Source organism: Impatiens glandulifera, chromosome 4, assembly GCF_907164915.1.
Source record: "Impatiens glandulifera chromosome 4, dImpGla2.1, whole genome shotgun sequence".
In the NCBI taxonomy this organism is placed as follows: domain Eukaryota; kingdom Viridiplantae; phylum Streptophyta; class Magnoliopsida; order Ericales; family Balsaminaceae; genus Impatiens; species Impatiens glandulifera.
Window position 1 is genome coordinate 1,524,238 of NC_061865.1, and position 274,255 is coordinate 1,798,492.

General features: G+C 28.4%; 30 protein-coding genes, 2 long non-coding RNA genes and 3 pseudogenes across 39 annotated transcripts; 17 read left to right on the forward strand and 18 right to left on the reverse strand.

The window, feature by feature from the left end:
* The first annotated feature begins 7,126 nt into the window (after positions 1–7,126).
* Positions 7,127–7,827, forward strand: LOC124936425. The gene is made up of 3 exons (XR_007099125.1): positions 7,127–7,143; positions 7,244–7,338; positions 7,620–7,827. It is a non-coding gene; the product is annotated as an uncharacterized LOC124936425 (long non-coding RNA).
* Positions 7,828–21,183: 13,356 nt separating this feature from the next.
* On the forward strand, positions 21,184–29,068 carry LOC124933760 (annotated as a pseudogene).
* Positions 29,069–40,033: 10,965 nt separating this feature from the next.
* LOC124936998 (5-methyltetrahydropteroyltriglutamate--homocysteine methyltransferase) lies at positions 40,034–43,610 on the forward strand. The gene is made up of 10 exons (XM_047477524.1): positions 40,034–40,411; positions 40,497–40,584; positions 40,716–40,843; positions 40,936–41,491; positions 41,577–41,657; positions 41,748–41,914; positions 42,211–42,316; positions 42,413–42,663; positions 42,747–42,948; positions 43,033–43,610. Exons 1-10 carry the CDS (start codon positions 40,062–40,064, stop codon positions 43,399–43,401), a joined length of 2,298 nt encoding a protein of 765 aa, XP_047333480.1. The 5' UTR covers positions 40,034–40,061; the 3' UTR covers positions 43,402–43,610.
* Positions 43,611–48,070: 4,460 nt separating this feature from the next.
* LOC124937047 (5-methyltetrahydropteroyltriglutamate--homocysteine methyltransferase 1-like) lies at positions 48,071–53,240 on the forward strand. Its single transcript, XM_047477560.1, has 12 exons — positions 48,071–48,231; positions 49,340–49,694; positions 49,792–49,879; positions 49,985–50,112; positions 50,203–50,591; positions 50,678–50,841; positions 50,928–51,008; positions 51,092–51,258; positions 51,348–51,453; positions 52,033–52,283; positions 52,356–52,557; positions 52,638–53,240. Exons 1-12 carry the CDS (start codon positions 48,111–48,113, stop codon positions 53,004–53,006), a joined length of 2,421 nt encoding a protein of 806 aa, XP_047333516.1. The 5' UTR covers positions 48,071–48,110; the 3' UTR covers positions 53,007–53,240.
* A 5,868-nt stretch (positions 53,241–59,108) lies between these two features.
* LOC124933995 (binding partner of ACD11 1) lies at positions 59,109–61,882 on the forward strand. Of its 2 annotated transcripts, none has more exons than XM_047474450.1 (8): positions 59,109–59,264; positions 59,349–59,452; positions 59,538–59,613; positions 60,162–60,227; positions 60,306–60,368; positions 60,454–60,794; positions 60,860–60,983; positions 61,549–61,882. In XM_047474450.1, the coding sequence occupies exons 1-8, from the start codon at positions 59,259–59,261 to the stop codon at positions 61,570–61,572; spliced, it is 804 nt and encodes a 267-aa protein (XP_047330406.1). In that variant the 5' UTR covers positions 59,109–59,258; the 3' UTR covers positions 61,573–61,882. The 2 variants fall into 2 exon arrangements, with proteins under 2 accessions (XP_047330406.1, XP_047330407.1); XM_047474451.1 differs by having other exon boundaries at positions 59,110–59,264; positions 61,552–61,882.
* A 1,552-nt stretch (positions 61,883–63,434) lies between these two features.
* On the forward strand, positions 63,435–66,388 carry LOC124933448 (calcium-dependent protein kinase 20-like). Its single transcript, XM_047473849.1, has 8 exons — positions 63,435–63,588; positions 63,804–64,915; positions 65,007–65,150; positions 65,223–65,375; positions 65,449–65,564; positions 65,643–65,810; positions 65,871–66,095; positions 66,164–66,388. The coding sequence occupies exons 2-8, from the start codon at positions 64,057–64,059 to the stop codon at positions 66,236–66,238; spliced, it is 1,740 nt and encodes a 579-aa protein (XP_047329805.1). The 5' UTR covers positions 63,435–63,588; positions 63,804–64,056; the 3' UTR covers positions 66,239–66,388.
* A 332-nt stretch (positions 66,389–66,720) lies between these two features.
* On the reverse strand, positions 66,721–74,548 carry LOC124933449 (biotin carboxylase 1, chloroplastic). Its single transcript, XM_047473850.1, has 17 exons — positions 74,395–74,548; positions 74,251–74,316; positions 73,260–73,588; positions 72,919–73,060; positions 72,098–72,196; positions 71,958–72,014; positions 71,195–71,266; positions 70,607–70,696; positions 69,821–69,880; positions 68,966–69,151; positions 68,794–68,886; positions 68,589–68,670; positions 67,773–67,879; positions 67,469–67,544; positions 67,272–67,318; positions 67,115–67,177; positions 66,721–67,022 (listed from the first exon to the last, which is right to left on the reverse strand). The coding sequence occupies exons 2-17, from the start codon at positions 74,311–74,313 to the stop codon at positions 66,966–66,968; spliced, it is 1,623 nt and encodes a 540-aa protein (XP_047329806.1). The 5' UTR covers positions 74,314–74,316; positions 74,395–74,548; the 3' UTR covers positions 66,721–66,965.
* A 2,359-nt stretch (positions 74,549–76,907) lies between these two features.
* On the forward strand, positions 76,908–79,916 carry LOC124934216 (50S ribosomal protein L22, chloroplastic-like). 2 transcript variants are annotated; one of them, XM_047474714.1, is made up of 6 exons: positions 76,908–77,075; positions 77,257–77,342; positions 78,266–78,427; positions 78,543–78,653; positions 79,222–79,288; positions 79,391–79,916. In XM_047474714.1, the coding sequence occupies exons 1-6, from the start codon at positions 76,955–76,957 to the stop codon at positions 79,660–79,662; spliced, it is 819 nt and encodes a 272-aa protein (XP_047330670.1). In that variant the 5' UTR covers positions 76,908–76,954; the 3' UTR covers positions 79,663–79,916. The 2 variants fall into 2 exon arrangements, with proteins under 2 accessions (XP_047330670.1, XP_047330671.1); XM_047474715.1 differs by having other exon boundaries at positions 77,260–77,342.
* A 591-nt stretch (positions 79,917–80,507) lies between these two features.
* LOC124933761 (uncharacterized protein At5g39865-like) lies at positions 80,508–81,224 on the reverse strand. The gene has a single exon (XM_047474203.1). It carries the CDS (start codon positions 81,222–81,224, stop codon positions 80,508–80,510), a length of 717 nt encoding a protein of 238 aa, XP_047330159.1.
* A 3,945-nt stretch (positions 81,225–85,169) lies between these two features.
* Positions 85,170–87,999, forward strand: LOC124936848. Its single transcript, XM_047477370.1, has 3 exons — positions 85,170–85,544; positions 87,336–87,443; positions 87,545–87,999. Exons 1-3 carry the CDS (start codon positions 85,233–85,235, stop codon positions 87,857–87,859), a joined length of 735 nt encoding a protein of 244 aa, XP_047333326.1. The 5' UTR covers positions 85,170–85,232; the 3' UTR covers positions 87,860–87,999.
* Positions 88,000–93,352: 5,353 nt separating this feature from the next.
* Positions 93,353–99,075, forward strand: LOC124936182 (nuclear transcription factor Y subunit A-10-like). 3 transcript variants are annotated; one of them, XM_047476653.1, is made up of 6 exons: positions 93,353–93,529; positions 94,294–94,587; positions 94,800–94,921; positions 95,023–95,094; positions 97,638–97,772; positions 98,220–99,075. In XM_047476653.1, exons 2-6 carry the CDS (start codon positions 94,359–94,361, stop codon positions 98,601–98,603), a joined length of 942 nt encoding a protein of 313 aa, XP_047332609.1. In that variant the 5' UTR covers positions 93,353–93,529; positions 94,294–94,358; the 3' UTR covers positions 98,604–99,075. The 3 variants fall into 3 exon arrangements, with proteins under 3 accessions (XP_047332609.1, XP_047332610.1, XP_047332611.1); XM_047476654.1 differs by having other exon boundaries at positions 94,300–94,587; XM_047476655.1 differs by having other exon boundaries at positions 94,307–94,587.
* Positions 99,076–100,553: 1,478 nt separating this feature from the next.
* LOC124936658 (ubiquitin carboxyl-terminal hydrolase MINDY-3-like) lies at positions 100,554–105,728 on the forward strand. Its single transcript, XM_047477175.1, has 8 exons — positions 100,554–100,989; positions 102,661–103,423; positions 103,522–103,600; positions 103,701–103,816; positions 103,963–104,083; positions 104,175–104,360; positions 104,672–104,743; positions 104,827–105,728. Exons 2-8 carry the CDS (start codon positions 102,990–102,992, stop codon positions 105,601–105,603), a joined length of 1,785 nt encoding a protein of 594 aa, XP_047333131.1. The 5' UTR covers positions 100,554–100,989; positions 102,661–102,989; the 3' UTR covers positions 105,604–105,728.
* Positions 105,729–114,110: 8,382 nt separating this feature from the next.
* On the forward strand, positions 114,111–115,313 carry LOC124936310. The gene is made up of 5 exons (XR_007099102.1): positions 114,111–114,187; positions 114,286–114,375; positions 114,554–114,672; positions 114,765–114,932; positions 115,241–115,313. It is a non-coding gene; the product is annotated as an uncharacterized LOC124936310 (long non-coding RNA).
* An 8,356-nt stretch (positions 115,314–123,669) lies between these two features.
* On the forward strand, positions 123,670–131,678 carry LOC124933764 (annotated as a pseudogene).
* Positions 131,679–137,545: 5,867 nt separating this feature from the next.
* On the forward strand, positions 137,546–141,307 carry LOC124934319 (E3 ubiquitin-protein ligase PRT1-like). The gene is made up of 7 exons (XM_047474832.1): positions 137,546–137,715; positions 139,234–139,262; positions 139,345–139,524; positions 139,825–140,136; positions 140,233–140,433; positions 140,576–140,697; positions 140,785–141,307. The coding sequence occupies exons 1-7, from the start codon at positions 137,642–137,644 to the stop codon at positions 141,136–141,138; spliced, it is 1,272 nt and encodes a 423-aa protein (XP_047330788.1). The 5' UTR covers positions 137,546–137,641; the 3' UTR covers positions 141,139–141,307.
* A 998-nt stretch (positions 141,308–142,305) lies between these two features.
* LOC124937024 (26S proteasome non-ATPase regulatory subunit 1 homolog A-like) lies at positions 142,306–148,964 on the forward strand. Its single transcript, XM_047477539.1, has 13 exons — positions 142,306–142,621; positions 142,857–142,920; positions 143,270–143,375; positions 143,799–143,910; positions 143,976–144,144; positions 144,724–145,154; positions 145,236–145,371; positions 145,463–145,717; positions 145,808–146,028; positions 146,443–146,701; positions 146,854–147,086; positions 147,493–148,000; positions 148,448–148,964. Exons 1-13 carry the CDS (start codon positions 142,476–142,478, stop codon positions 148,781–148,783), a joined length of 2,976 nt encoding a protein of 991 aa, XP_047333495.1. The 5' UTR covers positions 142,306–142,475; the 3' UTR covers positions 148,784–148,964.
* Positions 148,965–149,753: 789 nt separating this feature from the next.
* LOC124937026 (small EDRK-rich factor 2) lies at positions 149,754–150,566 on the reverse strand. The gene is made up of 3 exons (XM_047477541.1): positions 150,398–150,566; positions 150,181–150,283; positions 149,754–150,102 (listed from the first exon to the last, which is right to left on the reverse strand). Exons 1-3 carry the CDS (start codon positions 150,402–150,404, stop codon positions 150,009–150,011), a joined length of 204 nt encoding a protein of 67 aa, XP_047333497.1. The 5' UTR covers positions 150,405–150,566; the 3' UTR covers positions 149,754–150,008.
* A 1,652-nt stretch (positions 150,567–152,218) lies between these two features.
* LOC124937025 (elongation factor 1-alpha) lies at positions 152,219–154,688 on the reverse strand. Its single transcript, XM_047477540.1, has 3 exons — positions 154,551–154,688; positions 153,401–153,869; positions 152,219–153,320 (listed from the first exon to the last, which is right to left on the reverse strand). Exons 2-3 carry the CDS (start codon positions 153,860–153,862, stop codon positions 152,433–152,435), a joined length of 1,350 nt encoding a protein of 449 aa, XP_047333496.1. The 5' UTR covers positions 153,863–153,869; positions 154,551–154,688; the 3' UTR covers positions 152,219–152,432.
* A 3,101-nt stretch (positions 154,689–157,789) lies between these two features.
* LOC124936625 (TNF receptor-associated factor homolog 1a-like) lies at positions 157,790–164,940 on the reverse strand. Its single transcript, XM_047477139.1, has 13 exons — positions 164,804–164,940; positions 164,287–164,435; positions 163,035–163,146; positions 162,616–162,704; positions 162,450–162,518; positions 162,233–162,362; positions 161,697–161,855; positions 161,036–161,384; positions 160,700–160,812; positions 159,784–159,934; positions 159,114–159,550; positions 158,951–159,050; positions 157,790–158,871 (listed from the first exon to the last, which is right to left on the reverse strand). The coding sequence occupies exons 2-13, from the start codon at positions 164,402–164,404 to the stop codon at positions 157,978–157,980; spliced, it is 2,721 nt and encodes a 906-aa protein (XP_047333095.1). The 5' UTR covers positions 164,405–164,435; positions 164,804–164,940; the 3' UTR covers positions 157,790–157,977.
* Positions 164,941–169,296: 4,356 nt separating this feature from the next.
* On the reverse strand, positions 169,297–170,326 carry LOC124936617 (RING-H2 finger protein ATL16-like). Its single transcript, XM_047477131.1, has one exon. The coding sequence runs from the start codon at positions 170,257–170,259 to the stop codon at positions 169,351–169,353; it is 909 nt and encodes a 302-aa protein (XP_047333087.1). The 5' UTR covers positions 170,260–170,326; the 3' UTR covers positions 169,297–169,350.
* A 14,393-nt stretch (positions 170,327–184,719) lies between these two features.
* LOC124933514 (ethylene-response factor C3-like) lies at positions 184,720–185,594 on the forward strand. The gene has a single exon (XM_047473929.1). The coding sequence runs from the start codon at positions 184,754–184,756 to the stop codon at positions 185,387–185,389; it is 636 nt and encodes a 211-aa protein (XP_047329885.1). The 5' UTR covers positions 184,720–184,753; the 3' UTR covers positions 185,390–185,594.
* Positions 185,595–190,078: 4,484 nt separating this feature from the next.
* On the reverse strand, positions 190,079–190,787 carry LOC124933515 (50S ribosomal protein L28, chloroplastic). The gene is made up of 2 exons (XM_047473930.1): positions 190,519–190,787; positions 190,079–190,436 (listed from the first exon to the last, which is right to left on the reverse strand). Exons 1-2 carry the CDS (start codon positions 190,703–190,705, stop codon positions 190,204–190,206), a joined length of 420 nt encoding a protein of 139 aa, XP_047329886.1. The 5' UTR covers positions 190,706–190,787; the 3' UTR covers positions 190,079–190,203.
* A 1,047-nt stretch (positions 190,788–191,834) lies between these two features.
* LOC124933513 (heterogeneous nuclear ribonucleoprotein 1-like) lies at positions 191,835–194,334 on the reverse strand. 2 transcript variants are annotated; one of them, XR_007098988.1, is made up of 3 exons: positions 194,003–194,334; positions 192,573–193,740; positions 191,835–192,160 (listed from the first exon to the last, which is right to left on the reverse strand). XR_007098988.1 is itself a non-coding variant. In XM_047473928.1 (2 exons), exons 1-2 carry the CDS (start codon positions 194,222–194,224, stop codon positions 192,670–192,672), a joined length of 1,293 nt encoding a protein of 430 aa, XP_047329884.1. In that variant the 5' UTR covers positions 194,225–194,334; the 3' UTR covers positions 192,333–192,669. The 2 variants fall into 2 exon arrangements, 1 of the variants encoding a protein (XP_047329884.1); XM_047473928.1 differs by lacking the exon at positions 191,835–192,160 and having other exon boundaries at positions 192,333–193,740.
* A 1,191-nt stretch (positions 194,335–195,525) lies between these two features.
* On the reverse strand, positions 195,526–197,845 carry LOC124933766 (zinc finger protein CONSTANS-LIKE 5-like). Its single transcript, XM_047474206.1, has 3 exons — positions 197,381–197,845; positions 197,186–197,314; positions 195,526–195,636 (listed from the first exon to the last, which is right to left on the reverse strand). The coding sequence occupies exons 1-3, from the start codon at positions 197,843–197,845 to the stop codon at positions 195,526–195,528; spliced, it is 705 nt and encodes a 234-aa protein (XP_047330162.1).
* Positions 197,846–201,588: 3,743 nt separating this feature from the next.
* LOC124936695 (mitochondrial import receptor subunit TOM9-2-like) lies at positions 201,589–202,103 on the reverse strand. The gene has a single exon (XM_047477213.1). The coding sequence runs from the start codon at positions 202,035–202,037 to the stop codon at positions 201,753–201,755; it is 285 nt and encodes a 94-aa protein (XP_047333169.1). The 5' UTR covers positions 202,038–202,103; the 3' UTR covers positions 201,589–201,752.
* Positions 202,104–203,613: 1,510 nt separating this feature from the next.
* On the reverse strand, positions 203,614–204,317 carry LOC124933767 (glycine, alanine and asparagine-rich protein-like). The gene has a single exon (XM_047474208.1). The coding sequence runs from the start codon at positions 204,315–204,317 to the stop codon at positions 203,679–203,681; it is 639 nt and encodes a 212-aa protein (XP_047330164.1). The 3' UTR covers positions 203,614–203,678.
* Positions 204,318–209,863: 5,546 nt separating this feature from the next.
* On the reverse strand, positions 209,864–213,124 carry LOC124933768 (annotated as a pseudogene).
* A 3,244-nt stretch (positions 213,125–216,368) lies between these two features.
* Positions 216,369–217,844, forward strand: LOC124933769 (ammonium transporter 1 member 1-like). Its single transcript, XM_047474209.1, has one exon. It carries the CDS (start codon positions 216,369–216,371, stop codon positions 217,842–217,844), a length of 1,476 nt encoding a protein of 491 aa, XP_047330165.1.
* Positions 217,845–217,878: 34 nt separating this feature from the next.
* Positions 217,879–218,684, reverse strand: LOC124936286. The gene is made up of 2 exons (XM_047476773.1): positions 218,332–218,684; positions 217,879–218,255 (listed from the first exon to the last, which is right to left on the reverse strand). Exons 1-2 carry the CDS (start codon positions 218,644–218,646, stop codon positions 217,965–217,967), a joined length of 606 nt encoding a protein of 201 aa, XP_047332729.1. The 5' UTR covers positions 218,647–218,684; the 3' UTR covers positions 217,879–217,964.
* Positions 218,685–219,644: 960 nt separating this feature from the next.
* On the reverse strand, positions 219,645–220,148 carry LOC124936935 (cysteine proteinase inhibitor A-like). Its single transcript, XM_047477466.1, has 2 exons — positions 219,992–220,148; positions 219,645–219,902 (listed from the first exon to the last, which is right to left on the reverse strand). The coding sequence occupies exons 1-2, from the start codon at positions 220,097–220,099 to the stop codon at positions 219,675–219,677; spliced, it is 336 nt and encodes a 111-aa protein (XP_047333422.1). The 5' UTR covers positions 220,100–220,148; the 3' UTR covers positions 219,645–219,674.
* Positions 220,149–223,639: 3,491 nt separating this feature from the next.
* Positions 223,640–224,331, reverse strand: LOC124937033 (cysteine proteinase inhibitor A-like). Its single transcript, XM_047477546.1, has 2 exons — positions 224,190–224,331; positions 223,640–224,098 (listed from the first exon to the last, which is right to left on the reverse strand). Exons 1-2 carry the CDS (start codon positions 224,298–224,300, stop codon positions 223,874–223,876), a joined length of 336 nt encoding a protein of 111 aa, XP_047333502.1. The 5' UTR covers positions 224,301–224,331; the 3' UTR covers positions 223,640–223,873.
* Positions 224,332–235,810: 11,479 nt separating this feature from the next.
* Positions 235,811–236,326, reverse strand: LOC124936981 (cysteine proteinase inhibitor A-like). The gene is made up of 2 exons (XM_047477506.1): positions 236,173–236,326; positions 235,811–236,081 (listed from the first exon to the last, which is right to left on the reverse strand). The coding sequence occupies exons 1-2, from the start codon at positions 236,281–236,283 to the stop codon at positions 235,857–235,859; spliced, it is 336 nt and encodes a 111-aa protein (XP_047333462.1). The 5' UTR covers positions 236,284–236,326; the 3' UTR covers positions 235,811–235,856.
* Positions 236,327–248,692: 12,366 nt separating this feature from the next.
* On the reverse strand, positions 248,693–250,070 carry LOC124936850 (golgin subfamily A member 6-like protein 4). 2 transcript variants are annotated; one of them, XM_047477374.1, is made up of 2 exons: positions 249,656–250,070; positions 248,693–248,984 (listed from the first exon to the last, which is right to left on the reverse strand). In XM_047477374.1, the coding sequence occupies exons 1-2, from the start codon at positions 250,035–250,037 to the stop codon at positions 248,743–248,745; spliced, it is 624 nt and encodes a 207-aa protein (XP_047333330.1). In that variant the 5' UTR covers positions 250,038–250,070; the 3' UTR covers positions 248,693–248,742. The 2 variants fall into 2 exon arrangements, with proteins under 2 accessions (XP_047333330.1, XP_047333329.1); XM_047477373.1 differs by having other exon boundaries at positions 248,693–248,987.
* Positions 250,071–253,443: 3,373 nt separating this feature from the next.
* LOC124935750 (protein BLISTER-like) lies at positions 253,444–258,249 on the reverse strand. Of its 2 annotated transcripts, none has more exons than XM_047476172.1 (13): positions 257,830–258,249; positions 256,935–257,586; positions 256,295–256,740; positions 256,071–256,190; positions 255,914–255,979; positions 255,380–255,490; positions 255,146–255,222; positions 254,968–255,035; positions 254,572–254,685; positions 254,267–254,427; positions 254,129–254,197; positions 253,889–254,047; positions 253,444–253,761 (listed from the first exon to the last, which is right to left on the reverse strand). In XM_047476172.1, the coding sequence occupies exons 1-13, from the start codon at positions 257,881–257,883 to the stop codon at positions 253,693–253,695; spliced, it is 2,166 nt and encodes a 721-aa protein (XP_047332128.1). In that variant the 5' UTR covers positions 257,884–258,249; the 3' UTR covers positions 253,444–253,692. The 2 variants fall into 2 exon arrangements, with proteins under 2 accessions (XP_047332128.1, XP_047332127.1); XM_047476171.1 differs by having other exon boundaries at positions 256,295–256,806.
* Positions 258,250–267,478: 9,229 nt separating this feature from the next.
* Positions 267,479–268,844, forward strand: LOC124936278 (dof zinc finger protein DOF2.1). The gene is made up of 2 exons (XM_047476761.1): positions 267,479–267,669; positions 267,756–268,844. The coding sequence occupies exons 1-2, from the start codon at positions 267,640–267,642 to the stop codon at positions 268,590–268,592; spliced, it is 867 nt and encodes a 288-aa protein (XP_047332717.1). The 5' UTR covers positions 267,479–267,639; the 3' UTR covers positions 268,593–268,844.
* The last annotated feature ends 5,411 nt before the right edge of the window (positions 268,845–274,255 follow it).

The following is a 274,255-nucleotide window of genomic DNA, read 5'->3' on the forward strand; positions in this document are numbered from 1 at the left end:
CGCCTTCTTCTGAAAAATCTTTTGTATAGGCTTTCTCTTCACTTCCTTCTTCACTTCTTCTTTCTTCTCCCCTTCTTCTTTCATTGGTTCAAACTTCTGCACTTCTTCCATTTCCTTCTCAATAGGATCAATAGGATCTTCAACAAGGTTCTCAATAGGATCTTCAACAAGGTTGTCAATCGGATCCTCAACAACGTTCTCATTCTCATTCACTACCTCTTGAAGAATGTTCTCTATCGGTGGATCCTTAACAACGTTCTCATTATCATTCACTGCCTCTTGAAGAATGTTCTCTATCGGCGGATCATTCTCATTCTCAATTTTCTTCTGCTCCAATTCAACACTATCCTGCAAAATGACTCCATTATTAACCTTCTCATTCTCCTTTTGCTCCTCTTCTTCATCGAGAATGTCATTCAGACCAATGTCATTCTCCTTTTCCTCCTCTTCTTCATCACGAATGTCATTCAGATCAATGTCATTCTCCTTTTCCCCTTCTTCGTCACGAATGTCATTTAGACCAATGTCATTCTCCTTTTCCTCCTGCTACAAAATTGAAAAGAATTTAGATTCAGGATGCGTCACGCAGTTGCGCCACGCAAGATGCGTCAAGCAACAACCAAACAGATCCAAACAACAAACAAGATTCGTCAAGAAAGATGCGTCAGACATAAAGTAGTAAAAAACAGATAGCTCAAAGGTTGGCGAATTACCTGGTTGGTGACATGGTTGGCGAACTGGTTGCTTAGACAGAGAATCATCTTTTCTAACAGAATAAAGTAGTTTTGTTGATTCAATTTGATGTCTCTTATGTCTCTCTTCATCTCTTCGACATCTTTCTTTATCTCTTCGACATCCTTCTTTATCACTTCGGCATCCTTTATCTGAACAGGAGATGCCGGTGCCGGTGCAGGTGCCGATGATGATGAAGGTGTTGAAGTTGCGGATGGGGGACTCATGTGACGTAGGCTACGACGCTTGGTGGCTGCTTTGTTGGGGGGGGGAATATATCATCATATTCAACCTTCTTCTTCCTCTTGGAAGGTTGGACAGTAGTAGGTTCTTCATCAACATCTTCATCAACACCTTCATCTTTATCTTCATCAGCCTTTCTCTTTCTCCCCCCATCAGTAACTCCCTCAAACAAATCATCGAATGAATTGTCAATTTGTTCAAAATCCTCCCCACTGTACAAACTCGTCTCCATGGAGGACTCTTCCATCTTAGAAAAAACAGAGCTATTAAAGACAGATTGTACCTCCTGAAATGTGTTCTTCCTTTTGGATTGATACAATAGTATCCTTGGGCGAAAAGGCCATCAACATTCTTCCTTGTGGCGAATTTAGGGACAAAGTTTTGAATAACCTCATAGCTCTACACTTGTAGTGCTAGTACAAACCCATAAACGTTATAAGCAAAAGAATTAGTAACTCCACTCTCTTTCCTAGACATATATACGGACCTGTGGTGTTTCATGTCCTGGTCAAGACCCCTCATGGTGAATCTAAAGAACAACTTTCCCCATGGAAATCGGAGGAAATCTTCAACATTTTCAACCATATGGATGGTTTTGAGATTTAAAATCCATTTTGGTTCATATGAGAAGAGGTATTAGTTAATCAAGCAGATCAGCCCGATCTTCCATGCGTCTTCCTTATCGGTGCATTTCATAAAAATAGATTCCAACTCCTGCATTCGAATTGTCATATTCCTTTTGAAATATTTTATCAGCAAGGGTGGACAACCTCGGCATTCATCTTTGTATATAGGCAATCTGTCGAAGTTGAGGCCTGTAATCAATGCGTACTCTTTCATACCAAAAGTATATTCCTCCCCATTCAAGTTGAAAATCATCCTATTCAAATTGGCCTTAACCTTCCGAAGCAGCAACTGATGTAAAATTGTCCCTGAGAACAACAAGTCTGGGACTCCTTTCAATAAATACTGAAATTGAGAATTTAGAGCTCTCTCCATAAGATCCAGCGCTTCAAACCTATCAGATACTTTTTTCAGGGCTATGACAGATTTCAATGAAATCCTACCAAGAAAATCATAAACCGTGAAGTCTGCCATCTACAAAAGGGAAAACAAAAACAACAATGTTTGTGAAAACCTTTCACAACAAATACAAACAAACGAGAAGAAAAGCAACCATCAAAATAGCTAGAAACAACCGTCACTTGCGTGACGCAGCCTGCTTGACGCAACTGCGTGACGAAACTGAGTGACGCAACCGCAAGACGCAACCCAACCCATAAACCATGCATGAACCATTTGCAAGCAAGAAGCAACCTACCTTAAACCCTAACATAAACCATGCATGAACCATTTGAAAGCAAGAAGCAACCCTAAACCCTAACATAAAACATGCACGGACCATTTGCAAGCATGAAGCAACCATAAACCCTAACATAAACCATGAATGAACCATTTGCAAACAAGAAGCAACAAACCCTAAAACCTAACATGAGCATGAACCATTTGCAAGCAAGACGCAACCCTAAACCATAACATAAACCAACATAACTAAAACTAACCTAATGAAGTCAATGAATGAACGAGAAGACGAAGACGGGCAGGAAGAGACGTCGAGACAGGTGCGTCGTCGAGGCTGGTGGTGCGAGAGAGAGAGCATGAATAGTGGTCAAGGCTTATTTGGGTTTTATATAAAATAAATAAATGTGAGCATCGTATCCTACTTGACGCATCCGACTTGACGCATCGACTTGACGCATCCAACTTGACGCATCCTCCGTGACGCATCCGACTTGACGCATCCATCTTGACGCATCCATCTTGACGAATCCGACTTGACGCATCCTCCGTGACACATTCGACTGACGCATCCTACGTGACGCATCCTACCAAACAATCAACCTGTATTCAACGAATCAGGGCGAATCAATGGGGAATATTCTGTAAAGGAAATCAACACAAACTGTATATGAAATCAATACAAACAATCACGAAATAACACAAAATATAAACGAATATAGTGGAATGGTCGAATGAAATGTCAATTTGTTCAAAATCCTCCGTGCTGTGCAAACTCGTCTTCGTTGGAAGTTCTTTCGCAGCTATAGGCATTGAATATGGTGGATATGGTCGACGGTGCCTCTTCGATGTTCTTCGACGATGAAAAAGAAGAGAAAGTCTTCTCCGCCACCATAGGGTTCACGGCGGAGAAGACAGAGAAGACATGGATGAGAGAGAAAATGAATCGAAAATGAAAAAAAAAAATTATGACTTTCTAGGGTTAGTGCGTCACGCAACTGGGAGGATGCGTGACGCAAAGGGTATAATGGTCATTAAAAAAAATGGGGTTACCAGCGCTATTAAAATTCGTAGCCCTTACCATCCGCTGTTAGGCCTCTCTTTTGGGTTATTTCTTCAAATTTCCCAAACTGATATATTATAATCTAGTCTGGAATAGATTTTGTATAAAAAATTAGCCCGGGTAGGGTAGATATTAGATCGGGCTACGCCCATGCTTGGCAGATATCTTAGGACATTTGCATCCAATGCTGTACCCTTACCAGTTATACAATCAACTGAATATTCTTCACGCTCTTCTTCTCCGTTGCCTACTTCCTAGTTTATCCACACCAACGACCGATGGAGATGGAGAGAGAAAACAGGAATTTCATGTCTCTTAACGTTGTTGTTACTCTCTCTCTCTAAGCTTGTTGCTGTACTCTCTCCTCATTGCCTCCTTCATTTATCTATTAGGATTTTTCGGGATCGATTTCCTACCTTCCTTGTCCACCGGACTATCTCTCCAAGACGATGTATCATGTATGGGATTGGAGGAACAAAAGATCTTCAACGAGGACAGACGTTGTGGACCCTGTTCCGCTGCTGCTATTAAAATTCAATTGCTATGTTGGTGATAAATCATAGAATTGCAATTCCAAAGTAATACGGATGAAATTAAAACTTAAGAAATCTTATACAGTCTCGTCCACATAGAAAATTAGATGTTTTCATCTCAAATCAAACTAGCACAAGTAGTGTATATGGAACCAAACGTTGAGAATTAAGCATAAGTTGTTTGATCTACTCCTCTTGGAAAACATACTTCCTTCAATATCCCAATTAGTGATGAAAATTTTCTTAGGCATAAAATCAATAGAAAATCAATATAACATCACTTAGGAGTGAAGATTTTGAAGGGGAAGAAGCGGGTTTATTAAATGATAAACTTTTTTTTTTTTTTTTATATTATTCGTATTATTATTATTATATATTACTACTTAACGTTTATTCCTGATTAGGATCTTCTTCAATCCTTCTCTCTCTTCTTACCCTTGCCATAGCGGATTCAACCCCCGCTGATCCCCAGCTTTACCGATCAGAATCCGTAGCTCCGGTCATCGGAAAAAAAGAAGCAACTCAGAACCAGAATCCTTGGACGACATCCATCGAACATTGCATTGTCGAACTCTGATGGACCCAATTCTTTCAATCCATCCTCGTCGCTCTTGCTTTACCGATTCTTTCAATAATCCCAGTGATTCTCACATAGAACATGATGTCCTTCAGGCTGCTATTGTTGCTCTCACTGCTTTTTTTCAGGTCTGATTCAACCGTATCTATAGTATATCTTGTTTTACTGTATATTTATTATTTGTTCGTCATTTCTTTTGCAGAGGTGGAGGAAAAGATGGGGAAAAAAACAGTTGAACAAAGTTATTCTACTGTCCTTGCTGCACTTATACTCCAATGGGAAGTTGCACTGTCTAGCTAGTTGTGGTCAACAGGAACCTTTACGGTAACCTGAATTCGTATTTTTTACAATTGATAATATTTGCTACATGATATGGTAATTCCATTTCTTTTGACATTTGCCTCTTTTCTTGGTGTATGTAGCGCTCTTTTAGTCGCTTTTTCAGGCTTTTATTTACTGTGTTGGTGATCTTGGAAATGGGAAAGGTAGAATATATGAGTCCAGCTACTTATCTTCCTAGAAGTTATTATTTTGAAACAGGCGAAGGTAATATGAATCTGAGAAATGTTAATGCAGATTTTGGCGAGAGATGGACAACATAATGACAATGAAAATGGATCAGTCTTATTGGAGATTTGGCCAGCAGTATTTCTATTAAAGACAAAAGAGGTAGTATGTCTACCTTTTCTTGGTTGCTTATGAAATCACGATTGATGAGGAGTTTATAGGTGTTATTGAGTAATTGATATGAGATTAAGGCTTGATAATTAATAAAAATCCAATTATGATATTTTTTGCTTAACAAAGTGCTACCTTTAACCAAATGACATCCATATTTTATATTGCTTAAGATGAGTTCCGTCTGAACTTGTTATTAAGAAAACATATGCACTTACAAACTTTAAAAACAAGGGGTTGCCTTTTTGGGAAATTAAAATAGAAGAAGGTAGTTGTCTGGCTACTTGGTGCACGTGCATAAATTGTCATCGGGATATGTCTTTAACATGGGTTTTCTCTTCAGGTTCCAATCCATATGTGTATTTTTAAGTAAGTCCTAGATTGTCCCCACAGATTTCAGAGGGAAGCTGCTGCTGCAGCAGTCTCAGAATTTGTCCATTACAGGTATTCTTTAGTTGATAGTTTTCAAGGTTCCTTCCCATAGAATGAATTGTTTCTTGTGCTGTTGTGTATTTAAAATATAGCTTATTTCATTATTTTCAATATCTTGTCTGGTGAATATTTGATAATGTTTTTTCCATGTGAGCTTAAAAAGGCAATTGTCATATCTCAGCTTATCGGCTGATTAATAATTCAGATGTTTGTCTCTCCCTTTTTCACTGCTAAGCTAGACTATCTCTCTTTTTGTCGATATTGCACGTGATGACTTTGGTTCCTTATTGGAAGAGATGGTTGAAACCTTATGCCGACATGTATCTGATGATTCTCCTACAGTTAGTCGTCTTTGTTTAAGGGGACTTGTTCAGGTTTTTCAGTTTGCCCAGGTCTATTTGTATTACTATTCCGATGACTTTGAAAGAAAATTGTGGCCCTTTTTATGAGTTTTTCATGTTGAACTTGGCTGATTAATAGTTGTGTGAAAAAAAAATAAAGCTTCTAATGATGTTCTGTTACTAATAAATATAATTCTTGCTTTTCAGATTACCCATCCGTGCATATTTTGCGTTACACTGCTGAAGTTCTTGGTGTATACTAGCTCTACTTGATGATTCTGATGAATCCAGTTCAACTAACTTCTGTATCATGCTTGTTGACAGTTAGTTCAAAGAACCTCTTTCATTTTATGATAAAAAGGGACCAAAGAGCTTGTCTTCTCTCATCAATAATGACCTTTCTGTTTCTGTATAAACTAATTGAATTTCTCATTCCCATTAGATAGGTTGTCGAGTTCTCACCCTTAATGATGCTGTTGAAACCTATACTAATCAATCTCTCTGTCCGGCTTCGCAACCTTCAAGTAGGATTTATCGTTCTGTACTCTTGCCTTCTTATTATTCCGTCTTTCGGTAGTGATTGATGGGTTCAAGCACCAAACTAATTGACCTGTTGCAATTGTTATTAAATAAATAAAAAATGTTCTGCCTTAAAATGAATCCCCTATTATATGCCATCTTGAATGTGTGTTGATGGTCTATATATTGCTTCTTCTATTGTCAGTATGCAATTGCCCATACATAACAGAAAAAATGTACTGTATCATATGAAAGCAGAGTGTGTGAATGCAAAAATACGAGCCAAGCATTTGCAGCCTTCTGGAGCTCTTAGCAATTATGCAGTTGGAACACAACGCGAGGCATATCTTGAGCAGGTTTTTTCATTACTTTCACCTTCCATTCTTTGAGGCGTCTCAGTTTGTGTATTTGTAGGAATCTAGCACTCCATCTTTTCCTTTCAATTATAAAAAGCTGACCTTTCTTTAAAATAAATCAATTCCATAGTTATTCCACGCTTGCTTTGCATCTTCATGAAGACGATCTAACTGTTCGACAGGCTTGCCGAGTATAAAAATACAACAATCTTGATTTTATTTTATTTTTTCAGAATAATTTACAGTTGGAATCTCTGTTAATTTAGTATATGCTAATTTGATGTAGAATACCCTTAAAGCATTGCACCCATAATGGAGTTGGAGGATTGGTTGCAATCACCAATTCACATCGTTTTAATTCGGATTACAGGTGCCTGCTAAATGCTCCTTAAACATCAGTAATTTTTCTCATAGTAATTAATCATTTTTTAGTACAACTGAAATCCAACAAACATCCATTTTGATGATAGGAGTGACTATGAAGATTTTGTTCAGAGACCTTGCAAGGCAAACAGTTCAACATTTTGCTTCTAGAGTCGACACTTATATGTCATCGATCGTACAGGTCCATATCTGATTGAAAATCCTATATATATTTACTCCCTCCTAATAGGCAGACATAAACGTGGTGTTCTCCCCAAGCAGGATAGCTTAAGTGGAAAGAGTTACCTAAAGAACAAATGTCTCAGGTTTGATTCCCACTAAGGATAAAGAAAGAAAAAAGTGTAAAGAGTCTTGAATTTTGGAGACTAAGATCTCATGTTCTATTCTCACTTAAAACGTATCGATGAAAAGGATAAACACGTTCTAAATAATGTGGTTTTCTACCACCACGAAAAAATGCAGGCATATGATGCTCATTGGCCGGTTATTCAAGCAAACGCGATACACTTGTCCAGCTGCATCCTTACTTTCTCGGATGATCACGTATTTTCAATTATTTACTATGCTCAGTTATTGAGTCTTTTTTTAAAAGTGTTTTTTTTTGTCACAATGAAATGAATTGATAGTTGTATGCATTTGATATGAGATTGAATTAGATAAAACTTTTAGGTGAAAAGAATGACATATTGTTTGCAACAGAATGACCCACCTTTTTTTTCCAAATGAGTTTCCAAAAAGCCTCTCGTGTAGAAATGGATGAAAATGTAGCATCTTGGAAATTTCTCTTTATCTGACAGGTTTCGGTTGTCGGTGGGAAAAAATGAGTGTTTCAACAGACCCGGTAGTTAGAGCAACGTGTCGTGGCTTTTGGGTACCTTACTTAAACGTCTTCCCCAATCATGGAGAACTATTCCAATTGACAGAGGAGTTAGATTTTAACAAGGAAGAACAATGATTCAGGGAAGGATCAATGGATTAATATTCTATTACAGACTTATTATTTGTTTCCTCTGGCTTTTGAAGTAAACCGTCCCTCTGCCTTTTATAATTCCTTATTTTATTATTATTATTCTAGTGTCGTTAGATCATGTACTGTGTGCATGGTGTGTTGTTGGGGAAATTGATGAAATGGCCCTACTAAAGGGTCTAAATACATAAATGGATCCACTCCATTTTGTTTTGCAAAAAGGCCTATTTTGTCCTCCGTAATGCCCCTCACGTGCCTGTTTTATCGCTCAATTACGGGAAATGTCATTACGCGTTTTCATCTAAAACGCTGTGAGTTATATACGCGTTTTAGATGAAAACGCTGTGAGTGACATTTCCCGTAAATGGAAAGTCGAGAAATGTCACTCATGCGTTTCATCTAAAACGCGTATATGAACTCACGCGTTTTAGATGAAAATGCACTGTGAGTGACATTTCTCGTCTTTCATCGTATATATACTTTTTTTTTTGCCCCTAATTAAAAACAACCCCATTCACGAATATCGATCGACTCTCACTTTCCACTCTGACTTCCAACTTCGTCTCTCGATTTTCCATTCAAACCCTGTTCAATATAATCGATCAACCTTGTTTAACCTAGTTCAATCTCGTTTCAACATCATCGTTCGTCGTCCGTCTCTTCGATCATATATTTAGGTGAGTTTAGGGTTTATGTTTAATCTGTAATGTTCTCTTCGATCAAATATTCTGCCGTTTATATTAATGGATATTGATGTATCCTTAGCTTTTAGGGTTCGTTTATGTGTGTATATGATGTTGTTGTTTATTCAGTGTTCTTCACTCACAAGTATTATATTAGTGTTCTTATTCTGCATGCATGTATTTCTCGTTTATTCTTTCACGAGCATTGTACTTTGACGGACGATTTGCTAATGAGATTTGCAAATGAAATCATGAATGTGACAAAGATTATAACAAATGCCTGATAAAAGTGAAACAACGAATGCAAACATATAGAATTTTCGTGTATTCTTGATTTAGCTATTTGAGTTGTTATGTTCTAGTTTAGGTAATTATAATTTTCTGGATTTGCTTACTCCAATGTGTGTCTTGTTTTTAGATGGAGTCCATCATAATTCCTGAGTTTGCTGGGAGGGTTTCATGGAAACCAATATCTCAAACATTGCCACCAAGTTTGCTTCAATGAATCTAATGAAAAGGGTAGAGCAAACCTAATTCCGATTTTTATTTAAAAGATTCACGTTACTGCGTTCTCAGGAACGATAATACACCAAATTCTCCTTAGGAAGAGCATCTCAAATTCTATAGAGATGAAGTTTCTCGTGAATGGAGAAGAGCTGTGCTCAGGAGAAGGAGTTTGCATTGGTCACACGTCTCAATTTTGGGAGATTCCCTGCGGTGGAACCATTCAATGAAGTTGAAGAATGTCCACATTTGGTTGTTTAATATTTTAAAAGTAATCTACTTGTTAGAACAAACTGACCTTTATTCAAATTCGTGTCCTTCTCTAATAAGGAAAATGCATGAAATTGGAGCTGGTATACCTGGTTTGCCAATATCTCTTCGCCCTCGACTCAAAGAGGATAATAAATATCAAACTCCTCAGCATGGTCGATGACATCGACACTTTCCTTAAATTTCTATGGGGAAAGTTGTCCTTTAGAGCAACCATAAAGGGTTTGACAAGGACCTTACTCGCTACAGATTGCTATATCTGGATAAAAGAAAGCCAACTGGGAAGAAGAACAAAACAAGAATGTCGATATTTCTTATACCGTATATGGGTTCGCACTAGTCTTACAAGTGTGGACCTATGAGGTTATCCAAACGTTTGTCCCCAAATTTGCAAGTAATATAATGCTTCAAGCGCAAGAGCCTATCTGCCCAAGGATAATACAATACAAATCCAGCAGGAAGAGCACTACCTCTGATCTTCACACTGCCCTGCAAGTCAAGATTGTCAAGAAGATGAATTGTCTGAAGACGAGAAGATCTTATATGCTGGGGAGGACTTTGAAGATATGGGAGATAATGTTTATAATGTCTTTTTTGAACTTGATTGCAGAAAGAGGAAATTTTGAGATATTGAAGATGTAGTTCCTCTTAAACTTGACATGAGGAAGAAAAAAACAAATTACTCATGCCCAAAGCCAAACCTTCCACGAGTAGAAGAATCCGTAACCCTACCCCAGCACCAACAACTCTTATTCTATCGAGAGCGGCCACGAGTAGAAAAGATGATGAATCCTCTCACATGACTCCAACATCAACAACTCCCCAAGATAGATGTAGATTGAATGAACTTACGAAGGAGCTAAATTAACTAAAAACTGAAATAAATCTAATAAAAGAGATGTTAAACCAACTACAACAACAGTTTGGCATATTATCATCCACACTAGGGGAGGAATAGAGAAAAAGAATATTTAATGAGGAATATATAGATGTAGATGTGCTTGTGGAGAAAAAGAAGGTGAATGTCTAGGTAGACAATGATGAGGAAGATTTGGAGGTGAATCAGGAAGACAAGGTTGAGGAAGATTTGGAGGAAAATGAGGAAGCTTTGGAGGTGAACGAGGAAGACATGGGTAAAGAAGATTTGGAGAAGGTGAATGTGTTGATTGAGGAATTGGTGAAAGATGATAATGTTGAGGTTCTTGTGGAGGATACGAAGATTGAGGATATTGAAGAGACTAAGATTGAGGATGTGTTGGATGATGATTTGCTTGTGGAGAAAGACAATGATGGGATTGTGGAGAAAGAAAAACATGGGATTGTGGAGAAGAAGATTGAGGATATTGAGGTATGTATGGTGTATTTCTCGTATATGGTCTAACTCAATCATTTTATTTTTTTTGTAGGATGAGCTAGTGGAGGAGAAGAACAATGATGAGCTTGTGTTGGAAGTTGGTATGCTTGATGAGAAATCCAATGATGGGATTGTGGATGAGAAAATTGAGGATATTGAGGTATGTGTGGTGTATTTCGAGCATATGGTATATTTCTCGCAATTGGTGTATTTCTCGCAAATAGTGTATTTCGAGCATATGGTTTATTTATTGCTGTAGAATTATCCCGGAAGAAAATAATTCCAATAATGGAATGTTGAGAAAGTCAGTCAATCAATTAGACTAATTGATTTGTAAATCAATCAATTAGACTAATTGATTTGCTAATTAGCCGTTGATTATCATTTACATGATTTTACTATTTAATTATTTCTTTTTCTGCAAATGTAATCTTACTATTTAAGCACTAGACAGTCTTATGTAAGACAACAACAAAACAACAAGCAATGAAATATTCTCTCTTTTCTTTATTTTTCTACATGGTATCAGAGCAGGTTTTTCCTTCTTGAAGGAACCTGTTCACAATTTTCCGCTGTCTCCTCCAATGGTGGAAATAGTCATTGGAGGAGAACTCAAATGATTCTATAATCTCATATTTCTCTAAAATTATTATCACAAATCTCAGTGCATTTTTTCCATAGTTCAGTCGAATCTGTATCGAGCATCGTCTTCGTGTCTCGACAGATTTATTTTTTCTCCTTTTTTGGCAAACGTCGTCTTTATTTCTCGACAGATTTCTTTCAACATTTTATCTGTACAAAACTTATCATTTTTCACTTCAAGAGCTGAGCCAAGAGCCAAGAGCCAAGAGCCAAAAGCCAAGAGCCAAGAGCCAGGAGCCAAAAGCCAAGAGCCAGGAGCCAAGTGCCAAGAGCCACTCCTCTAACTAAGTGAATCATGATTTTTGAATCAGTCAAATTGAAAGAATGTCATCAACAATTCATCGGCAACAACCTCTTCAATCTTTGCCAAGGCTCTATTACACCTCTCTACGTTACATCCCACAACCAGGTGGTTGACATACTCACCAAGGCGATTCAAGGAAGTATTCGGCAAGTTGGGCAGTCTCAAAATCTACTACCCAACTTGAGGGGGAGTGTAGAATTATCCCGGAAGAAAATAATTCCAATAATGGAATGTTGAGAAAGTCAGCCAATCAATTAGACTAATTGATTTGTAAATCAATCAATTAGACTAATTGATTTGCTAATTAGCCGTTGATTATCATTTACATGATTTTACTATTTAATTATTTCTTTTTCTGCAAATGTAATTTTACTATTTAAGCACTAGACGTCTTGTGTAAGAAACACAACAACAAAAACACAAGCATTAAAATATTCTCTCTTTTCTTTATTTTTCTACAATTGCATATGGTCTAATTCAATCATTTTTTTGTAGGATATGCTAGTGGAGGAGAATGTGGTAGATATTGAGGTATGTATGGTGTATTTCGAGCATATGGTATATTTCTCGCAAATGATGTGATTCAACCATTTTGTTTTGTAGGATGTGTGCTAGTGGAGGAGAAGAACAATGATGGAATTATGGAGGAAGCTGATGTGCTTGATGAGAAATTCAATGATGGGATTGTGGAGGAGAAGATTGAGGATATTGAGGTATGTATAGTCTATTTCTCGCATATGGTATATTTCTCGCATATGGTCTAATTCAATCATTTTGTTTTTGTAGCATGTGCTAGTGGAGGAGAAGAACAATGATGGGATTGTGGAGGAGAAGGTGAAGGATATTGAGGTATGTATGGTGTATTTCGAGCATATGGTCTATTTCTCGCAAATGGTCTAATTCAATTATTCTGTTTTTGTAGAATGTGATAGTGGAAGAGAAGAACAATGATGAGATTATGGAGGAAGTTGATGTGCTTGATGAGAAATCAAATGATAGGATTTTGGAGGAGAAGATTGAGGATATTGAGGTATGTATGGTATATTTCTCACATATGGTCTATTTCTCGCGTATGGTCTATTTCTCGCATATGGTATATTTCTCGCATGTGGTCTAATTCAATCATTTGTTTTTGTAGGATGTGTTAGTGGAGGAGAAGAACAATGATGGGATTGTGGAGGAAGCTGATGTGATTGATGAGAAATTTAATGATGGGATTGTGGAGGAGAAGATTAAGGATATTGAGGTATGTATGATATATTTCTCGAATATGATCTAATTCAATCATTTTGTTTTTGTAGGATCTGTGCTAGTGGAGGAGAAGAACAATGATGGGATTGTGGAGGAGGAGGTGGAGGAGAAGGTGGAGAATATTGAGGTATGTATGTTGTATATCTCGCATATGGTCTATTTCTCGCAAATGGTCTATTTCTCACAAATGGTCTAATTCAATCATTTTGTTTTTTTAGGATGTTCTAGTGGAGGAGAAGGTGGAGGATATTGAGGTATTATGGTGTATTTCGAGCATATAGTGTATTTCTCGCAAATGGTGTAATTCAATCATTTTTTGTAGGATGTGCTAGTGGAGGAGAAGAAGAATGATGGGATTGTGGAGGAGAAGGTGGAGGATATTGAGGTATGTATAGTGTATTTCGAGCATATGGTCTATTTCTCGCATATGGTCTAATTTAATCATTTTGTTTTTTTTTTTTTGTATGATGTGTTAGTGTAGGAGAAGAACAATGATGGGATTGTGGAGGATATTGTGAAGAGGATGTGGAGGATGTGGTCAATGATAAAAATGATGTGAATGAGAATGTGCAAAATAAGAAGGTGGTACAAAAGCAGGTGGACGATGATGTGTTTGTGGATGAGAAGGTGGACAAAGTGCAGAATAAAAATGTGGTGCAGAATAAGAAGGTAGTGCAGAAGAAGAAGATGGTGCAGAAGAAGGTGGACGATGATTTGTTTATGGAGAAGAAGGAAGACAAAGTGCAGAAGAAGGACAAGCAGAAGGTGGAGGAGGAGGATGGGGTGGAATTGGACGATGCATCCCACGTCCAATTTAAGAGAAAAAGGTTGAGGCCGAAAGCTCTACTTAATCCCTACACCGTCCCTCATCCAAAAAAGAAGATGGTTAAATAAGATGTTGAAGATCCAATCATTGTCGATCCTATGGCGAAGTTTAATCCGAAACTGAAGACAAAGTTGATGAAAGAGTTGGCGAAAAGAGCTAAATGTAAAAAGTTGGAGCTTTGTATTGGCAGTGTAGGCTTTACATTCTTCAATACAGTTTTGAGGACACATAGGTGACTAACTGATGTGGAGATCAATGCCGGATGTGCTCTGCTAAGAAAAATAGCATTCACCTACCCTAAGACGTACGCGAAGGATTTCATCATCGCAGATTGTCATTTCGCCAATGGCCATGCTCATCCGTCTGGATGTCTGTTATGGTACCCGGATTAATCATCTCCAACATGTAGAGGTATGATGACAATTTACCATTGGAGTCCTCTACAGTTTCACGCACCGCCATTAGGGCATGTTCCATAGACCTCCAATCCTTACTATAATTCATCTTTATTCCATAAGTTGTCTGCATGACTTCCGTTATTTTCTTAGGCATGTGGTCATGGTGATGGTCCATGTACTTGCTCTTCATTCATTCCCCAATAACTCATGATGATGCTTTCCTTTTATTCTCTCGTCTTGTCACAATTGAACATGTATGATCTTTACAAATTTCTGAATCTCAAACATTTTCGAAGATTTTCCTTTCACAGCATGTAATCTCCACTTGCAATTCTGATCCAAACATTTCACCACCCAAATATCTTTTTTGACTTCGCCACTTTGAATTCAAAATGATTAGCCGTCGCATATTTATGTAACATCAGTTGAAGTTCTTTTTTATTCGCAAACAACGAACTGTCTTCAATTTCTAAAGTTAATGCCTCAGGTATCGAATTTTCAATGTTAGGTATGTTTCTAGGAACCCAAGCACTGCTCGAATTGGTACTAGCAACCCAAGAATCACTACTAGGTTGGGTAATAGGAACCCAATCATCATCCCCCTCATTCAGACGCAAACATGGTTCATCTTCAATGTCATTTTCAGTTTCAAAGTCAACCTCATTCTGGAATACCTCAGGATCATCAATTTCTGGAACCACTACACTTTCTTGAGTTGGGTTTGTTGGATTTATAAGTAGTGACTTATCTACTAAGGATACACACAATGGAGTGCGGCTGTAGACTGGAACTGCTTCATGTAAAAAGAACTCCACATCCACATCTTTTTTATATCAGTTATATAAGAAAATTTGACATTAATATCAGGAGCATTATACTTGCTTGAAGCAATAAATCATATCTAGATTTGTCAACATCAGTAGCAGAATATATTAGATCAACTAATTAGGCATAAGTAGAATTTTGGGGAACAATAACATCATCCGTAGTTTTCCACTCTCCATCAAAGTAAAGAAGTACTTGAGCTGCAATTGAAAACAGTTTAACAACATTACAAGGATTACTTCGGTTGTTGCTTTTTAAAGATGGCGTGAACCATAACCGAGGAGAGGAGGTTGCTGATAGAGTTTCAGGAAATCCAATGCAACAACTTTTCTAGATGTTTATTTTAATGGATCTAATGGGATAGGAGCCCCTATCCAATAGGTCCATTGAAACAAACTTGTGGACAATTCTTGGCACATTGTATTTCTATGAAATATACCAGCAAACTCCTCCTCAGTGAGTATTTCGCGTGAGTGAGCATAATACGTTTGAGTGAGCATAATACGCGTGAGTGAGCAAATATAGTATTGATTCACATTCATTCAGGAGTTATCAAATACAACCTAGCTATACTATAATATAACCAACATATTGTTCATATAACCAACATATTGTTCATAATCACTAAAGAACATAAAATAAACATACCCATTTTGAGAACGAAGAGTAGTGGGTCATGGCTTCAAACGGAGAGGTCGTGGTCGTAGTCGTCGTCGTCAGCTGCTGCTTGTGGTCGTGGTCGTGATCTTTAGGGGAGTAGGGTTTGAGAGTAAAGTCGGAGTGGAAAGGGGGGAAAGTGAGAGAGTCGATCGATATTCGTGAATTGTTTTTTTTAAGTTAGGGCAAAAAAAAGTATATATACGATGAAAAACGAGCAATGTCACTCACGCGTTTTCATCTAAAACGCGTGAGTTCATATACGCGTTTTAGATAAAATGCGTGAGTGACATTTCTCGATTTTCCATTTACGGGAAATGCCACTCACGTGTTTTTATCTAAAACGCGTATATGAACTCACGTGTTTTGGTTGAAACCTAATCAAAATCCTCAATGGATTACCAACTCTGTTTCTGACATATTTTCCTCTCTTTAAACCCCTAAACCTTACATCTTTTGTTCTTTGTGAACTGAAGAAAGCTAGGGATATTCAGCAACTTATTCTCTCATGGATTTACTTTGTCAATTTCTTTTGCTTAGGTATGTTTGATACAATCTGATTCTGATATAGTGAACAGAGAATAGAGAATCCTAGAAATTTAGGAGGGAGGAGATATATAGAGGATATTATTTCTTGTTATTCCGATACATTCATGAGAAAAGAACAGAATAATATTGAATAGCAGATTTCTAAGACAATGTCGGGTATGGAGGTTCTTACACTTGGAAACAATGTCGACCGTAAGTACCTCCCCAAAACAATGTTTACAATGTGCAAACAACTTTTAACCTTTAACAAATATGACAAGAAAATTACAATTGACCTTCTAAGACAGGTTTGAACTCTCATCCTATTTCATTCATTCATTTTTTATATTTTAAAAGGTACTGCTGTCATTTATCAATGCATTGTGATTTTAGTTGGAAGGATGGGATCGATTTGAGTTGTAATCTTTGTTGATTGACAAGGGAACTGTCGAGACATCTTTCATAAAGGTATTTTTCTATATTTTTTTATGTCTTTTTTGTTTTGATTATTGCAATATTCTTTATTGATAGTATATTGTTAGAACTCTAAGTAAAATTGTTCTCCTCTGTAATGAAGTTAATTAATCCTTGAAGAATAATTAATCCTTTTAAGAAGCATTACATCATATCATGTAATGGTATTCCACTCGACGACATTGGCTAAAAGCCTATATAATGAATAGCTGCAGTTCTCTTTATTTAAAAATTAATTATTACGAAAGCCTTCGTATGAAGCATTTTAATGTTTAAACAACAGGGTGGCTAGGTCAAAATTCGCGTCAATCTTTCTTATTCCCAGCTGCAACAAGTGTTCAAGCATGTGGTAATATGTTCATTACTTGAGAGTTGTCTTTAGTTATTTCTCCTGTGGATTGTTATCCCCTTTGCCTTTCTTGGAGATAACATGTATATTTAAAATATCTCACTGTAATCTTTATTTCTGAGTTTACCTAACAACATTTAGGATTGCTATGTTACAAATATGTACTATTGGCTAAACACAATCACGTATAGCCTTGATCCTTACAGGGGCTTTGGGTTGTTGGCGCCATATCCCGCATCAGGATCGTCAAGGAAGCTACTTGTCAATTTATGACCCGTCTGCCCTACCATTTCAGGTTTTATTTATTTATTTTAAGTTTAAAATAACTTAATTCGAAAACTATCTACGTTTCAAATATTTGTACTTGTCATTTCCATTTTGATTGTCTAGTTTTAAGTTTTATAGTCTTTACACTACTCTAGATTTGCTTATTATTTACTGACATTAGTGGTCATCCACAAGACCCTATTGTTGAATCAATGATCATGAAAATAAACCAAATAATGAATAATGATGATAATTGATTCTAATATATATATATATATATATATTGGTTAATGATGGATATTTCCACACCATGATTTGATTCTATGAATACATGTGTACTTACAAGCTCAATTACATTCTTTCTCCATGCCAATTTGCATACCTATTATCAATTATTCACTTCAGATTGAATTGGACTAGGATTTGGATGTTTAATCATAATAAGATAGGTATTTTACTTGACTTCCTATGTTTTCATCATATCATTCTTATTTTTGGAGGTATTCTTGGAAGGTCTATCTGAAAAAGGTAGCCTTACAATACGATTAGTTTTCAATGTTTTCTCTTCAATTATTTATTTTTAGCTTATGATATTAGTTTTTTATTAATTTCTTTATAATTTAAAAGTTTGATAAAAATATATTATATAAGAACACAATTCAAAGCCCTTTTCAATTCACAACAAAATCAATGAAATTTTAATTTATTTTTCCAAATACTAAATGCACTCACAGGCAACATCCTTCAAAAATGCGTATTCAATTCACCATCGAGCTTCTTCAATAATAGGTGTAGCTTTGTTCTTCATAACGCTGTGACATCTATTGTTGCTACGGATGACAATGGAGAAATATTCTCCTAGATAAAATCTTGGTACTCGTTAGTGACTCCACTAATCTGGTTGCTCAGATGCTTATTTCTTTGGAAGCAAAAACTATTTTGGAGTCTTTTCATTCTTTGATATCTCCTCTTCATCTTTTTCTTTAGGAAGTTTGTTTATCCTGTCCATCATTTATGTAAATGGGTTTAAACATACATTTAGATGAACAATATGTTCAAAAGAGTAAATTAAAGTGATAATTAGCTTTATTTATTTATTTGAGAGTGGATACCGACCCATGATTGATTTTTCAACTTTTTTTTACTCAACTAAGTAACTCCAACTAGTAATTTTAGTTCAAGAAATTTCCCTGTTATACTCAAAAAAAGGTATACAAATGAGAAAATATATTAGCTACAGTTTGAAGAGAAAATAAATAGACAGCACCCATAGATATGGCTCAGAAGACTTTGAATCTGAATTGGACTCCAAGAATACCTCCAAAAATACTGTTGACTTGATTTCCATTTTAAGTATTAAAAACTGAATTGATCAATCACAACATTCAGATGTAAGCTCTACGTTCTATTATTAATTTAGTTTCTGGTTTGCAGGTAGAGCAAACAATGATGCACTTGAAAATGGAATAATTGTCGAGTTCAGAAGACAACAAAGATGATAATCTCGTCTATCATTAGAATAGTTGGCGTATATATATTACTTAATTGTTTTGTCTTTTAAGTATACAAAATTTTCTTTTAGTCTAATTGTTTTTTTAAACCATTAGAATATGATTATAAACTTGTAATATATATGATTTTATAAGATAATATTATTTAGTTATTTAATTTAAAAATAAAGAAAAAAATAAAAATTCAGGTCAAAATTGTCAAAAGAAACTAAAAATAAATTTAAAAATAAAATAGACTTTTGGCAACGCTTAAATGAATGTTACCGACGCTTAAATAAGCGTTGCTAAAACTTATGCCCACCCTGTTTTTGACGACATAAGATTAAGGGTCGGTGATCTTTTTGGCGACGCTTTTAAGGGTTGGCAGAAGTCTTTTTAAGCGTCGCCGAAATTCCTTTTTGTTGTAGTGCTAGTGGACACGGTTTCAGGTTTCAGCTGTAACCATTCTTTCGGATTTCGACTACATCTAATCATGATTTTATTTATTCGAAAATAAATCAAAATAATTATTTTAATTTTATAAATTGAGTGGGTAGACTGTAACCATCCTTTCAGATTTCGGCTAAATCGGATCATAATTTTATTTATTCAAAAATAAATTAAAATATTATTTTAATTTTATAAATTGTATGGGTAGATTTTTATTGCTTACCAAATCTAATATATAATTATATTAAATTAAAAATAAGAGCTAAAATAATGGTATATATAATAAATATGGAAAGTTATGTTTGTATATATATTTAATTATTGTTAATAAATAATAGAAAAAAATATATAATGAATAAAAGAAAATTAATTAATTGTATGAATAATAAATATGAAGATACGATATAAAAATAACTTTTTAATAAATGTTTTGGAAATTTGAACTAAAACTAAATTAATTTTTATTTTTAAATATAATATATAATTATATTAAATGAAAAAAAAAAATTAAAATAATGGAATAATAGATAAAAAAAATATAAAGAATATAAGAAATTAATTAATTATATAAGGTATACAATTATTTTTTTAATAAATTATTTAAAAATTTTAATTAAAGACTAATATGGTTAAAATCTAATATATACTTATATTAAATTTAAAAAAATTAAATAATATTGTATATAATAAATGTAGAGAGAAAATAAAAAATATATATTTTAACCGAAATAAAAAATTAATAACTATATGAAGATTTTGTGATTGTGTTCATCTCTTTCAATTGAGTTTATGATTCTCCAGTCTCAACATTGCTCTACCTTCTCAATTCTTGTTCTTGAGGTCCTAACTAATTAGATAATCTAAATTAAAAAACAACCCTAAATCACTATTTTTTGATATGTTTATATTTTATAGTAAAAATATAAAAAAATTATGAAAACATAGATTTATACTCTACTAGAATGAAAACATATAATTATAAAAAAATTATAGCCTTAAATTAATATAAGGATTCAACTTCTTAAACTAGTAGCTTAATCTCTGAACTTTTTGTGAAATGTAAAATTTGTCTCTTGTTGACCAACCTAACAAACATACAAATAAGAAATTATATTTGATCATTTTATACGCATTAACTAATAATGTACTAACTTACATGTTTATGATTAAAATATGTTAAAGTGAAGATTGCATCTGTATAATTAAATTCAAGTTTATCATCATTAATGGCAGAAACCAATAATGAACTCATTCCTTGTAAATATATTTCAGATATGAGCTTACAAATTAATCAAGAAAGTAGAATTGAAACAATTAAAAAAATACATCAAGAGTAGATAAGTTTGTATTTGCATTCATCTTTTTTAATTGAGTTGTTTCTTGTTCTTAAGATCCTAACAAATTAGACATGTGATTCAAAATTTAATTAAAACTAACAACAATTTAAAGAGAATAGTAAGGATATTGTAAAGACAACTACTAGTAAAAAAGGTAGCTAGCAAACTTAGCCATAGGTGTTTAGAACAATCGCTACTACGGTTCTTAACGGCGATTAGAATGAATCGCGGTTTCTCTTTAACAGCGATTGATGTGTTGCCAATTGCAAATATTAAGGCATATCGGCGATACCAATCGCGGCTTCCCATTAAAACCCTTTCTCCGCTTTTCTTTCTTCTTCCTCTCCATTTGCGGAAGATGGGGAAGATGTTTGTTCAATTACGTACCACTCAAATGGGGAAGATGATCAAGAAATACTCGCTTCGGCGATCTGCTTAAGCCGTTCTTCCTCTCCATTTCCTCCCCGCCGTCCCGTCTTCACGCCGTTTATTTCCTTGCCTGAATAGAAGATGAAATCAACAAATTCGGAAGATTGAACAATCGATTATCAGTTTTCCGCCGCCGGCATCGTTTAAAGAACAAGAAGGTCTGTCGTCGCTTATCTTCCTACTTTTACATTCTAATCTTCGTTTTTTGGAACAAACGAAGAACACAAGAGGATATTACCATTTGATTACTATCTGTAGAAACCACATCATGGATCTGTGTGAGTGTGATTGTCTTGTTTATTAACTTTACTGTGTTGTTATGAAATAACGTAGCATGCTCATTACTTTTACATCGTTCTGATCTACCGAGTAATAGGCATCAAATGCCAAGCTAATCAAGCCAGCGCCACCAGTGAAGAATGCACCGTTGCTTGGGGGTACGTACTAATTCTCATTTCAATATTTCTCTAAATTTTGATAATATCCATGATTATCTTGAATATGTTTTCACAAATTTATAGGATCTCTTTTTAGTTCATAAAGTGTGAACACAAATAACATAGATAGCTAGGTGTTTGACAGATTGACGAATTAACTACTTGTTTTCCATATGTATGTTGGATGCCTGTAGTAAGTATCCTTTTTTCTTCTTATTGTGTACCCGATTAGATTTAGGGGAGGACTAATCTCAACTATATAAAATTAGAATTCTTGCTAGTGGGGCCTTTTCTATTCTTCTTTGTCCATATGTTTCAAATTTCATAGCACTAGTGCGAACATAAGGTTAGATAGAATTTATGTTAGGTCGATTATTTTGGAGATTGTTTCCGTGAAGATCAAGCTACAAATTGTTTTAGACATGCATAAACTGATCTCACCTAGCTGTTTATCTACTTTATTCTTTGCTGATTCCAATTAAAAGACCTTAAATTCCATGGATGTTGAGTTTGACCAGAATTTCTTCTTGTACTTCAGATTATTATGGTGTCGTCTTGAATTTGGTTATGCCTTTCATTGTAATAGATTGAAGTGTAGTTATAGAGATACTGTTGAATTTTTAGGTGTTCTTAACTACGTATTGTGATGGTATATGATAGTTTGCTCTTTTGTTTTCCTTTTTTTTGGAAATCCTATGATGTTCCATTATGATTTAAAGACCATGATGTCTGACCGACCAATTTATGTATGATAATAGAAAATTGTTGTGTTCTTGTCTTCCTGATTTCATAATCCGAACATCAACACTTGAGGATCTGAACATATATGACTCTTGAGGATATGGATGTATATAATTTAATAGTATATCCTATTGAATAACTAGTCTAGCCCAAATAAGTATAATTTAATAGTGATTTCCCATTTGATTCAACAAGAAGAAACAAATAAGTATACACTAAACTAACATATCTTTCTTCTTGAATCTCCTTCCAAACTACTTCCTCGTTTCTAGGTTTGAAACTGAAATCTCTTGCATTTTTCTCATTCCAGATTTCATTTTTATTATGTTACCATATAGAGTCACTAAATACCTGCGGCCCACACCAGGTTCTGAGATGAGAACGGGAGGGACAATAAGGAGGGTAAGCTCGAAATTTGTGTACTACCTGCAAGAAAACTGGAGAAGGATATGGGTTCTGGGATTGTGGATCCTTATAATGGCTGGATTATTCACGTGGGAAGTTCATGCCGTATAAGCAAAAGAGTGCATTCAAGGTCATGCATTACTGCCTTCTCACGGCTAAGGGTGCTGCAGAGACTCTTAAGTTCAATATGGCCCTTATCTTATTGCATGTATGCAGGAATTCTATTACATGGCTGAGGTCCACTAGGCTGGCTTATTTCATTCCTTTGGATGATAACATCAACTTTCACAAGGTAGTCTACTACTATTTAATTCTATGGTTAAACTTAATTTCATAATTATCACTAAGCTCTCTCTTTTCAGGTAATTGCAGCAACCATAGTAGTTGGTATCATACTTCATGCTGGAAACCACCTAGCTTGCGACTTTCCCAAGCTGATTCATGATTCATTCGTCCCAGAATGACAACAATAAATATTTATCCAATGATTTTGGTGTTGAAAAACCCTCTTATATAGATCTGGTTAGAGGTGTTGAGGGTGTAACCGGAGTTTTGATGGTAATATGTGTTGTAATTGCATTCACTCTGGCAACAAGGTGGTTCAGAAGGAGCCTTATTAAGCTACCTAAACCTTTTGATAGATTCACCGGCTTTAATGCCTTCTGGTACTCTCACCACCTTTTCTCCATTGTCTACATCCTCCTCATCGTTCATGGTTTGGATCTATATCTAGTCCATAAATGGTACCTCAAGACGGTAATCCTTCTATTCTCTTTTTTGTTTTGGAATACATTTCAGATTCTGTTTTAGTCTAACCTGGAATACATAATATATATATACTTGTGGAGGCAGACTTGGATGTATCTAGCTGTTCCTGTTTTGCTCTATGCTATGCAGGGGAAAGATCCCTGAGATTCTTTAGATCTGGATTTTCATCTCTGAAGGTTACTAGTATATCGATCTCCCTCTAATCCAATGCACTTTAATTAGGTAGGTGACTTTGATGACCATAATAACTAATCATTGCATTTCAGGTTGCCATATATCCTGGTAATGTTTTGACACTGCAAATCTCTAAACCTCCAAAATTTGATACAAAATTCTGAAGTCACAAGGATAAAAAATAATATTTAGCCGAACTAAATTAATATATATAAGATGAAATAGCTACCTACATATATGCTAAATTAATTAAAACATCCTAAATTATTATGAAATAAAAAGTCAAAACAATTAATACCTATAAAAATATATAAAAAAGGGAATCGTTTTTTATTTATAGAAATTTAAAATGATTGTATTGACCTTGCATAATTAATTATTTAGTTATATGAGATTTTTTAGTCACACTTATTTTTTTTTGTAATATAAAATTTCACATCAAATTAATTTGTTAAAGGTATATGAAATTTAAATGAAAAAATCTCAAAATATTTAAAATATATATAAAAAATTTCTAGAAATTTAAAATTATGTATTGGCCGATAATTAATTATTTAGCTTATTACTTATATGAGGTATTTTAATTTTAGTCACACTTTTATTTTTATTTTATTTTTGTAATATAAAATTTCACATCAAATTAATTTGTTAAAGATATATATATATATATATTAGATTTAAATGAAAAAAAAAATATCACAATATTTACAAAATAAAAATAAAATCTCATTTATATGGTTAGGTTTTATATATATATATATATATATATATATATATATATATATATATATATATATTTATATTTACTATTTCTTCTATTTTATAACCTTTATATTTTTTAATTTTTTATATACTTCATTTTAATTAAGATTAATTTATAATATTTTATTTTTAAATATAAAAAAATTTCACTCAACATTATTTAAATTGAAATAAATTTTATTTTATTCTATATTTTAATAAATAAATTATTTACCAATTATATATTATTTTTATAAATTTAAATTTGGAATCAAATAAATTATATAATAATAAATATTTTTTAAAATTATATAATTTTACATATATTAATATAATATTTTTTTATTAAATAATAAATATCAATTAATAAATATATTTTAAATTATATAAATTATATATATTATGATTACAAACAAAGCAAAATGATAAGCAAAATGATGTATACAAGAAAATATAGAGAATGGTGAATTTAAGTTATAAAATAAATTAATTCTAAATAACTAAGATAAAATAATTTACTAAATTTATATTTTTACAGATTTATAAAAGATTATTATTGTTTATAGAATTAGAAAAAAAAAACATTAAATGATTATCTTTAAAAATTATTTATATAACTCACTATTATACTAAAAAAATATTTTAAAAATTAATTAATAAAATAAATTTAAATTTAATACTTAATATAATTATTGTTTTTATTTTATTTGAATTGTGTTAAATAAAACAAATAAGTTTTAATAATTTATAAAAATATTGTATAATACAAATAAAATAATATTTAAAATTTAAATTATTTAAATTTAAATAATTTGTAGATTATAAATATTTTAATTAAAATATAATATTTTCTTAATAATAAAAATAATTTTGAATATATATTTATAATAAATTTATTTATTTATTTAATATATATATATTTAATAAAATAATAATTATAAAAAATTGGATTTTTTAAGTAATTAATATAAAATATTATTTAATAATTAAATATATATATATATATATATATTTAGAGGAGTGATAGAGTGAGGAAATTTAGTGAGGGAATTACGTGGCAGTTGAAAAATGTAAATTGAGAGGAAAGAGAGAAATTATTTGATTTTTTTATCGAATAAAATTATGCCACGTCATTCCCTCCCCAAATTCCCTCACCTAATCATTTCTCATATATTTATATATATAACTTAATTATTTTATAAAAAAATATTTATTATTTTTTTTTAAAATAAAATTATTATAATAAATAAAAATAAAATTTTAACCAAATAATATATATATATATATCATAAATTAAATATAAAAAAGGTAAGTTTTTATAATTATTGTTTTTATTTTATTTGAATTGTGTTAAATAAAAAGGTAAGTTTTAATAATTTATAAAAAAATTATATAATAAAAATAAAATAATATTTAAAATTTAAATTGATTTAAATTAAATATAATTTAATATTAAAATATTATTTTTAATAAAATAATAGTAATATATGTTATTAAAAAATTAATTTTATATAAAGATAAAATAATTTATAATTTAACTTTACAAATTATTATTATAATGATATATATTTACTATTTGAAATAATAAAATAATAATTTACAAATTAATTACATTTTTAAAAATTATAATATCAGATATTATATTATTGAGTTAAAATGTTTATAATATTTTTATTTAAAATTTTAAACATATTATAATAATTAGGGTTTTACAAAATCAATAAATATATATATATATAAAGAAAAAAAATGTAAAAACACTCTTTTTTAACTTTTATTTTTATTGGAGGGAAGAAAAATTAAAGGTAAGAATTATATACTAGTTTTACAAAGAGTTTTTTTTGAAATTTAGGAAAGAAATTAAGAAGATAAATAGATTAAAATATAAAAAAAGATTTTTCCCTCAATATTATTTTAAATGTTATTTTAATTTATATTTTAAAAAATAAATTTGTTAAAACTTATATTATTTTTAGAAATTTAAATTTGAAATCAAATAAATTATATAATAATAAATATATTATATAATTTTAAATTATTTATATACATTTGTAATAAAAATATTTTTAAAATTAATTAATAAAATAAATTTAAATTTAATAATTAATATAATAATTTTTTTTATTATTTGAATTCTGTTAAATAAAATATAAGTTTTAATAATTTATTAAAATATTGTATAATAAGATATAAAATAATATTTAAAATTTAAATTAATTTAAATTTAAATAATTTGTAAATATATTATTATAAATATATTAATTAAAATATAAGATTTTGTTAATAATAAAAATATTTTTGAATATAAATATTTATAATAAATTTATTTATTTATTTATTTATATATAGATATATTTAATAAAATAATTAATATAAAAAATGCATTTTTTAAATAATTGATATAAAATATTATTTTATAATTATATATATATATATATGTTTTAAATGATTTATATAAAAATAAATTATTTATTATTTATTTTAAAAAATAAAATTTAAAAACATTTATTATAATAAAGAAAAATAAAAATTTAACCAAATATTATATATATATATATATATATCAATAATAAATTAAATATTATTTAATATTAAAATATAATTTATAATAAATGTTATTAAAAATCTAATTTTATATAAAAATAAAATAATTTATATTTTTAAAACTATTTAATAAAATAAATTTAAAATTAATAATTAATGTAATAATTGTTTTTATTTTATTTGAATTGTGTTAAATAAAAAAAATAAGTTTTAATAATTTATTAAAATATTGTTTAATACGAAATAAAATAATATTTAAAATTTAAATTGATTTAAATTTAAATAATTTGTAAATATATGATTATAAATATTTTAATTAAAATATAATATTTTGTTATTAATAAAAATATTTTTTTATTATAAATATTTATAATAAATTTATTTATTTAATATATAGATATATTTAATAAAATAATTATTATAAAAAATTGAAATTTTTAAATAATTGATATAAAATATTATTTTATATATATATATATATATCTTTTAAATGATTTTTTAAAAAATAAATTATTTATTTAATAAAATAAATTTAAAATATTTATTATAATAAAGAAAATAAAATTTTAACCAAATAATATATTTATATATATATATATATCAATCATAAATTAAATATAATTTAATATTAAAAATGTTTTTAATAAAATAATAGTAATATGTGTTATTAAAAAACTAATTTTATACAAAAATAAAATAATTTATAATTTAACTTTACAAATTATTATTATTATAACATTTTTAATGACATATAAATTTATTATTTAAAATAATAAAATAATAATTTACAAATTAATTACATTTTATAAAATTATAATATCAGATATTATATTATTGAGTTAAAATGTTTATAATATTGTTATCTAAATTTTTAATTATATTCAAATAGTTAGACATTTAAATAATTGTTGACAAGTGACAAATATATTATAAATGATTGATTGTTCATTATTAATATTAAATATATTATATTTATACCATCATTAATATTTATTTTCTAATAGTTAATAAAATAATAGTAATATATGTTATTAAAAAACAAATTTTATACTCCCTTTTTTCTTTTTCTTTGTCTTAATAAAAAAATTATTTTATTTTTTAATCATATAAAAATATATTATTATAATTATTAATATTTAAAAATAATAATATTATTAATTTTATTATATTTTTGATATGAATATATATATTTATATAATTAATTTAGGGGTATATAATTTAGGGTTAAGATATAAAATTTAAAGCTAATAGTTTAGTATTTAGGTATGTTTAGGTTTATACTAGTATATATTTATATAATTAGTTTTAGGATTCAATATAGATTTAATTATAAATATTTGTAAATAATAGTATTATTAATTTTTATATTTTTTTATATGAATATATATTTATATAATTAGTTTAGGATTTAGGGTATAAGACTAAGTTTTTTTATAAGAATATATATATTTATATAATTAATTTAGAGTTTAGGATATATGATTTGGGATTTAAGATTTAGGGTATAAGACTTATCCAGATAAGTTTTATTTATTTATAATTATTTTTTTACATGTTTATTATGAGATTTTGTTATATTATATTTTATTATTAAAGAAAAATGTTTGAGTAAATTTTATTATTGTATCAAAAAATAATTATTCAAAAATTTCATTCTAAATTGTTATGATAATTTATTTGTAATTTTGAGTTATTTTTATTTATTTTCATATATATGAAGAATAAAATGAAGATAAAAAAATATTGATAAGATTTAGTGTTTATGAAAAATATAATATATTAATAAATTTTAAGGTTTAGTCCTAATAAAAAAATACTATTAATACATAATATATATATATACTTGTGGAGGCAGACTTGGTTACTGTTTTGCTCTATGCAGGGGAAAGATCCCTGAGATTCTTTAGATCTGGATTTTCATCTGTTCAAATTCTGAAGGTTACTAGTATATCGATCTCCCTCTAATCCAATGCACTTTAATTAGGTGACTTTGATGACCATCATAACTAATCATTGCATTTCAGGTTGACATATATCCTGGTAATGTTTTGACACTGCAAATCTCTAAACCTCCAAAATTTGATACAAAATTTTGAAGTCACAAGGATAAAAAATAATATTTAGCCGAACTAAATTAATATATATAAGATGAAATAGCTACCTACATATATGCTAAATTAATTAAAACATCCTAAATTATTATGAAATAAAAAGTCAAAACAATTAATACCTATAAAAATATATAAAAAAGGGAATCGTTTTTTATTTATAGAAATTTAAAATGATTGTATTGAACTTGCATAATTAATTATTTAGTTATATGAGATTTTTTAGTCACACTTATTTTTTTGTAATATAAAATTTCACATCAAATTAATTTGTTAAAGGTATATGAAATTTAAATGAAAAAATCTCAAAATATTTAAAATATATATATAAAATTTCTAGAAATTTAAAATTATGTATTGGCGGATAATTAATTATTTAGCTTATTACTTATATGAGGTATTTTAATTTTAGTCACACTTTTATTTTTATTTTTGTAATATAAATTTCACATCAATTAATTTGTTAAAGATATATATATATATTAGATTTAAATGAAAAAAAAAATCACAATATTTATAAAATAAAAATAAAATCTATAGGTTAGGTTTTATATATATATATATATTTATTTATATTTACTATTTCTTCTATTTTATAACCTTTATATTTTTTAATTTTTTATATACTTCATTTTAATTAAGATTAATTTATAATATTTTATTTTTAAATATAAAAAAATTTCACTCAACATTATTTAAATTGAAATAAATTTTATTTTATTCTATATTTTAAAAAATAAATTATTTACAAGTTATATTATTTTTATAAATTTAAATTTGGAATCAAATAAATTATATAATAATAAATATTTTTTAAAATTATATAATTTTACATATATTAATATAATATTGTTTTTATTAAATAATAAATATCAATTAATAAATATATTTTAAATTATATAAATTATATATATTATGATTATGCAAGAAAATATAGAGGAGGGTGAATTTAAGTTATAAAATAAATTAATTCTAAATAACTAAGATAAAATAATCTACAAAATTTATATTTTTACAGATTTATAAAAGATTATTATTGTTTATAGAATTAAAAAAAAACATTAAATAATTATCTTTAAAAATTATTTATATAACTCACTATTATACTAAAAAATATTTTAAAAATTAATTAATAAAATAAATTTAAATTTAATACTTAATATAATTATTGTTTTTATTTTATTTGAATTGTGTTAAATAAAACAAATAAGTTTTAATAATTTATAAAAATATTGTATAATACAAATAAAATAATATTTAAAATTTAAATTGATTTAAATTTAAATAATTTGTAGATTATAAATATTTTAATTAAAATATAATATTTTCTTAATAATAAAAATGATTTTGAATATATATATTTATAATAAATTTATTAATTTATTTATTTAATATATAGATATATTTAATAAAATAATAATTATAAAAAATTGGATTTTTTAAGTAATTAATATAAAATATTATTTAATAATTAAATATATATATATATGACTTAATTATTTTATAAAAAAATATTTATTATTTTTTTTTAAAATAAAATTATTATAATAAATAAAAATAAAATTTTAACAGAATAATATATATATATATCATAAATTAAATATAATTAAATATTTTTTAATAAAATAATAGTAATATATGTTATTAAAAAACTAATTTTATATAAAAATAAAATAAAATAATTTATATTTTTAAAATTAATTAATATAATAAATTTAAATTTAATACTTTTTTATTATTTGAATTGTGTTAAATAAAAAAAATAAGTTTTAATAATTTATTAAAATATTGTATAATACGAAATAAAATAAAATTTAAATTTATTTATATTTAAATAATTTGTAAATATATGATATAAATATTTTAATTAAAATATAATATTTTGTTAATAATAAAAATATTTTTGAATATAAATATTTATAATAAATTTATTTATTTATTTAATATATAGATATATTTAATAAAATAATTATTATAAAAAATGAATTTTTTAAATAATTGATATAAAATATTATTTTATAATTATATATATATATATATATATATATGTGTTTAAATGATTTTTATAAAAATAAATTATTTATTATTTATTTAAAAAAATATATTTAAAAATTTTTATTATAATAAATAAAATTAAATTTTAACCAAATAATATATATATCAATTATAAATTAAATATAATTTAATATTCAAATATTATTTCTAATAAAATAATAGTAATATATGTTTTTAAAAAACTAATTTTATATAAAAATAAAATAATTTATCATTTAACTTTACAAATTATTATTATAACATTTTTATTTTTAGTGATATATATTTACTATTTGAAATAATAAAATAATTTTAAATGACTTTTTACAAATTCAAAATATATATATATATATATATATATATATATATATGAAAATTAATGGTAAGAAATATACTAATTTCATTTCAGATAAATTGTTGCTTTTACGATGAAGATTCCGAGATCTTCAGATGGAATGGATATTCTTATAAAAACAAAATAAAATGGAATACTCATATTAAAATATAAAAAAGATTTTTTACTCAATATATTTAAATGGAAATAATTTTAAAGACTTTGCGAGGTGGTTTGATACTTTTTTTAGCATTATAATATTTCTTTTGAAAAAAAAAGTGGGCTTTTATAGTCAAGGTCAGCAAAAAAACAAACAACACAACATTTTATAGTCAAGGTCAGGAAAAAACAAACAACACAACATTTTATAGTCAAGGTCACGAAAAAAATGGAAAAACAGTTTTTGGCGGGGGAATAATTAAAGGGTATGTATTAGTTTTATAGATTTTTTTTTTTAAATCGGAGAAAGAGAAAGAGAAAGAGAGAAAGAAGATCCGAGTATGGATGAGAATGCTGCTGCTATACGGTGTCTTTAGACGAGGATATATATAACTGACTACTATACTAAGAAAATATTTTAAAAATTAATTAATAAAATAAATTTAAATTTAATACTTGATATAATTATTGTTTTTATTTTATTTGAATTGTGTTAAATAAAAAGGTAAGTTTTAATAATTTATAAAAAAAATTATATAATAAAAATAAAATAATATTTAAAATTTAAATTGATTTAAATTAAATATAATTTAATATTAAAATATTATTTTTAATAAAATAATAGTAATATATGTTATTAAAAAATTAATTTTATATAAAGATAAAATAATTTATAATTTAACTTTACAAATTATTATTATAACATTTTTAGTGATATATATTTACTATTTGAAATAATAAAATAATAATTTACAAATTAATTACATTTTTAAAAATTATAATATCAGATATTATATTATTGAGTTAAAATGTTTATAATATTTTTATTTAAAATTTTAAACATATTATAATAATTAGGGTTTTACAAAATCAATAAATATATATATATATAAAGAAAAAAAAAAAGAAAAAAAATGTAAAAACACTCTTTTTTAACTTTTATTTTTATTGGAGGGAAGAAAAATTAAAGGTAAGAATTATATACTAGTTTTACAAAGAGTTTTTTTTGAAATTTAGGAAAGAAATTAAGAAGATAAATAGATTAAAATATAAAAAAAGATTTTTCCCTCAATATTATTTTAAATGTTATTTTAATTTATATTTAAAAAAATAAATTTGTTAAAACTTATATTATTTTTAGAAATTTAAATTTGAAATCAAATAAATTATATAATAATAAATATATTATATAATTTTAAATTATTTATATACATTTGTAATAAAAATATTTTTAAAATTAATTAATAAAATAAATTTAAATTTAATAATTAATATAATAATTTTTTTTATTATTTGAATTCTGTTAAATAAAATATAAGTTTTAATAATTTATTAAAATATTGTATAATAAGATATAAAATAATATTTAAAATTTAAATTAATTTAAATTTAAATAATTTGTAAATATATTATTATAAATATATTAATTAAAATATAATATTTTGTTAATAATAAAAATATTTTTGAATATAAATATTTATAATAATTTATTTATTTATTTATTTATATATAGATATATTTAATAAAATAATTAATATAAAAAATGCATTTTTTAAATAATTGATATAAAATATTATTTTATAATTATATATATATATATGTTTTAAATGATTTATATAAAAATAAATTATTTATTATTTATTTTAAAAAATAAAATTTAAAAACATTTATTATAATAAAGAAAAATAAAAATTTAACCAAATATTATATATATATATATATATATATATATATATATCAATAATAAATTAAATATTATTTAATATTAAAATATAATTTATAATAAATGTTATTAAAAATCTAATTTTATATAAAAATAAAATAATTTATATTTTTAAAACTATTTAATAAAATAAATTTAAAATTAATAATTAATGTAATAATTGTTTTTATTTTATTTGAATTGTGTTAAATAGAAAAAAATAAGTTTTAATAATTTATTAAAATATTGTTTAATACGAAATAAAATAATATTTAAAATTTAAATTGATTTAAATTTAAATAATTTGTAAATATGATTATAAATATTTTAATTAAAATATAATATTTTGTTATTAATAAAAATATTTTTTTATTATAAATATTTATAATAAATTTATTTATTTAATATATAGATATATTTAATAAAATAATTATTATAAAAAATTGAAATTTTTAAATAATTGATATAAAATATTATTTTATATATATATATATATATCTTTTAAATGATTTTTTAAAAAATAAATTATTTATTTAATAAAATAAATTTAAAATATTTATTATAATAAAGAAAATAAAATTTTAACCAAATAATATATTTATATATATATATATCAATCATAAATTAAATATAATTTAATATTAAAAATGTTTTTAATAAAATAATAGTAATATGTGTTATTAAAAAACTAATTTTATACAAAAATAAAATAATTTATAATTTAACTTTACAAATTATTATTATAACATTTTTAATGACATATAAATTTATTATTTAAAATAATAAAATAATAATTTACAAATTAATTACATTTTATAAAATTATAATATCAGATATTATATTATTGAGTTAAAATGTTTATAATATTGTTATCTAAATTTTTAATTATATTCAAATAGTTAGACATTTAAATAATTGTTGACAAGTGACAAATATATTATAAATGATTGATTGTTCATTATTAATATTAAATATATTATATTTATACCATCATTAATATTTATTTTCTAATAGTTTATAAAATAATATATATATTATATTATTAAAAATTACATTCACAATAAATAATTCATATTATATCAATTAATTAATATTTTTTTAAAAGAAACAATTAAAAAATATTATAGAAAAAAATATATTTAAATACAAAGTCTATTTATCATTTTTAAGCAATGTTAAAATCAAACTAATTAGATTTACAAGATGTAAATTATATTTTTGAATATTGAATCAAAATTATTTAAAAGTTATTTTTAATATTGAATCAAAGTTATTTTAAAGATTTAAAAATTATTTTTTCTTTAAATAAATTAACAAACTAATTAACTTCAATTACTCATATACTTTGCTTTTATTGAGGAAACAATTTTCATATACTTTGCTTTATATATTTGAAATAGCTTTGTTAAGTTAGTTTTTATATCAAAGTTTTTTATGCATAACTATTATTATTAATTAATGTTTGTGCTGTAAATTAATTCTTTTTATAAAACTCCATAGAATTATCTCTAATTTAATTCATCTAATCAATCTAACATTCTCAAATCTCACAAATAGTTTATAGTCTTATCTCACTTTCATTAATAGATTTTTTTTTTAAAAAAATCCACTAATTATTTTATTTGATAAGTCTAACAAATAATATTGTATCTAAAATTATAATAACAAATTTCCCTAGAGAGTGGAGTTGTCTTCAATTTTGTTGGCTGTAGCAAAATATTTTTCTAATCAAATATTTTGTAATTTAATTTAAAAAATAAAATTATGAAAAAAATAACACTCAAACCACTACTTTCATATATAGTTGTAAGTATAAATAGATTATATGTAAAATTTAAAATGATTAATGTTATTAGAATTTAAAATATTCTGTATACATAAGTAACACTCAAACAGTTATAAGTAGATAAGTAAAAATAATATTTGGTTTATTAATAAATCAATTAAATAATTATAAATGTAGGCGTTAAGTATTATTTTTTTTAAATAATTATAAATGTAGGCGTTAAGTATTATTTTTTTTAAAGAAAACAGGCGGGTCCCACTTTCACCTACTCTATAACCTACCCATTATCAACCACTCAATATTTTGTTTATATCAATTAAATTTAACATTAAAGTTTAAATTATTTACATCTTTCAAGGATCAAATTTTTGTATAAGATAAGAATTTAATTTTCACTTTAAATATATCATGTGATTCAATTATTAATTTTTAAAGTTATTATTATTGAAACACTATTGACTACTATAAATATGTTTTATTATTAAAATAATAATTTTTCAAATTTTAACTAATTTTAATTTTTACTTTTTTATATTAAATTTTCAATATATTTTATATCTAACTTTTTTAAATTAAAAGATAATTATGATTTTTGTTTACCTCCTATAAAATAATTTTAACTTTAAATACATTATATTATATGTATTATTACAGATGACATTCACAATAAACAATTCAATATTTTTTTAAAATTAATTATATACATAATATTGAACGTATAATCACAATTATATCAAAAAATATTATTAAGTGAAGAGATTTTAAACAATAAAAGTTGAAATTATTCTAACTAGACTTGTAAATTGTCAATATCATTTACAAAACTATCTCCACAAAATTAATGAAACTATATATTTTTTAATATTGAATCCAAAATAAATACTCTTATTACTATAATTTTCATAATCTTCATTTTTTATATTAGATGTAAGAAAACTAAAAAATAAATAAAAATAAGTTTACTTTCCATTAGAACATGTTAAAAATAAGAATTAATGTCAAATGTATTTTTATACTAACAAGGGAGTTTTATTACTCTAGAGCATGTTAACAAATTTAAAAAATAAAGGGTATTTTTAAATTCCCCGGACAAGTTCAGGGGTAAGTATGATATTAATCCTTAAAAACAAAAAATCAAATAAATATATATATATATATATATATATATATATTAATAATATAAAATAATCAAAAACTTTAAACAAAATTGGTAAATTTTATGAAGTTAATTAAAACTATGAAAATTTTCGTGCGATGCACACGAATAAGAATAAAAACAAAATAAATTATAATAATATGTATTCAATGTTTAAAATTTTTAAAAAATCACCAATAATATATTAAATAAAAAATAGAATACTCTCATTCCATATTTTATTAACTTCGGTAAAACAACTTATTTCTCACATATTTTTTTCGAATGAATCTTTCATCTGGTGACTTTACACTTTTAATTTGTCAATTAAATATTTGATTCATATTTTTTAATAATTAGCATTGTTACCTCACACTTTTGTCAATCAAATATTTGACTCATACTTATTTAACCACTTTCAAATGATACCGGTCGATTATCTCTTGGCAAACCACGTCTCAATCACACTTGTTTAAATGTTGTACTTGTTTTCTTAGGTTGCAAGTTCGAAACATACAAATAACATTTTTAATTTTTTTTTAACCATTTTAAGTTTATGGGCGGGTCAACCCACAATCCAACTCAAATATTCATTTACTCTCACATATATATTCAAATTAACCACAATTATCGACCCAACAATCCGAACACTTTAAAAATTAAGAATCATTATATATATATATATATTAGTTAGTTAAAATTTTGAATTTTTATTGTTAAAATATTTCACGTTCATTAAATTTGGTGTTGAAACTTAAATATAAAGTGTTGTTAGCTTAGTTGGTTAAAGAATTGTACTTGTTTTTGTTAGGTTGCAAGTTCGAAACATTCAAATAGTATTTTTAATTTTATTTTTAACCGTTTTAAATTTATAGACGGGTCAACCCACAATCCGACTCAACTATAAATTTGCTCTCACATATATCCAAATTAACCGCAACTTTCATACGGCAATCCGAACAATTTAAAAATTAAGCATCATTATATATTATATATATATATATTTAATCATATTTATTTATTATTTCCTCATGTGCACTTTAGCTAAGCCCAATCAGTTCACATGTAAAATACGTAGGCATGCGGGGCCCACCCATTTCCCACCAACTCCAGCCACCCATAAATAATCCCAACAACTAGACCATGATTTTGATTAAATATTATAAATCAAAATCTTAAATAATTCTAATTATTTAATAGATTGCAACAATAATTTTAAATAATATATATAATACTGCCAATAAATAAAATTAAATATAACTTAGAATTTAAAAAATAATTGAATAATTTAAAATAAATAAAAATATAGATTATAAGAATTAAACCTATCAAATACATCAAACATATTCGAATAAACTAACTATCTGAAAAATAAAATCGTTTTAATTTTAAAATGATTCGATACTTTGTTATATTTTTATTTTTTTTAATTTAACTAAATAAAATTTTTTTAATTTTTTTGAATCAAGATAGATTATTGTAATTTTATAAAATTTATATAATATTACAAGTATATCAAAAGAAAATTTATATGTATATTTTTAAAATCGAGATTTTGATCTAATACATTGAAATGCATTTTTCATTTATAAATTTATTTTAAATAATGTTTTCATATATGTAAAAAATATTAAAAAAAACAAATTTTATAATGTTTATTTAAAAATAATTAAAATTAAAGCGGAATGTTTTTTTAGTTGGATAGAGATTGTTTTCTAAATTTATAATTCACATTGTGTACTTCATTTTGGATTTAAATTTTTTAATATTGGGTTTTGATCATCTTTCATGGTACAATAATCTTCGAACACACTTAATCAATTAACTGAACGGATTCGAACTCAAAACTTTTTAAAGACAAATACAAATGCATATTTAAAAATAATCAAAGTTAAAGTTCGAAAGTTTATGTTGGTTGTATAGAGATTGGTTTCTAAAATTATAATTCACATGATTTATTTCATTTTGTTTTGTTTTTTTAACGTTGGGTAGAGTTAAAAATAATCAAAGTTAAAATTCGAAAGTTTATGGTGGTTGTATAGAGATTGGTTTCTAAAATTATAATTCACATGATTTATTTCATTTTGTTTTTTTAACGTTGGGTAGAACCGGCCCCGAGGTTTGGGCTGCCCCAGCCCTGGTAGAAAATTTTTTTAAGCAAAATTCGAACCCATAACCATATAGAAATTCTAATTTTTTATTTTAAACCACCCAGCCACAACCATTTATATTTAAAATTACAATAAATTTAATAAAATAGTTTGATATTGTTAACAAATGAGCTGCCCTAGCCCGAGGGCTTGCCGGGCTTATCCCAGGGCCGGCCCTACTTCTAGAGTACGACTAATCCCAACGAGTTAAACACAACTCGTAAACACACTTAATCAATTAATTATGTGAACAAAATTTTACCTCATAATTGAGAAAAATGCATTTTAAAATGACCATTTAAATATAATCACAATTAAAATTAATTTTTCTTAGTTGTATAGAGATTATTTTATAAATTTATAATTCACATAGTTTACTTCATTTTGGATTTTCTTTTTTTAACATTGGTTTCGTTTCTCTTTATAGTTAATCCCCACAAGTTAAGTATATATAACTCGTAAACACACTTAATCAATCAACTAGGTGATCATAATTTGTCTCGAACTCACTACCTTAGAACACAAATACAAATGAATTGTATAGAGATTGTTTTTAAATTTAAAGTTCACATGATTTACTTCATTTTATTTTTTTTTCTTTTTACGAACTAAAACTCAGAATCTTAAAAAGTAAGAATTTCAAAATATTTGATTTTAAAACTTAGAGACTGACCCAATTTAGAAACAACTAAATGAATTTGGACAAAATAAAATTTTAATTTAAAAAAATAATGTTTTAAAATATATTTAATAATATTTTTTTCATTAATGTATATAAAATAAATTCGAAAAATAAATAAATCATGTTATGTTAAATCATATGTTATGAAGACATGTGATATTAATTTGTTTTTTCTTGTATGAACAAAGAAAGAAGCTAACCTGATCTAACAACAGTAACATCACACGCAAAACTAATAGCGTGTATCTCACACACTTACATTAACAAGTTGTAAAAAAAAAAAAATCGTGCAGATCACACTAGTAGCCACCCACTCCCCAGCCCGATCTATAAATAACAAAGAGGGCTCCCTTCAAATCTCGCTTCGTTCTTCAGTCTGCCATTATCATCGTTTCTCTAACCTAGAACCAGTCACTCTCTCTCTATCCTTCTTCTCCTCCTCAAGGTACGCCCCTTCTCTCACTACTCCGCATTCTCCTCTTCCCTATTCCTTTGCTTTATTACTCTTCACATTCCTCAATTATCTATCTATCTATACATGATTTCTCAGATCCATTACGTTATTTATTTATCGTATGTTAACGATCATCTTGCGAGGTTGCTTTTTCAATTCTGTTTTCTGATGATAAATGTGCTTGATCTGATGTTTCCGTGCTTGAACTTTTCAGATCGAAGATGTTTTTTTAATATATATTGTAGATCTAGCACTATATGTCGTTGGAAGTTGTGATTTGATATTTTATTATTGTTCTTTAATGAGATCTAGTATAAAGTACACTAAGAAAGTCAGTAATAGTATCGTTTTTCATTTTTTTAATCATTTGCTTGATGTACTTGTCATTTAGCGAACTAGATCTGTATTTCTTCCCATAGATCTAGTACGATTACTACAGATCTTTGTACCTGTACTTTACTAATGAATCAATTCATCAAGTTGATAGATCTTGAATAGATTTAGGTTTCATCTTATTGATAAAGTGGTATTGGTGACAGGAAAATATGGCATCTCACATTGTTGGATATCCTCGTATGGGCCCCAAGAGGGAGCTGAAGTTTGCCTTGGAATCCTTCTGGGATGGAAAGAGCAGTGCTGATGACTTGAAGAAAGTAGCTACTGATTTGAGATCGAGCATTTGGAAACAGATGTCTGATGCTGGTATCAAGTACATTCCCAGCAACACTTTCTCTTATTATGACCAGGTTCTTGATACCACGGCAATGCTCGGTGCTGTTCCTCCAAGATACAACTGGACTGGCGGCGAGATTGAGTTTGATGTGTTTTTCTCCATGGCTAGGGGAAATTCCTCTGTTCCAGCTATGGAGATGACCAAGTGGTTTGACACCAACTAGTAAGTGATGATAAAACGCCCTTTGCATTTGTTTATAATCTTATCTATGATGACCTTTTTTGACGGTTATGTTGTGTTTCTGCAGCCACTTCATTGTCCCTGAGTTGGGTCCTGATGTCAAGTTCTCGTATGCTTCACACAAGGCAGTTAACGAGTACAAGGAAGCAAAGGCGGTATGTTATTCTATTTGTTTGATTGATCAATGTAGGGATGACATATCTTTTGGTTCTCAACTTGTTTTAACTAGTTATAGTGAAATAATAGTAACCAGATGACATATATTTTGGTTTTTTTTGTCATGCAGCTCGGAATTGACACTGTCCCTGTCCTTGTTGGCCCTGTCTCTTACTTGTTGCTATCAAAACCTGCAAAGGGTGTTGAGAAATCATTTTCTCTTCTCTCCCTTTTGAACAGTATTCTTCCAGTTTACAAGTGAGGAAGTTAACATAAATCTATCATAGAAATTCATTCAATGTTCTATTCTATTCAACTGTTTTTGCTAATGAGAGCACATCTCTTCACAGGGAGGTTATTGAAGAGCTAAAAGCAGCTGGTGCATCATGGATTCAGTTCGACGAACCCATCTTGGTTAAGGATCTTGACTCTCACAGTTTGGAAGCATTTACTGCTGCATACTCTGAACTGGAGTCAACTCTCTCAGGCCTTGATGTCCTTGTGGAGACATACTTTGCAGATGTTCCTGCTGAGGCATTCAAAATCCTAACCAGCTTAAAGGGTGTGACTGGCTTTGGTTTTGATCTTGTTCGTGGACACCAGACTCTTGATTTGATCAAGAAGGATTTCCCCAAGGGAAAATATCTCTTTGCTGGTGTTGTTGATGGAAGAAACATCTGGGCCAACGATCTTGCTGCATCTATCAGCGCCTTGGAGTCTCTTGAGGGTGTTGTAGGAAAAGATAAACTTGTGGTCTCCACTTCCTGCTCACTTCTCCACACTGCTGTGGATCTAGTCAATGAAACTAAGCTTGATGATGAAATAAAATCATGGATGGCATTTGCTGCTCAAAAGATTGTGGAAGTTAATGCTTTGGCTAAGGCAATAGCTGGCCAGAAAGATGAGGTATATTTATCTTGTCAATTGTTAATTTCTTGTATACTATTTTGCTGAATTTGTTGGGTTAATTTTCTTAATTTAATTTTTTCAGAAATTTTTGTCTGCCAATGCTGAAGCTCTAGCTTCCAGGAAGGCCTCCCCAAGAGTTAACAATGAGGCAGTTCAAAAAGCTGTAAGTTTCCATCTCCCTTTTTTGTTTTATGTAGTGTAAAACTTTTCTAAATTCGAAATCTTAAATTGCTATACTGCTTTTTATTCTCAGGCTGCTGATCTGAAGGGTTCTGAGCACAGGCGTGCAACCAATGTGAGTTCCAGATTGGATGCTCAGCAAAAGAAGCTTAATCTACCAGTCCTCCCAACTACAACCATTGGATCATTTCCCCAAACCGTGGAACTCAGAAGAGTCCGCAGAGAATACAAGGCAAACAAGTGAGTTTTCTTTAGGCAATGTTGGTTGATAACACGGTTATCACTACAGTCTACATCTAAATAATTAAGTACTTTTTTGAAGTAAGTTCATTTGATAATATCATCTAAAGCTAAAAATTCTAGCTTAATTAGGCAATCTATGAATATCTTAACTCGGGGTAATATAGTAAGATCATACAAAAATAGTCACTTAAAGTTAGGCATTCGACATTCAAAATGCACCAAGTTAGTATGATAATTTCATTTTGTTAGGAATCATCCTTAATGACAGACAAATCATGTTGTTTATTCTTCAGGATCTCTGAGGAAGAATATGTTAAATCTATCAAGGAGGAAATCAGCAAGGTGGTCAAGCTTCAAGAGGAGCTTGATATTGATGTCTTGGTTCACGGAGAGCCCGAGGTGGGTGGTTTTGACTTTTGATAAACATATATAAAAGGGTTAGAAAATGAATTTTGAATCAATTATTAAACACGGAGACCATTTCCTTTTTTGCAGAGGAATGACATGGTTGAGTACTTTGGAGAACAGCTTTCTGGTTTTGCATTCACAGTCAATGGATGGGTGCAATCATATGGATCGCGATGTGTTAAGCCGCCAGTTATCTATGGTGATGTCAGTCGCCCAAAGCCAATGACGGTTTTCTGGTCCACAGCTGCTCAGAGCATGACTTCTCGCCCCATGAAGGGAATGCTTACTGGTCCCGTGACTATCCTCAACTGGTCCTTTGTCCGTAATGATCAGCCCAGGTATTAAGCCAAACCAAACCTTTAACCAATCTTAAAATCCCGGTATGTTTGCACTTTCCTTACATTATGTTCCTGTTTTGTAGATTTGAAACTTGCTACCAGATTGCTTTGGCCATCAAGGAGGAAGTTGAGGATCTCGAGAAGGCTGGCATTACTGTCATCCAAATCGACGAAGCTGCTCTTAGAGAAGGTTTGCCTCTTAGGAAGTCCGAGGAAGCTTTCTACTTGGACTGGGCTGTCCACTCTTTCAGGATCACCAATGTCGGCGTCCAAGACACCACCCAGGTCAGTCCCACGGATTTTTAACCTTACACTTCTGCATCATCCAAAAAGATTTGGTTTTCTAAATGTTGTTATATGGCCATGCAGATTCACACCCACATGTGCTATTCTAACTTCAACGACATCATCCACTCCATCATCGACATGGATGCTGATGTCATCACCATCGAGAACTCGCGATCAGACGAGAAGCTTCTGTCTGTTTTCCGAGAGGGAGTGAAATACGGTGCTGGAATTGGTCCAGGAGTTTACGACATTCACTCTCCTAGGATTCCTTCTTCAGACGAGATTGCGGACAGGATCAACAAGATGCTTCAGGTGCTCGAAACCAACATCTTGTGGGTGAACCCCGACTGCGGGCTCAAGACCCGTAAGTATCCCGAGGTCAAACCCGCCCTGGAAAACATGGTTGCGGCTGCAAAGGCTATTCGTACCCAGCTTTCCAGCGCTAAATGAGTGTTGATTTTGCATGCTATTCTTTTTATTTTAAAATAAGAGTGTGATTTGGTTTCGTTTTAGTTTTGTAGACATTTCCATGTTTGCCCTTTTGGGGGCACTTTTTTTACAATTAATTCTGGTATTTTTATTATATTTTGAGTTTCTTCATTATATGTATTTTCTTGGAGCTGACATGTTTCGGAAAGAGCATTAAGATGGTAGTGTGTGTACACGTGGATCGAGTCTTAAGAATTATTCAAATGAAATGTTTGTTGAAAAAAATTTGTTACATTCTTATTAGTAAAAATTGAATATGTTATATTTAGTCTTTTTGGGTATACAAATTTATGGATTTATTTGTATGCATATGGAAAATACCATGAAGATAGTTTCTAGATCTAGAGTTATTGTAGTCATATTTTTTCAAAATAGTCAATGTCACAATTATTGTGTTGTTGACTAGACATGGATGTTCATACCCTAACCCTTTTATATAGTATAGATCTAGAGCTTATACATATTTATTAGGGTGGATATGGGGTTAAAATAGTTTCAATCCAATCTAAAAAATGTTAAAATAGAATTGCAACATTAACCTTTAATTTTTTTTTAATTATTTTTAATTTAATTTATTATTTATTTCTCTAATTCTTAAAACAATTAACAAACTCAAGTTTATTCACTATGGCCTTGTTATCTACAAGTTTTTATTTTAATCTTTACCAAATCAATTTTTCAATCAATTATTTCTCACAAATCACATCACTCATTTCATTAACCAAAATGCTAAAATACCTTCTAATTTAAATTATTATTTTATATTTCATTTATATATATTAATACTCTCTAAGTTTTTTTATCAAAATTAATCATTAACTCCTCAAAATCGTCACCCATCATCCATTTTTTTTTCTCTCTTGGTTTTAAAAAAAACCATAACCGAACAAGGCATATATTTTATCCATATATTTCTCTTTATTTTTTAGTTTTTATCATTTACATTATGTTCTTTTTTTATGGTTTATAGAGCTAGTGAAATAACTTTGATGTTTTTTTTAGTCTTTCTGAATACAATTTGAGCTTGATCTTTATAGAACAACATGATTTGAATGAACTTTTTTTTGTTGAAAAGGAAAAGAAGACTAGACATGTTCATACTCCCTAGGGCTAGATTCATTGTAATGAAATGTATTTTAGTTGGGTAAATAACACATGTAAAGTTGACTAATATTGAAAATAAGTCATTCTTACAAACTCTGAAAATAAACACAAAAGAAAAAAATTAAAATTGACCATAACTTTAAATTACAATTATTATTATTACTATTATTTATTTTATGAACAAACTTATTCTTGTAAAGACCTATATTGAATATTCCAATGTCAATCAATTTGTACTTGTTATCTGTAAGTTGGTACTCAAAGTTTATTTTTCAATGAAAGTTATATTTATAAACTGAAATTAAATTATTTTTTCTTTGAAAAACAGTTTAGAAAATTAGTACATATCTACTAATATAATAAATTTCTTAAGTTTGATTTTCAATAAAAATATCCTAAAATTAAGTGGGATGTTTAAGTGTTGGGCTAGTTAACTAACTCAAATAAAAAAAAATATCTTAGTTGAAATAAAATTAAAACTAAAAAAGATTTGAGATTATAATATATATAAATAAATAAAATATTGATATGATGTTTAAAAAAAAATAAAAAAAAAATACAAAAGTTGGTTTGGTCGTGGGTAAGCCGTGCTTATCAGTAACTTGCACAATCTTTATAATTTAGAAAATTAAATATATTTTTCCACAAATAAAAATAATAATTTTATTTCAACCACTAAGGTATATTGTGAAATAAGAGTGGGTCCCATTTCACCAATCCCACCACCAACACCGCATCTGGTGTGCTGGCCAACCTACTACCATTTTATGTAAATAACTAATATAAGATTATACTTTATAAAATACTCACAAATAATCTTTAAATTTTATTTATTTTACTTAAACTCTCCCAAAATAAATTGCTTATGATGAACTTGAAAAGTTAAAGAAGAAAAATTATGTAAATATTTTATTGATAATAAATTTAATTGAATAAAATAAAAATAATTTTTTTTTCCAGCCCACTTCTGACATATTGTAAATCAGTCGATAAATGTAATAATAAATTGATTTAAATTATTTAAACAATTATATAATAAATTGTTAGCTCAAATATATACCAGTCTTACTTACCATATAATTTAAATTCAATTTCATTCAAAACATTTTAATTTAGATGTGATCATTGTTAACTGTGTAAGTTATGACATGAAAAATAAATTTAATCATAAATTCAAGAATTAGAGTTAAGGTAAGTTTGAAAAAAAAAATTGAGATAAATTTAAGAAAATAAAAGAAAAATTATTGATAAAACAATTGAATAAACATATGTTTTGCTATTTTTTTTTTTAAATTAGAGAATCATAATGAATTAAATTAAAATAAATAAAAAATTAAGGAGTAATTTTTTTTATGTGTTTAGCCCATCCTAAAAATAGATACCACTAAATAAACTTTAATAAAAAAAAATATTAAAAAACTAGTCAAAGTTATGCCTACCAACTCATTGACAAGTTTATTGGTGAGATCATGGAATCTTTTATTTTATTCTCCCACCTTTGTTCATAGAGATTGTATAATATAATTAATTAATGTTAATACTTTTCAAAAACATGTGTATCCAAACAAGAATGTATGCCCCAATTCCATCTCTCACCAACCATAAAAACTCAATTTTCAAAGACTATGAATGTTTACCTTTTTTTTTTGTATTTCTTTAGTTTAACATAATCTAAGTTGAGAATTTGAGTGTTTTATAATATTAGTAATTTGGAAGCAAAATAAAACATAATATACAAAATGGATATAAATTTAAAGTGGGATAAGAAGATTCATACTAAATAAGATGTTAATAACCATCTTTTATGTATGTCAGTTTGATCTATGATTAATTAATCATTATGATTTGTTAGTCAATATAATATACCTAAGTAATTAAACTATTTAATGATTTGTTAGTCAATATAATGTAACTAAGTAATTAAATTATTTATTTCTTAAATAGTGTTTGGTGGAACTACCTGATTAAGTGGAGGTGAAAAAAATAATGCATTTACTTGTTGGGTTTCACCATTTACAAAATTAGTAACAATAAAATTAAAGCAGCACAAATTGTTAATTCGGAGTTGGATCTGAGTTAGGTAAAATAAAAATATTTTATTTTTTTAAAAATATTAATTTATATGAAATAATATTTTGAAATATATTCTAATTGGGTAGATATTATTGAATTTATTTATTTTTGTTCATTACTTTATTTTCTTCTAAATAAAAATAAGAGTTTACTTCTAAATATTTAAGTTTAACTTTTATAAACACAATATACACTGATATTAATATATTAAACAGTAGTTTCAAGAGACTTGAAAAAAAAATCAAATATATACATTTTTCATATAATTAAACCACAACTAAATAAATATGACAACCCTTTCTATCAAAACAATTTTATATAACATTTCATTAAATTGTTTAATTTATGAATAAAAATACAAAAATATTATTTTATTTTTTATAAATTTATTTTTAATACTTCTCAAATAACAAACAATATATTTAAAAAAGAAATCTACAAAACATAAGAACAAACTAGTTAAATTGTTAAAAAAAATATATTAGATATTCGATTTCTAATAATAGCGCTCTGATTTAAAAATAAAAATAAAAATTAATGTTAACAACCTAAAAATACACCCAAATGAAAAATATAAAAGTAAAAGATCAAACCGCCTTTAAATATACATTGATGTGAAAATGTTATAATAGTATTTCTTATAGGGAATTATTAATGAAAAAAATCAAAATAAAAACTTGAAGAAGCTGAATCATCAGAGAAAGAAAGATTAACGTAGGATCTATATAAATGAGTTAAATTTGTATAGGAAGATCTAAACTCAAAATGTATTATTATACATTCTCAATCTCAACATTCTTATTTTTTACTTAAAAAAAAATAAATTATACAAAATGTTGAAAGGTCAATCTTTCTTAACCTTTTTCGATGATTTTTTTTAGTACGGAAGAATATTTTGTTTTTTTGTTCATCACTCATATTTGAGTTTATTGTGATTTGTATGAATTTCTCACTATTTCGGGCATATATATATATAAATGATTCATTTTCATTTGAGAGAACTTTTTTCAGTGTTTTTTATCAATTATCGATTAATAATAATTTTAAATGTCACTCATAATATTTGGTATAAATTTTTCGAATACCGTTTCATTAGTTCGTTTGGTTTTCTCTACTTCAACTTTTATCGAAAAAATTCTAAATAAATTTGTTGAATATTTTCTTTTCAAAATTTTATTTTTATAAATTTATATAAAATTTGATATCTAAATAATTCATTGTATTGATTTTGTAGATGTTATATTGAATTATTTACTAATTAATTTTTAATTAGTAACTTTTATTTGAATTTATTAAGATTTTTCTTTTTAAATGATAAAATTAAATAAATATAAAAATGTAATTTACAAATTTGAGTAATTAAAAGTATTAAACCTCATTCTGAAATATGAATTCATTCGTTCATTCATTCATTTTCCACCGACTTTTACCAACAACTCTCTTTCTTGCAGACATTTTCTCTTCACTCCTCTTCCGCCTCCTCACTACTATAAATGAACGCAGCACCATTCTGTGTTCCTCGCGTCGGCCCCTTTCTCTCTCTATCTCTGCCAAGATCCCGATCTCGGACCTATCTCCGTCCCCGTTTCTTCGCCTCTATCTCTCAATCTCTAGGTATACTGTCTCTCCATTACTCTCATGAATTTGCACTTTGATTCTGTTCCGTGTCGGATTTTCACTTTGATTTCATTCGATTCATCTTGTTTTAGCTGATGAACTGATTGAACGAACCTATTTTCTTTTCATGTCAGTATAGACTTAGTATGTGATGCATGTTTTCTATGTATCTCCCGTCACTTTTTACTCGTACTCACTTTCAGATCTTACTATGACGGTTACTCTCATGAATTCGCACTTTGATTCTGTTCCTAGTCAGATTTTCACTTTGATTTGATTTGTTTTGATTTGATTCATCCTGTTTTAGCTGATGAAATGATTGAACGAACTTATTTTCTTTTCATGTCAGTATAGACTTAGTATGTGATGCGTGTTTTTTTTATGTATTCTGTCATTGTTGTCACTTTTTACTCGATCTCACTTCAGATCTTATTATGACGGTTACTCTCATGAATTTGCACTTTGATTCTGTTCCTAATCGGATTTTCACTTTGATTTCATTCGATTCATCCTGTTTTAGCTGATGCAGTGATTGTTAGTATGTGATGCATGTTTTTTATGTATCTCCTTTTCTAGACCGCATTTCTGCTATTGTTGTCACTTTTTACTCGATCTCACTTCAGATCTTCATATTATGACGGTTATTCTCATGAATTTGCACTTTGATTCTGTGTCTAGCCTGATTTTAACTTTGATTTGATTCATCATGTTTTAGCTGATGAAGTGATTGAACAAACCTATTTTCTTTTCATGTCAATATAGATTTAGTATGTGATGCATGTTTTTTATGAATCTTCTTTTTCTCGACTGCATTTCTGTTATTGTTGTCACATTTTACTCGATCTCACTTCAGATCTTCATATTATGACGGTTATTCTCATGAATTTGCACTTTGATTCTGTGTCTAGCCTGATTTTCACTCTGATTTGATTCATCCTGTTTTAGCTGATGAAGTGATTGAACAAACCTATTTTCTTTTCATGTCAATATAGACTTAGTATGTGATTCATGTTTGTATGCTCTGGATCTAGCTTTACGTTTATAGATCTGAAAGTAATTAAGTGAGATCAAGCCTGTTAATAATAATAATTGTATTTGTAAGCAGAACAAATGGCTTCTCACATTGTTGGATACCCTCGTATGGGTCCCAAGAGGGAGTTGAAGTTTGCCTTGGAGTCTTTCTGGGATGGTAAGAGCAGTGCCGATGACTTGAAGAAAGTGGCTGCGGATTTGAGGACATCCATCTGGAAGCAGATGGCTGATGCCGGTATCCAATTCATTCCCAGCAACACCTTCTCATTCTATGATCAGGTGCTTGACTCCACTGCCATGCTTGGTGCTGTTCCACCGAGATACGGTTGGACTGGTGGTGAGATTGGACATGATGTTTACTTCTCGATGGCTAGAGGTAATGCATCTGTTCCTGCTATGGAGATGACCAAGTGGTTTGACACCAACTAGTAAGTGTTTGAGACAAAAAAAAAAACAGTGTTTTCACGAATTACTTTCTTTTATGGATTAATTCTGACTAGTTAATGCTACTATATAATATTGCAGCCACTATATTGTTCCTGAATTGGGTCCTGAAGTCAAGTTCTCTTATGCTTCCCATAAGGCTGTTGATGAATATAAGGAAGCAAAGGCGGTATGTTTTCTTTTAAAAAATGAAGAAAATCTAGTTGATTCTATGATATTCTCATTCCTTTATTCGATTTATTATTGAACAAATTGTATTATTTTCTATGTGCAGCTTGGAATTGAAACTGTCCCAGTGCTTGTTGGTCCAGTGTCTTACCTGTTGCTCTCAAAGCCTGCAAAGGATGTTGAGAGATCATTTTCCCTTCTATCTCTCCTTGACAAGATTATCCCAATTTACAAGTCAGTAACTTAAAACACTTGTTTTCTTTGTCTTAACATTCAAATTTACAAATCAGATTTGCTGATGCTAAATATGTATCTTCATTGCAGGGAAGTTGTATCCGAGCTAAAAGCAGCCGGTGCTTCATGGATTCAGTTTGATGAGCCCATCCTTGTTAAAGATCTTGATTCACACAAGTTGGAAGCTTTCACCTCAGCATACTCTGAGCTTGAGTCTTCCCTGTCTGGTTTGAATGTCCTTGTTGAGACATACTTTGCTGATGTTCCTGCTGAGGCATTCAAAACCTTAACCAGCTTAAAGGGTGTGACTGCTTTTGGTTTTGATCTGGTTCGTGGAACCCAGACTCTTGATTTGATCAAGGAATTCCCACAGGGTAAATATCTCTTTGCCGGTGTGGTTGATGGAAGAAACATTTGGGCCAATGACCTTTCTGCATCTCTCAATTTGTTGGAGTCTCTCGAGGGCATTGTCGGGAAAGGTAATGTTCTTCGCCTTTTATAAATTTACTTCAGCATTGTTTGGCATGTGAACAATTGACTCAAGACATGTTTATATGTTTTGCAGATAAGCTTGTGGTTTCCACATCCTGTTCACTTCTCCACACAGCTGTGGATTTGGTAAACGAGACTAAGCTGGATCAGGAACTGAAATCTTGGCTTGCATTTGCTGCCCAGAAGATCGTCGAAGTGAATGCTTTGGCAAAGGCATTTTCTGGCCAGAAAGATGAGGTACTTTTAATTTCTAATAATTTATTTGGTTGGTCGGAGAAAAAATTTCATTTATAAATCATTTCTCCTTTTTATTATCCTCTCAGACATTCTTCTCAGCAAATGCTGCAGCCTTAGCATCGAGAAAGGCCTCCCCTAGAGTTAATAATGAAGCCGTTCAGAAAGCTGTATGTAGTTTTACTCCATTTTTACTGATAGCCCATATTTTCCCACAGAAACTCGGTTAAGAAAAAGTTTTTGGTTTTCTCAGGCTGCTGCTTTGAAGGGTTCTGAACATCGTCGTGGAACCAATGTTAGTGCGAGATTGGATGCTCAGCAGAAGAAGCTTAATCTTCCTGTCCTGCCAACAACAACCATCGGATCATTCCCTCAGACTGTGGAACTCAGAAGAGTGCGAAGAGAATACAAGGCTAACAAGTGAGATTAGTTTTGATCATCATGAATGTATTCTTCAATTCATGTTTTTTAGGTGTTTATATATCTTTTCTTGTTTTGCTCTGTTGAAGGATTTCCGAGGAAGAATACGTTAGTGCTATCAAGGAGGAGATCAACAAGGTCGTCAAACTCCAAGAAGAGCTTGATATCGATGTCTTGGTTCATGGAGAGCCAGAGGTACATTTTAGTAGTCCAAAATAATAGTTCAAGGCATATTTGGAAACTTGTATTTGATCACATCACAATCCATTTGGAAATTCGCCACCAAACTTAAAATTTAAAGTCGTTTAGTATAAGATTTTTGCTAGAAATCAATCCAAATTACACTCTAATTTGTTTAGAGAATTTATTTTCTGATCATAATCACTGGAACTTGATTGATCCTGGGTTATTTGGATTATTTACATATAATCCTTTTATCTAGTCACTTATCCTTTTAATAATTAATACCCTCACTTTATTCTTTTATCATTTTTTCTTAAATTTTAAATACAAGAGGATATTATAGTAATTTAACCTAAATAATCCAGTTTTTCATCAAATTCATGATCCATATTTTTTTCAAATAACCCAAGATCAATAAGCTCTGATTATTTTCTACATCATTGTCGGTTTTGGCAAACATAAATATTTTTTTCTAGATCATGAAAAACTGGTATACCAATACAAAAGATAATATGTGTGAATTCCATTTCATTTTCAAAATCCAGCTTAGACTTTTCTGCCATTATTGATTGGAGTTTATTTGATCTGCAGAGGAATGACATGGTTGAGTACTTCGGAGAGCAGCTGTCTGGTTTTGCATTCACAGTAAACGGATGGGTGCAATCCTACGGTTCTCGTTGCGTTAAGCCACCAGTCATCTATGGTGATGTTAGCCGCCCAAAGCCTATGACTGTCTTCTGGTCATCCCTAGCACAAAGCATGACTTCTCGCCCCATGAAGGGAATGCTTACTGGTCCCGTCACCATCCTTAACTGGTCCTTTGTCCGTAACGATCAGCCCAGGTATGTATATATATATTCTTTATAATTTGTTTGTTATTAGTGTCTAAAAATTCAATTTACTCCTGTTTGTAGATTCGAAACCTGCTACCAGATCGCCTTGGCCATCAAGGATGAAGTAGAAGATCTCGAGAAGGCTGGCATTACTGTTATCCAAATTGACGAAGCTGCTCTTAGGGAAGGTTTGCCTCTTAGGAAATCCGAAGAAGCTTTCTACTTGGATTGGGCCGTCCACTCTTTCAGAATCACCAATGTCGGCGTAGAAGACACCACTCAGGTAGGTTAAGACCCGTTTTGTTCTTTGTTTCTCATGTTAATTGATCTCTGTTTCTAAACAAATAATAATAATGTGTGCAGATTCACACTCACATGTGCTATTCCAACTTCAACGACATCATCCACTCGATCATCGACATGGATGCTGACGTCATCACAATCGAGAACTCTCGTTCTGACGAGAAGCTTCTGTCTGTTTTCCGCGAGGGAGTGAAGTACGGAGCTGGAATCGGTCCAGGAGTTTACGACATTCACTCTCCTAGGATTCCTTCTGCTGAGGAAATTGCTGACAGGATTAACAAAATGCTTCAGGTTCTCGAAACAAACATCTTGTGGGTGAATCCCGATTGTGGGCTGAAGACTCGTAAGTATCCAGAGGTCAAGCCGGCTCTTGAGAACATGGTTTCGGCTGCCAAACTGATCCGAACTCAGCTTTCCAGCGCCAAATGATCCATCAGATGAAATCGTTTTCTAAAGATTCTTATTGTTGTAGACTAGTGCCTATATCATTTATGTTGTATCCTCACTTTGCTCTTTATCTTATTGCTTTTGGTTAATTTCTTTTTCTTTGGATGCACCATAGAGAGGTGCCTTTATATGTTCTTAAAATGTATTTGTGAAACAAGCTTTTAAAAGCTTTGGCGCTGTTTGGTATACTACAAGAAAATAATATGTTTTGAAGAATTATTGAGCTATAATATTATTACTACTATCGAAAAGTAATTTAGTTTCATCATCTAGGAAACATAAACCAAATAAATCAATATATATTCTATTATTAGATTAGCTAGCTGGTATATGCAAGAATATGGCATCTAAGTAGGTTCGGTGAGTACTATGCAACTTTAAATTTTTAAACATATTTTTATAAAAATAAAAAATATTTTAATGCTTATATAAAATTTTGACGAAAATTGTGCTCAAATCCTTAAATAGAGATTACCTAGTCTAAGCATGAACTCTACCACTGTAAAAACTGAAATATGATTTTCAAACTTATGAAAAAATTTTAATTTAGGATTTTATTTTTTCTCTCGTATCTCCTCGAGAATGATGAGTTTTAGAGTGAAATGGAAAGATGAATTTTAGAATGAAATGGAGAAAGTTATCAAAACTTGTGTTAGTGAATTAGTGTCTGAGTTTTTCAAAAACTCAAGAGGACTTAGATAAGGGAATCATTTATCACCCCTCATTTCCACGGTGATCAAAAAAGGATTTATCAAAATTGTTTGAGAGAGTCATCAATGCAAATATTTTCACGGGGTTAATAAGAGAACAATGAGAATACCAATCTACATATTTCACTTACTTTTTTGTCGATGACATCCTTTGTCTTACTAAGTGTACAAAGGAAAACTTTCATTGTCTCAAAAAAAAATCTTATTATTTTTTAGGCGTGCTCATGATTGAAGATTAGTAAAGAAAAAGTCTAAGCTTTTTTCAGTAGTGATGTTCCTAACACTCGGTCATTAAACGACATCTTAGGGTTTAAAATCAGTTCACTCCAACGAAGTATTTTGGCTTCCCTCTCGTGCCAAATTCAATTACAAAGTGATTTGAAATTATATTATCAAGAATAGTGGGGACTAAACTAACTCTTTGAAAAAACAAACTTCTCTCTAAATACGACATGTTAATACTCTTTTACCACAATTCCAACATTCATTATGTCCCTCTTTCTTATTCATATCTCGGTGACCAACAGAATTGACACAATCAATAGAAATTTTCTTTAGGGCAACACTAACTCTTTTAGAATCACTCATATGGTGAAATGGGACACTTCAAACTTCGTTGACATTGGGCTCGAAATCAAAGACTTTTCTCTTTTTAACATTTCGCTCTTTTGTAAATGCCAATGGTGGTGGAGTTTCTCAACGGCAATGCAAGCCTCTGAAAGAAATCAATCATTGTCAAATACAGACTTCGATACAACAAATATATGCTTCTCTTTGGGAGAAATTTAGGGGTAGAAGTCTCTAGGATCGTATCACTAAAACATTGGAGAATCTTCGTCCATACTAATTTTCACGGTAAGAAAATCAATTTCTAGAATTATTCGTGGCACCCTAGGAGAAAGTTATTAGACTCTTTTCGAAACCTTTTGAAGATCTCTAGTAAGAAAGAGGTTAAAGTGATAGACTATTTGGAGAATCACTTTAAATATACAACTCTTCATCGAAAAGGAAAATAGACGGATTGATCTCGTAGATGTTTATATCCATGTTTTGATTCACTTGGAGACCGTCAACAAATTTTCTCTAATCGACTCTCCTGATTTCAAAACTAGTATGCGTCTCTCTCAAAGACTCCATTCCGATTTCCTTGAAAAGAGGTCTGAAAAACAATAATTCAATAAAAAAATCTCGTTTTATGTGCGATATTTGTTTGAAGAGTGAAAAATTAATTAATGACAATCTTCACTTTGACCTTAGGAAGAGCATGTTGATTCTTATGCAAAACTTTCTTCATTTTCAATAAGATACACCAACAAATGTCACTGACTTTTGGGTCAAATATATTAACTCGAGTTCTAACAACAATATTGCAGACGACTATAAACAAAGAAATATAAGAGTATTTGAAGAGAAAAGTTATATGTACGATCGTATTAAAATATTCAGAAATATAAGAGTATTTGAAGAGAAAAGTTATATGTACGATCGTATTAAAATATTCACGTTACACGCGTTCGTTTCAGTCCGAAAAAAGACATGTAAGGGATGATAATTTTTCGATTTTGTTGACATTTAAAATTTTACGTTGTTTTTTTGTAACGCTTGAACGTATCTTTCCCTCTTATTATTACACCTTCTTTATTGCAATATAATTTTTTTTACCTTTCTAGTTATTTTTTAATAAAAGAACTAAAGAAAACATATAGTCATTCTTTTTGAATAATTATAATAGTAAAATTATAAATTTTAAGTTTTTAAATTTGTATATTGTTTTTTAGTAGAAACCTATAGCTTCTTCTTAATAATCAAAATATTGGAAAATAGTCAAACAACAAAACAATATGGTCCATTTTCAAAATATACAATTAAAAAATTATTGTAAATTATCTTGCCAAATTGATTGATGGTGGGTTCCTTTTGAATCACAACTTGTCACAAATGTAAATTATTTTTTGGTATAACGACAAAAGACCAAGAACCAAGGAGTCAACAACAAAATAGTTTTTCACGTTTTATTTCCAACTAATTAATTTATTATTTAAAAAATAAAAATTAATTTGTAAAGATGGTAATTCATTGTTACTGCATGCTTTATGCTTGCCCTAAATTAATCCTTTCTTTACATAAATAATTAATGGAAGCCACAATGTTTTCGAAGTGAATGGACCAATTGCGCACCAAACCGCTGAACTCGGGTCAAGATCGATGTCATAACCCTTGCTAGCTAGCTGCCACGGTAAGATATGGTATACATCGAGGAAGCACAACATAGTATAGTTAAAACTTTTCATTATTGACTCAGCCCAAAGATCACGACTTTGTGGTAAATATTTGTAACCATACTCAAAATATAATAAAGATCACACTTTATTATAATACAAATCAAACAAGAAGACCACTCATAAAGTCGATATCTAAGAGATCAAAATATAGAAGTTCAATTCTCATTTGAAACTTTTTAATTGAACTATAAGCTGTTGTACTAAGACCTAAGTTAAAAGCTTCCATCTCGACAAATAATTGATAATAGATTATTATAAGTCTGATAAAATTAGTATGGTGAAATTGGTAGATATGATGCTCTTAAGAAGCCATGTTAGAGTATCTAGAGTGTCTCAGTTTGAATCATCTCGGTTTAAATCAAGTATTGTTTTTATTTGAATTATAGGAATGGAAGTCTGAAATCTAACATCTCTCAAAATTATTCGTTAGGTGAAATGTTTACCAATTTCTTATGCTAACTTCATAAATAAATAAAGGCGTGAATCCTCTATATCGAGAAAAAGCCAAAAACCAATAGATAGAGAGTTATTCATATATTTTTTAGATAAATAATGTACCAGAATAATGGTTTAACAATTGGACAATTAATAATAAGTATGAAATGGACTATTGCTTAACATGATCTATCTACTTATTTTCTTTAGTGTTTGCTGACCACTCCTTTGTATCTTTAAAAAATTATAAATAATTATTATAATTTGGATTTTATACCATATACATTTATTTGACCCTTAAATAAATTAAAAATTTGTGATGAGTTATTTTCAATTCCAATAACAAAAAAAGACGTAATAACCAGATGTACAAATATTATATTCAAAGCAACAAGCATGATTCATCATAAATAGAATAATAATAATAATTATTATTTATTTAACAGGCTGAAAAAGTATAAGACGTAACTTCAGGTCAAAATAAGTCTATGTTTAGTTTGATTTAAGCTTACACATAGGGCTGATTCTGATTTGTTTTTTTAACATATTAAAATACCTTCTAAATTAAATTATTATTTTATATTTTATTTATATATATTAATACATTTTAAGTCTTTTTATCAAAAATAATCATTACTTTCTCAAAATCATCAACCATCAATCAATTTTTCTCTCTCTTAGTTTTTTAAAAAACTCATAACCGAACAAGACCTTATAAATAATTTGATTAATAATTATTAATGATTATTTTGAATATTTTTGTTTAAAAATTTAAATATATTAATATATAGTGATAAAATAAAATTAATAATTTAAAATAAGAATATCTTATTGGAACAATTTGAAATAGTTAGATCCGAACTGGATCTGGTTTGGAAAAAAAATTAAATTATTATTTTTAAATATTTTATTGAAAATTTAATAATATAGATTTCACCCAAGAAAAGATTGATTTATTTAATAATTATACCTAACCACTCCTTTGTATTAGTAAAGTTTAATATATATGGAGAGAGATTAAAAAATTTAAATTTAAAAGAAAATACAAATTAATTAACCCTTAATGAACAACAAATGGATAACGGTCAATTAAAATGTTAAAGATGTTTTTAAGAATCAAATAAAATAATAATTTTTCAAATAACCCACTATTTATAATATTTTTTTATGAGAATAAAATAAATGTATATTGACATGCGTAATTAAAGTGGGCCTGGCCTGGTTGAGTACTTGTCGGTCAGGTCTCACTCAGGAATCTTTTACCTTCTTTTTTACAAAATATTATTTTTTTATTAACTAAAGATATATAATCCCTTTTATTTTTTTTGTTAAAACAAAATAATTATTTGAAATTAAAATATCAAATAATCCATTAACTAACAATTAACAAGAACCCTTAATGAAATCTACTATATGGTTCTCTCCATATTCAATGGAATCTAAATTATGAAAAATCATTTATCACTATAATTTATTAGATTTTACTTTGTTCTAAAAATGTTTTAAGTCTTATTTACTCTATATTCCTGGTTTTTGAAAATTTTAATTAAAAACTATAATCAAACAATAAACAACCATAACGGCATTGTTTGATTTGGTTTATTTGTAAACAAAATATTTCAAGCTTGTTTTATTGGGTTATTTGTAATCATGAATTCAAAGATTAATATTGAATGTGAGATTATTTTATTTAAATTTTATAATAATAATATTCAGGATTGGTTAATATTATGAGCGACAATTTAGATCAGATTTGGGTCGGATTAAGTAATATTAACTCGAACTTAATTTGTTTAGTAATTTGGGTAAATATTTTTAACATAAACTTGATATATATTTTTTTAATTGACTCGACTTTGACTCGACTCAACTCGAATCAAACCCGATTTATTCCAATGTTATTAAAATCACATCTCTATTTTAGATTAAAATAAAATTAATTAACATAAAAATAATGAAGCTAAATCACAAATCTTTTTTACATAAAATAAAAAAAAAGTAAGTGAGTGAGTAGAAAAGGACAAACACACAACCTTAAAAAATATATTAAACGGGTTATCGGATTTACTCTAGGTCATTTCAAGGCGACCCGATTTTGACGTGTTTACTAATCATATTAAACGGGTCGACGATCTGAACCAAAATTACATTACACTAATCAAATTTTTTTGTGTTTGATTTTGATCGTATTTTATTTTTTTTCATGGGATATATATAAGAATGATGTGAAAATAATCTAAATAACTCAAAATTAAACAAGCTCGTTTAATAATATATCTTCTTTTTCCAAACCACAAATCAAAAATAACCCTAAATCAACCTTAAATAAATTTAAAAGAGTATTAATTAAATATATATATATATAACAACATACTTTAATTCCAATACTCTCTCATTCAAACATTTTAAATTTTGAAGAGTAATGATTAAAATAGTAAATATTAATATTGTTATTACTAATTGCATAACAAAATATAGAATAGAAATGAGTGTGATTGCTGTCAATGCAAATAATTAGAAAAAATTAAATAATTATTATTACTATGAAAAGCATTATGGTATTATGGTAATAAAATTAAAAATTGTTATTATCGAAGTTTGACAGATTACATTCTTTCATACTCCCGCTGTATTTTTCACAGCTCCCAATCTAAGCTGTCTCTCTCTCCTCCCTTTTAAAAGTCTTTCTTCTCCATTTTAGAGAGAGAAACCGCAAGATTCTGGTACACACACATATTGTTATCTCTCTTTCTAGATACGAGCAAAGGAAGAAGAAACGAGCAAGAGTTGTTTTCGATTCTCTTGAAATGCAGGTTAGTTTTTATCAATTACTTGATTCTTCACACTTATGTCTGCCAGATCTATGAACTTTCTTCAATCGTTTCATCTATTTACAGACAAGAACAGTTCAAGTAATCAATGTATCGGATCTGGCTACTGAAAGAGAGATTCATGAGTTTTTCTCATTTTCTGGAGATATAGAGCATGTTGAGATTTGGCGGTGCGTAATTGAACGATCTTGAACCTTTTTTTGTTTATATTAACGGCTGTTGTTTACTAATTTATGTTGTAATTGTTTGATACAGGGATTTAAGTCAGTCGAAGACTGCTTTTGTTACGTTTCGAGATCCAAAAGCTCTTGAAATTGCTTTGTTGTTATCGGTATTTGTTTCTTTAACTTTTGTTGTTTTTTTTGGTGTATGTTGATTTCTTATTTGTTGACCTTTTGATTAAACTCTTGTTTATCATCCTACTGGTTTTGATTTTATGTAAATCTGAAAAGTTTGATTCTCCATTGGAGTTGTTTAGGATTTCATTTCGTTTTGGATTTCATCATTTTGTTAAATTTGAAGTGAATCTAATGATTGCCATTATTTATTCATGTTATAGATTTCTCTTCTTTCCAATTCTTTCAGTATTTGTGTTAGGATATTGAATCAGTTAGGGTTCATCTGTCCTTTCTTCTATGGAAGTGATATGCAATTCTTGTTCTTCCATAGGGTTAATGATCTTGTTTATGCAGATATCTGTATGTAGTATTACTGTTTTCTAATTTCCGCAATGAATGCTTCAATAATTTTATAGTTGATTCATTGTAAGGAATTTTATTTGGTTCATATAGGAGCATGCCTTTTATGATGTTATAGTTAGATTGTAACTCCATATGAAGAAAGATCAAATCATAAACTTTTTTCGGTTTGAATTCGCAGGGTGCAACTATTGTAGACAAAATTGTTACAATTATTGCAGTAGAAAATCATGTACCAATGACACAGGTATGCAATATTGTATTCTTAATCACTTCACTATGAAATTACATTAAGTTAAATTATTCCAACATGATTCTCATACAGACGGTAGAAACAGTAATTGATGTTACAGAAGCAACATCTGGTAATAGTTCACCAATGGCTGAGGTATATTAGTTGTTTCCAGTTTTAAAGTCGGGTTATTTGGGATTAATTTGAAATAAACTAATGATTTGTTGTTTTCTATTGGCAGGAGAAGAGTGGTTCACCGAAAACAGGAAGAGTATATGTATCGAAAGCTCAAGATGTTGTATCGAACATAATGGCGAAAGGTTCAGCAATTGGACAAGATGCGATGAATAAGGCGAGAGCGTTTGATGAAAAGCACAAACTAAGAGCTAATGCATCTGCTAAAGTGATATCTTTTGATAAGAAAGTTGGGCTTACAGAAAAGCTAACGGTTGGCATAGCAGTAGTTAATGAGAAGGTGAAATCTGTAGATCAGAAGCTTCAAGTATCAGATAAGACAATGGCAGCAATAATGGCTGCAGAGAGAAAGATAAATAATACTGGATCAGCAGTGAAATCAAGCAGGTAGATTTTGTTATTTGATTTCTTCAATCTTTAGAGAATCAGTAAATTTATGTAGAATTTGTTAGATATGTTACTGCAGGAACATCTTGGTTAAATGGTGCTTTCAGTAGAGTGGCTAAGGCTGGTCAAGTTGCTGGTGTAAAGACACGAGAAAAGTGGAATTTGGCTGTTTCAAATGTGACAGCAAAGGTAACTTTCTTTCTATTTCACAAAAGTGAAATGACATGAATAATAAAATGGGGACAAGTTTGGAAAATGACGACTGCATCACATTAGACAGTAGTATGGACTATTTTAGGAAAGGACAAAATTTACTATTTCATCCAACAACTTTCCTTAATTTATAAATGGGGTCTTATTTACCCACTGGAGTGGCCCGAGTGAAAATAATTGGTTGAAGAGACCAAAAAAAGTCACGGGTCGGGTTAGATTCCCACCGGAAATACTTTAAATGAAAGTGGAGGGTCATGACTGAGAGTATTATGTTAGTTCTTTAATTTAAAAAAAATAAAAAATGGGGATCGCTTAATTAAAAAAAAATAAAAAATGGGGGTCGCCCGGGGGAAAGAATCAACCATAATACCACGGATTTGATTCTCACTTAAAGCACTATGAAGGAAAACGGAGGGTCATAGTTGGAGTGTCATACTAGTTCATTCTTATTTAAAAAAAAAAAATTGGGTTTTATTTGAAATGGGTTATTTTGTTATTTAAATTGAGGGATTATTAAGTTATTATTTTGTGTGATGAAAAGCAGGATCCACCAATTGCTGTGTAGACAGAGTTTCAAGAAAAGCAATATTATTAGTAAGGTGTTCAGTTTCTTCTTATTATTATCTTTGTGTAAACATTAGCTATATAATGGTAATGGGTGTGTATTCATTTCAAAGAATTTCAGACTCAAGTTGTTGTGATTTGCATGCATTTGGGTGTAGGTATATTTTTTGTTCTACAAATTAAGACCTCTCTTGTGTAGTAGTAGTGTAATTTTTCGATTCGTTAGTTCGTTTGTAATAGTCAAATTTCTATTTTTTTGAACACACAAGAGTGTTGTAATGATTTCTTATTCAAGCCATTTGTCTCGTCTACTCGGATTGTTTAACGATTCTAGAATGTGGGTGATTTGTTTTGACTTTAAGAAGTTATTTTTGAAAAAAATATTTAGGTGACATTGACGTTTTCATGGCACCATAACAGTTAATGGTCTGATTCTTCATTCTAATGTTAAATTAATTTGGTCATTCTAAATAATATTTCAGTTAATATTTTTTCATGTTTTATTTCCTTCTTGCCGCAATGAAAATGAAAATTTTACTGTGAGGGAATCTCTAACTTTTCCTTCTGACGGTTAATTTTTTTTATATTATATAAATAGTTTAATGTATAATATATTTATATTATAATTTTATATTTAATTTAAAAAGTTAACATAATATACATAAATTTCTACCTTAATTTAAAAGGTTCAAAAGTAAGAATTGAATTGATATTTAATAATCATGTCACTTAAACTCCCCTTAAATTAATATAATAATAAATATTTTTTTTAAATGTTAATTTTTTATTTAAAAGAAAACGCGTTTAAACTTTACAGAATTATATATGTAAAGGAAAAAATAAACATAATGAGAAGAAGAAGGCTAAATACCAATAAGATAAAAAATAAAAATAAAAATTAACTCGTGCAAAATTCATTTTTCCAAAAAATATCAATTCCATATAACATTAAACTTTTGATTCTTAATCTCCAAAATGTATTAAGAAAAAAAATACTCATAGAATTATTTAAAAATGTTGATTGGTTATAATTTTTTGATAAAATTATTTAAAATATATTATATATAATGATAAAATATATTTTGATTAATTGATAATAAAAAAAAATAATAAGTTAATTATAATTTAATTTAAAAAAAACATTAATAAAAGACATGAATTAGTTATAAAAAAAATATATAATTATTTTATAACTAATTATTGTTGTGGGTCCCAATATACAGTACATAATAACAGAAATAACCACCTTACGTAGCTTAATATCCAAGTTATATATATATATATATATATATATATATATATATATATATATATATATATATATATATATATATATATATATATATATATATATATATATCTTCGTTGATTCCTCAACCAATGAATCATGGCTTCTTCGTTGAGTCGACTCGCTTACTCGGCCATAATCATTCTCTCTTCTCTTTCTCTACTCTTCTCTCTCATTCTTCAACAACTTTTCTCTCTCCTTGATCTCCTTTCTTCCCGCGATTTTTCCTGAGGCCGTGTTCTTCTTCTTCTTCCGTCTGCATTTGCTTCAGGATTACCTCAGATTCATCATATTCGCGCCTTCACGAAGCTAGGATTTGTCTTACGGAGTTAATAATCCGCAATTCTCTGCATGTCTGAAGTTATGAACTAAGATCCGATTCAAACGAAGGAGTCGAGCTTTTATCTTTGAATTCTGGACAATGCGGGAGCATATCAAGGTACGTTTGAGAATGAGAACCACATGATGTGTGTTATTACGAATCACTTGATTTAAGTTTTACATTAATCTCGATTATAGTTCATGGAATCAATATATGTTGTTTATTCCTTTTCATTTGGTTCAGGATTACCTTAGATTCATTATATTTACGTGAAGTTTGTCTAACGGCGAACAAAGGAGTTTATAATCTTCAATTCTCTACATGTCTGAAGTTATGAACTAAGATCCGATTCAAATGAACTTTTCTCTTTGGATTCTGGAGTCTGGACAATGCGGGAGCATATGAAGGTACGTTTGAGAATGAGAACAACATGATGTGTGTGATTTCGATTATAGTTCATGGATTCCATATATGTTGTTTCGGATATCATTATATGAAGGTACGTTTGAGAAGCACATGATTGATGTGTGTGATCTCGAATCACTTGATTTAAGTTTTACTTCATCTTGATTATAGTTCATGGAATCAATATATCTTGTTTATTCTTCTTCATTTGGTTTAGGATTACCTCAGATTCATGATATTTACGTCTTCACGAAGCTAGGGGAGTTAATAATCCGCATTTCTCTACATGTCAGAGGTTATGAACTAAGATCCGATTCAAAGGAAGGAGTTGAGCTTTTCTTTTCGGATTCTGAACAATTCGGGAGCATATGAAGGTACGTCTGAGAATGAGAACCAGATGATGTATCACTTGATTTAAGCTTTAGATTATAGTTCATGGAATCGATATATGTTGTTTCGGATATCATTATATGATGGGGAACACTTGCGCACAGCCCCGCAATTTGGGGAAGAACGGTTTCTTAGAATCAGTATCAGCTGCAATCTGGAAAACTCAGCCGCAGGATAACAAACTTCCTTCTCCAAATGATGATAGCAAATCAATTAATATTCCAGAGGATGCTGGTGGTGGTGGTATTCGTAGTCTACCACCTGAACCTATTAAAATCAACGGAGATCTTCCACCAAAAGGTGTCGATACTATGAAATCAATCAAGCGTGAGACAACTATGGCAAAAGAGGAGGTAGTCAAGAACACGGATGTAGGAAAAAAGAGTGGTAAGACTCACATGAAGCGATTATCAAGCATGGGACTACAAGTTGAATCTGTTCTCCAAAGGAAAACAGAGAATATGAAGGAATTTTTTACTTTAGGTAAGAAACTAGGTCAAGGACAGTTCGGCACAACTTTTCTCTGCGTGGAGAAGGCAACCGGTAAGGATTTTGCTTGCAAAACGATAGCTAAAAGGAAGTTAACGACAGAGGAGGATGTTGAAGATGTTAGAAGGGAGATACAGATAATGCATCATTTGGCAGGGCATTCCAATATTATATCGATAATAGGTGCTTATGAAGATGGGGTTGCAGTAAATTTGGTTATGGAGTTATGTGCAGGAGGAGAACTTTTCGATAGGATTATACAAAGGGGACATTATACAGAGAGGAAAGCGTCTCAGCTGGCGAGGGTCATTGTTAGTGTTGTTGAAACATGTCATTCGTTAGGCGTTATGCATAGGGATTTAAAACCAGAGAATTTTCTATTTGTTAATCAAGAAGAAGAGTCTCAGCTTAAAGCCATTGATTTTGGTCTCTCAATGTTTTTTAGACCAGGTATATATTGTTACTTAATTCTTCACTTTTTAAGGAAGGATTTCGATTTTGTTTTGACATTCTTTTGTTTATGATGATAATAATAATACAGGTGAAACATTCACTGATGTGGTTGGAAGTCCTTACTATGTAGCTCCTGAAGTTCTTCGCAAACACTACGGCCAGGAATGTGATGTTTGGAGTGCTGGTGTTATCGTGTATATTTTGTTAAGCGGAGTTCCCCCATTTTGGGATGGTAAGTATTAATAATTCAGATTCTTCGTTTTTACTTTATTCATTTGGTGAATTTGAGCATTCTTGAACACAGAATCGGAGCAAGGAATATTTGAGCAGGTTCTAAAAGGTGAACTTGACTTCATATCAGAGCCATGGCCTAGTATATCTGATGGTGCAAAAGATTTAGTAAGAAAAATGCTTATTAGAGACCCCAAAAAACGGTTGACTGCCCACGAAGTTCTTTGTGAGTATTCATATTTCTCTCGATTCCTACTATTTGAATAAACATGGATAAATTGGTTTTTGTTTGTTTGCAGGCCACCCTTGGATTCAGGTTGATGGATTAGCTCCTGATAAACCACTAGATTCTGCTGTATTATCTCGGTTGAAGCAATTCTCTGCCATGAACAAACTGAAGAAGATAGCCATCAGAGTATGAATGAACATCTGTTTTATGTCGATATTTATACACAAATTAAAAGAAATCAAATTGATTTAATTCTGTTTGCAGGTTATTGCCGAGAGTTTGTCTGAGGAGGAAATAGCGGGATTAAGACAAATGTTTAAAATGATAGATACAGATAACAGTGGACAAATCACTCTTGAAGAACTGAAAAAAGGTTTAGAAAGAGTTGGTGCTAAAATGAAGGATTCAGAAATCCACAGTCTAATGGAAGCGGTATAATTTAATGATTAACATTGATTTAAGAAACATTTTTTGAGTAGAATGAAATTGCAGGCAGATGTTGATAACAGTGGAACTATTGACTACGGAGAATTCATAGCAGCAATGATCCATTTGAACAAGATCGAGAAGGAAGATCATATGTTTGCAGCGTTCTCGTACTTTGACAAAGATGGGAGTGGTTACATCACACAAGACGAGCTTCAACAGGCCTGCGATCAGTTTGGTCTCAAAGATATTCATATTGAAGATATCATTCGCGAAGTTGATCAAGATAATGTATATACATAAATAAACTAACACTATTTGCTTGAAAAATTACATAAATTTTCATGTTTTCTTTTCAGGATGGTCGGATTGATTATAACGAATTTGTGGCCATGATGCAAGACTCCAATTTTGGCATTAAGGATGGTTCATAGCAAAATGGGAGCATGGGCTTGATTTAGGTTACAACCGCTAAAATTTCAAACTCTGTTTTGTTCGCATGAGTTTCAGGTAAGGCTTATTTTTTAAGTTTGCATTATTAATATGTAATGCTGGTTAGTTTCAGTTATGAGCATTAGTATTAGTATTAGTGTTGTCAGTTCTTTGTATTAATATTATAGAACTTTAAATGCAAAATTTTAACACTTTTTTACTAGCATATTTATGATGAAAACTATAAAACATTTCATTTATACATCCTAAAAAATTATTATTATTTTTATTCATACGTTTTAAAAACGCAAAAATTTTCTGAAAATTTTTTTAAAATATAAATTGTCCATTCCCCGCACTCATTGCCATCCTCACAATTTCATGAAAATAACACTCAAACTTAATCTTGAATTTAAACCAAAAGAGATAATTAGATTAAAATTCAATAAGCAAAAAAAAACATAATATTTATTTAAACACTATTATAAAAATATTTAATTTAATCCCATCTTCAAAATGTAACTATTCCATTGTATTATTAGTTGGAAAATGATACTAAATAAATAAGACTTATACAGAGTCTCAAACAAACAAACATACACAAACCTCAAGGGTTAGCCAAAGATAAAGAAAGGAGTTCTTAATTTTCTCTCGAAAACCGACTTGAATAAATAAAAACCGGATCCCACCAAAACCATAATCTCGAAACCAACCTAAATTGTTCGACGTCTAAGCAGCATTATTCAGCTGTTTCGCAGGAGCTGATACAGGTACCAAATCCTGTGGCTGAAGAAAGCACAAATGAATTAGAAATTGACAAAGAAAATAAATTAAAAAAATGTATATGCCAAAGATAATATAGTTTCTCAATTACTTACTGCAGCTAATTCTGCTTCATGCTTGGGAATAAAAGCAGTATCAACCTTTCCATTTTTGAAATCCTGTCAAATAAGAACATGTAAAAACGATCAAAATAACAACTATTACATAAACTGTATATCTTTATGAACATGCTAAATTTATAGTTTTTTTTACCTCTACTTCAAGAATGAGTTTGTGGTAGTCAATTGTGGTTGGAACCCCTGTAGAGAGAAATGATAGTGTCATTATTTTAAATTTTATAAAGAATAAAAATAAAGGTATTTTAATTGATGATTTGAATCAAACAACCCCGAGGAGAGATTAGGCAGTAAACACCAATTCAAGAACGAATTAAGTACTGTATTAATTACCTGTGATTATGGTGTCATTAAGAGCTCTCTTCATTCGTTCGATTGCCCTCTCTCTAGTTGGAGCCCACACAATAAGCTAAAGAACATATGAACAAATATTAGACATTCATAACTGGAAAGAAAAAAAAGAAAAAAAAAAGGACAGTAACAACTCCATTTTTCAAACAATACTATCAAGTTATTTTCCTAATGATAATGAAAAATAACTAGAGAAAAGGGAACCTAACTACCTAAGGCAGTCAAGGAAATTCAAAATTTGTAAATCACTGGAAAAAGCGAAGAAAGAAATGAAGGTTTTGCGAACCTTTCCGAGTAGGGAATCATAGCTGGGAGGAACAACATAATTTGAGTATACATGGCTATCCATTCTAACAAATGGGCCTCCAGCTGGTAAGTATGTTGTAATTCTCCCTGTTTTGCCAAAGGAATTCAGAAATTGTACTTTAACATTTGTAAACATAAAAGACAAAAATACTACACTAAACACATCTATGCGTGGCCTTTAAACCTTTCATGCTCTTAATCTGACATTTTTACATTTTTCTTTCTTTTTTTTGTTAATGGGGTTTATTCTCGGGGGCGGCTAGCACAATGCCCCACTACCCTGAGACTTTTGGTCTATTAGGTAAGACTCTTTGTCACTTGAGTTATCCTGGTGAGTTTACTAGACATTTTATATACCCATAAAGGATATCTGTCAAATGTATCCCTTTCTTTTACTTTATCTCGTCATTTGTGACAACTTTAGTGATACAAACTTTAAGATTTCAAAATTTATTAATATATTTTCCAAAGAGAAAAAACTTTTCGAGATAGGAATCAGTATGTGAGCCCATATGCCAACATTCATATAATAATCTATTGTTATTCTAGAGAGCTTGTTTTTAAGTTTTTTTTAAACAAACTGATCTTTTGGAGAAAAATAAATCTTGATTGATGAAAATAAGTGGACTATTAGGGTTAAATGACTAAAATATTCTTTGTATTTAATATTTAAAATGTTTTCAAAAATAAAGTAAGGATATTTTTAAGTATTTTGGTTGATGATTTGATTAATGATGTGATAATGGATTTCTTCATTAATAGCCCAACTAAATGCAAAAAAAAATAAAAGAAATACCTGGCCCAGGTCTGAAGTTCTTGAAAGCATCTTCAGCATTGATACGGCATTCAATTGAATGTCCACGGAGAACAATATCTTCCTGCTCACCAAGATAAATTCTTTAATTTATTTTGTCCACAAAAGACCAATTTCCCCCCCAAAAATCTAATAATCAAGTCAGTAAATGTTCAATGAGTAGTATATCTTAGTATTCTATTTTTACCTGCTTGTAGCGAAGTTTTTCACCCCTAGCTACACGGATTTGTTCTTCAATCAAGTCAACAGATGAAATCATCTCTGTCACAGGATGTTCAACCTAAAATTCCAATAACAAAATGAAAACCCAAATGGATGTCTTCCCAAACTCATCTTTTTAATTAATGAATGACATTTACCTGGATCCTAGTATTCATTTCCATGAAGTAAAATGAGCCTCTCTCATCAAGAAGGAACTCAATTGTACCAACACCTACATAACCAATGGATGCTGCAGCTGCAACAGCTGCATCCCCCATTGCTTTTCGTAATTCTGGGGTCAGAGCAGGTGAAGGTGCTTCTTCAAGCAATTTTTGATTCCTTCTCTGTTCAAACAAGTAATTGGAAAACTTGAGATGGATATAAACCATTGGGATAGAACAGTAGTTGCAAAGACAATGGACAGAAACAAAAGTGGTTTAGAAATTTAAGGCTCCATAATGGACTAGTCAAAAGCTCAGGCCTTGTTTGATCTGGGTTATTTAAATAACCATGTGGCTGTTTTTAAATAACTCCTTTTGATGTAGGATATGAAAATAAGGTTATTTGGGGTTAAAAACATTAGGGGTGTAAATAAAATAATGAATAAATATATTTTTTTTAAATAGAGGGTATTTTGGGGTCATAATTTGAATGATGTGATTAATGAGTAGATTGTTGACTGGGATGGTGGGTTATTTAAAAAAAATCAAATAACCCACATCAAAGAAGCTCTCAATTTTTAATAAAGATTTCCTTTTCTCAGGGAAAAAGCTCTCAACTTTCATCCAGTACCCATGTTTCTCTTCCAGACAGGGAAAAAGGGCAATGGAGTAATGTTGGCCATCCAGAAATATTGATTTGCAAAGGATTTATGCAAACAAATGATAGATGACAACCCAACATTCCACAAGTTGAGGGATAATAAAGAATGAGAAGAACTGGAAAATTATTTTACTTGCTATATTGACTAAACATTGACTTGATTGACCTCTTGTGAAGTCATAGTCATGTACCTGAATACTGCAATCTCGTTCTCCAAAGTGAACAACGTTGCCAAACTTATCGGCAAGAACCTATAGAAAGAAAAAATGAGTCAATAACGTCCAAAGGATCTACAGTAGACTTACTGGGCATCCAAACACAATTGATAATCATTCAAACATAAAACTACTGCATATTGTCGTGATTTGGGTTAAATGAATAACTTCAGGAGAATATATGCTCTGGCTTCCAATTATAAGGATATTAGGAAGCATGTTTGTGTTACAGTGCCATCCCTCATTGTGTAAAAAAAAAAATCAATGGTACACCATGACCCAAATTGTTAACATTCTACTTCTTGGTTTTCTCTTGGTGCTAAATAAAAAACATGAGTGCTTAAAAGACCATTTTATCCATAAATATTTGTCCAGTCTCTTGAATCATTTCCAGTTATAATATGATTATATGTACAATAAGGCATATAATCAGGAAGAGACAAATCATGTTTGACAATCTAACTCGCTTCTTGTTTAGTGCATATAAATCTAGTATACTGTTTACAAAGTCCATGTTAATCATAGAAATAAAAAAATAACAAATAGCCCCAGAGCTATCTCTTATTCTTTATGCTTCACATTTAACAAACAAGCCCTGCATACTTGAGTAGGGTCGCAAATGATCAGAAGAAAAAGTTCAAAAGCATAACCTTGCACAAAGAGTTTATTCCTTATGATTTGCCATTTTTTGGGAAATTATATAAGTGGACCAGCAGGAACACCAAATAAACTAGTACAAATATACAAGATTCTCCTTGTTACCTGGAATTCAATGTGCCTTGGATTTTGGACATACTTTTCCAGATAACAGCCATCATTTCCAAAAGCAGCAGCCGCTTCACTCTTAGCTTGCTGTCATAAAATATACTTGAGCTTACACGTGATGAATTCCAAATAGTTACTTTCAGAAAAATATTGCATGCCTTAACTGGTTTTTGACTTATAATTTTAATAAACCTCTTACACGCATCAGCAATGTAAGTTGCAAAAAATGAAATCATATTAATGATGAAAAAGTAAAATAGAGACCACCAGAGGGATCTTTCTCTTGTACCTAAACTGTGTGCTCCTTACATAACGAGATTCATAAAATGATAAACTTCTAAAACAAGAAAGAATGGAATAAACAAGAAAATCATAATAACTGATACAAACAGATGCAGCTGATGTGATTATTAGTCTACTAGAGCTAAATGACAGATTTTGTACAGCTAAAGTGTAAAATTTTGATTATCGTTCCAAATGTTTGCCGCAGAAGGACATGGATAATAAAATGATACTAAACTAGTCTTCGACAGTTTCCAAGATATGCAAAGGCCAATAACTCAAATGCAACTTAGAGGAAAATACCTGCAACAACTTCACAAATTCCTCAGGTTCTTTAGCAAGACGCATACCACGTCCTCCGCCACCTGCTGTTGCCTACATTATACTAAGCTCAGTCCACAGAAACAGGAAGAGAGAATACAACTAATTATAACTGTATTCACTGTTCAACAATTTGCTTGTGTATCTTGATATGCTAAAAAATTATAACAGTTAGAACGATTTAGAGGAATATTCTAACAATTTTCTTAATATCATTTTTCCGGGTAAATTTAGGAATTCAAATATACTTTTATGAATGATTTGATATAATTACTGATTTATTTCTAAGCCATAGTCATATTGAGTTTATCTTCCAATATATTTATTCTCATCTTTCACACCAATGGATGATAGTTGTAATACACTTCTAACCAGTATATACACTAGTAACATGATCAAACTGAAGTAGGAAAAAATGGGGATATTCCAATACCCAAGCCACCAGTTAATGTTTATGGAAAACAAATCATTCTTATTTCCTCATAATTGGCCAACTACCGTTGAGAGGACTAATAATCAAATGTAAAGCTATATACTCAACATTACATCAAAAGAATTGGGTACACATTTGGAATCTTTAATCTCCCATTCCCGGATATATTAGACAATCTCTAGAAGTAAGGAGTAAAGTATATATAGAGAAGCGTCTAATTACATAACTAATATCTATAGTACAATAGCTTGCAGGTTGAGTTAGACAATTTTTAAGCATCCAATGAACTCACAGTGAGAGAATATAAGTTACCTTAATCATTACAGGATAGCCAATCTCGTCTGCAACTCTGATTGCTTCTTCAGTGCTCTATATAATAATTAAATTTCAACAATGAGGAAAAATTATCAACAACTTGACAATATATTATAATAAAGTGATGACACCTATACCTGTAATAATCCATCACTCCCTGGCACAGTGGGAACTCCAGCATTCTTCATTGTGTCCCTGGCAGTTGATTTGTCACCCATGACACGTATGCTATCAGGCTGCAAAATTAGATGAAAATTAACAAATTGAAATAACAATGCCATCAAACTATGAAAAGTATTGGCATTCAGTACTTCAAATAATCATTACACTCCAGTTCCAAGAACATAATCATGAGCATTACTTGGATATAAGGTCCACGTCAAAGTTAGGCCACAAGTTGGCAATAGAATGCCAGAATATTTGTTACGTAATGGGGGGTGGTTAGAACTATATCAATAGTGGAGATTAGAAGGCAACAAAGACTGGGATTTAATCAATTTGGGCTGGCCTGATCTAAATAGTTAGTTTGTTAGATCAATGGTATAAAATTATAAATAGATGTAGCAGTTAGATTCTCATAATGAGAATATTGATTTGTTAAACAGTTTCTTTCTCACATATACAATGAAATTCTTCCATTCTCTCTCATCTGTGTTTTACAACACTTAAAGTTTGCTTCAATACCCCTCAAAAAAATAGTGAAAGGCAATTAAAATTTTGCACAATACATTAGGTGCATTTACTGGAGATCAAACTGGAAAGAAAACATTTTTTTAAAGAGGGTCATCGTTGTATTAAAAATATTTAAAGAGAGTCATGAACGCGGGGTGCGGTCATTTTACAGGAAAGGAATAATTAAACGAAAGAACAATAACAAGATAATTAAACTGAAAAGAAAACATTATAACTTAAATATTCAATAATAAACAAAAATTAAATTAGTTTCTGAAGTACTTACATTTGGTCCAATAAAGTTGATTCCATGCTCGCGGCACATCTCAACAAAAACTGCATTTTCAGAAAGGAAACCATATCCAGGATGCAGCATTGTACATCCCCGACTAACAGCAGCAGAGAGGACATTTGGGATCAACAGGTACCTGTATGATTACAATAGAATGACAGATTTAGCCATACTAGATAAACAAGGTTTAATGGGTTAGAGTTGATCTCATACCAAATTTTCCTATTACACTAACACCAAGGAAGATATCAACCATGATAAGAATGGATACCAAATACAGGAACTATAGGGAGTAAAAATAATAAGTAAGCAAAAGATTGGAAGTGAAAACTTACGACTGACTACTCTGTGCTTCACCAATGCAAACTGATTCATCAGCCAGTTTCACATGAAGTGCATCCTTGTCAATGGTTGAGTAAACCGCAACACAAGGAATCCCCATCTCATGGGCAGTTCGAATAACACGAACAGCAATTTCTCCCCTGTTGGCCACCAGAATTTTATCATCCTTGCATGTAGCAGCTAAAGCTCCTCCACGTTTACCAGTCTTACTTCGCCTAACTTGAGTAACCTGACTTCTCTGCCGTGGGAAGTTCACCCTACTTCCCCCAACCAAACTACATTGGGAACTCTTGATTCCCCTAGCACTCCCCGGAAGTAAGCTCTTCAATTACAAAAACAAGTCGATAAACAGTTTTTTTTCAGCTGAAAGTAACATAAATTAAGAATCTAAAGCTGAAAATGAAAATGAAATGAGATTTCGCTGGATCTTAATAGAATGAATATTGTAAAACGATCTCCTTATAAATCGATAAATAAGCCTGTTAAAGAAACAGTCCGCATAAAAGCAACATGATATACAACTACAGGCGGACATAAATTACGAATCTAAAGCTGAAAATGAAATGAAGTTTCTCTGGATCTTAATAAAAGTGAAATTTGAAAACGGTCTCCTTATAAATCGATAAATTAGCCAGTTACAAGAAACAGTCCGCATAAAAGCAACATGATATACAACTGAAAATGAAATGAGATTTCGCTGGATCTTAATAGAACGGAAATTGTAAAACGATCTCCTTATAAATCGATAAATTAGCATGTTAAAGAAACAGTCCGCATAAAAGCAACATGTTATACAATTACAGGCGGACATAATAAGAATCTAAAGCTGAAAATGAAATGAAGTTTCGCTGGATCTTAACAGAAGTAAAATTGGAAAACGATCTGCTTATAAATCGATAAATTAGCTTGATAATGAAACAGTCCCGCATAAAAGCAACATGATATACAATTACAAGCTCGCAGAAAGAAGAGGCGACAACTTACAGGCGGTGAATGAACGGATTTGTAAAATGTCAAGGCCATTTCCATTCCCGAGCTCAATGTCATTGCCTGAAAGAATGAGAAGTTAGTAAGAAATCGTAAGAAGCAAATGAGATCATAATATTACTTAAGCTGGATCGTGATTACCTTTCTGAAGTGCAGATAAGTGTAGCTGCAGATATGGAAGAGAAGTTTTGATGGAGAGAGAGAGAGAGTAGTTGAAGAAGAAACTAAGTAAGAAGGGAGAAGGCAGCGATGTAAACGAGGGAGCTTGAAGATTGAATGCTCCGCCCAAAGGGTTAGAAGAATTTAGAAACTGCGAACTGTAAACTCTGTCTTAAACCTGTCATTTTCTTTTACATCCCTCGATTTTTTTTATTCTTCTTTTACCCCCACAACTCTCAATTTATCTAAATTCACCCCATATATATTATTAATTTCTTTTGCTTTATATTATTTATTCACTTTGTAAAATGATTGTACAAAAAAAATGGCTCATCATTTATTTATAAACATGGAATAGTAGTAATGGGTCTTTGAAATTTAAAATTTAAAGAGAAGAAAATGTTTATTTAATCTAATAACACGTGTAATTATTTTAATTTTATAATCTTTTATTCTAATTTACAAAATAAAGTTAATTTATATTATTTTACAATGTTCTATATTGTCAATATTTTGGGTGAATTCCAGTTCAACTAGTGGAAGAATTATAATTTTGAAACTCATTAATTAACCAAATCATGATCATTTATTCACAAATCAGCCCAACTCACAAACTCACAAATCAGTCTCAACAATCTCACAAATTATATTGTTGTCTGGAAATTGTCGTTGTTTGGAGATATAGTCGTAGGCCGTGTTGAAGCTGCGTGGGAGCCCCTTCGAACTTGGGTATGGCGACATTTGTGTGTTACATCAAGAGAACGTCGGAAGAAAGTCAAAGACCGGTGGAACTATCGTTGTCAATTTCACACGCGGAACTGTCAATTGGGTTGTCAATTTCGCATGTACCAAGCATTATCGTCTGAAGGTGGGGAAATTAAAATTTAAGTCTGAATCGGAAGAGAAAAAGAAAAAAAATATGTAGTGGGCTAATCTTTTGAACCCAAATTTTACGATCAAATCTCTAATATAATTATATATATAAATATTTATTATGCTGTTCAATAGGAGTCAAATTTTACTTTTCATAAAATGTTGAGTGAATGGGAAAGTAGTTTAAACATTTTGATCATTATATTTGAAGCTACAATTTCTACGGCTTAGGAGAAATTATTCCTATATTCAATTATTTTTTATTCATTTATTCTTTATTTGGATTTCATTTTTCAAAATAATTTATACAACTAATTATGATAACCAAATAAAAAATAATGTTTAAGAGATCAAATGAACTAACAACATTATTTTATTATTTTAATGATTTTATTTTAAGAAAATTTATGATCAGCTGTAACAAATAATTGGTAATTACAATTTTTATATATAAAGTTTGAGTTGTGAGAGATTAAAATATCAATTTAAATATTAATAAAAAAAATATTTATTAATATATAAAAAATCTTATATGCTAAATTTATTTATTATTATATGCATTAGGATGAGTTTATGATTAGGGATTAATCGATTTTTGGTTAAGTCCGATTTTTTTTTTATATAAATCGGTTAATCGACCAGAATTGGTATCTGATTTATCGATTTCGGTTGGTAATTTAATTTAATCGAGAACCGATAATTTAATTTTAAAATATTTTCATATTTTTATTATATAATTGTAATTTCTTTAAATTATAATTTATAATCCACCTTATTGTAATATTATAAAAATAATTTTATATTTATTAATGAAACTATTCAAATTGTTTTATAATTTTTATTTTATTATATATATATAAACATTTTAAAAATAATTATATATAAATTATAATTTTAAAATAACTAATATAGAAAATAAAATTAACCGAAAATCAAATCATTAACCGATAAAAAACCGATTAACTGAAAATGAACAGCTAAAACTGATCAAATAAAATCAATACTTCATTTTTTTTCAGTCCTATGTTTAATTGAAAAAAAAGGGTTATCACTTTCCTTTTTTTGGTTGCCATCTAGATTTATTTTGAGTCATATTTTACAACCTGTTATTTGTTATTTTATTCTTAATTATATAATAATATATTTTAATATTAATGAATGGCACAAAATGGGCCGTCCACAATTCTAAACGGGTCATTAGAAAGGCCCATAAATGAACCTAAAGGAAGAAAAGACTGTGATAGTAAACCCTCACACAGTCGCACTTCCCTCTCAGCTGATGTCGCCGGAGAAGGTTTCTCGGTCGCCGTTGTAGAATTCAGGTCACTAGGCTTTTCTCTTTAACGAACGATCGAACATCATCTCGTCGGAAGTTCACCGGTAGCCTTTCTTCCTCCATTTGTTCCTTTTCTATCGTCTTTTCTTATTCTAGATGCTTACTTCTAGCTGCATATCAATATAAATGAAATTTTACATCTTCAAGGCTGAACTAGTATTGTGCATATGCTACACACTAGAGCCTTATATGAATTAAGATTTGATTTCAGGCACTTTATGATTCCATTTCCATGAATGAGTTCGTTCAATAATTAGTGCCAAATTTAACAGATTCACTTTAAATTCTGCAGACCATATTCAGTATCTAGTCTGAAAAATCCGAAGTTTCAACATGGTGGGCTGGCACAAACATTTACAGTCAGTAATCCGTAATGTTGGGAGAAGATGGGAGAACAGTTATCAAACCTCTATAAGGTCTTATAGTCACTATGCCGGGACATCTGTTATGCCTGGTAATTTTGTTTCTGTATTGCATATCCAATCTTTGCAAAACTTCTATGGCCTCGGTTGAACCATAGTTTTTTTAATCATTCATATGATGAGAATTAATTGAACAATGTTATTTTCTTGCATCTTTAAATTGAAGTCATATACTTGCAACCAGTTTTTAATTGTTCTTACAATGTCTTTTAGCAGGAAAGCTGGCTTATGCAGAGACCCTACGGAATCCAATTCCTTTAACCTTCCAAAGACCTCTATACAATTATATACAGCAGTTGGTAATGTTATTAAATACAAGCAATTGACTAGAACATGCTTACTTGAGTCTATCAAATCTTTCAGAAAAATTTGGATATTTATAGTATCGATTTTAGAGTATAAACTTTAAACTTTCTTCATAAATTGATTACAGCTACTTCTGATCATGCATTACATTAAGACAAGGAAAAACCCTCTTCTAAGCTTTTACACCAAGCCTGATTTAGTTGCAAATTTTTATTTTTTTCATACTATGAGGGTTGATTTACCTGTCAATTTTGTTTCCCTTCCTCTTGTTGCCGCCAAAACCAAACTTTTCCCTTCCCTGCTTTGGCTTCTCACATCTCCAACATCCACCTAATTTACTTCCGATGAACAACTTCATAATTACTCTTACATTGGCTTGTTAGAGATTCAATCATCTGATCGGCATCCAGATGCATTAGTTTGTATGCTTATAAAAGGAATGAGTTGCCTGCCTGGCTCTAGTAGTGGGTGTGGGACTCCTGTCAGAAGACTCTGTTTATAAGAATTGTTTCATGCCAAGCTGAATATTGTTGAATTTTGATTGTAATATGCAGGAGTCCTTAAAACCTTTTTTTGGACGAAAGCAAAGAAATGTTCCTGAAGATCTAAATTATGAAAAATTGACTCTGTTAATAAATTCAAGCTACTTCATGTAGTCTAAATAGAAAGTTTCATTCTATCACTAATTGTTTATAAACAATTAGTGAGTTCAACTCAACCTACCAAAACAAAAATGTTTGTGAGAATTAAATTATTCTCTTACTTTGTAAACATTTATATTATGGTGACATATTTCTTGATTGAACTTTCTGTTTATAGTAGCATGCTGCATATTCACAATGTCTTGTTACTACTCCCTGTCATGGCATTGCTATTCTTCTTTTTCCTAATTGTTTTGGCTACTATTTTGATTCAGGGAATTTCTAGTTCCAGAAAGTTACTCGCAGATGCATCTGATGCAACACCAATTTCTTCTCCACTGACGCCTCTCTTAACATCAGGCAGTGGAAAAGATGAAGAGAAAAAAGTGGTTGAAAAACGCGAAAAAGTTGAAGCAATTTTAAAGAAAATTAAAATGGTAATTGATGCTGCTTTCTTTGCCATCCTTCCTTTTTGGTGATGTATTGCTATGTCTGAGTCTGTTGATTTCTTACACTCACTTTGATTATATCTTATCATGTTGAATTTGCCAGAGTCCTAAGAAGCTGAACTTAGTTGCAGCATTAATTCGTGGAATGCGTGTAGAAGATGCATTACTACAGTTGCAAGTAACTGTAAAACGCGCTTCAAATACTGTCTACCAGGTATTTATCTTTCTTACTAATCATGTGCATCATTTTTTTTACATCCTCCATTATTAAAAAGATACAATAAGAAACAAAAATCAGTTTTGTAGAGAGTAATATACATAATCATTATCAAAATTTCTTTCACATTTTTTCCCAAATTTACCCTTTTCTATTTTATTATTTTTTCCCTGACCAAGAAAAGGAAAAGGGCAATACTGGAATAGAAATATGTATAATTTTTATTTTTGAAGCATGCCTATACATTACTGTCATTGTTTTGATGTTGACTCTATTGGAAACTTATATTTTGTCACAATCTTTATCACATTTTTTCTGGATCATACTCCATATTATAGTGTATTTGTGTTGCTTCATTTGGTATAGATACGATCAAATTAATTTTTCTTTATCATGACTCAGATTATTTTCTACATAACAAATGTAGATATTTCCGAAACATGTATCAACATGAAAAAAGTTACAAAGAAAGTTCCCATCTGAATCCTCTTTAAAAATACAATGCAGTGGTAATCTGGAGAATGGGATTTTGGAACTCTTACAAATGCAAATATTTGTTGTGCAGGTTCTACACTCAGCGAGAGCAAATGCAACACATAATCATGGATTAGATCCAGATCGTCTCCTTGTTGGTAATAACATATAATCAATCCCCTATAAATTAAAATATTCCCCTATAACTGATTCAATCCTGATTACATCTTCATAACAATTATTTTGGGGGATTTTGGCAGCCGAGGCTTTCGTTGGGAAGGGCCTTAACATAAAGCGATACTCATACCATGCTAAAGGAAAATGTGGGGTAAGACTGGTTCAAAAATGTAGATTGACAGTTGTAGTCAGGGAAATGACAGCTGAAGAGGAGACCAAACTAGCCAGGCTGAAAGTGATGAATTTCAAGAACCTTAGCAGGAGTGAAAGACGACTTTATCCTCATAAACTGATTGAAACTACACCAATTTGGAACCGAAGAGGCACACGCCCATCTGGTGACACGCGTGAATGAGCAAATAAATTTGTTTCCGAGGGTAACTAACTTAAGGTTTTCCACCAATTGTTATTTCCTGCAAATAGACAAGGCTGTAGAACAATATGCAAGGTCAAAACTAGAATAAAGGTTGGTTTTGCCTGTGGAAAACTGTTTGTTTAATCAAGGATCAGGTGTTTTTGGGTTCGGTTGAAACTAAATTGCTGTTATCTAATATTTACGATGATGATCGAATTTGGAATTCATTCTTGACACTGCAATTTGGTGTTTTAATTTTAATTTTTTGGATATATAAATTAGAAGCTTACTATATTGTTTTATCTATAATGGGAATGACATTATCCTACTTGGATATAAGTAACACATTTTTAACAGAAATATTTAATTATAACTGCTGTAAACACACAAAATATGGAATTAGAATGACAAATGAGAATTTTTGCAATTATAAAGATATAAATTTTGGAAACGTATCAAATATGATAGATTGATTATATGAATAAATAATATGAAAATTAGACTCCTAATTATAATTATCATCCTTATCTTGTTTTTGTTTAATAAATAAATAGTATTATCTATCATAAATATCTTATAATTATTAGTTTGATTATTAATAAATAGTAATCTAGAAGAAGGTCAAGTGATTGCTTATAAATAAAGTTAATAACATCATATCAATTGATCATTATGTCAAATTGTCAATGCATAAAGACAAAAACAGACTAAAATATCAAGTTTTATTTGATTCCTTAACCAAAGTAATATTAATGCATGCCTTAATTAGTAATTAAGAACAACAAAAACAACCAGGTCAAAGTAAATTAAGTAATTTTGATACAAATAAAACCTTAAAAAATTCATCAACAACAAATAGAACATCTCAAAAGCCCATTTTCATTACAATCTGGGCATCTAACAAACACATCATCATCATCATGAACAACCTTTCTACTACCATTACATCTCAAGCAAATCAAGAACCCTACTCCTCCACATCCATTACACACCTTGTTTGATTGTTTCAATGGCAACCCTTCAAGAACCTTCCAAAGTCTCCCTTGCTCATGTAATCCAACCACTTCATCCGCCCCTCCAATGTCCTTTCCTCTTACAAACAATCTCGGGGGAACCATTCTTTGTCCCCCCGAGATATTCCAAAGCTCCTCTCGGAGTTTCATATCCATTGAAACGTCCCTTTCTTGGTATGTAACCTTGAAACTCTCGAGAAGGAATCTTATTATTCCACAGTCCTCGAATGTCTTCCTTATTCCTCTCAGGCTTGTGGTATAGAGAATTGCTCCCTCGGAACTCCCCGGAGGCAATGTAATAGTTGAGGAATTGGGCTTGAAGGCGAAATTATTAGGTTTGGAGTCGAGTTCGAGATTCTCTTTGCATGATCCCTTGGCTTGATCTTCATCTTTGACATGATGAGGATGATGATCATGATGATTCAATGATGCTTGTTTTGGAGGATTATTGGTTTCAACATGATCTTGTTTCTTTTGAGGAGTGTTTACTTGAGAGATCATTCCATGCTTGTGGAAGGAAGTTATTGATGGAATGGACTTCACTTTCATTTCCTCCTTCTTTCTTCTTCTTTTAACAAAAGAGTTGTCTTTTTTTTTTTTTTTGCAGAAGCTTGCATGTGATGGTTAGATAATGGAAAAGTTTAGTTATAATGGTGGATATCGATCATTGTGAGCCCGACAATTTCGAAACACTGTTTTTAATGAGAACTTGTAGGAGCTAGTTTGATTTTAAAGGGGGTTTTAGGTTTATTTTGGATTTTATACAAGAAAACCTTGTTTGATAAAAAAAGGTTATTTGAGATTTGTATAAGATAAATTATTAAAATTATTACTATTATTATTATTTAAATTTAATAAAAGTAAAATAAAGATATTTTAATATTTTTATTGATAAATTAAGTTATTTGATAATGGATAGTGATTTGATTGAAAAAAAATAAAAATAACCCAATTAACTCAAGTTCAAACTAGGTCTAGATGCGGGTGATTAATTTCTAATTTAGAAATAGTCTATTACAAATTTAAATCAATTTGGTTTATTAATACTGAAATGTATTTTGAGTTGATTGTTTCATTTTTTAAGTTTTATGAGTTATTTTTAATCAATAAAAATAGGTTATATATTATGATTAATTATTAAAATGTTATTTTATGTTTAAGATTAAAATCTAATAAAAGAAAAAATATATATTTTAATTGATAAATTTAATAATTAGAATCATAATAATATTATAAAAAAAATTAACTAAGAAACAAGATTCTATGTATCAAACAAGCTCAGTTAGTAAGTTAATATAATCTCAAACTAACCCTAAAAACCCATATATATATATATATATATATATATATATATGCTCATATTAATAAAAATAAATATTCAATAATACATGATTGGGACTAATCAAATTTTATTTTAATTTTTCATTTCTTTTTGAACTAAAAGTGAAATTAAACTGAAAAGCTATAATTTTGTTTTTTTTCTTTTCAGAACTTTTTGAATTATTGATTGAAATTGTGGATAGATGATCCCATGCTTAAAGTCTCTTCCTCCTCTCTCTTTTTTGTACCCACCCTATAATTATTTTTTTAATTTATATATATATATATATATAATTGGGTTTTATTTAGTTTGATAAACAAACATTTAGTATTTTGGATGTGTATATAATTCACTTGATTCAGTGATTTAATTGAGTTAAGTCAATTGACCTAATTATCATTATTTTATGGTATATCAAAGACCTTATTTGATCTTGAAATGAATGTTTTTAAGTAAAAGAACAATTATGAGAATATGGTTGAGCATGTACCTAACATAGCTGTGGGAGACAAAGGTGGAACAATTGCCATCATACAATTATAAAAAGGCAAAAATCACTTTTCCTAATTTTTCTCTTTCTCTTGAAACTAGTTTCATACACATTGTCATTTTAAATAGGCTGTAATTATGTAATAAATTGATAAAATTGTTTTATTAAAAAAATTACTGTGAATAAATAAAATTAAATGTATTTGATTATTTAAATGAATAATTTGAAAAAATTAAAAAAATAAAACAATTAAAAGTATAAATATATTCAACATTACTCATTTGAATAAGTATTTAATCAAACTCTTCCTTCATATATATCTTTCTCTATGTGTCTTCTAGTGACAAAGCTAGTTGTTGTACCATCCTTTTCTAACAAACATATAGGGTTGATTGAAATCTAACTTAATCTTGTAAGATGGGATGAATTGTTTTTTTAAAACTAGGTTATAATTTGGGATGAATTCTAATTTTGATCCATAAGTTTACATATCACCTTGTGATTTTAATGAGAAGTGTTTATTTTTTCTCTCATTAAGTTTTTCTTATTTTATCTTTGTTTATTTATGAGTAATAATTATACATGCTAGGAACTTTTATAGGGAATAATGTGTCATTAATCTATAAGAACATTATAAAAAATTAATTTTTTTTCTATTAAATTTTTAGTTCACTTATGGAACGACAAATCTTTTCGTATAAAAAAAAATCTTACAAAAACATTTTGAACTCTTTATTTATATTCTCTAACTCTTTTATTTATTTTAACCATTTTGATTATAATCTTGATTTATTTGGAAGAAAAAATTATAAAGATGAGTTGTTTATATTTATATATGTACGGTGTTAAACATGATTTTCAAAGTGGTGAAATATTTTTTTTAATAATCACTTTATTAATCCTTCACTTTTTTTTTTTTTTTTTTTTTTTTTTTTTTTATCTACGTATACATATTCAGTATGCAATAATTATATTTATTATTCACTATAAATTTGTCAAAATAAATTATCAACTATTTTTCAAGATTGGCTATTTTATTCATTTTTATGTGTTTAATTTGGCAACCATATGAATAAAATTATTGGATTAGGCCCAAATCTTTGCATGTGATTGGGTTGACTAAATTACTACATTATAGTGTTCAACACTCTTAGAAAATGATTTATCCTTGGACAAGATCAATATAAATTTCTATATGTAATTGATTCTTTTTATTCTCAAACTTGATGATTATGATTTGTGAAGGTTTATTATTCCTCGTTAGAAGAAATAAAGTCTATCATAATCTCGTGTTGTTTGGACTTTTAAAATATTTTATTTAATTATTTATTTTGTTAGATTATAGCGTCGACTCCAATCCGATAAGTTTTCATCGGAGCATTTGTCATTAGGGTGGCTAAAAAATTCGATCTGAAAGACTCGATCCGTTGATCCGGTCAATCCGATCCAAAAAAATCCGTATCCGATGGATCGGATTGGGATATCGATCCGATCCGATATTTTTACCAAATTTCCGAATCGGATACGAATCGGGCAAAAAAAAAAATCGGATACCCGAAACCGATCCGGTAATTTTTAAAATTTATTAAATAAATAAACTCAAACAAAAATATTATTAAATAAATACAAACACAACCAAAAATCTCTCTCTTCCAATCTTTTCATTCTCTTTCTCTTTACAAATTCAAATAAAAATATTATTAACAATTAAAAACTAAATAAAAATATATCTCTTCCTTTCTTTTCATTCTTGTTTATCCAAATAAAAATACAAAATCTCTCTCTTCCTTCTATTTACTCATTTTTCTTTACAAACCCAAACAAAAATATATATCTTCCAATTGTTTTTCTTCTCGTTTCCGTTAGATTTGTTTGTAAATATTTTCTCAAATCGTCATTATTCATAACTGAGATCCTTAATAGAACAATTTTAATTTTCTAGTACGTGAAAAAAATAGAAATATGAAAAAAATTGGATTAACGGGTATCCGACTGGTCGATCCGATCCGATCCGGTGTTTTCGGATCGGATAGTGATCGGATACGGATCGTAATTTTTGAATAAAATGGAGGCGGATATCCGATCCGAAATACCGGATCGATAGGTTTGTCCATCCCTATGTGTAATAAAAGAAATTATAATTGTTTGATATAGACTCACTAAGTCCAATTATGTAATTTATAAATATATTGTTTATAAGTTGTAATTTTTCTCTAGTAACTTGTGGTTTTATCGTACTTTATTTGTTTATGCAGCTTTAAATCTATATCCATTTTTTAATGAATTTTATTTGTCAAACAATTATAATTAAAAAATATAAACTATAAACTATGATAATTTTAAAATACTAATACAGTATCAAGAATAAAAATAAAATATAAGTTAATCAAATACATTTTCAAAATGTAGGTGTTTATTTTCACTTGTAGCCAAACACTGGGGGTTTATCCATCCCTTTAACTCTAGTAATTAAAAAACATCACTTTTTGTTTAAATTAATTTTCCTGTATATTACAAGAAATTTTAATCATTATAAAAGGGGTTACACTATCCTACAACTATGATACAAACACATCCATTTATAAAATACATCTTAACCGTTCAACCAATCTACACTTTAAATCAACGGTGTTGAATCAAAGAACAGTCTCCTTAAGCCGCAAATCACAATCGTCAAATCATCTTTGACGGACTTGACTACTTTATTCAATTCTTTGTAAACCAACATCCGTTCTCGCCGGCGACGATGATTTCGAAACTTCCGATCGCCGTCGTTCTAACTGTCTTTACGATATCCTTATTGGTTGAATCAAGGAGCGATTCTAACAGTGTTTATTCTCCATGTGCGGATACGTTGATTCAGCGAGCTGATGGTTTCACCTTCGGTATTGCTTTTGCATCCAGAGGCTCTTTTTTGCCATCTTCAAACACTTCTGCTCAGCTTTCACCTTGCGATAGACGGCTTAATCTATCTACTTCTAATTCTCAGTTAGCCGTTTTTCGACCTAAGGTTGATGAGATCTCACTTCTTACGGTCAACACTTCCAGCTTCTCTCCGGTATTGATTTCTGTCTTTACTTCTTGTATATCAGTAATTAATGTGTTTAATTGTCTGCGATGTTGTTTGTTTTTGTTTTAAATCATTTCTTGTTACCTACCGGATCTAGGGTTTTATCTGCTAGAAAGAACAGGCGTTGATTTTGACGTTTAGGCATCTGTTCGTTTCGATATTGGACTTTGAATTGTTCTGGTTATCATGAGATTCGATCATGATAGTACAATATGTTGTCTTTCTTGGAGATTTTGCTCTTTGAAGTTTTGATTTCATTCGATTTTAGTGCTTAGTCTCCACCATTCTACATAGGGAAATTGGGAACATATATAGTGAGTTGATGATGATGAAAGTTGCCACGAAACAAGTGAATTTTTAAGTTCAAATTATTTATAGTTAGGCATTGATTATGGCTAGATGAGTTATATGAACATGTCTGACTAGAGGCAGAAATCTAAATTTGGAATAAGATGGTGATGAACTAGATTTGTTCGAACCTACCAACTAGTTGAAGATAATCCATTTTTCCTTGGAAAATTTGTCATTTCCAAACTTATTTTTTGCCAATTGTTCCTATATGAATCCTTTAGCTGATATAGGTTCTTAAATGTGTTCTATCAAACATATGAAGTACTTTGATTCAAATAATATAAGCATTTTGATCCTACTTATCATTCAAATATAAACTAGAGTGGGTTCCAGTTGAGGATTTCAGGTTTTTGTATTGTGAGTTTCCCAATCTTTCTGGGCTTATGTTGGGATCTTCCCAGAATTCAACAGATGTAGTTGAAGATCAGTGAGACAAACAATTGAAGTGATGATCAAAAGAAACTGATTGTTTATTTAGGGTGTGGGGGATGGTTTTGTCTCCTCTTTAGTCTTTAGAGAATTGCCCTTTTCAAACTCACTGATCTCTTTGATAATAATATCTTAAAGAGTGATTGATTGATTGGATGAAAGTAATCATACCCATCCAAGTTGTGTTGTGTAACTTGGATCAATATTACTTTGTCTAGCATCTTTTCCTATTTTACTAATGACTTTGATTAAGCTTTGTTATTGATCACTCCTATGTAAAGAATTGGAGTTCACGTAGTTAAATACTAAGGTGTTTAGTCTCAATAGCCTTGGACTAGGAGACAATACTAAGGTCTAATGAGCTATTCTCATTAAAAGCACCAGATTAAAGAGGTCATAACGGTGAGTTGTTTTGCTAGCTTGTGAATGTACCTTTTATTAGAAAATAGAACCCTAGTTGTCGGGGAGAAAATAATAGGGAAGAAAGAGAATCTCTAACAAGAGAATATTCAATTCATTTCATAACTACACATAACAACTATTATTCTATTTATACCGCTCTATTAATAACTTGTCACTTTTTCCTGTCACTTATCCTAATTGGTAGGCTTATCAACCGCATACTTCAACCATAACGTTAGGCTTCCCAACCGTACACTTTCACTTAGCCCTAATCCTTTCCACTTGTATCAGCTTCCTCCAGGACTAGTCGATGGATTAGTTGATGTGCACAAAAGTCGGTCCAGATTACAGGGTCTTGTTTGATCTAGGGTTATTTCCAAATAATCTTGTTAGTTGTTAGATTTAAGTTATTCAAAATTAAGTTATTTGAATAAAATGATAATAGGGGTGTGTATATATATATAAAGGGTATTTATCTATTTTGGTTGATAATTTGAAATATGATTCATCAAACACTGCTTAAATGAACATCCTTGGTTGGATTTATGAAAAGCCAAAAAAGAATCAACATTTCACAATCATTTTGACTTGCCCCAGGACAATGTTGGCGGATACATGGTTGCTTTTGCGGGTAGAAAATACGCTGCAAGATCTCTCCCTGCCTTTGTCGCAAACAGCACCTTTACTGTAACAAGCTTTACACTCGTAAGAAATTATTTCCTCAATTTGGGTTTTCTATTCGAAATGAAATTTCAACATCTAGTAGTCATTAATTCGTCTAAGAAATTACCTATTGACAAAAACAGGTTCTAGAATTCCAAAAAGGAAGGCTGCAAAACTTGTACTGGAAAAGAGACGGTTGTTCAAAGTGCCCCGACAGTTCGAAATTAGTGTGCCTGAATAATCAAGACTGCGCTATTAGAACAAACAGTTGCAAGAACCACGGAGGAGATGTAGATTGCAGTCTTGGGATTCAGTTATCATTCTCGGGAACTGACAAGCATCTCTCGGTTTTCAATTCTTGGTATGAAGTGAAAAACCTTCGCCAATACTCACTCTATGGTTTATATTCGAACCTCAAGGACTCTCTCACGAGTCAGTATAGCAATATCTTCTCGTGAACTAAATATTGATTGCCATGTTTTTTCTTTGTCTACTTAAATTTTTTTATTTGTGTTCTTTCTCAAATTGTAATGTTCGAAATCGAGAATACTGCTTCTGTCTGTAATGTGTTTATATACTTGTTGATTCTTCGGCTTTACGTAATATTTGTGAATTTCAATGAAATCGAAAATGAGGTCTAAATCTTCCAAACCAAACAAGCTAGAATTTTCAAACAGATAAGGCTGTATGTGAGATAGAAGTGTTTAATTAGACTGTATATATTTATTTTATTGGTGAAAATATGTATTATGAATTTTATATCTTGAAAAAGTTAACTATTTTGTGATTATTTGGATTAAGATTATTAAATGTTTTATAAATAAAAATATAGTAGTTGTAAATAGTGTTTTAATTGAATAATTTGATTGTCAATGGGCCATATATTGAGTCATTGTAGAAGTTATTATTTTGTTAATTTTGTCTAAAAAAATTCAAGTGATAAATATTTGCTGTTAGTATAAAAGTTACAAAAATATAATAAATAAATAAATATTTTTACAAAATGAAAATTTTATCATTTTAAAGCGGCTTAGAATTATTTAAAAATAATCCAAATAACCCTACATGATTTTAAATAAGAATGAGACTGAAACTTTAGTTAAAGATTTTTTTTTATCATTTGGGCTTGTTTTCTTTTTTAAATAATCAATAAATGATTTCAAATATCTTTGTTTGATATAAGTTATTGAAAAAATAAACTCTTTAGATAGTATATAAATAAAAAACACAGTCTTTTCAAAATTAGGTATTTTATTGTAATTTAAATTATATAATTAATAAAATAGTTTTATAATTTGAAAATGAATTATTTAAAATTAAGTTAAACTAAGCTCTCATGGTTGGTAGATATATATTATTTTATCTAAAAAACATTAAATCAAAAATTAGTTGTCACAAAGTTGTCTGACCTACTCTACATTACTATAATGCTTAAATATCTCAATTGTTATTTTAATTAATATATAGTCTTATACCCATTACTATAGAATTAAAGGGATTCCACTAATTTTGTGTTGCTCTCTCCATCACTTAAAAAAAAAATTGGAATCTAATACTTGCTCTTTGACACTATTAGAATCTGAAATTGGATGTCTTTTATTAGGGTTTGTTTGGTTCTACACATTAACTCAACATGTCTCCAATGTTTTGAAGAGAAATTACATATATGTCATTGTCATATTTCTCTCATTTTCATATCTTCCCAAAGGTTTAATTTATTTGCTGCAACAACATTCAAGGTCATTTAAGTAATTTGCATGTCACATCTTTGTTGCCTTAATCCCAAACATGTAATATATTATATATATAACAAAATCATGTTATACTAGTTGATTCATATGGCTAATACATATATTTACTATTAAATTATGCACAAATTTTAAAATAAGCATTTACAGTATAAAACATATATAGTTTTATATCATTAAAAAATGAAATAACAATGTTAAATATTGATCACTTTAGATGGCATCTAATGTTATGTGATTAACATTTAACACAAAATAAATAAATAAAATTATAAATTTATATATATATATAATATTTTTTTCTTAAGTTTTTCAAACATCTTCGATATCTCTTTTAAATAAACATTTTTACCATTTTTTTTAATATATTTTTATATAAAAAATATTTAACTACCAATACATTATTTAACTATTATTTTTATCTTTAATTTCATTATATTATTAATTTATTCTTTTTTCATTTTATTAATAATTGAATCTTATTATTATTTATGTTTATTAATAATTTATTATTATTTACATTATTAGTAATTTAATTATATTATTATTTTATTCTTATTATATTCATGCGTATTCTTATAAAAAGTTTGTTCTTGTAATATAATATCAACAAAATAATTCAAAACCAATATTTGTTCCTTATCTTTTAACTCAATATATATTTTTTTAAATAAATAAATCTTTCAATAATATTTTAAATAAAAATTTCACTTTTGTTTGTTTTGTATTTTCTTTGAATTTACAAATATAACAACCAATTAAGATATAAAGATAAAAATTAAAAGAAATTAATTAAAGAAAATTTATATAAAATATAATATAAAAAGCAGTATTAGCTGTAAAATAAAAATAAAAAATAATTGAGGAGACAGAAGATATAATTTATTTAAAAATTATCACATATTTAACTTAAATTAAGTTTATTTATTTGGAAATTATTTATTTTAAGAAGTTTAAAAAAAATAATAAGAAATTCATTAATTAAAATTTTATTTCAAATTTTTTTTGTATAATTTAACGGTAATCTATATAATAGTCCATTAATATACTAATAATTTATTCACAATAATTAGATTAATAATTGACATACGTCAGGGATGATGTCATTAAGCTATTAATGGAATAATTTATTAATTTAATACTCTTAAACCAAAAAAAGTTAAAAAGTTTCAGCATGTCCATAAATGGTGGGTGTTTGCTGGCTATAAAGGTGATAAAAATAATTATTTAAAGTTTGATCTAACCAGATGTAAAGGCTAGTTTGATTCAAGTTAAAAGGTAAAAAAAATTTGAATGCTTAATAAATTTTTACATTAATTTTAGTGAATAAATTATTATTTATAAATACACGAAGATTACCAATAAATTAATCGATTAAACGTATTAAATACATATAGGTGAATTCAGATTTTTTAAATAACTTAAATTATGTAAGTAATAAGATTTTAAAAGTATTAATAAATAATGATAAAATTTATTAAATTATAATTTAATATTTTAATTAATAAATTCAGTAAACTAATAGATAAAAACAAATTAATTAAGTTATTTAAATATAAGAAATTCAAAATGAGTTATATAAAATGTATCTAAATATTTAAAAATAAACTGAATTAAACTAACCATTTGATTGCATTTCTTGATAATCACACCATATAATAATATTACTCTTAAATTTATATTTTTTTTGGAATTTACAACTTTATGTGATGATTATTTTGTATATATTATTATTTCTATATGTGAGGATTATTCCACTTGGAGCCTTCTAGTGCAAAGACAGGTGGCTCACATCATATTCCACAATGAATTTGTCAAGAGTATACGTCACTTTTTTTTTTTTTTTTAACTTAGAGCTTGTTTGATATTGTTTTTTTTTTTTAACAAAAACTGTTTTTTTTACTTAAATTCGGTTTGATATGATTTGAAAAAATATAGTTTTTAATATATATTATCTAAGTATCTTTATTTTGTTTAATAATAAAATTATAAAAATAAGGAATAATTTTGTATTTTATTTAATTAATATAATTATTTAATTAATGAAAGAATAATAATAATTATGTTTTAGAATAAAATCTCCATAAAGAAAATAAAAGTAAAAATTGAAGATGAATAAAAAAAAGAGGGATGTTATTGTAATACTATCTTTAAAGTAGCCAAATAAAAATGAAAAGAAGGTGAAGGGTGTGAGCTTGTTTGTTTTGAGTTATATTATATTTTTATTTAAAAGTAAATAAAAATATTCTTTGATAAAAAAATATATTATATTATTCAGTTGGTTGAATATATATATATATAAATTATATGTATTGTAACGAAATTAAATAAGACATTTTAAAATCAAAATCCATACAACTAAGGTATTCAATAAATATGAAAAAATGTAAAATAATAATAATAGTATTGTTTAATTGATTAAATTATTATAATATTTAAAATTTGAATTCTAAATGATTAAATAAAAGAGAAAAATACATAATTAATTATGTATATTTTTTTCCTTTTATATGTTGTGGTTTAAAATAATTTTGTTTTGATGTATATTCTCAAACTTAACAAAATTGTGAAATTAACACTAACAATATATATATATATATATATATATATATATATATATATATATATATATATATATATATATATATATTTAAAACATGTTAATATTTAATGGTCAAATTGCTCAGTTTTAGAAAGTTACAAGTATATGTATAACATTGATTAAATATTAGGGTCAACTAGTATTTTTTTAAAGGTTAAATGTCAACTAGTATTATCTTAAACCTTAAATTGTCAACTAGTATTTATATACTTAACTAATTAATTCATTTTAGATATTAGTTATTTGAAACCATGATTTTACATTTTTTTAAATGAGTTTAAAACAAGAGAAACATTGCCAACAATTTCAATTAGCATTGATCATACCTAAGGAGAAAGTATGATGAAGACATATATATATTTCCTATCACTAACTTAAGTTTGTTTAGATTTGATATATTTAAATAATTTTGTTTGACATAAATTATGATAATTTAGAACATCCCAAGTTAAGTAAGAATCAGTGCTTCAAGAGTTTTATTAGCTTCACAAAGAAACAAAATTGTATTACTAGTAAGAAAACATAAAATTTATTAATATTGAATAAAATCTATTATTTTAAGGAAATAAAATATTTTTAATTAATAAAAAATATACAAGTAAACCACTAAGATTTTTGAAAAAAAGTAATTTTTAAGAAACTAAAATATTTAACATGAACAAAAGATTATTCATAATATTGATACCCTATATCTATAATATACTTATATATATATTTATACTCTAAATTTGTGATGAAATTGATAGTCTAATTTAATTTATTATAAAACTCACAATGAAATATTATTAATTATAAATTACTAAAATAATCTAAAAAAGTTATTATCACAATTATCATTTGATCAAATATGACTAAAATTTTCTATTCAAATTATTTTTTTTGTGTTAAAATAGACTGAACTATTTATTCTAACATAATTACAAAGAAGACAATTTTTTTATTATTTTTTCTTTAAATCGTCTATAAAATATTAGGCCTGGTTCGAATTGGGGTTTTTGAAAACACTTAGAGATAAAAAAAAAAGTAATGATTGATAATGATTTTGAGTGGGTGATAATTATTTTTTGATAAAAAACTTAAAAGATATTGATATATATATTAATAAAATAAAAAATAATAATTTAAAATAAAAAATATTTTAATATTTTGATTAATGAAATAAATGATTATTGAAAAATTAATTTTGAATGAATTTTTTAAAAAACTAAAAGAAAATAAAGTCTTACAATATATATTATTAATGATATGTTAGTAGTGGATTGGACTTGAAAAATAAGAATTTGTTTCTCCGGTTAGATTTTAAAATCCACCAAGGTGTTACCAAAATCATTATAATTTATGATACCAATTTCTTAATTTTGTTCTCATAACTTATATATCTATTATCAACAATAATTCCACAAATAATTTAATTTAATCTAAATAACCATAAACCAAACAAGTTCTAAAATCTCAATCCAAATTTTCTGTTATACCAAATAGAAGGGAAACGGAACGAATTAAAATCTTCCACGTGTTAGAGAGAGAAAAAGAGAAGAGAGAATCAGTATCTTATGGAGTCTTTCTTCAACCATTTCTATATCTCTACACGTCTCTCTCTTTCCTTCTTCTTCTTCTTCTCCCTCTCTAACTTTCTGGCTGGAATCTTACCGACATGGCTGCCTGCGCCGAAATCTTGAGAAACTGATCAGCTGATTCTCTACTGGAATGCGACTTTCTCTACCGATCGATTCTGCTCATCAGATTCATACAATATTCATCTCTAATCTCTGGACTATGTAACGATCTTTCCTTCTCTTTCTGATCATTCATATCTCTTATCTATATCTATCCTCTAGCTAGTATTATTAGTTGATGTTCATCGTTATTTTTGTTTCTTCTATTTCGTTTCTGCTATTTCTGTTGAAAGTTTGATAGTGAGTAGTGATATATTGAATATTGTCCGAACTGATTTGTGTCTCCATGATTTTCTCGATTCTTCCATGTTTTCTGCACTTACGTTTCATAGCGTCTGCCTTGCCTTGCCTTATAATTTAGAAATTGTAATGATCTTAATCTCAAATGAAAATCACAACTAAGTAGAGCTAGCTATCATGCTGATTCTCTACTGGAATGCGACTTTCTCTGCCGATTCTGCTCATAAGATTCATACAATATTCATCTCTGATCTCTGGACTATGTAATGATCTTTCCTTCTCTTTCTGATCATTCATATCTCTTCTCTATATCTGTCTTCTAGCTAGTATTATTAGTTGATGTTCATCGCTATTTTTGTTTCTGCTATTTCGTTTCTGATATTTCTGTTGAAATTTTGGTAGTGAGTAGTGACATATTTCCATGTTTTCTGCACTTACGTCTCATAGCGGCAGCCTTGCCTTATAATTAAGAAATTGCAATGATCTCAGATTCAAATGAAAATCACAACTAAGTAGAGCTGGCTATATATCTTGCTGATTAAGGTTTTGTTGTATATTATTAAAGGATATATATAAACTATAGTTAACCAAGATCTTGAAAGGGGATTTCACTTATGCTGCTTTAGAATTAGTTTGCAGATTGAACAAAGGATCTAGACATCATCCAATTTGAAGGATATATAGTTAGTTTATGACCATGACTACTTTATGCTTTAAAGAGCACGAGAGAGGAGTTGTTAAGGGGCAGATTCCATCAGCTACTATGCCATGGTGGTCTGGTTTAGGATCTCATTCTTCTTATGGCCAATCTTGTGGAGCTGTTGGGGGACAAGTTTCCTCTGGTAAACAGAAACAGGTTGTGTTTGATGAAGAACCATTGCTTGAGGAGGGTGGATTTGCAAAATTTACAATTTCCCCAGGTAGTTCTTGTGCATTAATTGCTCGAAAACAAACATCTTAGTAAAAGGTTTTAAAAATGATTCCATGTTTCTAGATATGGTTGAGGAAAGAATTAGAAATCATTGAGGCTAGCTCACTCATGTCGTTCTTGATGCATATATATAGAAATAAGAACTACTTTTGACACACTACTGCCATTGGTAATATGATCATTATCATGACCATTCTGTAGGAAATGGAAAAAAATATGGAAATGATGTAAAAAATCCAAATGCTGATGCAAACCTCTCCATGCAAACAGCTGATCCATCGGACCAAGGAGGTTATTTCAGCCTGGGATTTGCTCAACCTACGGTGAGGCTGAGTTTGACGAACGAATTCTTTGATAATTATTATTTTCTTCTTCGGAAGAAGGTCTAATTAAGTTTGTATATTTGTTTGTGCTGATGTAGTAGATATGTGGAAAGATTTCCTATGGAGATCCAAATTATAATGGACTCTTCTCAGCCTATGGACCTCAGTTACCGGTTTGTTTTCTACTATCTAGTTAGACTTTGTGTGCTTCATTAATTAGGCTTTCCTAAACATTCATTTGCGACGTTCATATTCAAAAATAAGTTTATAATAATACACATTCTAGAAATACAACCAAATCTTCTTCATTTTCACTAAATTCCTACACATTGGAAATGATATATTGTTTCCCTAGATCATCATCCTTCCCATATGTGAAGCTGTCAGCATCTAGAATAGTCTTCGTTTTCTATTGTCTAAGCAAATATAGAACTACAGAATAGGGAAAGAAATTATGGTAGATCTTTAATTAGTTCAAACAATTTCCCATGATACAATCTTCTTCTTGAATGTCACATTTAGCAAACCCATTAACTTAACAAGAACATTTATGAAATACATAATTCCTGACCATTCTCACACCCTAGACATTTACCAACTTTGAGGATCTTGTTGAATTTGTGTTCAATAATTTTGCATGGTAAGTGATTATGGATTAAAGAATTAGTCTATCAAAGCAAATTACAAATGTGTTTGCATTTCTTGTTTACTATGTGTAGAAAATTGTAGGGACTTGTATTCTCTAATTAGATTATCTATCAATTCTCAATTACATCATATTTTTCTATTCTTTTTGTTGAGACTAACCAATATGAACTTTAGCATTTCAAAAAAATATATTTGATAGCATAATATAATATCTAATATTCTAATTGTTTATTATAGCACAAAACAACATAATAGTAAGCATAATAAATAGTTTTTCTTTTATATAATTTATGTATATATTATAAATACTTATCTCAAATAATAGAGCATTTAGTAAAATAATGAAAACAAGATTTAACTAGGTTGAGCCAATATGTTTTCTTAAAGAGTTGCTCATTTTTATATATTTCAGGGTCCACAGTTCTATGTATTAAAATATAGTTTAGGGTTTCAAATAATTAATCACAAGATGACACATGGACTGTTAATTCGAAGTACGTATTAGTAGACAATTATTATTAGTGATTAAGATATTTATGTTAGTCTTTTAATTATTTTCGTTATTATTTCATTTGGATTAGGTTTAGTTTTATAAATATGGTTATGGTACATTAATAATCTTTTAAGAAGTATTTTCTAAGTCTACCAAATTTCTCTGTTGGTAAGTCTGAAATTGAATTGGAGGGTCCAATTCCAATTTCTATGCTGGGTAGACCATTTAATATTAAGAATTGGAATTGGAATTAGAATTTTAATATAGTGTAATTTTATAGTTCTCAATTTCATTATTTTTAGATCGGAATTTAATTTTAAATTTTATTTTTATTATGCATTTTCAAACAAAATAACTTCTTATTTTATCATTTAAAATATGATTAAAATTTTCAATAGATATTTTTTTTAATAAAATAGATAATATATATTATTTTTTTTATTATATATTTTTTCTTAAACTTAGGAATTGAGATTGAATTACAATTTTATAGTTTTTCAAACATAGAAATTGAATTGTAATTCAATGGCAATTCTCATGAAATTGGAATTAGAATTTCAATGCAAATTCCGATTCCAATTCCAATTCCACCCATCCAAACATACCCTTCTCCTTCTCTATTAAAGTTCTATAAATAGGGTTAGGATTCTTATAAGTAATCTATTAATAAATAAAAGTATATCAAGTGCTAATCCTAAAATACTCCTTCCAATCCATTAATTAAATAAATCCTAATTATGCTAGTATATTATGACCTACACACAACAATGACGAATATTATGCCCATAATACGAATATCCAAGTTCCAAGTTTACTCAAACCCTTTAGAAGATAAATTCGTCATATATCACAAACCCTTTAGTATATAAATTGTTTATCCTCGAACTTTGGCTTCAAGACCTATAGGCTTTAGGAGGTAAATTGATCATGCATTCATCTTTGTTTCAAGCTCTTTAAGGGATAAATTGATCACATATTCTTGAAGCTCTTTTAAGAGATAAATTTGTCACATATTCACTTCAAGACTTTTATAAGATAAATTGGTCATACACTTACATTCACTTCAAGCTTGAGGAGATAGAATTGACCATATGTTCTCCTTTTCCTAAGCCTCTTAAGAGATAAAATGTTAGAGTTTATAACCTAAGTGGATTTGGAAACCATGTTGCTTCAACTACAAGAGATGTTCAACTACTGATATTTTCAAACCCCTTTGTTTTTTTCTTTCCTTCTCAGTTTGTTATCACTTTTTATGATTCAGATCATGATCTAAAAAAAAAACTACATTTGTTTTGTTTGTAGAAAATTACACCTATCTAAAACATAATCTAGATAGTTTTGGATCATGAAACAAAAAAATCAGAAAATAATCTTATACCAAATAAAAAGAAATCAGTTACACTTTTAATTTTTACAATTTCTAACAAGATCGTGATTGTGTGATTTTCAAATAGGCTCAGTCCATTGAAACTTGCAAAGTCAAGAATGATACTTGACTAATCCTTTATATGTATACGATTGAATTACTGGATTATGTTACATATTGTTAACTTCATTTTTGTTTTCATGATATAGGGCCGGATAATGCTGCATACCAACAGCGATGAGGGTCCGATTTACGTGAACGCGAAGCAGTACCATGGAATACTCAGGCGTCGACTCTCACGTGCTAAAGCAATTTCTCAAAAGAAAGCACCCAAAGTTCGTAAGGTATTATAATCTCTAAACTATATTTAGTTTTAAAAAAATCCAGTATTGGCAATTTTATTAGTGGATACAAAAAAAATTAACCCTAATAGATAAAAAAAAAAAAAAAAAAACTAATTCCAAGCTACCTAAAATGGCCTAATTATGTAAGGAAAGATTCCTAAAAATAAACCAAGTTTTAATTGGAACATGTAAATACAAAGATTGAAAGAAAATAACCCACCAGTTTCGATTCTTACTTAGAATATGGAGACCATATATCATTGGCAGGGGGGTTGTGCATGCGAGATTCTTACTTAAGCCCTGATTATTTTTCAGGGAATCTTGTTATTAGGATATAGTGATAATTATGTATAATATTTGTGGTAGTTGCTTCTTAAACTAAGCAAATTAAAATTCACATGGAATTAAGATAGCTATATTTAATTGGGTGTCCAATTTAATTTTTAGCCATACATGCACCTGTCTCGCCACCTCCATGCAGTGCGCCGCCCTAGAGGCTGCGGTGGGCGTTTCTTGAACAGGAAGATAGACACGGGAAATGATTTAGCAATAAAAGTCCAAAAGAGAAACAAAATGGTAATTTCTGATATGACTGATTCTCAAAGTTCTGAAGTTCTGCAATCGTGTGATGGTGGAAACTTGATGATGATGAACTCACCACGAAAGGATTTATATAAAGGATATTCAAACAATATCTCATACTTCGAAGTTACTAGTCACGACTCACACCAGCCGTTCATGTTAGGTCCACATGTCCATGATTTCTCTGGTATGTTGAGTGCTAGGCATGGAAGATCAGTCATGCCTAGCAAGTGTAACCTCAATGTTTGACAAATGAGGGAAGAACGGGTTTGTTATGGTTGTCAAGCCCGTTCTTCTTTGATGTAACCAAATGGTGGTGAAGGGGAAAATATCACCATTTGGTTGCTTTGAAGAGGCAAATCATCCTTGGCTTTTGTGCATTTTAAGGTAATTTTAGATCATCAATGTCTGTTTGGGGAGAAGAAGTTGGTGATCTTATTAAACCCTTGATGCATTATATAATAATATATTATTGTACTAAATTTAGAGTGGGATTTCTTAATAATGGGATTTATCTAAACCTTCCCAGTGTCTTTACTGATTTGTGTGGTATGTTTGACATGCAAACTATAAATTCTCGTTTTTCAAATGGTTTGTAATGCGTTTATGAAGTAGAATGTTTTATATCCTAATCGGGTTTCTTGTGTTTCTAAGTACATCTTCTTATTGTGATAATTGTTGTTGTGTTGATGCACACCTTTGCATGTTAAGTTAAAGAATATCACTAGTTAAAATTGTAGACTGAGTTGTGCCTTGTTTGATCTAGGTTTATTTTAATAATCATGTGGTTATTTTCAAATAACCCCATTTTGATGTAGATTATGAAAAACCAATGTCATTTGAGTAATAAAAAGACATTAGGTGATAAATATATAATAAAATCAATTTTTTTATTGATAATTTGAATAATGCCATATATGAATAAAAGTTGTTCATTGAATAATTAATTATTTATTCAAACAAGGCCTTGGTGTTTCCTTGGTAATAGTTTGGACTTTGGAGCCATGTGGTTATTTTTTAATGGAATCGTCCCAATTTTATACTTTCTAAAGCAATTTCTCAAAAGAAAACACCCAAAATCATTAAGGTATAGATAATCTCTAAACAATATTTAGTTTTAAAAAATAAAAATTTCCAGTATTTGTTTTCAGATTTTTTTATTAGGGTAATTTTATTGATGAATATAAAAATTAATAACCCTTAAAAAGCTAAAGTTATTATATATTTTTTATTATTTCTTAACGTTAAATAATATATAATAAATATATATTATTTATTATGGTTACAAATTCAAAAATAATTAAGAGAAGCAATTTTGCTAAGTTTGCTAGAGAATGGGTAAAATGTTTAGATGATTTTTTTTTAATAGAATTCTTGAGTTTTTTTTGTCTTTTAAGTTAAACTATTTCTAACGTACCATTTTGTTGTGGTAAATGTTTACTCGACACTTAGTAAAACAAAATTTTAATTTGGTCTTCCGCTTAGCAATAGCTCTATTATTGGTCACAGTTCTCAGAACAGTCTAGTGATGATCAGTGTACAAATGTCAATAAGAATTCCAAATTCACATTGTTGAACCCCATGTTGAAAGAAAGGATTACATCCAAAACTACTAAACTTTCAGTCTGGATCAGACTTATTGTACTGGTACTCCTGCAGTTTCTCGCAACGAATGATCCCGAAAAACACAAGCTTTGTTCTTTGCCGCATCACAGTTGACTATAATCCATTGTTCATCTAGTCGTGTCTGATCCATTCATTCTGTTTTGTAGGGTTCTTGGCCAAATCTTTTGCTTGTGAAATCCACCATTGAACTTGTTTGTTTGTGTTCTCAAAATTTCATTTAGTACCCATTGCCAAATATTCCAACAAGTGTTAAAAATTTCAACATGCATTAAGAATGCGATTAAGTTAGTGTCCAAAACACCTTGCTCTTTTCGGATCTGAGAATCATGTCGTCTTGACTTCTTTGGGACAAAAATTGCATGTAGAATCTATCACAATTCTTGGTTTGTAAGATTTTCCTGACTGAATATGTCAATTAGGCAAACTTTCCAAATAAAGTTTTTGTCTTTTGGAAGAATCCTACAAGATTCCAAAAACCTGTCTAACTGATATGAAATGGGATGTTAGAGCAATAATGATAATAATAAGAACAGAGAAAACGGGAAAGCCAAATTTGACATAGTAAAGCATCTATGGCCATTTGAGAGCTTCCTACCTCAATTAAATAAAAAAAGAAAAGAAAGAAAACTGAGGGCCTAATTGAAGAAGAAGATAAGTTGAAGAAGATAGAAAGACACAGACAGAGGAAGAGAGAAAGAAAGAAAGAATACAGACAGACAAAGAGAAGGAAGACGAGCGCCGTTTTCAGAGAAGCAAGGACAGGAGATCCCACGTGGTCACGGCAAACCAACAGCAAAGCCCTGGACGATTTAGGGTTCTTGGTCTTCTTTTGTATAATTAGGCATGGTAGGATTTCAGTTAAAGTTGGAGGAAAAGATAAGATCTTCCATTCGAGTCTGATTCGATTTCACGAAAGAGAGTGACCGCGGATCGAAAGCTTGTTTCTTTCGATTCATTTCCCCGATTCAACGAGTGATAGCTTTGCAGACCCTTCGATCTTCCGAACCGGGTAATTTTAGGGTTCCAATTCTTTTAAATTTAATCAAATAGAAGTGGATTTCACCAAGTATGCAATGAATTTCAATTCGGATCACTGTTGGTTTTAATCATTTCCTTGAATTTTGTCTCTGTTGGTATTTTGGTTTGATTCCTGAAATATCAGTAGGATGGATAGATTCATAACTTTGATTTTGCTCATTCAATCTCAGATTCATCTTCTTCACTTTCCTTTTAAGGCATATATGTCTGCTTGGAACATAACATTACCAAATCTTCTGGTGTTGATTTGGAAGATCTGTATTTTTTCGATCAATACTAGCCTATGCGAGCAATACAAGCATAGACTAACAGTAACAACACAGATTATTTAGTAACATATGAGATAGAGTTTCGATATAGATCGAACCAGAGGGTTGGTCTGTTTTTCCATCAAAACTGAGAGTGGATGTTCCGGTCCTCTTCTTGTATGGATCAGACCGGAAGAAAATGATTAGATTGGGTTCGGAATGGAAAACATACAGCAAAATGAAATGCTTTGTTTAGGCTTAATCTGTACTCTTTTGAGTCTAGGTTTGAAGTGCATAACTGTTTCCTAAAGATCATGCGGGTAGTGTAATTCAGTTATACTTATACCTACTAATAGATGCGGTTCCCTTTTCTTATCTTTTGAGTCAGTGGCGAAAGGAATGAAAGATTTATCTTTTGGGGAGTCAATTGCTAATCTACTTTTGTAGTGCATATCTGCCCTGTCTAGAAATAATTCCACTATTTTTGTTGTTTTTGTTGAAGAACTATTTCCCTCAATCAAAAGCTTCATATACTTGTTAGGTTTATGGCTTTTCCACCATGTCAAAAAGAAACAATTGGCTCCATGAATCTTATTCCTTTCAAGAGGACTGTGTTCACCACTCTCAGAATCAAATGTTTACTGCATGAATTTTGTTGGCTTTGTTCAATGCTTGTCTTTGAATTTTGTGAACGATAGGTAATTCAGAGCTTACACTTTCCTCAAATCTTAAATCATATGGTTTGCAGGATCCAAATTTGCAAGGATCAGCTTCCATCAATAATTGAACAGCTTTCGCCCATAATTGGGTGAAGGGCAGGTGTCTTGCACGTTCAACGAATTGCAATTCCTAGCCCTTAATCATGTCATCTTTGTACATTTCAGATAGTCGTTTATCTAAAATCTCAATAGCTTCTTCCTTAGTCACCACTTTGGTTGAAGCCCAATAGACTATATTCTTATTTTCTCCAAATTCTGCATCCATTGGTCTTTTCCCCTTTATTAGCTCATTAGTACCACCCCAAAACTGTAGACATCACACCTGGTTGTTGCCTTCGACGATTATGCGTATTCTGAAATATGAAATTGAACAGAGAATAAAAATACACATTTTGTTCTTCTTTGAATTGATACCAATTATAACCATTCCTACAGATATTCCAATCACCCAATTACAGTTTACTTTTCTCCGGTTGAATGTCAAGTTTCTTATATTGAAATAGTCTAAAAGTAAATAATATTTGTCAATTTTGATCAACTATTTATCAGGTATATTACCTTAAGGAAGATTCCAAAATCTTTAAAACAATGACCCATTATGATTATTTATTTAATTTTACTTTGGACATTGTGACTTTATCCAACATTGCTCAAACTGATCATCTTTCTCTTTAGGTCGCGTTGAAGACAAATCCAAAGATTGCAACATTGTCATCTGGGAAGCTCTACACTGCTTGTTTAGATCAGTCAGTCCCAGGAAGGAAAAAAAATAAATTGAGAAAACATGTCATGTACGCCGTTGACGCCTTTCCTTAGGGTTTAGAATTCGGAACTCAAACCCCTTTCAGGCCCAATAATCATGTGCTATATATACATGTTATAATTTCTGTCTACGCCGCCACCCCCATTTCTTTGCTTCCTCGTTAGATCGATCTCAAAACGGAACCAAATTCGATTCAAGTCTGAACTAGGATTAGGGTTACTTTCCCTAATCCAATCTTAGAATGGCCGATCACGAAGATGATGATTTCAAGATGGCTTTGAAGATGAGTATGCAGCTTGAGACGCCGGAGCCCAAGAGGAGCAAGCCGTGGGAGAATTCTGCTAGCGAAGGTTCGCCAAAGGAGGAATCTGAGATTATGAAAAGGAGAGTCCAGCGGAATCTGATGGCTGCTGCGGCTGAGAAGCGGATGATGTCTGCGATGAACAATGCTGTACAAACTGAGAAGAAGGTTGAGAAAGATGTTGTTTTTAAGCAGGAAGAGATAGGGAATTCTTCAGATACGCAAATGCAGACTGTCTCCGATGATTGCAAGAACAATTGTTTGGACTTTGGCCTTCAACTTTCGCCTGATGAGGCAAACCAGCTGTTCTCAATTGTGTTTGGCGGTGATGTCACGAAAGGGATTCTAGCACAATGGAGCAATCAAGGAATAAGGTTAGCTGAAACTGCAGTTTTAGTTCTCGCAGATTGAATTAGATTAGACAACAAAATTATCAAATGATGTTTTCTGCATTTGCTTTTGTGATAACTAGGTTTAGTCCTGATCGGGAAACATCTATGGGATTAGTGCAACATGAAGGAGGGCCTTGTGGTGTGTTGGCTGCCATTCAAGTAATTTCTGCTTCTACTTGATGTTTTTATCATTTTATGGATTCATAAATCATTTCAATTTTTTATTTATTTATTAATTCTCCATATGGTTTTGTTTCAGGCTTATGTCCTCAAACATCTATTGTTCCCTTCAGAGGAACGTAGCTTTGCATCAAAAAACCATTTTGTAGCACCTGTTGAAAATCTTACTTCTTTTCCTGACAAAGTAAAGTCGAGGTGATAATTGTTTTCTGGCTTCTACATCTTTATTTTCTTGTGAATCATAAAAGAAGTTTTCTGGCAAGAGATACTAAATAGATAGTTTTTTATATATTGATACAAATTCATTAAAAAATCTTATAACCTCTCTCATTGGTTTGTAGGGCTCTAATTAGAGGTATGGCTGAGATTTTATTTTTGTGTGGAAATGGTGAGAGGGCTGTTATTGCAAATCTGAGTATTTTCAACAATGCGATTCAGGGATCTGAAGGTTTGATGAATGATGTAAGTTTATACTTATGGTACAGAGGTATATAATTGGTGTTTTTTTATGCTGTTTTCTATAAAGATGTTCATTTTGTCCCCTCCCTTGCAGGTGATTGTAAAAGCACTTGAAGGCTTTTCGATTCAATCGGGTTCTGATCTGCAAAGAGTTCTCAGAGTTGAGTCTCAGAAATCAAAGGAAGATGCAATCCAAAGACTTGAAGCTATGCTTCCTGTTTTCAACAGTCGTATGGGAGCATTGCTGTTTCTCATTTCTGCTCTACTTTCCAGAGGACTGGTATGTTTCTTGCTCACACTGTAGCCTCTCTCTTTTAGATGCTCCATCCTTCTTATTATTATTGGCAATGAGGTTCTTTATTTTCATATTTTAAAGAAGAAACAAGGGCATCTTTTTTATACATCATGATATTAACTATGTTTTGGACATAGCCCTTGATTAGAATCTTCATAGACTGTATTGATTTGTTAATTTTTATTAAACTTGTCATTTATTGTTGATTCATTGAAACTTGATTGCTTGCATTATTCAAGTCTCAAACATTAAAACAAGGGTTAATTCTTCTTTTGTTTCTAAACTTACCCTTCTAGGATTGCATCCAAGCAGAAAGGGATGATCCAAGTCAACCTTTGGTCACTGCTCCATTTGGGCATGCATCACAGGTATTTTTTACTTAGCACTGATTACGCTTCATTTGTAAAAGAATTTGTTTGTTTGTTTAGTAATTTGTAAACTTGGGAAACAGGAAATAGTGAATTTGTTACTATGTGGAGAAGCTGTGGCCCATTTGTTTGATGGACAAATGGATTTAGGTGGTGGAATGTCATTAAAAGGGATATCAAACAATGTAGAAGTAGGATTCCTAACATTACTGGAATCCCTAAACTTTTGCAAAGTTGGTCAGTTTCTGAAATGCCCAAAATGGCCAATATGGGTTGTGGGAAGTGAATCACATTATACAGTCCTATTTGCTCTGGATTCATCAGTCCAAGATGAGAACGAGTTTGAAAGAAGAGAATCCCAGATCCGAAGAGCTTTTGATGCAAGAGATCAAAGCGGAGGAGGTGGTTTCATCAGCGTTGAAAGTTTCCATCAAGTATTGAAAGAGACTAACGTGAGTCTCCCCATCCAGAAAATGGACAGTCTCTGTAGTTCCGGTTTCATCGTCTGGAGTGAGTTCTGGCAAACGCTGTTGGATTTAGACAATAGCCTTGGTGGGTTAAAGGATTCGAGTGGTTTAAATGGGAAGAAAGTTTTCAATGTTTACCATTTCAATGGTATTGCTAAATCGGTTCCTGGTTCTGAGGTTCTTATACAAAAGCCTAGCTTTACTCCTTTGAGAGTTTCGGTTCCTCCCAAGTGGACACCTGAGGAATTCCTGACCTTGCCGCCGCCATCGGGTTCTACTGTTGAGTCGTCGGAGCTGCCGCCACCGCAACATGCTCCGTTGGTTGACTGTATTCGAACAAGATGGCCTAGAGCTGTTTGCAATTGGGTTGGCGATTCACCAAGTATTGTGTAGAAGTTTGAATTTGTCCTTCCTTGGGTTTGATTAAGAAGTGTAATGTAGTTTTTTTTTTTTTTTTTTTTTTTTGAGAATCTGTTAACTTATGATTAAATTAATACATAGTGACAGTTTAATTAGTTTACCAATCACTTTGAATCCGGGCCCATATCCAACTAATTTTAAAAATAATAAAAAATATTAAAAAAAAATCACGTTGCTTGCTTGCTACAATTTACTTAGTATTTATAAATGTTTAGATATATAAAGTATAAGCCATCTATTCACAAAATATTTTATCAACACCACTCAAAAATATATAATTTTTTTAAAGAAAGATTGAGATTCCAAGTATTAACCCCTAAATTAAATAATGTATTAGTGCTTGTTTGATATAGATTTTTTTTTTCATAATTTAATTTATGTAGTAAAATTTATTGAACTAAAAAATTATTTATTTTCATCAAATAATTAAAATAATGAATCTATTCAAATAGATCTTTAACAAGGAAATGGGCTTTGATAAAAAAAAAATTAATCAAATATTATTTATCACTCTTTTATTAATTAAAATACTTTCTATTTATTTTTGAAAATATATATTAATGCATTTTATTCATAAAAAAAATATTCTTCTCAAGATCACAATATTAATATTTATTTTATATGTAATATTTATATATTAGACATTAAATTTTAATTTTTTATATAACATTTAATACAATACTTTTTAATACTAATAAGTTTGATAATTATGTTGACCTAATATCATCTTAAACTAAACAGATTTATTACTAAATTAAAATTGTAACAACTCCAATATTAAATAATAATCATAACAATTATAACAATTATGTCTAAAAATCAATCAAAAGGTAGAAAAAGAATTAAATTAATTGGAAATTTGAGGAGACGACTCTCAAAAAAGGGGCAATTGCGGAAAGTGCAGAGATTAAAAAAAACGTTGGTAACCCCTTTTACTATTTTTGGACGATTTTGCCCATGTCGAAGGTTGCGTGACGCAACCGGAATCGTAAGATTTTTTTTTTCGTCTCGCAACTGGAGTTGCGTGACGCGATTACGTGACGTAACTAGGGTTGCGTGACACAACTGGGCCATTTTCTTAAAAAGAAATAAAATTCATAATTAAAATTTTTTGAAAAATAAAAAATTGCGACACGCAACCTCAGCCTATTTAATTTATGCGCTGATATTATCCGTTATTAAGCCTATGAGTGGATCATTTCTTCAAATTTCCCAAATTAATAAGTCAATAGAAATTAAAAAACTAATAAACATGTGATTTGTTTGGTATTTAATATTTATTGATTAATTAATTATATATTGAAAAGATAATTAACTGTTAAAATAAAAATTAGCTTATAAATTAGAAAAACCATTAAAATATAACCACAAATTAATTATCATTAAGTTTGGTATATAAATATTAAAAAGGGATTACAAAAGACAAAATATAAAATTAATAACTTTCTACTTGATTTGAGTTATTAAAATATTAAAAAAAAAATTAAATATTATTTCACTCTTCTCTGGTTTATTTAATTATTCAATTCTTTAAACAAAATACTAACATACTATTTTATTTAAAAAAATTATTAGCTCATCAAAATCATTAACAATAATTATTTTTTTTCTCTACTTAGGTCATTCAAATAACTTCAATCCGAACAAACGCTTAAACAACATCCGTCCATCAATAATCTAATTTAAATATTCAACCACCACTACTCCTTTTCATAAATACAATTATAACACTAGTAATTATTAATTAAAATTTATAATTTTATATATTAATAATATATAATTGACCTGATTAACCTTTCAAATCAAATTAAACAAAAGCTTCATATTTTAATATAACAAAAAAAAACTTATATAAGAAATGAGTAAAAATAAAATAAGCCATATGTTTATAATTTAAATTAGTTCAGTATCATGTCCTATTTGTTTTTTTTTTAAATTAAATTTGATTTTTCTCTCTCCTCTTCTCTATCACTTCAATAATTTCAATCACTTCATTTCTCTATTCAAAATACCATTTTACCCCTATTAATTTTTATAAATTTTAAATTATTAAACTCTATTATCCAGTGGCACGCTCCGTAATTTTTAATAACAGTGGGGACTTAAATGTCCAAAAACCCATTATATTCAAATAAACTTATTCATATTTTATATAGGTTTTTTTTTTTTTTGTCATTTTAGCTAAAATAAACTAAATAAACCTATTGTTGTATATATAAATTAAACTACTTAAGAGAAGAGTAGAAACTAACAACTAGAAATTAGCAAATGTATATAGTAAAACAATTAAAAAAAATAAACGTAGAAACTTCAAATTCATATAGTATTAGCTGGACAAATCTTGAGGTTATTTACTAATTGAACATAAATGGATAGGGTAATCGACTGATCAAATATTAAAACTAGCTAGTTGAGAGAATAAACAAAGCTGCAAAAACAAATTAAATCGTTTTAATCAAAATATTTATATTTAAAATAAAAAGCACAAAAAAAATAAAAGGCTTTTTTACCGAGAGGTACGTAGATATCTGGTCATTTCCATAGCTTATACTAGGTGTGAAACATTCAATAATAAATTAATAATAATATATATAGCAAATTACTTTTCTCACCACTTTCTATATTTCAGCTATTGTCTCACTCCTTAATTAACTCAAAAATTACTTATTTATCTCTATTAATTTTATATATTTACCTTTCATCTAATTTATTTTACTTATTTTATTTTATTTAATTATTAAACTTTTTTATCATGAAATATAATTAATTAATTTTTAATTTTTTTCCCTATTTAACAGATAAAAAATCTAAAAGATATATAATTAATTTTAAATATTATATATTAATAATAAAATTATAATAAATTAATTAAAATAAAATAATAATTTTATATAAAATAAATATTTTAAAAAGTTAAATATGAAATATTTTAATAAAAAATATTATTAAAAATATTATGCAAATGTTATCGTTTATATTATTAAGTAAAACATTATATTTAATTTGACTAATTATTAATATATAATATATTAAATATTTTATTTTATTTATTTGTTAAATAATTTTATTTATAAAAAAAATTGATTTTTATAAGTATTTTAAAATATATATATATATAATTAATATAATAAAATATTAAATATTTATATTTTATTAAATTAGTATACATTTCAATATTTAATATATTTTAAATAATTATAATATAAAAATAATAATATTTTATATTTTTAATTAAATAAATAAAGTTAAAAACATATTAAAAATTAATTAATTATATTTAATAAAATAAACTTAATAATTAAATAAAATAAAATAAGTAAATTAAATAAAATAAGAAATGTAAATATATAAAAATGATCAGGGATAAATAAGTAATTTGGGAGTTAATTGAGGAGTGTAGATGGAGGTGGGAATATGTGAGGGGATGGGAAAAGCACCTCCCATATATATATAATGAAAAAAATAAAATTAAACTTTAAATATTTTAAATAACTTACCAAAATTCTTCCTTGATAGATGAAAAATAATGAAAATAATATTTTTTTTTGATAAATTTATAAAATAGATCCTACAAAAAAAATATATAATAATTTCCGCATATAAAGCTAGGGGTGTTCAATATTTGGTCTGAACCGAATATCCGACCGAATTCGAATTCACCGAATTCGAATAAACCGAATTCGAATTATATTTTCGGTTTTCGAATCGAATTTTAAACCGATTCGAATTCAAATACGGTTTTCGGTTTGGTTTTCGAGTTTAGGTTTCAACTCGAAAACCAAACCGAAAACCGAATTCATTTTTATTATTCATTATTATTATTTATTTTTATTATTTATTTTTATTATATAACTTATTACATATTATATATTAAATTATCATGGCCTCTTACTAAATCTCTAAATTAAATTCATAATTCCTCATTCATTTTCCCCTTTCTCTAGCTGTCCACACCACTCAACCGCCATATATTGTTGTCCTCGACACTGTTTTACTTTCGTCGTTCAATTGTCGAAAATATATTGGCGTTAATCACTAAACTAAGTTTGCATAATTTATATTTTTTATAATTTAAGTAGATAAAATCTCTTTAACAACTTATTTATTTTGTTAACTCTTTTAAAAAAAATTATAAGTATGGGATGTTCATTATTTGGTCTAAACCGAATATCCGACCGAATTCGAACCGAATTCTAATAAACCGAATTCGAATAAACCGAATTCGAATTTATTCAAATCGGTTCGGTTTTCGAATTTGCTTAAAAAAAATAAAAATTTGAAGAACCCGAACCGAAAATTCGAAGAAACCAAAAACCGAACCGATGAACACCCCTATATAAAGCGGATACACAAAAGTTGTGTAATGTCACTAAAATTAATTAATTATAATATTAGTATATATAAAATAACATAATTTATAAAATATTATAACTATTTAAAAATATAAAAAATTAAAATTTACCATTTAAAATTCCAACAACGATAATTGTGTTGTTGTTAATGTCTCTAAATATTTAAAATTAAATTAAATATCAATCATAATAATTACTTTAAGTATTTTAATATAAATAAATAAATATTTATAATTCACCAGAAATGATAATAATTTGGATCATCTTCGGAAGGAGTCATCTTGAAAGCAATAATCAATGTTAGAGACCTGCGGAGAAAGAAAATCACATACAAGAAGTGAAATTTTTTTTTACAAGTAATGAATATGAATTATGAAAAAAAAAACAAAAAAAAAACATACAAACCAAATCACAGTTGAGAGTAAATGGGATTTCTTTTCTTCGTAAGTGACTTACTTTTATACTCCTAAGATTTATTGATCTAGGGCGGTTAGTTTTGGGCCGAAAGGTGGGGGCTCTTTAACTTCCTTTTATTTTTTAAAAGAAAATAAAATCTGCAAAATCAAATAAATATATTAATCATAAGTGAATTATTTCAATATCAATTATAACTAATATATTCATTCATTATAAAAATGATATAATCTTTTTTCCAAAATAACTATGTAATCTTTTTCAAATATCACCTCCAACTTCAAAAATAAAATTATTTAATGTAAAAAAAAAAAAAAAAAACAAAACAAAAATCAACATTAATCATAAAATCAATTTATTTATTTTACCTAAAATTTATTTTAAAATCTTAAATCAATATTAAAGTTTGATTGTAAAACAATTTTTTTCTTTCTAAAACAAGTATATATATTTTTAAATTTTAAATATAATAATAGCCCAAATTATTTTAATTTAAACTATTATCACCTTATTATTATTATTTTTTATTAAAATATAAAATTAATTATTTTCGAAACCCGATAGACACATCAATATGTCTAAAAGTAATTGATCGTTTAATAATCCGTGTAATGAACTCTTATATGAATTTTATATAATAATAGACTCAAAATTTATTAGAAACATAAACTATAAAATTGAAATTAAAAAAATGAGTATCTACATAATGCTCTCTTGGTCATAATGCTCTCTTGGTCAAAGTTTGTAAAAATGGTAAGTTTAGAAAAATGTTTGTCCAAGTTTGTGAGACATTAACACGGCTTTTAGAAATTATCAATTTATAGTTTACATCAGATTCATTGAATAAAGAGATAAACTCGACGAGTCCCTTAGGGAACGCGTGTAGTGATTCTTCATCCTTCAGACTTGTCTGATAGCCCACTCGTTGTAGGCTTGACATCGTCTTTGTTGTGGCGTCAGATACCACACCTTATGTTTCGATTAAACCAACCGCGTTCGATTGAAATTTTAAGAGAAGTTTTGAATTAAATCGACCGCGTTTGATTGAAGTTTAAAATGAGGTCTTCTCATTAAACCAGTCACATTCAATTGAAATTTAAGAGAAATTTTAGTATTAAACCAATCGCCTCCAATTGAAGTTTAAAAATAAATTTCGTATTAAACCAACCATGTTCGATTGAAGTTTAAAAAAGATTTTCTCATTAAACCAATCACGTTCGATTAAAGTTTAAGAATGTTTCACATTAAACCAATCACGTTTGATTGAAGTTTAAAAGAAAAGTTTTGCATTAAACCAATCATTTTTTATTTAAGTTTAAAGTGAGGTTTCACATTAAACCAGTCGCGTTCGATTGAATTTTAAAGTAAGGTCTTCTCATTAAACCAATCGCGTTCAATTGAAATTTTAGAGGAAGCTTAGTATTAAAACAACCATGTTTGATTGAAGCTTAAAAGGGAGGTTTCACATTAAACCAATCGCGTTTAATTGAAGTTTAAAAATAAGTTTCGTATTAAACCAATCACGTTCGATTGAAATTTAAAAGAAGATTTTCTCATTAAACCAATTGTTCGATTGAAGTTTATAGTGAGGTTTCACATTAAACCAATCGCGTTCAATTGAAGTTTAAAATGAAGGTTTTGCATTAAACCAGTCGCATTCGATTGGAGTTTAAAATGAACATTTTGCATTAAACCAATCACGTTCGATTGAAGTTTAAAGTGAATGTTGATCCCCTCTTCTAGCCTAGCGGCAATAAAGGTGAATACTAACCCTAAGTTCCTGATTCGAGCCCGTCAGGCGACAAATTCTGCGTTTGGTTAAACTTCAATTGAAGTTTAAAATGATGTTTTCTTTTAGTTTTTTGTTGTCATTTGTATTTAATTCAGAGATCAAATCCTTATAACCTTATAGGTGTTAGCGTCTTTTCAACTTTTTTTTATGTTTTGCGGCGTTAGATCGAAACATTTTCAAAAGTCGATTTCGTACATCGTTTTGCTGAATATTTGAAGAGGAGACCATATGCAATTGATATTTTTTGAGATAATCGCCTTCAAATTCAGGTATAGTCTTTCACAAAGACGCTTTGCCTTGAGTTTTTTCTGAAGGGGTTTATTTGCTCGAACATTATTTTAAGGTTTTCACTTCTTGGATTTCTTAGGTCGATGTGCTTCGAACTCTAAGTCATTTGGACATTTTTTTTATACTCGGGATATATTTGATAGAATCAGTATATGTTTTATTTTGTATTCGCAAATTAGACAAGAGTTTAGAAGAATAAAGGATGATTTTAATATCTAAATATTTAAATGAATGGTAACACTTCATTTGTTTGAGGGTAAATCCAGTTGGTTGCAGACAAGCTGGAGGATCGTGTTAGGATAGGAATATGGAGGAGGTTTCAGCGTTATCATTCTGGGGAAGCTTTGGAAAAATGAAGATCATATGAGCAAGTAGAGAATGGAGTTCCATCTACTTCCCCCCTTACTGGGATATGGATGACGACAATGATGGAGGTAAGCTGTTTTTATTTCTGAACTGTTTCAATCCCAATTCATTTGTCTTCCTCCCCTAACTTTCTCATAACTCTCATTTCTAGAAACTGGAACTGAAATTGAATGAATGAATGAATTCTCTCATTTCATAGTTTATTTCCGCTTTGAACAATCAATATATCCTCTCATTGCGTGTATTTAAGTATCCCATAGAAGACCTAATGCAACCCTAACTCGCTATGTCCGCAAATCTCCTTAATTGAGGGGATTGGTTGTCCGATTTGGTTAATTGGAAATGTAAATTCATTGGCTGATAAGGGAATGTATATACTGAATCTAAGGAAGTTTTGTCATCCATCATATCATTTGAAAGATTCAGCCAGTTCTTCTACTGAAACACCCTTAGAACTAGATCCTTACAAGGGTTTATATGTTGTCTGAAGCAAAATTACATTGTCCTGCATATAATTTGAATATTTTCTTCACTGTATTAATAATTGTACATGTATTGTTATGCAGTGAGTGAAGTTCATGGGAGGAGGACATTCGGAGTTTGGACGCTCTTGACATGCACACTTTGCTTCTTGTGCGCGTTTAACCTCGAAAACAAGCAACTCTATCTCTTGTCCTTTGCCTATGCCTTGGGGGACATTTCTTGTGTCTGAATACCTTGTATATACTAGGGCACTTGCTAATCTAACAACAATTGGTATTTCTATTGCCCACCATCAACAGGGCAGTTAGTAATCTTCACTCAACAAAGAGGCAGGTCAGGATTTTCATGTTGAGAAGCGGATGTCACAATTGAAAACAGCTGGTTTGCCTCGTCGGACGAAAGTTGAAGGCCAAAGTTCGATGATTGCGAGAACAATTGTTGGTCTTTCGCCTTCAACTTTCGTCGGACGAGACAAGCCAACTGTTCTCAATTGTGACATCATCCGCTTCTCAGATGCAGCAGTCATCAGATCTCGCTGAACTCTCCTTTTCATAACCTCAAACTCCTTTGGTCGACCTTCCCTAGCAGAATTCTCCCATGGCTTACTCCTCTTGGCCTCCGGCGTCTCAAGCTGCATACTCAATTCAAAGCCATCTTGAAATCCTCATTTTCGTGATCGGATTAGGGAAAGTAACCATAATCCTAGTTTTAGTTCTCGCAGATTTTATTAGTTTGGAAACGAAATTATCAAATGATGTTTCTGCATTTGCCTTTGTGATAACTAGGTTTAGTCCTGATCGGAAGACATCTATGGGATTAGTGCAGCATGAATGAGGGCCTTGTGTTGTTGGCTGCCATTCAAGTAATTCCTGTTTCTACTTGATGTTTTACCATTTTATGGTATTTTTAAATCATTTCAAGTTTGTTATTTTAATAATTCTCTATATGATTTTGTTTTAGACTTATGTCCTCAAACATCTCTTGTTCCCTTCAGAGGAACTAAGTAACTTTGCATCACCTGTTGAAAACCTTACTTCTTTTACTGACGAGGTGATAATTGTTTTCTGGCTTATACATCTTTATTTTCCTGTAAATCACAAGGAAGTTTACTGGCAAGAGATACTAGTTGTAGTTAGGTTTTTATATTTGGAAACAAATTCATTTTGCTTTATAAACTTTAAAAAATGGAGTGATGCAATTACTTATAACCTCTCTCATTGGGTTGTAGGGCTCTAATCAAAAGTATGGTTGAGATTTTATTTCTGTTGGAAATGGTGAGAGAGCTGTTATTGAAATTTGAGTATTTTCAATAATGCGATTCAGGGATCTGAAGGTTTGATGAATGATGTAAGTATATAATTATGTTACAGAGGTATATGATTGTTGTTTTTCCGCTGTTGTTTTCTATAAAGATGTTCATTTTATCCCCTCTCTTGCAGGTGATTGTAAAAACACTTGAAGGCTTTTCGATTCAATTGGGTTCTGATCTGCAGAAAGTTCTGAGAGTTATGTCTCAGAAATCAAAGGAAGAGGCAATCCAAAGACTTTAAACTATGCTTCATGTTTTCAACAGTTGTTTCATTTCTGTTCTACTTTCCAGAGGACGGGTATGTTCTTGCTTATACTGTAGCCTCTCTCTTTGAATTGCTCTATCCTTCTTTTTTGTTTTAAAGAAGAAACAAGGGCATCTTTTTTATACATCATGATATTAACTAAGTTTTGGACATAGCCTTGATTATAATCTTCATAGACTGTATTGATTTGTTATTTTTTTTCATTAAACTAGTTCTTTATTGTTGATTCATTACAACTTGGTATATTTATTGGGAGAGTAAAGGAATACTGCAAACAATCAAGTCTCACATATTAAAAACAAGGATTAATTCTTCATTTGTTTCTTAACTTACCCTTCTAGGATTGCATCCAAGCAGAAAGGGATGATCCAATTCAACCTTTGGCCACTGCTTCATTTGGTCATGCATCACAGGTACTTTTTACTTAGCAGTGATTATGCTTCATTTGTAAAAGATTTTGTTTGTTTGTTTTTGATTGTTTCAAACTTGGGAAATAGGTCAAGTGAATTTGTTACTATGCATCAAACAATGTGGAAGTAGGATTCCTATCTCTACATTAGTCTCACCATCCAGGAGATGGATAGTCTCTGTAATTCCGGTTTCATCGTCTGGAGTGAGTTCTAGCAATCGCTGTTGGATTTAGACAATAGCCTTGGTGGGTTAAAGGATTCGAGTGGTTTAAATGGGAAGAAAGTTTCAATATTTATCATTTCAATGGTATTGCTGAGTTGGTTCCTGGCTCTGAGGTTCTCATACAAAGGCCTAGTTACTCATGTGAGAGTTTCGCTTCCTTCCCCGTCAGGTTTTACTGTTGAGTCATTGGAGCCTCCTGTGTGGAAGTTCTAATTTATCCTTTGAGTTTGATTGATTTATTGGTGACTCTTTGAAAAGAAAAAGAAGGGTAATGTAGACTATTTGTAATTATTCTTACAAATAATCCCGCAAGCCAATTCAAGTTAAAATGAAATTGTTGAGAATTTTTATATTTATTAAAATTGTAAATATATCCATCTAGTATAAAATGATTTTCAAAATGATATTTAGCTAAATAATAAACTAGAGTACATGATTGTATTTCTTAATATGTTATCCACTTATCCAATAATTAAAATAAAATTAATATTTCAAAATAAGTATTTTAAAAACTTATAAATTAAAATAAGTAAACTGCTAAAAGTTCACTTGAACAAAATATTAGCAATAAAAGTATTAATCATAAAATTATTGTAGAATGTAATTTAATATGTTAAAAAAAAGAATTTTCCCTAATAGGGATTTCATTGTCTTAATAATTATAAAAAAAACTATATAATGGAGGAACATAATTGAAAGTAAACAATATTTATTAAACTACATAAACAAATAAATAAAAAGTTGCTCTCCATTGTTTGATAATATTTTTAATAAGTTCTAACTATTTATTTCTTTGAGTTTATGGAGTTTATCTTGAATTTTCTTTCCTATTTAGATGAAACTATTCATTTGAAACTGAAATTCTATTCTCTAGGAAACATTTATCACTACACGAGCCTCCACTCTCTAGGCCTCTTCATTAAAATTCAACATATCAGGATTCTTACAATATTTTACATTCAAATTTTAATGGTTAAATTATATATAATAAAATAAAAGAAACAATTCTTTTTTTTTTGTTTTTTTAAGAGATAAAACATTTGAGTATGATATGTTTTAGAAAATAGATAGTCTATTCCGTGTTTAAAAAGTAACAAAGAAAAATACATGTGTTTACTCGGCCAAATTTCGGTGATCAGCGTTAGAAAATACTTTTATATCAGCGCATCTTTCACTAGTGACGGCAGTCAATCTTTCCTCCGCCGCCATAGAAACTGAGAGCATGCGGATATCGCCACCGCCACTCCAATAGAGTCACTTCCTTTCGAGTTGGCCATGACTTCGATCTTCACGCACTGAAGTCCAGTTATCATCACATAATCGACTAAATCAACATTCCTTGTGACAGAGGCTGCGAGACTCTCTCAGGTGGTCAGTGTATCACTCTATCTATCTCAATTAAAACATAATTTTCTCCGATTTGATGAATTTGTTTTTGCATGTCAAATAAGTTGTAAGTTGCTCTTCTTAATTTGTTCTTCATGAAATTTGTGAGAACCAGAAATTTTAGTTGGAGGTAAATACATTATTTTTTTGAGTATTTTTTAAATACGGAATAAAGTGTATTTTCTGAAACACAAGTGTATTTATTTATTTATTATTTTTTAAATGAGACATTAATTTGATTTTTTATTTGCATATGAACTGGACCTTTAAAGAAGCCCAACTGTCATTTCAGAGTTTCTGCCTCAGTTAAATAAAAAAGAAAACTGAGGGCCTAATTGAAGACTCGTTTATTTTTATTCATTTTTGTTTTCTTTTTAATCAAATAGAAGTGGATTTTACTTCATGTATGGCAATTAATTTCATTGGGATCACTACTATTTTAATCATTTCCTTCAACTTTGTTACTATTGATTTTATATAATAAACATAGTAAATATATTTATTTAGAATATATGGAATAACAGTTTCAGTGATTCTCTAAAATATAGTAAAACTAAATTATAACCAAATCAAAATAGAAAATAAATAAAATTATGTATATATGTTTCATAATTTGTTGTTGGTCATTTTCTACATTCTTAGAAAAAAATATACCTTTCAAAATATAATGCTTTGTTTATGCCTGTATAAAATATATATTCAAATTTTGAGTTAATTTTAAAATCTTAAAAGGCTAATGATTTTAATTTAGATAAACTTTAAATTAGTCATTTTTTTACGATTTTAAATTTATAAGAATACATTTTGTCAATTTATTTAAAATTAACATTGAATTAGATAAATGTGATATTTATGTAATGAGTAATTTTTTAAATAAAAAAAATAATCTAAATAAAAATATTGAATAAACAGAAAAATTCAAGAAAAATAATTATTAATTTATTTATCTATTGGGCATAATATTTTATATAACTTAAAAAGTTTGAACATGAATGGACTTAAAAAAATGCAAATAAAATGAAAAGACAATAATACGAGCTGCCCGAAAAGTGGTGTTGTTACTGCCCGGAAAGTGGTGCCGTTGATTGGAGCGTAATCGAGCTGCGATAATTGCGGCAGCACAACGAGTGCACAAACTCAAATATTTGTTTGAAGAAAATTTTGAAATAAATGATAAAATAAAATTTTGGATTAATATTGCTATTTTAACAAATAAATTTGAATAATAGGTTTTATTTCAAAAGTGTTTTCCAATATCACATTTATACAAGTTCAACATATTAGGATTAAAACTCAAATTTTTGTCTTAATTATTATTTTATGGGTCTTATTCTCTATGATTGTTTTAGCTCTAAGGAGACTTTATCTAAGAATGATCCGGATTATCTTTCATTTGTGTTGAATACTTAATTTAATATTATGATTAATATTTAATTTCATTTTAAATATTTAAGGATATTTCAATCTAGACATAAACGATGATTGTCTACTACCCTGCGAACAACAACACCACTATTACCTATTGGAATTTCAAATGATAAAACCTAATTTTATGTTTTTAATAAGTTATAATATTTTATAAGTTATTATATTTAATACTAATAATATAATTAACTCATTTAAGTGACTCTACACAATAAATGTGTATCCTTATTAATGTAAAAATTATTTAAAATATTAGTTAAGAAAAATATAATAAAAAATAAAACATTCTCTAATAATATATATTATTATTATTTCTATTTATTAATATATTTTATTTTATTTATAAAAAATACTCTCCTCAAAATCAACTGTATTGTCAATTGAATAAATAAGTTCGAGCTGCTTGCTATCTTCATTTTTAATATTTATATTTTTTTATTTTTTATTTTAATTAGTAAGCTAATATTTGTTTGACCTTAGGATATTTTTTTTTAATAAATAAGTATATTATTGAATATTATTTTAGTTAAATAGTTAATTTTTTTTTTATTATATTTAATTTCATTTTAAACATTTAAGGATATTGAATATAAACTGTGTCGTGGTGCCGTGTGCGGACGACAACAACAACTGTCTACTATTTGTGAAATTATTAGTTATTTCCTATTAAGCATACAATTAATGTAAAAATTATTTTAAATATTTCAAAGTATTAGATAACAAAAAAATAAAAATAAAAATAAAACATTCTTATAAAGATTTGATTGACCGTGCCTAAATAATAATAATAATATATATTATTTATATTTATTTAAAAAATATATATTAATATTATTTTATTTTATTTATAAATAATATTATTCTAAAAAATAACTAACTATAATACATTTCACTATAATATCTTTCTAATTTTTATTTTATTTTTTAATTAATAAGCTAGGAGTTTGTTTGATTTTAGGATATTTTATTTTTTTAATAAATAAATATATTATTGAATATTATTTTAATTAAATAGTTAAAATGTTCTTATATATATATATATATATTTATTTAAATGGATTTAAAACAAAATAATAATAGTTTAAGAAAATATATGCTATGTGGGAAGTAATAATTAGATAACTAAAAATCATACAAGCTACTTCAATTTAAAAATGTATATATATATATATATTTTTAAACAGGGCCCATTTATATTTATTAAAAAAATGAAAATTTTGTTATTTTAATAAATAATTTATTATTAAACGAAATGATCTAAAGAAATTGGGGGAAAAGAATGATAAAACGGGGATTGAAGATTTTGGTAGTATTAGGTTGTTCATATTCTAAAGGAGAAATCTGTTCATTGAATTGGTAAGTTGAATGAATGATTCATTGAAATCTGTTGACGATTCCATTGAATCATTAACTGAGATTCCAGTGACCGAGCAACGGCTAATATATGTTTACAATGGGAACAATCTTTAGCTGAATGTTCGATACAGAACAATTCAGGGTTTCAATTGTTCGTCTACTAATGCTTTACTTATCTCCTAAACCAGACAACACAGGGTATGCCGATGAATTCATTAACAAATTGATTTATGTTTCTTGTCGAGATATGCATATGGTTCCAATTTTTGAGGTCATTTGGTGGAGTTGCTCATTATTATGTGTATTTTAAGTGTATGCATGTATTTTAAGTTTCCATTTTTATCTTCTGTAACTTCTTTTCAAAGTATATTGATTTTCTTACAATGCTTGATAACACAACAACTGGTTATAGGGCAGCTGATTGTTCTTGATGATGATGATAGGCATAAAAGTCATCATTGTAAGGAGTTTAGGTTGATTTATCATGTTTTCACTCACTTGAAAAAAATGTCAAAAGAAGAAGTCGGTTATCATTTTGAATGTTATATTTTTGTACTTTATGTAGGAGCTAGTGAACTTTTCTATGGAAAATTAAAGCACTTAACTTAATATTGAAACCTTATAAATCTCACTACCCAAATGCAAATGTTTTATGGATTTTTTAACACAAGGATGTGATATATTTTGAGACAAGGATTCATTTGGCAATGGTAATGTTTCCTCAACAAAGAAGACGACTTTGTCAAGGGTCAAGGACAATGTTCATAGAGAGGTCAATGTTGTTGAAAGAATCATTCAACTTCATATAAAACTCTCAAGTGTTTGATTGTCAGTTCCATATAACGTTTAAAAATGAGAAACAGAGGAGTCAAAGTGTTATTCGAGAATCAGTATCTCGTTCATGAATATGTGTAACTTGGAACAATTTTGGCATGTTTTATCTAAAAAATAAGCATGCCAGTCGTTGAACAGTTTGAATGCTGTGAAATTTCATTTTTTTTCTAAAACAATAAATTTTCAATACAAAGACAAATGCACCCGAAGCTACCTGTTGTCACAAGGTTTGTTTTGACTGTATGATCTATATTTGTTTCATATTCTTGCTCTAGAAATAAGCCATGCAATCGCCTCTTTGTGCTTCCAAATGAACCTTATAGGGTTTGGCCACGGGAAGTGTTCTGTTTTGTAGTTTGTTTTATCTTTTTTGGCTCCGAAATGAATTTTTTCACTTTTAGTTGAAGGATTACTTGCTGCTGAATGTTTGTTTAGCTTTACTAATTTTTTATGTTGTGACCTTTAACCAAAGAAGTTAGCTGTTCAGTTTCTTTTAAATGATGCTTGATCGAATTTCCTGATTTATGTAGTTGTTAATGTCAGTTGGTGATTCACTAGTTGCATCAACTTATTTAAATATTTTAATTATTTTGTCTAAGAAATGGCGGTTTTTGATGGCTCCAATATTGGTTGATGGGAGCAAAACAAGTTATTCAATAGGATAAATATTGGACTTGATGGTAACACTTCGTTTGTTTGATGGTAACTCCAGTTGGTTGCAGACAAGTTGGAGGTTCGTGTTAGGATAGGAATATGGAGGAGGTTTCCAGTGGGAATCAGCGTTATCATTCTGGGGAAGCTTTGGAAGAATCAAGATCATATGAGCAAGTAGAGAATGTAGTTTCATCGTCTTCCCCCCCCTTACTGGGATATGGATGACGACAATGATGGAGGTAAGCTGTTTTATTTCTGAAATGTTTCAATAATGCAGTCAATCCCAATTCATAAAGAAATGTCTGATCTAATTATTGGTTACTGTACTAATTCAATATCATGGATGTTGGAGAGTATATTGAACAAGTGGTCTCTACTGGCAGTAAAAAAGTATTTTGTCTGATAGAATTGGTTATAACTTATAACTATGAAAATTTGTTGTGATTTCATTGTGAATGGGATATGGTAGTTTTTAAAGATAATTGCAAGATAAAACCAACATAGAAGATAATGTAAAATGTATTTCATTTTGAATCCACATGGGGTAGTATTTTTCTATCCATTAACAAGAACCTTGTAAAGTCATCTTCTTCCATAAAGATGGCTTTGCTAATTAGCCTGCCTTTCCTTTTCCATCTGACACACTGCTCTATAAGTATTATTTTATTTATGATGTTCATGGTAACTGACTAACTGTAGAATCTTATTCACGTTAGTTTATCTAAGTGCCATCAATTTATCTCCTGAAAATAAGTTGCACGCTAATTACTCTTGTGCTCAAATTGAACTTCATAGCGCATAATGGATCATTGAAATATGCGTCCACTAAATTCCACAAGATGAGTTAAGTCTGGTTTTAGATGCTAGACTATTAAATGCTATACCGGAATCTTGTTCTTTTCAAGAGGAGCCCGTTCACCACTTTCAGAATCAAATGTTTACTGCATGAATTTTGTTGGCTTTGTCCAATGCTTGTCTTTGAATTTTGTGAACGATAGGATTTTCCCCTGACTAATTTAGTACTAACAAAGCAAACCCAAGTGGGATTTGTATTGCCCACCATCAACACGGAAGTTAGCAATCTTCACTCAACAAAGAGGCAGGTCAGGATTTGTGTTTGTTTTGCTGTGAGTATCTATTCTAGATTTTGTTTTTATTATTAATTAAAAGCAGAAATCAGGAGCCCACTTTGATTAAAAGAATAAGAATTGTAAAAGAGCAAAGATAATAAAGCAGGCAAAACATAAGAAAACCAAAAGCTATTGAATTATTTCCACGGATGCTATCCCTTGCATTAAATTAAAAGTGATTAATATCCTCAAATACTTACAATATGGGTAGTCCAAAAAGGAAAAAAAATAAGAAATCTAATCCCAAGTACTAGTCCTTTCTCTTATCGGTCTCTCAATAGGTAATTCAGGGCTTACACTTTCCTCAAATCTTAAGTCATGGTTTGCATGATCCAATTTGCAAGGATCAACTTCCATCAATAATTGAACCACTTCACCCATAGTTGGGCGAAGAGCAGGTGTCTTGCATGTGCAACAAATTGCAATTAGTAGCCCTTAATCATGACCCATTATGATTATTTATTTATTTTTACTTTGGACATTTGTGACTTTATCCAACATTGCTCAAACTGATCATCTTTCTCTTTAGGTCGTGTTGAAGACAAATTCAAAGATGGCAACATTGTCATTCTGGGAAGCTCTACACTGCTTGTTTAGATCAGTCAGTCCCAAAAAGGAAAAAAAAAGCGAGAAAACATGTCTTGTACGCCGTTGATTCATTTCCTTAGGGTTTAAAATTCGGAACTCAAACCCCTTTCAGGCCCAATAACCACGTGGTATAAATACATGTTATAATTTCTGTCTGCGCCGCCACCCCCATTTCTTCGCTCCTAATTGGATCGATCTCAAAACGGAACACCTTCTTCTCAGTTGATACATCATCGTTCATTGCAGACATCGTCCGGATCTCAGCTGCCGCAGCCATCAGATTTCTCTGTACTCTCCTTTTCATAATCTCAGACTCCACATTTGGCGAACCTTCGCTAATAGAATTCTCCCACGTCTTGCTTCTCTTGGGCTTCGGCGTTTCTAGATACTCATCCTCAAAACAATCTTGAAATCTTCGTTTCAAGATGACTTTGAAGATGAGTATGCAGTTTAAGACGCCGGAACCCAAGAGGAGCAGGCCGTGGGAGAATTCTGTTAGGAACGGTCCTCCAAAGGAGGAGTCTGAGATTATGAAAATGAGAGTCCAGCGAAATCTGATGGCTACTGCGACTGAGAAGCGGAATCTGATGGCTGCAATGAAAGATGCTGTATCAACTGAGAAGAAGGTTGAGAAATATGTTGTTTTTAAGCAGGAAGAGATAGGGAATTCTTCCGATACGTAAATGCAGACTGTCGCCTGATGAGGCAAACCAGCTGTTCTCAATTGTGTTTGGCGGTGATGTCACGAAAGGGATTCTAGCACAATGGAGCAACCAAAGAATAAGGTTAGCTGAAACTGCAGATTATATTAGTTTGGAAAACGAAATTATCAAATAATGTTTCTGCCTTTGTGATAACTAGGTTTAGTCCTGATCGTTAAACATCTACGGGATTAGTGCAGCATGAAGGAGGGCCTTGTGGTGTGTTGTTGGCTGCCATTCAAGTAATTCTTGCTTCAACTTGATATTTTACCATTTTATGGTATTTATAAATCATTTCAAGTTTGTTATTTTAATAATTCTCCCTATGGTTTTGTTTCAGGCTTATGTCCTCAAACATTTTTTGTTCCCTTCAGAGGAACTATGTAACTTTGCATCAAAAACTCATTATGTAGCACCTATTGAAAACCTAAATTTTTGCAAAGTTGGTCAATTTTTGAAATGCCCAAAATTGTCAATACAGTTCTATTTGCTCTGGATTTATAAATCCAAGATGAGAACGAGTTTGAAAGAAGAGAATCACAGATCCGAAGAGCTTTTGATGCAAGAGATCAAAGCGGAGCATGTTGAAGTTTCCATCAAGTATTGAAAGAGACGAACGTGAGTCTCCCCATCCAGAAGATGGATATTCTTTGTAATTCCGGTTTCATCGTCTGGAGTGAGTTCTGACAAACACTGTTGGAATTAGACAATAGCCTTGGGGGTTAAAGGATTCGAGTGGTTTAAATGGGAAAGAAGGTTTTCAATGTTTACTATTTCAATGGTATTGCTAAGTCTGTTTCTGTTTCTGTTTCTGTTTCTGAGGTTCTTATACAAAGGCCTAGTTTTACTCATGTAAGAGTTTAGGTTCCTCCGAAGTGGACACGAGGAATTCCTGTCCTTACGCCGCCACCAGGTTCTACTGTTGAGTTGTCGGAGCCGCGCCGCAACATGCTCTGTTGGTTGACTGTATTCGAATAAGATGGCCTAGAGCTGTTTGCAAGTTGGTTGGCAATTCACTAGTATTGTGTATAAGTTCAATTTGTCAAATTGATTTATTTGTTACTCTTTGGAAAGATAAAAAAGGGTAATGGAGACTATTTTTAAGAATATGATAAGTTATGATTAAATAGAATATATTTATTTATGAAGTTTGAATAATTTTTTAATTTTATTCCTCACCTAAAAATTTGTTGTGTATATTATTTTTTACATGTAAGCATGTCATTTGTACACTCAACGTCCTCTTATTTTAATTCTAAAAACGTCCTGATACCTTCAGATTGAAAAATTGTGAATTTTAAGTATAATAATAATTTTGCAATTTTCACGAAACAACTATTTAACGCTTTTTTTTTAAAAAAAAAAAACAAATAAAAAATGAGAAAAACAGACGACATGGTTACCGCTAATTGCTGAATCTCGCATCGTAAAAATTGGAGATTCCTTCCCCTCATTTCAACTATAAAAGGGTAATATCCCCTGCCAGCCATTGAGGGGATTCGAAAAATCAGACAAGAATAGCCTTAAAAGCTGATTCAAAAAATCAGACGAAAAGAGTCTTAAAAGCTGATTTTACAGTTAATTTTTGTAAATCTTCAATTTTTTAGTTTAGTTTTTATACATATCCTTAAGTTAGAGGATTTTTCAGCTTCTAAAATTGCTCTATTTATTTTGAGACAGGTCTAAAGCCCTAGTAGTAGTTGATTTTGAATTAAAGAAGTTGCTGCTAGAGCAGCTGCAACAATCCATAATTTGGGGACTTCTTTTGATTTTCTTGTAAGTAAATCATTATTAATTCTCTTTTACTTCTTTTTGTCCGGCAAAATGACAATCAGCAATTAAACAGGTTTTTCGTTTTCCTTCAACTTTGATAGCTGTTTTTTACATTGTGTATATTAGTTAGTGCATAAACAATGAGGTTAGAATCAATATTTTTAATTTTAGTTTTAAAAGTCTTCTTTTGGGGATTTGGGTTTTCGGAATCGATAGCTTAGAAGCGAGGAGAGAACATTTGTTGATGATTTAGTATTAAAAAGAGTAGACTAATGTTCCACTCCCTTTGATATTTACCTCCTTCAATTATATGTCATTATTACCCAAATAAGTGATAACATTTTTTAATGTAAGATTTATATTCATATTCAATTACCATGAAAATTTATTAAACAACAATTCAACTAGATCCTCATAGGTGATAACATTTAGATTATGAACATAGTCTAGCCTAGGGGTGTAAATGAGTCAGGTTGTTCGTGAGTAGCTCGATCAAAGCTCGACTAGAAATTGGTTTGACCGAGCTCGAGTCGAGTTCGAGTAGCTCAATTATAAAATCGAGTTTGAGCTTTATATTTGTTGTTCGAGTAGCTTACGAGTAACTCGTTATATATATACCCTAGTTTCCTTAAGTCGCCCACGATTTTCATTCTCAAATCATATCTCTCTCCTTATTTCATTCCCAAACGGCAAAACTCATCTCTTCTCCTTTCATTCCCAAACGGCCAATCCCTTCTCTCTCTTCTCCTTTCTCAATCTTCCTAATTCTTTTTCATCAAAAAGAGCTTGAAGCATCATATTTTTAGATTCTACTATTGTTGGAGCAACTTCACTATATCATATTTCGAGTCATATATAATTTGTAGATCACAGTGTTGGCAAGTATTTTCTAACATCTTCTAATTATTCAATTTTGTTTGTAATTTCTAAATGATGTTTGTGATTAAATGATTATCTTTAAATTATGTGATGATATTTATATTTCTTATTTTTAAATAATGTTGTGATTATATAATATGTAATTTGTGAAATACATTATATCATGTTTAAGATATTATTTAATGATAAAATATATTTTTAATTAATAAAATTTAATTTTCGAGTTTTTCAAGTATATAAATTTTGATATTCGATCGAGTCGAGTTCGAATAGTATAATACTTGTATCGGCTCGTTTATACTTCTAGTCACTCTAACATTTAGTATTCATAATTATTGGTTTCCTTAAATTATCTAAAATTAAAAAAAAAACTAGCAGTATCCCGTGCATTTGCACAAGTAATAATATAAAAAACCGTGAAAAAAATATTACGGTAAAAATTTGATAGTATTTTTAATTTTATTTTTAACCGTTTTAAGTTTATGGGCAGGTCAACCCACAATCTGACCCAAGTAGTCATTTACTCTCACATATATATCTAAATTAAGCATCATTATATATATATATATTAGTTAGTTAAAAAGTTGAACTTATATTGTTAAAATGTTCCGCATTCATCAAATTTGATGTTGAATTTAAAATATAAAGTGTTATTAGCCTAGTTAGTTAAAAGATTTTACTTGTTTTTGTTAGGTTGCAAGTTCGAACCTACCTATAGTATTTTTAATTTTATTTTTAACCGTTTTAAGTTTATGTGTGGGTCAACTCACAATCCGACCCAAGTATCCATTTACTCTCATATATATATCCAAATTAACCACAACTCTCGACCCGACAATCCGGACATTTTAAAAATTAAGCATCATTATATATATATAGATATCATATGTTTAATACAACTCCACATAAATTATATGTTTGTTTGGGCCGTCAAAATCATAACCATTGGACCTGGATCTATCCATTGGACCCCAGTTTCCAAATTTGATCCGAATTGAATAATTAAATATTTAGATCATATATTGAGAATTTGGATCCATCGTTCTTAGGTTGGATTCTTCGATTCTCTGAATTAGAGTTGGGCATCATGCATAAACGCTCGTATTCGACTCGGGCAAATTGTGTTAGACTCTTAATTGTGTCGTGTTGTGTCGTGTCTCAATCTTATCCGTGTCGTATCGTGTCTTAATCCACTCAAAATATTATGATTCACGGACTCTTTCGTATCGTGTTATTCGTGTCTACGAGTTTATTCGTGGCGTACTAACTCGTGTTTAAATTCGTGCTTCGTGTTATTCCGACTAGATTTTGTAATCGTGTCAACACAGTGTGTCTTGACACACTCATTTAATTATTTATTTATTTATTTATATATATTAAATTATATTGATAGTAAAAATGATAAAATATGATTATTAATTTATTAATTTATTTTAATTTAGAAAATTTAAATTAATTTAATAAGTTAAATGTATTAAATTTATTTAAAAAGTTATTTAATAAGTAAAATGTGTAAATATAAATTTTAATATATAGTTTTATAAATAATAATTTGAATGTCAATTATTTAAAATGTGTTTTAAAACATAAATTAATTGTTCAAATAAAATTAGTTAAATTTGTTGTTATAAAGTTATTAATTTATTTAAAATATATATTAAGTTAGTTAAATATGATAAATGTGAAATTTTATAATTTTTAAATATTATATAAGAATTTATACCTAATTATTTAATTAGGTATATGATATTTATTATTATAAATAATTAAAAGTAGTGGGGATTTTTTATGATAAAATAAAGTTTATTTTTTAAATTTTTTATTAACTTTTAAAATTTTAGATTGATTTAAGATTTTTTTTTTAAAATATTTAGTGATATACAAATATTAATCAATTATTATTGTAAGTAGTGGATAATTTTTTAGGAAAAATTATTATAGTTGATATATTATTAAATTTTTATTTAATATAATTAAAACTAGCTTGAAATTTTTTAGGTTAAAAGAAATTTCTACAACTATTCACTATTGCATTTTTTTTTTGAATTAATATTAGTTTTATAAATTATATTTTTATTTAATTAATAATATTATTTTAATCTTTTTATTTTATATAATTTTTTTTGTTAGATAAATTTTTTTATTAGCTTGTAAAATTTTGGAGTGATTTAAGTTTTTTAAAATAATTTAATGATAAACAATTAAATATGTGATCAATTACTAGGAGACTTGGAAGAGACGTGATAATTTGATAATGTTAATGTAAATATGGGTAGTTTGAGTAAGAAAATGGAAAAGAAAGTAGAAAAAGTGGGTAGTAATTAATTCAATTATAAATATATATTATTATATCATTAAAATTAAAATTATTATCATATATTTATTATTTAATGTATTAACAATAATTGAAATTATAAATAATTAAATAATTAATAAAAGTAATATCGAAAAGAATTATTAATAGACTCACAATTCTATTCATGTAATTTATTTATTTTATTTATATTATTTAAGTTAATATTTTTTATTTTATTTTATAATGTTTAATGTTTAATTTTAATTATTATATTTATAAAATAAATAATTTATTAATTGAATAAAAATGTAATAAGTTTATAGAATGTTAATGTGAATAGCTTAAGTCATGTGACTAATTGTGTTTATATCGTTTCGTGTGTGTATACGCGTGCTCGTTTCGTGCTTATATTTGTGTCGTGTCTATACTCGTGATGTGTCTATGTCGACTCATAACCATGTTACGATCGTATAAACTCATAATCGTGTTGTGATCGTGTTGTCTCGTACTTGTATCGTATTAACCCAAGACCCGAGTGAGATAATATTGTATCGTGTCGTTCCATATAAATATCGTGTTAGATCGTGTCAGTTCGTATTTATCCAACTCATTGCCTAGCTCTACTCTGGATATCGCTGCCCGACTGCAGCTCCATTCATTTTTGTTAATCTGTTCTTTGTAGATTATCTAGGTTTTACAGATTCAATGGAAAATCAACTAAGCGATTTGATCGGAAACGAGGAAGAATTTCCGGATGAGTTCTAGTGCTTCGTTTGCCTGTATGTTAATGTCCATCAAATCAATGCTTACGGTTGTTAAATTATGCATTTATCATACTTGTTTTCAAGCACCGATTGGAAATTTGATTTTGCGATTTATTATTTTCTTTGTACGAATGTTGATGATTGTTATGGTGGATAGGAGTAGAGTTGGACAATGGGTTGAATAAATACAGAACGACACGATACAATATTATCTCACTCGGGTCCTGGGTTGACACGATACAAACACGAAACAACACGAACACGACACAATTATAAGTTTATACGATCGTAATACGGTTACGAGTCGACACGGACACAACATGAGTATAGACACGACACAAATATAAATACGATACGAACACAAGTATACATACGAAACGAAATAAACACAATTAGTCACATGACTTAACTACTCACACTAACATTCTCTAAACCTATTACAATTTTATTCAATTAATAAATTATTTAATTTCATAAATGTAATAATTATAATTAAACATACTAAAATACAATATTAAAAATATTAACTTAAATAATATATATTAAAATAAAATATAAATAAAATAAATAAATTATATGAATAGAAATGTGAGTCTATTAATAATTCTTTTCGATATTACTTTTATTAATTACTTATTAATTTTTTAACTATTTATAATTTCAATTATTGTTAATATATTAAATAATAAATATATGATAATAATTTTAATTTTAATAATATAACAATATATTTATAATTGGATTAGTTGTTACTCACCTTTCCCCTTTCTTTCTCATTTTCTTATTTAAACTACTCCCATTTACATTAACATTATCAAATTATCATGTTTCTTCCAAATCTTGATCATATATTTAGTTGTTTATCATCAAATTATTTTAAAAAATCTTAAATCACTCCAAAATTTTATAAATAGATAAGAAATTTTATCTAACAAAAAAAATTATAAAATAAAAGATTAAATTAATATTAGTAATTAAATAAAAAATTAATATTAATTCAAAAAAAATCCAACAGTGAATAGGTGTAGAAATTAATTTGAACATAAAAAATCTCAAACTTCTTTTAATTATATTAAAAAAAAATTAATAATATATCAATTATAATAATTTTTTCCTAAAAGTTAATAAAACATTTTAAAAAATAAACTTTATTTTATCATAAAAAATATCTACTAGTTTTAATTATATATAATAATAAATATCATATACCTAATTAAATAATTAGGTATAAATTCTTATATAATATTTAAAAATTATAAAATTTTACATTTATCATATTTAACTAACTTAATATATATATATATATATATATATATATATATATATATATATATATATATATTTTAAATAAATTAATAACTTTATAAAACAAATTTAACCAATTTTATTCGAATAATTAATTTATATTTTAAAACACATTTTAAATAATTGACATTCAAATTATTATTTATGAAACTATATGTTAAAATTTATATTTACACATTTTACATATTAAATAAATTTAATACATTTAAATTATTAAATTAATTTTAATTTTTTAAATTAAAATAAACTAATAAATTAATAATCATATTCTATCATTTTTATTAATAGTATAATTTAATATATATAAATAAATAAATAATTAAATGAGTGTGTCAAGACACGATTGTGTTGACACGATGACAAAATTCAGTCGAAATAATACGAAAGACGAATTTAAACACGAGTTAGCACAACCCGAATAAACTCGTAGACACGAATAACACGACACACGATAGAGTACGTGAATCCTAATATTTTGAGTGGGTCAAGACACAATACGACACATATAAGATTGAGACACGACACAACACGACACGATTAAGAGTCTAACACGATTTGTCCGAGTCGAATACGAACGTTTATGCACGATGTCCAGCTTTAGATATGAGGTAATGATGTTTTTTAACTGATGAAAATTAACTGGAAGGAGAAGCAGTTTCTCGAATAGTTGTTTGTTTATTATATAATCTAAGAATGTTAATGATTGTCATAGTGGATAGAAAGAGATAATGATGTTTTTTTAAGTGATGAAAATTTTGAACCTTATATGCTTTTACTATGTTTGGAATCGTTTTTTTTGGCATTCAGCTTTAGAAATGAAGAGAAGTAGTTCATGATCTTCTTTATAAACCAAGATATTTCCTGTGATTGAATGGTTAAATTATAACTATTTGTGTGTAGGGATTTGCTTTACAAGCCAGTGGTGCTAGTAAGTATGTTTAGATAGGTTAGTAAGTTGGTACTATTCCTTTCATTATAAGTTTACAACCTTAGAATGTTTTCTTTTGCAGCATGTGTCCACATTTCATGCTTCTGGTGTGTCTACAAAGCCATGAATAAACTGTCGCGAGTCACAGTGTCCAGGCGACACCATATAATCATTTTCCTAGCATCTGTCAGTTGATGCACTTTTTACTCAAGAAACTCTACCCAATTGCCTTTCACATAAGGGAACAAGTTGTGGTAGGACCGTTTTCTACTCACAAAAAATACTGTTGCAGTTCTTGATTAGTTTAGTTTTGTTAGAAAATATGAGGTTTGCTTATTCTTCTTCATCTTCCCAGATAATCTAACTTGTTTCTAGATTGGTTTCCATAAACAAAAACTTTGAAAGCTATATTCAGTCATAAACCGATCAAAATTTTATTTATGATTTTGGAATGATTATTGACCTTGTTGAGCCATTTATACGTCAACAAGATAGCTCTATGTACGTCAGAGAAGGAAATGATAGGAGGAACTATCTGGAAAAATCTAAGTCCAAGAACTCAACATGCAATCATTATGGAGGAAAAGGTCATCTCAAAGAAAACTGTTTCAAAGTAGTTGGTTACCCGGACTGGTGGAAACAACCAAAAGAAAGACAGAATGCAAATCAAAGAAAGAGAGTCAATGCTGCTAACAATGTATCTGATCAAGATGTCTATGTTGATGCAACAATTGAAGAGTACAGGATGTATAAATAATTTCTCAAAAGCATTAGAGATGTGAAAGGAAAGCAGGCTGCTGGAGCATCTTCACGCGGCACATCTGCAGGTAAGTCTTCTAATCTTAACACACATGAAAGTTTTCATACGTTTTTGTTTGAACTTAACATGAGTAGCAATAACTCAATAGGCGATAAACATAAATGGCTAATTGACTCAGGAGCATCTTGTCATGTGTGTAATGATAAAAATCTAATGAATAATGTTAAAAAACTAGAAAAACCTAGACTAATGTACTTGGCAGATGGATCTTGCAAATCAATAGATGAAATAGGGTCAGTTAGAATTTCCAATAGAATAATACTTAATGAAGTCTTATTTGCACCATATTTTAAGTATAACCTTATTTCTACTGCCAAACTTATTGATGAGAACAAAATAGATTGTATTTTTTCAAATTCAATATGTGCTTTCATCGGTTGTTGAAATTGGAAAGAGGATAGGGAATCTTTATTTCGTCCCGGATGATAAATTTACCAATGACATATCTGATGAAATTTCCTTTAACTCTCAAAACAATATTTCTGATTGTAGTTTGAATGAACAATTTAGTAATAATGTTGATGTTGATTCTCATATTCTTCACAAAAAATTAGGACATCCTTCGGATGGAGCGATTAAAACTGTTTTTCCAAAATATGTTGTTAACAATAAACATTGTTTCACATGTCCATTGTCTAAATCACACAGACTGTCTTTCACACATAGCACTACTAAAACAAATAAATTTTTTGAATTAATTCATGTTGATTTGTGGGGGCCTTATAGAGAAGAATCAATTTTAGATTGTTCATTTATGCTCACAATTGTTGATGACTATTCTAGGTGTACTTGGATTTATTTAATGTTTGACAAAACACTTGTCTTTGAGAAAATACAACAATTTTTTATACTTGTTAAAAATCAATATGAAACTACAGTTAAAATTATTAGAATTGATAATGGAACAGAATTTATAAATAATAGGTGTTCTAATTTGTTCAAATGTCTTAGTATAATTCATCAAACAACATGTGCATACACTCCACAACAAAATGGAGTTGTAGAAAGAAAGCATAGACATTTAGTTCAAGTAGCTAGATCTATCATGATTGATTCTAATATGCCTTCCAAATTTTGGCCATATTCATTGCTCACAGCAACATACTTGATTAATCGTACACCAATGAAAAGACATGATTGGAAATCTCCAATTTATATGATTAATAAATCTAATCCAGATTATAATTTTCTTAGAATTTTTGGATGCTTATGCTATGTTACAAATGTTTTATCTCAAAAATCAAAATTCACACACAGAGGAAAGAAGTGTGTCTTTATTGGATATCCCATGAATAAAAAAGGATATAATGTATATGAATTAGAAACTAGAATTATAACTGTTTCTAGAGATGTGATCTTCCATGAGGAAATATTTCTATTCATGAAAGATAATAATTCATCAGATTCTACTAAAAAGAAATTTATTAATTATCCATCTATTTTCTATGATGAAATTGAAGATGTAAGCATAGAAGAGCATAAAAAAAATGATATCATTGAACCTTCTGCTGACATTCAAACTGAAAATATTCCACTTGAAATTTTTGATGAAATTCAAGTTGAAAAATCTTTGCCATCTGATAAACTAGAGAGTTCATTAAGAAGAAGTTCTAGGACTTCACATGCACCATCCTGGATGCAGGATTATACTAATCATGCTGAAGTATTGAAAAAAAATGTTAAAAAATTATTACCTACAACATTTCCTTTCATTACAGTATGTAATGATCTAGCTTACACAGATTTTTTAGGAAATATTGATCAATCAAATTATCCAATTTCCTATAAACAAGCTGCTTCAAATCCAGATTGGATTGAAGCAATGGAGTTAGAACTTGATGTTTTGATTAAAAATAATACTTGGACTTTTACACAATTACCCAAAGGTAAGAAAAAGATAGGTTGTAGATGCATTTATAAAACAAAATTTCATGTTGATGGTAGCATAAACAAATACAAAGCTCGTTTAGTGGCAAAGGGATATAATCAAATTGATGGTGTTGATTTTCATTAAAGTTTTGCACCAGTGGCAAATAATGTCACTGTTAGATTATTACTTGCTTTGACAGCTACAAATAAATGGCATTTGCATTATATTGATGTAAATAATGCTTTTTTGCATGGTTGTCTTGATGAAGATGTATACATGTCTATTCCAGAAAGTTTAAAGTGTGAATTTCCAAATCAAGTATGTAAACTTAATAAAAGTTTATATGAACTGAAACAATTTTCAAGACAATGGCATTCTGAAATTTCTAAAAGTCTTTCAAATATTGGATTTTTACAATCTGAAAATGATCATTGTCTATTCATTAAAAGAATAGGAGAACAAATTACATGTTTACTATTATATGTGGATCACATCTTGTTAGCAGGTAATTCTTTACAAGACATTTAATATGTTAAGAGTATTGTTGATTCTAAATATTCCATTAAGGATCTTGGTAATGCTAAGTTTTTCTTAGGATTAGAAATCATACATAATGAGACAGGTATATATGTTAACCAAAGGGAGTATATTTTGGATCTTATTTCTGATCTAGGTTTGATTACTTCTAAACCTGCAACAACTCTTATGATAAAAGGGTTAAAGCTTGTTAATGATCCTATTAATGATGAATTATGTGATGTTAACCAACACATAAGACTTGTTGGCAGATTATTATATTTAAATTTCACCCGACCCGACATTGCTTATTGTGTTTAACAATTAATTCAATTTTTAAACAAACCTTTTAAATCTCATTTTGAGGTAGCTATACAAGTAGTCAAGTATTTGAAAGGAACTCCATGTTTAGGAGTATTTTATTCATCAAATAATTGTGTTAAATTGTGTGCATATTCTGATAGTGATTGGGGATCTTGTTTAGTTTCTAGAAAATCATTAACAGGGTATTGTATATTTGTTAGTAATTCACTTGTAGCTTGGAAAACAAAGAAACAGCAAACTGTTTCGTGTTCTTCAGCTGAAGCTGAATACCGTAATTTAGCTACAACAGTTTGTGAATTGCAATGGTTAACATATTTTTTTAATGATATTAAGATTCAGGTTGATTTGCCGGTTGCACTTCATTGTGATAACAAAGCAGCCATATACATTACAGAAAATCCGGTGTTTCATGAACGAACGAAACATATCGATATTGATTGTCATGTGGTTAGGAATAAATACAAGTCAGGTTTTATATCACTAATACATGTGCCTTCTAGTATGCAGGTTGCAGATATTTTTACCAAGACATTTGAAACAAATCAATTCTTAAATCATAGACAGAAACTTCAACTACAAGATTTTCATCTTGAGGGGGGAGTGTAGAAGAAATAGTCATTATTATGTTAGTTAATTGTGTTTAATATTAGTTAACTTGAGTTAACTAATTGTATTATTTGTTAATAGAAGTTACAACAATATATTGGTTAGTTAGTGTCAGTTATAAAGTTTATGACATATTTTGTATTTAATTTAGTTTAGATACCTCTTTAGCACAATTGGGAGTTTTTTTAACCTATAATGGATTTGTGGCTATATAAATAGATAATAAAATCACAAATCCCTTACGGGTTTTTCTCTCAATATCTCTTGTTCTTATTCTCCAATCCCTCTCTATAACTGCTCATAGTTTTGCTAATTCTTGAAGTCTAGATATAAAAATAATTATATTTATATATTATATGTAAATTTATTAATTTATACAAAAAAAAAATTGTTGAAAATGTGTTAATTATATATTAGTATTAAATAAAATAACATAACTTATAAAATATTATAACTATTTAAAAATATAAAAAAATCCATGGACGAACCCTTAGGTTTTCTCACGAATGTTTGGGTTACACAAGCCGACATTTCCTCCATGGACAAACCTTAGGTTTTCTCACCAATGTTTGCGTTACTTAAGTCGACATTCTCTCAATAGACAAATCCTTAGATTTTCTCACCAAATCCAGACACTTTTGAAATTAAACATAATTATATATATATAAATTAGTTAGTTACAAAGTTGAACTTATATTGTTAAAATTTACCTCGTTCATTAAATTTTGAAAATTCGTAATTAAATAATTAAAATCATTATATATAAAAAAATATAAAAATTTAAATGAATTGATTAGATGATTTTTTTAATATTCTTATTTTTTTCAAATTATATATAATAATAAGTAATATTAGACACAGTAGTAGAACTTTATATTTGATTGGTAATTTATTTAAAATTTAATGTTTGAAGATTTGTTTTATCGAAACTGTTTTTATTATTATCTAAGGAATGTTTTCAATTTATATGGTTTTGGATAAGCTTAAAAAAATAACAAGATAATTTTAAATAAAACGAGTAGATAAAGTAAATTTTGTCATATTTTTTAATAATTAAATAACAAAATATTGAATTAAATTATAAAATCATATTTTTAACGTAATTTTTTTCTTGGTTTTACATCATTACTTGCACGGGTTATATGCTAGTTTTTAAATAATGTTATGATTATATAATATGTAGTTTGTGAATATATATTATATTATGTTTAAAATATTATAAAATATATTTTTAATTAATAAAATTTAGTTTTCGAGTTCGAGTAGATAAAAGTAAATTTTGTCATATTTTTTAATAATTAAATAACAAAATATTGAATTAAATTATAAAGTCATATTTTTAATGTAATTTTTTTCTTGGTTTTACATCATTACTCGTGCAAATACACGGGTTATATGCTAGTTTTTAAATAATGTTATGATTATATAATATGTAGTTTGTGAATATATATTATATTATGTTTAAAATATTATAAAATATATTTTTAACTAATAAAATTTAGTTTTCGAGTTCGAGTATAAATTTTAGTTCTCAATTCTAAATCGAGAATTTAGTACGTAATTCGAATCGAATTTGAGTATTTGAGCTCTAACCTGAAGTATTCATAATTATTGTTTTCATTAAATTATTTAAAATTAAAAAATAATATATCATATATCTAATACAACCCATATGTTTGTTTGGGCCGTCGAAATCATAACCTAATAAGATTAAAAAAAAGAAAATTGAAGAAAAACATTTGGACCTGGATCTGATCCATTGGACCCGAGTTTCTAAATTTGATCCGAATTGAATAATTAAATATTAACTGGAAAAGAATAATTAAATATTTAGATCATGTATTGAGAATTTGGATCCATCGTTCTTAGGCTGGATTCTTCGAAACTCTGAATATCAGCTCCATTCATTTTTGCTAATCCGTTCTCTGTAGATTATCTAGGTATTACAGATTCAATGGAAAATCAACTAAGCGATTTGATCGGAAACGAGGAAGAATTTCCGGATGAGTTCCAGTGCTTCGTTTGCCTGTATGTTAATGTCCATCGAATCATTGCTTACGTCTGTTAAATTATGCATTTATCTTACTTGTTTTCTCCAACTATAAGGCACCGATTGAAATTTGATTTTGCGATTTATTATGTTCTTTGTAAGAATGTTGATGATTGTCATGGTGGATAGAATGAGGTAATGATGCTTTTTAACGGATAAAAATTAACTTAACTGGAAGGATAAACAGTTTCTCGAATAGATGATTGTTTGTTATATAATCTAAGAATGTTGATGATTGTCATGGTGGATAGAACTTAGAAGAAGATAATGATGCTTTTAAACTGATGAAAATTAACTTAACTTGAAGGAGAAGCAGTTTCTCGAATAGATGATTGTTTGTTATATAATCTAAGAATGTTGATGATTGTCATGGTGGATAGAACTTAGAAGAAGATAATGATGCTTTTTAACTGATGAAAATTAACTTAACTTGAAGGAGAAGCAGTTTCTCGAATAGATGATTGTTTGTTATATAATCTAAGAATGTTTATGATCATCATGGTGGATAGAAGGAGATAATGATGCTTTTTTAACTGATGAAAATTAACTTAACTGGAAGGAGAAGCAGTTTCTAGAATAGATGACTGTTTATTATATAATCTAAGAATGTTGATGATTGTCATGGTGGATAGGCCTAGGTAATGATGCTTTTTAACTGATGAAAAATAACTGGAAGGAGAAGCAGTTTCTCGAATAGATGATTGTTTATTATATAATCTAAGAATGTTGATGATTGTCATGGTGGATAGGAGGTAATAATGCTTTTTAACTGGAAGGAGAAACAGTTTCTCGAATAGATGATTGTTTATTATATAATCTAAGAATGTTGATGATCATCATGGTGGATAGAAGGAGATCATGATGCTTTTTAACGATGAAAATTAACTTGAAGGCGAAACAGTTTCTCGAATAGATGATTGTTTATTATATAATCTAAGAATGTTGATGATTGTCATGGTGGATCGAAGGAGATAATGATGCTTTTTAACTGATGAAAATTAACTTGAAGGACAAACAATTTCTCGAATAGATGATTTTTTATTATATAATCTTAGAATTTTGATGATTGTCATGGTGGATCGAAGGAGATAATGATGCTTTGTAACTGATGAAAATTAACTTGAAGGACAAACAATTTCTCGAATAGATGATTTTTTATTATATAATCTTAGAATTTTGATGATTGTCATGGTGGATCGAAGGAGATAATGATGCTTTGTAACTGCTGAAAATTAACTTGAAGGAGAAACAGTTTCTCGAATAGATGATTGTTTATTATATAATCTTAGAATGTTGATGACTGTCATGGTGGATAGAAGGAGATAATGATGCTTTTTTAACTGATGAAAATTTTGAACCTTATATGCTTTTACTATGTTTGGAATCGATTTTGGGGCATTCAACTTTAGAAATGAAGAGAAGTAGTTCATGATCTTCTTTATAAACCAAGACATTTCCTGTGATTGAATGATTAAATTATATCTATTTGTATGCAGGGATTTGCTTTACAAGCCAGTGGTGCTAGGTAAGTATGTTTCAATATGTTAATAAGTTGGTACTATTCCTTTCATTACAAGTTTACAACCTTAGAATGTTTTCTTTTGCAGCATGTGGCCACATTTCATGTTTCTGGTGTGTCTACAAAGCCATGAATAAAATGCGCGAGTCACAGTGTCCAGTATGTCGCCATCCATATAATCATTTTCCTAGCATCTGTCAGTTGATGCACTTCTTACTCAAGAAACTCTACCCAATTGCCTTTCACAGAAGGGAACAAGTTGTGGTAGGTGCGTTTTCTAAACACACAAAAATATTGTTGCAGTTCTTGAAATTAATGCATATTCTTGATTAGCTTAGTTTTGTTGGAAAATATGAGGTTTGCTTATTCTTCTTCATCTTCCCAGATAATCTAACCTGTTTCTAGATTGGTTTCCATAAACAAAAACTTTGAAAGCTATATTCAGTCATAAACCGATCAAAATTTTATTTATGATTTTGGAATGATTATTGACCTCTTGTTGATGCAATCTTTTCTCTGTTTGTAATATTGATATTATAATCTTCTTGTCACTTTCTCATTTTCTCAGAGGAAGAAGAAAGAACCAAGTATTTTTCCCCACAGTTTGATGACCCTATAACTGATATGGATATCCATGGTAGCTCTCCTCTCCATCCCAAAATCAATCCCAGCTCAGAATTACGCAACGATAATGAAAACCCAGAATCTTCATCTAAAGATGTATCAAATATAATCAAGACTCCTCACGAGGAGGGGGAAGAGAAGGATAAAAAATCAGATATTGAGCAACAAACTGTTAACAGGGTCCCGATCACTGATCTGTCTTGTTCTGTATGTAAACAGTTTCTCTATCGACCAGTTGTTCTTAATTGCGGACATGGTAGGCAGGCTCTGATCAGCCTTCAATCTTAATTCTGAGAAAAAACAACTACCCACCTTTGTTGCTAACTCTGGTAATCTTCTTCTTGCTATGCAGTATACTGTGAAATATGTGTGGTCAAGTCAAACGATGAAATTCTAAGGTGTAAAGTTTGTCAAAACCCGCATCCACAAGGCTTTCCAACGGTCTGTTTGGTTTTAGATCATTTCTTAGAGGAGAATTTCTCAGACGAATATGCAATAAGAAGAGAGGAAGGACTCAAACTAGCCAGCACCTCAGATGGTCGATCATTAGCAGGTGTTGTCATGGTTTATATTTTGAAAAAACGTTCATTTTGCTCTCTGAAATTTTTAAAAAGGCTCATCAGGTGCTTCACTAAGTTCTGTTATCAAATGGGATTAATATATAATTATGTTTTTAAAGAATGTTTTATTGGCAGTTGCAAAGAAAGGCGAGCAAAAGGGAAACCGTATGTCATCAGGTTCTCAATGTGATATTATATCATGGTTGCATGGTCAAGGGCCAAAGGTTCATCCTGGAGTTGGCTGTGATTATTGTGGGGTAATAATAATAAAACCAAAATCATCTTAGAGTTTTAATAATAATTTTGATTCGAATTCTATTTATTTTTTATGTTGAATGTGGCAGATGCTTCCTATAGTTGGGGAGCGATACAAATGCAAAGATTGCAAAGAGATGATGGGTTTTGATCTTTGTGAGGAATGTTATCGTTGTTCTTCGAAACTTCCAGGACGATTCAATCAGCAACATAGGCCAGAGCATCGGTTTGCGACTGTAGAACCGTTTGAAGAACAAGAGACTGATTTTTCGGAAGACGATACTAATGTTGCAGGTGAAAATGCAGAAGAAGATGTTTCAACTGCTCCGTTTTTCATTGTTTATGCTCCACCTGATTCAGAAGATGATTTGGTTGCTCCTAATTCTTCTTCACTTCAGACACCACCTGATTTTCTCCAATCTTCTCCAGATAATGATGAGTAAACTCTCTATGGATCTTGTGTTTGTTTCTAGTATGTTAATGAAACAATTGGTTTCAAAAAAACTCTGTTTTTTTAACTGTGGGATTATCTTCATCACTTGTTTGTTTGAGTACTTGAGGAACATTTTGAACCATATAATCTTGAATAAATGTTATCTTAAGTTTTATTGTCTAGAATTATATTTGTTTTTTTATCTTAAGTAATATATTATTATAAATAGAATAACTGTTAATAATTATGTTTTTGTATAGCAATTAAGATGGTCTTAGATATACAAATTAGTGATCATAGTTATATTTATTTTAAATTGGGATTTCAACTAAATTGTTTTATTTGTTTTAAGCTAGATCAAAATCTTATTTGTTTTTAATTAACTGTTCATTTTGGATTCACAATAAAAATTGAAGAGATCATTCGAATATGTTAGATGAGTTATAAGTAGTGTTTGTAGGGTATATTGAAAAATTGTATTATGTACTGAAATTTTATTTTTATTTTTTTTTTTTGTATAAAAAATTATATTATTACCGTACTAAAATTTTGAGAAAGTAATATATTATATACCAATTTTATTTTGGTGCGAAATATAACAAAATTAAGGTTTAATTATTTATAATTTCATTAGTTATTATTATTATTACAAGTATTATAGATATGTTTTTAATATATAAATATTATTTTTTTATATGCCGAAATTTTGAAAAATTCATAATTTTGTTATAGTGTTTTTGTATATGTTTTATTTTCAATATAGCAAAAATAGTAGAATACTAGTAATTTTCTTAAATATTAACATAATATTTAAACTAATAATTTTTGTTAATTTAAAATATAAAATTATTATATTTTTCAATTTACTCTAAAATATAACAATTAAGAACCATTCTTTTTTTTGTTTTTTTTATTAAGATATCCACTTTATAAGTTATGTAAATTGAAGTATGACAATGGATTTTCTTGTTTCAAGCATAAATAGTCTTTTTTTTTAATATTATAATAATAATATAATAATTTTTATTTTATTTTATATTTTTGAATATTATTACACTATTTAATATTTTGAAAACATTATTAATACATATATGTTAAGAAATATTGAAAATATTATAATTGAAAGTTTGACAGATCCGCAAGAAACAAAGTATCACCGATCGGATTATAAGTTCTCACAGCACACACTAATTTCAATTTTTCTTCACGTTTCTCTCTCATCTAATCTCATCTTCAAGTCAAATTTCATGAAGTAAAGATCCCGAATTTCTCTGAATCGCATACCTAACTTAACTCACAGATTCCTCCAATCGCTCTTGCTGTTGTTTCGGCGCCTGTGTAGCAGCTATGGCAGCAACGATGGTGAGTTCAGCGGGTGGTTTATTAGCGATGCTGAGTGAGAACAATCCTATTCTTAAGCTCCATGCTCTGTCTAATCTCAACGCTTTCGTTGACAACTTTTGGCCGGAGATCTCCACGAGCATTCCTTCCATGTAATTTCTCTATTTCCTACATCTATTGTTGCTGTTGTTTGTGAATTACGGTTTGAGATTTGAGAAACGTTGGATTCTGATCTATTTATTGTAATGCTTGACTATTGATGATGCAATGATGCATGAGGTTGAAATTTGATCTTACTTAGTTTCAGTTAGATGTGTTCCTGTTCTGTTCTTTAATTATACAAGCACTCTTTATCATTTGATAACTTCATGCTGTTTATTCATCCAGAGAGAGATTGTATGAAGATGAACAGTTTGATCAACGACAACTTGCAGCCTTGCTTGTTTCAAAGGTTAATACTTTCTAATGTCTTATATTTGCCTTTTGGTGTGATTCTAGTTGCTACATTCAAAACTTAATATTTGAAAGGAAAAAAATGATATTTAGATGTTATCACTTCCACAATATGCCATGCTATAGTACTTGAGTGTCCTGTTTGAAGTTGAATATCTGATCATTCCCGATCAATAAACTAAATTTCCATTAACTGTTACATTTGCCTCAGCATAGATTCTCTGTTATTAATCCTATTTTCCTGGTACAAATATGCAACATTGTTTTTTTTTTTTGTATATTAGAACGCGTAATATAACAAGCTTATGTATAATATGGTATATGAAAAGCTCTACCACTGAGTGCAGGTCTTTTATTACCTGGGTGAACTTGATGACTCATTAACTTATGCCCTTGGTGCTGGTTCTTTGTTCGACATATCAGAAGATTCTGATTATGTTCACACACTTCTTGGTAAGCATTTTCTGCCGGGTCAACTGTCATTTTGATCATGTGTGAAGATAAATTTTCTTGTGTTGTTTAATATTTGTTTCAAATTGTGTTCAAGCTTTTGTTTGAATTGTAGTTTTCTTTAGTTTTGCTGTGTTGGAGGTAAAACCTGTTTTGATATACATTTCAAGTTCAGCTTGTAAACACTTTTTTTTGGATTATTAATAAAATGGTTTTCCGTATCCCAAAAAAAAAAGGCTTCATATGGTCTACTTGATTTTATTTTTCTTCTGTAAATGCTTACTAGGTTGAGGGCAAGGCTATTCTATAGCTTCCTCAGTGGTGGAACTATGGTTTATCTTACCATGCAGAAATAAATTATCAACTGATATATAGACTTCTGATTTTACATGAGAAATACTTATTGGTTTCCTATACCCTTTTCAGCTAAAGCTATAGATGAATATGCCAGTCACAAGACAAAAATAGCTGAATCTATTGGTGACAAAGAAAGTGTGGATCCTAAATTGGAGGCAATTGTTGAGAGAATGTTGGATAAGTATGTTAAATTCTTTGTCTTTTATGTTTATTTCTGCAATATGTCTTGACTATAGATCTCGTTAGGTGTATCTTGGATGGAAAATATCAACAAGCAATAGGAATGTCAATTGAATGTAGAAGATTGGATAAACTGGAAGAAGCAATCATGAGAAGTGATAATGTCCATGCAACCTTATCATACTGTGTCAAAGCTTCTCATTCCTTTGTTCATCTCCGTGAATATCGCTGTGAGGTATGAACTATTGTGTTTGCTTCATGATAATCTATCTATCTTTTGGACTTGGTTCTCTTACTTATATACATGTGCCAGTCATTTCTCCTTGTGGAATTTTTTTTTTTCTCCTGCTTAAGCTAGATGCTTGATAAGAATTTGTAGGATCTATATGTGATTGTCTGTTGCAGGATATGCAATTGAGAGAATGTCTGTTTTCTTGATGGGATTGGGTTGGCTGGGCTGAAGGGGTTCATAACATGTCTGGGGGCATATGCAAATATGCTTTGTAAAAAAGTTATGTCAAATGGGAATTAAGAAGGGAAACTTGATAAGTTGATTGTTTAAGAGTGTGATTATGAATTATGTGGATTTTATGGTGATTTTGAAATATTGAATAAAAGCGTAAAGCGATTAGCATCTGAAGAATATGTAATTTTTAACAATATATTTTATAGAAAATCAAATTAGATATTTAAGCGGGGACCATGGCTATGGGGTGTCATGCTAGTTCTCCTTTAATTCCCAAAAAAAAAAATAGATATTCAATCTAGAATCATTCTAACCAATCAAGCCCTTAATGAGTTCTAATGTCTACAGGTGCTTCGACTCCTTGTTCAAGTCTACCAGAAGCTGCCCTCTCCTGATTACTTGAGTGTATGCCAGTGTCTCATGTTCCTCAACGAAGCAGAGGGTGTTGCAGAGATTTTGGAAAAGAAATTACGATCAGAAAAGAAGGATGATGCCTTGTTAGCATTTCAAATAGCGTTTGATCTTGTCGAGAATGAACACCAGTCTTTTCTGTTGAGGGTGAGAAATCTGCTTTCGAGTTCTCTTCAGACTTCAGTACAGGAAGGAGTGCCCCAGCAGGATGTGTCTGAAGATGTTCAAATGGAAGAAGAAGATAAGGCCTTAGTTGTTCTAGATCCAAACGTAACAATCTATGCCGAGAGGCTAACTAAAATCAAGGGAATTTTGTCTGGGGAGACTTCCATACAGCTGACACTCCAGTTTTTATATAGTCATAACAAGTATGATGTTAGACATTTCTTTGTTCCCCGGATTTGAATTTTCTTATTTACTTAGCATCCTTCTTTTCTATTTTCACACAGGTCTGATCTTCTAATACTGAAGACAATAAAGCAGTCAGTTGAAATGAGGAATAGTGTCTGCCACAGTGCAACCATATATGCCAATGCTATTATGCATGCTGGAACAACAGTTGACACGTTTCTTCGAGAGAATCTGGTAACCCCTCTTAGCTGTTTTCATTACTATTATTATTCCGACAGCTCAATGCTTCAGAGACTATCTAACCAGGGAGTTTACCATTTGTCAGGATTGGCTAAGCAGGGCCACCAATTGGGCAAAATTCAGTGCTACTGCAGGGCTTGGTGTTATCCATAGAGGCCACCTGCAACAAGGTAGATCACTCATGGCCCCTTACTTGCCACAGAGTGGGGCTGGTGGTGTTGGTGGTGGTAGCCCTTATTCAGAAGGTGGTGCCCTTTACGCTTTAGGTTTGATTCATGCAAACCATGGTGAAGGGATCAAACAATTTCTACGCGACAGTTTGCGCAATACCAATGTTGAGGTGCTTTCTGATGTATCAATTAGTGCTTTCAGACTAAATATTTTTTTCTTAATTCTATCAATCTAATTGATTCGGCAATAACTGATGCAGGTTATACAGCATGGTGCATGCTTGGGGCTTGGGTTGGCTGCTCTTGGAACCGCTGATGAGGATATATACGATGACATAAAAAATGTTCTTTACGTTGACAGTGCAGTTGCTGGAGAAGCAGCTGGAATTAGTATGGGATTGCTGATGGTAGGAACTGCCAGTGAAAAGGCTGGTGAAATGCTTGAATATGCACATGAGACACAGCATGAGAAGATCATCAGGTGAAACTTATTATTTGATTTAGGTCATGTATGATAGCACAACTTATCTCTTAATCTTATTTGAATGAAGTTCAGTTGATAATTGTTATTTAAAATTAATTAAATTCAACACAAATTAAGCTAAAAAAATATGACTTATTTCGGTAAGCTATATATGATCGATCTCGCTAAGTAAGACCCTGGAAATTAATCAAATTATGTAATCATAGTAATAAGTACTTCCCAATCTTAGTTCCACGTTTTATCAAATGAACTTTAGATATTTTCATTTGATTTATTCAACATTTATTTTTCAGAAACTTAACTCATCTAGAACTTAAATTTTAGTTCCAGCATCAACTCACTCATAAGGACATATAATTTTCAGTTTTATCAATCGCACTATTAATCATATTTGGTCTTTTACTCATACAGGGGATTAGCTTTGGGGATAGCACTTACTGTGTATGGAAGAGAAGAGGAAGCTGACACGCTAATTGAGCAGATGACTCGAGATCAAGATCCAATTCTTCGATATGGTGGCATGTATGCTTTAGCACTGGCTTATAGCGGAACAGCAAACAACAAAGCCATTCGCCAACTCTTACATTTTGCTGTTTCAGATGTCAGTGATGATGTCAGACGGGCAGCTGTTATATCTCTCGGTTTCGTCCTTTTATCGGAACCAGAACAGGTTATCTTCATTTTCTTCCATTTTTATTTCCGTCTTTGTTGCTTCTAGATGCGTATTGTGTTTTTTTCAACATGGGAATTATGTTTACAGTTTTCAATTGTACATTCACTTTCTTGTGGGATATTTAGAAAATTGATGGCCCTTTTTTTCAGACTCCTCGGATTGTCTCCTTGCTGTCTGAATCGTACAATCCCCATGTTCGATATGGTGCTGCACTTGCTGTTGGAATTTCCTGTGCAGGAACTGGACTTTATGAGGCCATATCCTTGCTTGAGCCACTAACATCAGATGTAACTGATTTTGTCCGTCAAGGTGCTTTAATTGCAATGGCTATGGTGATGATCCAGGTTAATGAAGCCAGTGACTCCCGTGTTGGCACATTCAGGTAATAACCTCACTCTAATAAACTTTTATGGCGGAGTTTGATAACATAGAATATCAATTATAATTAAGTGCTAATTTGAATTAAGTTATAATTGTTATTTGAAATCACTTAATTATTTAGATTCAACCCAGATTAAGCTAAAAAAACTATGTTAATCTGAAGTTATGAATTCGTTAAAAATTTATCAAATTATGATATTGCAAGGTAAAATAGTCTTTAAGTACTTTTTTTAAAAGGAAAAGGAACATTTTATTCAGCATTTATTTTGCATACCTATCTCATTTGGTACTTAAAACTCAATGTTCAATATTCAAACACTTAATTTTCAATTTTATCAAATACCTTACACGAAAAAGAAAGAAAATGTTACTTTCTCAGTTTTTCATCCTTGAAAATTTTATTTCAGGAAACAATTGGAGAAAATTATCCTGGATAAGCATGAAGATACAATGAGCAAGATGGGAGCTATTTTGGCTTCGGGAATACTTGACGCTGGAGGAAGAAACGTGACGATAAAGCTGCTTTCGAAGACTAAACACGACAAGATAACTGCAGTAATAGGTCTTGCTATTTTCAGCCAGTTCTGGTATTGGTATCCCCTTATATATTTCATTAGCCTGGCATTTTCGCCAACAGCCTTTATTGGCTTAAATTATGACCTAAAAGTTCCAAAATTCACATTTGTATCTAATGTCAAACCATCCATGTTTGAGTATCCAAAGCCCACTACAGTTGCCACTACCACCTCAACCGTGAAACTTCCTACAGCTATTTTGTCAATATCAGCAAAGGCCAAGGCTAGGGCTAGTAAGAAGGAAACCGATAAAGCTAACGCTGCTGATAAGTTATCTGCGGCAGATTCCTCATCAGCAAAAGGGAAATCTTCTGTAGACAAGGACACTGATTCCATGCAGGTATTTACACGAACTGCTTCCCGTCTTTGTCCAACATCATAAATACTTTGGTAACTAATTGATTAACTTACAAAAGACAACTTCATCCTTTGAGCTTGTTTGATCTTGGGTTATTTGTTTTTTTATGGGGGGTTATTTGAAAAAATCTTGTTTCATGAAAAAGTGGGTTATTGGGGGAAAATTACTAAAATATCCTTTTGTATTTAAATTTGAAAGGATATTTTAGTATTCAGTTGATTGAGTTATTTGATGGTTGAAAAGAGATGTGATATGATAAAGGGTGTATACGAAAAGAAAAAAAAAAAATCATGATCCGAGGTATTAATCAAATTATGTCACTACATTTCTAAGTATTTTCCCTTACATGTTTTTATTTTTAAGTTGGTCCGGATATGAAGACTCGAACTCAGATCTTGTTGTTTAATGTATCAATTACTTTTGGGCCAGGTTGATACTCCTGCAGAATCAGTTGATAAGAAGACAGAACCAGAACCGATATTTGAAATAATAACGAATCCTGCAAGGGTTGTTCCTGGTCAAGAGAAGTACATAAGATTTTTTGAAGATTGTGAGGAAAGACGATATGTGCCAATTAAGGTAGCACCTTCAGGTTTTGTTCTACTGAAAGACACCCGTCCACATGAACCAGAAGTGTTGTCTTTAACTGACACACCATCGTCAAATAATAATAATGTTTCGAGCAGCACTGCACAACCGAGTTCAGCTTCATCCATGTCACTTGATGAAGAGCCTCAGCCGCCTCAACCATTTGAGTATTCATAAGGCTTCAATTGGATTCCTTTTATTATATGTTCTTTTCTTGTCTCTTGGATCAAAAATATATTAAACGAAAATGGGGGTTGAAACCGTCGTGTTTCACACTTGTACTAGATTATTGAGCAAGGTTTGTTATCGGATTTTCTTTTCTAAATTTATACCCATGATATTGATTTTCAGAAATATGGAATTGTTCGTAGTTTTTAGTTGAATTGTTTTCACACCATTTAGGTTTATTTTTCAACTTCTTAAAAAATTTAGATGTATCGAACCATTTAGGGTCTTTTTCTTAGCGCGAAAAAGATTAATATTAATATTGGCTCTTTAAAAAATAGTCATAATTACATTGTTATGTATAAACAATTCTCCACCATTTTATTATACATGAGCAATATTAGAAAAACGAGGAGGGACAAAGAATAACTTATTTATCGTTAGGATTTTATTCTTCGGGTCTCTTACCAAAGAGATAAGTTATGCCACACTTGAAAACACTTTATAATTATGTTGTGTTTAAACTATTCTCTATAGCACAATATTAAAAACAATATTAAAAACAAATCTTCAAATGAATGAAGATTATTCAACTCTCAAACCATAAATGATAGAGTAGTAACTTATCTATCGTTAGGGTTTTATTCAACTCTTAAACCATAATAATAGAGTAGTAACTTATCTATCGCTAGGGTTTTATTCTTCGGTTTCTTACCTACCAAAGTTAAGCCATATTTGAAAACACTTAATAATTATGTATCTATATCTGAATCCAAATTCATTTAAAAACAAAACATTGTCAAAAGATTAAAAAATCCATTGGTTGTTGTTCTTCATCCAGATACAGAAACAAAGAAAACAAATGTTAGCTCAAACCCTCCTCTCCATTCTTTTACAATCTTTAGAAAAGCTAACAAGTGGGTGTTAACATTGAAAACTATAAACACATTATGATCAAGAAAGATGGCATCAAAATGAAGAAGAATAAGAAGAAGAAACTGCAGATATATTATTGGAGAACAGAAGAATCCCTTAAAATAGTGTACCAAACAAAAGATAATCAAATCATCATCATCATAATTATCAGACATATAAATATGTCTGATAATGAATCTTGTCCAATTTCATGGTATCAATACAACAGATAGATAGATAGATAATACAGGAAACAACTTAAGAGATCTGATAAAAATATGAAGGAAGAATGATGGGATTTCGTCAGATCTGTTTGATCAAATTATTTCTTATCGGTTTTTCCTTCCCCACCACCACCGCTTGCACCTGCAGCAGCAGCCTTCTTAGCAGTTTTTTCTTGCAGTGCCTTTGCATCCCTAAACAATTTGTTCATCATGGTTTCATTCATTCATTCATTAGGTTAAAGATAAGATCTGATTAACAAAATAACAAACCTTTCTCGGCGCTGTTCAGGAGTCAAACCATCAGCTTTCTGCTTATCCTTGCTAGTTCCTCGAGCCTGAGCTCTTTCGCGATCGCGATCCCTCTGGTTGCCGCGTTCTTAGGTCAAAGAAAACAATAACAAGAACAACAACAAGAAGAAAAAGAACAAGAAAAGGATTAGGGTTTGAAATAATCGAAAGAAAGAGAGTATTTCGAATAAAAGGATATGAGTCATTGTGATTGATCAAGAGGTTCGTCGGCGTTGGCGGCGGCGGCGGCGAGAATGAGATCTTTGCAAATTCTGCAAGGCAGGCAGGCAGGCGTAGCAGAGAAGAAGAAGAAGAAGAAACCTGGATTGGATCTTTCCCTAATTTATTTGATAAGTCAGCCCTTGATTTTTACCAATTAAAGAAGGAACAAGAAAGAAGAATATTTTCAATATTATTTTTGTCCTTTATATATTTCAGAATATCAAATTAGGTATTCTACTTTTATTTTTTTAACTTTATGAAAACTTAAAATACTCATTATTTATCTGTTACTTACTGTTTTAAATATAATATAAAACGTTTTTTTTCTAAATTTATATCAATTGATTTTTGGGTGATTGAGATTATATAGTCTAATAACTTACTTATACAATCAAAATTGGATCATAGGAATTTTGTCACTACAAAGTTTGACTTTTAACAATTTTATTTGTATTTATTTTTCTATTCTTATTTTTTTTTAAGTGAGAATTGATTAACAAAATATTGATTAAATAAAATAAATAAATCTTATTTAGATGTTTGTATTTGTATTTGCTCTTTTATTTAAATTTATGATTTATTATTATAAGTTTGCTCTTTCATTTAAATTTATGATTTATTCTAAGTTTATATAAACTTATATATTAATATTTATCTTTAGTACATTTTTTTTTTTAAATCTTAAGTCATTTTTTTATTTAACTATTTATTTATTTTATCAAAATAAATTTATAATATTTTTTATTTTTAATATATATACTTTTTTCTCACCCAAATTTATTTAGATAATAAATTTGTATTTCAAATATTATTTTATTTAATATTATAAAATATTTAAAAACAAAAAATTATATATATTATAAAAAATTGAGATAGATAAATGAAATTAAATAAATTACATAAATAATAAATATTTATTAACAAAAAATAATAATTAAATTGTATGTAGTTATTCTTTTCTATCTATAAGGGTATGTATATTTATACATCTAACTTTTATATTTATATATATATATATATATATATATATATATATATATATATATATATATATATATATATATATATATATATATATATAAATTTTAGTTTGTAGATAAATTTAAATTGAGTGTAAATTAATTTATTTGTTAAAAAAGTTATAATATTGAATAAAATGTTATTTAAATTTCAATAATTATGAGTAAGAATAGTTTTATTCATATTTAAAAAATTGAAAGATATTATAAATTTATTTTCATTAAATAAATAAATGAAATAGAATTATGACTTAGTATTGAAAAAAAGTAAAAAATATATATGTTAAAGATAAATATCAATATATAAATAAGTTAGACTAATTGAAGAAAGTTTTTATATATAGTACAAGAACATATGTTTGAATAAATTAATTTATAAAAAAACTTAAATGTAATTCATTTAATAAAAATTGAATTGTTAATAAAAAAACTTATGTGAAAACATTAATCATTAAATGAATTTTTTATTATATAAAAATAATGTTTGATTTTCAATACTAGATATATATAATAAAGACATTTGGTAGAAAATTTTAGTTTGGGTGAAAAAAATGAAAAGTTAAATATATTTAATAAAGAAAGAAATTGTTGATAAAAAATATTTTTGTGTTAAAAAGAGGCTTGTTGTGGATTAACAACATTTTAAGAATATGCTATTAAACTTCATAAAATTCCTATTTGAAAAAAGAAATAAAAAAAATTTAAAACTAATTTTAAAAACCATAAATTTAAAACCAAAAAGACGATAACAATTAAGATATAAAAAGTAAATAGGCATAAAATAAAAAGGCAAACTTGCATAATAATCCAACTTGTTTTCAACTAAAACCATAAATAAAAATGAGAAACCACCACAAATATAAGTTCACAATGCAGAAACAAAAAAGAAAAAAACTCAGAATACCGAAAAAGAAAAAGTCCAGTCTACCCTTCATGCCCATAATTAAATTACCAAAACAGATGGACGAACCCAGATGTCCATACTTGACTGACTTACTTAGCTCCCTTCTTGACTGCAGCCTTGGTCACCTTAGCTCCAGTTGGGTCCTTCTTCTCCACGCTCTTGATAACACCAACAGCAACAGTCTGACGCATATCACGAACAGCGAACCTTCCCAATGGTGGGTACTGCGAAAACGTCTCAACAACCATAGGCTTAGTTGGAATCATCTTAACAATACCTGCATCACCATTCTTCAAGAACTTGGGTTCCTTCTCAATCTCCTTTCCTGATCGCCTGTCGATCTTGGTCTGGAGCTCAGCAAACTTCACAGCAATGTGGGATGTGTGACAATCCAGGACTGGTGCATATCCGTTTCCAATCTGACCAGGGTGGTTCATGATGATGACTTGAGAAGTGAAACTGGCAGCTTCCTTGGCTGGGTCGTCCTTTGAGTTGGAAGCAACGAACCCACGCTTGAGATCCTTCACAGCAACATTCTTAACATTGAACCCGACGTTGTCTCCGGGTAGGGCTTCTGGGAGTGCCTCGTGGTGCATCTCGACTGACTTGACTTCAGTTGTCAAACCGGTGGGACCGAAGCAGACGACCATACCGGGCTTGATCACACCAGTCTCAACACGACCGACTGGCACAGTTCCAATACCACCGATCTTGTACACGTCTTGAAGTGGTAGACGTAGGGGCTTGTCTGATGGACGCTTGGGCTCGCTGATCATGTCAAGAGCCTCAAGAAGGGTTGGACCCTTGTACCAATCAAGGTTGGTTGATCTTTCAATCATGTTGTCACCTTCGAATCCGGAGATTGGAACGAATGGGATTTTGTCAGGGTTGTATCCGACCTTCTTCAAGTATGAAGCAACCTCCTTGATGATTTCCTCGTACCTTCCCTTGGAGTACTTGGGAGTGGTAGCGTCCATCTGTGGATAGATAATAAACAAATCAGACCATGTTTAGGGTTTATAAATGAAAAGAAGTTGATATGAAAAGTTGAATATACCTTGTTACAGCAGCAAATCATTTGTTTCACACCAAGGGTGAAAGCAAGAAGAGCATGTTCACGGGTCTGACCATCCTTGGAAATACCAGCTTCGAAACCTCCAGTGGTGGAATCGATGATGAGAACAGCGCAATCGGCTTGAGAAGTTCCAGTAATCATGTTCTTGATGAAATCACGATGTCCGGGAGCATCAATGACTGTGCAGTAGTACTTGGTGGTCTCGAACTTCCATAGAGCGATATCGATGGTGATACCACGTTCACGCTCGGCCTTAAGCTTGTCAAGAACCCATGCGTACTTGAAGGACCTCTTGTTCATCTCAGCAGCTTCCTTCTCGAATCTTTCGATCACACGCTTGTCAATACCTCCTAGCTTGTAGATCAAGTGACCAGTGGTTGTCGACTTACCAGAGTCGACATGTCCAATGACCACGATACTGATGTGAACCTTCTCTTTTCCCATTCTAGCACTATAAGAAGGCAGATAACAACATAGACCACAATCAATACACGATTCTAGCTTAAAACAAAACAGATCTACGAAAGAACGATACCAAAGAAACAGATACACAATAATCGATTATGAATCCTAATAAATCTAAAACCAAACCAGCCAGAAGAAGCAGATGAACACAGTCAAAAGAAATATACATGAATATAAACCATAAGAGGCAGATGAAAAAGAACAAAACATAATTCCTAAATCTAAATCCAGATGAACATAATCAAGAGACATCTACATGTATATAAAGCAGTTTGACCTAGTTTTCATAAAATTTGTATTCAATCTAACTGAAGATACGAATTCTAAAACAGATCTGAAAGATAAAGATGTTTATAAGCAATCAGTGCTCGAAAATCGATATGAAACATGCAGTCCTCTAAATCGATCGGAGATTCAAATCGTTGATAAACAACAGATAATCTAGATCGATACGAGTAATTGAGTGTAGATCTAAAACCGTAGGTAAAGAATATACAGTTTTCCAGATCAAACACATCAAAAACAGATCAGAACAAGCATAATCAAACCGAAACAAGCATCAGGAAGCATGCGAGATTAAGATATGATCAAATCTATCTCACAAACTTCTACTTGCATAAGGATTAAGCAAAACGAAATCAAAAACAAGAAGAGAAAGGAATTATACCTAAGGAAGACGATTTCTTTCTGATATGAGGCGCCGAAAGCTAAACTGGAGAACAGAAGACGAGTGAAGGTATTTTGTGCTTAAGCTCTCTATTTATAGATTGAGAAGGAGGCCGCTAGGTTAGGGTTTCGTGGTGTGCTCAAGTTACCCAAATTACATTCATACCCACACACAAATGTTAAAATGACAATTTAGCCATTTCTTTTTCTTTTTTTTTACTTTTGGTATGTTTTTTCTTATTTTATTAATTTTGAAAATTCTTAAAATATATATTTAATTATTATCTTTCCTATTTAAATTTTAAATAAACTAATAGAAAAGGTATGTTACCGTTACACAAAATTGAGATGCACTGTCCTCTATTTTATTTTATTTTATTATACAAATAAAATCATTTAAACAATAGTTAATTATTTATATTCCAATTTTACATTAATTTTGCATTATCAATCAAATAAAAAAAATTATCTTACCTAGTAAAATTTTAAATAAACTAATAGATTAATATCATAAAAGGTATGTCATTCCATGATGAACTACACTATCTTTTATTTTAATATATTATACAAAATAAAATATTTAATTATTTATCTTCTATTTTATATTAATTTTGTGTTATCAATCAAATAAATAAAAATATTTAATTATTTATCTTACCTATTAAAACTTTAAATAAACTAATAGATTAATATTGAAAAAAAAGTATATCACACTCCATGTCCATGGTAGTTATCATGCCCACACAAAATTGAGCTAGACTATTTTTTATTTTATTATATTATACAAATAAAATATTTATCTTCCCTTTTATATTAATTTTATGTTATCAATCAAATAAATAAAATATTTAATTGTTTATCTTACCTATTTAAAATTTAAACATCACTAATAGATTTGTGGCACACAAATTTGTGCTGCAAGATCCCTTATTTTATTTTTACTTTATTATACAAATAAATCAATTAACTTGGTAAATAAAATGATTAGTTAAGTATAATTTTTTTATTTTTCTTTACCAATACAATGTTATTATCATTTCTGTATAAAAGATGCAAATTGTAAATTAACTAGGAAATGTCATTCCCCATCGTCGAAGTAACGGATCATCACCGCTTTACTTCACGCATATATTCCATGCAAATCGATAACAGCCTTGTTCGGCTTAAGGAACTTCACCCTTGTGTTTTTATCTATCTCGACTTTAGTTGAATTTCTAAAAATTGAAGAAAAAAAATGTATCTACTTATAAGTTGTTATAACCCAGAGATTTATTGGGCTTTCGTGCTCCATTAGATTAAAAAAAATCAAAGAGCATGCTTGGTACGTGATTTTTGTACTTAGTAATGGGAAAAAAGATATTTGGTTGGTGATTTTGATTTCAGAATATTGATTTGATTCCGGATACTCAGGATTCATCCAATTCTCTCTAAATTGGGAGGAATGAATCACATTCATGAGAGATACACTTTCTCTCATTATCTCCACTCTCCTATTTTATCTCTCTCATGATTATAATTATAATATTATATATATTTTTTATAATTATATTATACGTTATTTTATAATTAACATAATAATAAAATTTTATTTATTTATAAAATAAATAATTTCAATTATTTAAATAATATTAAGGAATTATTTAAAATAAAATTTCAGTAATAATTACAATAACTAATAATAATATAATTAATTTTAAATATTATATATTAATAATAAAATTAAAATAAATTAATTAAAATATAAAACAAAAAATAAAATAGAAATTTTATATAAAAAAATATTTAAAAAAATTAAATATGAAATATTTTAACAAAAATTATTATTAAAAAAATTATACCATATTATAATATATTATTAAATAAAATATTATATTTAATTTAAATGTATTTATCTATTATTAATATGTAATATTTAAAAGACTTTGTCTTATATTATTTATAATTAATAGATAATTTTTTATTTATAATTAGTAAAAAATTAAAAAATTCAACATTTTTTTTATAAGTATTTTATTTTTATTTTAAAAAAATATAATTAATATGATAAAATATTAGATTTCATATTTTATTAAATTATGTCACTTAAATATTTTATATATTTTAAACAATTATATTATAAAAATAATAATATTTTATATTTTTAATTTAATAAAAAAAATTTAAATATTAATCATAATTTTAATAACAAAATTATATTTATAACTTTTCTCTTATAAATCAAAACATTATCAATAGAAATGAGAATGATTAAAACTCTTAACACTTTTATCCATCATACTCATTCTCATTCCACACATTTATCAATCTCAATCATATTCTCATTCCTTTATTTGAACCAAACACACAATAATATAATTTATTTGGTGATGTCATTACAATTAATGTTAGATATTCAAAATTAATTAGAGATGATTGTAGATAAGATTAATTTGAATATTTGATTAAATATTGACTCATTAAATTGATTTTGTAGACTTATTAAATTGGTTTTGTATTTATTAATACCTACAATTCCACCTTATAACTAACTGATCATATATAAAAAAAGTTGGTTTATTGATTTTTTTTTTTATATTTAATTATGTAGAAATCAAAGCAACAACATCTTTTGTAAATGAACTTCAAATCCAATTTAACTAAAGAAAGTGAAGTACAAAAATATCAACTACAAATATATATTATATAATCTACTTAGAAGAAACAACTTTTTAAAATAGATCCATAAATATCTCACAATAATTTATTTGTTTATTTTTCAAAAATATTCTTCCAAAATCATTATTTTTCACTTTAAACAAAATTTCAAAATCTAAACTATTAAAGAAGAATCACACCAATTTCCCAAATTTTTATTCCATGACCAAGAATTATGACCTAGAATAAACTTACGAATTTGTGGCACATCTCATTTAAGAAATTCTTCCTAAAATCTTTAGGAAAGATCCGACACAAAGTGTTGGTCAACTATCTAAGTAGCCGAAGATCTTGAATTTGAAAGAATTCCGACACCCAAAAATTAATTTGATTTATACACAATATCTCATATCTCCGGTATAATTCTCACTAAACACGGGCTTATAATAAGTATAATTAGGGCTACTTTTAAATATCATAAAGGTACTCTCACATAAGTTCCTGATTAATAATCACTTAATAGATTAACCATGTGCTAATAGTATAATTTGTGTGTGAAATGGAGAAACTGTGAAAGACATTGCTAATAGAAAGAAAGATGAAAAATAGCAAAGGGAAACATTATTTAATTTCTTTTACACTATAATATCACAAGTTGATAAGCCAAAAAAAAAAAAAGATTATCACTTCACTTCAAATCTAGAAAAGACCAATTAAAGCTTGTTACATACTACTACTACAAAGATAAAATCACCTAGCCAATTTACAGGGCATAGGATTTCTCAACGATTAAGTCAGTATCCATTCGAAGGGCGGTATAAACCATTCCCGGAAAGAAAACGCGAGTAGGGAAGATTATAATCCGGAATACCACCATAAGATAACACATCCGGTTCATTATTCCTCATCCCCATCATCATGGTTAGGTGAGGCTCACCAATCTGACGCCATTGGTTTCCCACAAACCCGTGTCTCTGATTTGTAAGTGGTGGAGATGAAACATAGTCATGGTAACTCGGCGTTGATGAGGTGTCCATATCACCACCCCACGTTCTTGTATATGCTGGATAAGAAAATTGACGGTTCAGATTGTGATATGGTCCGTTGTTAACGAAACCAGAAACACTTCCATTTCCATTCTCGTCATCAAGCAGGTCATTAATGATGTCCAAGTGCGGGAATTCCAACATGGCAGCAGCATTCTGGGTGGTTTGTTGCCCTGTCTCGGAACCGCTAATGATATAAGAATGAGATGACAAACTATTGTGACTATGGGGTGGTCCCCTCATTCCAAACGATGGATTTCTTAAATCGGGAGGTGGATAATATTGAGGAAAACCGGCAGAAACACCCATTATGGCATTCGGATATGATTGGGGAATATAGCTTGGGGCAGATCCTAACCTACCAGCTGCACTAACTGAACGTTCTAGCAGGGGCAGTGGGGTCTCGAATGAAGGGATAACAGGAACATGCTGAACTACTGAGGGCTTTTCTATAGGCTTCTGTTCTTTAACTTCTCCTAAATCCGGTTTGGATGTGCATCGAGTTGGACCAGCAGACATAGGTCGCTTTCCCACTGAAACATTGTTCGCTACGAGATTTTGTGGTGGACTGCTTGGAGGGGAATGTCCTGTTGTCGTTTCTTTGGAGGGTATTCCCGAATCAACAGAAGACGTTACCTCTTCCTGTAAAGAGACCAGGAAATGTCTTAGTATAAATATGACTTGCTGTTTAAACTGAAAAAAAAATAGAAGCAAAACCTACCTTCTTGACAACAGGCTGATCGGGCGAATTTGTTTGCTCTGGAAAAGATTGTGGAACACAATCTGGTTCAGCATCTTTGGTCTCATCCAGATGGTTCCTCCTATAAACACAAGGAGTTGATTAGTTATAACGTAGATAAAAGAAACAAGCGAAGTGTTCTTACCTGACAGGCGATTTTTGAGTTCCTTGATTTGTTTGTGAGAATCCATTTCTCACCACTGAAGGAACCGAGTCGGTAGAACAAGTCGATGAACTGTCATCCATGGATGATGGAATCCTTCTTTCTCCTTTTCCATTTTGACTGGAATCAAGAATTGTTACTTCACTGTTGATAGACTCTGTGTCCCAGCAGACAGGACTAGAGCCTCTGCCATCTGAATCGGCTTGAAGAACTTCAGTAACACAATCTAATGAATCAGACAAATCGGAAATGTCATCCACTGTAATGGGATTTTCATAGCCACATTCAGCCTCCAATGTCAGGTCTTTTATGCCATGTGGATCACTTATTTCAAGTAGCTTATCTTCAACCACTAGATTGGCCTTTTCGTCCCTCCCTTTACCACCCTTTGCTTTCCGACCATTTCGTTTTTGTTTTCCCTGAAGGGTGAGAATCCAGTAGAAGATCGTATCAAATTTTGGCAAAGCATGTATAATAATATCATCATTTGAAATAAATAAACTTCTAGTCAGCATTAGCTTGTATTTTGGTGCCTAATCCAATATAAAAGAAACACCAAAACTAATTTACTACAAATTACCATAGTTTCAAGCACTTTCAATACAAGTTATCTTCAATACTATATGCATATATGATATTTTGTGTAGATAACCTGCTTCTTCTTTGATTTCTTCTTCCTATCAATGCCACGTTTTGCTTTGTGCTCAGACTCAGCCAGGGAGGCTGCCTCAGCCTCCTCTTCACGAATAAGTTCTTCTTGTCTCTTCAAAGAAACGGCTTCCTGGTATGCAATTTCAATTTTACTGCCAATAAAATAAGAGGTGAAACTGAAATTTCCAACTAAGACTGGATGATTAGCAATGCTTAAATGATATTAAAATATATCCAACACAATACTGAATGATATTAAAATAAAAGCATGTTCAAATCAGTAATTCATGTTAAAAGGCAATAATCCAAAGTAACAGCTTCAGAGTTTTCATGAATGCGATTAACATGAGAACAGAAAATTTAGGGAAACATATTTCTTCTGATTTCTGAAATAGAAAAAAACTAATTTTCTAGTTTTCATTTATATGTTTTTATTCTTAACCTGTAGCTTATCTTTTTGTTAATGAGTTGAGAGTAGGCAAATCTGAATTTTAGGAAACTAGAATGATATCTTTCCTTTTTCCTAAATAAACCTCCCCTTAAACAAGATTCTTCATTTCACTATCTTAATATTTCTTCATGTGTTCATATTTCATAACTAAACACAACTTATGACCATCTACTTCTCATATCAAGTGTATCACCCTGTTGTTTTGGCTAAGCAAACTATTACTTTCTTTGTTAGGCATGGGCCAATGAACTAAGCAAAGCTTCTTGATTGAATTTCTTGGAAGAACTATGCAAATGGCCTATACTAAACTGCCAGGAACAGACAAACACAGGTTTTATGTTGAGGATGTTAGAAGCCTCTCATCATGAGTGAGATTCGACAACTATGTCAGAGAGCAGATAAGAGACAACAATTGGAAGCAAAAGGAGAATAACTACCCAAAATAAATCACTAAAAATGGTTATACCTGAATATATGGGCTAGTGCAAATATTTCAATAGTTCTACGACCCAATTCTGTAAGCCGACTCTCATCATGCTCAATGGAATCTTTTATCAAGTCCTCTTCTGAACATCCATCCTAAAAAAATGAAGAGCATAAGTATCAATTCATTATTGCTCTCTTAATTAACAGCTTAAGCTTTTAGAATAGGTAACTTAACAAAGTGGATGCTCATTCTCTGTATAAATTGGCACAAACCACACATAGTTATGACAAGGTTCCAAAGGTTTATCACACTTTTCATTTGAAGTAAATCAAGTAAGTATATGCAAGAGTTTTAGCATAGATTTATTTAGCTAACCTTTGTACGGTTCTGAGGACCCTTGTCATCCTTTGGAGGCAAGGGCTCTATAGCAGCCCTCTTAACTAGCAGCAACACATCATCCACTAGAATAAACATATCCTTCTCAAGGAGAACCATAGGAACCACCAACTCTCCCGTACTTGTTGACTTTTCCCTAGATCTCTTGTTCTTGCTCATCCACTCAAGACATTTCAGTCCACTGTACAGGGAATCCATTACCAAGGTCGAGCTAACTTCCTTTTCTATAAAGAAATTTTTAACAACCGCCCTCAGAACAGCATCAGATTTCTCCCTTGAGATGAGGTGCTTAGTATTCTGGTCAATCCCACTCCAGAAAGTACAGAAGCTGAAAACAAAATAGACAAACAAGTAATATTCATATCATAATGACATGACAAAATTATAATGACAGCATTCTAAACTTCATCATAACAAATCAATAAATAGATCTAATAATCCCGCAGGCTGTAAATATTCTGTTTCACCATACAATGACATCTTACACCATGAGAAAGAGACATTGTGCATGCATTAAAATATCATTTTTGAAAAAAGAAACACTTCAAAATCAAAGAAATAAGAACCTTGGGAAGCTAGTTCTCCCTTATGACAGGGTCTATAGACAATCATTATATCTTAAAGCTGAAACACACTTTACCTTGACCACCTTGCTTTATCTTCGATCAAGTTTCCAAGCTTACTTCTTCTCTCTTCCACAAAGCGGCGACATATTGCCTCTACATTTGTCAAATATACTCGAATTAGTTCTCTCCTATACTGACAACCAAGGCAGCGGAAAGGTCGGTCTGCTCTCTCCCTATGTAAAAGGCATTGTTTGGAGTTAGATTGAGGTTAAGCAAGACAACAATAAGTATTGGGCACGATAAAATTAAATAGATGTCAATATAGTAGTGTCAATATCTTGAATCTCAATATTTATGATAAATCCCCGAAACATACATAAACATCTTTCAAGCAAGATACCCCCATAAAAACAGATTAATGCATGTAAGAATATAACTGCAAAGATGGGAAGATATGCTTGCAATAGGTAAATCTCCACCAGAATATCTAAACAAGATGAAAGATCTGACTATTCTAACGGGCTCACAGAGAACACAATTAACTGAAACTAATGCTAAAAAGCCTGCTATTGAAACTTAACACACTTTAATATTATGACCATGAAAATACCTAATTACTTGTACTTGAGCTTTAATGGTTAGAGAATTTCCATCAGTGAACCCATCCAAGACTTTAGACAGCTCCATAAACTTTTTCCAGCCCCAATCATGCTCCTTCTTCCAAAATCGATGTAATGTATCTGCGAAAAAATCATCAAACATACTAATTCCAAATCAATTAACAAAGAAACCCAAAGAAGAAAAAATCCACGTCTTAGAAGACCAACCAGAGTACTTAGTTCGCTTTGGATCTTTATTCACCACAGCTATTGTGAACTGTGCAAAATGACTCCAGCCTATTGAGTGAATGAGGGAAATAAAACATATAATCAGAAATCAGAAGTTGTCCAGTTCGAAGATAAATTGAGCAGCGAGTTCTAAAATGCCATATACCAGGAAGAAGTTTGTCATGATTGGCCACGCAGAGGAACAACGAAAGATGGTTGTTGACATCACAACCTTGAGGGTAAATTAAGATGTACCTGTCACACGTGACGTAGATTGAGTGACTTGCCTTCCAACATCATATGAGTAATAATTGACAAATCCTTAGCACATCCATGCCACAGAACAGGACTATTTTCATTAAGCACACCCATGCCATATAACAAGACTATTTTCATTAAGCACTACCAAGTGTAAGAAGAAAGCTATACTTAAAGTTTGTACCATCATAATGAGTAATAACTGACAAATCCATAGCGCGCCCATGCGACGAAACAATGCTACTTTCATAAGCACTACCATATAGGTATATATAATTCCAGTCATATATTTGGTAATAACCCGGAACAAAAAGATATTGCACAAACCATTTATAGCCGCCAACCTCAAATGCATTACTACGAAGCTCTCTCTTGTTAATAGTGGAAAAATCGTCTATCTTCCACGTATAATTTCCATACAACTCGGAAGTTTTTGGTCCTGCAAGATAACACACCAAACCTTAGTCACTAAATAAGAGTAAGTAACTACTAAATAAGACCAGAGTAGTTTTTAGAAGTAATAGAAAGAATTATAGATGACTAACATATGTCTCATATTAACCTTTAAGCTTTCTTCTGTGGTTTTTTGTTACATAATTATGTTAAAATAATGAAGGCATGAGATCAAACATCCTTCTTCTTTTTCGACTGACCGGTATAGCACTTAATAGTCTAGCATCTAAATCCAAACTTAACCCATCTTGTGGAATTTAGTTGACGCATATTTCTATGATCCATTAAGCACTATGACTTCCTATGAAGTTCTATTTGAGCACAAAAGTAATTGGAGTGCAACTTATTTTCAGGAGATATTGATGGCACTTAGATAAACTACCGTGAATAAGCTTTTACAGTTCATGAACATCATAAATAAGATAATACCTATAGAGCAAAGTGTGTCAGCAGGAAAAGGAAATGCAGACTAATTAGCAAAGCCCTCTTAATGGAAGAAGATGACTTTACATGGTTCTTGTTAATGGATAGATCAATAGAAGAATATATTACCCAATGTGGATTCAAAATGAAATACATTTTACATTTATCTTCTATGCTGGTTTTATCTTGCAATTATTGGTTTGAAATATAGAGAGGTAACATAATACATGAATGATGAATACATTCTTTTGTAGCTAGTCTCTCTCTCACCTTCTTCCACATCAGTGTATAAGACACAATCATACCACACAAAGGGAGGCAATAATTAGACTTCTTCAAGAATAGATATTCAGTTAAATGATTGATATCAGAGGTGGCTGATGTGCATATGGCTTAACTTGAAAGGCTTCCTTCCAATGAAGACAAGATATAATTAATTATCAAAGTGCGTTTTCAGTGATACAAGAAGGAAAAGATCCTTCTAACAATGTCAATATAAATTATAAACAGTGTCCTATGTGAAAATTGTGATGATTAATGAAAAACTACCCTAACCCATTCACGATGAAATCACAACAAATTTTCTTGATTGAAACATACAATTTACTCTCCAACATCCATGATATTGAATTAGTACAGTAACCAATAATTAGATCAAACATTCCAATGTTATTGAAACATTTCAGAAAATAGAACAGCTTACCTCCATCATTATCATCATCCATATCCCAGAAAGTGGGGGAAGTAGATGTAACTCCATTCTCTACTTGCTCATATGATCTTGATTCTTCCAAAACTTCCTCACTAGAAACCTCCTCCATATTCCTCTCCTAACACGATCCTCGAACTTCTCTGCAACCAATATATTGAATCCATCAAAAACCACCATTTCTTAAACAAAACAATTAAAAGATTTAAATGAGTTGATGCAACTAATGAATCACCAATTGACATTAACAACGACATAATAAATCAATCATCATTCAAAAGAAACTGAACAGCTAACTTTTCTTTGGTTTAAAGGTAAACAGACATTCAGCAGCAATAAATCCTTGGAATAAAAGTGAAACAATCCATTTCGATGCCAAAAACGATCAAACAAACAGCAAAACAGAACAGTTCCCGTGGAGAAACCCTATAAGGTTCATTTGGAAGCAGAAAGAGGCGATTGGATAGGTGATTATCAGAGAAAGGAATATAGATCATAGAGTTAATCAAACCTTGAGATAACAGGTAGCTTTCGGCGATGGCGAGCGAGCAAGAAGCTGGTTTTCGAAGTCCAGGGGAGAAGACAAAGTGAAGAAAAGAAATCAGATTTGAGGTTAGAAGAGAAGAGAAGAGAATAGAGGAGGCGGAAATCAAATAAAATATATTTATTATTACATATATACGTGTGCATTTGTCTTTGTTTTTATGCGTTACATTGAAGAAGAAGAATAATAATATAGTTTTGGAAACAAATATTATTACATAATTCATACATGGGCTTATTTGTACTAGTGTGGTGGGTTTTGCATAATAATCAAGCTAAGCTATGAGTGTTAATAGATCTATCCATCTCAACAATTGAAACCCAATATCAAATCGAACTGGCCAAACTTAATTTATTTCGGTTTCTTATTCTATCGAACCGATTTCAATAGTTCAATTCAGCGTCACTGAAACCGTTCAATCACCGAGCCAATTTTTACAAGATGGGCAAGATCTGAACTCCTAAATCCTTCTTGGCTTACCAACTCTATTGCTATTGTAGCCTTACAACCGGGTGGCTTCCTGCCTTTCCGGTCGAGATGTGGATCCTGTCTCGACATTGCTTTTTCTGTCTCATCAACCAAAAGAAAAAATCTGGAACCTTAAGATGGGAGTGGTGATTAAACTTCAAATCAGTAGGTAGGGGTGGATCCATATAGTGTCGGTTTATAAAACATTACCCTTAATTTTCATATAAAAAAATAATTTAATTTAATATTTATTTATCTAACTTTTAAAAAATGACAAAAATTTACCTCTTATTTCTTTGTTTTATCTATAATTTTATCATTAGTTCATCCTAAACATTTTTCGGACTTATCCCAACTCAAATTATTAAACTGTTAATTAGTATAAATAATAGTTAACACCATACATATAAAGTAAAAATAATAAGATAATATAAAGACTTAATAGTTTAGTAAACTATTAATGATATAAACTATTTTTTCTCATAATATGTAAATTTAATTTAAGACAGTTGATTCAATATTTGTGTGATATTAAAAATAATAATATAATATATATATTGTGTTTTGGAATGTAATTTTTAATATAATGTATTTTATGATTCATGACATTATTCACATAAATACAATGTAATTTTATTTATGATATTACAATTAGTACAACTAACTAATTATTAATGATATTGCACATATATATTAGTTATGATTCTTATGAATTGTGTTTGTAGTTTTTATTTAATATATTATTATATGTTTATATACATGGTTTAATATTGATGTTTTTTTAATTTATTTTAATAAATTTGCAATTAGTGAAAAAATCAACCCGAATAAATCGACAAAATCGTGAATTATTTAAAATTGTATTTTATTTAAATAAATCGAATCTTGAAACTAGAGCCATACTTTTTTGCACTCTCATATTTTATCAAATTTTCAAGTATTTCGTTTAAATTGAGTTTTGATTCAACAAGATCAATTTTTTGACTATTGAGAAAACAATATAAGGCTTTTGAAACCAAAAGAAATGGCTTCTCCAAATAATTCATGGAGAAAGAGTAAAAAATTAGTCAGTGCTAATATAAAAAGTCCAATGGGTTCACTTATTACCTTCCTTGTCCATTTGCTGTCATTGTTATTTTATTGTAAAAGGTTAGAATTCAAATGGGCTTCAGTCCAACCCAATAAAAAGAATGATGGTAGATATTACTCCATCATTTCATAAAAAAAAAAACAACTGCTTATATAATTTTCAAAAAAAAAATATATATTCTATTCATAATTTGTATTTACATTCTTTTAAGCCCATTCCAACCAAAGTTCAAATTCATTCGAATTATAATTTTGGAATTTTCCATAGAAGATGGTGCTAACTTTGTAAAAATATAATATATAAAAGTAGATTTAAATAATAAATTTAGTTAGATAATTTAAATTATTAATTATCTTTTATCTAAATTTAAAGAGGAATAATAAGTTTTAGAAAAACAAATTATAATTGTTTTCTAATTATTGTCATTTGTTATGGAAAATTTCTTTAAAACAAATAAATTGAAATCCTAAATATAATATATAACAATGATCCGATTAGAGACGGATATAAGAATTCAAATTGGGGAACTTTAATTTTTGTAAAGTGGACTTAAAAAAATGACGATTAAATTATGGATAAAACGAAAATGAATAAATATAAGTTTTGTATTTTTTAAAATTGGATAAAAATAATAATAATATATTCAATTATTTTTAAAAAAAATTAAAGGTATTATCACATTTTATTGTAAAAAATAAATAAATTTAAACCTCGTCAACCCGAATCACATACATGAAATAATCATGGAGGCATTTGTTTTCTTATGGATTATTTGATTAAAAAATAGCTTGAGATTATAAGTTATGTAATGATTGAAGTTGTTTGAATAAATTATTTATAATAGAGGTGCTCATATGTGTAGAAACTAGCAAGTACTTTCTAATCAAAATAATAATGAATTATCAATTATTCAAAAGTGTATAAAAGCCTTTTAAGATCAAATCTAAAGTATAATTATCAAAAGGAAATAAAGTATTTTTAAGAGTTGTTTTTTTAAATAAATCCTAATAATTTAAAAAATGTTGATAGTGATGATTTTTAAAATAATTTAGTATTTTTTTTTTAGTAAAATTAATTAAAAAATATTAATATATAATGATAAAAATATATAATATTTTATTTTATTTACTAATGAATTATATTATGTGATTGATTAAATAATTGGCAAAATAATATCTGATTATAGTTGTTATTTTTTTTAATTTTACGTAACCACCGAACAATTTTAAAATAGAGTGTTATTAGTGATAATTTAATTATAGCAATTATATTTTAATTAAAATGAAAATTTTGACAATTTGCAAACCCTACCTTGATTATGATTAATTATGACATCTAAAAGAAAATTGGTGGTTGCTTTGAAACCCTAAAATGAAAAGCATATCCAATCAATTAATTTCTTCTTGTCTACTCACCCACGAGAAGGACAAAATAAAATAATTCGTTACAATCAACTTTTTATATATAATATTATTATTAATGAGAATTACAGGTAATTATTGACTTAACTATTTTGATTCCGAAATAATAACTGTATTAAATTACTAACAATAACAACATAAGAAAATATAAACTATAATAGATCAAAATTTATGTTTTAAAGCAAAATAAATCAAACTATATCCTCAACAAAATTACAATATATTAGATGACTTTCAATCAAATATAAAATTATATAATTAATAAATCTAACAACAAGACCATTATAAAACAATTAACCAAAATATCACCAAAAAAAAATAAAAAAAAATCACCGACTAGCAATTTTTATTTTATTTCATATAAATTTATTATATATATATATATATATATATATATATATATATATATATATATATACTTTTGTTCTTAATTTATCCGGCATATGTTTATATTTTATTTGTTTTATATTTCATTAATCTATATATATTATCACACTATTTAAATAATTATATAATTAATTTTAATATATATTAAGTTAAATAATATTGTATCTTCTAAATTTAGATAATCAGATTTTATTTTGATTAATATATATAATAAAAAAAATACGTTTAATCTTAATTTTTATTAACCCTCTAATCAATCACATAATTTAATTTATTAATCAATATATTAAAATAATTTATTTTAAAAATTAATAATTTCATCATCATATATTAATACTTATAAATTTTACCAAAAAATCAACACCACTTAATATTTTTTTTAAATAACTCCAACCAAACAAACTCTAATAATTTAAATAAATAAATAAAACTTCTGCCTCAAAACAAACTAGCTCCAAGGAATGTGCTCAAATTGTCAATCAACCATGGCACATCAATCACAAGCTTTTTAATCTAAAGTCAATTTTTATACAGTTGTCATTAATTATATTTTTTTCTTAAAACTTGAGTTTTAATTTAAAATATTTACAATAATTTTTAACCTAGAGATATCAAATTACCTAAAAAAAAACTCATGATTTAAAAAAAAATAACATTAAAAATTATATATTGTGCCAAAACAATAAATCATATTTAGTGTAAAAATTGTTTCTTGTACCCATACTCATGTAAACTAATTAATGGTTATGATTTATGTTGCCAATTATTTATTTAATAATATGAAAAATAAAATATGTGCACATAGATATTCACCGTGTTATTTTATATAAATTGAACTTTAATAAAATGATTAGAAAAATAGATTTTAAGTAAATTAAAAAAAATATATATCACTCAAAACTCAACAACCCAATTTCCAAACAAGGCCAACAAGATCATATCATAAGATGTAATAATACCAAACCTATTTGCATTTTATACATTAGAAATAACTTCATTTATAAATATCACGTAATTATCTTAAACAATAATATAACATAATCTATATCTATAATAAGAGCATTAAATAACATATTTGTTTCTAAATAAAGTATCTATAACTGTTAATAAAAAATTAAAAAAAAAAAAAATTTAAAAAAACATGGCTGTTAAGGACCCAAATTAGAAAGAGGTAAAATTGCATTTCTTGATCCTCTCCCATGTCCAAAAGAAAATATTGATTTTCTAACTCTACTTCCCTGAAACCCTTCGCCGCCGTTAACCTCTCCGTCGCCGTCACCGGCGCCGGCGCGCTGTAGAATACCCTGAACCGCTAAACAGAGTAGCCGGTCTGAAGCAGAGTCCATAGAAAAAGACCGTCTCATCGGCTGTACTAAAAACCGGTCATCTTTCTCTCTCATATCAATCCATTCATCTCCCATACTTAACACATGATTAAGCTTCTTTGATTTCAGTTTCGGCTGTGGACTAATCACCGGTGAAATAGTTTCCCGTTCCAATTCAATCACAACGTAGTTTTCATCATTGTCGGTGCCGCCGGCGCCGGAGATCTGATCGGAATCTGAAACAGAAACAGTTTGATTGAACGGGATATGATGATGATGGGTATTGATTGAAATGCTAGTTCTACAAAGTGGGCAATTGATATTTCCTTGAAGCCAAACGTCAATACAATCAACATGGAATAAATGTCCACAATTGGGTAAAGCTCTGAGTTTTTCTCCTGGGTGGAATTCATTAAGACAGACGGCGCATTCTTTGAAGATGATTCCATCTTTTGGGTAATCGAAAGTGGGGATGGATTGGATAATGGATTCGTCAAGACCTCGTCTTTGAATTCCAGGTGAGTAGAGTGAGATGGGTGGTCTGTGACGGCGGCGAGTGGAGAAGGAAAAACGGGTTAAGAGATCGAATCGATGCCAATTTAGACAACATTTGATGACGAAGATGTAATAAGCGATTAGTAAAATGGCTGTGGTTAAGATTCCGATGATGGCGACGGCGAGGATGGGGAAACTTGAATTTGATGTTGCCGGAGTTTGATGTTTTGGATCCATGTTGCCGCCGGAGAAAATGAGTTTTGAAGAGAGAGAGAGAAAGGATGAACTGGGTTTGGTTCAGAGAAATGAGATTTGATGAAGAAGAAGGTTAGAAAATTAGAGAAAGTTTCCTTCTGAGGGAAGATGAAAGCATTTAAGGCCTTGTTTGACATGTTTTTGTATTTAAAAAAAAAATGGATTATGGTTTGAAAACTTGTTTTATGAAAATATTCGTTTATATTATGATTCAAATAATTAAATTAGTGTGATCTTTTTTTAATTGGTTTTTTTTTTTTAAATATTTTTTAGGAAGAAAATACACCTAACTTTTTTTTTATCTATCATAAGAATTTAATTTTAATTAAAATATAATTTTAGTATTTTGATATATAAAAATTAGGTTCATGATTCAGTTTGTACGAGTTAAGTTAGTGAAACTAACATAATTTTAAATTTCTAACTTGAATTTAAAATGTTTATTTTGTATCTCCCTGATTAAATTGATTCAACTTGAACTCACATTTCAAAAGAAATTATAAACGAGTTAACGGATCACTCATTTATGGTCAATTCGATTTTGACAAGATTATTAATAAAATTAAACATGTTGATGTTCACCTAATTTCGATTCTAACTTGATTTTTTTTTATGTTCGATTCAGGTCATCTTTTCGTGTAGTTATAAATTGTTTGATCTAATAAAAAAAAACATTTTGGGATGACTTGGTAATAAAAGTTTAAGTAAAAATTTTTTAAACAAAACACAATTAAATTAAATAGATTAACGATAGATAAAATTTAAAAGACTTCATGTATCTTAAATTTGAATGAAAAATATAATATATTTTATGAAAATATATTTAATTAGATTTTATTTTAAAATTTTATTTATTATGATATTCAAATGATATATACAAAAGTAAAATAAAATAATTTTCAATAAATTCAATCTCAAACACCTATCACTATTTTGATTAATTAGGAATTATGATTATTTTGATTCAGTTTATTTATTAATAAATTAGGTATAATTTGTAGTATTTAATTTATTGATTTTTTATTAATAATTATTTTGAGTGGTATTAATGAGAAAGAAAATATAATAATGGAAAAAATGCTAGAAGAAATAGTAAATTAATAATTCAATTTATTCAATAAAATTAGTATAATTATAAAATAATTAATAAAATAAGCACAAAAATATTAATCAAATAAGACCTAAAATAGGAAAAGTTTTCTGCAGAGCCAGATAGAGACTTTCCTGCCAACCTGACTTTCTGATTGGTTGTTACCAACTACACTTTTGGAGATACATTTCATACACACAAAACTCTTAAAAAAAACATTTTTTATAAAACATAGTACAAATAATGTATTATAATAGTGTTATTATAACATACAAAATTAAACAATTATGTGTTAAAATTAAATTTAAGTTCACGTTATAATTTAAGTTATTTAAAAATAATAATTATTAGTAATTTTGATTAGATATAAAATATATTTAATAAAAATATTTAAAATATATTAATATATAATAATAAAATACAAAATAATAATTTAAAATAAAAAATATTTTAATATATTATTTAATGAACTTAGTTATTTAAAAAATAAAAATATATTTTTTGAATTTAAATTATTTAAATAAATAAAACCAAACAAAATAACATATATTAAGTTGTTTAACTAATTTTAGTATTCAAATATAATAATATAAATTTATATACTTTTCTCAATCAAGAGTTATTTGCTAATTTGATTCTTTCTTAATTATATTAACTTTAATTTATTCAATTACATCATGTTTAATGGTAAAGTATATTGATATATTTAATGGTTTCAATTTATTTGTTTTAAATTGTTACTAGATGCTTAAATATGTTTAATTTTTTACATAATAATTTATTCACTAAAACTATTATAACAATTTATATGAGATTGTGGTTTATTCTAGTTGATAATTTTAAATGTGATCAATATATTCATTATCATTATATTTGTATCCTTAATTCATTTTATGCACTTGTAGAAATGAAAATACTTTGTAAAACATTTTTATATGAATTTATATTTATATTAAAACAAATAAAAATTTGAAGTTTCTAACTAATTTATATATTAGTTCTGTATCTCTAAATATATATAAAAAAACACACAAATAAAATTAATATCATTGTACTTCAATGCATCATTGGTGCAATCGAAAATACTTAATATAAAAATAATGAAATGAAAATCACACAAGGACATCATTCATATAGTTTTTTTTCATAATCATTATCATTTTTTCATAAATTTAGCACGATTCAACATTTATACTCTCACTTTTAAACTATTTTATTAAGTTATTTTGATAATCATACTTATAATAAATATTATCAATTGATTGTTATAATAACAACATTATCTCCTCATCAATCATAATAATATGTTGGATAGATGCTTTCAAGAAATATAGAGAGAATTATAATTTTGGTTTAAGTTGATTAAAATTAGCTGGCAATCCTTTCACCAACAACAACAACTTGATTAATGTTCATACATAATATAATTAGTTTTTGATTGCATTAATTAAGTACTCATTGATTCCCTAAGAGAATAATTTGGTAGTTTTGTCTATCAAATTTGCTTTAATTATAATATTATTCTTTAAATTTATGCAGATCTGATTTTACTGTCACTATTTAAAAAATAAAATAAAATAAAAGTCTGAAATTTTAACATGGTTAGTTTTGTGACACAAATAATTTTAATTTCACATATGCGGATCTATTCTAACGGTTTGGATTGTAGTTCGGGTGACCCAAAATGATTGTAACCGGAGTAAATTTTCTTAAAAGTTTTTAAATTTAAAATCATAACTTTGTCTTGGATGTAAAAATTCTCCAAAATTCCTACCAAAAAGGTAAATCTGTTGAGAAAAGTTGAAATCTCATATGTTAGACCCAAATGAACTAGAGCTGGTTTGATATTTGGTTTTATTTTAATTTTTTACATTCTCTATTATCTTTCAATTTAATTTATTTAAAAGATAAAATGGTAATCAAATTTAAAAAAACTTATTTTACAAAAAATAAAGTCAATTAATAAAGATTTTTATCCAAAATCCAGATAAAATCCAAAAACTCATAAAAATTAAACATGCTCTTAATAAATTCACTTTTTTTTAGATGCACAACCTTGTTTGATATGGATAATTTTGAATTATTTTACAATAAATTCAAAATTCAAAATCTAATTTACTCATTTAAATTATTAACTAAAATACAAAATTATTATTATTTTTTAATAAATTTTAAATAATAAATTTACTCTCTTAAATAATTAGATAGAAAAGACTTACTTAATATATCAAAAACTTTAGTAACCTAAAATATTTAATCTTGAATCAATATATTCTTTAAACTAATGCTCTAAGTGATTTTCTAAGAACATGAATTAGTCGTTACAAATATTAAATAAAACTGAAAAGTTAAATATGACCCAAATTTGAAAACGATTAAGATTTAATAGCTGGATTTTGAGTTTCCAAAAAAATATTATTTTAAATTTATTTTTTAAAATATTGATTTAGATAAAAATATATTTTAATTATAAGTATTAACTCAGTTCAAGGTGTTTCTAAACAAGTATAACCTGGTTCTCTCTGATTTAAAAAAAAAACGGTAAATTTTAATGATCACTTTTCAACAATTATATCACTAATTTTATTAACCAAAATATTAAAATATTATCTATTTTAAATTATTATTTTTTATTTTATTAATATATATTAATACACTTTAAATTTTATTATCAAAAGTAATCATCAACTCTTCAAAATTATCATTTTTTCCCTCTCTAAGTTTTTTTCAAAAACCCCAATACGAACAAAGCCTATACTATAGAATATTAATTTATAAAATATAATAATTTATTTGTAGAATATTAATTTATAAAATATATTGGCAAAATAATTTAAAGAATCTTAAAATTACTAACCAAACAAGACCTAGAACCTAAGTCAATGAAAGAGTGAGAAAGACTCCATTACGATACCATTGTTTGAATATTCAAACTTCTCTCTTATACCTTGATTGGAATCCCGTGTTTCTGATCTATCTTTATCTTCTATACAGACTATACCTTATTTTGGTTCCAAACAAAGCTCTAACTTCAAATGTGAAGGGTCAGAAAGTTGGTGCGGCCGCTGGTCCGTAATTTATTTGAGTCAAGGCCTTGTTTGATTTCAAAAAATTAAATTTAATCAATACTCTTATAATAACATAAAAAATTACAAAAATATTTTCATAAAATAAAAATCAAACTATAAATCAATTTCATTTAATCAATACTCTTATAATAACATAATTTAATTAATTAACTATAATATTAAAAAATATTACTTATTTAAAAAAAAAGTGTTTTAATATTATATATTAATATTTTAAAATTATTTTATTAAAAAAACATTTACTCAAAATCACGATCAATAAATATTTTTTAAATAATTAAAACCAAACTTAAATTTGATTTGATTCATTTACTTAACTAAAGAATTCAAATTAAAATATAATATATATATATATATATATATATAATACAATAAAGAAAAACTAAAAATAATCATTATGTCTTAGATGATTAAGTAAATATGAATAATTAAAAATTATATAATAAAATATTGCAATAATTTTATTAACTATTCAAACTTTTTAAGAAAAAAATAAGAAAGAATAATTTCTCACGTACAAATAATTGTTATAATCTTTAAACTATATATATTTAATCTTTAGTTCTATAATCTTAATAATCTATATCAATAAATTGAGATAAATATAAGTTGTAAAAATATACTTGAATATGTAACGAAAAATAGTTCATTAAGTCGTTATTTTTCATATCTTCTCTTGATTTTGAATTTTCTTGTTCTGGATCTAGACTTGGATCGAAATGTCTGATGTGGATGAGGTTTAAGTCTTTCAACCTCTATCGATAACTTTCTTGACTTCTGAGTGTTCTTGAGAGATGAAGATAAATCTTTTGTCTGATGATATAAACAAATTAGGTAGACTATTTATATGGGTTGGGGACATAGCCTTAATATACTCATTTATTATTTCGTTTATATCAACGAAATAATAAATGATATTTTTTGCTTCTACACAAATATATTCTCATATTTATTATATATGTCTAAATAAGCCAATAACTTTTGTACTTTAATAAATCATTTTAATTGAGTTTAATCTTTATGATTACAACAACTAATCTACCATTATTAAATGATATATACATAAATACTGAAAATAATTTCAAGAATAATATCAAACTTACAAAAATTATAATAAATAAATAAATAAAACCAAACATACATAAAATATAACAAATAAGAAAGGGAAATTAAATTAATTAAATATTTTGATTCAAATAAGTTAGATAATAAAGTGTGAAACCTAATCAACTTATCCCATAAAAACAATTTTAATCAATGGTGAATCAAAATAGGGTAATAATTTTATTATATATATAGATCTTCATATATATATATATATATATATATAGTTATAGTTATTTAATTATATCAAAATAATTTTTTTATCACCTCTCATTTATATCTCAATAACCCAAATTCATTTAATTCATCAATTAAAAACAAATTAATATATTTCTAATAAAAAAAGACTAACATAGATTTGTTTGGCCGAATTTATTTAAATAATATGAAGAGAGAAAAATAATGATCGGTAATAATTTAAAAAAAAATTAATATTTTTTAAATAAAATAATTTAAACAGTATTATTATATATAAATAAATTAAAATTTAATAATTTTAAATAAAATATATTTTAATATTTAAATTAATAAATTTATTAATTTAATAAATAAGAAAAAGAATGAAATTGATTTTTTTTTTGAATTATTTAAATAACCCAAAACAGAAGAAGGCCATAATCCCTTAACCAACCATGATAATCTATCTCAACTAATTTGACATTTATTATATAATTAAACTAAAATCAAATCAAATAACTCACAAAATTTGGACATGATAAGTTATATATCTTTGCAAATTAGCCCCCGTGATTGAAACAATCTCTGATATGAAAAAGATTGATGGTTAAAAAATATAATGAAATTAGAAACATTGATGCTCCACACGTTAAGGATTTATATGTGTATGTATGACTAGGAGGAGTCCAATCCTGTCCATTTACTATTCAAGTCATATCATCCAAACTAACCCTTCCAATTCTTCTCCACTTTTTCACTCTAAAAAATTCAAAAAAGTTACAAAAAAACATGCTCCTTGTCTTTTTTTTATGAAATTTTTAGTATTGAAATGTGTATGGTTTGTATTTTTTTGGTTAAGTATGTTATTTTATTTAGTCAGATTGAATAATATTTAAAAATATTTGGTGGACCGTGAACTACCGGTTAGCTACTTATTCTTTTTAATAGTATTGGTGATAATTTCTCGAGTTTATGTTCGTCTAATTCTTTTGCAATAAAAGAAATAATGTTATCGAATTTTTGAAAAATATTTTTAATCTAAAGACTCTTTTACTAGTATCATTTAGATCATGTCTAACCAAAAAACTCATTTTCAAACTCATTTTGGTGTAAATATCATATCAAATAGTAATTCTACTCAAACTGAAAAACTCATTCTTAAACCCAAAAGAATATTATAATAATATTCTTCTTTACAATAACTTTTATAACTTTTTAATATCACCTTATATATTTTACAATTTATAAATTACACTAATAATATTTTAATATTACCTAATTATTTTAAATTTGATTATAAATTAATTATAAAAATTCATTAAAAATTTAAAAATTACAATACACAAACTAAATTAAAAGTCATTCTTACAAATAAAAAGGAGATAAATTTTTAAATATTATATTATAATTTTTTAACATTATTATATTTTTTTTAAACATTATTATAAATTTATGTTATATAAAAAATATTATATAAATTAATTAAATTATATAGATAAATTAAAATAATAAATTATATAAATAAGTTTGATGTATAAAATGAACTTAAATTAAGTATAAGGGTTAAATTTAAAAATTAAATAAAATTTTGAGTTTCATAAACCGTGCAAACGCATATATAAGGAAAACCCATTTTGAGTTTGATTATTGGTATCGGTTCGAGGAAAAAAGGGGTTTTAAGTTTAGGTATTGATATCGGCTGGAGTTGGTCTTAATGAATTATATGAGTTTCTCATTTTTTTAAACCATAACGGTAGAATGTTAAATATAATTCGACTCAACTTTTTTTTGAAGTTTGCTTACCAAACATTTATCAAAAAAAATTTCATTACTAATTAAAATATTAGGTAGATATTTGATTTATTCGGTTTGATCTCATTTATTACTCATTGTTATGAAACGTAAATAAATTGAACGATGATTTGACGATTTTAATAGAATTTTAATTTTTACAAATCTCTATTATTTAACCTCAATTATAATTTATTATTTGTAACCCTTATTTAATTTAATAAAAAATAATTATTTATAAAATAAAAAATATATAAAAAACTGTCCTCTTATTTTACTATACAAAGTTGACTCGATCTGACTACTGCTAAACCATGTTCTTCTCTTAAGCTCTGTTTGTTTTTCATTTTCAACATTCAATCTAACATTAATAACTTAGTGATTAAGGGAGGGATGATTTCCAATCATAATATTCATTCCAAACTAGGATTTAATGGTTATTCATTATTACCTGTATTTTGGGATTTTTAACTATTGGATAATTGGAAGAACATAAAAATATGAAAATAATATTAAAAACTGTTTTGTTTGCTGTAGGTTGTAGGGAAAAAATGAAATTAACTTCACGGGCCTGTGACTCAGTATGAGTGTGACCGCCTTTTTATTGAATTAAAATTAATTTATCTAATAGGCCCAAACAGCCATTTAGAAAGCCTGTTATAACATAGCTAAACTGCTTTGTATAAGCCCAACTCTGACTGATTCTGTTTTGGCAAATTGTGTGTTATCTAAAATTTTATTAAGCCAACTTACGTTCATATATCTAAATAGGAATAAATAAGAAGAATAAACTCAATCAAAAAAAATTAACAAAAGTAAGTCCATGAATCTGACCTGGCTTGCCAGATTGTCCCCACATCCTGAAAACGCTCATTTTTTATTCTAAAATGGTTATTTCGGAACCCGAAAAGACCGTTTCGGAACATTTTAAAACTGTTTCGGACCCGAAATAAGCGTTTTGGGACATTTTGAAATTTTTTCTCTCCTACCCACTGTCATACCACGTTGATTCGTAGACTTATTTTCGCTAACTTTTCGTTGAGTTTATCAATTTTCATAACTAAAACAATAAAAAATATATAATTTAAATAAAATAATCTAAATTATAAATTTCTAATATTGAGAATTTATAATTATTTAAAAATTATTACATATAATTAATTAAATATTTGTATACATCTACTTTTTTAAATATATAATTAATTAAATAATAATAATAATAAATAAATTATATTTATAAAATTAATTCTTTTATTTAATAAATAATATTTTTTGTACGAAAAATCATTAAATTAAAATTACTTAAAAACTCGTAAAATTTTAAATTTTAGTGTAGTAAATTTTAAATAATAAAAGTTTTACTAAAGTTTACATAATCAGACAACTCATTCTAAGAAGTGATTCTAATATTGTTGAATTAGAGTTTAACTAAAATTTAGAATTTTGTCTTAAACTAATACTTCCCTGTAACTATAAAATTAATTTATTGATATTAGATGATTTTTATATATTTGAACCAATGAAGTAATTTTACCCTATTCAAATTTCTTAACTTTTAGATTTGTTTTGAGTTTCTCTATATGCAAATAATAATTTTTTTTATCTCTTGGATAAAAAAGAATGGCCCGTTCGGTTAGTATTATAATATTATCTTATTGTAAATAAAAAAATATTAAATAATATTGATTCTTGTAAAAAATAAAAGCATGTGGACAGTGACATTGGTTCTTCACCCTTGTGCACATATACGTAAGCACTGAGGTCTTTGATTACGTATACAAGACTGGTCTATTTTCATTACTACATTTATTATATAATTAATAATTAATAACAATTAAATTAATTTATTATTCACCTAACTATATATATCATCTAATATATAAATCTAATAACATATTCAATTTCAAAGAGGATATTTATTAGAAAGTCTTATTTGAAATAGGAAATATTAGAACAAAAATAAATAAAGTTAAAACAATTATTAATTAAAAGTTAATAGTTCGGTTAGTGATTAATAAAAATGTTGTGTATGCGTAAGAGAGAGAGAGAGAGAAAGAGAGTCAAGATTTAAATAAAAACGTGACAATTGAAATAGACCACGTACAATGAACCCATAAAATCATCAAATTTATTTATTTTTAATATGATAATGACTTTTAAATAAAACAATAATAATTATTATAATTCATAATTGGTTTATTGTATATATATTATTCGAATAGTCTTGGTTAGTAATGATGATTTTAAATTAAATTAAAATGGATTGATATAAATTAAAGAAGAAAGTCATAACTTTTGATGAGATGTATTATTTTTTTTTAAATAATAAACTCTATTATGATAACTGTAGAGGAATATTTTGAAAAAGAAGTAACTCCACACAGAGTAATAAAAATCTTAACATTCATTTTTTTTTATTACTTTTCCAAAGAAAATAATGAAAAATTCATCATATTAAAAACTCCAAACATAAGGTAGAAATAAATGTATTTCATGCATTCTTAACATGAAATGAATAGAGTTATTCTTCACCTCAAATAACTCATTAGAATATGTCATTTTCTCTAAGTTTTTATTAGTTACAATAATTAAAAAGTCACGAGTTCAAATTCTACGCTTTAAATAAAAGTGGAAGTTAATAACTGTAAATTGTAATGTGTAATGGAGACGCACCACTTGAGTTGAGAGAATTATGGTAAGCAACTATGAAACAATTTTTTAAAGTTTATGTACCCTAGTCGAGAAAACAAATGTTTTATTATTTTTTTTATTTCACCTTGTATATTTTAAGTTAAATTAAAAATATTGACATTGCATCAATTTTTTTTTTGCAGTGCATTGTTTTTTAATTTTTCATCTCTTATGGTGCCCTAGAAGGGGTGACCCGATGCGACATTATCTTATGGACTATTAGTCCATAACCGATATGATATTTCTCTTTTTGGGTAGAAAAATCATGATCGAAATAGTAATTCACTTGATTATGTATCTTTTTGTCAAAATGGAATATAGAAACTAATAAATTTATATGTATGAAAAGGTAGGTGATGAGAAAAATAAGAAGTCGTTTTCAAGAAAAAGATGGTCAATAATACTTTTATAAGATAAAATTGAGACCATTGGAAATATTGAGGGAGGAAGGTGAATGGAAAGTAGTGAACTCTCTTCTATCTAATTAAAGTCCACATATCTAATCAATTTTAATTCATATTTCTTCTAGATCTTTTCTCTCTCTCTTATTACTTAATTTCAATCAATTCAAATAATTATTATCAATAATAAAATAAAAGTCACGAAAGTTCTATTTACATATTAAACTTTTTTTAAATTATTTATATAATTTGCTTTCAAGAAAAGGTTGAAAAGATAAAAAACAAATGTGGTGACTAAGAATTATAAAGATTATTAATTATATTTTGTTTGTAAAGAATATGTGATTTTAAATGATTAACTAGTAACATCTATTAAAACTCCACTAAAATATTTGAAACACTAAAATATTTGAAGCGGCAGAAGTGATTTTTAAAAGATTAAAACTCACTAATCTATATATATATAATGCTTAAATTTTTAAAGTGTTCGAATTGCCGGGTCGAAAGAGTTGTGGTTAATTTGGATATATATGTGAGAGTAAATGGATATTTGGGTCGAATTGTAGGTTGACCCACCCATAAACTTAAAATGGTTAAAAATAAAATTAAAAATACTATAGATATGGTTCAAACTTGTAACCTAACAAAACAAGTACAACCCTTTAACCAACTAGGCTAATAACACTTTATATTTCAAATTCAATACCAAATTTGATGAACGCAGTGATTTATCAATAGTTTTTAATCGGTCATAATTCTCTTTTGACTCTGCGCTATAGATTTCATTATTATTAGTGAGCAATAATGAAAAAATTATGTCATATTTATAGAGATAGGGGACATAATTCATATGAATATAGTAAGTCTCGCATTTACTACTTTAATGGTAGTCTTTACATTTTCCCTTTCATTCGTAGTATGGAGAAGAAGTGGTCTCTAAAGGTCAAACTAATTGAGTTGAGAAATCAAACTGTATCAATTGTTTTAGAGATCGTTTTACAATGTGAGAGTAAATGAATACTTGAGTCGGATTGTTAGTTGACCCGCTCATAAACTTAAAACTGCTAAAAATAAAATTAAAAATGCTATTACATTTTTATCATAATATTTTTTTCACGATTTTTATATTATTATTCATGCAAATGCACATGCACAAGATACATGTTAGTTTGTATAATAACGGAAGTGAAAGTTGTGACCGTGAGATTTCATGTTACTTTCCTATATTAAAAAAATCGTAAATTTGAATATTGTAAATTTTAAGTGATTTTATTTTTATTTTTTTAATAATATATATATATTTTATGTATTTTTATTATTAAAATAGAGAATAATTTAATATTTTAATTAATGAATTAAGTCATAGATAAAAGACAATGAAATAATTTTTAATTAATTTAGTTATTATTTCAAACCAAACATGGTTCAAGTAACTATAGGCAAACAAAAAATAAAATGTACAAAATTAGAGTATCCTAAAAGTTTCAATTATGGAAATTTGAAAGTAACACTTAACCGGTCTATATATCCCAAATTAAATTTTTTTTCCATCATTTCTTATTTTTTTTTTAATCTGACCGTACACCCTTATTTGAAAACACACATTTACCCAAATCATTTTTTTGACTTTAAATAATACATTATTCATTCAACTATCATTTTCTAATTAGAATAATCAATTTATTAAACAAAAAAAACTTTTATATCTTTCTAAAAAGTTTACATAATAACCTAACCTTTTATAACCCTAAACGTAAGAAAGTTATTTAGTCAACCTAAATCCAATCAAAAGATTATCCAATCAAAAGATTATGCTAATTTGACTCAAATAATATTTAAATCAAACAAGTTCTTAAAATTTATTTTAAATTTTTATTTTTTATTTTTTATTTAATAAAGAAGAACTAGCATGATGCCAACGCAGAAACAGACGAAAAAAAGTAGATTGTGGTAGATTTCAGCCCCACCCACATCCCAAATAGATGCTATATATAATATAATATATTAGTGGGGTAAACTCAAAAAAATCTTTAAGCTCATTAATTTCAAACTAAAAAGCCTAAACTATATTAGTTGCGTTAATCTTCTTTTGCTCTTCCGTTCTCGGTAAAGATTTTAGATTGTTAGTTCAAAGACTCCTCACCACTCACCACTCACCAATTCAGCCCTCAACCGCTAGTGATTTTATTCATCGTTTTAGCTATTCGTAATTTGAGACGACGAATGTATTATGAGGCCTTAGTTTTACCAGTTGCAACTGCATTAGTTAAAAAAAAAATTCTGCAATGAAGACTGATTTGCATAATCGAATGAGAGACAATTTATTAATGATAGTTTATAATTTATGTTAAAAACTAATTTTCAACAATTGAAAATGAACAAATATTACAATATTTTTTAACAAGTTTCGTACAATTGTCTTCTTTTGTCTCAACTCATCAACAAAAATAAATTTGTAATTGTGTTTATTAAGATATTTTTTTTCGATTTACATTTTCATTGTAAAGTTTTAATTAATAAATACATTTATTTAATCGAACAAAGTACAAGTATAATTAAATTTAGCCCAAGAAATTATTTTTGCGTCCGCCTTGTCCACACATCATCGTCCTCTAGTTCCCGAAAAAATCGAACACGTAATTTTTTTATCTCTTAGGTTGACTATTTTTACTGGGACACTCGGGTCATTCGTTGTGGTTAAAATTTTTAATTTTTTTTATCTAATAATAAAAACAAGCTATTAGTGTTTTTCTTGGTCAAAATGAGAAAGATTGAGGTAGTATGGGTCCATGGAGACATTTCAAAATTTCAACCATCAATTTCAATAAGTTAAAGAGAAGTAGGACATACTACCCTCTTGCTCATTATAAAATTAAAATAAATAAATTAAATAAAGATTATTATCCCATAGGTCAGATGGATATTGACATTTTAAATAACCTAAACAAATCTAAGGGTGTGTTTGTTTTATAACTAAACTACATATATATTGTAGATCATGTTACAATTGATGTATCTATGTTATGTAATGAACAACATATTCAAAACAAGGCTAGGGTTTTACTTAACATCCATAAAGATTCTTGTTAATGTTGTATTTTAGACAGAATCTTCATTTTGTATCGCGGTTTTAATGAAATTTAATTTAAAAAAAAAAAAAATTTGCCCTACCAAACGAGGCCTAATATGTTGATTCTGTCACTCTCTTTCTTTCTCTCTAGAAGACAAAACGTGGGCAACTACCCAACTAATCTATACCCCTCAAAAAATATATAATAAATAATAATTAAGAGTGGAGCTTATAAATAATTAATTTTAATTAAGAAGTTAAAAAAATAACAAAGATGAAGTTCCTCAACTTTAGTTATCAGTTTAAATAAGTCTCTTAAATTTTATATCTTACAAAATAGTTTTTAAACATTATAAAATTATACAACTATCTCTAATTTTTAAATTAATAATTTTATTTTTGTTCTTTTTAATATAATTTGCAATTTTCAATTTAAAAATTATCCCGTTTAGAAATTTGTCTCAACATAACAATTTAAACCAAATTTAAAAAAAATAAATTAAAAACACAATTAAATATATAACATCATTATAAATTTTGTTTTTCCATATTTTTTTATTTTTTAAGAAAATAAAGGTATAATTTTTTTTTAAAATAGAACCTAGGAATAATAAATGCACACCCAAACCCGTGACTTTTTTATTTTTAAAAACCACAGTTCCATCAAAATTAAATCTTTCTATTTTAATGAGATATAACCCAAAATAATAAATGAATTCATGTCCTTTATTAATTAATTAATAAATTATATAGTGGTAGATAAAAATAACATGGCTGTTTGAAATTTTAACCGGTCTTGAACCATCCGGTCCGGTCAGTCCTTATGACCTGGCGGCCGGGTTGGCACATTTGACCCACGTGTCAAATAACGCCACTGAATGGTGGTCCCCACAAGATTTACGAAAAATAATTAATAATTAAGTATGGTAACAAAATACCCATTTTACCCTCGCATTTTATCTTAATGACATTGAAATCCCCACCACCGCCTCCATTTTCTTCAAGTATATAAGAGCAGTAGACTTATCAACAAAATTAGGTCATCAAATTTCAGATTCAAAATATGGATTTCTACACTTACGCTTTCGAAACCGATTTCTCCGGCGAATTTCCGATGGAATTTGAATCTCCGGCATGGGAAACAACGATGAATTTCAACAATTCTTTCCAATTCAACGATCAGATGATTCAAGAGACATCGGAGACGACGACGACTACGACATCATCAGACCTGGAGATTACATCGAATTCCGGGCAGAATCCGGCGATGGAGAAGTCGTACAGGGGAGTAAGGAAGAGACCGTGGGGGAAATTCGCGGCGGAGATAAGAGATTCGACTAGAAACGGAGTTAGGGTTTGGTTAGGAACTTTTGACAGTGCGGAAGCAGCTGCTATGGCGTACGATCAAGCTGCGTTTGCTATGAGAGGGATGACGGCTATATTGAACTTTCCGGTGGAGAAAGTTCAGGAATCGTTGAAGGAGATGAAGTATAGTTCGGAGGAAGGGAGTTCGCCGGTGATGGCGTTGAAGAAGAGACATTCGATGAGGAAGAGGAAGAATAGTAGTAGTAATATGAGTTGGAAAAGAAGAGAGAAAGAAGGGAAAGTTGTGTTGGAAGATTTGGGAGCTGAGTATTTGGAAGAACTATTGAGTTCTGCTGAAAGTGGTAGTAATCATCATCTTCATCATCCATGGTGAAAATTTGGGTATTGTTTATTATTTGAAGATTATGTTGTTGTTTTTAGAAGATGATGATAAGATATAATGGGAGAGAAATTGCTTATTTTTTTCTTCAAATTGTTTATTAGTATTATTATTATTATTTAGGATGAATTCATGATGGTGGAGTTGAAATCTATGATCAATTCAATCCATATATTGTAATTTAGGGGAAATTTTAATGGGCTTTATATTTGTAATAATAGTTTATTTAATTTGAACTTTCCATCAAATTCAATTTTCATACTATTTCATTTCATTGTATTTAAATCATACCTATCAAAAAATGAAAGGACATTCAGAGAGAGTAATCACTTAGCCTCTGAATTCGAGTAAGTTAGGCGAAAAATTCTACGTCTAGTTTAATAGTTAAGAGGGTGACTAATTCTTCGCATTTGGAGAAACGTTTCAGCATCGCGAGATTCGTCCTTCTTGAATGAGCATCTTTTGCGGAGATAACAATTTCCAGCTAGTGGTTCTAAAAAGATATATAAAAAAATAACATTAAATTGAGTGATTATAATAACATTATTTTATAAAAGTTTTTATATTAATATTTTTAAAACTAGGATATCAGGGCAAGCAACCTACCCTATCCTCTCGTAAGACCTGGGTAGGGTCGGACTTGCTCTGGGTTAATCCTAGACGAACCTTGGAATAGGGTCGGGCCTGCTGTTGAGTAAGCCAATGGGCCGAAAAAACTCGCTAGAAGTTTTAACACTAAAAAAAACTTTTTTTAACTAAAATTAGAGATTATGTCAGCTCAAATGAGTCTACTTCAATTTAAGAAGTTTTAAGTATAAATTGAACATGTGATGTTTAGTTTAATTCTAAATTTTGTCACTTGAACTGACAAATCATACTAATTTATTATACTAGTTTCTAAATCAAAAGCAAGTTGATAATATTTAATTTGATATTAGGAGATTTCATATATGTCATAATCCAATATCATCAAATCATAATATGAACTGTGGGCCAGAATTGGAAATCGGAAAAAGATGATATGGGTGAGGGGGGCCTGGTTTGGTTTCATCACATAATTGGTCCATTTCCTATCCAAACAACTAAGTCTCCACTAACTTTCTTCCAAACCTTCTAAACCCTAATTTTCCTTTTATATTTTATTAATGACGTTTTTCAAAGTAGTTATCTTAATATTATTATAAGGGAACCATATCATATTATATAATCCTTAATCTATATAACGAATTTTCATAGACCTGTATGCCGACATTTTGATATTTTATTTCCGTTTTTACAATACCATATGCCATTTTAAACATTTTACTTTTAGATGTTTTATAAATGGCTAAATCAATATAATTAATTTTATTACTTTGAGAATTTGTTAATATGTTTTATTTTCATTAATATTTTGAGTGTTTATTATAAAAAATGAATATATTAATAAAATAAAGATAGTCTATCTAAATGGAACATTTCAATCTGTACTATTATTTACAAATTTTGAAATAAATGGTAAGAGTCGGGTTCACAATCAAATATCATTTCTAACAACTTAATTCATCAATCAAAATATTCATCAATCAAAATATTAAATTAGCATGTATTATTTTTTTTTAAAATTTTATAATTATATATTAATACATGTCTTTTTGACAAAAAAAAAAAAAAAAAAAAAATTACTCAATTCCTCAATTTATTACCCATCAAAAAACTAAAGTTTATTTTAAAAAAACCCCTATGCTCTAAGTTTTATTTTTAAATAACATTCATAACAATAATATTATTTTATTATTATTATATGTATTCAAACAAAAATAAGTTACAAAACTTTTTATTGCTCTTTAATTATTATGAATGTTACATTTATTAACTAATTTAATTATTTTTATTTGAAAAAACCTACCGATCAAACTAATATTTTATATTATCAATACATATATTTAAATGAATATTCAATTTATTAACTAAATTAGCTTTTAATATAAATAAAAATTATTTAAAATATAAAAAGTGTTTAATTCCTTATGATGTGCCGCATGAAATGATATATATATATATATAGAGAAATGATTAGGTGAGGGAATTTGGTAAGGGAATTTGGTGAGGGAATGACGTGGCATAATCTTATTCGCTGAAAAAATTAAATAATTTTTCTCTTTTTTCTCTTTCCTCCCACTTTTACACTTTCCAACCAATGAAGGTGATGCCACGTCATTCCCTCACCAAATTCCCTCACTAAATTCCCTCACTCTATCACTCCTCATATATATATATATTTTGACCGATCCTAATCTTTCTATATATAATCTATTTATAGAATTAATCAAATGTATTATCTATCTATAAAAATAACTCATTAGGTTCTTTAAAACTTTATTTTCCTAGTTTTCATTTTTCAATTCAAAAGAAGAACAAGAATGAATCGTGTACCTTCACAAACCGAAGAAGTTAAATCATGGCTTGCTTCTCAATTTGGCGCTGTTGGTAAAGATGTACCCAAATTTGAATACAATTCTCAATCTATAGAATATTTGCATAGCCTCGTCATTCTCTCGAAGTCCAGCACCCGATCCGCTACCATCGTTTCAAACGATTTCATCCATAAAGCAGCCGAATATCGTTCCCAAGGTGGTCTTCATCCTCAATCCAAACATAGAAAAGTTACTCATAAAGTTTTACACATAATGATAATCAAGTTGTACCTTTTTTTTACTATTGAAGCTGCGAGGATGACGGAGATATTAAAGAAGGTGGGCATAGATCAAGACAGTTTATCGCCCAAGGCAGTTGAACTAACCCACATTGTGGCAGATGTGGCTAACAAATTGGATATTAGGGACACTGAGCTAAGCAGGTGAGAAAAAAACGATTTTTGGTCAGAATCTTGATTTTTCTTTATAGTTTTCTTGTAGCTATTGCAGAAATAACATTAAGGAAAGGCAGAGTGGATGAACAAAGAAGTAAAGCAAATAATGAGTCGAAACTTCTTCTTGACCATACTCGTAAGGCAATAGGAAGACTTACTTTTCTTAAACGGTACCAACATACCCACATTTTATCATCTCTCGATTTCTTTCTTCCTTAATCCTTCCTTTTCTAAACATCGCCCTTCCAGAGCTATGGAACAATTGAAGGATGACAATGGTTCGTCAGAAGCTCAGATGAAGAAATGGGAAGCTAACTTGGCTGTTATGGCTGCAAAAGAGAAACAATATGTTCAACAACATACAAACTTTAAGGTAAATCATTTTCAAACCCGCAATCAATATTAAGCACAAACAAACAATTCTTTTACCTAAATATTCATGCAGGAGATGCTAAATTGTATTGGATACAGTCCTGAAATCCGACATGGAAGTTTGACTGAAATGGCTGACCAACTTGAGGAGTTGGGGAGAAAAACAGAACCAATAGTCAATATTTTGAAGAGCTACCTAGACTTGCCTCCAGTAATAATTAATTTTGTTTAAATTTGAACCAAACCATTATAGGAAAATAATCAATTGGCTTTACCATGATTTGCAGGACATAAAAATGGCAGCTCTAGCAGTTGAAGATAAGAAACTGGAGTATGCTGCAGCTGAAACGTACCTGGAAGATTTGTTGGCGTTTTTGATGCCTCCCTCTCCCCCTTAAGAAATTGCAACAAGATTTATAACCTATCTTTTTGTATTATACACTTATTATTACGACAATGACCTTCGATAGGAAGATTGCATCTACTGTCTGAACATCTTCCTCCAAAGAAATTTGTGACCTTGGAAGAAATTTGCATTGCATTGCAGGAGCACTCACCTGCCCTTTTCTGATCCAATCTTGTATATGACTTTTCTGTTTTGGTTTAATTGCTTCCGCTTGATTCCACTGCTTGTTTATCGAGGTGGAATATTCAGCATCTTGAGAGATAAGCATGTCGCTTCTTGAACCTTTGTCATTCACATTGCCTCAATCACATCCGATGGCTTGAAGGCTAGTGAAGGGACCAATATTCATACAATATAGTACACAAATGGATGGAACATAAATTTAGATTATATTGTAGAAGCTGAACATAAATTAAGTATGAAACAACACCTTCCAAACAATGTTGGCCATTTCTATTAGTTCTAATGTTAATTATGCAATTAGTTAAGCATATGACAACACCTGAAAAAAGTTAACCAACAACAGAACACATTTTCTTCTAGTGATTAGGAACCTAAAATTTGTTGTATAATTGACCAATTGCTTTTTTTTGGGTATCAACAGTATCTACACAAGTGTTAAGAAGGTGCTGGATAGCATGAAATCATGACCCCCATTCTGAAATGAAATGTGCTTTCATCAACAGCCATAAGACAAAATTTTGATGTCAAATCAGAAAACTTTACTGTCGCGAATATGAAATGCAAAAACGTTGTCTGTTAACTTAACCAACTTACATTAGGCTGTCAATTCCCGCTTACTTTCTTATGAATGACTAGCCAAATCTCTCCCACTTTGATATCCTCTCGAAAACTCAATATCCATTTCAGAACTTGATCATCTTTCCTCCCTGTATAAGAAAATGACGAAATACAAAAAGGGGATAGTCATGTTATCTATTTCCTTCACACATTAGCCACATAGTTCTCTCATGTCCCTGTAAAAACGATAACAATATGATCTGCAAATTAAACCAGATAACATAAGTTCAATATAGCCTTGATTCCCATACCGTAGTGCACACATATTATAATGTAATACGAATCGATTCATCACAAACTAAGAGTGTAACATGATGGAATTAAACAAGAATTTTCAGCAGAATTAAACAACAAAGTTTGTAGCGACTGAACAATTATCTACGCTTTGGTAAGATCAATTCCAGCTTTCTTAGCAACAGCATCCAATCCATTCTTCTCAATTGTCTTAATCGCTTTAGTAGATAACCGCAGCTTGAGGAATCGCTTTCCAGCTTCCCACCATATCCTCTTGTACTGTAAATTCACAAACTGCAACTTCTTTGTCCTGTGGTTCGAATGAGAAACCTTGTTAGCTCTGTTTGCTTTCTTCCCTGTGAATGGACAAATTCTACCTGAAAGATTGAACTAATTGTTATGAATAGAACATGTAATGTATGCATTGAATGAAAGAAAGGTTGAGAAAGAGAGATTTACGAGCTACAGGTTGAAGACAGGGGTTGAATGGAGCAGAAATTGGCTTTGTAAGTACAAATTTAGGGATGGAAAGTTTGATGCCGGTTAACTGAGATGTAACAAAGCTTAGCTGCGATGGCGATGGCGATGGCGATTGTGGCTTGAAGAAACATCGACCGGAGGCTGCTGTGAGAGTAAGTAAAGCCATTTTTCCCGCTTTCTCTCTATCCTTTCTCGCGTATCTTCACCTTCCTTATCCTCTTTCTTTTTCTTCTGCTTACAAAAGCTTCAAAATTAGAAGATGAGATAACTCTATAACAAGAATTTTTATTTTATTTTATTTTTTTATCATTTTAAATTTAATAAAATCATTTATAAATATAAATTTATAGCTAAAGTTGTAGAAATATAACTTAAATTTATAAATAAATAAAATATTAATTTTATTAATTTAATTATCTTATTTTAGAAGATTTTTTATTATTGAATTTGATCAAAAACTCACATTTGAGTGAAGTTGTTATTTTATTTATTTATAAATATTAAAGTATTGTTCAGATAAAATATTGTTTTTTTATAATTTTAACAATAATTTTTTTTTATAGATATTATTAAACTATTTTGATCTCTAAATCTCTTAATTTTACCCGCAATAATTTGCCACGTCTTAACTTGAGTTTTGATTAAGAATGACGATTATCTACGTTTCACACGGTAGAATTACATAAAAGAAAATATTTCACATATTGAATATAAAATTTAGATGTTTTATTTAATTAATTTATTTTTTATCACTAAATATTTAAATTAATTAGTATTTAAAATTTAATATTTCTTCATTTTTACATGAGAAATAATTTAGGAGAATTAATGAAAAAAAAAATAAAGCAATCTGGTTGACGAAAAATAAAATAATTTTTTCCCTCTTACAACCATTTTTCATTCCCTCCATTATTTCTTTTTTCTTTTTTTTAACTTGATTTCATTTTTATAAAAGAGGTATTACCTTAATTTAAGTGGATAAATGATCATGATAAATTTCTTACAAGACTTCTTAAAATAATAAATTCTAAAAAAAAAAGATAATTCATTTAATTTAACAATTAAAAATTAATAAAATTAAAAATAACATCTAAGGTTCAAAACAATTTTAGTTTTAACATAAACAAAATATCAACAAATTATTGGAGAAAAAACATAAAATTGGAGATGTTTCTGAAAAAGAAAAATCAGGTTTACATCAACCACAACTGTTTTGCATTGAAACTTTGATTGATTGTTCTTCTAAGTGGACTATGAAATAATGAAATTTTCCTTTACAAAATAATAATTGTTGTTGAAGAAAAACTTATAATTCATTTGAAATTACAGTAGATAAAAAGATGAAAAGATTAGTACAAGTGTATAACAATAATGTTGCCAAAATAAAACCAATTTTATTATCTAAAAAGGCTTCTTAGTTTGATACTATCTATGGCTAATGGCTCATTCACTAAAACTAGAATCTTGAGAATCTGAAATCCAAAACTTCACCTCTATACTAAACCAACTTACATTAGTCTGTACTCTGTCGTCGATCAATCCAACTCGGTTTGCTTTCTCCCCCAAATCTCTCGAAAACTCAAAGTATCAATTTCAGAACTGGATCATCCATCTTTCATCCCTGTATAAGAAAATGGAAAATACAAAACGGGGGAAAGTCATTTCTCTGAGTTTCTACTCTAACTACCACTATGGTTTATCGCTACAAAACCGGGGAAAGTCATATTTCCTATGTTATGTCCCTGGAAAAACCAACAACCAACTGAAAGAAGAAGAAGAAGAAGATAAACAAATGCAAATAAAATCCTGATAACATAAAGTTCAATATCAAGTAACTGCAACTTAAAACAAATACAAGTATCATAATAGGCTACTACACTCCAATTGTTAAACGAAGATTGAAAACCTCTATTCTTCAAAGAAACAAGAAAAAACATATTTTATTTTTAGGCTAACAGTTTGGATACTCATATTGGGATCAGACAGACAAATCCAAAGTAGTTCAGTTTTGATTTTAGCAGAGAAATCATTACTCATGAATCATGGTCAGACCGACGAGTCCCCATCATCTGCTTCTCCTCTTCCCTGTATAAAAAAAGGATATGCATAATAAGACCCCGTTCGGTTTCTTTACTGTTGTTGAACTTGTTGGGCAGGCACACCACCATATCCGCCACCATATCCATTATCAGCCCCGTAATTTCCAGAGTTTTGAGAAGGATCATTTCTCCATCCTTGGTTTCCACCATAACCAGAAGAATTCCCATTCAAATCTCCATATCCGTAGCTTCCATGCATTTCTGAACCATTTCCACTCTGAACAGGACGACCTCCAACAGCACCATATCCTGCTGTTACTTGATTACCATAAGACCCATCACTTCCTCCACCATAGCCACCACCATAACCATAACCTTGATTCCCATATCCAGCAGCAGCAGCAGTTACACCTGCAGATTGACCCATCATGGCTGCTGCTGAATTCCCACCACCACTATTTGCATTTTGACCACCCCATGAACCAACATTACCATATCCTGAAGCAGCTTGGCCATTCCAAGACCCTTGTTGACCGCTTCCATAACCTGCACCAGTTGCATTAGGGTTTCCATAACCAGCGCCAGCTTGACCACCATAACCAGGGTTTGAACCACCATAACCACCGTAAACACCATAGTTCTCCCCACCACCGTATCCATAACTAGCTGGTGCATTATACCCAGAACCATACGAAGGATAACCGCCTCCTCCATTATCTTGAGACTTTCTCCCATCATAAGAACCACCCGAATTTCCTCCATAACCTCCACCAGCACCACCCATCGAACGTACACCACCACCGGGGTTGGCATCCTTAGGCATAGCCCGCTTCACTTCAACCATCTTACCTAGTAAATCATGAAAGTTCTTCACTACCACTCTATCAACAGCATCTTCATTTTCAAACACAATAAATCCAAACCCACGAGGCCTTTGAGTTTGCTGATCATACATAATGACCACATCGCTTACAGGCCCGAATGTTTCAAAATACTGACGGAATCCTTCCTCCGACAGTGTTGGAGGCAAACCTCCCACGAATATTTTCTTGGTCTTGTAGTTTCCACCACCACCACCCCCAAAACTTCTACCAACATTCGTGCTTCCTGGCCTTGAGGATGTTTGTTGTTCCTCTCTTGACATAGCCTTCTTTACATCAACCTGAATGATTCAAAACTATTAAAATAACATATAACACGATGAACCCTATAGAGAAATCAGCTTGAGTAACCTAAATGAAGAAACCCAACTCAAGTTATAATCAGGAAACAATCATAAACACAAATACCCCCATTTGTGCGATTTTTTGCCACAGGATAGAAATAGAATCTGAAGTATTGATTCAGAAACAAGTAAAATAGATAACAGGAAAGAATCAAGAATGAAAGATGTAAATTAAATGAGATCTGAATTCTGAACTGACCGTTCTACCATCTATCGTATGTGAATCGATAAGAACTCTATCAAGAGTGGAAGGATCTGCAAAGACGACGAATCCAAATCCTCTGGGTCTTCCAGTGGCCTTATCCTTCATAACAACAGTCTGAAGAACCTCTCCATAGAGCTCAAAATGATCCTTCAGCTTCTCCTCACTTGTTTCCCATGAAATCCCACCAATAAAAAGCTTCCCTTGATCGGAATCCATCTTTTTCTACTAAGTTTGGAAATCGAAGAGAAGCTGCGGTCTGGAATCTGAGGGTTTGTGGGGAAGAAGCCGACTGTAGAAGAAGAACAAGAAGGGTAAGGAGAGATAGAGAGAGAGCGTCTGTCTGGAAGGTGGCAAATTGACTTCAATATATTGGACAGTCAGGATCTCATAGTTATGAAACTTTGACGGCTGTGATCTTCTATGATGTTTTGTGTCGTTGTATTGCAAATTTTCAGCCCATAGAAATAACCCACGTGTCATTTAGGTCAAACCTTGTATATTTTTAAGGGCCTATTTTTAAGGCTTAGTTTGATTCTAATCACTCTAGGCTTAGTTTAAATTTAAAACTATGATTTTTATTACTTGATTCTGTTATTTGTATCAAACTACAAACATGTAAAAATGTTTTTTTGTGTAAAGGATAATGTAGTAGGCTACATTTTATGGCAACATAGGTTGTTTTTATTATTTTAGGGGCCGAAGTAGATTACGTTATTTTAGAGCATGATATGTTGTTTTATGACGTAAATTAATGAAAACATTCGTTTTAGTCTATTAAAAAATTGAATTTTTAAATCTCCAAATGTCCATTAAGGTTGAATAATCATGATTTATTGTTTTGGAATAAAATAAATTTAGATTTAACGTTAAAATATAATCTATGGAAAAAACTAAAAAGATAATATAAAATATATCAAAACAAAAGACTCTCCAAATTATATTTGAAAGTTTGCAGTAGTTAAGTTTTGAGTAAGAAAATTTTGATAAATTGTTTTAAAATTATTTTGTATTATGTTTTTTGACTTGGATTAGATAATTTTCTATTAATCACTCTCATATTTAAAATGGGTTTATTAATTTTAAAAAATACTTTTGTTAATATTAGAATTTAAATGAAATAATATTTTAAATCATTTATTTTTTTGAGACAAAGTAAACAAATATTAAGATCTCTTGGCTAGTCAAAGTATTGTTTAAATGAAAAATAAAACCTAAAGGAATTATTAATAGTTGAATCTAGAACTCAAAATCAACATACATAGTACCAGATTAAAATAAATTAAATACTCAATTTTTCCAAGTAATTTTTCCAATAAGGGCACAAACTATAGTATAGATTAATATGATCTTTGGGCAGTATATATATACAGCACAATTCATTTTTATTTCTATAAAAATTAAAAACCAATACTTGATATTACTATAGATTTGTATGGCTTTCCATATTATTATAAGAACACATATTTTTCACTATAAAGGGCGGTCGAGCAACGTGTAAAAGCTTTAGACATTCTCGATCATATCCAAGTTTGAATTGAGTAGTTGTATTTAAGAGAGTTCACCCCACTAATGTGTGCAAAAACATCCGAAGAATCGACAATGTCTTCTTCCTCTTCTTTCACACATACCTGCTAATAATAATAAATGTTGTAGACGAATAGATAAGAGGACCCTTTTGACCTTACAAAAATCTCAATTATTGTTTTTTACTTGCATACAATAACATTTATTTGAGTACCATTAATGTTGGATTGGTTTCTCATGTTCTTCAATGACTTTAACTTAAGAGTTTGGTGTTTAAAATTGAAAATGAAAAGAAATATCTTTTTGAGTTATGATCATTGGCAAGGGTTAATTGTTACCTTTTGAATTTCTCTGGATGGTTAGATATGTTCTTCGACCAATTGACTTGCGACAAAAGTTGAACTATGGACTAATGAAAAAAGGTTGACTTCTCTGTCTCCATGACTCGAACCAAGCTATAACGATGATTTTGTTACTTAGTGATAGAAAATGAGACCAAGAAAAATAAAATCCCAAGCAAAAACATATTATAGCATTAGTTGAACAAAATAATACTTACTATATCAAGTGTATAAATTTTATAATTGTCTAATGTTACCTTTTGGTTTATTATTTGAAGATGTTCTCCAACCAATAGGTTCGCCCCATGTCCTATTGAAGAACCATGAGAAATAGCTGCTCGACAATGGATAGGGTCGTCTTCTCCGTCTCCACAACTCGAACCAAACTGAATTTTTTACAATTTAATTACTAGAGTCAGAAAAATTTCTAGATATTTTTTTTGGTATATGTAAAAGAACAATTAATCATAATCACGAGTTAAAAGAAAGAAAAAAAACTCATATTCAATCATCCATCTATATATTCACAATATATTTACTATCAAATAATTTAAATAAAAAATATATAATCATAAAATAAAATCAATTATTATTTTTCATTACATCTAGGGCCTTGTTTTGATTGTTTTTTAGAAGATTGAGTTATGGTTTAAAGACTTTAATCAATGAAAAAATGAATATGATTTGAAATCAATACATAAATATATTTATATTTAACAATTAAATTTTATAAAAATAAATAAAATAGTATCAATTTTGTATTTTTTATTGATAATTAAAATAAAGTAATTTGAATTTTCAAACACACTAGAAAATGGAGAAAATTTTGCTTAATCACCTAAAATTGAAGTGGGCATTACTATAAAATTGTGTTCACAGTTATTCTCTGTTTTTTTTACATTTTCAAATAACCCAAAGATCAAAAGAAGAAAAAGAAGAGACTTACATCTTGTTATACTCTGTTTTTTTTTTTACATTTTCAAATAACCCAAAGATCAAAAGAAGAAGAAGAGACTTACATCTTTTATACTCTGTTATTTTTTACATTTTCAAATAACCCAAAGATCAAAATAAGAAGAAAAAGAGACTTACATCTGTTATACTCTGTTTTCTTTTACATTTTCAAATAACCCAAAGATCAAAAGAAGTAGAAGAAGAAGAGACTTACATCTTGTTATACTCTGTTTTTTTTACATTTTCAAATAACCCAAAGTTCAAAATAAGAAGAAGAATAGACTTACATCTTGTTATACTCTTTTTTTTATATATATATTTTCAAATAACCCAAAGATCAAAAGAAGAAGAGACTTACATCTTTACTTGTATCTTCTTCATTGCTCCCACAAGCTGCTCTTGATGACTGATCTCCAAATTGATCATTTTTAGCAAACCTTCCTCTTACTCTAAGTCTACCATCAGCCAATGTTTTTCGACAAGCATACTGCATTAAATTTTCATTTTTAAATCTTTTGTATATATGATCCCATAATAGGGTTTAATTATATACCTTGATCTTCTTGGTGAAATTCCTCTCCTTCCTCTTCTTCATATACCTATGGATCTTCTCCTTCCTTTGTTCTGCTGAAAGCTTTCCAACCTTGAATACTGTTGAATTCTGCTCAATGACATCAGAGTTATAAAATCTCCCATTTTTGGTGTTAATTAAGTTCAGATCTTGACAGTGATCACAGTCAAAGACTGGTGAATTTAATGGTACATTAATGGATGATTTATCATGATGATCAAAAGGGTATTCTTGGAATTGAAGTTGACCAAACATTTGATCATGATCATAATCTAGAAGAAACTGATAATCAGGAAAAGGGAATTGATGGTCTGTGGTAAAATCTATTGATGCTGATATGTCGGCGGCGGCGGCGGCGGTTGCCGGAATAATATCGGATGAGTTCTTTGATTCTGCAGAAAATAGAAGTTCCAATAAGTTGCCATTGAAGGAACTTGAGGTCTCCATGGATGGAAATTTACAAGCTTTTTAGAGATAGAGAGAGAAATGATACTGCTGTATATTAAGGTAGGAGGGATGTTTTAAATAGATTTGTCTAAAATAACAACATAGTTGGTTGGCTATATATAAGATGGTAGGAATGAACAAACATCTACGTCAGCATGAAACTAGTATGACAACCATTGAATTCACTCCACGTGGCATGTACATGGCATTCTCATGTTAAACCTAGGCCTTGTTTGGATATTGATTATTTAAATAACTTATTTGAAGTTAACTCACTAAAGTAGTTTAAGGGACAAAAATGATTTCTAAGATACAAGTTAAAAGTGAAATACAAGTGAACAAATTGAAGAATTGAAGTTCGGGTGTGCTTGACTTTTTTTTGGGAAAATTATGAATGAAACAAAAACTTTAATTTTTTTCTTTCCATTTTTAGAATTAGAGAAATAAATAATTTAATTAAAAAGAAAAAAAAATTAAGAGGTTATGTCACAATTTTAGGGTTAATTTTTACTTTTTTATATATTGGACATTAACCCAAACTTAGATTTGACCCTACACTCAGTACGCTTTAAGCTGGAGTGAATGTTATAGTTATCAGGTTGTCGGTCTGACTAACTTTCAATATTAAAAAAACTCATTTAAAATATATATTATTTGGGGATACCAACCCTAAATTCCAGAGTTCGAGTCGGTCAGACGAAAAGTTCTGCTCCTGGTTAAATGATTAAGTGTGTTTGCGGGTTACATACTTAATCCGTTGTCCCATTACGTTCTAAAAAAATATCTTATTTGATATGATGTTATAAAAAATTATGTTATTAGTGAAAAAAGTTTAAAGGTATAAATATTAAATATTTAATAAAAAAAGTATTTATTTAAAAAATAAATAAAAAATATTTTAGTATTTTAGATGATAAATTAATTAATTTAATTGATGATGAGATGAGTGAAAAAATAAATTATTTAAATAATTCAATAATTATTCAAATATTTTTTAACAAACAAAATCATACTTATCAAGTTTGACTATGGTTTATGTTAGTTTTAAACGTTAAAATAAATAAATTATTTGGAGTTATTTAAATAATCTTGATTTGATTGGTAAGATGTTATAAAAAAATATGTTATTAGTGAAAATATTTAAAAATATTAATATTTAATGAAAAAATATTTAAAAAAATAAAATAAATAACAATTATTTTAATTTTTGGTTGACAAATGAAATAATTTGATTGATAAAGAAATAAGTAAAAAAATGATGAATTAAAAAAAGGCCTTATCTAAGGTTTGATTATTATTTTTTTATTTTCTATTTCTGAAATTAAACAAAATTAAAAATTGTCCAAGTATTAATCCACGTTATATTATTAGTCTATTTATAGATGTAAAATTTCTTTGCAATAGAAAAAAAACAAGTAAGCCTTATAATAAACTATATTTAGAAAGAAAAAAAACGTTTATAGAAGCTATTAATACTGTTATTGTTTTGATTAAGTGATTGTATTTACTTTACTTTTAAATTATATTTATATTTAATTATAATAATATAAAGCCATACATATAAATTACCTTAATTTAATGGAATTTGATACTTGATTATTCATTAATTAAAGGCATTGGACATTTGGACCACAAGGATTGTCTCAATATTACATTAGAATTTTTTTTAAAAGTACACTATTTAATTATCTCGAATTAACAGTAATATAGAAACGTGACTTAAAAGTTTTTTTTTCTTTTATAGTATTTTTAATATTTTAATTTCTATGAAATATATTAAAAACATAATTAACTATTTTCTTATTATTATAAAATGTTCAGACTGAATAATTATTATTTAATTTATTTGTGTCAATTTATTAAACTTATTATTCAATGTGATTTTTTTTTTCTTTCAAAAAGTTAGTTAAAGAATTTAGTATACTTATTTTTTTCTTAAAATTGACAAAATATTATTATAATATTTGAGATCATGTTTATAGAACCAATGGGAATGGGATTATATGAATTTTTATTATAAAGTATAAATATTTCCATAATCATATGAAAAATAAAAAAAAGTGTTTATTGTTTCATTGCATTATAAAAATTATAAATAAGATATAGTTAATCTATTCACTAGCATTTCCATGATGCTTCTTTTATATTTAACACCCAATTATGAATATTACGGAATTTTAAAAAAAAATCTTAGTAATGACTTTCTTCCTTTCTGTTTCTTTTTCTTTATAATTATTATTTTTAAATAAAAATATTCAAATTATATCATTATTTGTTTTAAAGGAAACATTTTTATGTTAGAACATAAAAAGATAAAAGACATAATTTGCGTTAAGAAATTATTGTGTATAAAATAGATTCTTGTTTCCTTTCTCAAAGAATGTTTTTCATGGCCAATCAAAGTGCAAACTTTAAGACTTTCAATGAATCATCTTGTTTTTTTTTTCTTCTTATTTCCTTTTATTATTATTGTTTGTAACATTTTTCCATTGTGAAATGAGCCACATTTTGAGCAATATTCTTGCCACATCATTCAATACACAATGTCTCTGTCTTTTTTCCCATTTTGACACAAACATTGTGTGTAAATATAGGTCGGTTGGCATAGTGTATCGAAAAGATGACAAAAGAATCCCGATAGTGTTGATAAAGCTAAATATCTCACGGGTTATTCTCGATTGATTGTGGAAGAATATTAATATTGTCGTTTTTCAAATTTTAAGTGAGAATTGCAAACATTTATAAGAGTATTGATCTATAATAGAAAGATATGTGAAGATAGCATATTGTGATTGAGTTGTTTGACTATGACAAAAGTTTAAAAATGGTTAAGTTATTTAAAAACCATCAAATATTATTCATACAAAACAGAGTATTTTAACAAGAATTTACATAAAAATAATTATCATTAACATGTATATCTCTCTAAAAATTAGAGAAGATCTAACCCATTTAAAGGTTAAAAAAACTTCTTTTTGCAGCATCTAGAATTAGGGTTTATCTTTTTATGCTGAAAATAAAGAAAGATTTAGGGTTCATAAAGATTTTAGACCTGCTCAAACTAAAGAAAGATTTGGATTTGCAGCATCTAGAATTAGGGTTTATCTTCTTTTTGCTGAAACTAAAGAAAGATTTTTCGTCAAGATTTTAGACCTGCTGAAACTAAAGAAAGATTTGAATTTGCAACCTGCATCTAGAATTAGGGTTTTCATCTTCTTTTTGCTGAAACTAAAGAAAGACTTTGGGTCATCAAGATTTTAGACCTGCTGACACTAAGGAATGATTTGGATTTGCATCATGCATCTAGAATTAGGGTTCATCTTCTTTTTGCTGAAACTAAAGAATGATTTTGGGTTCATCAAGATTTTAGGCCCTGCTGAAACTAAAGAAAGATATGAATTTGCAACCTGCACCTAGAATTAGGGTTCATCTTCTTTTTGCTGAAACTAAAGAAAGATTTAGGGTTCATCATTTAGGCCTTCTGAAACTAAAGAAAGATATGAATTTGCAATTTGCACCTAGAATTAGGGTTCTTCTTTTGGCTGAAACTAAAGAAAGAATTACGGTTCATCAAGATTTTATGCCTGCTAAAACTAAAGAAAGATTTGGATTTGCATACTGCATTTATATTTAGGGTTCATCTTCTTCTTGCCTAATTACTTATCCCATTAACAACAAACCAGCAAGAATCAAACCTCAATCCTCATCCTAAAACTATCAAATATATAAAGCAAATGAAGATCTACACTAATAACATAACAGTAACTATACTTAAAATGTTATACCATAACACATGATCATGTTACTAATTTCATCAACATATAATAAAACCCTAAACCCCAAATCCAACAAGAAGCCTCAAATTGCAAGAACCGATTCGAATATTCGCAATTGAATGAAAAACAAATCAATTTAATGGGCCTGCGGTGGAGCCGAGGGAAGGAGTTCCAAGAAGACTAGCCTGTTGCATATCGAGTTCGTTAAGCTGCTGTTCGCGATCCATTTCGATGATGAGAGGGACGATCAGAATAAGGAAGGTCGTACCAGCGATCCAAGCAGCTTTTTTGGTGGATTCTAGGAGGCGATTCGCCACGTAACCTACGTCAGAAGCCGCTCGCTTTCCTCGGTAGACAATCGGAGATTGGGAGACGGCGTTTGAAAACTTCGATAGGATACCGCCTCGAGACGCCATTAGAGATTGAGAGACAGAGAGGAGGGAAGATCAGACGATGATGATTCAGTGACGGTGAGAATCGCATAGATCAAACCGCCTAGGGTTTCATCCGATTTTTATGGGCTTATCTTTGGGCTTTAATGATGGGCTTTATTTTCAAATATTACTCATTCTTCTTCCACTTTTTTAATCCCCAACTCCATACTCCATATACAATTAAAATTATGGATCATTCATAAATTCCAAAATTTTAGTGGCTAATAAAGGGTGTCTCCGAATGAACCAAAATGCGATAGAAGAATATGGATAATTTTAATGTGGGACAATTTTCAATAAGATAGAGTTGTTCCAACTTTCTTGTTTTTGAGAGAAATTATGAAAGTTTAGGGTTTTCATTAAAATCATTTTTTTCGGGTTGAGTGCGATAAGTAGTGAGAATCTTCTAAATGATGATGATAGATGTATACACAAATGTCTTATCTTAGTTAATCAATGTTGGTTGTGTCTCAAACAGGTGGAGAAGTTCTTTAGAGTATTCTTTGTAACATTACTCGTATTCATTGAATTATGTTGGGAATCATTGGTGTGTGACGGGAACGTGAATTGAGGCGACAGTTAGATTTACATGTCTTAGACAATGTGACTATATCTCTATTATTTTTTGATAAATAATTTAGTGGGAGAGGAATCACAAAACTTTCAACAATCTCAAACGATCATTGTGGATCCCACACAATGTTATGATCTTGACAATTAAATGAGATTCGATTTAGAAAATCGACAAATTCAGTGTAAGATATCCGCACACGTTAATTTTTAATATAATTAATTTAAAAAATAAATAATATTAAAATTAATAATTATAAAATTAATTAAATGAATTTATTTATTTAAACAGGTAATAATTTAAAAATATAAATTCATTTATAAAATCTAAATAATTTATAAATTGATAAAATCATTTAAAAAAGTTTAAGAGTTTAACTAAATTTGTCTATTTTTTTTTATCTCATTTCAAATTGTAAAATTTTAAAGTAATTTGATATTTTAAATGTATTACTTGAACTAAATATCTATAAATTTTATAATTAAGATTTTAACTTAAAGCAAATACAAATAGGAATGACATATTTGAAAAGAAAATAATAATGTTTGATTGAAATGGGCAAAACCAAAACATTAGATGATGATATATTCCCACAAAACAGACAAACAAACAATTAACCTGTTAATTACATGGGGGGCATCATTCACATTTGATTTAGTCTATAGAGATTTTTTCAAAAATAAAATAAAATAAAATAGTAATATGGACAAATTTGACTCCTTTGTTTTACATTGAGAAGCCCTTAACTTTCCACAACCATTTCAAAATTAACCCCCAACTTAATAGTAATAGTAATAATAATAATAATCTAAAAGTGAATCATTTCATGCCAATAGCCAAAAATTTCTATGGGTTTTAGTATTGAGAATGAAGCCTGCATTTTGACCTTTCCTTTGGACAGCCACACAACTGCATTTGCTATTCTCAATTAAGTATTCTGCCGTGTCTATTCCCCCTCTTAAGGATCCACTCTTCATTTGCCTAGTAAATTATTTACACAAATAAATATCATTTTAGATAGAACTAAATATTATTATGAAATTTTTGACTTGTTACCTTAATATATCATTTGATAGACTTCTCCTTTGGCCTATGACAAGTAGATCCACGGAGTGATACGTGCTATGGTGAAGGATTAAGTTTGGTTTATCCCTCGGATCCATGACTACCACCTTCTCGACTTGCACTTTGAGTTTCGGTTGAGCCTTTTCGCATACTTGCTTTAAAACGTCGATGAAATCAACCTCTCCTCCTCCCCCTATTGTTCCTCCTACTCCTACTCCTCCCGTTCCTCCACCACCACCATAACCGCCACATCCACTACCTCCTCCTCCACCACTGCCTCCGCCTCCGCCGCCTCCACCTCCGCCTCCGCCGCCTCCACCTCCACCTCCACAACTACCTCCCACGCCACCTCCCACGCCTAACTTGCTCATGTCCATCATGAGGGAGGTGGCGGATGCAAAGGAACTAGCGGTTGTAGAAGGGGTCCTTTTAAAAAGGGTAACGAGGGGATTCTTCCACATGTTAGGACTATCGAGGTGCAAAAGAATGAGGGTGTCCTCCTCTACAACTGCATGGGCAAGAGCATATTGGAGAGCGGATGCTGACTCGCGTGTGGGCTCAGCCACCACCATGATCTTTCGTGCCAATACAGGTGTCGCAGGTGGTTTAACGGTGTCGCGTGCCATTCAATTTTTTTGTTTTGGGGTGGTCAACTAGAATTAATCGAGTTTTAGGAAGGACAAAAGGAATGAGATGTCCATAGTGCTTTTTTTTCTCCCTTGAAGGAGGAGCTAACCAAAATAAGATCTGTTATTAATGTTTTGTGATTCACAATGTTTTGCTCCTAAATTTGAGGTCATCTAAATCTCCATCCTTTGTTTTTTTAATGCCCAAAATAGAAAGGTTATTTTAAGAAATTGAGTATGTATATATTCATTCTACAAATATATCTATATTGACTAGAATGTTAATTAACCGTCTATGCAAACTAATAAATTTTAACACTTTACAAACAAAACATAATATTAAAAAGTGTTGACTAACAAAAATTCTTATGATTAGAAATAGAAATTAAAAGTGAAACAAAACATTTTATGAACTTTTGTTTTTGTGAAACAAATTAAAAGTGATATAAAATTTAAATTATATAAAAGAAGAAATAGAAACACATTCTAAGTGAACAATCCCAAGAACTATAAGCAATAAAAAGTGGTTGTAAGGGAGTGAGTTTTAATTTTGTTTTTATAGCATTTCTAGTTTATTATATAAATATAAGAATTCTAATGCGGAGGCCAATCAATTCTCGACAAATAGGAGTTTGAAAGAGTTTAGATAAGGATAAGAAGAGAGTACAAAATTGCTAAGGTAAGGTGTGTGACATTAAAAGAGAGACTCATGTCTGAAGAGGAGAATTTTTGAAAAAAATAATCGAATTTTCAATGAACCCTATAACACATGTGTGTAATGTGTGTAGAGCTACAAATGAGTCAAGTCGCTCGTGAGCTACTTGCGATCAACTCGATTAAAGCTCGACTTGAGCTTAACTTTGATCGAGTTTAAGCCGAGCTCAAACTCGGCTCGTTTAATATTAGAGCCGAACTCGAACTCATATAAAGATTGCTCGATGACTTGTCGAGTTTTTTCGAACATGATAATATAATATATTTATTTATTTAATATTAAAATTTAAAACAATATATATATATATATATATATATATTTTACCTCTCTTTTCAAAGCTCCTATAATAAGCCCAATCCACACTATTATATTATATTTATCTAAAGCAAAACCCTAATTTATAGTTTATACAATATTGTTTGCCGCTTTTCTTCTTTCTATTCTGCCTTCACAATTTCATCTTCTTCATTGCCGCTTTTCTTCTTTCTATTATGCCTTCACAATTTCATCTTCTTCATTGCCATTTCATCTTCTTCTTCACAATTTCATTTTCTTCTTATTTTTCCGTCTTCACTATTTCGTATTCACAATTTCCTCTTTTTCATCGCCATTTCATATTTTTCTTCCTTTTCCACCTTCAATATTTCTTTCACTATTTTTTATATTATCTTTTATCTATAACATTTCTCTCATTTATTTACAAGACTTACATGTAAATTAAAATTTATTTATTTTTATTTCTACTCTAAAATAACTTTTTTTTATATATATTATGAGAAATTTATGCTTATAAGAAAAATATAAAAAAATATTAATATTATTATTATTATTACTATATATATATATATATATATATTAGAGGTTAGATAAATATAGAGACATTATTATATATAATAATAATTTTGAATTTATATTAGGGTTGATATATAATGATTTTTAATTCATGTTAAGATTGGATCAATGAGAAAAAAAATGAAAAGATAAGGATGTAATAATTAGATAAGGATGTAATAATTAGTATATTATATATAATATTGATGGAGATAAAAAAAAGTTAATATATTATATATAATATTGAAAGGGATATAAAATATTAATAAATTATGTATAATAAAAATTAAAAAAAATGATATTATATATATTATGTTGAGAGGGAAAATGAATTTATAAATAAATTAATAAATTATTGTTATATTTATACTTAAATAATTTAAATATATATAATAATATTTAATATAAAATATGTCTAATATTTTTTTTAACAATATCTACTTCTTAATGTATAAGTTAAATTTTAGATATTTTTTTAATATGTATTTTTATTTTAATTATTTTTAGGCATAAATATTTCATATTACGTTTGTTATATTTGAAGAACAACCTTAAAAACGATTAATATATTGAATGTTCAAACAATTTATATTATTTTGTACTTTAATTTTGAAATTTTATTTTTAGAATTTAGAATAGTAACGGTAGTTCAATGTTTTTGGAGTTTGGACTATCATTTTTAAAATTTTGAATATTTATGATTATTTGATATTTTATTTTGAAATATCATATTTTAAATGCTGAATAAGTATAAAAGTTTTATATTTTTATTTTGAAAATAAATTTTGGTTTGAGTCCGAGTTCGAGCTCGAGTTTAAAAATTAATTTTAGTTCAAAATTTTTGAGTCGAACCGAGCTTGTAGTTTAATAATCGAGCTCGAGCTCGAACTCAAATTTAGAAACTTGTTCGAGTCGAGCTCGAGCTCAAGCTGGTTCGAGCTCGACTCGGCTCATTTGCAGCCCTACATGTGTGGAAAGTTGAGGTTATGGATAAGCTCAATTCGAGCATAGCGTTGGCAGAATATCCGAAGCTAGGGGATAAATTGTCGGGCTCATTTGGTTTGATCTACTAAGATCACTCCTGACATCAAATTGTTTTTTTGCTTACTTTTTTGGAAAAACTTAGGACAAGAGATAGAGTTAGCAAATATATTACAATTCACTTGTGTTTTATGTTTGAACAGGGGAAGAGGCAATTGCCTACATTTTCTAGGAGAGTGTTCTTATACAAGTACAATTTGGAGAATCAAATTTGATGAGATTGTCATAGATGGGCATGTTCTTATTCACACGTGGTTCCACGAATTTCTACCATTCCAAATAATCGATCAAGATTGGTGTATCAAGTTTTAAGAAGTCGCGAGAATTACCAACATGAAGATGCGTTAAATCTCATTTGTTTGATTGTTTACTTGTACGTTGTTTGTATGTTTGTATTCGAGTTTAATTTTTTTCACCTTGTTTTATTAAAATTAAGACAAAACAACTTAGGCAAAAAGAGTTGTTTTTTCCTATTTCAGATGCACATGTATTTCCTTTTGGATTTTTTTATTACATAGTTATAATTTGTTTTTCAAAAAAATAAAAATAAAAATATTTCTAATGGATTATTTTTACTTGTACATAAATATCTTTCCAATTTATTTATCTCATGATATAAAAATAGTATATAATAATAATTTTAAATTTATATTAGGGTTGATATATAATGATTTTTAATTCATATTAGGATTGAATCATTGGAAAAAAATGTATGGATAAAAATATAATAATTAGTATATTATATATAATATTGATGGAGATAAAAAAAGTTAATATATTATATATAATATTAAAAGAGATATAAAATGTTAATATATTTATAATAAAAATTAAAAAAAAAATGATAGTATATATTATATATAATATGTTGAGGAAAAATGAATATATTCTAGTTATAAATAAATTAATAAATTCTTGTTATACTTGCCTTTAAATAATATAAATATATATAATAATATTTAATATAAATTATGTCTAATATATTTTTTTTTATAATATATACTTCATAATGTATAAGTTAAATTTTAAATATTTTTTAATATGTATTTTTATTTTAATTATTTTTAAGCATAAACATTTTATATTATTGACTGCAAGTAAGTACGTTTGTTATGTTTGAAGACCGCCTTAAAAACGATTAATATATTGAATGTTAAAACAATTTATATTATTTTATACTCTAATTTTGAAATTTTATGTTTTAGAATTTTGAATAGTAATAGTGGTTTGATGTTTTTGGAGCTTGGACTATCATTTTTGAAATTTTGAATATTTATGATTATTTGATATTTTATTTTGAAATATCATGTTTTAAATGCTGAATATGTATGAAAGTTTTATATTTTTATTTTGAAAATAAATTTTGGTTTGAGTCCGAGTTCGAACTCGAGTTCGAGCTTGAGTTTGAGTCCGAGTTCGAACTCGAGTTCGAGCTCGAGTTTAAAAATTAATTTTAGTTCAAAATTTTCGAGTCGAACCGAGCTTGTAGGTCGACTCGGCTCATTTGCAGCCCTACAAGTGTGGAAAGTTGAGGTTATTGATAAGCTCAATTCGAGCATAGCGTTGTAGAATATCCGAAGCTAGGGGATAAATTGTCGGGCTCATTTGGTTTGATCTACTAAGATCACTCATGACTAGGGATGGCAACGAGTACCCTACCCGCCGTGTAGTGATGTACCCATTCTCGTACCCGATTTCCATTTTACTACCCAACCTCGACTCCGAACCCGATGGGTACCCTATTACCCGAATAAAGTCTAAATTTATATATTTTACTATAAAAAAACATTAATGAATAACTAAACAATAAATAACTTGAAAGTAATAATATCAAAATAGAAAAAAATAGAAACATTATTTATCTATATAAGATGTTATAGATGTTGAAAAACATAACAACAAATAACAACTTTGTTGTTAGTATAATTGAAGAAGAAATATTAAAAAATATTAAGAGATAAGATGAAGAAGGATGAGAGAGAAAAATAATTTTTGATAGTTGAAGATGAAGAGATAAGATAAAAGAGTGATTATGAGGAAATAAGTTTTTTATAATAAAAAAAGAAATACGGGAAGTGATGAAAATATGGGTAAAAGTGGAGTGTAGACAAGATCAAATTAAATTAAATGATGTATTTATTATAAAGATAATAATGGGATATGAAAGGTCACATTAATATTTAGCAATAAATAAATAAATAAATATATATATAATATGTATATATTAATATTAATATAGTCGGGTATCGGATCGGAGTTTTGCATACTCTTCATCCCTGACCTCGTACCCGATTGGGTACCTTCTTCCCTCCCCATACCCGACCCCGACCCCGATTTAAAATACCCGAACCCGACCATCGGGTACCCACGGGTATCGGGCATACGGATACTCATTGTCATCCCTATTCCTAACATCAAATTGTTTTTTCTTACTTTTTTTTTTTTTTTTTTGAAAAACTTAGGACAAGAAATAGAGTTAGCAAATATATTACAATTCCCTTGTGTTTTATGTTTGAACTAGGAAGAGGCAATTGCCCACATTCTAGGAGAGTGTCCTTATACAAGTACAATTTGGAGAATCAGATTTGACGAGATTGTCATAGATGGGCATGTTCTTTTTCATACGTGGAAGCGAATTTCTACCATTCCAAATAATCGATCAAGATTGGTGTATCAAGTTTTAAGAAGTCGCGAGAATTACCAACTTGAAGATGCGTTAAATCTCATTTGTTTGATTGTTTACTTGTACGTTGTTTTATATATGTTTGTATGCTTGTATTCGAGTTTTTTTTTTCTAAGTTGTTTTATTAAAATTAAAACAAAAAAACTTAGACAAAAGTTTTTCTTTTCTAGTTCAGATGCACATGTATCTCCTTTTGGATTTTTTAATTACATAGTTATAATTTACTTTTTCAAAAAAAATAAAAATAAAAATAAAAATATTTCTAATGGGTTATTTTTACTTGTACATAAATAACTTTCCAATTTATTTATCAGCTTATGATATAAAAATAGTATAAGGATACAAACACAAATTTACTCTTTTAATTAATTAAAACAAAATCAAAAATTTGAAAATAAAAAATATATTATTAATATTTTATTATCATTATTATTTTTAATATATTTATATTTATTAATTAATGAAATTTTAATTAATGATAATATAAATTTGATTTGATTTATATTTATTTAGTTTAAATATTCTTTGTTAGTTGTATAAAATAAAATTATTATTATATTTAATTATTTGTTGGTTGCATAAAATAAAATTATTATTATATATAATTGAATAATATTATTTATGATTTAATTAAATTATAAAAAAACTAATAATAATTAATAAAATTATTATATATATATATATATATATAATAATAATATTAAAAATATATGTTCAAAAGTCTTGTATGTAGGTACTAGTTATAATTTTATATATGAAATTTGTATATGAGGTATAAGTATAAAAATATTGTTGGATAACTTAAAATATCATCTAATGTTATTTTCATTTTGTTTTCAAGAAATACTAAATTTCATTCAAAAAATTTATACCAAAAAATCTCATTTAAGAATAATCTAAAATTCCAAAAACAAAAGCATATAATACATACCAAAAATATTTTAAGATCTATAATGCATCTAACTCAAGATTACATACCAAAAAAACAAAATTCCATTCTACAAATATATCACCACATACCAAAAAATTAGACATTCTCAAATTCCAACCCAATTTTTTTGATACATTTCCAACAATTAATTAAAACTTCTATCCCATATAAAAAATTGAACATCCATAATCTAGTCTCAATAAATACTATTACTTTACTCATTCAACATTGAAAATGTTTCATGCTCGATTCAGGCATAACAATTTTAAACTCAAAAATTGAAAGAAAAAGACTCAGAAACATTTTTCAAACTCGAAATATATTAAAAACAGAGGTTCAAATTGGGTAAAAGTAAAAACCAATCTTCAACAACAACACTATAACAAAGTCTACAACATTGTTCAAACTCCAGACACATTGAAAACAGAGGTTCCAATTGGGGAAAAGGAAAACATCTATCAACAACAACAACAACAATACAACAAAGTCTACAACAGAAGTAAATCCAGTCATTTGCTCATCTTGTTTAAGCATATTATAGAATGAAGGGAAGGGAAAGGAAGTAAAATTGTACCTGACTAAGCACCAACTTCCTCTACTTCTCAGAGTACAATCACCTTAGAATCTTTGGTCCCATTGCCAACTCCATAATCAAGTCCCAGCTCTCTCAAAGGTGGGATATTCTGACTAGCAAACAGCATCAAATGAGGAGGCTCCAAACTTTCAGGACCAAACACCACCTTCTGAACAAACACATTAGGAGTAGAATTGTTATGGCTAATATAAAACGCGAAATTCCTCCTCCCCATTACATGCAATGCAAACTCCGATAAGGGTACTAATGGTTGCGTAGGTTGAACATAGTTTGGAAAAACAGGCAACAAATCACCCCATTCGCTCCATCTATCCCCAAATTGATTTGAGTAGATCAACAGTTCTTCAGTCACTGAAAACACTCTGGCTTGATTCATAGTCAGCGCCACTCCAGCGTATTCGCATATGTACGAACCAGATTGAATCAGATCCAAACAACGAACTCCCCACCTTCGATCATTTGTCCTAAACACTTCGAATCTCTTCTTTAAACCTCTCTGTGTTACTCGATTGCGACAACTCATAGAACACTTGCAACTTGAACCACATTCATAGATCACTGGCTTCCCTCTTATGAGAATCCCATTTTTGTCATAGGGGATTTCGCCTCCGTTCTTCAGAGAGCAGGCGCAGGTATCTGAACAACCGTGAACACAGTCGCATCCCTGATTGCTGCGAGGAACAACAGGGAAAAGGCTTGTCGGTATGTAGATATGGTGGATTGGCTCTTGATCGTTGTCTACGTCGTTGAATAGAGAAACAGGCTGTTTCTCTATTCCCTTGGATATATCCAGAGAGATATAGCCATTGTGTAATCCAGTTCTGAGGATTTCAGCAAACCTCATAACGGAACTTCCAGTTACAGATTGGTTTCCCAATCTGACTAGCCTGTATTTATAGATTCCGAACCCGGATTTCCCCACATCGAACCAGGTCTTCATGACCCGGTATAGACCATCGTAAACGTACAGTTTACCTGTACTGCTTCGATCATACTTTATCCCACGGATGACTCTGATTTCTATTCCGTGACGCATGCTCCTCTCCAGAGCAAGATTGCCTCCTTTTAGTTTCTGGTGAGTTATTTGACTGTGATTATTGTACGCCTGACCACCTTGCCCTGTGTAAATGATAGTGTTACCAGAATCTTCGTCATCTTCATATCCTCCTGATATGACTATACTGGTAGCAATTGGTTCTCCGTTCTTGCTTTGGCCGGATGGAACAAAGTCTATACCAGCTTGAACATAACCATGCAAACCAAGAACACACAGTTCCATCCTGTACAAGAACACATCACCGACTTGAACGCCTGGAATCGAACCAATTATTCTCTTATGACGATTCTCCCAGAGTCCGATTTCTCTCATCATTCTCGCCGCCTTCAAATCTCCACGGTAGTGCGGTGTTGGATTTAGACCTAATCGTTCTTTCTTCTCTTCCTCTGTAACCAGATGAACCAGTAATGAATCGTACGTCATCCTCGAGCTCCTCATCAGTCGTAAGAAGCAGTTTTCCATATCAGCAGTCAGATCCAAAGCCCTAACCAGCTCCGATGAACGTTTTCCGTTCATTTCACAAGAGGACTCAACCTCCTCAATCGGCAAGAAATTGTCGACATGCAACTGCTTCAAGATATCCCATAGGAGGCTTGCATCACCGCTGTTCTCGATTTCTCTCCTCATCGCCATGCAGTAACGCCTATGTGCAAGATTGTCTGCAAGATTGATCTCAGTAGCAGCGGACGATATCTCTGTATATCGATTCAGATCATTGAGCAGCGAGATCTGTTGTTGAGATTCAGGAACCCTACGACGTCTATCGGGTGAGAAACTAGGGTTTGAACTCTGTGAGAGATGAACTTCAGAAGGAACATCATCGGCAGGTTCAGTCTTCAGTTCCAGTTCCAGCTTAGGAACCAGCAGGCCTGTTCGGGAGAAATCACCGGTTTCTGTTCCGGCGCCGGCGCCGGAGGATTCTCCGGCGAAGTAAATTGGAACAAAGGAATCCATTATCGGAAAAATGAGAGAAAATTCAGACTTCAGACTTCTGCAATTGAGAGAGAGAAAGAAAAACTTGAGAGAGGGAGAAAGAAAGAGAAACTGACACATATATGTAGAATGCTGTTTAAGTTTAAATGACTATATTGTCCTTTGATATTAATATTTTTTTAATTATTTTATTTGATTACAAGTATTTTTCAATAATATTTATTTATTTGTTTTAATTTATGGATGGTTCAAAATAATATAATAAGATTATTGTCGTGTTAAAAAAAGTTTTAATGATAAAATAATATATTATAAAAATTATAAATAACATAACAAACTAAGGGCAAAAGCGTGAATGAAGAATTCTGTTTTAAAAGTCTGTTAACGGGCGCATTTGTTTTTGAATATACCCGCGCCAGATCAAACTCCCACCAAAATTATAATTGCCCCATTTCTTTTTCTTTTATGTACATCTTTCATTTTTTTAAATTATTTTTTTTTTCAAAATTTTTAAATTTAAATTATTTTTTTATGACGTAATTACAAAGAATTGGGTTCTTTTGATACACTATTCTGATATTTGCGTTTATATTTTTCACCTATTAACGTGAGTATATTATATACCGTTTTTTAATAAAATTTCAGAAGAGTTAATATCATGGTTCAAATTTATCGTTTTAAAAGTATTTATCCGTCATGTTCAATTGCCTTCAAAGTTTGATAGCTTACTTTCATGCTCAGTGTTGATACAAATTTAGGCATGATAAATTTTTGAATTTTTGACAATTCGATCCTGACTCGAAATAAGTCTTGGAAAATTAGATACCTGAAGTACTCATATTGTTAAGTTAACAAAACCCGCTTTCTTTGTAAATATATAATTTTTAATTCATTAAACAAAATATTTTAACGGTTTATATTTGAATGTTATCATTTTAAACTTAATTTTTACATCTATAACATTACACATTTAATTGATTATTTGACCCCAATTAAAATTCACCTAATTTTAATCTAAAATTTTTTATTCATAATTTATCTGACTTATCTGACCGTATACATTGATATGGCTAATCAAATTCATCATTTTAAATATATCTAAAAGTAATCAAAATTTAGGGGTATTATTGAGAAGTTAAATATTTACGGACAAATAATATGTTCATGATATATATTTGTTACTTACATATTTATATCAAATATACTTTTTTTAAATAATTTAGATATATATTCAGAATGTTTTTAATAGCTTTATAATATTATAATAAGATTGCATTTGATTACTGTAACAAAAAATTAATTAATTTTGAATAAAGTAAATATTGTTATTATCCATTACATCTGTATGACATTTAATTAATTTTACTTTTTTAAATAAATTAAATATTTTATATTTTAAAATAATTTATTATATAAAATAAATAATTTTATATTTTATATTTTTTTTAAGTATTGTATTTATCAACCTAAATGTAATAATATTATTATAAATCAATTTTGTTTTATGATTTTACCTTTATTTAAAACAAACAACATTATAAGCTATTTATTATTATTATTATTATTGTTTGCTAATAATTTTTTAAAGCATTTGGATACAAAAAATTATGTCATATATATATATATATGATAAGTAATTTTTTTTTTTAAATTTGTAATTTAAATTAAATAAAAAAAGTTGAGGTTTATACATTGATTACAATATTTTTAGTGAAAAAACACTAGCAAATATTATTTTGATAAAATATAAAAGCTTGAGTTATAGCTCAATACTTAATAAGTGACTTGTCTTGTACTTGTAAAGAGATAATTACAAATTATAATAAAATAGTATTATTTTTTTATAAAAATGACACAATATAACCCATATATTACGCACAGTACACTTGTAGTCACGCTCAGTTCAAAAATATATATTTTCATAAAAGAAAAAATTAATTTATTAATCTCATTTTAATTTTGTTTAAATATCTTTATTAAAATAATATATGTTTTTAATAATTTTTTCACTTACTTTTAAATATTAAATATTTGTTTGCTATAATTTCTTAAATAATAATTTCTCATAAATATAACATTTTGATTTTTGTTTAAATTGTTTCAAAATAATGTATTGTTTTAGATGAAGCTAAATAAAATTTTGTATTAATATATTTATTTACAAATATTAAAATATATTTTATAAATAATTAATCTTTTTATTAATATTTGTAACTTAAAAAAAATACAATTACACTAATAAACTATTATTTATATTTTTTAATACAATAATTTAAATATCTTAAGAAAATAATAATAATACACTTTATAATAATTATAAAGTAATTATATTTTACATAAAATAAAAATGAGATAAAATAATAAAAAATATATAAGGATATTTTAGACATTATAATATATAATTATTTTTTATTATTAGAAATAAAAATGTTTGATTTAAAGTATAAATAAAAGTGATAATTTATGTAAAAACTTTTTAGATAACAATTTGTTTTAAGTATTTTTTTTTTTTTTGTTAATGTGGTGAAAATCATTACTAGAAATTAGTTTATTGTTTTGTTGAAATTTTTTAAGTGATTATGAGAATATTATGGTTGGATTTCAAAGTGAAGTCATTAAATATTGTGCCTTTATAGTTTTATTTATTTACTTAAAATATTTGTATGATAAATATATTATTTGTATATATATATATTGAATTTAGAAATTTAATAAAATCTTATTGTAATTAATATATATATAAGAGATAATCTTTAAAAATGTGATTTATTTAGATATATATTTATAGTTTTTTTCATATATTTAACCAAATTCAATTTGTTTTTAAGTGTATGGATTGTTTTCTATATTTGAAATTATTAGAGAGAATAATGTATAGATATTATTCCTTAAATGAATTTTTTTTTTTTTTGTATTTATATATTATCCCTTAATTACATAAAACTAAAATAAATCAATAACTTTGACTACACAAAAAAAGTTAAATAAAATATAATAAAATACATCATTAATTTAATTCAAAAGATTAATTACAAACATTTCTAATAAATAAAGAAAAATATTACATTAGTTTAATTTATGTATAAATAGAATTCATATAATCCATACAAAGTTATTTACAAAAGTTCACATTTTTTAATATTACAATTTTATACACACAATTTCATAATAAGATTCTATCTCTCATTTTTAAACTAGAAGTAAGATTATTTTTTAAAGTCATTCAAATTCTTAATCCTTGGATAGGAATTAGGAATTAGAAACCATGGATTCTTTGGTCTGCTCCCCGGAAGATCTAGCCAAGTTCTTCAGTTCCAACACCACCGATCATAACCTTGCAGCCGCCTATATTTGCAATCGATTCTCAACCATCTCCGATAGCTTAAAAGATACATCATTCGCAGTTGATTCGACGTATCTTCTTTTCTCGGCCTATCTCGTGTTCGCAATGCAACTAGGTTTTGCAATGCTATGCGCGGGCTCGGTTCGTGCCAAAAACACGATGAACATCATGCTCACGAATGTACTAGATGCCGCTGCTGGTGGTCTTTTCTACTATCTATTTGGATTCGCTTTCGCATTTGGAGGTCCATCCAATGGTTTCATTGGGCATAATAATTTCGCGCTCAAATCTATCCCTTCATCGAATTTCGACTATAGTTACTTCCTCTACCAATGGGCTTTCGCTATCGCAGCTGCAGGGATCACAAGCGGATCCATAGCGGAAAGGACACAATTTGTTGCTTACTTAATCTACTCGTCTTTCCTTACTGGCTTTGTTTACCCGGTTGTCTCCCATTGGTTTTGGTCCTCAGATGGTTGGGCAAGCGCCACGAACACCGAAAACCTCTTGTTTGGATCCGGAGTAATCGACTTTGCCGGATCGGGCGTGGTTCACATGGTGGGTGGGATCGCTGGTTTATACGGAGCCTTAATTGAAGGCCCGAGGATAGGACGTTTCGAGCATTCGGGTCGACCCGTGACCCTACGGGGACATAGTGCCACATTGGTTGTCTTAGGGACGTTTCTTTTGTGGTTCGGATGGTACGGGTTTAACCCGGGCTCGTTTGCCAAGATCTTGGTCCCGTATAAAAGTGGATACTATTACGGGCAATGGAGCGCGGTAGGAAGGACGGCCGTGACTACCACCCTAGCCGGATGCACTGCGGCACTAACAACGCTTTTCGGAACACGAATCATTTCTGGCCATTGGAACGTAACCGACGTGTGCAATGGTCTATTAGGAGGATTCGCGGCCATTACATCTGGATGTTCAGTCGTGGAACCATGGGCTGCTATCATATGCGGATTCATAGCTGCCCTGGTTCTTATCGGATGTAATAAGTTGGCCGAGCGGGTCAAATACGATGACCCGCTCGAAGCTGCACAACTACACGGAGGTTGTGGCACATGGGGTGTAATATTCACGGCCTTGTTCGCCACCGAGAAGTACGTTAACGAAGTGTACCCCGGTAAAGAAGGTCGTCCATACGGGCTATTCATGGGCGGGGGAGGCCGGTTATTGGGGGCACACTTGATTCAAATCCTAGTGATTATTGCTTGGGTGAGTGCAACCATGGGTCCGTTATTTATAGTTTTAAAGAAGTTGAATTTGTTGCGTATCTCGGCCGAGGATGAGACCGCGGGTATGGATATGACCCGACATGGTGGTTTCGCATATGCTTTTGAATTAGAGGAGAATGCAAAAAATAGCACACTAAATCCATTTGGTACTAGTTAAAGAAATAAGGGTTTGTTTAATAATTCTTTGGTTATATAGTTGTAACAAAATTGATTGAATTATTGCAATAATATTGTTTTCTTCTTAGTTCTTATCAATAATCAATATATTATTCTAGAACTAACCCCACCCACCAAAGTTTGATGGGTTTTTACCTTGTCCACTAACTTCTTCTTCTTCATCACCCATTTCATCTTCCTCTTTCAAATTAGGGTTCTTCCTCTTCTTCTTGCGTTTTGTTGAAGCAGGGGATGATGATGATGATAACAATGATGACATCTTCTTGAATGTCAAGTTAAGAGTTGATTCCCCAATAGGGAATACCATTGACATGAGAAAAGCTTTTGGTCCAGATGCTATTAGTAAAGAAATCAAGATGATTGGAAGTCCCCATCCATAAGCACTCAATACCTGAATTTGTCCATATCCATTTTTTCAGTCAATTCAAACATTCATAGAGATTGATGAAGTCTAGGTTATAAATTACCTTAAGTATGAAAGAGCTTTCGATGATCTGGTCAAGAATCCCAGGAGGAGGCTGATCCGGTGGTGTCGAATCCTTTTCCGACCACCAACGTCTTCTCTTGAAACGATCCTTAATGTTTTCGAAGTATTTACCTTGTTTCCCATTATTTATATCGTTTTTTCCAGAATCAAACCCTAATCGAATCTGGGTCCGACGCCTAGGGTTTGAGTTGATTGAAGAAGAAGAAGAAAAGGTAGGTGCTTGGATAAAGGGGATCGGCCATTGTTGAGATTTAGGATAAGATTTTAGGAGAGAAAGAGAACCACAAGTTTCCATTATTATCTTCTTCTTTTAAAAGAGCACTATTATATAGTAAGCTGAGTCTCCCAACTCCACACAATTATATTCCAAAAACCAAAATAAGAATCATAAAATTATATATTTAAATAAATAGTATATTAGGTTGGATTGATTTAGGGTTTTAAACTAGCCAATTAGTTTACAATATTAAGTACTAACTCATAGTACTTCTACAATATAGTGGGTTAATCAAGACTCGAGTTTTTTTATCTTATATTTGGACTCTATTTCAAAATTTCACAATATAACAAGCTTGAACTCCACTCAAGCTTTTACAAAATGATTTCGGACTAGACTTAGCTCAAACTTTTACAATATAGCGGGCTCGATCTCGGGTCATAGTACGATACGGGGTTGACTCGCCTTAAACTTTGACACTATGAGCTCAAAAATATTATTTGAGTTTACAAATAGTTTAGACTCTAATTACAAGTTTTACCTTTTAATCACTCTACTTAAAATAATAATATAATTATATTAATAAAACTATTATGTGTCTAATTAACAAACTTTTTCTATTTTTCAATAACAATATTTAAGAACAAAAATAATAAATATATATACTATTTAATTGATTAATAATATAATTTGCTACTTAGAATAAAATAAAAAAAAACTAATCTTGTTTGCTTCAACAGCCCATAAATAGCTTTGTTTTCTAAATAAAGTTGTTTGCAAAATGACGAGTGAAGTATCCAAATAATCGCCCACTCTCGTTAAAACTCACGAACTATGATCTAAAGTAAGCTAATAAGAATCGCTCTTCCTTTAAAAGTAAATCAAAAAACTCAGAATTATCTTTTTACCAAAGAAAATTAAAGTGTTAATTGACATTTGATTATAGGGAATATGAATTGATTTGTGGGTTCATCCAATTTTGCTCAAATATATTAATAAAAAAACTCCAAAGTTGAAATGGATAGAACAATATTCAATTACAAAAACAAATGGATGATGAACAACATAATTATTGTAGTTAAATAAAACAACATATATAGATTTAATTAAACTGTTGGGGAAGAAGAAGCATGATGATCTCCATGATTAACAAGCTTAAATTCAATAACCTGTTTAAAATCCATCCATTCCTTCACCCAAACCTTAGTCTCATAAGCTTTCTTTTCACCACCACCACCCATAGCATCTGTTGCCTCAAGAGTTATATAATACATAGATCCAGCCACAACCTGTTCTTTCACCTTCAAGATGTTCACCAATTCCAACTTTGCATTCTTTTCAAATCCAAAAACCAGATTTTTCATCAAATTATTTGCATGAAAAAAATCAAACTTTTGAAAGATTTATAATTAAATGGTCTTACAGATTTCTTGTTGTGATCTTCAATTGCGAATCGAGCCAGACCTTCAATTTCCAAACTATTGGCAGCACCTCCCTTCTCCATAATTCCTCCCAGCTTTATTTCATCCATTATCTTCTCTTTCTATCTCTTATAAATAATATAATTATGATTTAGTGATAAGGATTCATATATATATATAAAATTTTTGAAAAATTTCTTAGAGATTAAGTTTTGGCGAGGAAGAAAAATTTAATACAATCCAGATCAATTATTTAAATTCAATGCTTCAAAGCTTATTTCTTAAGCTACTATATGTGTGGGAGAGTAATGGGCACCATAAATATAATATTAAAAAAAGGAAAAAAAACAAATTGTAAACAAATTATGTGAATTTTAAATTGCCCATCATTTTGGTTTTATATGAAAATATCATTGATATCACATTATATTTTATAATATTGTTTATTTTTAATATATTACATTATTTCTATTTTACAAACAAATATTAAAGATAAAATTTAACATAAATAAATAATTTTTATATGAAAATAATATAAATATTGTTGTAAATATTATTCAAAATCTATGTTATTGATGATAAAAGTTTTTTTTTTTTTTTTTTAAAAAAAAGGAAGAAAAGTAAATTATGATGTTGCTGGGATGGGAAGGATTGTTTAAAAAAAATCTAATTATTTAAAAGGTTATGATGGGTGATTATTTGGAAAAGTTGTAAATTTTTTAATAAAAAGAATTTGGTATTAATATATTTTTGTGGCTAGAGTTTTTTTTTCAGGTTCTTCTTCCTAGGTCCAATTCTCAGCCGACATAGAATAATAAAATGTTTTTTTTTTTAATTTTATTATTTAAATAACTCAAATTCTATAAATTCAAAAACACCTCAAATCGAGATTTTACTTAATATTATCTTAAAATTTAAATTCATAAAATAAAATTTTTATGTAAAATGATAATGTTTATTTATAAACCAATTATATTAAACAAATAATAATGATAATAATTTTTTAATATTAAAAGATATTCAAATAATATAAAAATTAGTATGAATAATTAAGTCAAATATTCAAAATAAACTTATCATCTCTCTGTAAGTCAAAAATCATCATTATTTATATCAAACTAATCGCCACAACTTTAAACTTCATATTATTTAAATTGTTATTCATAATTATTACATTAATATTATCTCTTTCTCCAATTATTTTTAATATTCTTCATTAATAATTTATTCATTTGTTATGTGATAAAAGTTGGTGTACAGATCTCTTATTTTTCTTTGTCTATTTTTTTAACATTAAATTATACATCACAAAAACTTAATTATTCATTTCTTTTATTAAACAATTTCTATATTTAGTATGAACTTAAAAATAAACACATCAACCCGTTTAATTTATACAATGAATTAAGAAAACTATACAAATATATATATATATATATTTATTTATAAGCTCAAATGCACTCTAATTTCTAAGAGGGCATGATATACATTTAATTATATTGGGTCAAAATTGATATGTTTAATCTCTTTTTCATCCACTTTGCTCCAATTTATATTTGATTTTTATTTATTAGAATTAAACATTATAATTAATAAATATTTTTAAAATTTAAACTCTTCCACTTTTGCATCAATAACTCACTATATAAAAAAATAAACTAATTTTAATATAAAATTAAACCAATTTGTTCCTGCATTCAAAAAATAATTTAATTTAACAACTAACAACTATAAAATTTAATAGAAAGTTATGGTAACATAAATCTTTTCTGACAAAAGTAAAAAGTAAAAAAAACAAAAGAAGAAACATTGGTAACGTAAATACATTTATTGTGTATTGACCAGCTTTATGCGTAAAGGTGTCATTTTTATTTTTTTTTAAATTAATTAATAAACTAGACACTAAAAAATGTTAACGAGAATCGAGCTTGTATTAATTCATTTATGATCTATCTAATCACTTTATTTAACTATTAAAATTATTTTTTATTAATTCAGAAAAAAATGTTGTTTAAAACCCAAAAATACATAAATTATTAAATAAATTGTTTTTAAGAAAAGTCTTGATTAAAAAAAAAAACACTTAATGTTTGAAATCAAGTGTAATTCACACATTATGGATCAATTGGAATAGGTTTGAAAGCCGATTTTTTTTATAGTAAAAATAAGGTATAGATAAAGAATTAAAGTATACGGCAAAATGATGTTTTGAATCTTATATATATTTTTTTAATTACTTTTTAAATTTTAAAAAAGTATACATATATAATATTTTAATATGAAAAATGATAAATATAATTAAGTAACTTCTTAATAAGCTTAGTATTAGGTTCAAATTTAAATATATACATATTTTTTTAAAATAGTCTTATGAATATATAAACTGCATAACCTTAGAACCAGCCTTATAAAAGATGCAATAATCTATTAGCATAAATATATATTTTTAAAATTAAGTTAATGTTTATTATAATTATGGACTAAGCTTAATTGGCCCAAATAACTAGTGATTTGATCCAATAAGATCTGGTGCAAAAAGAATTAAGCCCAATATTAACTTTAGTAGTTTTGTAATAATAATAGTTAAATGTTAATTTTGATTAATAATAAATTAATATATTTTTATCTTCCATTATTTCATTCTATATTCTAGCAAAAAAAAAAAGTAAAATAAATGTATATATTAATCCAAAATTTACAAATAATTTTTTTTAATGAATTATTAGATGTCATTCACCTCACATTAGGTACACATAAATTTCACACAATTATATTTCAAAAACCAAAATAAGAATCATAAAACTATATATTTAAATAAATAGTATATTAGGTTGGATTGATTTAGCTCAAACTTTTACAATATAGCCTGAAGATTGTTAAACTTATATACTCAAATTTTCATAATATAGCGGACTTGAACTCGACTCAACCTTTTACAAAACGATTTCGACTAGACTCGCTTCAAACTTTTACAATATAGCGGGCTCGTGTTCGGCTCATGTTTTTGTTATAAGATTTGAGACTGACTCGTTCAGGTTTTTACAATAAAGCATCTCACCTCAAACTTCTACACTAGCTCGAAAGTATTTATTTGAGTTTACAATTAGTTTCTAATTACAAGTTTTTACCTTTTAATCACTCTAATTAAAATAATAATAAAATCAAATTAATTAAACTAATATCTATCTAATTCAAATAAAATTTGGGTAGAATTTTTTTCAATTCAAATCTTCAAATTTGTAGTTGCGTCTATGCAAACCTTTTATATTTTTCAATAACAATATTTAAGAACACAATATATATATATATATATATATATATATATATATTATTTAATTATTAATTAATATATTTATTTGATTAATAATAGAATTTGTTAATCAAAATAAAATAAAAGATAACAACCCATAAGTAGTCTATTAATTGCAAAATGACGAGTCAAGTATCTAAATAGTCATTAAACTTTTAAGCTAACTCGACGGGTTAAGTATCTAAATATTCATTAAGTTTTTAAGCAAACTTAACTCGTTAAGATAGTTAAATATTCATTAAACTTTTAAACAAACTCGACTCATTAAGATCTTTAAACTTTAAAGCAAGCACATAAAACAAGGACTACTCGACAAAGGGAACTCTCGACTCGTTAAGAGTAAATAATAACTCGAATTATCTTTTTACCAAAGAATATTCAAATGTTCATTTACATCTCTAGATTGATTATAGGGATTGATTTGTGGATTCATCCAATTTTTCTCAAATATATTAATAAAATAAAAGTCAATTTATCAATAGAAAACTCCAAAGTTCAAATGGATAGAACATTCAATTACAAAAACAAATGGATCATCAACATAATTATTGTAGTTAAAACAACATAGATTTAGTTAAACAGTTGGGGAAGAAGAAGCATGCTGATCTCCATTAACAAGCTTAAACTCAGTAACCTGTTTAAAATTCATCCAATCCTTTACCCAAACCTTAGTCTCATAAGCTTTCTTTTCACCACCACCACCCATAGCATTTGTTGCCTCAAGAGTTATATAATATATAGATCCAGCCACAACCTGTTCTTCCACCTTCAAGATGTTCACCAATTCCAACTGTGCATTCTTTTCAAGTCCAAAACAAGATTTTTCATCAAATTATTTGAAAAAAATCAAACTTTTGAAAGATTTATGAAATGGGTATTGATGGTCTTACAGATTTCTTGTTGTGATCTTCAATTGCGAATCTTGCTAGACCTTCAATTTCCAAACTATTGGCAGAACCTTCCTTCTCCTTAATTCCTCCAAATAATATATCATTAGCCATTATCTTCTCTTTTTTCTCTATTACAAACAATATAAATGATTTAGTGATAAGGATTCATATATATATACATAAAAGTTCAATTTTTCTTAGAGAGAAAGTTTTGAGAAATAAAAGTTTAATACAATCCAGATCAATTATTTAAAGTCAATGCCTAAAAATTTAATGCTTAAGGTAATGTGTGGGAAAGTAATGGGCACCCATAAATATGATATTAAAAAAAGAGAAAAAATTGTAAACAAAGGATGTGAATTTTAAATTTCCATCATTTTGGTTTTATATGATAAAATCATTAATATCATATTTTATAATATTGTTTATTTTTAATATATTAAATTATTTCTATTTTACAAACAAATATTTAAGATAAAATTTAACATAAATAAATATATTTTGTATGAAAATAATATAAATATTGTTGTAAATATTATTCAAAATCTATGTTAAAAGTAAATTACGGTGTTGTTGGGAAGGATTGCTTAAAAAAAAATTTAAATATTTAAAAGCTCATGATCGATAATTATTTGGAGAAGTCATAAATGTTTTAATAAAAAAACTTTGGTATTAATTAAGAGTGTTTATCGGTTCGGTTTATTCGAATTTTTATTTATTTTAGCCAATTCGACAACCGAACCGAATTCAAATAAATTTTAATTAAACCGAACCGAATTCAATATTCGGTTCGAATTTCAAATTCAAACCGAATTCGTTTTTTTTTATTTTTTGAAACTAGCATAACTCAAAATAAATTGCACCAGCCGAGAATTGAACCCGAGTTTGTACCGTGGCAGGGTACTATTCTACCACTAGTGCTTTTGTTACTTTTTTTATTATTATTAAAATATTCTAATTTGATTATTTTAAACTTTTTCTTAAGTTAAGTTTGGAAAAATAAATAATAAAAAAAGTGAATTCGGTTTGGTTTTCGAGTTGAAACTCAAACTCGAAAATCAATTCGAAAACCGTATTTGAATTCGAATTGGTTTGAAATTCGATTCGAAAATCGAAAATGAAATTCGAATTTGGTTTATTCGAATTCGGTCGGATATTCAGTTTAGACCAAATATTGAACACCCCTAATATTAATATATTTGTGTGGCTAGAATTGTTTTTCAAGTCCTTCTACTTAGGGTCCAATTCTCGGCCCACATAAAATAATAAAATATTTTTTAAAATTTAATTATTTAAATAACTCAAACTCTATCGGCTCAAATGCACCTCAAATCAAGATTTTACTTAATTTTATTTTAAAATTTAAATTCGTAAAATTAAGAATTTATGTAAAATGATAATGTTTATTTATAAACCAATTATATTAAACAAATAATGATAATAATTTTTTAATATTAAAAGATAATCAAATCATATAAAAATGAATAATTAATTCAAAATAAACATATCATCTCTTTATAAGTCAAAACATCATCATTATTTATATCAAACTAATCGCCACAACTTTAAACTTCATATTATTTAAATTGTTACATTAATATTATCTCTTTCTCCAAATATTTTTAATATTCTTCATCAATATTTTATTCATTTGTTATGTGATAAAAGTTGGTGTACATCTCTTATTTTTCTTTGTCTATTTAGTATGCATCACAAAAACTTAATTATTCATTTCTTTTATTAAACAATTTCTATATGTAGTATGAACTTAAAAATCAACCCATCAACACTTTAATTTATACAATTAATTAAGAAAACTATACAAATATATTTATTTATTTATTTATGAGCTCAAATGCACTCTAATTTCTAAGAGGGCGTGATATCTGATACATTTAATTATATTGGGTCAAAACTGATATGTTTAATCTCGTTTTCATCCCCTTTGCTTGAATATAAATTTGATTTTTATTTATTAGAATTAAACATTATAATTAATAAATATTTTAAAATTTTTAACTCCTCACTATCAAATCAAAATCCAATAAAATTTCTTCCACTTTTCCATCAATAACTCACAATATAAAAAAATAAACTAGTTTTAATATAAAATTATCGCTCTCAGAAAATTCCCAATATATTTAATAGTGTATTTTTCTACGATATTGATAACCCCATAGATTATTTTCAACATTTTGCTAGTTAAATATCTTGAACATGGCAAACTTAAATATTTTGATATGAAATTTCAATAAGTGGAACATAATTTACCTCTATGGGGAACAATGAAGTACCTTACTGAAAAAATACCTAAAGATACTTCGAGCAGGGTGAGGATTAACAAGGATTTGTACACCCATGAGAGGTAAATTATGCTCCACTTATTGACATTTCATATCAAAATATTTAAGTTTGCCATGTTCAAGATATTTAACTAGCAAAATGTTGAAAATAATCTATGGGGTTACCAATATCGTAGAAAAATACATTATTAAATATATTGGGAATTTTCTGAGAGTGATATTTGGTCACAATAGCATTTGAAAATTGTCAAAGTAAAAGTGTAAGTGATTTTGTTTGCATTTGGTATGAAAAGTCTAATCCAACTTTTTTAGCATAAATATGTGAAAAACTGTCAAACTTTTTTTATTGTGCTAAACATTTTTGGTCAAATGCAATTTTTAATTTTGATCACTTTGCCAAAAACTTGATATCATTAGTAAGGTTTGTTCTTGATTAATAACTTGATACCATTTTGATGTGAATCCAGATGAGATTACATTTGAAAACATAACTTAGTGAAACACTGATTCAAAATTTTATTAGCGGTGAATCTAGATTAAGATGCAAAACCGCCAATAAATTTTTGAAAGTGTATCCAACTAAGTTTGATTTTTAATAAATGTATTATCGACTGATAAAATGTTTCAAAACTGAGCAATGTTTATAGCACATGATCTCAAAATTGGTATTTCCATTAAGAAACTAAAATGGACTGTATCTTTTATTCAAAAGGAAACAATCATATCATAAAACATCGATCATAGGCGATTCTGTATTGGAATTTGCAGCTGCAACCAAATTTCCATGATTTTCATACATAATAACAATTTGAACTGCCAACTGTCATAAATTGCTTAATAATAGTGCTGATAATGATACACAGAATCATGGAAACTGCACTAACATTGCCAGATTTTGTTCTGGCCCTTAAACCAGATGAATATGTACTTCCTCAAATTCACAGCTCATGGAATGATGTAAACAGTTATATAGGATAAATCTGTAGGTAAGAAAAAAGTTTGTTCGAGTTCTCGCAATGGTTGATTATTTTGTTCTCTGATTTTCTATTTGATCTTGTCTTCTCTTGACTTCCACTATGAATAGAAAAACAGGTCGTATTTCTGTTGTATAAAGTTATCAATCAAAAGATAAAATATTGATAAAAATCAAATTATAGGCTCATCATGTGTATAGACAATGGAACTCGCTATTTATTTTTATCCATTTACTAAAAGATAATTTTTCTTTCTTTCTTGTCAATGCATATTTGTGGTATTTCTCTTCTTGGTCCCTTAGAATGATATCTAATTGGTTGTTTATACTTATCCATATGGAAAGATTGTATGTGGATGAGATATCAAGAAATACTTTTTAAATTTGGATTTATATATGTTTGATATAAAAAAAGTGTGTGCTTATATTTTTATTTATTTTTAAATTCTATGAAGAAAACTATCAAGATTCCATGTCACATAACCTAATACCTTTGTTCTTTTAAAGAACATTCTTTCTAATTATTAAGGTATTACCGTACTATTTTTAGTTGAGATTTTGCACAATTTAAGTTTTATTGATTACTTAAATGACTTGCAAAAATATTACTTTTTATTATATAGAGAGAAGGAATCAACAATTACAAAATCAGCTTTAGAGAGGAACCTTGCCTATTTACCTATACAAGGAAAAAATACTTATTATGAGGTACTTATTATGTAGAAGAAACAGGGTCAGGAAAAACGATACAAATACATCAATACATTCACAAAGTGTAGAAATATTGGTTGTACTCATCCACGTCGTGTTGCTGCAATGAGTGTTGCTGCCAGAGTTTCTCAAGAAATGGGTTCTAAACTCAGACATGAAGTTGGGTATTCTATTATATTTGAAGATTGTACGTCTGAAAAAACAATGCTGAAATATATGACTGTTCTTGCAAGTTATAGTGTAGTAGTATTAATTGTGGATGAGGCTGATGATGAGAGGACACTCAAAACTGACATTTTGTTTGGTTTAGTAACGGTGGGTGGATGTTACTCAATTTGGTCATTATTTAAAGCTACTTATATCAAGTGCGATGCTGAGAAATTAACTTACATCCAACAATGATGATGCTGGCGATTTTGAAGCAATAAACAAGTGTATAACCACAACTGATTTCTTACCTAAATCTACAAAAGAATGAAACTTATAAGACCGTTAACATCCGTAAACCATTTATATTCATCCTAGCTATCAGCTTTGGTATATCACAGTTTCTTCCAAAATGAGTGATCTACCATGAGCTAATGATGACAACTAAAGAGTATATGCGACATGTTACAGAGTTTGAGCCTGAATGGGCTAGTTCAAATAGCGCCTCAGTATTATCGTATCAAGGTGTCATCGTCAAACCCACATATCAATCACAAATGAACCGTCCACATCCTATAAAAAAAGGATAGTTAAGTTTAAGAATAAAAATTATACATATTGTCATTTATCAAATAGTACAAATGTATACCAATAATCATATACATTTTCTTAAATTATGATGGAATTATGTGTTGTGGGATTGCATGTCCAAACCCAGACTGGAATTGACTATCTCCCAACGAGTCTCAATTCAAGTGGTGAACCAGTTGAACTGAGGCTTGTTGGGAGATAGTTAATTCTAGTATGGGTTTGGCTATGCAATCCCATAACACATAATTCCACATAATTGAATCAAGCTTTTTGGAACAATCACTATGCATTTTCTCTTTAAGATATGAACCCCGTTATAAGGACGTAGAAAAATTATGAAAGAATGTTTATGCCAAATAAAAACTGCTTGACGAACGATGGAATGTATTTCTGACGAGAAAGATGCAAGTTGGAGGTTCCATGGTACTATATGAAATGCACCATTAAATCTTCAATTTTCTTAACCCTCTACAGAGATACATTCCAACATCCATCAAGTTGTTTCTTTATGGAATGAACATTCTCTCATTTTTTTTTCAAGTACTTAAAAGTGGAATTCAGTTTCTTCAACAAGTGTGTTTGTGAGGGAGAGTGTGTATCAAAAATCATATTGGAAGTATGTAGTGAATGAATGAATGGTTAGTAAGAAAGAAGATTAATGAGCGAAATAACTATGTGGTTAAAGATTTGGAAGATTGAGTTAGTTAGATCTTACTTGGAATCCTCTTTAAAGCACATGAAGCCTCCTACCCTTGCCCTTCACTGGGTTGAAATAATTAAAAAATAATATATTACATTATATTTTTTTTAAATATATAAATTTAATAATATATTACATTATATTTTTTTTAAATTATATATATTTATCATTTTGTTAGTCATTTTTTCTATCAAATTATTTAATTTCTCAAAAAAAATATAAAAATATTTTTACTTTATTTTTATTAAATTTTAATTATAGGAAAACATTACAATCATTTATCAATCACCTAATTACCTAATATTAATATATATATATATATATATATATATATATATATATATATATATATATATATATATATATTATTTTAATTATTTTATCTGTCACCTAATTACTACTTTATATTTAGGGACAATTAAATATGTATCTATTTATTATGTTAGTTATTTTACAATTAAATAAGTGTTAACAATAAATATATATTTGTTTAAATAACTTTGTGCCTATAAAAAAGGGAGAAAATATTTTTTATTTATAGTTAATGAAAGGGAGATATAAGTAAATATAATTTTAATATTCAATAATAAATGAATTGAATTTGAAGATAATGAAAGACTAGATCATCTGTCTAAATAAAAAAACTAGGTTACATCAAACATTGACATTGACCCTAAAAATATATTTTGAAGTTTTTATATACTTTTTATGTTTTTTAAAATTATTTTTCTATATAAAAAAACCCTGAAAACTCAATATCAAACAATTGCATATTCCATTAGAAAATTAAAAATTCAAAAAAATAATAACAACAATAAATATAATAGTTTTTTAGTTCATAAAATAAACTTTACTTCTTAAACTTATTTATCGCTTTTAATATATATACCATTTAAAAAAAGTATACCAATGATAAGAAGAGATATTTTTCATTTAGGGTTTTATATTTAGTTTATTTGAAGAGAGATAAATAAGTAGATATAATATGAAAATATGACTTTGGAATAGATATAATAGGATAATGATTTCATTATTTTGATAAACTTTATTAATAAATCTTATCAAAATAATGAATAAGTAAAATTAACTATAAACAAAATTTATTAAATAAATAATTTTACTTCAGATCTATGAGATTTACATGATTAGAGTAAGATAAGATATTAACTTTATTAAATAAATAATTTGATTTCAAATCTAATAAATTAGAGTATAAATTAGAGTATAGATAAGATATATAAAACTGATAGTTTAGATTCATCAAGAAAAAATATGAACTTATCTGAGAGACTTTGCAATCGTATATGTATTCAAATATGGCAATCGTATATGTATTCAAATATGATTATCTGCAAATATATCAAATAAAAAGAGTGAGTTTTCAACAAAGAAGGGTCAATAACAATTGCAAAAATCAATAACTATACTTATAAAGATAAAGAAGTGAAAATTAAGTGATTAAATAGATATTTGAAGAAGATTGCGGGGCACAAAGAAAAGTGCAAGTGCGGGAGGCTGCAAGAAAACAATTGCGGAAGTGCGCTGCAAGAAAAACAATTAGGTTTTTGCGGGGCGCACAAATAAAAGTGCGTGCAGCGAGAAAACAAATTAGGGTTTTGAGTTTTATAACAGCGAGAAAACAAATTAGGGTTTTGAGTTTTATAAGCGTATTTATAGCGCGACGAGAAAACAATTAGGGTTAGGGTTTTGAGTTTATAAGCGTATTTATAATGCAGCGAAAACAATTAGGGTTTTGAGTTTTACAAGCGTGTTTATATTGCAATAATTTTTATTTATAATTATATATTTAAAAAATTATAATATTTTTTATTTTAAAAAAATATTATTCACTTAATAGTCTAGTTAAAGAAATAATTAAAAATGTACCTATCCTATTAATAAGTTTAATTATTAAAAATTATAAATCAGTTTATAACAATATAATAGGATTAATTATATTTAATTATTAAAGAAAAATATTTTTGTTAAAGCATTCTTCTTATTATAGATTTTTTAAATTTATTATTATTATTATGAAAAATTATTTTTAATTGAGATAGCAAAGTGATTTTAATTTTTATTTTAAATAAAAAAATTACATTTTAATAGTCACACATACTCCTTTGACATGTGTTACAAACATAAAATTGTGACATCTTCACTAGCATATATTATGTGCATTTCTACAAATAATTATATAAAAAAAAACAAGTAATTATATAAAAAAAAGTGATTTTTTTTACGGTAATAATATTTTTAATTTTATTTTTTACCGTTTTAAGTTTATGAGCAAAATAACCCACAATTCGACCCGAGTATCCATTTAATCTCACATATGCATCCAAATTAATCATAACTCTCGACTCGACAATCAATCCAGACACTTCAAAAATTAAGCATCATATTATATATATATATATATATATATATATTAGTGAGTTAAAAAGTTGAATGTTCCGTCATCAAATTTGATGCTGAATTAAAAATATAAAATTTTATTAGTCTAGTTGTTGTACTTGTTTTGACATATATATATCATTTTTAATTTTATTTTTAACCATTTTAAGTTTATAGTCGGGTCAACCAACAATATGACCCAAATATCCATTTATTATCACATGTATATCCAAATTAACCACAACTCTCGACTCAAGTAATCCAAATATTTTAAAAATGTTATTATATATATATAAGTAATATAATTAAAATCATTTTTTATTCTTAAAATTTATTAATTTTTGTATGATTAATGTTGAATATAGATTAGAAGTTAATATAATTAAAGCATTTTTTATTCTTAAAATTTATTAATTTTTGTATGATTAAGGTGGAATATAACTTTTTATATTATTATATATTTTAAATTTCTGTACTTATATTTTTAAAATATATAATAGATTTTTTATTATTTTAATATAATATAATTAAAATATAGTTTTTTTTTCTTTTGATGAACTAATCGGCCAGTTTCAACAACAAATAGAATAAATAAAAAAAATTGTAGAATTTCTTTTTTTTATATTATCTATTATAGGGCTATACGGAGACTTTCTCGATAAAACATATCAAACTTTTTAGAATAATGATAGAGGCAGTGGAGTGATTTATTTAATTTTCTCTTTTATATTTATTAATAATATTAGTATGTATCCCGTGCATTTGCACAAATAATATAAAATCATGAAAAAATATTACGGTAAAAATTTTATGGGCGGGTCAACCTACACGTGCATTTGTACGATTAATAATATAAAACCTTGGAAAAAAATTACGGATAACATTTTTAATTTTATTTTTAATCGTTTTAAGTTTATGGGTTGGTCAACCCACAATCCGACCCAAGTATCCATTTACTCAACATCATTTTATATATATATATATATATATATATTAGTTAGTTAAAAAATTGAATTTATATTAATGTTAAAACGTAACGCGTTCATCAAATTTGGTGTTGAATTTAAAATATAAAGTCTTAGTAGCCTAGTTGGTAAAAGATTATACTTGTTTTTGTTAGATTGTAAGTTCGAAACATACCTCTAGCATTTTTTATTTTATTTTTAACCGTTTTAAATTTAAAGGCGGGTCAACTCACAATCCGACACAAGTATCCAAATTAACCACAGCTCTCGACCCGCAATCCGTACACTTTAAAAATTAAGCATCATTATATATATATTAGTTAGTTAAAAAGTTGAACTTATATTAATATTAAAACGTCCCGCGTTTATCAAATTTGGTGTTGATTTTAAAATATAAAGTCTTTGTAGCTTAGTTGGTTAAAGAGTTATACTTGTTTTTGTTAGGTTGCAAGTTCGAAACATATTTTCTAGCATTTTTAATTTTATTTTTCGAAACATATTTCTAGCATTTTTAATTTTATTTTTAACAGTTTTAAATTTAAAGGCGGGTGAACCCACGATCCGACCAAAATATCCAAATTAACCACAGTTCTCGACCTGACAATCCGGACACTTTAAAAATTAAACATCATTTTATATATATATATATATATATATATATATATATATATATATATATATATATATATATATATATATATATATATATATATATATATATATATATATATATATATATATATATATATATATATATATATAGATTTGTTCCTACATTAAAAAAAAATTAATTAATCTAACAACTAACAGCTATAAAATTTAATAGAAAGTTGTGGTAACATAAATCTTTTCTAACAAAAGTAAAAAGTAAAAAAAACAGAAGAAAAAACATTGGTAACGTAAATACATTTATTGTGTATTGACCAGCTATATGCGTAAAGGTGTCATTTTTTATTTTTAACGAGAATCGAGCTTGTATTAATTCATTTATGATCTATCTAATCACTTTATTTAACTATTAAAATATTAAAATTATTTTTTATTAATATTGTTTAAAACCCAAAAATACTTAAATTATTAAATAAGTTGTTTTTTTAGAAAAAATTGATTAAAAAAACACTTAATGGATCAATTGGAATAAGTTGGAAACGAGTGTAATTCACACATTATGGATCAATTGGAATAGGTTTGGAAAAAGCGTTTGTTTTTTTTTCTTAGTAATCAAAATGATGTTTTGAATCTTATATATATTTTTTAATTTTAAAAAAGTATACATATATAATATTTTAATATGAAAAATGATAAATATAATTAAGTAACTTCTTAATAAGCTTAATATTAGGTTCAAATTTAAATAGATACATATATTTTTTAAATAGTCTTATAAATATATAAACTGCATAACCTTAGAACCAGCCTTGTAAAAGATGCAATAATCTATTAGCATAAATACATATTTTTAAAATTAAGTTAATGTTTATTATAATTATGGACTAAGCTTAATTGGCCCAAATAACTAGTGATTTGATCCAATAAGATCTGGTGCAAAAATAATTAAGCCCAATATTAACTTTAGTAGTTTTGTAATAATAATAGTTAAATGTTAATTTTCATTAATAATAAATTAATATATTTTTATCTTCCATTATTTCATTCTATATTCTAGCAAAAAAAAAAAAGTAAAATAAATTACAAATAATTTTTTTTAATGAATTATTAGATGTCATTCACCTCACATTAGGTACACATAAATTTCACACAATTATATTTCAAAAACCAAAATAAGAATCATAAAACTATATATTTAAATAAATAGTATATTAGGTTGGATTGATTTAGCTCAAACTTTTACAATATAGCCTGAAGATTGTTAAACTTATATACTCAAATTTTCATAATATAGCGGACTTGAACTCGACTCAACCTTTTACAAAACGATTTCGACTAGACTCGCTTCAAACTTTTACAATATAGCGGGCTTGAGTTCGGCTCATGTTTTTGTTATAAGATTTGAGACTGACTCGTTCAGGTTTTTACAATAAAGCATGCTCGATCTCACCTCAAACTTCTACACTAGCTCGAAAGTATTTATTTGAGTTTACAATTAGTTTCTAACTACAAGTTTTTACCTTTTAATCACTCTAATTAAAATAATAATAAAATCAAATTAATTAAACTAATATCTATCTAATTCAAATAAAATTTGGGTAGAATTTTTTTCCATTCACATCTTCAAATTTGTAGTTGCGTCTACGCAAACCTTTTATATTTTTCAATAACAATATTTAAGAACACAAAATATATATATATATATATATATATATATATATTATTTAATTATTGATTAATATATTTATTTGATTAATAATAGAATTTATTAATCAAAATAAAATAAAAGATAACAACCCATAAGTAGTCTATTAATTGCAAAATGACGATTCAAGTATCTAAATAGTCATTAAACTTTTAAGCTAACTCGACGGGTTAAGTATCTAAATATTCATTAAGTTTTTAAGCAAACTTAACTAATTAAGATAGTTAAATATTCATTAAGCTTTTAAGCAAACTCGACTCGTTAAGATCTTTAAACTTTAAAGCAAGCACATAAAACAAGGACTACTCGACAAAGGGAACTCTCGACTCTCGATAACTCGAATTATCTTTTTACCAAAGAATATTCAAATGTTCATTTACATCTCTATCAATAGACTGATTATAGGGATTGATTTGTGGATTCATCCAATTTTGCTCAAATATATTAATAAAAAAAAAGTCAATTTATCAATAGAAAACTCCAAAGTTCAAATGGATAGAACATTCAATTACAAAAACAAATGGATCATCAACATAATTATTGTAGTTTAAACAACATAGATTTAGTTAAACAGTTGGGGAAGAAGAAGCATGATGATCTCCATTAACAAGCTTAAACTCAGTAACCTGTTTAAAATTCATCCAATCCTTTACCCAAACCTTAGTCTCATAAGCTTTCTTTTCACCACCACCACCCATAGCATTTGTTGCCTCAAGAGTTATATAATATATAGATCCAGCCACAACCTGTTCTTCCACCTTCAAGATGTTCACCAATTCCAACTGTGCATTCTTTTCAAGTCCAAAACAAGATTTTTCATCAAATTATTTGAAAAAAATCAAACTTTGAAAGATTTATGAAATGGGTATTGATGGGTCTTACAGATTTCTTGTTGTGATCTTCAATTGCGAATCTGGCTAGACCTTCAATTTCCAAACTATTGGCAGAACCTTCCTTCTCCTTAATTCCTCCAAATAATATATCATTAGCCATTATCTTCTCTTTTTTCTCTATTACAAACAATATAAATGATTTAGTGATAAGGATTCATATATATATACATAAAAGTTCAATTTTTCTTAGAGAGAAAGTTTTGAGAAATAAAAATTTAATACAATCCAGATCAATTATTTAAAGTCAATGCCTCAAAACTCAATGCTTAAGGTAATGTGTGGGAAAGTAATGGGCACCCATAAATATGATATTAAAAAAAAAAGAGAAAAAAATGTAAACAAAGGATGTGAATTTTAAATTGCCCATCATTTTGGTTTTATATGATAAAATCATTAATATCATATTTTATAATATTGTTTATTTTTAATATATTAAATTATTTCTATTTTACAAATAAATATTTAAGATAAAATTTAACATAAATAAATATATTTTGTATGAAAATAATATAAATATTGTTGTAAATATTATTCAAAATCTATATTATTGATGATAAAAGAATTTATTTATTTTTAAATAGGAAGAAAAGTAAATTATGATGTTGTTGGGAAGGATTGCTTAAAAAAATCTAATTATTTAAAAGGTCATGATCGGTGATTATTTGGAGAAGTCATAAATGTTTTAATAAAAAAACTTTGGTATTAATTAGGTGTGTTCATCGGTTCGGTTTATTCGAATTTTTATTTTTTTTAGCCAATTCGACAACCGAACCGAATTCGATATTCGGTTCGAATTTCGAATTCAAACCGAATTCGTTTTTTTTTATTTTTTGAAACTAGCATTACTCAAAATAAATTGCACCAGCCGAGAATTGAACCCGGGTTTGTACCGTGGCAGGGTACTATTCTACCACTAGTGCTTTTGTTACTTTTTTTATTATTATTAAATCTCGAGTTCAAAATATTCTAATTTGATTATTTTGAACTTTTTCTTAAGTTAAGTTTGGAAAAATAAATAATAAAAAAATGAATTCAGTTTGGTTTTCGAGTTGAAACTCAAACTCGAAAATCAATTCGAAAACCGTATTTGAATTCGAATTGATTTGAAATTCGATTCGAAAATCGAAAATGAAATTCGAATTTGGTTTATTCGAATTCGGTCGAATATTGAGTTTAGACCAAATATTGAACACCCCTAATATTAATATATTTGTGTGGCTAGAATTTTTTTTCAAGTCTTTCTACTTAGGGTCCAATTCTCGGCCCACATAAAATAATAAAATATTTTTTAAAATTTAATTATTTAAATAACTGAAACTCTATAGGCTCAAATGCACCTCAAATCAAGATTTTACTTAATATTATCTTAAAATTTAAATTTGTAAAATTAAGAATTTATGTAAAATGATAATGTTTATTTATAAACCAATTATATTAAACAAATAATGATAATAATTTTTTAATATTAAAAGATAATCAAATCATATAAAAATGAATAATTAATTCAAAATAAACATATCATCTCTTTATAAGTCAAAACATCATCATTATTTATATCAAACTAATCGCCACAACTTTAAACTTCATATTATTTAAATTGTTATTCATAATTATTACATTAATATTATCTCTTTCTCCAAATATTTTTAATATTCTTCATCAATATTTTATTCATTTGTTATGTGATAAAAGTTGGTGTACATCTCTTATTTTTCTTTGTCTATTTAGTATACATCACAAAAACTTAATTATTCATTTCTTTTATTAAACAATTTCTATATGTAGTATGAACTTAAAAATCAACCCATCAACACTTTAATTTATACAATTAATTAAGAAAACTATACAAATATATTTATTTATTTATTTATGAGCTCAAATGCACTCTAATTTCTAAGAGGGCGTGATATCTGATACATTTAATTATATTGGGTCAAAACTGATATGTTTAATCTCGTTTTCATCCCCTTTGCTTGAATATAAATTTGATTTTTATTTATTAGAATTAAACATTATAATTAATAAATATTTTAAAATTTTTAACTCCTCACTATCAAATCAAAATCCAATAAAATTTCTTCCACTTTTGCATCAATAACTCACAATATAAAAAAATAAACTAGTTTTAATATAAAATTATCGCTCTCAGAAAATTCCCAATATATTTAATAGTGTATTTTTCTACGATATTGGTAACCCCATAGATTATTTTCAACATTTTGCTAGTTAAATATCTTGAACATGGCAAACTTAAATATTTTGATATAAAATTTCAATAAGTGGAGCATAATTTACCTCTATGGGGAACAATGAAGTACCTTACTGAAAAAATACCTAAAGATACTTCGAGCAGGGTGAGGATTAACAAGGATTTGTACACCCATGAGAGGTAAATTATGCTACACTTATTGACATTTCATATCAAAATATTTAAGTTTGCCATGTTCAAGATATTTAACTAGCAAAATGTTGAAAATAATCTATGGGGTTACCAATATCGTAGAAAAATACACTATTAAATATATTGGGAATTTTCTGAGAGTGATATTTGGTCACAATAGCATTTGAAAATTGTCAAAGTAAGAAGTGTAAGTGATTTTGTTTGCATTTGGTATGAAAAGTCTAATCCAACTTTTTTAGCATTTGGTATTACATTTGCACGAGTAATAATATAAAAATCGTGAAAAAAAATTACGGATAACATTTTTTATTTTATTTTTAACCGTTTTAAGTTTATGGGTGAGTCAACCCACAATCCGACACAAGTATTCATTTACTCAAATCCATTATATATTAGTTAGTTAAAAAGTTGAACTTATATTAATATTAAAACGTCCCGCGTTTATCAAATTTGGTGTTGAATTTAAAATATAAAGTCTTTGTAGCCTATTTGGTTAAAGAGTTGTACTTGTTTGGTTAGGTTGCAAGTTCGAAACATACCTCTAGCATTTTTAATTTTATTTTTAACCGTTTTAAATTTAAAAACGGGTCAACCCACAATCCGACCCAAGTATCCAAATTAACCACAGCTCTCGACCCGGCAATCCGGACACTTTAAAAATTAAGCATGATTATATATATAGAGAGTGAAAAAAATTACGGATAACATTTTTTATTTTATTTTTAACCGTTTTAAGTTTATGGGTGAGTCAACCCACAATTCAACACAAGTATTCAATTACTCAACATCATTATATATTAGTTAGTTAAAAAGTTGAACTTATATTAATATTAAAACGTCCCGCGTTTATCAAATTTGGTGTTGAATTTAAAATATAAAGTCTTTGTAGCCTAGTTGGTTAAAGAGTTGTACTTGTTTGGTTAGGTTGCAAGTTCGAAACATACCTCTAGCATTTTTAATTTTATTTTTAACCGTTTTAAATTTAAAAACGGGTCAACCCACAATCCGACCCAAATATCCAAATTAACCACAGCTCTCGACTCGGCAATCCGGACACTTTAAAAATTAAGCATCATTATATATATATATAGATTAGTTAGTTAAAAAGTTGAACTTATATTAATATTAAAACGTCCCGCGTTTATCAAATTTGGTGTTGAATTTAATATATAAAGTCTTTGTAGCCTAGTTGGTTAAAGAGTTTTACTTGTTTGGTTAGGTTGCAAGTTCGAAACATACCTCTAGCATTTTTAATTTTATTTTTAACCATTTTAAATTTAAAAACGGGTCAACCCACAATCCGACCCAAGTATCCAAATTAACCACAGCTCTCGACCCGGCAATCCGGACACTTTAAAAATTAAGCATCATTATATATATATAGATTGGGAATTTTCTGAGAGTGATATTTGGTCACAATAGCATTTGAAAATTGTCAAAGTAAGAAGTGTAAGTGATTTTGTTTGCATTTGGTATGAAAAGTCTAATCCAACTTTTTTAGCATAAATATGTGAAAAACTGTCAAACTTTTTTTTATTGTGCTAAACATTTTTAGTCAAATACAATTTTTAATTTTGATCACTTTGCCAAAAACTTGATATCATTAGTAAGGTTTGTTCTTGATTAATAACTTGATACCATTTTGATGTGAATCCAGATGAGATTACATTTGAAAACATAATTCAAAATTTTATTAGCGGTGAATCTAGATTAAGATGCAAAACCGCCAATAAATTTTTGAAAGTGTATCCAACTAAGTTTGATTTTTAATAAATGTATTATCGACTGATAAAATGTTTCAACATTGGGCAATGTTTATAGCACATGATCTCAAAATTGGCATTTCCATTAAGAAACTAAAATGAACTGTATCTTTTATTCAAAAGGAAACAATCATATCATAAAACATCGATCATAGGCGATTCTGTATTGGAATTTGCAGCTGCAACCAAATTCCCATGATTTTCATACATAATAACAATTTGAACTGCCAACTGTCATAAATTGCTTAATAATAGTGCTGATAATATACACAGAATCATGGAAACTGCACCAACATTGCCAAATTTTGTTCTGGCCCTTAAACCAGATGAATATGTACTTCCTCAAATTCACAGCTCATGGAATGATGTAAACAGTTATATAGGATAAATCTGTAGGTAAGAAAAATGTTTATTCGAGTTCTCGCAATGGTTGATTATTTTGTTCTCTGATTTTCTATTTGATCTTGTCTTCTCTTGACTTCCACTATGAATAGAAAAACAGGTCATATTTCTGTTGTATAAAGTTGTCAATCAAAAGATAAAAGATTGATAAAAATCAAATTAGAGGCTCATCATGTGTATAGACAATGGAACTCGCTATTTATTTTTATCCATTTACTAAAAGATAATTTTTCTTTCTTTCTTGTCAATGCATATTTGTGGTATTTCTCTTCTTGGTCCCTTAGAATGATATCTAATTGGTTGTTTATACTTATCCATATGGAAAGATTGTATGTGGATGAGATATCAAGAAATACTTTTTAAATTTGGATTTATATATGTTTGATATAAAAAAAGTGTGTGCTTATATTTTTATTTATTTTTAAATTCTATGAAGAAAACTATCAAGATTCCATGTCACATAACCTAAGATCTTTGTTCTTTTAAAGAATATTCTTTCTAATTATTAAGGTATTACCGCACTATTTCTATTTGAGATTTTGCACAATTTAAGTTTTATTGATTACTTAAATGACTTGCAAAAATATTACTCTTTATTATATAGAGAAGGAATCAACAATTACAAAATCAGCTTTAGAGAGGAACCTTGTCTATTTACCTATACAAGGAAAAAATACTTATTATCAGATACTTATTATGTAGAAGAAAAAGGGTCAGGAAAAACGATACAAATACATCAATACATTCACAAAGTGTAGAAATATTGGTTGTACTCATCCACGTCGTGTTGCTGCAATGAGTGTTGCTGCCAGAGTTTCTCAAGAAATGGGTTCTAAACTCAGACATGAGGTTGGGTATTCTATTATATTTGAAGATTATACGTCTAAAAAAACAATGCTGAAATATATGACTGTTCTTGCAAGTTATAGTGTAGTAGTATTAATGGTGGATGAGGCTGATGATGAGAGGACACTCAAAACTGACATTTTGTTTGGTTTAGTAACGGTGGGTGGATGTTACTCAATTTGGTCATTATTTGAAGCTACTTATATCAAGTGCGATGCTGAGAAATTAACTTACATCCAACAATGATGATGCTGACGATTTTGAAGCAATAAACAAGTGTATAACCACAACTGATTTCTTACCTAAATCTACAAAAGAATGAAACTTATAAGACCATTAACATCCGTAAACCATTTATATTCATCCTAGCTATCAGCTTTGGTATATCACAGTTTCTTCCAAAATAAGTGATCTACCATGAGCTAATGATGACAACTAAAGAGTATATGCGACATGTTACAGAGCTTAAGCCTGAATGGGCTAGTTCAAATAGCGCCTCAGTATTATCATATCAAGGTGTCATCGTCAAACCCACATATCAATCACAAATGAACAGTCCACATCCTATAAAAAAAAGGATAGTTAAGTTTAAGAATAAAAATTATACATATTGTCATTTATCAAATAGTACAAATGTATACCAATAATCATATACATTTTCTTAAATTAGGATGGAATTATGTGTTGTGGGATTGCATGTCCAAACCCAGACTGGAATTGACTATCTCCCAACGAGCCTCAGTTCAAGTGGTGAACCAGTTGAATTGAGGCTTGTTGGGAGATAGTTAATTCTAGTATGGGTTTGGCCATGCAATCCCATAACACATAATTCCACATAATTGAATCAAGCTTTTTGGACTATCACTATGCATTTTCTCTTTAAGATATGAACCCCGCTATAAGGACGTAGAAAAATTATGAAAGAATGTTTATGCCAAAGAAAAACTGCTTGACGAACGATGGAATGTATTTCTGACGAGAAAGATGCAAGTTGGAGGTTCCATGGTACTATATGAAATGCACCATTAAATCTTCAATTTTCTTAACCCTCTACAGAGATACATTCCAACATCCTTCAAGTTGTTTCTTTATGGAATGAACATTCTCTCATTTTTTTTCAGTTTCTTCGACAAGTGTGTTTGTGAGGGAGAGTGTGTATCAAAAATCCTAATGGAAGTATGTAGTGAATGAATGAATGGTTAGTAAGAAAGAAGATTGATGAGCGAAACAACTATGTGGTTAAAGATTTGGAAGAATGAGTTAGTTAGATCTTACTTGGAATCCTCTTTAGAGCAGAAGAAGCCTTGGGTTGAAATAATTAAAAAATAATATATTATATTATATTTTTTTTTTAAATATATATATTTATCATTTTGTTAGTCATTTTTTTATCAAATTATTTAATTTCTCAAAAAAAAATATAAAAATATTTTTACTTTATTTTTATTAAATTTTAAATATAGGAAACATTACAATCATTTATCAATCACCTACTTACCTAATATTAATATTAATATATATATATATATATATATATATATATATATATTATTTTAATTATTTTATCTATCACCTAATTACTACTTTATACTTTAGGGACAATTAAATATGTATCTATTTATTATGTTAGTTATTTTACAATTAAATAAGTGTTAACAATAAATATATATTTGTTTAAATAACTTTGTGCCTATAAAAAATGGAGAAAATATTTTTTATTTATAGTTAATGAAAGGGAGATATAAGTAAATATAACTTTAATATTCAATAATAAATGAATTGAATTTGAAGATAATGAAAGACTAGATCATCTGTCTAAATAAAAAAAACTAGGTTAAGTAAAACATTGACATTGAAACATTGACATTGACCAGTAAAAATATATTTTGAAGTTTATATATACTTTTTATGTTTTTTAAAATTATTTTTCTATATAAAAAAACCCTGAAAACTCAATATCAAACAATTGCATATTCCATTAGAAAATTAAAAATTCAAAAAAATAATAACAACAATAAATATAATAGTTAGTTCATAAAATAAACTTTACTTCTTAAATTTTCTAATAATTAGATTTTTTTAATATAATGGAGATAATAATATTAATGATTTATTTTGTATTATATATATTAACTTTAATTTATTTTAACTAATCACTTATTTGTCGCTTTTAATATATATACCATTTAAAAAAATTATACCAATGGAATAAGAAGAGATATTTTTTCATTTAGGGTTTTATATTTAGTTTATATTTGAAGAGAGATAAATAAGTAGATATAATATGAAAATATGACTTTGGAATAGATATAATAGGATAATGATTTCATTATTTTGATAAACTTCGTTAATAAATTTTATCAAAATAATGAATAAGAAAAATTAACTATAAACAAAATTTATTAAATAAATAATTTTACTTCAGATCTATGAGTAAGATAAGATATTAACTTTATTAAATAAATAATTTGATTTCAAATCTAATAGATTAGAGTATAGATAAGATATATAAAACTGATAGTTTAGATTCATCAAGAAAAAATATGAACTTATCTGATAGACTTTGCAATCGGATATGTATTCAAATATGATTATCTGTAAATATATCAAATAAAAAGAGTGAGTATTTCAACAAAGAAGGGTCAATAACAATTGCAAAAATCAATAACTATACTTATAAAGATAAAGAAGTGAAAATAAAGTGATTAAATAGAGATTTGAAGAAGATTGCGGGGCACAAAGAAAAGTGCAAGTGCGGGCAAGAAAACAATTGCGGGCGGGCGGCTGCAAGAAAACAATTGCGTGCGGGCTGCTGCAAGAAAAACAATTAGGGTTTTTGCGGGGCACACAAAGAAGCTGGGCACAAAGAAAAAGAAAAATGCAAGCTACTAGGAGAAAACAATTAGGGTTTTGAGTTTTATAAGCGTATTTATAGTGCGGCGAGAAAACAATTAGGTTTTGAGTTTATAAGCGTATTTATAATGCGGCAGAAAACAATTAGGGTTTTGAGTTTTACAAGCGTGTTTATATTGCAATAATTTTTATTTATAATTATATATTTAAAAAATTATAATATTTTTTATTTTAAAAAAATATTATTTACTTAATAGTCTAGTTAAAGAAATAATTAAAAATATACCTATCCTATTAATAAGTTTAATTATTAAAAATTATAAATCAGTTTATAACAATATAATAGGATTAATTATATTTAATTATTAAAGAAAAATATTTTTTGTTAAAACATTCTTCTGATTATAGATTTTTTTAATTTATTATTATTATTATGAAAAATTATTTTTGATTGAGATAGCAAAGTGATTTTATTTTTTATTTTAAATAAAAAAAAATACATTTTAATAGTCACACATACTCCTTTGACATGTGTTACAAACATAAAATTGTGACATCTTCACTAGCATATATTATGTGCATTTGTACACGTAATTATATAAAAAAAACAAGTAATTATATAAAAAAAAAGTGATTTTTTTTACGGTAATAATATTTTTAATTTTATTTTTTACCGTTTTAAGTTTATGAGCAAGATAACCCACAATTCGACCCGAGTATCCAGTTAATCCCACATATACATCCAAATTAACCATAACTCTCGACTCGACAATCAATCCAGACACTTTAAAAATTAAACATCATATTATATATATATAGATAGATTAGTGAGTTAAAAAGTTGAATGTTCCGTCATCAAATTTGATGCTGAATTAAAAATATAAAATTTTATTAGTCTATTTGTTGTACTTGTTTTGACATACATATATCATTTTTAATTTTATTTTTAACCATTTTAAGTTTATAGTCGGGTCAACCAACAATATGACTCAAATATCCATTTATTCTCACATGTATATCCAAATTAACCACAACTCTCGACTCAAACAATCCAAATATTTTAAAAATGTTATTATATATATATAAGTTAATATAATTAAAATCATTTTTTATTTTTAAAATTTATTAATTTTTGTATGATTAATGTTGAATATAGATTAGAAGTTAATATAATTAAAGCATTTTTTATTCTTAAAATTTATTAATTTTTGTATGATTAAGGTGGAATATAACTTTTTATATTATTATATATTTTAAATATATGTACTTATATTTTTAAAATATATAATAGATTTTTTATTATTTTAATAATATATAATTAAAATATAGATTTTTTTTTGATGAACTAATCGCCAGTTCCAACAAATAGAATAAATAAAAAAATTGTAGAATTTCTTTTTTTATATTATCTATTATAGGGGTTATACTGAGACTTTCTCGATAAAACATATCAAACTTTTTAGAATAATGATAGGGGTAGCGAATGGGGCAGCAAACTACGTGGAGTGATGATTAGACATGTTGACTCAGTATTTATTTAATTTTTTCTTTTATATTTATTAATAATACTAGCATGTATCCCGTGCATTTGCACAAATAATATAAACCATGAAAAAATATTACGGTAAAAATTTTATGGGCGGGTCAACCTACACGTGCATTTGTACGATTAATAATATAAAAAAACCTTGGAAAAAAATTACGGATAACATTTTAAATTTTATTTTTAATCGTTTTAAGTTTATGGGTGGGTCAATCCACAATCCGACCCAAGTATCCATTTACTCAACATCATTATATATATATATATATATTAATATTAGTTAGTTAAAAAATTGAATTTATATTAATGTACACTTTAAAAATTAAGCATCATTATATATATATATATATATATATATATATATATATATATATATATATATATATATATATATATATATATATATATATATATATATATATATTAGTTAGTTAAAAACTTGAATTTATATTAATATTAAAACGTCCCGCGTTTATCAAATTTGGTGTTGATTTTAAAATATAAAGTTTTTGTAGCTTAGTTGGTTAAAGAGTTATATTTGTTTGGTTAGGTTGCAAGTTTGAAACATACTTCTAGCATTTTTTATTTTATTTTTAACAGTTTTAAATTTAAATACGGGTCAACCCACAATCCGACCCAAATATCCAAATTAACCACAGTTCTCGCAATTCGAATACTTTAAAAATTAAGTATCATTATTTATATATATATATATATAGATTTGTTCTTACATTAAAAAAAATTAATTTAATTTAACAACTAACAGCTATAAAATTTAATAGAAAGTTATGGTAACATAAATCTTTTCTGACAAAAGTAAAAAGTAAAAAAAACAGAAGAAAAAACATTGGTAACGTAAATACATTTATTGTGTATTGACCAGCTTTATGCGTAAAGTGTTATTTTTTATTTTTAACGAGAATCGAGCTTGTATTAATTCATTTAATCTATCTAATCACTTTATTTAACTATTAAAATATTAAAATTATTTTTTATTAATCCAAAAAAAAAAAAAATATTGTTTAAAACCCAAAAATACTTAAATTATTAAATAAGTTGTTTTTAAGAAAAATTTTGATTAAAAAAACACTTAATGGATCAATTGGAATAAGTTGGAAACGAGTGTAATTCACTCATTATGGATCAATTGGAATAGGTTTGGAAAAAGCGTTTGTTTTTTTTTTTTAGTAATCAAAATGATGTTTTGAATCTTATATATATTTTTTAATTTTAAAAAAGTATACATATATAATATTTTAATATGAAAAATGATAAATATAATTAAGTAACTTCTTAATAAGCTTAATATTAGGTTCAAATTTAAATAGATACATATATTTTTTAAATAGTCTTATAAATATATAAACTGCATAACCTTAGAAGCAGCCTTAGCATAAATACATATTTTTAAAATTAAGTTAATGTTTATTATAATTATGGACTAAGCTTAATTGGCCCAAATAACTAGTGATTTGATCCAATAAGATCTGGTGCAAAAATAACTAAGCCCAATATTAACTTTAGTAGTTTTGTAATAATAATAGTTAAATGTTAATTTTGATTAATAATAAATTAATATATTTTTATCTTCCATTATTTCATTCTATGTTCTAGAAAAAAAGTAAAATAAATGTATATATTAATCAAAAATTTACAAATAATTTTTTTAATGAATTATTAAATATTATTCACCTCACATTAGGTACACATAAATTTCACATGTTTTTATCCCAAAATTGTCCTCTACAAGACTATAAATCTGATGAAAAATTTGACAGAACGACCCTAAAATGGTTTTATTTGATTTTTTTTACGAACGCATAAAATTAAATGTATTAGTGTCACTTTTTATTTTTTTGGACGAAAATGTCCCCATTGCGAGACGCAATTGAGTGCATTGTGAAAAGTCTACAATCGCAAGACGTAACCCTAGTTTTTTCTCGCAACTGGCATTCGAGAGATGCAACCGACATTCGCAAGACGAAAAATAAATAAATTTGTCTCGCAACCGTGTTTGCGTCTCGCGATTGTGGACTTTTCACATAGCATTCGGTTGCGTCTCGCAACGGGGGCATTTTCGTAAAAAAGAATAAAATGTGTCATCAGCGCATTAAAATTTATGCGGCAATCTTTAAGGTCATTCAGTCAAATTTCCTAATCTAATTCGGTTATGAATTTTATTAATTATTTTTAACCCAATATAGTTTAAACTCTTAAATTTAAGTGTAACGGCTTACATTAGTTTCGTGTTAACTTGTTTTAAAGAATAAATTATAATTTTAGAAAAAAAATATTAACTTTTTCAGAAATACTTTTTCACAATCAACTCATGGTTTCAATTAAATTTTTCTTCTTCAATTTTTTAATTTAAATATAGAGTAATCTTATACAAATAAACAAAATAAAAATTATTGTACAATCAACTCAAGATAAATTGTTAATTGAGTTTTTATTTGTTTTAGAGATAATCACTTTGTCACACACACATGAACCATGATAAACAATATCATGATAGGCTTTTTATAACCACTTTTTCCGACTTTGATAATCAAATTCCTTGGACAAACACTCGATCAAGTGACAATAATCTTATAAAAAATCATCTTACAATCAACTAAAGATAAATTGATAATTTAGTTGTTATTTATTTTACAAATAAAACTTTTCATTAATCATTAAGTCGACAAAGTGAAAAACATCGATATATCTAGTTGGAGCCTTTAAATCAAACTAGACCTAAATACAAATTGTCTAATTTAATAAATTAGATCTAGGCTGATATTTATTCTTTTTCTTCTTCATCATCATATTATTATTATTGTTATAACACATAATTCTCAAGCTCTGCCTTAGAATATCCATCTCTCTTTCCTTCCTCATCTCCTCTTGCTCCATTGAAGCCAATCTTGTTTGAAGAATCTCTATTGTTTCTTCTCTTTCTCTTAAAATCCTTTTAAGTTCTTCATTCTCCCCTGATCTCCAATACATATTCTCTCCTAATTATAAACACATCAAAAAAAATATATCAAAAATTGAACTTATAATAATAATTAATTTATTTGGATGTGGGCATGGTCGGTCCTCAAAATCGAGCTGCCCTAGTTATACCTTCTTCTTCTTTTTTTTATCTAATTTAAACTAATATCCCATGTTTTGATCAATTTTCTTGACTTTAGTATATATAAATTAGTTTTTTTTTTCTAAATTAGTGAAGTTATAATAAAATTAAAAAAAAATGAATTTACTTGGCAATTACTAATAATTGGGTTATGGGGTTGGGCTAACCAAAACACATGTTTTATTGGGCTTATTCCATATTATAAAATATAAATTTAAAAATCTTATGGAAAATAAATTTATATGTAATGTTATGTGTACCCATTTAATTTATATTTAATTATGTGTACCCATTTTGAGACCTAATTTGATTGAGCGATGGTATAATTGAAGAGGAGTTAGGGTTTTGACACAAATACTACCTTATATTGAGATATGAATAATTTATGTAAGAGTTCGTTTAAGTGACTAAAAATATTACGAGTTCGATTTCATTACGGGTAACGGCGATGGGTAACGGCGATGTGATGTTATGGCGGCGAGTTCAATTAAGATCGAAAACCGTTGAATGAATTAGAATTGACATTAATTAATTAATAATATTTACCTTGATGGGTTTTAAGAATGAGATCATCAAGCTCAACTTTAATGGCAAGATAGAGCTTCTTCCACCTCTCGACAGCTTCATCTCTGCAAGTCCTCTGTCTCTCCTCCTCTACCTCTTTATCCTCCATTATTAAGGAGGATGACGTCATCCTCAATTTCTTGATCTCTTGTTTGAGCTTGTTTCTCTCTTCTCTCCACTCTGTTTCTTTGAAGGAGAAAATCATGGTGTCTTGATCAAAAGCTAGGGTTTCTGTCTCTCTCATGATCATGATTTCACGAATTTCTCTCTCGAGAAGATTGAGTTTGGATCTTAACCCTTGTTCAATAAGAGATGGAGATGATGATGATGATTTGTTCTTGTTCTTTGTTTGTGCTCCACCCATGGCTGCTAGAATAAAAACAGAGTAATTAGCTTCACTCTCGTAGTGTTTGGTTCTAAATGTGACCATTAGATTAGATCCACATTTATATATGAAAGGGAAATGTAATTAATAATTTAGGAGAGAGTGGATAAGAAATAGACAAATGTGTGAGTGAATTAAATGGCTATAAATTATTAAGGCTCCTTCTTTCACTTTTTTATTATTAGGTTTTTTTATTAAGAAGGTAGAACCAACCAAATTATATATTGATTATTTTTAAAGTGGTGTGGATTATCGTGTCGAGAGTTGTGCCTAATTTGAATATATATGTAAGAAAATTGATATTTGAGTCGGATTATGGATTGACCCGCTCGTAAACTTAAAACGGTTAATAATAAAATTAAAAATGTTATAAGTATATTTCGAACTTGGAACCTTACAAAAATAAGTATAACATTTTAACCAAGTGTGATTGGAATATTATAGTTTGCCGAGAGATAATATGTCGGTATTAATTGAAAGTAGTTAAAAAATATTAATCAAATATTTGATTAACCAAAGTGTGATTAACCAAAATGTGAGGTCACAATGTTAAATATTAAATATTAAAAAATATGAATCAAATATTTGATTGACTAAATTGATAGTATAAGGTAACTAGATGAGAGGTTTATTCGGAAAAATTATATGATGAAATATGTTAGAAGATAAGTTATTTTACCTAAGTGAACAAAATGTGGAATGAGAGAATTTTTTTTTTTTTTAATATATAATATTCATGATTTATTAATAATTTTAAACATTGAATATATATTATTATTTTTTTATTAAATTTATTTTTTATATTTTTATCTGTGTATATTCTTAGTTCGAAATAAATAAAAAAATTAAGTACGTATATTTTAAACATTGAAAAATAGGAAATTAAAAAGTAATTTCATTTTATTATATTAAAAAAACATTTAGTGGGCTTAAGCCAAATTCAGTCCTAATTTAGATTGGTAGTTTCATGTGACCAATATTTGTTTTAAAGATAATTAAAAAATTAGAGGTAGATTGAACTTGATAAAAATTGGGGAAATTATAAATAATTTATAGAAAAATTAGGAATAAAACGAAAGTATTTTACCTATTTTGAGAAATAAATAAATAATAAATTAAATTTGAAAAATAAATAAATAATGAGTTAGGTGACCTTCTTACAATTAAAAATAATACATATATTTGTTTGAGTGGACTTATGCCTAGAGGAAATATGTCTGCCACAATTTTTAACCTAATAAAATAAGACTTTTTTTGGATTGAGTTTCATAAATATTCTTTTAAAATTTATTAAAATATTCAAATTAAGTTAAATATATTTTATTTGATAACTTAAGTGATTAATAATTAAAATATTTTAAAACAAAAATCAAACCTCATTTTATCTTAAATTTAAAAAAAATAAAATTCTAAGGGATAAATATTAAATATATCCACAAGGTAGAGACATTTCTTATATTGATAGGGCATTTAAAATTATTTTAAACATGGTTAGATTTTATTTTTAATTTAGTCCATTTTAAAATTGGTATTAATCTCCAAACATCTTCTAAAAATTAAAATAATATATATAAATTTATTTAAAATATATAAAATAACATATTTTCAATTATTTGAAAAAATATTATAAAACATATATATGAAATTATTTTATATTTTAAATAATTATAATTTCCTGTCATTCTATCAAGTATCAACATCAAATGACTTTATCACGTAACTAATAACTTAAAAATATATATATGAAATTATTTTATATTTTTAATATATCTTTAGTTATTTTATTAAATTTAATTAAATATATATTTTTTTAATAATTTATCTTACAAAAATCCAAAATAACCTAACAAATAATTTCCCCCCAAAGATACATAAAATTTATAGAAAAGTCAAATTCAAACATGGTATTTTTGCCAGTAAACAGAAGAAATTATATTATATTTAATTTAATTAAATACAACATATCAAATGTTGCCCGTGAAATATGCGCTCTATGCCAAGCAATCAATAATACACTTTGACTATATCCCATATGATAGTATTAAATTTACTCAATTGTTTGGAATTTTAATAATAATAATAATAATAATAATAATATTAATATTATTAATTCAGTAAAAAAAATATAAAAAAAAGTGGGCTAAGAGAAATAGACAATACCCATCCCAATTAAATTATAGTATTATTTTAGTAAGATTATTTATAAATAATTACCATTCCATGAATTTAATTTGTCTTGGTAATGTGAAATATGATCAAATGGAGAGCACTCATTAATAATAATTAAGTTATTTTACCTTTTATAATGATATTATTAATTATTCTACCACTTTATATTAATAATTATACTTTTCTTATTTTATTTTAATTAATATCAATAAATAGGTCTAGACCACAATACACATGTAGAGCACAACATAGATTTAATTAGAGCATCTTAGCTGGATAATTAATTAGCATCCCCCATTAAATGGATTAATGATAGGGACTTGTTTGGTTCACAATATTTATATATCTATATATTTCCTAACTACTACATAACATTTAACAATTAATACACTAAATTGACATTAAAATGTAAGATTAAGATAATGTGACAATGTGTTTTAATATTTTGTGGTTGATAAGTGTGAAAAGGGTCCCATTTTATTGAATTGCCCATTCAATAATGTGATGTTATTATTATTATACCTCATTTTAATGATAGTTGAAATTCTGCATCCACATGCCTATATTTAGGCCTATAGGTCATTGTTATAACTTATAACTCTACTCATTTGTTACATCATGACCCCTTCAATCAAATGGACCACAATTAAAGAGAAATGACAAACTCTGACTAAATTTATAAAATTATAAAATTATGAAAGTTTCACTAGTTTACTTAAATCCAGAATTGGTATGCTAGAAGAATTATAGACTCCTAAAACTAATTATTACTCTAATTGGGCCTTGTTTGGAATGGTTTAACACAACTATTATATTTCTTAATGAAAGATTCTTTGATATCTAACAAACTGAAAATGAATGAAAATGAATATATTTCGTAATTAGTAGATGCCATATTTGTTTGAAAAGTAAAAATTCATTAATCATATATTTTTCATTGCGACATTACAAAGAGAATGAGAGCTATTGTACAATTTAGCAACAATAGAAAAAAATGAATACTATCGTCTCATTGTTACATCGTTTTTGTTTTATCTTATTAACATTTAAAAATCTCACATTATGTTTTTGTTTTATCTTATTAACATTTAAAAATCTCACATTATTTTTTTCTCTCTTTATAACGTTTTAATTCATCTTGAACTCTACATACCGTTAATCGAATTAAATCATCATTTGAAATACATAAAAAGAAATTCACTTTACAAAAAAACAAAAAACAAAAAAAACACTGAAGGGTATAATGGTCATAAAAGACAAAGGAAATTAGAATTCTAAAAACATCTCAAATCACTAGTGTACTAGTACTGTAAACAAAGATAAGATATCTTACAATCATGATGTCTCAATCTATCTATGTGCAAACTTCTTCTTTTGATAATAATAATACATGTGATATTTGACAGTGATTATAAAATCAAAAAAAGAATCCAGATGAAAATTATTACAAAGTTTTGTTTTACTATCATCTCCTTCGTCTCGACGGCCCACCTGGGAATAGCTTCATTATCCATCCTAATACCCGTTCCACAACCTAACCGACAATAATCCATAACAGTTACGATAAATATAAACTACCAATCAATGTTTTTAATCTAATCCAAGTCATCTTGAATTCACATAACAATTTCGGGATTTCAAAGTTTGAAAAGATTCGTTACCTCGTCACCTTCATCAGCATAAGCAGTATTCTCATTAGTATTACTGTACGATTCCGGTTTTCTCGCAATAGCATTTACATTAGCCATATTTTGAGCAGTCAACAGTTCTAATCTTTGAGTCTGAGATTCTAGTTTTCGTGATAATTCCTTGTTCAATTCCTTTAATAGGGGAAGACCATAATTAAACCACACCCTTAATATATAAAATTATAGAGCATAAATAAAAGAAATGAATAAAACCTTAAACTTTGAATTCTGCGAAGATTCAGCTAATAAAGATCGCAATAGTTCTTCTTTCTCCAATGCCAACTGCATTCATAAATTTCATCGTTAATGTGATGAGGCAACTACATAGAAAGATAAATTTACATTATTTACCTCAGACAATAACGTTTTAATGTTGTCAACCGTTCTCAATTGATCATATGGGAGTTGAGCATTAAATTGTGCATTTTCTGGATTCAATGAGACATCAATTCCCGGATATGTGGCAACAGTTGTTCCTCGGTTTAGAGCTTCTGCTGAAATATCCACATCGTCTACAAAGACCAAATCAACAATATAATGCATCAAGAAAGAAGCATATAACTTTCTTCAAATAATTCTCACAAAATTCATTATGATTAAAAAAAATGTTATAAAATACGCTGTAATCAATTAAAGAATGAACAAAAGAGTTATACCTAAATCTTCTGTTGTAGTCGACATATCTCTCCTCTTACCAGCACTTTTTCCAACATCAGCAAACTTATCATTTTTAGAAGCTTTCAATAATTTCGATTGTAAGAGCTTTTTCTCTGTACAAAAAGAAATAGAAGCAAGGTGAAAATCTCCTTCAATCAAAGCCTTTAGACCCTAGTGAACAATTTACTATATATGAAAAATAATTATACTCATTTGAACCATAAGGAAACTATTTTAATTTAAATACATGAAAAATAATTAACTAGTTCAAAGGTAAAAATGCAATTTCATGTCATTGAATATGAAAATGTTTTGAGTTGTACTCCTTTTTAAACCTCGAGAATAGCCGAATCATCCTCACAACAGAATTCTTGGAGGAAAATAAACATACTAACCTTCTAGTAAAGCATCTATAGTCGATTGCAAATCTTGGCGCTCCTTCTCAAAGCTTGACAACTTCTTTCTGCAAGAATGAGTAAAATAAACCAATTACTGCAACAGTATGAAGTAAGCAAAAACCTTAATCTTATCAATTTAACCAAGGAAATAACTAATTAAACAAACAAAACCTACTTTTGTGATGAATGTTCAGCTGCAGATTTCTCCAATTGCCTCCCCAGTTTCAGCTCATTGGATCGCAGCCTCAATACCTGCAGATAAGTACATAAAGGAGGATATCAAAATGATATGAGGCAAAAAGCAAATAACTATAATAGGGTTCGAAGAGTAATAATTGTGAATATCAAAGGAGAATACAGAAAACATACACAAACAAAATCCAACAACAATAGAATCAGTACAAGCTACCTTTTCTTCCAGGCTGATTACTTCAGATGCTAACAGTTTTGCACGTTCGTCAGCTGCATTACATTCTAGATGAGCATTTGCATATTCCATCTTTAAAGAATCTACTTTCCCCTATCAATGAATGAAAAGTAAACTTCATGATTAATTTTACATTGTAGGTTAAGTTAAAGGTAGCAAAAATGAACAAATGGGAAATAAAATCTTTTAAATTTCTCTATTTGGAAACCTTAATTTGTTCCTGAGCCAAATCAAAATAAACCTATATTAATATTTCAGAGAAAGAAAAGTCGCATAATAGAAATATCCAAAGCATGATGAACAAAATTATTAATCAGAATTTCAACGTAAATGCTGCCAGTAAACTTATATCTGGAAAGTAATTTAGTGATTTTAGAGATAGCAGAAACTCATTTCACTTGAACAAACTCTAGGAAACATGAATCTTTTGATGGATAAAAACAAACAAAAAGTAATACCCTAGGAGTAATTTGTATATCCAACTAAAACACTCATAGAAGGAAGATTTACACTAACCAGAAGGTCCTTAATTTCCTCCTGTAGCCTTCCCATATCACCTTTTAGCTGGTTGACAAGACTTCCCTGTACATGAATTGGGTTTACTTGCTTGGGTTATACAAGTGTTACAAAGTATACATCATACAACATGATAAATGGTCAGCATCTCATCTACCTGCTGATTGTAACTATCTGTCAAAGCAGAATTTTCAGAGGCTAAGGATTCAGCTAGAGCACGCGAAGACTCAAGGGCCCTCTGCAATGAGAATTTCTCCTGTGTAAGGTCTTCAATATGCTGCAATATGAAACATAACAGTATTATGTATTGTTTTCGAAAATCCATAGAGGATAAATGCATGTGACAAAACCAAAGCTGTGGTAATACACCATAAGGCAAACCTGTTCTAAAGCTGCAAAATCTTCGTCCTGCTTATGTGAATAATAACCACCTTTGTTCTCCATCCTGTCTTCATTCAATCTAGGCATTTTATCTCCGTTAAGAGTATACAATGATGAGTTTGTATGATGGTCCAATCCAATTGCTACATCTGATGACAACATCAATGCAGGCTGAATCGCATCTGCAAAAGACCTATTGGGAGAAGAGAATCCTAAACTATCCTTATTTCTAACATTCACAGAGTAAGGGTCAGTCTTCGTCTGCTCAGGATATGATTGGGGAGTAGAAGAAGCCCTTTGTATGCTAATGGAATCCAGGAAAGATGGGCGAGATCTTCTCGGGTTTGTTTCTTGTGCTAGGGAAACTTGGCTAAACTCACTCCTCTTATCAGATTCAAAACCATAACTCTGTGCAGCAGATCTAGTCAAATCTTTCTTTCCCATATCTGCAGATATTTCACCATTAGAAACCAGGTGATTCTTTTTATCAATTCCATTTGTAGGATTAGGCTCTGTAATACAGTTGAAAGTGAACAAAGATCAGAAATATATCCAAAAGATCAGCAATATATCCACATCAATCTTTTCCAGCAGAGAAGTGGAATGGGGAAAGAAGATTACCAGCAAAAAAGACGGATACCTCTATAGAATGAGGGAGCAGGGATCCTGCCCTTGTCTATGCTCGATGGCCTGGAGTGGTCAACCTTATTTTGCAGAGAAGACACGGTATTCCCATATGAGGTGGCTGTGTTGATTCCCGAGAAATCCTTCATATAATCATCATTTTCTTTCACATGGGTTTCCTCCAACCCATAAAAAGTTGATGCATTAGATCTTCCATCAATATCTTTAAGCCCTAAAGGATTAGAAGTAATCAAGCTATCACTAGATGTGTCGTAAAGTTTTCTTCCTGAACCTATTCCAGAATTACCATTCTCGTTTTTCACCTCTCTTATTTGTTCATCATCATCCTTAGTTGTTCCAGAAGTTAATAATGAATTATCCCTCTTAGAACCTTGATCATTCATAGATGCTAAGACATCACCAGAAAGTAGCCTAATGTTATGCAAATTTACAGATGTTTTGTCATCATTTAGTTCAGTAATAGGATCATCAACTCTGCCAGATGTACCAGGTTCATCAGAATTCCTATAACTAAATTGACCATTCACTAAAGGTTGTGTCTCATGCAAATCAACATTTGTATTATTTAATCCATTCTTAGATGCAGTCTTGGATGAAGCCTTCTTGCCCTGACTAGCTGCTGTTTTCTTCTTCCGAAACTCCTCCAGCTAAAAACATAATAAATCTAATCATGTAAATAATTGAATGGCAACATAACCAAAAGATGAATTTACATGATGCATTTGCTGAAACTATCCATTTTTTTCGTTTTCAAAAAAACTATCTATAACTGCAATAAATTCACCATGTAAATTCTCTTCCAAACCGATAAAGATTCTTAGATAAACAGATGATAAAAATAAGTAATCAATGGAAAAACCTCAACTATTGCATTCACAAAAAACTCATACCATCCGTTTTCCAGCTTTCAACTGCTCCTGCTTCTTCGCGTGTGCCGACGCCATTGAGAATCACGCAAACCTTCGAAACTCCTCCAATTCAGCAATTTTCACAAAATTATACAGAACACTAACAAATCGCCGATGCAAAACGAAAATTCAAATACGCATAGCGACGGTTTTTTAAGATCATTTCAGATGAAATACAAAAAAAAATGAAAAGATATAGCAATAGATTATAAGATCATTGATGATCCATCCGGCTAGGGATTAAGAGCCAGAAAAACGTAATCGTTTAGAATTGTACAGGATTTAACGCTGTTTTTGCAGGAGAAAAAGGATTCGATCTGATCGGAAACGGTAGTTCATCGAACAATGGATTTTCAGATCTCCTCCATTTCCCTCCTTCCTCCACCCGTCGCCCTTCTTAACTCTCTCTCTTCTGTAATAATTTATGGCTTTTAAGTTTTATTAATAACTTTTAAATTAATTAAAGGTTATGTGATTTAATTTTGAATATATTATTTTTTTTTATTGTTTTTATTAATATATTTTTTAATTTAAGAAATTAGTATTAATTTTATAATTTAATATTTAGTTATATATAAATAATAATAAAATGGGCATGTTTAGAAACGTTTTTTTAATTTGAAATTGAAAAGTGAAAACAGAAAAATATTTTTATATTTACCATTTATTATATTATTTATATTTTAAAAATATATTATTATTTAATTATATAATAATATTAAATTATATTTGAATCTTTCTTACAATAAACTAAGACGAGTCATCAGACTTTCAATTATTGATACAAAGCCCATTCTAAAGAAGATTGAGATTTGGATTTTGAGGCATATAGTTATTTTGGGCTTGGGCTAAAATTTAATTTGTAATTGGCAATTCATTTGTGTGGATTTGGGCTTGAAATTATCTAAACCAGTCTTATGCCGAAAGAATGATTGATACAAATTTAAGATTATCATTATTTTTATAAACTTTTAAGATTCTTATTAGTGTTCTTTAAATGTTTAATGTGGTATTATTAAGGATTTTTAATAAACTGTTTCAAATAACTATAAATTAAATTTAAGCCATCAAAATAGGTGAGATCTGCCGTCTCAAATTAAGTTGTCCCTTACTGAATCATTTATCAAAACAACATAATTTTAATAAATTAGACAAATAAAAAATTATATATATATATGAAATAAACCCTAATACTAAACCCTAAATCTTAAATTCTAAATCCTAAAAAATTATATATATAACATTTTGTTATAAAATTTAATTTTTCTCTTTCCTCTCTCCACTCTCTTCTCTCTCCTATGAGACAGCAGATGAGACATTATCTTAGGACATCATATCCGATTTCATCAAAATATAAGAATATTTCATGCGCCTCTCCTCCAGAGCCGGTCCTGGGGCCTCTCCTCCAGAGCCGGTCCTGGGGTAAGTCCGGCAAGCCATCGGGCTAGGGCAGCCCATTTGTTAAAAGTATCAAAATATTTAGTTATATTTATTGTAATTTTAAACCTAAATAATTGTAGCTTGGTGGTTCAAGATAAGCATTTAAAGTTTCAATGTGATTATGAGTTCAAATCTCATCAAAAATGATATTTTTTTTAATCAATTTTTAAAATTGGAGGACAACAAAAAAAGAATTTCGAATTTTTTCTACCGAGGATAGGGTAATACAAATCTCGGGGCCGGCTCTTCTCTCCTCATTCTAGGTTCGAGCACCTCAGGCTTAGGCGGCGCGCTTGACAGGTCTGGCTAAATTAGTTAGGTATGTTTACGAGTTTATATATTTAATTCGCAAGAATTAGTTAAACTCCGAATGAGTAATGAAACAAAAAAATTGAATGAAATTAGTAAATGAGAGACTTGTTTTTGTTTGATCTTTGATATATAAAAAATTAGGTTCCTATTTAGAATTTGTGCAACTTATAATTAATAATGAATAGATAAACATTTTTTAAAATCTTAAAAAAACAAAACTTTTTATTCCGGATGAAACCGGTTTATTTGATTCGATACGGATTTAAATAGACCCCACATTAAATAGTACATTCTAGCATATGATAAATAATTAATATATATATATATTTAAAATGATACTTTACTTGAGAATATGGGAAGCTAATGGGTGGGGTCCCCACCCCACTAACGAAAACAATATTAGGTTGGTAGGGTGACGGAGATAGTAACGTGATTTGAATTTTTTTCAAATAATTGTTTTGGTTTTTTTTTTATCAAAAACGTGATTTGAATTGATAGTGACACGTGGCAATCAATTCTCGTTCTCTCTCTACATAGAAAACAGAAATATTTCGTCCACTTGTGAGGGGGGCAAACCACATTCACATTCGTTGTGCCACGTAGATCCCCGACATCAGGCATCCTTTGTGGGCCCTATCGGTCTCTGTCTGCGCGTCTTTCTTCTCTTTCCTCGCCGTTTGGATACATAGATAGATATTTATAATTAATTTCATATTTTAATTAATAAATAAATCATTTATTTTTATATTTTACTATTTAAGATTTAAATAACTCAATCTCACTCAAGTTTAATTATTTTACTTAAATATAATAAAACAATTAAGATAATTTCTCTTTAAAATATAAATAGACATATTAAAGATTGTTTGATCATGAGCTATTTAAGTTATTTTTAAACAATTACTTATTATGTTATGTTATATTTATTAAATATATATACAAAATTAAATAATTTATTTTTTAATCAAGTAATAATTTAAATTCATAAATTCAGGTTTTTAAAAAAACCAAAAAAAAAATTCAATAAAACTATTTTAAGCTTATTTTTTACTTTAACAAGAAAGCTTGTAGTTTCTTATTATAAGAATGAGAAATAATTAAAACATATACGTTGGTATATCAAAAGTTGTTAAGAAAAAGGAGGGGGAAATAAATAAGTTAGAAAATAACATTAAAATCAAAATATGAGTTTGTTATAAAAATTATGGATGACTTTGAATATATAACATATATGATTTTATTATTTCAAGATGTATATGATTCTAAACTCATTTCTTAAGACTCCAACTCACCATCTAACTTATACGCATAATGAGTTTTTGATTTATTATCTTGGAAACACATAGTTATCCAATAAAAACTATTTTATATGTATTTCATTACTCAATGTATTTTAATATAATTACAAACTGAGTTTAAAATTATGGGTTTAATTTTATTTTTTTATATATATTTTTTTATTTTAATCTTGTTTATATAATTTATTTTTTATTTTTTATATAATATTTTAATATATTATTTTTTTTATATATATTAATATAATAAATTTATATATTTATATAATTTATTTTTAAATATATATTTAATTAAAAATTTCCTATATATTTTGTTATGTATCCTAATTTTGATATTATTATAAATTCTTTATTAAATAAAAAAAATATTGGAGTTTAATTTGTAAAATTTATAAATATGCATATAGTATTGAAAATGTTAAAAAGTTAATAAGAAAAGAAATATTTTTAAAATATTATTTTAAGTTTTGAAAATTAGTTTTTGGGTTGAAGATTAATTACTGTGACGTGACGTTTAATGTATGACCTTATACCATCTCTGATTTGTCAAATTCATTCATTCGCTTCATCTTCTCCCCCTTCTCACTCTCCACAAACCTTAAACTCTCCAACTCCACAACGCTTCCCACCCCATAACGCTTCGTTTAACATCAGCAGCCAACAACAGTTGAAGAAGACCCATGACTCTTCTGCGGTTGAAGAAGATCCCACTACTCTCCCAAAACCCATAACTAACACATATGCTCATTATAACAATGTTACATATAATAGATTAATATATGTAATTTGAACACTTATAATTATGTAGGATTAAATAATTCAAATTCTTAACAAAAAAAAATAAAAAAAGTAAAGGTAACAACAAATATTACATCTAATTGCAGAGTAACACAATTGAGAAAATTTCTCCAAAATGAAACAAACAATTGAGACTAAAGAACAGGTCAAAATCCAACAAAAACAACAATGTTTTAGTAACAAAAAATATATCAAAATTCAAAACATGTCAATATATTTGACCACTTTCCTTCTTTTAGACACTTCTATCAATCGTCATCATAATCATGACATGCACAGTTACCACAAGACAGACAACAGGAGAAAAGAAACAACACAAATTAAAACGAAAACAAAAAATTTGGAAGAACACCACCATAGGTTTTCTGTTTAGATGAGGATTAACGGGGCATTAGTTGATTAATCGTCCCTCCATCTGTTGACAATTGACATACTTGAGAAAAACCAGTGTAGAATTGTTCCTAGGTGGGGCACGAACACGAGTTGACTTGCGCAGAACAGGCTCATCTACTACAATACTGGAAGCGGTCTCCTTTAGCATTTTTTGCATCTCAGAACCATAAAATTGATTTGTATAGATTGAATCAAAAACTGGAAATCACTCATCATATGAATGGTTAATAATTTGACTAACTAACCATATTTTACTATATTACTTCTCAAGGTGCTTAAGAGCCCTCTTTCTTTCACATTTTCGGTTAATGAGCTCATTAAAACATCCAATTATCAAAAACAAAATTTAGAAATATTAATGAGAATGTCAAAAAAAACTTAATCAGACAAACAAAATCGATCAGCACTTATGAAGTATGAACTGCGTCATCATCTCAACAAAAATAAAATATATCAATATCTTAGTTCAATAATTATTACTAGAGACAAGAAAAAACAAACGGAGAGTCGAAATATATGTATTTCATGTAAGGAGCATTACAACACGTGGAACATAACAATATGTGGAACATTGCAATACACGCAACATTATATAAACTCTAAACGCTAATAATGCAGTTAATTTATTCTCCAAAATAAAAAATATTAAATAAACCATAAACTCTAAACACACTTGAATAATCGAGACAAGGAACGACGACACAATCTTTTCATCTAGAGACGAAGATGATGTTGGAGGGTCGTTCTGATGTTGAACAAAGTTAGAGTTTGGAGAGTTTAGGGTTGGGGAGAGAGTAGTGGGGAGTTGGAGAGTCGTGGCGCTATGAGAGAACGGGAGAGACTTACGAAGAGTCGAAAACCGTTTTAAATGAGTAGCTTTTGCCGCATGATGTCATCACGCGTAATACATATTACGCATCACTGATCACGGGGTAAGACGAACATTTCATAGGCTGAAAGTGTCATTTTTGCATAGTTTTACATAGTTTATGACGTTTGGATCATTTTGTCAAATTTCACTAAGAAAGATGTTCATAGTTTAAATGATAAAATTCATATTCATAGTTTGAATGATTATAAGTAAAGTATAAAAAGTCTTGTTCAAAAGATCATGATTTATTCCTATTAATAAAGTTTTAAGATAAAGTTTGATTAATCATATTGCACATTAATTACATCATTCAAATTATTAAAACAATATTCTTTTAAATATCTAAACATGAAAAAAAAATATTTAAATGAACTTATGATTTATTTAAATAACTCAAATCCCTATAAAGCTTAATTTGTTTTAAACAAATAGTTAGTAACTAAAGTAACCAAGATCATACCATCCTAGTTATGAGGGGGTGAAATTACCTTGAGTTATGTTGGCTTAAGCCACAATAGTAAAAAATTATTTTAAAAGAGACATAGATCCACTCTTTTATACTTATTTCATTAATAATTTCTCATTCATTTTTTTTATAGTCAATGTAACTCTAATTTCTATATATATTCTTCCATATTAGATTAATAATAATATTGTTAAAGGTTTAAACTTGATATAATGTGAAATTAAAATGTGTCACGATTACCAAGAAACATGAACAAACCGATACTCTTGTATCAATCTCTACAGTCTAGAGTGAATTAAAATGCATGAAAGTCTTCACCAATATTGTTAAAATGGGGCCAAGACTGTCTTGTGTTCATCTCCAAGACATGAACATTCTTGTCTGTCTTTATTTGTGTGTGTGTCTGTGTGTGAGAGAGAGAGAGAGAAGAAGAAGAATCTGTTTGGTTGGCAAATGATTCTTTGCTTCAAAGATGATGGATGATACAGCATTATGTCTTGGGCAGAGTTTCCCATATATCATATTATCGAACCCCTCCTTACTTTTGCTTTTTCAAACCCTAGAAATTTTCATTTGACCGGTCAAATTTCTTTGACTTGTCCCTATCATATATCATGCTCCTCCCAAAAACACGGGCCCCTCCCTGTTTTTGCCTTACAAATCCAAATCCAAATCCAAAGGGTTATTATGATTCAACTTATATATTGGATTACTTAACAAGCTCATTCATTAGTGTTATCCGATAAAGAATGTCTTATCATTTAGCAAATAAGTGGAATAACTTGAGCATGAGTAAAATTAGAAGAATAAGTTGACACAATTAAACATGTCAAAAGCACAACATTGTTAATGATTCGAATAAACTAAATAATATCAAATATATCTCAACGTTTAGCGAATAAAATTAATTTGACTAACCCTAAATATCAAAATAAAACATTATTGGGTTACATGATTTCATATACCAACATTGAAATAAGTTATATTAAACATTAATATTATTTTGTTAAATATTTCAATAATTCATTATTATAATATATCTCGAATTCATTTTTTATTAAAAACATAAATAAAATTAAAGTAAGAAATATTTATACTCATGATTATCTTTGGGATTAACAAATGATTAAAACAACATTTGAAATGGATAACTTGATCTTACTTTATACCTATATATATAGGTCTATATTTATATAAGAACTATATAGTTGTGCCTAAATTATTATGGATAATTACAAGAGATTTCTATACAAATTATAATAAAACTATAATAGTGTGTTGAATTTGGTGGGATCCAAAGAGAATGTCTACATGATTAACCTATATTACCTAGGTCATTTTCTTTTTCTATCCAAGGAGGTGTATAACTTTTTTTATAAATCTCGAGACTACGACTCTCGATTCATTATTTTTATAATAGTAATTGAATTAGTTAATAGTAACAAGCATTCGCTAGCTATTAAGTTTTCTTTTACAATATACAAATTTGATTAAATTTAAAATCAAATCAACAATAGATTTATTTATTAATTTTCAAATAGAGCTAGCTAGGGTTTAAGGGTCTCTTAATTTCCTTAAGGATCCAAAGCAAAACACAATCATTAGTGGGAACAATCATTGCATCTTCATTTTTAAGATTTATATTGGTTGGTAGTGTCATTGATTTTCCCGCCTATATATCAACCATATTCTTTCTTGATCTATCATTAGACTAATTTTAATTTTTAAAAAGTAAAACCATATTTTTGATCATGTTTATTAGGGTTGATGAGTATGGCCTAAATAGAACCAATTAATTAGTAAAGGTAAAATAATATTGAAATTAGTTATTTGATGTATTTTTATTAAAGAAAGTAAATTTGTAACGTGGTCCTAAATTGATCTTGTCATGCATTATAACGATCTGAATTCGATAGTTTCAAGTAATTGTTTAGAACGTGGTTGCTTTCTTTTTAAAGTTGTATTAAATATTAATTTATGGTCCCATCCAAATTGGAAAAATAATAAATTAATTAAATAAAATATATTATTACGTTTTTTGAGGTGTGTACATCGGACAGGAAGAGTAGTGGAACTGGAGCCGATTACTGCATAATTCTTCTTATGGGCCCCACAGAATTCTTTCCCTCCTCTCTAATAGAAAACCTTGTTTGTTTTCATATAATATATTTGAATGTTCCATTATTAAGAAAAAAGAAAGTTGTTTAAATACAACTAAACTGAATGAAAATTAAAAAAATTAAAATTAAAATTTATAAGAACTAAGATATTACAAAGCAGTAAGAACTAGTTTGATCTTGGTTTTTCTGATTTTTTTCATTTTTTTTTATTAAAACTCTCTATCACATTAATATATTAAAACTATCAAATTACTTAAATAATTATTTTTTATTATAAATGATACGCATTATACAACTACGATATTAACGGTTTTATAATTTTTTTTAAATAATATGGTAAAAACATTGATTACTAACTAAATAGGTAGATCTAACTATACTAATCGCTTTAATCCTAATTTTTAAGCAAATACTCAAGAATTCAGGCATCACATACCGAGTCATGTTTCATAAAAGACTTTAAATACTAACCTCCCGATAATACAAAATAAGTGAGTCATCGTTACGTTTGTGACATACACTACAATACTATAGGTAGTTGTATTTTTATGTATCCTCTCAAAAAATAGTTTAAACCATTAATACAAAGATCAAATTACTCTTGTTTTGTGAAATAATCTTGAAGAATGTTTTGAATTGGTAATCCTGATGCATTTGATTCCTTACACATAATCCAAAATCAAATACATAGCATGCTTTGGTGCAGTCAAAGAGAGAGATGTGAATAAGGAACATTGGAAGAAATAATAATAGATTGGTGCTCATGCAAAATAATGATTATGTCCCCGAATATTTGATTGCCAATAAGGGCAATGACTGTCTGTCGATCAGTCAGAAATAAGGACTTGTTTGATTTCATTATTACAATCAAACTGTCTTTATTTCAACTGAATATACATGGCCCACAATCCTTTCTTCTTCTCATCATCGATCAAAATTAGGGTTTTTCTTTCCTTTCTTTTTTTCCCACAAAGCTAATTCTATTTCCATAAATGGTTATCACTTTCTTTTTCTTTTATAGATGATTTCAATCTTCAAAGCCATTAACTTTGCTTGTTGTTGGTGGTAAAAAGGACTAGTTATATGTATATATCTCTCTTTAAGCCAACATATAGATCAAGTTATTTGATATTTAAATGGTAGAAATGTTTATTTTCAATTATTTACATGTATAAATTATGATTTGATTTGATTGATATTTTTTTATGATATATATATATATATATATATATATATATATGAACATCTTTAAAAAAAAAATAGTGATACATCAATCAATAGAATCTTTCAAAGTTTATATTCTTCACTTTAGTGATCAACAACATTGTCACTTTTGTTTCCAAACTTCAAGAAGTTATTTAATAGAATATTAAAATGTGTCACTCTTAATTTATTACAAATTATATAACATTAAATATTGTCCATTAATTTATTTTACAGTCTTTTTTATATTTTTAATTAGAGAACTTTTTCTTTTTTTTTTATAGAGAATACCATATTCAATAAAAATTGTCTATATATATTAAAAAATAATAAGAAATTGTTTAAACAAAATAAAAAATATTTTATAAAAAAGTCACAAAATACGAAAAAAGATATATGCAAACATGTTACCCGATTAATTATCAAACTCGTATATACTCAGAAAGAATATATTAGTTGAATCAAACAAGTACATAATTTACTAGGTTGTTAAAACAGTAAGTATAATAATTTTAAAATGTGAATGAAAACAAACAAGACCTTAAAATAAAGGTAAGGAGTGATGAGAAATGAGGGATAGAGAAGATATATCTTGGGACCCACACATAGACTGTCGCAATGGATCCGTTTCCATCTGATCATCTCGATATTTTCAAATATTGATCAATCCGAGCCGTACGATATTTGTAATCATTATATCCTCCATTAACATCTCTGTCTCAACTATTTTATAATTTATTAATTGAAGAAGAAGAAGACGACGAAGGCTGGACTGAACTCCCTCCATAAATACATCAATCCCCTTCAATCTTCATCATACTATTACCCAAACCAAACATCTCTCTTAAATTCTTGATTTCAATCCAAGGTTTCTATTCTGTTTGTGTATGAAGTATGGATCTTTCAAGAAGACAACATGATCAGGTAAGATCTTTTACAAAACCCACAAATTCAAATAACCAATCTTTGATTCTTTTCAACTAATTTATTTGATTGTAAAATATGATCAGGAAATGGACAGTCAAACCCTAGAAAGCATGTTGGTTTGCACAAAGCCACAGATAGAGAAGAAGCCAAAGCCTCAACCAGAGCAAGCATTGAAATGTCCAAGATGTGATTCTTCAAACACGAAATTCTGTTACTACAATAATTACAGTCTTACTCAACCAAGATACTTCTGCAAATCATGTAGAAGGTATTGGACTCAAGGTGGAACATTGAGGAATGTTCCTGTTGGTGGTGGTTGTAGGAAGAACAACAAAAGGTCATCATCTTCTTCATCTAATTCATCTTCAACATCGAAGATTAGAACCCACATAGAGAATCAACTTGAACATCATCATCAGCAGCAACACCAGCAGCAGCAACAACTATGTCATCTCCAGTCTTTGACATATGATCATTCAAGCCATGATCTTGCACTTGCATTGGCTAAGTTTCAGAAACAGTCAAATGGGCAGATGAGATTTGATGATTCTGATAATACCCATATGGTTGGGATTCTTGGAAATCAGATTGAATCATCTAATATGAATTTCAATAATCTGTATTATGGGGAAATGGGTTATAACAATGTGGGAAATGGGGGAGGGATTAATATGGGGTTAAACATGGGGGATCAAGATCAAATGATGATTCCTTTTGAGGAATTGAGTGGAGGAACTGGAAATGGAAGGGAATTGGGTGAGATTCGTCATGAGAATAATAACAGATCTTCACTTCTTTGGGGATTTCCATGGCAGTTTGGGGATGGAAATAACAGTATGGGAGTGGATGTTGATCCAAGAGGAAGCTGGAATGGAATAGGATCATCTTGGCATGGACTTCTTAATAGCCCTCTGATGTAGTTTTATTTTTATCAACTTGGAGATCACAAAGATGATGAAGAAGAAGAAGGGGAGGAGAAAAAGCATCATAGTTTCAACCTTTTTTTAGTTTGTAATGACATGAGTTTATTTACTCATGAATCATCTCTAATTATTAATTAATTTTCTTTTTTTTTTTTTTTGAGAGAGGGGGAAAGGAAATTAAGATGTATCCTTGGTGAAATTTAGTGAAATTTTAATTATTATTGTTTAACAATCCAAACAATCTTTAGCGCACTCTTGTAGACTAAAACAAACTAGTCAAGATTAGAATTTGGAGGAAGTTGAAGTTGGTAGATAAATAATGACGAATAATATGATTTGAAGCGTAATAAAAAAGGAAAATAAGAAAGTTTAATACAAAATTAAACGCAAGTATAACCATTGAACGAGCTCAAAATGAGTTGAGTTGAGATTCAAATAGACCTTAGTTTTTATGATGTATGGTTTGTTTTGGAGTCTTCACTTAAAAGTTGGTGAAATTTCAGCAAGAAAAAGAAATGTGTGAGTCTTGACCTTGTATTATATGAGGATCATTAGAGTAAAGTAAGAAAATAATACAAATTTACAAAGAAATACTAAAATTCAAAGACAAAATACATGTAAAAGTAAAAGAAAATGATAACAACAATCCACACAACATTAAGTTGCAATCAACATCTAAAAGATGATCTAATAACCATTGCGATATTAAGAAGGTAAAAACTACACTAAAGGGTTGAATATGTCATGATTATTTGAGCATGTATAATGATAATAATTAATTTAGAATTATTGTTTTATATAGCTCAATCTTGTTTTTACATCACTTTCTTTTAGTTGATTTTGAGGTATAGATAAAATATCAAAATAAACGTAAAGCTAAACATCATTGTGTAGTTAATGTCTAGTTAAACAGATTAATCAACATTCTTCTAACATATTTAATTAAACACGGACATAATATAATCAACATAAACCTATCGCTAATAAAAATGACTAAAATCAATAAAAGATGAAAGATAATCACATTTATTTGAAATTTAATCTTGACAACTATATAAATTTTAACTTAGATGAATAACTCATAAATGTTTTTATTTATTTATATTTTTATTATCTTTTAATTATGAAGATTGATCTTAAATTCAATTCTTTTTTCATTTCTCTTTAAATTAACTTTACATAAGTTTATTTTATACTTTATAAAAATATATTAAAAAAAAAACCTATTAGATTGACATAAAAAATGTTAAATACATAATTAACATATAATTATAATATATAATGGATTCATAGGATATTGTGAAATTTGTCTCTTTATAGGTAGGTAGGGTTTGAAGGCATTTGGATCACCAATTGGGATTATTTTGGGTTTCCAAGAAATTCTCTTTTTTGTAATTAATAAAATAATATTAATTAATTATGGTCTCAAATAGTATTCTATATATAAATAGTGGCATCATTTGAATTCAATTAACAATATTTTTCTATTTTATATAGTTGATTGACAGACAATATCTAATACTAAGATTTCAGCGTGAGCGTGAGGTTTTGGTCAAATATAATACATTCTCTTATATATTATATATAAAATCAATTCACATTCAAATGTATATATGAAAATATTTTAATTAGTCTCTGTGAATGCAATCACACACCCGGGTACTATGGTACAAGAAAAAAAATATAAAAATAAATAAGTTGGTTACTTTTCAAATTTTTATTTGATTAAAAAATTGAAAGGTTTTTAATGGATTATTGGAGTAATATTCAAAAAAAAAAATGGATGATTTAGTATAAAAATATAGTTGATTATTTTGTTTCCATTTAACAAATATAGAGAAAAAAAGTATGATGGACAATGCTAATAGTTTTCATGATTATTTAATTAAAAATGCAAGTCAATTATGATAAAATAGTCATAATTGAGATGTTATTCATCTTTTTTGATAAATTATATATTTTTTAAATTGAAAATTTACTTTCAAATAGTAAGAGTTTTTTTTAAAGAATTTTAGTTATATATTAATAATATTTTGTGTGTATATATAGTTAAGTACAAAATTTAAATGGTAAAAGTAATTCTTAAAAAGTGAAAGATTTCACTTAAAATTTATTAAGTTGAAGTGGATGTAATGACTTAAGAAATAATTATAATTTTTTATATTAAAATTAAAATTAAGTATAAAATTAATCTAATTAAAATATATATATATATATATAATAATACTATTAATTAAATTATTATTTATTTGTATAAGTAATAACTTGTTTTACATTTTTATAAAATTTATTATATTTATATAAATTCTAATAAAATTGTAAACTTATAAGAGTTTAACTAATTTATGATATAACCTAAATCTAGCATCAAGTTCATCTATTTTAAAATTTAAAAATTAATTCAAAATTTTAATGATAATTATCTATACTAAATGTAGATGGAAAACAACTAAAATGATGTGATCTATTCATGTTACATTAAAATTCATATATATATATAACATTAAACATAACAAAATTCTTATCAATTATTAACAAATAAATAAGTGCTAGCAGGTCAGTGTAGAAACATGAAAAATTAAGTAGACTGCGGCTTCAAATTCTATATATGTGACATGGGAATGAGAGTAGTTGTACAAAAATAATATAATACATTAATTTATCATTGTCGGTCTTTGCCCCCCAAACTTATTTGTTTTTGTTTGTTTGATAAAAAATAAAATGCATTCAAACATATATATATATATATATATATATATATATATATTATCTAATTAATTAATTGTTCATGATGTGATACTTTAACAAATCATCACTAATCCATTAGTATTCCACCAACTTCATTTATTATTTTTTCAAACCCACGCTTCTATTTAGAATATAATCAATACACTCTAATTTAATAACATAGATAATAATATTCAATAATACATGTCATCTTAACAAAAAAAGGGTTTAGACAATAGAGTTTGGTGAATTTGTTATTTTTTTTGGAGTGACTTGAAAAATTAAAAAAAATAATAGATAAAACGAGTGAAAGAACGTTAGTTTTTGTCATTTTTATCTTAAATTAATTAAATTAAAAAAATAGAGTTAGCATTTTTTTTTACTAAGATAGGTTGAAGACCATTTGAGCCTTAGTAGATTCGTGTATGTTTCTATGGATATTAGTATGACCACAGTTTATTTAAGTTAATTAGATCGAGAACTGAATATTTTATTGTAGATATTTGAATTAGTATAGTTAGTTAAATTGTGTTACATCATTTTTTTTATTATTAAAATTATAAAAATTAAAATACAAAACCTTGTAATGCATTACAAATATACACATTTTAAATAATATTTAATTTAATTAAAACTTGAATCTTTGTATTATTACACTTTTGAGATAAATGAATGATAATCAATATTTTGTTAATACGTAATAAATATATATATATATATATATGAAGGTCACTAAAGAAAATTATAAGATCCAAGAATAATGTTTACAAAATAATGTAGTGTACCATAAACATGGAGAGATTACTATTATGGCATGATAATTGACTTGAAAGTAATCCCATAATACTCATTGATAATTTTTAAGGATGCAGAATGAGAAGAAGTTGTTTAAGATTCTCGAAGGGATTAAATTCTGAATTTGATTAATAATTTGCAGTTTAATGAAAAAGTGACCATCTATCTCGAGAAATCGAAATAAATGGAAAGTTTGTTGTTAGTTTGGCATGAGCAAACATTATAACAAAGAAAAAATGGCCGGCCGACATAAAGTGGTATGGTCTACAAAGATAATCATTTGACACCAATTCATCATTTGACTGATTTACAGGAAGAGACTGACAACACGCGATATAGAATTTTGAAATACATAAATATATTTGATGCTAATTGTTTTGTCTATGAATGGAACGTTGAAAACATAAACCATTTATTTGAGGAATTCTCATTTGTATCTATACTTTGGTCTAATTTTACAAATAATGTGAAAATTTCTAACTTCTCAAGAACGTTGAATGAAATCAAAGAATTATAATAATGAAAAGAAATAGAGACAACTTCGCAATATTACTGAAATTATTATATAGAGCACTAATCTACAATGAATGGAATTAAAGAAATATAAAAATTTATATTACAATGCGCAGATCAGTTGAGAAAGTTTGAGAGATGTATTTGAAGACGACAATGCACTAATTCATACTTTGAGAGTAATTAAGAAAAATGAAGAAAATTGGAGTTTAAGCCAAAGATGAAATATTACCTATGGAATAGTCTAAAGTAGAATCAGATTTAAAATGTTTTAGGGAATTTTTATTTCTAGTAATTCAGGTTGGTTGTATGTTTGTTTTTCAAAATTAGAGCTTATCAATGTTTAATTTTAACTTTCACTATTTTTTTTATTTTGAGTTTTTTTTAATGAGATAACACTAACATGTTTTTTCAATATATATATATATAATTTAAACGTGAATGAATAAGAATTCTTATTTTGTTGGTCAAAGATTTAGCCAACACATCAAGATTCACTTATTAAAAAATTCAAACACCATGTGTTTATTCATATGAATTTGTATTTATTATATGAATGCGTCATGTTTAAGGATTTTTAATAAAATAAAATAGTCTAAACTGAATAAATTGAGTTTAGTGTTTGATAATATCTGATTTGAAAAGATTGAAGTAAATACAGTCATATTTTATTTATTTATTTATTTTGTAAAATAAAAAATTAACTTGAAATAGTATGAGTTTACTTAAAAAAATATTAGTTATATATATATATATATATATATATATATATATATATATATATTATAAAATTAAATATAATATTAATAATAAGTAGATACACTATACACAAGTTATATTTACAAAACTAGTTACACTAATTTATTTATTTGAATAATAGTAACTTTTTCCTTTAAATTTGTTTATCACAAAATTCTATAAAATAATAAAATCAAAATTAATGATAAAATTTTAAAATATTAATATAACAAGTTTAATATTTATTTGAATAATAGTAACTTTTTCTTTTAAATTTTTTTATTGCAAAATTCTATAAAATAATAAAATCAAAATTAATGATAAAATTTTAAAATATTAGTATAACAAGTTTAATATAGTAAGAGGTTGATTAATATAAAAATTACTTAAATTGTACTTTTTAGTTCTTATCATCTTTTAAAATTATTAAATATTAAGATTTTAAGTAACTCGAAAATTTAAGCAATACAGTACATGTATACTACTTGGGCTGCAGAATTTATCATTTTTTGTTTGATAAATTTGGGCCGGAGAATGTTTGGGTAACTAGAAAATGCCATTTATCAAATCCTTTTCAATTTGGGCTATTTTTTTAGTGGACTTTTTCCAAAAATCTATTGACTCAATATTTGAAAATTATACTGGACCTTCTTTTATCTGGAATAAAGAAAATAAACGAGTCAAATTATTTGATATTTCTCCAAGAGCTTATTTGATATTGGGTTATTTGAAAATTTTATTCATTTAAAAATTATTTATTGTTATACAAAAAAAAAACGAATAAAGAATGTAGATTATTTGGTTTTAAATTGGTTGAAACTGTATACTTTTTATTTATTTAAATTTTATAATTGTTTTTAAATATAGATATTTTAAAATTTGATTAA

Coding starts and splice junctions, on each gene's coding strand:
- LOC124934216 (XM_047474714.1), top strand. CDS start 76,955: ATGGTGGGCTGGCACAAACATTTACAGTCAGTAATCCGTAATGTTGGG. Junction 78,428..78,542: donor TTTTAAAGAAAATTAAAATG/GTAATTGATGCT, acceptor TGAATTTGCCAG/AGTCCTAAGAAGCTGAACTT. Junction 79,289..79,390: donor TCCAGATCGTCTCCTTGTTG/GTAATAACATAT, acceptor GGATTTTGGCAG/CCGAGGCTTTCGTTGGGAAG.
- LOC124933514 (XM_047473929.1), top strand. CDS start 184,754: ATGGATTTCTACACTTACGCTTTCGAAACCGATTTCTCCGGCGAATTT.
- LOC124936998 (XM_047477524.1), top strand. CDS start 40,062: ATGGCATCTCACATTGTTGGATATCCTCGTATGGGCCCCAAGAGGGAG. Junction 41,658..41,747: donor ATGAGGCAGTTCAAAAAGCT/GTAAGTTTCCAT, acceptor TTTTATTCTCAG/GCTGCTGATCTGAAGGGTTC. Junction 42,317..42,412: donor TGGTTCACGGAGAGCCCGAG/GTGGGTGGTTTT, acceptor CCTTTTTTGCAG/AGGAATGACATGGTTGAGTA.
- LOC124937026 (XM_047477541.1), bottom strand. Junction 150,103..150,180: donor CCTGAACAGCGCCGAGAAAG/GTTTGTTATTTT, acceptor CAAATTGTTTAG/GGATGCAAAGGCACTGCAAG.
- LOC124933761 (XM_047474203.1), bottom strand. CDS start 81,224: ATGAAAGTGAAGTCCATTCCATCAATAACTTCCTTCCACAAGCATGGA.
- LOC124937025 (XM_047477540.1), bottom strand. CDS start 153,862: ATGGGAAAAGAGAAGGTTCACATCAGTATCGTGGTCATTGGACATGTC. Junction 153,321..153,400: donor TGATTTGCTGCTGTAACAAG/GTATATTCAACT, acceptor ATCTATCCACAG/ATGGACGCTACCACTCCCAA.
- LOC124936658 (XM_047477175.1), top strand. CDS start 102,990: ATGGCCGATCACGAAGATGATGATTTCAAGATGGCTTTGAAGATGAGT. Junction 103,424..103,521: donor TGGAGCAATCAAGGAATAAG/GTTAGCTGAAAC, acceptor TGTGATAACTAG/GTTTAGTCCTGATCGGGAAA. Junction 103,601..103,700: donor GTGTGTTGGCTGCCATTCAA/GTAATTTCTGCT, acceptor GTTTTGTTTCAG/GCTTATGTCCTCAAACATCT.
- LOC124933448 (XM_047473849.1), top strand. CDS start 64,057: ATGATGGGGAACACTTGCGCACAGCCCCGCAATTTGGGGAAGAACGGT. Junction 65,811..65,870: donor TCCACAGTCTAATGGAAGCG/GTATAATTTAAT, acceptor ATGAAATTGCAG/GCAGATGTTGATAACAGTGG. Junction 66,096..66,163: donor GCGAAGTTGATCAAGATAAT/GTATATACATAA, acceptor TTTTCTTTTCAG/GATGGTCGGATTGATTATAA.
- LOC124936850 (XM_047477373.1), bottom strand. CDS start 250,037: ATGGGTGGAGCACAAACAAAGAACAAGAACAAATCATCATCATCATCT. Junction 248,988..249,655: donor CATTCTTAAAACCCATCAAG/GTAAATATTATT, acceptor GTTTATAATTAG/GAGAGAATATGTATTGGAGA.
- LOC124933513 (XM_047473928.1), bottom strand. CDS start 194,224: ATGGATTCCGATCAAGGGAAGCTTTTTATTGGTGGGATTTCATGGGAA. Junction 193,741..194,002: donor ATACGATAGATGGTAGAACG/GTCAGTTCAGAA, acceptor TGAATCATTCAG/GTTGATGTAAAGAAGGCTAT.
- LOC124933995 (XM_047474450.1), top strand. Junction 59,453..59,537: donor GAGCATGTTGAGATTTGGCG/GTGCGTAATTGA, acceptor TGTTTGATACAG/GGATTTAAGTCAGTCGAAGA. Junction 60,984..61,548: donor TTTCAAATGTGACAGCAAAG/GTAACTTTCTTT, acceptor TGTGATGAAAAG/CAGGATCCACCAATTGCTGT.
- LOC124936617 (XM_047477131.1), bottom strand. CDS start 170,259: ATGGATCCAAAACATCAAACTCCGGCAACATCAAATTCAAGTTTCCCC.
- LOC124933449 (XM_047473850.1), bottom strand. CDS start 74,313: ATGACATTGAGCTCGGGAATGGAAATGGCCTTGACATTTTACAAATCC. Junction 73,589..74,250: donor AATCCGTTCATTCACCGCCT/GTAAGTTGTCGC, acceptor TTGTAATTGAAG/AGCTTACTTCCGGGGAGTGC. Junction 69,881..70,606: donor CAAGGCACATTGAATTCCAG/GTAACAAGGAGA, acceptor TTCTTTCTATAG/GTTCTTGCCGATAAGTTTGG.
- LOC124936278 (XM_047476761.1), top strand. CDS start 267,640: ATGGATCTTTCAAGAAGACAACATGATCAG. Junction 267,670..267,755: donor CAAGAAGACAACATGATCAG/GTAAGATCTTTT, acceptor AAATATGATCAG/GAAATGGACAGTCAAACCCT.
- LOC124937047 (XM_047477560.1), top strand. CDS start 48,111: ATGAACGCAGCACCATTCTGTGTTCCTCGCGTCGGCCCCTTTCTCTCT. Junction 48,232..49,339: donor CTCTATCTCTCAATCTCTAG/GTATACTGTCTC, acceptor ATTTGTAAGCAG/AACAAATGGCTTCTCACATT. Junction 50,842..50,927: donor TTTCTGGCCAGAAAGATGAG/GTACTTTTAATT, acceptor TTATCCTCTCAG/ACATTCTTCTCAGCAAATGC.
- LOC124936625 (XM_047477139.1), bottom strand. CDS start 164,404: ATGGAGGAGGTTTCTAGTGAGGAAGTTTTGGAAGAATCAAGATCATAT. Junction 163,147..164,286: donor GGATGATGATAATGATGGAG/GTAAGCTGTTCT, acceptor GTTATCTTGCAG/GACCAAAAACTTCCGAGTTG. Junction 161,856..162,232: donor GCTCAAGTACAAGTAATTAG/GTATTTTCATGG, acceptor CCTTTTACATAG/GGAGAGAGCAGACCGACCTT.
- LOC124933515 (XM_047473930.1), bottom strand. CDS start 190,705: ATGGCTTTACTTACTCTCACAGCAGCCTCCGGTCGATGTTTCTTCAAG. Junction 190,437..190,518: donor CTGTCTTCAACCTGTAGCTC/GTAAATCTCTCT, acceptor TCAATCTTTCAG/GTAGAATTTGTCCATTCACA.
- LOC124933766 (XM_047474206.1), bottom strand. CDS start 197,845: ATGGAGACCTCAAGTTCCTTCAATGGCAACTTATTGGAACTTCTATTT. Junction 197,315..197,380: donor ATTTCACCAAGAAGATCAAG/GTATATAATTAA, acceptor AATTTAATGCAG/TATGCTTGTCGAAAAACATT. Junction 195,637..197,185: donor AAGAAGATACAAGTAAAGAT/GTAAGTCTCTTC, acceptor TATTATTAGCAG/GTATGTGTGAAAGAAGAGGA.
- LOC124936935 (XM_047477466.1), bottom strand. CDS start 220,099: ATGGATGAAATAAAGCTGGGAGGAATTATGGAGAAGGGAGGTGCTGCC. Junction 219,903..219,991: donor AAGATCACAACAAGAAATCT/GTAAGACCATTT, acceptor GGATTTGAAAAG/AATGCAAAGTTGGAATTGGT.
- LOC124933767 (XM_047474208.1), bottom strand. CDS start 204,317: ATGGCACGCGACACCGTTAAACCACCTGCGACACCTGTATTGGCACGA.
- LOC124933769 (XM_047474209.1), top strand. CDS start 216,369: ATGGATTCTTTGGTCTGCTCCCCGGAAGATCTAGCCAAGTTCTTCAGT.
- LOC124936848 (XM_047477370.1), top strand. CDS start 85,233: ATGATTTCGAAACTTCCGATCGCCGTCGTTCTAACTGTCTTTACGATA. Junction 85,545..87,335: donor ACACTTCCAGCTTCTCTCCG/GTATTGATTTCT, acceptor GACTTGCCCCAG/GACAATGTTGGCGGATACAT. Junction 87,444..87,544: donor CTGTAACAAGCTTTACACTC/GTAAGAAATTAT, acceptor TGACAAAAACAG/GTTCTAGAATTCCAAAAAGG.
- LOC124937024 (XM_047477539.1), top strand. CDS start 142,476: ATGGCAGCAACGATGGTGAGTTCAGCGGGTGGTTTATTAGCGATGCTG. Junction 143,911..143,975: donor GTTGAGAGAATGTTGGATAA/GTATGTTAAATT, acceptor AGATCTCGTTAG/GTGTATCTTGGATGGAAAAT. Junction 146,702..146,853: donor TTTTATCGGAACCAGAACAG/GTTATCTTCATT, acceptor CCTTTTTTTCAG/ACTCCTCGGATTGTCTCCTT.
- LOC124936182 (XM_047476653.1), top strand. CDS start 94,359: ATGACCATGACTACTTTATGCTTTAAAGAGCACGAGAGAGGAGTTGTT. Junction 94,922..95,022: donor TGGGATTTGCTCAACCTACG/GTGAGGCTGAGT, acceptor CTGATGTAGTAG/ATATGTGGAAAGATTTCCTA. Junction 95,095..97,637: donor CCTATGGACCTCAGTTACCG/GTTTGTTTTCTA, acceptor TTCATGATATAG/GGCCGGATAATGCTGCATAC.
- LOC124937033 (XM_047477546.1), bottom strand. CDS start 224,300: ATGGCTAATGATATATTATTTGGAGGAATTAAGGAGAAGGAAGGTTCT. Junction 224,099..224,189: donor AAGATCACAACAAGAAATCT/GTAAGACCATCA, acceptor GGACTTGAAAAG/AATGCACAGTTGGAATTGGT.
- LOC124936695 (XM_047477213.1), bottom strand. CDS start 202,037: ATGGCGTCTCGAGGCGGTATCCTATCGAAGTTTTCAAACGCCGTCTCC.
- LOC124934319 (XM_047474832.1), top strand. CDS start 137,642: ATGGAAAATCAACTAAGCGATTTGATCGGAAACGAGGAAGAATTTCCG. Junction 140,137..140,232: donor TGTTCTTAATTGCGGACATG/GTAGGCAGGCTC, acceptor CTTGCTATGCAG/TATACTGTGAAATATGTGTG. Junction 140,698..140,784: donor TTGGCTGTGATTATTGTGGG/GTAATAATAATA, acceptor TGAATGTGGCAG/ATGCTTCCTATAGTTGGGGA.
- LOC124935750 (XM_047476171.1), bottom strand. CDS start 257,883: ATGGCGTCGGCACACGCGAAGAAGCAGGAGCAGTTGAAAGCTGGAAAA. Junction 255,036..255,145: donor GCTGAACATTCATCACAAAA/GTAGGTTTTGTT, acceptor TCATTCTTGCAG/AAAGAAGTTGTCAAGCTTTG. Junction 254,686..254,967: donor TATAGATGCTTTACTAGAAG/GTTAGTATGTTT, acceptor CTTTTTGTACAG/AGAAAAAGCTCTTACAATCG.
- LOC124936286 (XM_047476773.1), bottom strand. CDS start 218,646: ATGGAAACTTGTGGTTCTCTTTCTCTCCTAAAATCTTATCCTAAATCT. Junction 218,256..218,331: donor AAAGCTCTTTCATACTTAAG/GTAATTTATAAC, acceptor GGACAAATTCAG/GTATTGAGTGCTTATGGATG.
- LOC124936981 (XM_047477506.1), bottom strand. CDS start 236,283: ATGGCTAATGATATATTATTTGGAGGAATTAAGGAGAAGGAAGGTTCT. Junction 236,082..236,172: donor AAGATCACAACAAGAAATCT/GTAAGACCCATC, acceptor GGACTTGAAAAG/AATGCACAGTTGGAATTGGT.